At 37.1% G+C, this 288,358-nt stretch overlaps 1 protein-coding gene across 9 annotated transcripts; it reads right to left on the minus strand.

The window, feature by feature from the left end:
- Positions 1-31,327: 31,327 nt before the first annotated feature.
- TP63 (tumor protein p63) lies at positions 31,328-230,595 on the minus strand (the record flags this gene model as incomplete). 9 transcript variants are annotated; one of them, XM_084231727.1, is made up of 14 exons in its annotated part: positions 31,328-31,624; positions 34,533-34,626; positions 35,919-36,063; positions 38,241-38,398; positions 50,628-50,764; positions 53,317-53,399; positions 55,213-55,337; positions 56,018-56,127; positions 57,094-57,209; positions 59,180-59,366; positions 105,045-105,299; positions 165,673-165,805; positions 167,262-167,390; positions 230,534-230,595. In XM_084231727.1, 14 exons carry the CDS (start codon positions 230,593-230,595, stop codon positions 31,328-31,330), a joined length of 2,031 nt encoding a protein of 676 aa, XP_084087853.1. The 9 variants fall into 9 exon arrangements, with proteins under 9 accessions (XP_084087853.1, XP_084087852.1, XP_084087854.1 ...); XM_084231726.1 differs by having other exon boundaries at positions 55,201-55,337; XM_084231728.1 differs by lacking the exons at positions 165,673-165,805; positions 167,262-167,390; positions 230,534-230,595 and adding an exon at positions 123,707-123,763 and having other exon boundaries at positions 55,201-55,337.
- Positions 230,596-288,358: the final 57,763 nt, after the last annotated feature.

Genomic DNA, 288,358 nt, shown 5'->3' on the forward strand with positions numbered 1-288,358 from the left:
AGTTTGGGGCAATGTTGCACATCCAATTATCTCTGAAACTATCAGCAATGTTGCATGTACAGATGTTTTTGAAATTATCAGAAGACTGAGAAAGATAAATAAAGAATCTTGCCAGTTCATTTTGCTTTAACATGCTCCCTCAGTCACATGGTGCTGCTTCTTAATTTCAAGATGGGGTTGGGGATTAGGTACCGATCTCTATCAGAAACAAACTATTGCCTTCTTTCAACCTAAATGAATTTTTTATGAGGTAAAAGTCCTTATCTAGACTGGTGACTGAATAATTTAATGGTTTTCTGAGTTAATTATACCCAGAAGCATGTACATTGAATAAATTAAGTGAGATAAGTTATCCTTATCCTCAAGTTGGGAACCCATCTCTCTTTCTGCCATCTTCTATTGCTGTCATCATTCTGGAAAAGTGACTCAGTTTCACCTGAAGGGAAATGGAACTAAGCAGTCGGTAAGGCTGATGACATGTGGTTTGTGCCTAAGCATTCCCAGAGGTGAAGGATTGTTCTTTCCCCTCATGGCAATGTACAGTATGGCAGCTATTTTCCTGAGAATCCCCTGACTTGGGTGCCAATTTCCTTCATTTAATATCAATTAGTCCCTAAAGGAAGCTATGTTGGTCGACAATAAGAAAATGTCTGTTCAGCAGCTCTGTTCATGCCCTTCATAAAATAATGCTGATTTATGGTGAGAACACTGCAATCTCAGAGAACCCAGGGAACTGATTTTACAGCAGTGATTTACCAATGCTTGGTCACTTCTAATGATATTGAAAAATTCATGTAGAAAAAGTAAAATGGAAGAATTTGTCTAATCTACCACACTTTGAAGTTATCTAGGGAGTTTTAAAATGTTACCAATGCCTGGTCAGATTCTAATGTGAAGCAGAGTTTGAGAACTAATCAAATACCTATTTTTGTTTTCAAAGATTTCCCACTTCTGTTATCCAACATATTTGCCATTACCACTGTTTTTACTCATCTAGGTGGATTATTTCTCCATTATACTGAAGATATCAAGGTCACATAGCTAATCAGCAGCAAAGATTCTTATTCTAAGTCAATATTATTTTCTAATTAATAGACAATATTTTCCTCCAGGTGAATGAGGGACAGTTAGGCAAAGGTATTCATGTGTAAAATGAGACATTTACATAAAAGTTAATCTTTGTTGAGGAACACTTGGACTCAAATCTTTTTTACTATTTTGTCAAAAATCCCACATTAAGGAAAATTTTACTATTTTGTCAAAAATCCCACATCAGGGCTGCAGAAATTGTTTCAAATGAGTAGTTGCATTAAATTCACACAGAAATCTTGTTAAAATGCAGATTCTAAATTCAAACTCAAGAGGATCTTGCATGGTTAATCAGAGATGCTACTGTGATTTTCACATCCACTGAAGTAGAGAACCATTGCAAGAATAGTTTTCATATAGGGCTTCCTATTTTCCCACTGTCAATTTAGTGATTCCTTGCACTAGGATTTAGAACATGATTCAACAATCTGTTAAGCTTTTTCTGCCAATTCTGCTGCTAAGTAAGAACCTAGAACACTCCTCAAAATCTGGTAGTTGAAGGGAGAAGGGAATGCCAGAGATGAGTTTGGGCTGGTGTAATGGCAGGAATGGTCACAGAGCAGATTCTCTTTGACTGGAGCAGATGGATGAAGGAGGAGAGTCCTGGAGCCCTCGTTGGCTTTTCAGGCTTTTATTGGGATTCAGCAGGTACACAGCAGGCAGGGGTGCAGGCCTCCCGGCCCCCCAGCAAGCCTTCACTCTCTCTGGGCTCTCTGCCATTCTCTGGTGCTTCTCTTATGGTTCTGCTCTCTGCTGGCGTCCCCGTGATGTCACCCTTGTAAGCCTAGTCTTAGCCTAGGTGAATCCCATCTACATATGCCAACACCCTATTCCAGATGTCCCCCATCAGGCATGCATTCAGGACTGCAAGGATCCATCATTAATCCTAATGGCGGGAGAGCAAAAAAGCCTGATACTTTTTATTTACCCTACAGCTGGTCTGTAAGTAAACCAACCCATTGTCTATTGGTGGGGGAGAGTAATGGCAAGGAACTCCAGAAGCTGAGAAATTGCAGGAAACATAGAGCTTCAGGCCCTTACCCCCATGACAAAGCATTCTGTCAGTAGTGGATTCTTGGATGAAGATTCTGATCCAAGAAAAGACACCAAACCTGACATACATCTTGACCTTAGGCTGCAAGAATCAGATTGAAAATAACCACTCAGCATCTGAAATGGTTTATTCTCCTTGGATAATTGTTGGGCTCTGGGTAATTATTGGAGTAAAGAGTATTTTTTTAAAGATTTATTTATTTATGCATACAAGAGCTGGGGTATAAGCCAGAGGTGCAGGGGGTGAGAAGATTCACTAGAGACAAAGTGGGGAGCAGAAGAGGCAGATCTACTGAAATATACTGCTGAGGAGAGCAGCAGGCAAGAAAGGAGAGCTCTGCTGTGCCATGTAGGTTAGCCTCCTGGCCAGCCAGGGATAAAACTCCTGCTCCAGTGGCTGCCAATAACTTGATAGCACTGTGTCTTTAATTCCTGTGCCACCTGGAAGGCACATAGAGAGTCTTAAAGAATCTTTATAAGCAGCAGAACTGGATCCCAGTAAAAGAATCCTCATGAACGTGGACCAGTGTCTATTGTGGCTGCCCTGGTCCCCACTTTTACCCTTTACAGCAGTAGACTCTGCAGTAGCCAGTTAATTTCTGTCCCTATCATTGTAAATTAGGTGAGTCAGAGACAGATAAACCTAGCCAGTTAGAAACAATAGCAGGATTTGGGGAGTTGGGGAAAATTTATAAGGGGAGAATGTAATTTGTATATGAGAGGAAGACGCTATTTGTGGCCAGAGGTCTGATTGGTGATTTTAAACTTCTCCACATTTCTTTAAGAGCCTACCATTAAGTGGTCTCTGTTTCCTCCCTTTGGCACTGGGCGCACCTTTGTAACTGCATACACAGTAGAAGTGTTGCACGATGTCTTCAGAGAACAGTTAGAGAGGCCTCAACCCAGCTGGCTTTTCTTGGCTCTCTCTTTTCTTCATTCATATGAGAAATTCACACCCAAGGTGGTCAGAGAGATGCAGCATAGAGATAACTTGGCTAAGCCACACCAGTTTTGACATCATGAGCAAAATCAATGGTTGATAGTTGCTTAAATGAAAATCAGACTGATCTACTAAACAATTGAACAGTCTCCTGAGATTTCCAGAAGGGTGTGACTGACATTGAAGGGGAAGATATATTTTTTTAAGATCTTGAATAGGATTCAAATGTTTCGATCAACTTAACAAGACATCAAAGAACAGAAAGAACTAGAGCAATATTCTGATGAAATTTATGGGCTCAGGAAATAACTTGGCCTCATGGCTCCATTTGGAACAAGGACTCAGGCAACAGACCTCTTCATTGCAATTTCTGCTCCTGATACTGTTTCTTGAGTAGGTTTTGTTTTCGGAAGCATACCCTTCACTGATTCTTTGGATAGGAGTCCTTTGTGACAAAATTCCTTAAATTTTTGAGTCTTCAATCATGATTATTTTTTTAAAAAGGATTGAATCCTCATAGCAGGAATCTAGAAAACTTAAATAAGGGACCAGGAAAATGAATAACTATAAGAAAGTGAAAATCAAAATCAACAAAAAACTATGAACCAGAGACACTTTTAGGGGGGCGGGGGCGGGAGGGGAGGGATTGGGGTCAGAATGGGGGACTGCAATTTTATGGGGAATATAACAATAAAATTTATAAAAAAAAAAAAAACAAAAAATAAATAAATAAATAAATAAAATAAATAACTAATAAAAAAAAAAAAAACCCCGTTTGCAGAAATCAGAAAAAAAAAAATAAAAAAAAAATAAAAAGGATTGAATCAATGGAAGAAAAAAAAAACAGTCTAGAAAGAAATGAAAAAGTGGAAAAATTATGTCCCCTTATTGAAGGTACCTGGCATGGCCACCAGGTGTTATTGAGAAACACATAAGAGGCAGTCTCTGCCCAGACACCAGAGTTAAAATCACCAGCACTAAATCCTTTCTGAACATCAGCTGCTCCTGAGCTCCCCCCAACCTCACCAGCTCTTTTCCAGGACCAAGTCTAGAGATAGACAGTGGACACAGTCCACTTTTGGGTCTCTAGGTCCTTAGTGCTTGGTAGAACTGACATTGAAATTAGTCATATAATTATTTTTATGGAAGATTATCAATTATTTATTCAATTTCTTTCTTATACATGGGTTTGTTTAGATAACCAATTTCTCCTCATGTGATTTTGTTAGATTGCATGTTCCATGGAATTAGTACACTTTTTCTAAATAATCAGATTTGTAGGTATAGAGCTCCCATAGTATTTCTTTTATCCTTTTAATGTCCATGAAGTCAGTAATATGACCTCTCTTTTTTTTTTCTGATATGGGTAATTTGCATCTTCTCTCTTTGTTTCTTGGTCGATATGACTATAGTTTCATTAATTTTATGTATCTTTCAAAAGAAGTAGCTTTTGGCTTACTTAATTTTCTCTTTTGTTTTCCTATTTTTAATTGCATCAATTTCTGCTCTAATTTTTATTATATCTTTTCTTCTACTTGCTCTAGATTTATATTATTTCCCTCCCCCCCAGTTTCCCAAAGTGGGTTATTGATTTTTATAGATGTCTTTTTTTTCTAATATGTGTATGTATGTATGTATGTATGCATGCATGCATGTATGTATGTATGTATGTATGTATCTATCTATCTATCTATATCCATTTAACTTTATAAAGTTCCCTGTAAATATAACTTTTGCTGTGTCTCACAGTTATTGAAGTTTTGTTTTCATTTTTATTTCATTAAAATATGAAAAAAAAAAGAGACTTCTGCTGTGATCCATGTGCTATTTGGAAGTCTGTTCTTTATTCTCTAAATACTTGTGGAATTTTCACCTTTCTGTTAGTTTAATTCTGTTGTGGTTTGAGAGACTATTTTATATAATTTATATTCCTTTAAATTTTTGAACATGTGTTTTATGGTCCAGATGTATGCTTTCTTTGTGAATGTTCTCTGCGAGTTTGAGAAGAATATGTAGTCTGCTATTATTTGATGGACTAGATTGTAGAAATCATTTAGATCACATTGTTTGGCAGTGCTGTTCAAGTCAACTGTGTCCCTAATGAATTTCTGTCTGAATTATTAATTACCCAAAGATTAGTGTTGAAGTCTCCAACTATAGTAGTGGATTAATGTGTTTCTCTTTGCAGGTTTATCAGTTTTGTCTCATATATTCTTGATGCTTTGTTGTTAGGTGCATACATGCTAAGGATCATGATGTCTTCTTAGAGAATTGATCCCTTTATAATTATATACTATGCCCCTTTATTCCTGAAAACTGTCCTTGTTCTGAAGTTGACTTTGTCTGACATTAATATAGCTTCTCTAGCTTTCTTTTGATTAGAGTAAACATAGCATGTCTTTACTTTTAACCTCTATAAGCCTCTATATTTAAAATGTATGGCAGGTAGATAAAATGCAATTGCATCAACTATTTTTTGTTGTTGTTGTTCATGCTAACATGTTATCACCTTTAGTGTTTTTAAGCATTTAAAATGATTTTTCACACAGCTGGCTGTCATTTACCATGTTTTTAACTATTTCCTATTTGTTGAACTTGTTTTTTGATTCTTTTACCCTCTCTTCTGTTTTCACTCCTTGATTGATTGTCTTACACAGTTGGATTTATCTCCTCTTTTAACATATATATTATACTTATTTTAAATAACTTATTGGTTGCCCTAGTGTTTGCAGTGTTCATTTCAAATTAATCAGATTAATCAGTCACCTTTTAAATAGCACTGTATCACTTCACATGTGGTTCAGGCAGCTTACAATAGAGATTCTCAATTCTTACCTGCTGTGTCTAATAACATCCTTGTCATTCATTGCACTAATCCATATGCTGTAATTACTCATTCTGTTATTATTACATTGTTATTAATATTAACATAGTAAACACTTATTTTTTTGGTTATCAAAGAAAAAAGGATGATTTTATTTTGCCTTCTTTTGTTCCTCCTCTAATATTCTCGTTTTCACAGATGATTGGGAAATGTCATTTTTGAAACAATCTGTGCCTGGAAAAAAAATTCGAAATGTTTTAAAATTATAAAATCATTTCAAAGTATCAAATGTTGAATTATCTAGATTTTCTCTTCTTGTTTATATTTTGGCAAATTCTCATTTTTAAGAGTTTGTTCACTTTATATAATTACAAATTTATTGTCAGTTGTCCTTAACATTGTCTTATTATCTTTCTAATATCTGTACCATAATATTGTTCCCTTTTCTTCCTAATATTGATAATTTGTACTTTTCTCTCTTAAGTTAATGATCTTGCAAAAACGATTTAACAATTTCATTATTATTTTTTCACAATCCAGATTTTTGGTCATTAGTATTCTGTATTTTACTTTTGTGTTTATTCATTAATTCTATCTTATTTTCTTCCTTTTGTTCTGTGTTTACTTTAATATTATTTTCTTAGTATCATGACGTGAAAAATTAAATCACAATACATGTACTGCCTATTTTCTAATTTGCACCCATAAAACCTAATGTTTTCTCTTATGTCAGTTTTAACTACATAAAAGTTTTAATAAGCCATTTTTTGGCATGTCATTCAAAATATTTTATAATTTATAATGTATAATTTTATAATTTAATATTTATAAAATATTTTATAATTTATAATTTATAATTGATCTATGAGTTATTTTATAAGTATATTGCTTAATATACAAACAGTTGGGGTATTACATTATTTTTTAAGCATACTATAGAGTATATTTTTCTAGTGACCACACTGTGCTTTATTTTAATACTTTGAAACATTTTATCAAGTTTGCTAATTTTATAGTTCAAACCTCCACTATTTGCACTGACTTTTGCATGCTTGCTTAGTCAGTGACAGAGAGAAAGCTTCAACCATTTATTTTGGCTGTAGTTTTACTGAGACTTTATTATTATTTACAGACAGATTCATAATTATTATAGCATTTTTTTATTGTTTCTAATAAAGCTTTTTGCACTAAAGCCTACTTTTTCTGATATTAATAGAGTAACAGTAAATAATTTTTGGTTAATATCTCCAAGGTACATCTTTTCCCATTCTTTTATTTTTAACCTCTCTACACATTTATGTTTAAGGTGTGACATAAATTGAAAGTACATTTTTATTTTTATCAAATCTGAAACATGTTATCTGTTTACAGATAATGTATCACTGATATTTTTAAATTTAAGTTTCCCCTCTTGCTATTTATTTTTTGTTTGCCCCATCTGTTCCTTTTTTCTCTTTTGTTGCCTTCTTTTTAATTAATACTTTTTTAAAAATTATAATTCCATTTTATCACCTATTACCTTATTAGTTAGAAATTATTTTTCTCTTTATTCAGTGTTTATGCTAGGAATTAAAACTTGAATCCTTGAATTATTAGTGCCTTCTCTAAATTATATTGTCTGTCAGAAAATACAAGAAATAAAAGACTCTTAAATTCCATTTCTCTATTCATATAATTTTTATATTATTGTCAATACTTTAATTCTAGATATACTTTGGCCCCCATGATGTTAACATTGTTGTTGTAAACAGTTAATATTCAGTACTACTTATGCACATATTTATTCTTTCCAGTGATTTCTTTTTCTATTTACATTTCTGTGTAGTGCAATTTCCCTCTTGCATTTCTGTTTAGAATTATTTCCCTTTTGCCTAAAGGACATCTTTTAGACTATTTCTCAATGCATGTCTCCTGCCAATGAATTTTCTATTTATTGGAATATTTCTTTATGTTGTGTTTATTTTTGAAAGAAATTTTCTCCAGCATCAAATTTTGTGAGTTTTACTTTTCAGTACCTTAACAATATCACTTGTCTTTTGCTTCTATCATTGCCTTTGAAGAACCAACTTATCAGTCTTTTTGCTTCTTTGAAATAAATAAATGTTTGTCAGGAAATATCTCAGTGTGGTTGTTTTTGCATTTATCCTGGCTAAGATACATAGCACTTTTAAATCTGTGGATTGATTTCTCTTTCAGGTATAAAATAATTTTCATTTTGTTCTGTATGTTTCACCTGTTGGGATATCTATACCAGTCCTCCCCCAGCCCCCAGTTGATTATTTTATTCCTGGCCAAAACAGTAATTTGGATTGAATGCTTGACATAGTGTATAAAAATGATTGCATCTATGTATATTTTCTTTCTTCTGAATGTTATCTTATTTTCTGTTAACTCATACATAAATTGTAGGTACATTATGTCAATTCTATAAAGGATTGTGATAATTTGATGCTCAGTTTCAATCTTGATGAGGACTGCTCTAATTCCAATTCACCCTTACTCTGAATCAAGTCATGCCAGTTATATGACCCATAGCTTCTCTTTTTTTTATTGTTTGCCCAGATGTTAATACTGATTTTAACAATCAAGTACACTGACTATATTGACTTTCCTTTTATGTTTATTTCTTGTTCCTTTAAGAAATGTTTCTTCATAATTTAATTGCTCTGTTCTACCTATATTTATAATTATAAAGAATCTCAATTACCTTTTTTAAATTTGATTCATTCACTATTTATTTCATCTGTCTACACTATTTGGGCACAAAATTGGAATCTAAGTAGCTCTCTGATATGACTTCCACACTTTCTGACTTAAAGGGTGTGGTGATGTGATGTTAGTGGAGTAACAAACAAGTGACTAGCAGTGGAAGACTATCACGATACATAAATCCTGTGCTGTAGGACTTAAGAAAACAAATTATACCATTTGCCTTGAATGAAGAGGGAGAACATGAAGCTGGTATTTAAACAGACACTTGAAAATGAACAGGTTTACCAGAAAGGACCATTGCATTATGTTTAGCTAACAAGAAAAAAAAGTGTAAGAAGAGAAAAATTGAGATTTTGAGAGAAGAGTCTGTTGAAGGATGGGATGAATAATGTAAAGGATATTGTGGGAGTGAGCCAGAAATAGGGTAAGACTGATTTAAAAGCTATTTTCTGAGATTCTAAAGCCAGTGATTCTTTTGCTAGAAATATGACCAAGTGTTATCCTATGGGGATCTTAAGATTTGTTCTGGTTCTTTAATTAACTCCCAAGAGAAGTGTTTACAAAGTGAAAAACAAGAAACAATTGGTGCCTCCAAGGATAAGAATAACCAAGGAAAGTGAACACACCTGCCTTTTTGGTCACCAATACTAATATTTTACTTTCTTGTGTCTCGAATAGTGAACCGAAGCCATGAGTTGGAACTGAATGCAGGCTGCTCTAGGGTGATGATTCAGGCTGACTGTTAGACTTGCAAAACTGAATGTGGGTGGTTTTGTTGTGTAATCTTTTGCCTTAATCTTCTGCCTTTAATGAAGTGCTTTGACTGTCTCTTTATGTGTATGCCTGTTAGAAGTAGGACACGCATGGAGTTTCTTAATGGAACCTCATCAAATTTAAAGTCATGATTAAAAAATTGTTTGCCTTAAGTTAAAAAAGTCTTTTTTCATTATAGAAAAAATAACAAAACAAAAAAGAAAGAAAGGAAATACTGATAATTAAGGCCAGGCTAAGCAGTTGGTGTTATTTTATTTTGGGAATTTAAAGTTCAGAGAATAAAATAATTCGGTCAAATTTGCTTCACATTTCAAATCTGGGATTTAAAGTACAGAGCTAATGTTCACATGCAGTGTTGGAAAGAAAAAATTGCATATAAGGGGGAAAAACTTATTAAACTGTAATTAAATCAAGACTGAATATTTTGCTTGCCATTTGAAAAACAAGAAAAAAACATTTTTCTAAGGAGAATGCCATAAATTTAACTATTTTCAATATTGTCAGTCAACATTCTTTTAACAAACATTTATTGAACATCACTGTATTCCACGCTCTCTGCTAGCCTCCAGAGGCAGTGATGAACAAATGCAGGACTAATTCCTGATTTTTCAGAAATCAGAATCTGTGCAAATTATCAAACTGTTGTTCAATAATCACACATTGAAAGAATATTTCCAAATATATGTGAAACGTACTCTGAAAAAAAGTAGCTCAATTCTATAAACACAACTGTAAAGGAATTGTAAATAAATACCCCCCCCCCCTTTTTAAAGATTTGTTTATTTATTTATTTATACAAGCACTGGGTACAGTCAGAAGTGCGGGGAGGGTGAGAGAATTCACCAGAGCAGAGCGGGGAGCAGAGCAGGCAGAAGGACCGAAGTACACTGCTGAGGGGAGCAGCGGGCAGCAGGAGAGGTCTGCGCGCCATGTGGGACCCTCCTCCAGGGAGCAGCTGGGGATCGAACCGGCACTGCAGAGGCTGCGGGCAGCTTCGCAGCCTAGTGCTCAACTGCTGCGCCACCGGGGAGGCCCAATACCTCCCCTTTTTGTAAACCTCAGCAGCTGATGGCTTACAGGGAATTGAGTTTCCTACTTTGGGTGCTTGTTTCTATAAATAGAACTGGGGTCAGAGTTAAAATTCTTCTATATAATTAGGGTTTTTCCATCAGGTTCTACAGGACCAGAGGTTCTGAAGAGGTCCTTGAAGTTTGTTCTTCTACTTCGACCAGCACTTTCACTAGTCCTTTGCTTTCCCCCACTCCATCTTCACTGCGCCACCAGGGAGACCGCTCTGCTCTCAAACTTTGCTCCTACAGTGTCTCACTCCTTTATAACAGCTTTTCAAGTTTCTCCTTCACAGGGTTGTATTTCTCTGCTGCATTTTTATGTAAAGTAAAGTTCCAATTCCTGACAGCCAAGGCCCTGGATCACCATCTCACCAGTCATCAACCAGCCGTGATATTTGCCTGGTGTTGTTTTCCACACCCCATGGACTTCAAGGTCCAGCCTCGGTTAATATTTTGTAGTGGAATCATTCACTTTCCTGAAATAAACATGTGCTGTTTCCTTTTTTCTGGGAAGCATTCCCTCCCTGTTTGACTGGAAAGTCCCCACTTGTTCCCCAATATCCAGGTAAAAATGACTTTCCGCACTGAAGATTTCTCCTACTCCTGAAGGCAGGGTTAGTCATTTCTTGTGCTTCATCGCACTTTGTACCAGATAGACTCTCATCACCTCTCACTGTACTTATTTTTTGCTTTTGTGTTATTTTATAAATTAGACTGTAAACTTTCTGAGGGTAAGGACTAAGATTTGATGTACTTTTATTATCTCACTTTGATGCCTTTAAAGTGGTTACCTAATACCAAATCTTATACATGTTATATTTGATTGTGGAAGAAGAGACAAGTTTGGGCATCTGTGATTCCATGTCTTTTTTATGTGTAACTAAATTATGCCTTTGGAATCTTCCTAAAGCCTAATGGTTTGAATGAAGTATAGAACTTAGGTGGGCTTATTTTTTCACATTTTATTTATTTATAAACTGTATCCTTATTTTAATGCCGTAGCATTGGTTTAAACACTACATAAGATTTAGAGGGTTACATCACTATAGATGCATGTCATTAAAATGCACTCATCACCAAATCACCAATGATCTTCAGCTGGTCCTTAAAGGCAAAAATTTGAGGGTGAAATTAGAGAAGTCTTTGCTACATAGGACTGAGAGTGGCACCTAGTCTATATGGCTACTGTGTACATCATAAAATACTGCCATTTTCTCAAGACCCTTTTATTTGTTGGAAAATTGTCTTTATAATGTCTTTCATTCTAAAAAAAAAATCTTTTTTCAACTCTCCACAATTGACATGATGTGGGTCACCGTGGGTCACATCTTTGGATGTCGTGACAATGTTCAGTGCTCAGACCATTACGTGTATGTGTTCTTTAGGAAAGAAGATATGCTCTTTATTATAAAGTACACTAGATTACTGTCTTTTCAAAAAAAAGATATATGAGTTAGTTTGCAAGTGGACATTAGGACTATTATCATCAACAGATGCTTTCTGAATAACCAGAATATGTAGGCAGTTGGGTGAGTGTTAGGAAAGACAGAGGCCATGAAATAAAGTAGATTTTTTCTCCTTGAAATTCTAGAACACATTGTCTTTTCTTCAGTTACAGTTTGTCACCATCTCCTTTGAATTTTTTGATTAGATTATTAATTCTGTTTTTCTCAAGCAAACCCTCTAAGACTTTGTGTTTCCATTGAAACTAATTTTAGGCCAAGGAGTTGGCTTTGGTATTAGTTTCATGTACAATACCAATGGAGATGTTTTAAGAGGAAGAAGTTTAAGGCCTCCCCGGGTGGCGCAGACAGTTGAGCGCCACACTGTGAAGCTGTCCGCAGCCTCTGCAGCACGGGTTCAATCCCGGCCGGCTGGTGAGGGTCCCGCATGGCACAGCAGACCTTTGTTGTCTCGCCTGCTGCTCCCCTCAGCAGTGTATTTCAGTCAGTCTGCCTGTTCTGTTCCCTGCTCTGTCTCTGGTGAATCCTCTCACCTTCCCGCACCTCTGGCCTGTACTCCGGTTCTTGTATAAATAAACAAATAAATAAATAAACAAATAAATAAATAAATAAATAAATCTTTAAAAAAAAGAGGGAAGAAGTTTAAATTGATTGTCAAGTTGGCATATTACATAGATGAGAAGTTTAGGCTACTTACTTAAAAATAATTATGATAGGATAACATTGTTAAATTTATAATCAATTTTTTTCTTGATAATTTATCCATATGTCCATACATCTTTCTAATCAAAACAATAGTTATTCTAATCTTTTTGCCTTAGGACAGAGAAGTTTCAAGTGATAATAGAAAATTATTTGCAAGTGTTTTAATGAATTTTGACTCTATGTTGCTAAGGGTAACTTAGATGATTTGCACAGAGACAAAATTTGCACAGAGACAAAATGTGAGAGCTGGCTTGTTCCATGACATAGAAATATTCTGTACTCAGAGAGAAGAGCCATGATATAGAAGAGATAAAAATATAGACATTGGGGGTAATGGAGAGAACTTGCTTCCTGAGGTTATCACAGAGACCTGGGAAAGTGACAATGGACACAGTTGTTTGTGAGTCTAGTCAGGTAGAGCTGTAAAAAGCATCATATATCACCATGCGTCTACGTCTCCCATGGAAAGAGTGGCAATTCTGACATGGGTATTGGTGTGGGAGAAAGGAATCTCTCAGACATGTCCCTTATGGATTATTGTCAAAGGACCAGATGGAGTCATGGAATCCTCAGTCAACTGGGCAGATGACTGAATGTACCTCAGCCCCCCACCTCCCCCAACAGATCTTAGACTGAACTTCAGGCAGAGAGAGGAAAAAACTTGAATTCACTGAGACTGTTCCCATATTGGCAAAGGAGAGCTAAGTAGAAATTAAGTCAAGGTTAGTAGAAATAAAGTAGATAAATTCTTGGACATTAGTATTTGTGGACTTTATATTCACACATGCTACAAACAGAAAAAAAGCAGGAGTAGGTGTGCTGGGGGTGGACAGAGGTGTGAATGTAGCATGATTGAACAATGAGGAGCTTGATGGGAAAGTTGAATAATATATGCAAAGTACCTGGAATACAAAGGCACTCCTGTGATCACTCGTGTGATCCTGACCTTCAATAAGTTCACAGATGGTCTCTCCAGATAGATGTGTTCTGTGAAAGATTAGTAATAATCCAAGTGATCATATGCTCAGTGTATAACTGCACAAGTTGTTCAGATGAGAGAATGATCGGTGAAGTTTTAGTTGTCAAGGAAAGGCCTCATAACAGAGGTAGAACTTGAATTTGGTCTTGAGAATAAATTAACACTAGGAAAGTAAAAGAAATAAGCAATGATGTGGCAATAAAATTGTACATGATGTCTTTGAGAGACAGTGGAGAATAGTTATATTAAGAAGGATCATTTCTTGTGTTAGAAGATAGTTAAGTAGGTATACAGGAGAGGTTGCACCCAGGAGAGGAGTTGTGCAACATTGAGCTAAACATTGAATTTCAATCAGTAGTCACTGTAGAGACATTATAGGTATGTGAATGGAGGACCTGCTGCAAAAAAGAAAAAAAAAAAAACACATTAATTCCCAGCTATGTGTCATTTTTGCTTCTAGCAAACCAGGCGGGTTTGTTATATAAGATAATCCTAAAACAGTTATTTTCGTGGAAGATACTATACTCCAAAAAATGCAGTAAAACTGAAGCTACATATTAGAAATCAGTTAAATAGAGAGAACCAAAGATTAAAGAAAATCACGGATGGTGGACCTGTGGTCTTTATATCAGAGATTCTGTATCTTGCTTTGCAAATGTTATCTATCTTTACTATTATTATTGTCTGAAAGAAAATATAGTGAGATACATGAGTGAGTAACCCACATTTGCTATTAAAATTTAGTTAGCTTATTCGGCTTGGAAACTATATGCGATTCAAGGCTGTTCCTGGAAAGTGATTTGTACAATGCACCTGTGCCCAATGGGAGCACATGGGAAAATGATAGTCTTAAAAATATATCAGAGTCGGGCCTCCCCGGTGGCACAGTGGGTTGAACGCAGCACAGTGAAGCTGTCCGCAGCCTCTGCAGCGCAGGTTCAATTCTAGGCCGGCCAGGGAGATCCCCACATGGTGTGACAGACCTTTCCTGTTGCGCCCACTGCTCCCCTCAGCAGTGTATTTCTGTCTGTCTGCCTGTTCTGCTCCCTGCTCTGTCTCTGGCGAATCCTCTCACCCTCCTGCGCCTCTGGCCTGTACCCCAGCTCTTGTATAAAAATAAATAAATCTTTAAAAAATATATTGGAGTCATCACCAACTGCTCAAAATCCTCTTCTGATATCCTATAGCAGTCAGATTAAATACAAATCATACTTCTCACTTCATGGGTTACTTGCCACTGTCTCTGATTTTATTTCCTAGTAACCTTGACCTGCTTCACTCCAACATACCACATTGGAATCTTTTTATATCTGTAATGTACTAAGTGAATTCTGAGCTAGACCTTTCACTCCTACTCTGACCACTACCTAGAATACTGTTCTTCAGATCTTTCCATGGTTCACCTCCTCAACTCATTCAGGTTGCTGCTCAGTGGTTCTTCCCTGAAAGATTCTCCTTGGTCATCATATCTAAAATCTACTTCCATCTCTCACAACCCGCTCTTTAGTTTTGACTTGCTTCACTTTTCTTTATTGCATTCATCAGTAACTGGCATTGTATTAGTTACTTATTTGTGCACTTGTTAGTCATTTCTTACTGGAATGTAAATTCTGTGAGGGTAAGATCTTTGTCCAATACTTTTGTGTTTTCTGGCTTAGAAGAGACTAACACCTATAGGTCTCTTTTAAAAATTTGTTTTATAAATGGTTACATAAATACCAGTATTATTATTGTTATCATCATCATCATTAATAACCATTACTTAACTGTCTATGTACTGTAATTGAGTTATTAAAGATTGTACTTGGGCAAAATGTAACTATCTTGCCCACCTGCGACTATGAAGTTGCTTCTCTTTTTCCTTATAAATCTTTCCTTTTAAAATGTAAGAAAAAAATTATAATAAAGGTTGTACTTGGTTATTTCACTTATTCCTTGCAATCATTTCTTTACTTCTTGAGTCACAGAGAGAAGTGATTTGTATAAGTTACTCAGCTATTAAATGGATAAATCAAGACTTAATCCTGAAACTGCTAAGCTCCGTGGGTCATACTATTCCATACACTGTATGGTAACCATCATGTTGTACCCTAACACATATATAAAAAAAAGTATTAGCACAGTGCCTAGGAATTGGTAAATAAAAGTAAGTCTTTTTTTAAAAAAAATATTTTATTTATTTATGCATAGAATAACTGGGGTATAGGCCAGAGGTGTGGGGGCTAAGAGGATTTCACCAGAGACAGAGTGGGGATTTACTGAAATACGTTGCTAAGGGAAGCATCAGTGAGGTCTGATGTGGCATATGTGAGTTAGCTCCCTGACCAGGGATAGAATTCAGGCTTCAGAGGTGATGCTGAGACTTAACCCCAGGCTAGCAGGGAGGCCCTGAAGGTAACTCTCTTGAACACAGATATGTAAATCAAAAGAAAACTTTGGGAATAGACCTGGTAAGAGATATTGAGTTAAGGTCTAGATACTCTTAGAATAGTGCTGTTTTGCTTTTGTTTAGTGATTGAAATATATTTTTCTTAAATCCGTGTCTCACATATTAGTATATTGCACTTTTACCTACCTGTGACTGTGATTGATTTAGGAGGATTTTCCTAGGCTAGAGGAACCCTTTATTGGAAATTTATATATAGCTGGAAGTGCCAGGAATGTATATACTCCATGGAGAGCTCTTACCAATAACAGATAGGTACAGCATTATGAAAGTTCAAAATCCCCAACCTCAGACTGGGACATATTTGAGTCATCTAGATATTCCAGAGTTCACCTTTAAGTTCAGTCTGAAGCTGCTCTCCCAGGACACTGCCTGACACTTTTCCTTTGCCTGGTTGGCATTCTCCCCTTCCCTGTCCTGCCCACTCTCTTATTATTTTCCTTTAAAGCACTCTGTTAATAAATCACTTGTACATTATGAACTTTTGTTTCTGGATCTTTGGTTAGGGATTCTAACCAAAGGTAGTGAATCACCAGTTTCTTTATTAGTGTAAGTAAGAATTCTATGGTCATACCTCAATTGCCTCTTGGTAAACCACCACTCTTTCTCTCCAGTCACATTCTTCTCAGACTTGCAGATGTGAGATTCTCAATTTTTGGAGCCAGGTGCTAGGCAAGACTTATTGTAAAGGCATAGCGTTTTGCAGCAAAATCACCTTGGGCATGTATAGATCCTTATTCTTTGCTTCATGGAGCTCAAGCATAGATTTGACCTAACCCATTTCCTCCTCACATTCCTGGCTGGTAGACAAGGGCAGGGAGGAAGGAGGAGCTGAATATCTAAGGCTTAATACACTTGTCTATTTCTTGGCCCCTAGAGCTTGCCTTAATTGAAGAAGCTTTTAGTGGGATTAACTTTGCTGCAAAAAAAGCATGCTGGGTCTCCTTTCAAGACAGGCCTTTGGCTGTATTGGAACTGCATGAATACCTAAAGCCTTTGAAGAATGCAAGCATTTTCTAGCTTTGATCAGGCTGTCTCTCCAATGGGGCCCACGGAAGTTACCTTTCTCTGTGTCATCTCTGGTTCTGCAGTAATCATCTTCCAGGAGCTGCCGTGCTTGGGTGCAGTGACACATGTTAACTTCATCAAATGTCTGAGACAAGTCCTCTCCCCTGAGGTCAAGGTGGGATTCCTAAGCACAAGAGAGAGTAGGGAAAGACAGATTTGACTCTTTGCCACATAAGACCTTAATAGTGGGAACAGATTTCTGGTCTCACCTAATACCTTAGGGAATAATTTTTCACTCTCAGGCTCTTGCTAGTATACTATAATAACTTGACTCAAGACAACCTGAGCGTATTTTGCACAAGAAAATCAGATAATCATTTAGGAATGCTATTACTCTGGAAAGAGTATTGTACTGAACTTGGAGACATATGGGAAGTTATATCAGCTCAGTCACTATGTGACCTTAGGATACTGACTCAACTCACCTGGTCCACAGAGACCCCATATGATGAATGATGTGATCCCTATGAGCTCACCATTGTCAGTGATCTATGATTCTGTCATTCTCTCAGTAGTAACCAATGTGTCTATGGACTTCAAATAATTTCTAAACTAAATTGTCTCAGCACAAAAAACTGGGAAACTCCCCATATGGCATCACCTCAAGACATTAGTGTTTTCCTGCTCCTTCCATGTCTTGGACAGTACAAAAATTCCAGGGGTAACTGAGCAGTTGTCTAAATATTCTGAGGGGTGGCTAGTCCCATAGATAATTGTTAAAAGTTTATATAAGTTGTAGAAGTCAGGAAAACAGACTTCTAAAATTCTACCAGTCTTGCAGAGTCAGTCATCCAGATGAAATGGTCTTTCTTCCCTGGTCTTTAGTCATATACAGCAGGTTTCCTTTCATGTCTATAGCTTAGTGAAACCACCTACTCACTGATTCTCCACATTGTCATGCCGTTATGATGTTGCTTGTGAGGTTCATCTCACAAGATAGTCCACATGCTGATTCTTTTCTGACATAACCTCAAGCCTCTCTAATCAAAAATATCACTTCTTCCAAGTAGTTCATATCACAATCTCACTCTGAAAGTCCTTATAAATAGTTGTTTGTGTGGTGTTTTCCATTGTCTTCTCCCCAAACTCCAGGCGACTTGCACCTAAAGCACAAGGCCAGGTCTCCCACACATCTGTCTTGCTCCCAAAGATACCTCATATAGGCAGGAACACATTAAATGTTATGGACTTCTAATTTCAGGGGCATTGACACATGCTTTACTCAGCCATTTTAAAAAAGAATTAGGAGTGGGATACCAAGGGATAAACAAAGACTGAATTAAAAAAAGACAAAAACACAGTGTTTTGATCTTGGTTCTCTTACTCTCTGCATGACCTCAGATGAGTTGTCTTAGATACTCAAAGCTCTGCTTTTCCATTTGAAAAATGGCAATATCATCACATCTTACAGGATTGCAGGAGGGTGACATAAAAACAGACCTCAACAAACAGTAAAAGCTATTATGATTATGTTTATAATTATTATTTATCTATAATTTTTTTTCTATTTGTACCATGAAACAAAAACTACATGTTTGTTTTTTTCTTTTTCATTCCTATCCTCCACTCCACCCCTCTCCCACGTCAACCCCTCCCACCTTGCCGACCACAATGGTAAGGAAAGTCTAAGTCCTATAGAATCTTTGCCATGGTTGGTAATCAGAGAACTTTGTTGGGGAGATGGTATTTCAATTATTGAAAGATTGGTAGCCCCAGATGCTATAAAGTTGAGATGGGTGAGGTTAAGGTAAAGTATTATGTTGGAGAAAATTACAGAACAAATGCACAGATGCATGAAAATTAAAGGTTGGTTGTTTATTCTACAAATAATTATTTAGTGACTACTACATTGGGATTTACCAGTGAATTACAACAACAAAAAATCCTACCTAGTGATGATTATATTTTAGGGAATGTTAAGTAGTCAAAATTGGTTGGATGCCATTAGATTTAAAAAATAAATTGGAGACAATCTGTAGATGGGCTTTATTCTGTTGGCAATGACCAGTCATTCAAAGGTTATTTCTTCAATAATGGGCTTGGATATACTGATAAAATCTGAAACTGACTGATTGTGGAACCATGCATGATAAGACCACAGGCTTTTGCTTCCTGAATATGTGTTAGTTCATCCTATGGAGAATGACCTTTTGAACTTTTTTTTTTTTATTGATTTGGAATAGTAGTATCATAGAAAATAACTGTACTTTAGAATGGAAAGACTTTGGGTGAACCCTTATTTTGCCACTAACTAGCTTTGTGAACTTGGGGATGCATGTAACTCTCAGAGACTCAGCTTTCTCAACTGTTAAACTATAGCTTATACTATTTGTTGTGCTTATTTCACAGAATTTGGGAAATGCTTGGATTAAAGGGCCATTGTCATGGGAAATTCCTATAACTGTTACACACATTTTTGTTTTTACCCCAGCAATTACCATTAGTTACCTCCCATAACTCCTCCCTAATGGTATTAATTCCCATTACTTTTAAATTTTTGTTATGTAGCATCAGTTTGTAGTGAAGTCCTTATTTTCTTCAAATGGTGGGTAAAATTATGTTTCTAGAATATAACACAAAAAGAAACTGGGAGCTCTCTTTTCATTCCCCTTTCATCTTACCTCTAGAATGGAAAGGCTTAAAGTGAGCCTTTATTTTGCCACTAACTAGCTTTGTGAACTTGGGGATGCATGTAAATACAGGATGGGGTCCTGTATATTTTGTCCAAGGATTCATGTGAGTTCATGGAAAATAGAAGATTAGAACCCAGATTCTAGACTCTCCCATCTCTGTTGCTCCACTCCTTTTATACAGAAATTCTCATCTCTATTCCTATTATCTCCCCATTCTCCCAGATCTACATTCATGATTCCTCTGAACATGAAACAGAGAAAGAAAACCTAATGTCTCTCTTCCAAAGTGTCACAGGGTCTTTCTCAGAGAGAGTTCTCAAAAGTTGGAAACTCAGACTAAGGTTTAACTTGGTATTTGCCAGGATTCACCTAGTACAGAAATACAGAAGTCTTGTCATTGAAAAATAAATAATATTGTCATGCAAAGACTATTAATTATGTTGGGACTTAAAAATGCTTTGCAAGCATTAACTCATCTGGTTCTTGCAAAAAAAGAAATTTTGAGTTACCACAACAATGCCCATTTTACATGTGAGGCAAAGTAGGTAGAGTAATGATGTAACTTTTGCAAGGTCATCAGCTGGTGAGTGATAAATTTGACATGGAAATATGTGTCAGAATACAGAGACTAAGCTCTTGCTCACCCTTTTATTCAGCACATATCCTATATATGCTCTTCAATGCAAAGCACTAACTCTGCTACAGTGTGGGAGATATAATACAAAATAATTAGGCAGGCTTTGTCTGGTTTCAGGAGATTGTCCATCTGAGAGGGGCACTTCTCCCAGACCTTCTGAAAGGTGCGTAGCATAAAGTGCAAATGAAGTCTTTCTTGACTCAAGAAGCACCTAGCCTTTCAAAAGGAATTTTTGATAGACAAGTAATGGGACTGGAACCATATATATATATATTTTTATCCCTAAGTGTATACAGAGACATTGTTAGACTTAATTCAGGCACCACAATGAACATTTTTGTTGATATTCAAAAACAAAATAAAGAGCCAAAACTGAAAAGATCAAACCAAGTGGTAGAAGCAGCAGGAGGTAATTTGTATAGCACCAAGAGCATAAAAGCCATAATTTGTTCCAACATCCCTATTGCATGAATTCCAGAGAGTGCTTCAGGCCAGAAGTGTTTGTGACTAAACAACAGAAAAGCAAACTGAGAGCAGAGAAATAATCCACTTGTAAGCAGTATGCAAAAACATTCATTACCAACTTTTACTGAGAAAGAGAAGTTAACAACAAGCACAAGCATAAGCACAAGCACAAGGATCTGGCTGTGGCCTGGAAAAGAGACCTCTTCTAAGTAGAAGCTGGGTTGGGTTGCACTAAAAGTTGGGAAAGAAGGTCAAGACCACTTGGTTCTTCCTTGCTGTTGAAAGTAGAATGCAGTTCTGTTGTGAGATGTCACATAATCCAATCTTCCATTTGACTTCAGTTTCCAACTCCATAAATTGAAGAGCCTAGACCAGTTGTTTTTGGTCTGCACTTATAGATCAGAGTTATGCCTCTTCTCAAGTCATAATTTCCCACAATGCCTTGAACAAACTGGAGAAGGAACTGAGCAACCCATTGGACAGGAAGCCCAAAGGGAACCCTTATAGAACCAAAACCCACATGCCACCTCAATGCTGACCTTTGCTGAGCTCCACCTTCCCAGTTAGAGCCTCACACCTTACCACAGTTTACCACCTCTGGTTTCCTCACCATGAATACACCAGGCCATTCCACATGAGTAGGAAAACCTGGTATTGCACAAGAGTACCATGGAAATAATTGGAGTGGAGTTCATAAGAAAATAGTCTTTCAGCCAAGAGACGGGGGAGCTCTTTTCCTCGGGAAGGAAAGAATGCATTACGATCATGGGAGAGAGACAGACATTTACCACTCCTACCACCCTCACCAAGGGAGGTCAAAGTGTTATGGAGGCTGTGATGATGAGCAAAGACTGTGGTATTGTACCCCAGGACAAGAAGTAATGAGGCTAAGGGGATGAAAGATGGAGGGGAGAGGCAGCCAAGCTACATTCTTATGAATAGGATATTATAGGAGGGAAGAAGAAGGCCTGTATCTGAGAAGACAGAACTCCCATTGATTGCCAAATGCCGATTGAATACTAGCCAGCCATGGTACAATACCGTACTTTCTGCTGAGTCTTGGTGAGACTACATTTAGATATGACGTCCTGCCCTGTATGTGACTCTTAAGGATATCATGAGCCTGAGGGTGGGGGTCCGTAAGAATGAGTTGTCAGGTACCTACTTCTAAGGTATGACTTGAAACTCCTTGCAAAGGGCAAATAACTTTGGCACCTTATCCATTATCGAGGGGATTTCCATTCAGCAAGCAATATGTTTGAGTAGAAAATGGAGTACAACGTGGATACTTTTGTTAGAGAGGAAGGGAGAGGGACAGGCAAGGGCATAGGAATGCTCCAAAGACAACTTCCACATTATTTTGCTGAGAATTTGTACAGCTTGTGAGTATATAACTTAGACAGGTATGGATGGTTTGATGGAGGGTGAGTGAAAACGTGCACATATCGAAGAGCAAAAATGTAACTCGAAAATTAAAATAAAAATTAACAAATCATTGAATGAAAGAGTAAGGGAGGGCCTCCCTGGTGGCGCAGTGGTTAAAGACACAGTGCTATCAAGCTATCCACAGTCACTGCAGCCCAAGTTTGATTCCTGGCCAGGGAGCTAACCCACATGGCAGAGCAGAGCTCTCCTGTCTCACCCACTGCTCCCTTCAGCAGTGTATTTCAGTCACTGCCTGTTCTGTTCCTCACTTTGTCTCTGGTGATTCCTGTCACTCCCCACACCTCTGGTCTGTACCCCAGTTCTTGTATGCATGAATAAATAAATCTTTAAAAAATAGTGGGGGGAAAATCGCTGAGGGTGAAACATATTATGGTCTCTGAAAGAATAAAAGGCATGGTAAAAGAACATTGTTCTAGCCGAAAAGTAGTACACACACACACACACACACACACACACACTTTCCAGCAGCATGCAAATCCTTTTGAACACCAGATGTTGGTAATATATTTCCTAGGGCTGCTCCTGCTGGGATGAGATTCACAAAAGTGGATTTGCTGAAACATTTCTTTTAAAACCTCTCTTTTAAATATTTACAAACACTAGCATTTGTTCTAATGTACCTAACATGCTGATACCTTGATGCCACTATAATTTCAGAATTCTAGAGAGAAAACCTTCTGAACATTTCCAAAATGCATTTGGCAGGTGGCCCTGTGGAATGACACAGCAGAAATTTCTCTATTCATTTCACAGCCTTTAATCTGACAATTGGTTGATGTTTGTGTTCTTTCTCTTTACTCTCATTTAAAACTTTGACTTTTCTGTACCTTCAATATTGTGAGTGCTTTCAAGTATGTTCTGTAACTTTTACTTGTTAATGGAGCAGACTAGTATTAGGAAGATAATGGTAAATTAGAAAAAAAATCTGATGCAGCTGTATGAACTCAGCTAAAAATTGACAGAATGATCAATTTTTACCAGGTAACACTTAGTGTTTAGGAATATTAAGCCATTTGAACATGATTTACAGAAGTGAGTAACTATAGTCTAAGAATATAAAGTCATTATTCAAAATAATAATTTCTTTTACAGATAAAATTATGGTTTCTAAAAATTATAGAGCAAATGTCAGAAGTTTAAGTGCCATAAAATTCTCAATTCACTAGAATTTTTTTCCTGTCTCTTGGCCCTTTGTATCTAACTTTTGCTCGAATTACAAAATGCACTACCTCAGAGATTCTAGGTCCAAAATTCTGATCAGAATCATAAAAGAGAAATTTACCTGCCAGTACTTGCCACCCACTTGGCACATATAAAGATTCAGGATTAGTGTGAGGAGTCACAAATCTCATGAATTTCCAGAACACACCCAACATTGACTGTGAAAGCACCTCTTTAAATTAATGAACTGCTCTTATCTGGGAAAAAAATACAAATGTGTGTTATATATATGTTTAGTGCTCTATGAAAAGTTACTCTATGGAAGGAGCAAATTTGTAGATACCTTTAGGTTTGCGTTTAATGGAGATTCCAATTTTGAGACTGCAATTTGTCTAAAAATTATAGCCTTATATTTATATTGGCAGTTGTTTTATGTCATTTTTTAAGCTCTCTCCTAAAGGGTGTTACTGAAATACTGCCACTTTAGGATTTTCAACTCTCATTTTACAGCTGTTGAAACTGAGGCACAAGGAAAGATGCATCTGGCCAACAACATCGTCTTCTTTCAGTACAATATTTGTTCCACTCTGTGTCTCGATTGCTCTACGGAAATCTCTGTATTTGCCTAATCTTTTTTGGAAAGAGTCTAAAGCACCAGGAAAAAATGCAGGGTCAATCAAGTTTGGAAAAAATAATGGACACAAAAATTGTATGGATTTGAGGAAGATGCAGGGAAATCTTGACCCAAAGTTGGTTGTGTCCTATGTTCTACTTTACCTAGTAAGAGAACAGGAGACTATGAAAGAGAAAAGAATGGCTGAAGGGAAAATGCATACTGTCTCCTGTGGTTGTCCTCACTCAAAGTTAAGCACAACTTTCTTTGGCCAGGAAGGCTCTGGTGTGTCCTCACCACTCATGTTCTTTATTCCACACTTTTTATTTTCCTATTAGTAGTGCTTGTATATCCTATGCTAGGTCACTGTGTTACTTGTCTTTTTTTTAAAGATTTATTTATTTATGCATGCAAGAACTGGGGTGCAGGCCAGAGGTGTGGGAGGTGAGAGGATTCACCAGAGAAAGATTGGGGAACAGAACAGGCAGACTGACTGAAATACTCAGGTGAGTCAGGAGAGGTTATCTCCCTTAAACTCATGCTGCAGTGGCTGCAGATAGCCTCATAGTACTGAGAGATAACGCCTTGTACCACCAGAGAGACCCCACTCTGTTACTTTTCTAAATAATCTATATGGTGTACCCAAAAGCAGAAGTAAAGTGTCCTGTATCTTGAGTCCTATGCAAAATTTTAGACAGCTCAAACATGTTTAACTGATGTTAGGTCTTTGATGTTCTGTAATTATTAATACTAGGTAATATATTCTAATAACAGTGTAACAGGAAAAATTACTACCCAACATCATCTGGGCCTACTCCTTTTGTTTTTCCAAATCTTAGTCATTTTATTGTCGGAGTATAGAAGACTAAAGGGGTAGGGAAAAATGGTTGCATCAGAAATCTTAATAAGAGTGCCAGCATGATAAACCTAAAATTTTGTAATTTATTTTCATTATTATAGAGATATTGATACAAAAATGTGAAATATATTGACTAACAATAAACTGCTTATTAGCATCATATGGTATGGGATATAACCATCTTGTAAATTTTGACTTCAAATACATTGGATACAGTCTAGTATATTATTACTTCTGATTATTATCTTGCCTTTCATTATAAGAACACAGTACTTTTAAAAAGTTTTGGAATATTTGCGAATGACTATAATATTTTTACATTCATGAATACATTTTGAATGATTGATTCAATGAGTTAAATTTCTATGACATTAATTTTCTAGTTACATTTGCTACAGACTTGCCTTTAGCATTTGTCTATTTTTGAAGCATATTGAGTAAATTTGGTTGATCAGAATTTTTAGAGCTAGAGAATACAGGCATATGTCCTTTTAAAAAATTAGCATGGTCAAGTTCTTGTCCACAAAATTTACATGGTAAAATTCTACTTGTTGAACAATTAACCATATAAGAATATCATATATCTCTTTCACCCTTATAATTCTGTCTCAGCTGTTCAGCCTTTTGTTTGGGAAAATTTATTTGGGACATCATCACATGAAGGCTTAGTCTGAGATTTAACTTACACAATCCATTTCACCATCAGCATTAGAGTTCAATGTTTCTTTAAACACATCTTCTGATTTAACTATTTTGAAACATCTGCTTCTGTCACTTTTAATCTCTGTTATTATGGGGAGAAAATGAAAAACTGAATTCTTGTGAAAAACTAAAGGCAGACCGCAAAGATAATTGTCTCACATTATTCTATCCCTTCTAGAAAGATGATGCAATATTTTTGGCAACAGAGTAAGAAAACCAGTGATTACCTTTCTAGACTTCTTATTGCATCATTTTTCTAGGCCAGTTGTCCAATGGAAGTATAATGAAAGCCACTTACATAATTTTAAATTTCTAGCATACACAATATAAAACGACACAGTTAAATTTAATTTTAATTAGATATGTTCAATCTATATTGTCTTTTCAACACGTCATCAACATAAAAATATTACTTATTTTATAGTCTTGATTTTTGTGTTTAGTTTTTGAAATTTATTGTGTACCTTTATTTTGATTAGCCACATTTCAAGTGCTCTTGTGTCTACCATATGAGCACAGTTTGGGAAAATTCTGCTGGTTTTCCTTTTTTAAAATAAATTATAGTATTTTGATTTTGGCTCATTAAAATTGATTTGTAAGTAAGGAAGAAATGATTCCTAGAATAGTGAAAATACTTCACAATATGAAATAACAAAATCACTAACTTTATATCTCATTTTATATTTCTGAGATGGTCTAAATGGTCTTATGCTTGTTGCAAAAAAATTTATTCTTTTTTAAATACAAGTTTGGAACACTCAAAATCCAACAATGAGAAAACAAACTAATCAAAAAATGAACCAAAGGCTTTAACAGATACCTTACTAAGAGTTAGACAAGTGAAAAATAAGGACATGAAAAGATGTTCCACATATAGCTACATATATCCTCCATTAATTTAATGAAAATTAAAATAACAAGATACCATTACCTATCCACACAGCTGTTAGAATGGTCAAAATACAGAACGCTGACATTGCTAAGTGCTGGTGAGGTGGTAGAGCAACAGGAACTCTCATTGATTACTGATGAGAATGCAAAATGGTACAGCTCCTTTATAAGACAGTTTGGTAGTTTTCTTACAAAACTGAAATATTACCTTATATTCCAGCCATCACACACTCCTTGGTATTCATCCAAAGGAGGTGAAAGCATGTCCACATAAAAGCTTGCAAAGAGATGATTACAGAAATTTACTCATAATTGCCCTAACTTGGAAGTAACCAAGAGGTCTTTAAATAGGTGACTAGATAAGTAAACTGTGTTACAGCCAGACAATGCAAGTTATGTCAGTGCTTAAATAAATGACCTAGCAAGTCATGAAGAAAAACCTGGAGGAAACCTAAATTTTACTGAATGAAAGAAGTCAATCTGAAAAAGCTACAAACTCTTTGATTCCAAATGTATTGCATTCTGGAAAAGGCATGATGATAGAGATCATAACCAAATTTCGAGACAGTAAAATTTGTTGCCAGGGGTTTGGGGAGGCAGGGATGAATAGGTAAATTGCAGAGAGGTTTTAGGGCAGTGGTCCTGTAATGGTGGATAATTGCCATTATAGATTTGTTCTATCCCATAGAATGTGCCCCACTAAGAATGAAGCCTAGAGTAAACTTTGAGTGATAATGATGTGACAGTATAAGAGCTACAGGTCTAACCAATGTAACCCTTTGGTGGGGTATGTTGACAAGGAGGGAGGCTATGCACATGTGGGTGTTAGAGGATATATTGGAAATGTCTGTACTTTCCTCTCAATTTCATTATAAACTTAAAATTATTCTAAAAAATGCCTTACAAATATTTTTAAGTTTTTCTTTGCACTTCAGAAGACCTTGAAGAATAAAAGTCATCAAATAATCCATACATGATTCACTTACTTAAAAATAAGCAATGAAAAATTAAAATTGAGTCCAAAGTGTTGTGACAGTATATCAACAATTAACCATTTTCATAGTTTTTTAATTTTCCCAATACTGGCAAAATTTTATCAAATGTTTAATTTGGGACAGGGTAACCTAAATTTCAAGGAATAAGAATTGGAATCATTTGGTATCCCTAATTTAAGTTGAACCTGCCTTGCCTATAGGAATATATATATTCATAATGCAATTGATCTCTATACAGGAAAAAAAGCTGATACCTTTAAATACTATATATTATATATAGCACTATACTATAAAGCTATCTATAAATCTAAATATTAAAATGTTTTCATGTTATACAATGTTAGTCCATTAAAATAATGAACTTGCATTTCTTTATTAAAAATTGTTAAACTATTTTAACAGTATTTTATTTATTCAATCAAAGTATATAACTGAAAGGTGATATTTAACATTGTGTTTAACAGAGAACCTACCCACTTAGTGCCCGTCATCTGCAGGCTGTTCCCATATATATCCAGGGTAATCTGTACCACACTCCTGAATTGCTGAGGAGGGCACTGGTCAGGAGGTCATTAAATTAGACATTAGAAATCACTATTGCCTAGTCCCTGTTCCAAAACAAACTCATTCTGACCTCAATCAAATAGAGTATTAAACTGTGAGTATCTCATGTATCAAATGATAATGTCTTCTTAATCTTTCCTTTTTCATACATTGGCTAAAGTAAGAAAATAAAATTTATTTGTTCTGAGATGAGAAGCATCAATATTTGAACCTCTCTGTTTCCCTTATTTAACATTAGATGATACGGAAATAATTTAATACTTTTCTCTTTTCTTCTTCCTACTTACTGGTAAAAAATAGGGCCAAAAAGTGTCAGCGAGCCAGCTAGCCAGCCAGCCAGACACACACACATACACACACACACACAGCCCACAACCAACAATAACAATACCATTTCTCAATGCATTTTATTTATTTTTAAATTTTATTGCATGTCTTGGTAAACATAAGTGGCTTGAAGATTTGCCTCTGGCTTACCAAAAGCCCATAACAAAAAATACCAAAAGACAGGCAACTAAAGCTTAAAAAAAGTATGACATCTATAAGAAAGAACCTCTCAAAAACATTAATAAAGAATATAAAACCTTTGACATTTACTTAATTTTTGTACAGTTATAAAAATAATAAAAAAAACACACCCTTTAACATTCAACATCCCACATACTGTATTTTTGGGGAATATCAAGAAAACAAAAAGTAAATGGATTTAATGAAGAAAGTTCTGTTCTCCATTTCTATTTCTAATCACTTCCGAACAAAAACCTTTGCATTGTTCAGCTAACTGTACGAAGCCAGACCACAAGGACTCCATTAAGCCCACTCCCACTTCTCTGTCCTCAATATTCTTTCACCGCTTATCTTAGCTACTCATATACTCAGAGCATAATTTGCCACCAGGATATAAGGTCAGTCGTTGTGCCTATCTTGGCTAATGCCAAACCCATGAGATACAGTACAGGAATTTCTGAGTCCCTAGTGCCACCTGAATAGTGTTGAAATAGCTCAGAAGTCCCAGGTTTATTCAAACACTCAGGATAGTAGAGGAAGCCATGTGACTTCCTAGCATTGCCAAGGCACAGCTTTAACTCTTCCCCTTACTAGGTTTTCAAAGCTGTATGCCTGTTCTACAAATTAACAGTGCATATTACCATTTAAGCACAATAAAACTTTGAAATCAAGGACTCACTCTCTTTAACATACAAAATAAAAATAATAATAAAAAACAACTTTCCCTTCCCCCCATCTTACATTTAAGATATTTTTTCTTATATGACATTGTTGTTAAACTAAGTGATGTTTCCATGAAAATATAAAAACAATAATAATAATAAAAAAAAGTTTCAACTGTGGTTCTGGAAAACCCACTATCCTAAGAAGAAAAAAATAATCAAAATACAGAGTATGCATTTTTACGCACAAAAATATATATACACTTTTTCAGATGAAACTCATACATTGTATTTTTTGAGCCACATTAGCCCTCTTGCACTTTAAAATAAAAAAAAAATGGAAGCTTATGTTCATAATAGCCCTTTACCAGAATGCATAGGAATATTTTAGAGCTCATTAGCATATATACAAAATACCTGTTTTATAGTTTGAAAAAAAAAAAGGTCACATATGTTTCTACAAGATCTAGGGGAATATAGTCACTTAAAAAATATGGTCATTTAACAAATGCTTGTTTAAAGACAGGTATTTGTTCATGTGGTTCAAACACTAGCTCCCATGAGAGGTTTACGCCCGGGTCTGTGGGACATTTTTATGTCTATGCACAGGCCGGAAAAGCAACACACAGGAAATTGGGTTCTCACAGTTATTTTCTAACAAAGTAAAACTCTCACTGATCAAAAGAGAAAAGTAACATATTGAAGCAACTAATGCCACAGGAAAACTGATCTCATCATTTTGTTTTCCAAATCTCAACTCCTATTTTAAACCTTGAAGAGAGCAAGGTAAACAAGAATTTTATAGAATAGGGATGCTCTTTAAAAGAAACATTTACCAAATAATATTATCTATATTTCAAAAGATTTTCTAAGAATTTCAATTCAGGCTCACTGAGCTGTCTTATTTAGTGGAGACTCAATATTTCTGTATGTGTTCTGTTTTTCCTGGATATTCTTTATAGACATTAACACTTCATTGTAAGGATAGGATAGATGGTATTCATCCTGATCAAATCAAACTTAATTCTAAGAAGAACAGCAATTAGTTTATTGAGTTAGAAGGTTCATTAGTGGAATTTAGTTTTAAGGCTTCTATAATGACAATGGATACTTTCCTAGTGAATACTAAGAGATAGGTATACTAAGAGATGCCCATCAATTTGATGAGCTTGCTGATATACTCAGATACATGATACCAGATGTTTTTTAACTGATGACCCCCAGGACCTTTTAAGAATTTTAGTCTCAGTCCATATTCTCCACCCCAGCCAAAAGCAAGAGAGGGCATTTCCTTTCTTCTAGTCTATGACGCTATGAACATGGACTTTTTCTTGTAATTGGATTTAATAATCCCAAAATGAACCATCATCACTAGTAGGGGTATCTGATAACATAAAATCCACCAACATTGAGAAGTGTGTAAATATATACAGTCTCACCTATATAATAAGCAATGGTAAATACAACTGGGTTATCAAAAGGTTTGACATAGCATGTGTTTAGCATTCAAAGAACTGAAGGGACCTAAACACTATTGCCACTCACATATACCATCAAACTCTAGATTCCTATTACCCCACTTGATACCCCTTGAGAGAAGGAATATAGATGAGCCATTCGAAGCAATTAAAAAAATAATTTGATAAGTGCAAGTCAATTCCTTTCCTTTAAATTACATTTTAAACAGTACTCAATGCCCCCACCCAAAAATATATACTGTATATTTATATATTTATATATATAGTCTTAGACTATAAGGGTGAAAATGCTTTATAAAAGTCAATGACAGATCTCTGCAGCTTAAGGGGATGCACACTGCTTTTCTGCTCACTTCTACCTAGTCATGACAACTCCAGTCCTGCAAGCAATAGATTTGAAGGCTTAAAGCCAGAATCAGAATCAGAGCTGGACAATAGGTAAGAGGTAGCCTCTTACCTCTCCTTTTCTTAAGAAACCAGACTGAGAAGAGGAAGGAGAGGAGCTAGGGGAAATGCTTGCAAGGTCAAGCAGCAGTGCTGGCAGGGGAGTGGGCGAATGGGAAGAAGGTGGAAAAGCTCCAGGAGGAATGCTCACTCCCCCTCCTCTTTGATGCGCTGTTGCTTGTTGCGACGAGCATCCATGTCAAAGTTGAAGTCATTCCACTCATCTCGGGGTGGGAAGGAGATGGTCTGGCGGAGGGTGAAGCGCACAGCGTCAATAACACGTTCACCCCTGGTCTCGCTGGAACCCACACTAACTGTGGAGGCGCCACTTGGGGTCCGCAGGAGGTGGGGAGGGGAAGAAAAGTCATGCAGCTGCCGGTGGTCCAGGATGCCCTTCCAGATGGCATGACGGAATTGCTCAGGGATTTTTAGACTTGCCAAATCCTGTGCAACAGGGAAGGGAGGCAGGAAGAATTAGGACAAAGAAACAATAAGCGACATTTACACTACACCATTTTGTCATTTTCCTGGGCTCTTGTCTAATTGACCTGGATTTATTGATCTGAATTGGAAAATAAAATCAGCTCTCAGCTAACATTTGGCTCTACATGTACCTAGGCACAGAGGCAGTCTTGAGGTACCATCTCTGCTAATTCTTCACTGGTTTCCGTTTTTTTTTAATTGGTAAAATAGGGACAGTTGTTAGATTTGAGGGTAAAAATCCTCACACAGAAACATAAGGTACAGGGAGGGAACTTCTGACTCTAAATCTAAAGGACTCTAGTCACTAGAAGAAAGGTATTAATGAGATGTCACCATTGCTTCAGTGAAGAGATGAAAGGAAAAGATGACTAACAAGAAGGTATCAAAACTCTCTAGGTGCCAGGCACTGAACTAATTATACATATTCATAACTTCATTTAATGCTCAGATTAGTAGGAGATATGTTATACCTATTTCATAGAAAATTTGAATGTCAGAGAGGTTGATAACTCTGAAGTTAAACAATTAACTGAATTAATTGGGGACTCAGGACAGACTTTGAGCTAAAACTGTCCTATGACCAAAGGTCTGTTGGTGTTTGCTTAAGTCAGAGTGTTAAAACACATGTCCATGTTCTATGAGTAGGGATAGCAGACAACAAATACAGTCAATCTTCACTAACTGGATGGCATGTCTTACTTGTATTTGCACTGGCTTTTTAATTGGTTTGTTCCAGGAGCAGCTCACATATTTTGTGGAGCAGCATGGTGGGCAGAAAGAACACTAAACTTGGGTCAGAAGACCTTGATAGAGACTCTAATTCTATCCCTGATTGGCTCTAGACCTTCTTCAAGTCACTTACTCTCAACTGGTTTCAGTTTCTTCATTGGTGGGATGGGATATCATTCCTTTTTTAACTCAGCATATGTTGCATACTTAAATGTTAATGTGGATATGAAAGCATTTTGCAAATTATAAGAACATACTCTATGACTTTTTATCAATGATATTATGTTATGTTAGATCATTATTAACTTATCCTTGCCTCTTACAGGGGATACTTATTAAAACTCCCAAATTTAACCACATTCCTTTTCCAGGAAGGAACATCAAATAACTTAGTCTGGCGCTGAGAGAGAAGCTGAAAAAGAGGTGTCTGTTTCCAGTAATGAGCAGGAAGAAGCCGAGGTAAGGATACAGAAATTAGATAGTTTCCCAACATTTCCCACTTTGGAAACTTGCAGAGTGGAGATGCTCTGCTTCTCTATTCCAGCAGAAGACTGCACTATGAAAAAATTAATCCACAAACAGATAAGAGGCTATATCGCTTTATGCTTCTGAAACTCCCAATAAATCCAAAACTCTTAGTAAACTAGCCTTCATTAATCTGCAGGATTCTCTGGATAGAATTTTAATTGATGACTGACAGGTGAGAAAAGCATGGTCCAGAAATGGCCACGAGACCTAGGCAACACCAGCAAAGATGAACTTGTGGAGTGCAGCTGAAAATCCAAATAGCCAAAGGAGCACTCTGACATGCTGCCCCATGGGAACAAGTGAGTGAAGAGAAAGTATAACTTCAAAAATATAGGAAAGGGACAAATTCCCTCTTCCATCCTGGAGGACTCTCAAACACAGGGCAATTCTATCTCTTCAGTGGATGGATGCCATTGTAAAGTTATCTGAATCCCATTGGAACTTATTCCTGAAGCTTTGTGTATAGTTTTTGCTTTTAATTTATTCCATCGGGGACAGCCAGACAGGGCTGATTCCTGGGGTGAAGAGGAATGGGTATTGGGGTAGCACAGTACAGACTTGTCACCACAGGGCTGGGCTCTCATGCTGCAGGGGCATCTCTAGCATCGGTGCTCAAGGAGGGGGAGAAAAGAGGTCCCAATTACTAGAAGCAGCAGCAGAGGCAGAGAGGGTCTTCTCCCACCAGTCCACAGGGCCCTCTGGAAGCTAGAAGAGAGGACAGTAAACCCCAAAGACAGCAGCATGAAGAGCAGTCCAGGAGCAAAATAAGATTGCCAAAACCAGAACAACATGAGCTCCCACATGAGTGGTAGTTTAAGAAGTGGTTTAAGAAGCAAGAAAAGCCCCCTCCCATCCAGCTTGCTCCAAAAGACAAATCAATGAATATCAATATATTACTATATCAATATCAATGATTTAACCTCGTTTGATTAAATGAGGTCCAGTGAGGCAAAGTGATAACCCCAAATCCCCACTGCTAATAAAAAGCATGATCGGGATTTGAATCCATGACTACTGATATTTTTCCCAATGATCAGAGCTGGCTGGGCCATAAAAGTGAAAATGTATGAACATATGGTTCTGAGAGCCACATCCGAATTTCCCTTAAGGTTCTACTTTAAGGAGAGGCAGAAGTCAGCTAATGAATTTAAACTAGCAGCTTACATCTCAGGGTCCTATTCCTGGCTCTGTCATCAACTCATCATGGCAAATGACTATATTGTCATCTCTCCATGTTTTCAACTGAGATTAACATCACCTGCTTTCTGCTAGGATCCCTGGGACCTATACCACTAATGAGAACATCCAACTAGTTCTTTGAATTTGTTAAAGATTCTTAAAGGTGAATTAGATCTCCTCCTTCCCATCTGCATTCGGGTTCACTAGACAATGGTCTACTGACCAGGCAAATTGAGGAAGTCTAATTACTAAAAGTCTCATATGTACTGCCTGGGAATCTTTCTCCTCTGGCCATGGGTTCCATTCAAGTTGAGACTAAGAGTTATGAAAAAATGAATTTGAAATCTAGGGGAAATTGACTTATACAGCAGATGTCACCAAAGGAAGGAAATGAAGAAATAAAACTCAAGAGAAAAGTCTAACAGTTACTTACATCCATGGAGTAATGCTCAATCTGATAGATGGTGGTCAGCCCCTGGGTCGTGAAATAGTCCAGACATGATGAGCAGCCCAACCTTGCTAAGAAACTGCAGAGGGAGAGGGAAGAGGTAGGAAGAAACAGAAAAAGAAAGTTCACCCCAACTGCATTGGCGAGATAAAGGAAAACCCAACATTTTGCCCTGGGATGCCCCACAGAAGAGACGAAGGGCAGATAAATTATATGTTGAACTTGGATATGAGGTTTGGGGATGATTGGTGACTTGAAATTTAGGTCTTGAGAAATTAAAATCAACTGTATGGATTCTTGCCAAGCAGTGATTTTCCAGTGGTGACCTGTGGAATTCTGGGGGTCCTGCAGACCCTTAGGAGCCACTGCAGGGGTGAAAGGTCGGAGTCCAGTGGTCAGGTTTCCACTCCACCTGCCTTCTGACTCTTCATTTCACAAAGCGCATCTTTACTTCAATTGTTTTGCATTTAGGACTTCTGAGAATGGTCCATGTGCCTAAGAAAAAATGGTGTGCCACTCTACTGTGAAGTTATTCATGCTTTTTGACATATGTCCTCCTTAGAATACAGACCCCTCCCTTTCTGGTGTTGGTCTGACTGATGATGCCAACCCTGCTGTAAAGCCAGGTGCTGGAAGGCATAAGCCAGGCACTATGATGGCTACTGTTACCTCAAGCACCTGGGGCTCAACACACATTATTCCAGAAGCCACATGAAAGATTCATCCTGTGCATGAAGCAGGGCCCACACCTTGTACACTAGAAGTGAGATTTGGGTACCTCTGTGGGAAACAGATCTTTCAGGCTTCATGCATTATTTTCTTCTGGCCATCTGAGCTCCCTTGTATGGATTGTGCTCATTCCCCAAGTGGTAAAGCAGAAGAAACCACCAGGTTCTTGAAATTCCCTGCCATCTTACTAATATTAAAACTTTTTTTTCTGGACATCCAGCTCCAAAATTATGAGCCCATGGTGGCTGAGAGTTATGAGGCCTAGCGAGCAGGAAAGGGAGCGAGATAGAAAGTTTACTGCCCTTTTGGGAAACCCAGCCCTGAGCACCAATTTGAAGGCCACAAATGACAGTATAAAAATGGGAGGGCAGAGAAGGGAATAAGTGAAATGGGGAAATAGGCATGAAAAGTCACATGCCTATAAACTCACATTTCCACTTTTCCCATTCAAATCCAAGCTGATCATCATGGTTTTCCTTGAATGAACCCTGCTGACCATGACACAGGTCAGAGATAACAGTGGCTGAAATCCACCACAGGGCTGCTTTCTTTCCAACTGTGCTATTGACTTTCACAGTGTCCACCCTCCACCACCCAGAAATGCTTAGGATGGGCCCCCAGGGGCACATGCTGTGGACTCACCTGACAAGGCTGCAATCTGTGGGGTACGGAGGTGGGGGGGTGCAGTGGGAGGTGGATGGCATGGAGAGAGGGGGAGGGAGGGCCTGGGTTGGGCTGAGTCCATTCATGTCTCCAGCCATTGGCATGTGGGTGCCCATCATAGGAACTGAACAGAAGCAGGAGGAACAGAGAGGGTTACTGCCATCATCATGTACCAGCATCCCAGCGGTCCATTTTGCCTGGATTAATGTGACCAAGGTCTAAACCTTCCAGCCTTCTTTTCAGTCTTATCTCTCACTATACCCCTTCATGTACCCTATATCTCATCAAACAGAATGTTCACCAAACTTCTTGATCTCTATACCTCTCTTCGGACAATTTTTATCCACTCCTTTCTCTAATTCTAATGCTCTGTTGAATTGCTTATTATTCTTATTGATGATATGTTCCTCTCTGTATTTGACTTCATGGTTACATTTCTATCTCCCTCATTAGAATAATCTCTTTGTGCATAGAAATTAGACCTTATCCTCTCACAGTGCCTGGCACAAAGCAGATGCTCAGTAAACTTCAGTTAAGTGAACTCATGAATAAATCTGTGAGTAAGGGAATGTTTGGAATATTTATTTGGAAACAGCAGGGTTTATTATATTTGTAGAGAAACATAAGCCTAATACAGGAGGATTCAATAAATATTCCTGCTGTTTCTTACAGATCATTTCAGGATTGTATTCAGGAAAACAACCACCAATAACCTTTTTTTATTAAACCATAAACCGGGACCATTCACTTACAGAGAAGAAAATTCTAATAGCAGTAATATTTATGAAACAGATTTTTGCCCTTAGGCCAAAGCAGGAGCAAAATAACATACTTACAAAAAGATTAATATAATTTGCTTCTGTTTTAGTGAATAGTAGTTGCCAAAGGGGAAAGGCCTCTGCCACTAACTAGTGAGCTAACGTGCATAAGCGCCTGTGTCAGCTATTTCCCCCATGACTTCCCTGCTAACACCAGAGGATAATTGTGAAGTATAAATAAGGAAAATTAAGCAAACTGTAAGTTATACAAGCATAAAGGATCATCATCATTACTAAATTTTGTTGTGCCAGGAAAGAAATTGAGAACTCTAAGAAGTCACAAGAAAGAAAACAAAGTAAAAAACTGATTCCTATTCCTTTGGCTGTCAAAGCAGCAGACCTGTCAAAGGGTATGGTTTTGAGATTCAGGATGCATTTATGCATTTATGACTAGGGAAGGGGTAATATGGTTAGCATATTTACCAGGTTAGCGTATTACCAGGGAGGGGGTAATATGGTTAGCGTATATGTTGACATGCCAGGCAACCATTCCACATATATCTCTACTTCATTAAAATCAGGATATAGGCCTGATTTTAAAATCAGGATGTAGGCCAGATCACAGAGTCATAATGCTAGCCTCCCTTAACACCTTAACTTCCCAGTCTTCCCAATGCAACATTAAAATGCAAATTTAAAGAGTTAATAAATAATGAAGGATTTCAAAGGACATGGCTGGAGCACTTATTTTATAAGGGGGTTTCTCAGATACATGTGCAGTATCCAGGTTTTACCATCCTTGCATTTTTACCATCTTGCTTTTAAATAAAATTTGAGTAATAGCTAGATTTAGTTCTTGTAGACAAGGTAATTATATTACAGCAAATCTGTCATCTATTTCTCACATTGTCTTTTACATTTATACTTAATTGACATAAGGAATTTGTGTGTAAATAATAAAAGGGAAATTCTTCTCTCTATGTCAACTCCCCAGTGACTATGTATGGGATGGAGTAGATGACTTGAGAAGGTAAAGATTATAAGAACACAAAATCATATCAACAGTGATAATATAATGAATGGAAACTGAGTATTAGAGCAGAGAAGTGACTTTTCCAGACCTGCACAGCTAGCATTGCATGCAATTAAGTCCAGAGTTCATGCTACTTCTCTAAATTTTAAGTCTATTTCCCACATACTGGATGCGTTTCCTTTTGACTCTTTCAAATGATTTTCCCCATCTACCTAAGAGATGATTCCTCATCCCAGCTGGCAGAAAGTAAACTGCTATTTTCACAAATATCTTGTCCCACTAAAGGAATAGCCTCCTCCATCTCAATCAATGTGCCCTGTAATGAACTACACACTTCAAAAATGAGGAAAATTCACTCTGAGAAACCCAACCCACTCAACTGATATCTGATCTGTTTCACTGTGCATTTCACTTAGCTTCAGAGCAAGTCCTTCCCTTACCCCAGAGTGGAGTTTCCCCTTCATTAGCCCTGTTATTCCTTTAGCTGCAGTTAAAGGGAAATGTTCTTACTGTTAGCTCCCATGCCGTCAGGAATGGTGGTGGGAGTGAGGGCGTTGCGCTGCTGTGGGTTGATAAGCTGGCTCACGGAAGGCAGCTTGTTCATGCTGTTCATTTTGTTCAGGGGTGGGGAGCTGTTACCGTATGAAGACTGAGACTGCATCGAGGTCCTAGGAACACAAACATGGGAATGATGGTGAGCATGGGACACCAGAGTGGGGACTGGTCATTCCCAACAGGTCTCAGATTAAAATGTAACTGTGAGCTATATCCTTGCAAAAATATTTTTTCCAAAATCAGTGACAAAAAGCTGCTTATGTTTCCACCTGAGAACTTCTGTCTATAGAGAGATCACAAGGCTATCATAAAATCATATTTTTCTTAAATGTGTAGAGTATAAAGTTGAATATCTTCTTAAAGCATCTCCTTTGTAGGAGGGAAAATAATTGTGTCCTCTTTTTTCCTCAGTTGTTATCTCCATTCTTTCCCCCTTCAATTTAAATAAATTTGAAAATCAATAATGAAAATGACTTGAGTGGAGACACAAAGACTTATGAAAGACATGGAGATGCCAATGTCAAATTTCAGCTGAGGCACTTCATTTTAAACTTCCTAGGCCATTTGCAATATGCAAAAATAACTGCAAAGCTAATCAGACAGAGACTTGGCAGTACACCCAGCTGTCATGCAGAGTCCCCGTCATGAAATCATGCTTCCTCGGATTAGGTGTTCATGGATCATTAGAGAACCCACTGGAATGCTAATGCCTTTTCTATACAAAACAAAACAAAACAAAACAAAACCCCAAAAACTGGACTCCCAAACCAATGTTCTTTTGATTTTCCACAAGTCTCCTGAGAGGCATAGAGGACAAAGTAATTTTCTATTTTACAGAATTGGAAATTTAATAGAATTGATTTGTCATACCATGCACTATTATACATTTGCTATTCCCTACTTGACTGCCATTCTTGGCTTTTTCTTCAAAAGTAGTGACGTCTACTCAAATCAGGAGAGGATATAGATTCAGAAAATCAAAGTTTGTCTTCCTTCAGCATATATTAGCAGTAAAGAGTGTTGCCTGGTTTTCTCCCAAAAAAACTATTCATACTATATGCATATGTACTTACTGCATGAGTTTGAGGTCAGAGGTAGAAAGACTAGTAAGAAATGGTCACATCTATGAGAAGATCATAGAATACTGGACCTACAAGGATAATAATCCAACCTACCTCATAGACAGCTGTGGTGAGAGCTGGGAAAACTAAGAACAAACTTTACAGGTTCTGGGCATTTACAATAAGAAATTCCTATGACCCCAGAAGAAGATGATTTTGAGCATGTATCTAAACTGTGGTGGGAAATGTTCCCTTATAACACTCCTCAAAGTATCTCATTTTGTTCTGGTTTGTCTCCTCTTGCTGTAGCCATAGCTATATTGGAGGAGAAAAAAATAATTTGAGCTTTATATAAATTTTGAAAGGTTTACAAATGAGCCCAGGGAGCAAATAAACATTATAATAATGTTTGAAAAAAAAAAAAAGTGGCTCCAGCAGTATACGGTAGAGTAATACAGTTTACAGCATTCTCTATAAGGAACAAAACAGGCTCTATTCCATAGCACTGAAGAGCACAGATAGTGGAATTCAAACTATGCTGTATACTTATTTGCACAAATAAGCACGACAATGTATACTTAGCACTTCAGCATTTTATAATCACTGACTTTAAGGAAGGAGGGTATTGATTATTCCTTTACCCTCTTTCAAGTATTCACAAATATAGATCTATGTTGTTATAAATGAATGTTTATATAATAGAGCCTTCCAACTGCAAGATATTTGAGGTGAACAAGCTCTCCTTTATTTTCTAAATGATTCTCTTACATGTGATTTTTATATATGTTATGGCAGGGCAGGGATGGCCAGAAATTATTATGTCTATTATATAGAGGGATGAATGTAAGCTTCTAGGAAAAAAAAAAAAAATGTCTGCGATCACATATCACTAAATGATGAAATGAGATATCTCATGGCCTGTACTCCAAGAGGTTTTTTCCTTTATTTTGTGACACCTTTGCATGAATAAAATAGTAGATTACAGAATCAATAAATGGGTGAATCAGGAAGAGAAATTTGGGAGACTGAGCTAGAGCAGGGAACAAGGGATGCTGTAAGTGAAGCCGATTGCCTCCCCCTGCCCCCACCCTTACCCGCAGCTATCGCCAAGTAATTCTGAATCCACTTCATGCCTGTCCAGAAGCTCTTACATCTTCAAACCTCTATAGGTTCATACCAAAGTGTAGGAAAGCACAGGGCAAGGTGGCCAAGAGATGCTTTGCTAGTGTTTCTTCTAAGTATCTTGTCTACCACACAGTATGTAAGATTCAGACAGTCCAGCCTGCAGAGACAGGTTGGTCATCTGTAACGGAAGGAGACCTATAACTATCTCACACTCCCCTGAACCAGGCAGACATGCAGTAAGAATGGAAGGATGCATTGTTTAAACCATTAATGCCCACCATTAGAAAAATAGAAGTATATTTAAAACATCTGCAAAAACATCTGCATGTTTTTTTGGGACCACAATTGCAGTAAATGTTTATTTCCAGTCACAATTCCCTTCTCCCTTTCCCTCTATGGATTATGTCATCATTTGTATAGGCCCAAAACATCTGGGCTCACCTTCCACATCTGAAACAAAATAATTCCTTGAGATGTTAAGCAACACTCCTGAGTCTCACTTTCTTAATCTGTAGAACAAGCATTATATTCACTCCAGAAGAATTGCTATGAAGATTGAATTAGTTTATGTGAGAGTCCTGGGCATTGTAATTTGTAGGTGCTTAATAAACATTGGTTCCATTTACTTCTTCCCTCCAGTTCCAAATGTTTAATACTATAGCATATGGCCAAGGGAATGAGGAATCCGTTTAAGTACTAATAAAAGGAAGTGGTATATTTTCTTAATTGAACAAATCCATAAATTAGGGTGAGCAGAATGGTGATAAGAGAGTGTGAAAAGGTCAGACATTCTGAATGCCTCCCCTTCTCTGCAGGCATTTAACAAGGGAGTCTGTTTGTTAATAAGTTTGCATGTCTGAAATAGAAAGAACATTCTGATGACCTCTGTGTGCAGTGGGAAAGGGAGCAAAGCTGAATACATATGTGGCCAATTTATAGGCCTTGAAGAACAACCACATGTATTTTTTCATTACAAATAAAAACATCACAGTCCTTGAGGAGACAATGCCAAAGACTGCTGGGGAGCTGGAGACATGGAAAATTTGTTCAAAGACAACAGGACCTGTGCCATATGGCTTTTTTTTTTTTTTTAAAGATTTATTTTTGCGTAGAAGAACTAGGGTATAGGCCAGAGGTGCGGGGCTGGGGGTGAGAGGATTCACCAGAAACAGAGTGGGGAGCAGAATAGGCAGATCTACTGAAATACACTGCTGAGGAGGGCAGCAGACAAGACAGGAAATGTCTCTGCTGTGTCATGTGGGTTGCTCCCTGGCCGGGGTTCAAACCCATGTCACAGTGGTGATAGTGTCGTAGCGCTGAGACTTAACTCCTAGGCCAGCAGGGAGACCGTTCCTCAAAAAACAAACAGAAAAAAGTGAGAACACAGATCTTCTCAGAAAACTAACAAGGCTTAGGTGTTTTTTCCTTTTTTCTTTTTTTGGTCAAGGTTTATTAGGTTTTTCTATGCATCCAGAGATGTACAAAGGCATGTCTCACAGATTTCTAGTTATGAGGAGATATTCTAGCGATATCAAGTCCCTGTTCCTTAAACAATTTAGACTTCTATATACATTAGTAAGAATAAAATTCAGAATTCCAGAGTAATGATCTTTAGGTCATAGAGGATTAGAAATGGGTTTCCTGAATCCAAGTCTTTTAACTATCTATTTGCTAGAAAGTCAATATCTCTAAGACAGAAACTGAGTCATTTTCTCTACCTTGCTGGAGATGCCTAATATCCCATGAAAATATTACTTCTTTTGCCTTAAAGCTGCTATTGTCAATTAAAAAGCAACTCCCTATTAGAATTTGGGAATACCTCTGAGTACATCTGTTTCAGCTAACTTCTGGAGTGCAAGAACTGAGTGGGGGGTATTGGGACTAGAACAAGATATCACTGGATGAGAAAAGTGTAAAATGGGGAAATTCATGGCACATCTGAAACAAAACTGTTCCTTCTCCAAATTCTGCCCAGGACTGCCTGGATTGTAACCTTCCTGGGGAATCTTGCTTTTAAAGACAAAGGGCAGCATTAATTCTCTAGATAGATCAAACATAATTGTAAAATAATTTCCATAAGTTCAAAGATGTGCACTTATAAAAAAGACACTGTAAAAATAGAAAAACTTAACATAAAAGAGTGTAAAAGGAAAAAATCATGAAAAGCAAATGTTAAAAAACTGAATAAATTCATGAAATTTTTACAGAGATTTATGATTAAAAATGGCAAGAGTGAGTGAAAACACTTTGCCAATGTAATGGGATACTCTGGTTTTACTAACACACCTTTTTTTTTTTTTTTTTTGTGGGACCCTCGCTGGCGGCCGGGGAACGAACTGGCGCTGCAGAGGCTGTGGGCAGCCTCGCAGCCTAGCGCTCAACCGCTGCGCCACCAGGGTAGGCCCTTTACTAACACACTTTTACCTCAAATGTAAAAGTAAAAATATTTTTTTCTTAAGGATTTTTCTAAGCTATTAGGTAAATTATTTTAATTTCAAACACTTGTTTTTGAAACGTTAAAAAAACATTTATTCAAAGATCAGAACATACTGTAATTATTTCTGGACATATTTTCCTGTATCGATTTCTGGAAGAATATTTGCTAATGCTTATGTCACTAAAGTCAAATTACTTATAAATTTGGATTTCATTTAAATTCCTTTGAGTAAATGTGGCAATATAAGATATAATTCAAGACTTGCTCAGAGATGTGAACAAATGTTGCTAGTTTGCCTGGTTTCCTATGATGAAATTAAACATGTACAGGACTAAAATACATTTTCAAGTTAGTGTAGGCATTGAAATTTAATTTGCATACTGATGACCTTGGTACAGATTTTCTTAAATAAAAACACCAAATACTGACAAAAATGTAGACAGAGCCAATGTGAATGTCCTATTATTATTGTTCTTTAAACTTACACATCATATTTTAAGCATTGAAATAAAAACATTCTAGTATTTAAGGAATAAAAAAAAAACAATAGAGACAGAAAAGAGAAACTGCAAGATAAACCAAGATGCAAAAGTTTATTGAAAATTAAAATCACACATCCATAAAGCAACAGCATCAGTAACAAGAAATCATTTTTGTGGGGACACAGAATAAAGGGCTGGTGACCTTGTGATTTTTAAAGTCTATATGCTATTATATCAAAATAAGTATTTTTAAGGGAAAGATATAGATTCTCAAAACTTTTTGAACCCAAAAAAAGAAAGCTATCTATCTCTCATTGTTAGGCAAGAGTGTTTAAGACGTATGTGCTAGGACATCACTGGACAAAGGAGTTTGAGCTGTGTCAGCCTTATGGCTGCTTTTATAGGATGACTCAGCAATAGGAGCTCCAATCAAACAAATAAATCAATGATTGGTGAGAGGATCTTTTAACTCCATTTCAGGAAGGGAAGCATTATATTTATTGAGTATATTCAATACATGGTTTTTATCCTTGACCAAATAATTAGGCTGGCTTTAACTTCTTGTAAATGACAAAATAGGCTTTACTTGCCTTGGGGTCTAAACAAGTTTGGGAATAGGTCTCTAGGGTTTCCATGGGCAAGGAAGGCTATCATATCAGATGCTGACATATGGTGGCAGTGACAGTATCTGACCAAATGTTTAATGAACCTTCTACCCACATATGAGGGGAAGACACTAATAATGCAAGTTTGCAAAAAGAAGAAAAGAACATCCCCACATTGGCTACTTGGGGTAATAATCACATCTCTGCCCAGCAGTACACTTAACACCTTAGTTTGTTATTATTTGCAATATTATTGCATGACCAGCATTAAAAGGGCCTGACTGAGTCCCTCAGTCATTTACAATTTATGCACAGACAATAACTTTTTTCTCCTTTTCTTAAAAAGACATCTTAAATTTGAGACCTGCTCAAAAGCTTCTTTATGAGATTTAGAAACACAACAGAAGGTAACACAGAAGAGTTCCCATGGACATGTGCATGTCCCTCTTCCCAACCTGAGACTCTCCCTTCCAAGAAACAATGCCAAAGTTCACAGACAAACACAGCGTTCCTGACTGATCACCACTAGGTCTAAGGATACAGAATCTGCAGAAATATCCTTTCTTGAAAAGTTTTGAGTCCCTTCAAAATATGTTCTCACTAGTGGCTGTGTGCTTTGAGCAGCTGGGTCTCTTAGCCAAAGCGCCTTCAAGTCCTGCTTAGGAGGGCTGGGTACCCACACACAGACACACACACATGGAAACACGACAGACACCCACTCCAAACACAGAGTTGGGACTCTAGGGGTACACCGATCGGTTGGGGGGGTTGGAATGTCTAAGGAAGACGTCAGATTGTTTTGGAGTTTCTCTCCGGGGCTCCACAAGCTCATTCCTGAAGCAGGCTGAAAAGAGACTGCAGAGAGGAACCAGAAAAAAGAAAAGATGAAGGCTTAGCACTTCATACATTCAAATTAATTGAATACAGAGATATTCTCCTACTTTCATGATCATAGCATAGAAAGAATAAAATGCCTGAAAAGTTATTTTTGATCTTTCCTTTTTAATCTGCCTTTAAAATTATTCAGAAATGATGTTTTTTCAAGATTTTTATGAAGGAAAAAAAGTGAAATAAGCCAGTTGTAGTTAAACAGACATATTAGAATCACTTGTGGAATTAAAACAAAATGCTTTTTGTCCTGGATCCCTTCAGAGACCAGACTGGGGCCAGGCACATATATTTTTAACAAGTTCCACAAGTGATTCTGTTGAGCACTACTGAGACAAGGTAGGTTAAGGTGGTTAGCATAGTGCTTGGCATTCTGAACTCGATAAATGGAAAAAGAGAATGCAGAGACAAGAATTAAGTTTAATCTTTTGTAAAATGTCATCTGCCTAATTATCATGCCTCATTACTATTCTTGTCAAACCTAACTATGAAGTATGAAGAAATATGATTCTTATCAGACTGGGGGCTGCGTCATCATGCATTTGCAAAGAACTATTAATGAGCATTTTGTATGTGCTGAGATTGAGATGGATAAATATCTTAATCCTTTTAGTCACAAACTTGGCCTATAAGTGCACATATCAAACCTATGAAAGCAACTTTTACATAATTAATGTCATTAATGCCACATGGATGCCAGAAACAAATCCTTTTATTTTGTTAAAGGTTGTATAATCCCATGAACTGTTTGGGAATTGTTTCCCAGATGGCTTTCAAATTACTCTGGCTATTCCTTGCAAAGGAAAAAAAAAAAATTACTAGTTGAAGGCTCAGATTCAGTAAACCATTTCACCTGCAAGAATTGGTACTGCCAAACTAAAGACATTAGCTTTGACTTCTTGTTTGAATATTGCATTTTGTGACTTCTCTTGGAGCAAGAAATGAATGAGATAATAGGCAGAAACCAAGTTTTAGTTTTGACTAAGAGGTATGGACCATAGTGGTTCAAATTTCAAGACCTAGAAATGAGATCAGTTCTACAATGAATGAGATATAAGAATTTAGAAAAGTGATTTAAGATCTGATTTTAATTCATCTGGTATTTTTCTTCATTACCAATTCAGAGGTAATAAATCTCTTTCCTGACAACTTAGTGACATAGCTGTAAAGTTCAAAAATAGATTGCATAACCTTTAGAACCTAGTGCAGTTCTATGGACTATAAGATTGCATTATATAAAATTGCCAATTACTATTTGACTATGGAACTGGCAATTTCAAACACATATTCTGGAAATGTGTACTCCTAAGTCAAACCTAGAAATTGAGCATTAATCATATCTATCAGTGATATACAGACTTGCACCTTTTGCTTTCTCCCTACATTGGTAATCCTGGAAATACTGCTTGCTTCTCCCTTAGATACATGAATCTGAGGGGAAAAAAACAGTAATATTGAAGAAAATCATAGGGAAGTGAGTTTAAATAGGATTTACCCTCGAATCACAAGAAAAAATAACCATCTAATGCAGAAACAGGAAAAAAAAAGGAATAGATTCTTGCTTTAGTTTTATTGTTACAACTTCCTTAACTAACGAGGCAGACCAGAACATTGCAAAGAGCTGTGTCTTCCAAATATACATCTCACTTTAGCTTCATTATGATCTGATTATGAAAACAAAGGTATAGTTCATTGAGTCTCAGTTTTCCTACTTATGGTAAGAAGAGGTTAGAACTAATGCTGTGAAGGCCCACTCTACGTCAGTATTCTCAGCCCTGCAATACTATTGAACCACACTCATCAAGTGATCATAGAGGACAAATACTAAGAATGTCACATATTGCCATTAAAATTAAAGTGAAATCATCTTGTATAAACATAAAAATAATTTCCAGAGGAAAGTCAGAACTATGCTAAGTAAAATTTTAACAAAGTGATGTTGGTCTGAGATCAGGATGGAAGCCAACAAATAGGACAAGTTATAGAAAAAAATGAAAAAGAAGTAGCACTGGTCTAAAACACACAAGTCAGAAGATTCCTAAATAGGTCTCAAGTGGCTCTGCAAAGCTGTCTTAAGACTTAACTGTTCTTTAAAATATGAAGGCACAAAGCATAGTGTTAAGAAAGGGTTCAATTTGTCTTCACCTTAGATTCTGGCTTCTATTAACATTACCCCCATGTTTCTTTTAATGTGTGTAAATGAACTAAAATCAAATTTTATCATAAATGGTGTAAAGCCTTCTTACATCTATAACAATTTAATTCATAAAAACTTGGTGTAATATTTATCCTCCAAAAAAATCTATGATCATGAAGGTAATTGTGAAGGATTTTTTTTTAAAAAGGAAAACCATGCACAAATGAAAAGCAAGCAGAGAAAAAACACAAAGTGGAAAATCAATAGAAGTAATTAATCAATAGAAGTATATAAGTATTTTATTACTACCTTGTAGAAAGTGTATTCCCTACTCACTAATTTTCCCTCTACTATAAGGGAAGTACAAAATTGATTCCTTACCAGTATAAAATTGGTATTATGTTTTTAGAAAGGAAATCACAGGCTATTATAGGCATTTTTAAGCTGATTTATTCTTTTCAAATGATTGCTACAGAATTAGATTCCCATTTATCTTTGACTAGACATTCAAGTTTTTTCTTAGAGATTTGCATGAAAATAAAAGAGCTGGAAAAAACTCAGCCAAAGAATACAGCAACTAGAAGATTTATATATATGTCTATCAATCATTGGAGACCCATACATATAAACTGTAACAATGGCATAATTAGACCAAATGTCCATAGTATGTAAAGACTGCAGTTTGCAACCTAAGATTTCCATGCACAGTTATTACAGCTGAAGTTAGTTCTTATATACTGTAGGATAACAATTCAAAAACATGCAGTGATACTTTTAGATGGACACCCCAGAGAACCATAAGTTACTAATTCCACACAATATATTGGTGGCCACACATGCAGCAAAGTGAAAAAAAAATGTATCTAAATATTTTGGGTTTTTTAAGGTTAACCATTTAAAGATGGAAGTTTTCTTTGATGAGCTAGATTGTTTTATGAAATATGAAATGCAAAATAATATCCTTTAAGAGTCAGCCACTTAGACATAGCACTGGATAACATCATGAAGAAATACAGGGTTCTGTATTCTCACATTCGCCATGTAAACAAACATAAGTAGCTTATGTCCCTGACTGACTGTAATTGATTCTTCTAGCTTATATATCTCTAAAACCATGTGACTAAATTATTCCCTTTATTGTATAACTGAGAGAAACTGTTTAAAATTGTTCTACTAACATGTATGACACTGAGAATAACTTTCCAGAACACTCTTAAACTTTCAGAAGGTGTTCTAGTTAGGAATTCATCAAGAAATCTTAAACTATGGAATGGCTGGAATCCTATCTTTCTCATCTCTATCCTTAATACTTTAATGTAAAGAGCTTCAGCAAAACTATGCTATGTGAATCAAGTCAACCAGTTCAGTCTTAGTTGATGATAGGATTGCACTGCTAACTACATTTTATGTCTAGATGGATATGTGATAAAAGAGATCTCTGTTTAAGACGGGGGTCTTTTTATTAGGCTGGGCATTTATTTAGAAATGTCAACTTAAAATCACTTGAGAGTTTCCTAAAACCTTTTAATACCTCTCTACTTTATCATATATAGATAGACAGATAGGTAGGCAGGTAGGTAGATAGACAGGTAAAGAAGAGGTTAGAACTAAGTTCTTAATGGTCTCTCTCTGCTCCACTCTCATTCACTACATATCTATGGATTAGTTTTGACTCCAGTGGCAGAAATGAGTAGCTACAAGAAACCATATGAAGCAGAAAACCTAAAATATTTATTATCAGTACTTTACAGAAAAAAGAGTTTGCTGACTGGCATTTCTAGGTAGTCAGATCTATTAAGTCACAGTCTTTAATAAGTATCAATTTGGCCTAATAGTCAAAAGAAACAGGGAAGAAAATCACAGAGCAACTATTTCAACATGATATGCTACTGTGTAATTCTTCTGAAGTCCTTATCTTATTTTTTTCAATTCAGGTAAAATTGGCTTACAACATTGTGATTCAGAGATATAGGAACACACTTCTGATGTCTTTTGGCTGAAAACAAATATTTCCAGTGTGAATAGGACACAATTTGGGATGTTTCTTAACACTATCCTATGTATATCCTGGGGAAAGCACTTACCCCCTCTGGGTCTGTAAATAATACTAGCGGTGTGTTTCTTTGATCACCATTGTCTGATTTATAAGGACTATATCAGTTTACACTTGAATATATTAACATATATTTCCATCTGCTATCCTAAAGAATCTAAAGGATTGGCAGTTGGAATTCTGCATGTAATTTGGGTTCTAAATTCTCTTTTGGAATACTTTGTGTCTTCCAGGAACTTCTAGATTAAACTTTCTACTCAGCCTTCCCTATAAAACCTTATAATATGATTTGTAACTCATTCATGCTAGAAGTAAATGGTGAGATCCTTTTCAGGCAGAAAGGGGTCTTAAATGCTCATCTTTTTAATGGCCTTTAAAGAGAGAGCTGCTTTTTATCTAACCTGCTGCTGCCAACCCTATATATACCCTGCAGCCAATGGATGCACAGGGATCCCTTCAAGGTATCAGCAAGAGAGTCTGGTGACCTCAACTGTATTTATGTTGATTATAAAAAAACATAACATGCTCTCTTTATCGTATGTTCCATAGCTACCACAGTTTAGTAGCTAAAGTGTAATTAGAAAAGAACCATTACCTATTGTTCATTTGCATTTCAATTATAAAGACAATATTTGCCTTAGGCAAGATGGTTTTGGTTTAATCTCACTTTGCGGAAAGAGTAAAATCAAACATTTAAATTATTCAAATGGGCCCAAATGGATACATTTTACATTGATCTATAGATTCTGTCAATATCTTCAGTACAGACAAGATATCTTAATGACAAGTGATTTTTAGTAACCATAGAAGGATAAGTATAAACAGACTTGATTCACCAACTTCCCTTCCTTTCAAAAGAACTATAGTATTCTGGTTAGTCATAAAACAATCAACATCATCAAAGATACAAGAGTCAAGATAAAAATTAACATATAAATAGGTTGAGTATATTCCAATATGGTTACAAAATCTGGCCCAATTTATGCAAAAATGTAGAGCAGGAAGTCAATCTAGAATAGGGATGTTAAAATTTGGCAATGTGATGCCACTTTGCCCCTTTTACACCCATAGATTTTCCCAATGAACATGCACTAGGTTTCAAAATGCTTCTTAACACAGCACTCACAGAGGTCACTTTATATATATGCTATCCCTAACTACAATGGTTTTCCCCAAAGTGGATCAGGTATGCATGCCAAAAGAGTATGAGGCAATCTAATGGGATAAGGGAAGATCAAACCTTTCTAAATATTCACATTATTACTAGTATAGTGTATGTACTCAAAATGCTTAGATCAAGGGTATATAAAAGAGAGCTGTTAGTATGAGTCTCTTTGAATTCACCTGAAATGATTTGGATTCAATTTCAGAAAGTAGAAGCAACTTCTTAAAAGGCAGGTTTTTGTTGAAACTGAAAAAGGTCCCCACACTAGCTCATCTGGACCTATCATGTTCTTCAGTCTCACCACCTTATCTCCAACATCACCCACCAATCCCCCTATTGCTAGCCCATATAAATAGTCACACTTCAAAGTCCTAAAATAACACACTCACTGTTTCTGGAGTAAGTGCTGGTGCTGCTGCTGCTGCTGTTGTCTGTATGTCTCAATCGTGTGCTGAGGAAGATACTGCATGAGCTCCAGGGACTCCTTGATTTTCAACAGCATTTCATAGGTCTCCCGACCCCTCACCTATGAAAGAGAGCAGGAGGAAAGAGAAGGAATGATGAAGATTTGTAGAACTATCAGGATAGTCGGTCCTCATTATTCATGGATTCCATACTGGCAAATTCATCAACTTGCTAACATTGATTTATAACATTAAAAACAACCCCAGCGGCATTTTGTGGTCATTGCAGACATGTGTTGAACGCTGGAAAATCTGAGTCCACCACACCTGTTTCCAGCAGAGGCTGAGCAAAGTGATGCACTGCCTTCCATTGTGCTGTCATATGGTGAACAAGTGTCCTTTTTCTTGTTCTCTCTAGTTCTCTCATATTTTTACATTTCTATACTTTTTAGTGGTGAATTTTCTGTTTAAAATGGTCCCTGAATGTATTCTGTGTTCCTAAGTACAAGAAGGTTGTGAAGTACCTGACAGAGAAAACACCTGTGTTAGATAAGCTTCGCTCAGTTATAGTGCTATTGGTTTTGAGTTCAATTTTAATGAATCAACAGTGTCTATTAAATAAAGTATTCATAGGTAGAAATACACATAAAACAAGATTATACACTGATCAGGTGCTGAAAATATTGTGAAAAGAGGTAGGAACTGAATCCTGCAGTCCCCCTAGGAACAATGATTCAGTATTCACTAGAATAGCATTCAAATGACTTTAGAAAATGAAACTATAACAAATAATGAAAATTACTATAACTACTGCTGGAAGGACAAAAGTTTCTGCTGGGCTAAAATGTGCTTCTCTCTTTAGAGAGCCTCTAAAATGCTTTAAAAAGTATCAGCAGGGCCAGGACTAGAGTGAGGCAAGGGACCAGATAGGGAGTGAATGCCCATTGAGGTCTTGTGCCAGTCCCATTCCTGACGATGAGAAGCAGAATTTGTCAAAATTCAGAAATTGGAAGATTTTCTCTACTTTTTGTTGGATTCACTCCTACTCACTCCAGCCTTACTATCGGTTCTGAGAAGCTTGCTCTAACCTCAGTCTTCCAGATGGAGTCTTCTGTCTGTCTTTTGTGCTCCCACAACTTCACTCCTGGCTCTGTTGAAGCATTTGCTTTTTTTTTTTTAAAGATTTATTTATTTATTATTTATACAAGAACCAGGGTACAGGCCAGATTAGCAGGAGGGTGAGAGGATTCACCAGAGACAGAGTGGGGAATATAACAGGCAGACTGACTGAAATACACTGCTGAGGGGAGCAGCAGGCAAGACAAGAAAGGTCTGTCGCACCATGTGGGACCCTCACTGGCTGGCTGGGATTGAACCAGCACTGCAGAGGCTGTGGGCAGCTTCACAGTGCTGCGCTCAAGCGCCTGCACCACCAGGGGAGGCCCGCATTTGCTTTATTGTTTCAACTGTTTGCTCACTAAAAGGCAGGTTCTTTGACATTAAGGACTCTATCCTACTTATTTCTCAATGTCCAGCATATTTACCACTCAACAAATACAAACAAATTCCTGTTAAATTAATAGAGTTTTTTTTTTTTTGTTCCCAAGCTTCAATTTAACTAATTTTTCATTAAATGTAAGACGTAATTGAATACATGGATTTCATTAATGGAAATGAAATTACTTAAAAAAAATAAACTTTCAGGTGATTTCTATTTTGGCATGAAAAAATATCAGGTTTTCTAGAATATTTAATACATGGGGAACATTTCAACTTAAACTTCAAAAGTTGGTTCCATATGTAGACTGAGAAATGAGACTGAGAATGTTACTAAGTCATTGATTGTTTTACCAGCAAAAAATCCATTTCCCTGATGATGAGGGCTCAGCGAAGGCAGAGAAACAGGTATGGCTTACACAAACCTGTTGAATTGCTTTAGATTTAGTCTCAGGTGGAAAGTCCCAGTCAAATCTCCAAATCTCCTGGCTTTGCTTGACTGTCTCACGGGTTAAGTTAGGTGGCATATTCAAGGACTGTACTCAAGGACTATACTGATTACTCCACTTTAGTGCCAGTCTAGATGGCAAAGACCTCAGAATAGTAAGAATTCAAGGAACTGCAACAGTGGTCTGAAAAAGGGCACCCTATTGACCAAAAGAGGCCAAAGCCCCCTGCGGGAATGAATGATCTCCTTACAGCGTAATTGGGCCCAGTCTTCTGGCCATTCATATATAATTGAGGTTTCTGCCATGCTTGGCTTTTTTATAGTACTGTCTAAAAAGAAATCAGAGTCATCTCTCTATAATGGTATCAATGTTGTGAAGTCTTTCTGACAGATTTTAGTTCCAAATTGAACCAGCCAGATAGTTTCGGATAATTTGTCACTCTTAAATAATGGAATGTAAGTTAATTTTAAATGTTTGGGTAAGTATAATACTATTAAGAGGATAGGTCTGGTTGAGCAGTAAGTAGAAGAGCCCATACTCCTAATTTATCCTAAAACTCTGGAGGGAAGGGAGAATTTCCTAATTTTTTAAAAAATGTATATTTTCTCTGTTTTACCTCAGTGGCCACCATCACTCCTTTCCTTATTGTCACAGATAATCAGAAGATGACAAAAGAGTAAAAGTGAAGGTAAAAATGAAACAGTCATGAGTGCCCAATGGAAACTCACTGGTAAATATAACAGTTCATCATCGGGGGATCTTCGTTTCTTGATGGATGTCATCTGGATGCCATGTGTGTTCTGACGAAAAGCTGATGGAGGAAAAACACAAGTTTCATACTGGAAACATTTCTGAAGCAAGAACGCATTTATTAAACAGAAAGTAGCTGTAGTGAAACCTGGGAGATCAGAGTTCCTAGTTCTAAGCATCCACTTATTGGGCAGTGCTAGCTTTTCTAGTAAGTGTTAACCTCATAATAATGAGGTGGGGGTAGGGTGAGGCAGAACATGTGAAACAAAGAAATTGGGGACACTGGGAAATTGCCTTTGGCTTCAGTAGTACTGCAGGTTTCCCTGTGCCTTGCTGCTTGGGTCTGTGAACAGCTGTTAAGGGAAGGAAGATAAATTGGTTTTGTGTTTTATTTTTCAGATCATTTATCTTCCCAGGAAGTAAATGTACATTGTAGAGGTTGTCTTGGTAATGCATGCAGTCTTGTGTGTCCTGCCATCTCACTTTAGTACAAAGATCATACAACTTCTGGCACATATTCTCACTTTTCAGGTCCTCAGTTTTCTCTTTGGAAAGATGCGTGAATTAGCTCATAAGTTCCTAAGGTTTTCACTATTAGAAATTATGCCCAGGATTCAGGGTACAGAGATAATCTCCTACCAAAATTAAGAGAATCTGTTTTTATTGAAAGTCATTCATTTGTAGATAACTGGTATAAGAAAATGCCATCGGTCAGACTTGAGTAAAATTAGGGTGGAAGCATAATTATTTATACATAATAATAAATATTTTTGAAGAGTAACCAGAGAAAGAACAACAGGAAAAGAAAATCATGCTAAGAAGCTAGAAGTTAATGTTAATGGTTACTAGTTGTCAAAATATTTTGTTCTGTAAAAAGTAATACAATTTTTGTTTCTTATGGTCATTAATCAGAATAATATTAAAAACTTTCTGAATAAGTAAATTACATTGTGATTGGTTAAAATATTTGTAATGATATCAGGCTTTGGCAAGCCACCTTCTAGAATCAAATGTCACAGTTAGAAGCATATATGGATCATATATGGTGTTTCCTGCTCTTTGTTACTTGGGGAGGGAGCCCTCTGTGGGGATATACCTCATGGCAAAGGGGGTTTCCAAGTAGAGGATGGGACCACAGACTGCCCTCAGTGCCTGTCCCTACACCAGGAACAATTTCTCCTTAATCTATCTTGCACTGTGGATCCCATGAAATATTTCATTTAAAATCATGCATTCACTGCTTTTCAAAAAGAAGTACAAAAGTAACAGACCCAAATCATTAGGCTCACTGTCGATGAGGTAACTGAGTACACCAGAGGGTCATACACATCAAGGTTCAATGAAACCCGGATCAATATACTGCTCAGACGGTGTGTTATGAACAGCATTCTTAATTCTCATGATTCCTACAGACTCATGAGGTAGGAAGGTGCTATTGTGAGCCTTCATGCTCAGAATAGCAGAAAGGAAAACTGATATTAATAGACAAACTAGCCTCTCAAACTAGCTTCATAAAGGTCGTAGGGCCTCACCCCAAGAATTCTGCCTCAGCTAAACTGGGAACTGAGAATTTGCATTTCTACCTGGTTTTGGACCATGCTGATGCTACTGGTCTGGGAGCCAGCCCCACACATTTTGGCTACTACTGGGCTATCAGATTCTCAAAATGATGATTCCCTTGTATAAGGCTGGAGTGTGTACCTGGAGAACATCAAGGCGACTGCCCTTCCCACTGCTGCTCTAGGGCTGCAAGTCATACACTTTCTCTGACACACTTCGGTCTGATTAAGCAGCTTCTCAAATACTCTCTAGCCCCGTATCTTGACTCAACCCAAGCCCGTTGGGCCACTACAGCTACTTACGGCGCTTCGTACCATCACCATTCTTTGTGCTGTCCGAGACTTGCTGCTTTCTGATGCTGTCTTCATCCGCTTTTCTGTCTCTCCCTGGGCAAGCACAGATCCGGGCCTCGAAACAGCGTCGGCCCAAGACTTGCCCACTAGGAATTAGAGAAAAGAGGAAGAAAGAGTTAAGTGAAAAGAATTCTGAAAGTCCCCTGGAGTTCTCCCATGCCATGCGCACCCCCCCACCCCGCCCCTGGCCATCACCAGAGCACCACCACCACCAGCAGCTCAGTCCCAGTGCTTTCAGGATGGACCCATCAGCACTTGGCACGACACAAAAGTGCTAACACGCCACAAGCAATGTTAGTAAATAACATTCCATTTGCTCTGCAAAGAACCTCCAAGCCATTAGCTGAACAGCTGTATTTAGCTACATATTTTGAAGGAAACTTGAGTTAAGCCAGTGGATGTCTCAGGATAAAATCCCCGTAGGCAGCCCAGACTTACTCAAAGAAACTGTTAAATGCCTTGGGGGCCCCATGAAAACAAACACTGTCTAATAAGAAACTATTCCAGTCAAATGTCAAGAATTCAGGTATGAAGTGACTTGCACACCTCCCTGATTCTTTTTTCCCCTCTGTCTTTATCCACCCGTTCTGTCTCCACTTTCTTAGATCTTTTATGTAAGTGTTTGCAGCAAGGATTTAAAGCACAAAGGACAAAATCAAGGGTAGTTCTTTGCTGTGCATGCCAAGGTAATGATAAAGCAGACATAATTTCACTTTGCCCTCTGCCCATGGTTTTGCAGAATGACAACTCTGCTTATGCCACTTACTCTCTGGTTTCCAGAGTAACAATGATTAAAATTGGACGGCGGTTCATCCCTCCAACACAACTGCTGTTACACATGAAATTGTATAAGACTGTCGTGAATTCAGTGCCAACCTGAATATGTGGGGAAAAAAAGCCCATGTTAACAAAGGTTTGAACTGATATTTGTCATTCGCAGTCCTTCCTTCTTTTTAAACAACTCTACTTCGGCTGAAGTGATGTGCTTTCTTCCGAGAAGGCCAGGTCAGAAACCCATCATAGATTCTCTTTGTCTTGTTTCTTGGGAAGCTTAAAGCCATTGTTTACAACAATGGACACTACATAAGGTGAGGAATGCTCTTCCAAAACAATTATCTTTGACCCTAATCATTTATAAGCTGACCCACATCATCCAATTGAAACAGGGTGACATATATTAAAAATCACTGAAAAGGGAGAGCTGAAAAAAATGACTAAGTATAAAATCATATGCCCAGGATATTTCCCCTATGTTAATTAAAAGAACACAATATTTATTTGAATGCACACTTGTATAAATATCTTTAAAGGCCCCCAGATTTAAATCTAGTCCAAAGGGCTCATTTATAGGTGAGGCTATATGAAGCGGAGCCCAGAGGAGTGTCACAAGCTGAAAGTCCACACAGCCAGGCCATACAACTCTACTTTTCTATATGGCCATCTCTTCATTCACACATCAGTGAGGACATCTCTCTTAGCTGGCTCCTCATTTTCAAGCTAGTATAAAAATTCTTGGTGGTCATGCATATCTATGACCACCAGGTTCAATTGCCAATTAAGATTCCCTGGATGAGATGTTATACATTATTCTACTTGCAAGTTCAATTATTATCTGTTTTTAAGATGGGAAGAAGGCATGGAGCCATTTTACCAAATTAATTTATTACAAATTTAGGAGATTTGAAGGACACAGAGAAAAGAGACTATGGAGGAGACGAAGAGAAAAAACACAAAATGGTAACATATTTGCTGATAGGAACTAACAGAAAAATAAATGTTCAGAACACTCTCTATTACTGAAATTAATGCTATCTCAAATCTATCCAGTTCTTATCTTCTTACCTGGGGTGGCTCATAAGGTACCAACACACTCTGTCTTCCTGTGATGGGGTCTTCTACATACTGGGCATGGCTGTTCCCTTCTACTCGAATCAAATGGCTAGGAGGAGCTATCTGTCCTGCAAAATGGAGAAAGATAAAAGATAGTTAATTCTAGCACACTCCAAATACACAAAATCAACTGAAACCATAGAGACATAAAGTTGGTGACACGAGAAATAGTTTGTATAATAGAGGAAACATACATACTTAAAAAAAGGAGCAGACTCTGTTGCCAGACATCTAATACACACATTTTCATAACCTTTATAGCAACAGAAAGCACTAGAATGTTTGTCTATATTTATGGGAATAGTTTGAGGTTTCTGATGTATAAGGTAAATGACTCAAGGTTTTATTCTGACCTGATCAGCAGAGGGAATTTTGCCAGTTCCACTGAAAAGTGGAAGGATAAGAAGCACATTAATATTTAAAAAGCTTGAGAGAAGATGCTGCCCCCAAAATTACCAGCCAAAGTACTAAATAAGAGGCAACAGATGGCAAGGATATTATCTTTCCTCTTACCTATTCTGTTCTGCATCTTAAAGCCCCCATTTATATACCTTTTCTTCTTCATAAAAAATGAGTAACTCATTGGTTTTGTCATTCTGAAAAAAGCCCAAATTGGAGAATAAAAAGGGAGTGACATTTGAAAAAGAGGGTAAGCAAAATTTCATAAAACTGTGATTATTGGCAAAGTACAAAGCTACACAAGCAAGAATCTGATTCAAAAATTGGAAGCTATAAAAGTGTTTTCAGCCATTAACAACATATTTCTAGTCCACAAAAACGGACATTCAATGAAAATAAAATACCAAGTGTATCAAAATGCTCTGTAAAGCATCATACCATATTGCAAGAACTAAAAAATAACTATTACATCAAGCAATGTTAAACAAAAAATAAAATTTATGTCACCTTGATGGATCAAAGGCAGTTATGAAAATTAATAATAAACTCTAGCTATATGGAATGATCTTTCAGACATATTGTGAAATTAAAAGCAAGATGTAAACATATGAATAATGATGAGGGATAGCAATGTGTCAAAAATAGTTATGTTAAAGTGGGAAGATATTACTTTATTTTCCCTATTTAAATTTCTATCTATTCTTTTCCTCCATTATTTTTTCTCTGCCATCTTTTATATTGTTATCATTCAAACTTTTCAGCTATAAATTATTCCTCCTTTTAAATATATTTTCTATATAAATATTCTAACTCCCAATCCTCCTGCATTCTCATCATTCTTAGATGAGTCCAATACTTTCTCCTGTCCTTCTTTTACACTTTTCTGTATACATTACTTAACCTCCTTTCATACAATCTTAGAATATTGGGTATAAGCTACCCCTGGAAAATAGCGATCTCTTCTATAAAGCTATTGCTGGATCTGAGGCTCAGAACACAGGGCATGACTTATGGATGGATACAGAGCTTACAGGGGCTATGAGATATTTACTCCAGGTGCCTAGTATTTCACTTCACAGTCTCCCCTCCTAGCTGTTGTTCCAGAGCTCCCATTTATTCCTCTTACCCATTATTTTCATTCATTTAATTTTCTTCTTTCCCATTTTCCTTTTCTAATTGTTTCATATTTCCCCCTGTCATGTTCTCCCTCTTACCACTCCAGCTTTTGATTGGGCTAGCCTTGAAAAATTACTCTGGGAAAGACACTAAAGCTGAAGGATGTCCTAGCCCAGGCTGAACTGACTAGATGCCACATTGTTCTCCCACTCATTTTTTTTTTTTTTAAAGGAAACAGTAAGTAGTTGAGAAGTGAGTCTAGTTCATTTCATAACATTTTTACATACATATGTATTTTATAGCCCAATCATTGTGAAAGGGACATATTTATCCATTATTTGTATATCTAAAAATTATTTTTATATATTGTATCCTCAGATACTCTGTTATCTAAAACAGTGACCCAGTTACTCCTAGACTGCAGTGGTTGGAACTAGGCAGCGCTGTCCCAAACAAAAATCTCCACAGAATCTCTATCAACAAGGAGTTAATTTAAACAGCTGCAAATTCTTATTCTCCTTACCCTCATTGAATTCACGGCTCAGCTCATGGTTGGGGCAGCGCTTCACCACCTCTGTGACATGTTCAGCCTTCTTGTAGACGGGCATGGCACGGATGACAGCACCCTGAGGAGGCGGGGTCATCACCTTGATCTGGATGGGGCATGTCTTCGCAATTTGGCAGTACAGCTTTTTCAATTCAGTGGAATACTGCTTAGAGATGGGCAATGGAGAGAAGACAAGAACCACAAGAGATATTGTTACATTCCAAAACAGAGCAGGGAACATATGTCTACTTTTTGCAATATTATAGCTGCCTGTTCGTTACTGGTTACTCTCGACATGGCATAGCAATCTTACTAGAGAGAGTTATATATTGATCAGACTAATGCATTATTTTAAAGAAATTCTTAAGTTTACAAATGATTTCACATTTATCAAAACACATTGATGTCATTATTTCCTTTTATTGTCTTCTTAGTGTGAAGAAACTGAGTCTCAGTGGGGTTTAAATACCTTTCCCTATGAGCAGCGTCATAGAGTACCGGCACTTAAATGGAAAAGCAATGGTTTTATGTATTTAGTGATAGTCAACAGACTAATTTACAGCACTCTTGTAATACTCTAGAGAGAGAAAAGGTTTATGGAAAAAAATATTTAAGATGGACTATCTGGCAGAGCATGAAGAGATTTTATCTTAGGCTGACCATCTAGAAAATTACAAAGTAAACGCTCTCCCAAGTATTAAATTTATCTCATAGTATCACAGCGGAAGAGAATATGGACTGTGTAAGGAGTCATTAGCAGGAAGTACTGATTAGTTGATTGGCTGGTTGTTTTTTGGTTTTTGTTTTGTTTCTTTGTATAACTGGAAAAATAGGGTGGAGAAAACCTGAGACCTAGAACCAGAAACAAGAAGAAGATTCTACTCTATGTTGTTTCCCTCTCCTACCTTAGAGTCAGTACAGAAAAGGTTCGTTCTAATACTCATACCATATTGAACCTTATCACCCCGGTTCTCCAAGTCAGTGTAGTCCCACTCATTCAGATGGCAGGATTAACTCCCCTTTCATTCCCCCAGGCACTGGGATTGCCAGGGAAGAACAGGGCACCTAGTAACTCTCAAACAAAGGGTAAACACACACACACACACACACACACACAGGCAGACACACACAGAGGTTGCAATCATAAATTGGCAGCAACATTCTTCCAGGGGAAAGACACTGGGAAATAATAGTCAGAATGAAAAAGAAGTTCATGATTATGTTTCAACACAGCTCTAACTAAAGGTAAATGACCTACCAAAATGTACATTTAAAAATAGTCTCTTTATTTATTCCTCTTGAAACATAATCTTTATTTAAGTAATCTTTCTTTTTTTCTCCCAAGTATTTCATTATATGAAATTTTCAGTTAAAAATTTCCCAATACAAGAAGTATATTTCATAATCAGTTCTCCATGCCCACAGGTCAAGGATTAAACACAGCAAAAGAGTTTTGCATAGCTGAAAGAAATAGGAAGCATGCCAAACATCAACCACAGAAATAAAGTTCTACTTGGGAAACACTGAATGAAATCTAGATAGATATTTTTGTTCTAGTGTTTTTAACCAATTAATCTACAAAGACATTGTCTTTAATGATCTCGCTTTTATAGAGAATTCCAAGTATATAACCATCTTCATGTGTTTGCATTTTAGTTAGGAGATAATATAATCTAACTAAGAGTTTCATAAGATGCACCTTAGGAAAGATGACTGAAAAATAAGTCTGTCAGCTAACACCTGCAGGCAAATAAAGTGTCCTTCCAAGAATGTAAAGATTGCAAAAAAAAAGTGCTCTGAGTAAGACAGTTATGAGAAACATTCCATTTCAGTAATTGATGTACTATATGTCAAGTTTGACATACTAAAATATAAAAGTTCTGAGACTAAATTTAGGCGCCATCAAGTGTTCCTCCTCACTCATTCTCAGAGACAGGGGTGGAGAATGTAATTTTATGATAAATAATAATAGTTCACTATTTTCTGAGTTCTGTTGCAAGAAATTCATCCTTATACAACCTATGCGGAAGGTCTTAAAGGTATATAATCTCTTATCTGAAACCCTAGAGGCCAGATGTTTTAGAATCCAGAATTGTTTAGATTATAGAAAGGGAGTAAAGTTCATATAGCATATACTATGAACACCTGAGTAGGATTTGGGACAGTATCCCTTAATGACCCCTCAGCATTTCTGCAAAATACAAGAATTTTCTCTTAACTGTACAATGGCTATAAAGCTCACAGTTCAGACCCAACTTCACCACCAAATGAGTTTGCCAGGAACTTAAGATATTAAATCAAAACAAAACCAACTTTTGGTTTTCAGAGCTCTGTGAATTTCAGAATTGCAGATAACAGATAATGGATCCATATTATTATCTTCATTTTAGAGATAAGAAAATGAGGCAAGGAGAGGACCTGCCTGCGGTGACAGCAATCAATACAGAGGAGCCAGTCCTAGCCCTGTAAGGACAGTCCTTGGCTCTTCTCTTTCTCTAGTCTCATCAGTGCAAATTCTTTTACTTTTATATTTTTCTAACTTCCAACCTTGTGCTACCTTCCGAATCAATTAAAAAGGTATACAATCTTACCTAACATTAAAATGGAACTCAACAGTAGTCTAATTAACATCAACATCTTTGTTTCTCAGTATAATGTTGGCTCATATCAGGAAGAGGCCACAAGTGACAGAATTGAGAAAGTGCTGAATTAGAAGGAAGTCAACCCGGGTTCTAGTGCTAGTGTGTGTCAGTTTCTCTTCCATCTGTGGGGCATTCTAGAATAAGGTCCTGAACTTCATAAGACTTATGTGGTTGGTTTTCTACCAAGCTAACTTTAGTCTGTTTGCTGCATTGTCTTCAAATTGGTTCTATGAGGATCAATATTTTTCCAATACTAAATTCAGTCTCCTTGGCTTACAGTATATTCATAATTCCTTGGACTGGTTTGCTTCCTTTATGCCCTAGGAAACATCTTCACTAATATTTCAGGCTTTTCTGTAAAAATCACAAAAATTAGAAATCTGATCTACACCAAGATTTTAAAATACCTTGGTGACTCTAGTCATCAGAGACAGAAATTTTGAAAACATTGAATCTTTTTTTTAAAAAGATGAATTTTTTTTTTTTTTTAATTTTACACAAGAACAGGGGTAGAGGCCTGATGCGCGGGAGGGTGAGAGGAGTCACCAGAGGCAGAGCAGGGAACAGAACAGGCAGAGTGACGAAATACACTGCTGAGGGGAGCAGCAGGCGAGACAGGAGAGGTCTGCTGCGCCATGTGGGATTCTTACCGGCCAGCTGGGATCAAACCTGCATTGCAGAGGCTGCAGACTGCCTCACAGTGTGGCCCTCAACCGCCTGCGCCACCAGGGAGGCCCCCCACATTGAATCTTTTTAACTTCTCTCTTTCTCCATATTCCTGTCCCCTTCCCCCCTTCTCTGGGACTTTAAAAATTCATCTCTAAACTTCTCCCAACAACAACTTGAGATTCTTTCATTCTAAGGCTTGATTTATTCTTTTCAGTGAGTGTGCTTTGTTTCATATTAATCAGCTTTGAGTTACAATTTAGTGTAAAGTAGTACAACAATCAAGATGCAACACATTTCATCCCTTCTCACACATTCCCTCCATCTCTCTGCCCCAATGTCAAAATTATCATTTGCCCTTTTGCAGTTAATTGCCTCCCTACCCCTTTCCCTGGTAATCAACTTCCTGCTTTCTCTTACTGCACTTTTGTATCTTTAAAATTTCACAGAAGTGCAATAAAACAATAAATAATCTTGTGGTTCTGGCTTCTTGCATGTAGCATAATATTCTTGACATTCATTCATGTTTTTGTGGGCATCAACATTCCATTTCATTATGTAGTGGAATTCATTATTCATCAATTCATCAAATATTCATGGCTTGTATTTACTATGAATAAAACTATTATGAACATTTATATGCAAACATAAATGAGGACATTTTTTTCAATTGTCTGGATTAATGCCTAGATATGTGTTTGCTGGGTAAGTGTGTAATTAACTTTGCAAGAAAATGCTAAATACTTCTACAAAGATGGTGTGCCATTTTGTGTTACCACCAGCAAGAAACCTGAAATATATTGCATTGTCAGCATTTGATATTGTCGGTTTAATTACCACCCCTATAGGTATGCAGTGGATCTCATTGTAATTTAAATTAGTGACTCTCTGATATTTAATGATATTGAGCATCTATCTAATTAGCTCATACATGTTATGCATATTTGTATCTTTATATGATCACACACACACATATATATATTCACCTTATATTCCAACTTTGGAAGCATTTTCCACTTTCTTATAGGATATTTATAGTCTCAGTTCCTACACTCCACATGGAAACCAGGTAACTTAAATATTCCCATTTTGTTCTTTTTTGAAATTATTTTCGCTATTCTCAGTCCTTGAATTCCTATGTATAATTTATAAGCAGTTTATCAGTTCCCACAAAAAATGCCTGATGATTGTGTCAGATATACAGGTCATCTTATGGAATATTGTTGGCTGAGCAATATTGTGTTGTCTAATCCACAAACATACTATATATATATATATATATATATATATCCATTTTATTATAACTTATTTAATTATCCTCAGAAAAGTTCTATACTTTTTTCAGTGCGAAAATCTTGCATGTATTTTGTTAGATTGTGTCTTCAGTATTTTACTTTTTTAATTATTGTAAATGGTACTTTTAAAATTTAAATTTCTAATTGTTTTCCTAGTATATAAAAAGATGACCGACTTTTGTATATTCACTCTTTATCCTCTGATCTTGCTAAAACGATGAATTCTCATAGCTTTTTGTAGACACCTTATGATGGTCTACACAGATGATCATGTCAAGTATGAGAAAATTTTACTTCTTCCTTTCTAGTATGCATGCTTTTTTATTTTTGCTCTTCCTGGAATTCATAATATTTTAGTAGAAAGTTAAAAGTGACATTTGAAGATCCTAATAATTTAGCCAAACTAAAATAGAAATGAGATAAATATCTACCTCACTCACTCACTAACTGTAGGGTAAATGATTTTCAGGCTTTTCTGAGCTCCCACCATTAGGATTGCCCTGCCTGATGGTGGGTACCTGCATTTGTTACACTGTTATAAGCTGTGTTTACTTCTGTGAGCCATGACTGCAGTATTGAGATATTTACCAAGAGAAGAAGAGACAGGAGAAAGATCAGGAGAGAGAAGGGAAGAAAGCAAGCCATAGAGAAGCCCAGAGGGAAGACTTGCCAGAGGCTTGGAGGCCTCCTGGCCTCCTGGCCCACCAGCACCCCTGCCTGCTGTGTACCTGGTTGCTGTACTATATATATAAGCTCAATAAAAGCCTGAGAAAGCCACTGAGGGCTCCAGGACTCCTCCTTTATCCCTGTCTGCTCGAATCATGGAAAACTTGCTCAGTGGCCAATCCTGCCACTACACGAACTAATAAACACTTAGCGAACATAGATTCTGTAATGCCAGATACTCTGTTCTGTATTGAGAACAGAGAGAAATTCCAGGAATGCAGGAATTTATGTATCCTCACTATGAAGTGGGTCCTTGAATCATTAAATGAAAGACAAAAAATAACTCAATTCTTATACTCAAGTGTCTGATAGACCAGAAGCAGTGTAAAAACCAACAACCAGAACACGATCGGAATAACAGAAGTATGTGAAAAGTGTTATGTAATTAAAGGGGATAGAGTAGGCTACTACTGGTTAGTCAATTTGATATTTGTTGAGCAACTATTATATTCAGGTCTTATTTCAGGTTTGGAAATTCAGTAATGAACAAAAGCAAAGTCAATGCTCTAAAGATACTAACATTCTAGAATAAATAAAAACTATATCAGATGGTGATAATTTCTATAAAGAAAAGGAAATCAGGGTAAATTTAATGGAGACAGAGAGTCAAGAGCCATGATTTGGAAAGTGTTATATAAGGAATTCATTATTTTATCTAAGGTTGCCAGGGAATGGTCCATTGATAAGATGATAAAGTTAAAGGAAGATCTAAAGGAAGCACTGGAGTAAGACAAGCACACACTTGGGAAATAGTGTTCCAAATACTAGAGAAAGTAAGTGCTAATATCCTTGGGTGAGTATGTCTGTCATGGAGGTAAATTTTCTGCAGAGCAGAGACTAAAGGCTACAATTATGGGGTTAAAGATCAGAGATTAGAGAGAACATTTGCCTTACATCACACAAGACCACCTAGTCCAGGGTAAGGTTTCTAGTTTTCTTTGATGCAAGATAGGAAAACAGTGGAGGGGTATAAAGGGTGATTGAACTGATTTTAACTTTAATAAGATCACACTGGTTGTTATGAGAACAGACTTTATACATCAAAGATGGAAACTGGAGACCAATAAGGAGGCTACTACAAATAATCCAAATAAAAATGACAGTGACTGAAGCCAGCAATGGAGATGGTGAGGGGGAGGAGTTTCTACATAGGTTTTAGCTAGATGATTGGCTGGAAATAAGGAGAAAAAGAAAAAGAACTGTATTCTACTAAAGTAGAAAAAAAGAGTACATAGAGGTAGTGATATTTAGAGTAGACCTTAGAAGAGAAGTGACTCACCAACTAGATGGTGCACCAAAAGATGGAAAATGGGACATTCAAGGGGCAGAGCAGGCTTTCCGAAAAGAAGACTATCATGAACAAATTAGAGATGTTACCTAAGACTGAAATATAGATGGGCTGGAGGAAGAAGGAAGAGGAGCAGAGCACAAAGCAAGGAGGCTAAACTAGGAAGGCAGTGACCAAATTCTGAGGAATTAGGGATCTGTAATATTTGGGATGTCATAAGAAATATTTGGACTGTACTAGGAGGTGAAGAGTCACTGAAGATTAAAGGAGGAAAAAGACCTCATCAGTCCTATACAGCAAGTAAAACAAGCAAAGGGAGCAAGAATGAAACAAAGTAGGAAGAAGGATGATTCATCAGGAACAATTTAGACAAAATTTGAGGAGGACTTAAACTAAAATATAATGAATGAAAATGAGGAGAGAAAACTTAAAATTCGACCTTGTAGTTTTAATCATGAAGAGGAGGGGGAAGGATCATGACGGGTGGGAAGAGCATATGGGACTATGGTGATGGTGCACAGGTGAATTCGTGGTGGGAATTTCATGGGGAAATCATACATTGTACAAAAATGAAGGATGATGTAATAAATATATGTTTATAAATAAAAATTATAATAAAAATAAATACACAGATACACCAATATAGGCCAAGGAAAGTTATTCATTAGAACAAAAGATGCTTGTAAAAATATTACCCATTATTTGCTTATCCCTTTTCTAAATCAAAGCAGAAAGAATAAGTTTGTTTCAACACTGGATTCCCAATATTCAGTAGCCCATTGAGACTCAGTGAGTCAATGGAGTCTTCAACAAATAAAGACCAGAAAAGATAATTAGTTTTAATTCTGGATAAAGAAAATAAAACAACATGAGGTAATGCTGGAACAAACAGACTGATTTGTTGTGAAAGAGTGAAGGGCTTATTTCTCATAGTCAAAAGGCTTGGAAAAAAACTTTATCCAAGACTAACAATTGTGAGCAACATTTACGGGGCTAGAGATCAAACTAAAGACCAGACTTAAATTTTGCATATTCTATTTAATTCCCATATTTTATATAGTTATGTTACCTCCCCAGGTGTAACATTTTAATATATATCTTTTACAGATGAAGAAAACAAATTATGGATATGAAAATCCTAGACAACTGTAAAGACTAACATAAAAGTCAGATATTATGATTATTACTGAAGTCTCATATTTCTAAGTCCCTTCACATAAAGTGTCTAATGTAGCTGAAGTAATTTAGGGAGCATCATTGTGAAAAAATTTCAACATGATCAGGAAGTGATTGTTGCCAGCTAACAAAAGTGTGCATAAATTTGAATATTAACCATGTATGATCAATCACACTGTTCATATTTATCTCTAATCATCATCAAGTTCTAAACTGTCTCAACTTACTTTGTTTAAAAAAGTGAAGTGAATTTGGTATATCTGCTTCCATTCATTTTTTATACATAACAGGCATATTAGCATAAGTATATGTAATATAGTTTTATATCCCTAAGCTGCATTTCAATTACACTGCTCATAATTTACTTAGTAGTTTGTTATTTCATACCCCACATTTTAAAGATTTATCCATGTTCTTACATATAGGTATTTCATTCTTGAATTGAATGACAGGAATGAGATAAAATGAAGGAAGATCTTTAGTTTCATCTGTAATATTTTAAGAAAGGATTAAAGGCAGTAAGGAAAAACTTAACATTTTGATAGATATTTGGGTGTCTAGATTTAACTTATTGTTTTTCATGTTTGAAATACCTCCTAATTAATTTATTTTTAAAGATTTATTTATTTTTACAGGCCAGAGGAGCGGGAGGGTGAGAGAATCCACCAGAGACAGAGCAGGGAGCAGAACAGGCAGAAGGACCAAAGTACACTGCTGAGAGGAGCAGCAGGTGAGACAGGAGAGGTCTGCTGTGCCATGTGGGTATCTCCATGGCCGGCTGGGAATCGAACCGGCACTGCAGAGGCTGTGGACAGCTTCACAGTATGGCACTCAACCCGCTGTGCCACCAGGGAGGCCCCTAATTAAAATTTTTAATGAATAAATTTAGCCTGGGTAGCACCGACTTGAAAAATAATTGCAGACTTAACGATTTTAGAAGACAGAGAATAAAGAAACGAGATGTTAGCTCCCAGAAGGGACATTATAGCACATCTTATCCAAACCTTCTTCCATGAACTTTCAGATATAAAATTTAGATGCAGAGAGGAAAATTTGGTTCATTAGTTGAAGATATATTTATGGAGCATCTGATTTAAGTCAGGCATGTCCAGGGTCCCAGGGAGCTAACCATCCCTTACCCCAGGTGAGCTGGCTTAAAGGATGCACTAGCCTCCATCATTTCTAAAACTGTGATGTTTTCTGAAGAAAAAGCAGAGAGGATAGGCGAGAACATGAGGGTCTACTTAATTTGAAGGATCAGAAGGCATCCCTGAAGAAATAATTTCTAAAGGTGTGCCATTAAATATAGGCAATTTGGGAACACACTCATGTTTACTAACTTCTGGAGAGCTAGCAATACTGCTACAACTCCATCCCACTCTAATGACTGATTTTGCATTTTAACCAATGATTTGATTCTATGTCTCCATTATTATTATTTATTTTTGCATAGAAGCTTTGACTGGGGTATAGGCCAGAGGTTGGGGTGGGGTGAGAGGATTCATTAGAGACAGTGGGGAGCAGAACAGGCGAACTGACTGAAACACACTGCTAAGGGGAGCAGTGGCCAAGATAGGAGAAGTCTGTGGTGCTATGTGGGTTAGCTCCCTGGCTAGGATCAAACTCAGTCCTTATTGGTGATAGCACTGAGACTTAACTCTGAGGCACCAGGGAGACACCCTATATCTCTATTATTGAGTCATCTGTTTCAAGGCATTTTTAGTTTTAGTATCATTGTTAAGCTTTTCTTAGAAAGGTAAACCAGGAAAAGCTTAGAGACTGATTCAGTTACATAAGTTACAGAGGAGGAATCCAAGCTCCAAAGAGACAAGATTTGCTCAAAACACTCGGCAAATTGACCATCTTGACATAGGTCCTAAGTATATGTCCCTCTCCATGTATCATGTTTTCTTCACCATGTGCCACTTGGTGGTACCAGGGGGCCAACGTGACTTATATAAACAAAAAAACTATGATTAGAAAAACAAATAAAAAACTCTGAGGTCATCTAAAAAATAAAACATGATCTTCAATTTCCTGCAGGGATGTGAGAACATCCCATGTTACTTTTTGCCTCATTTTCACATCCTGTTTAGTTTATTTGCCTAAGAATTAAGATTTTCTCCCTAAATTGTAACAGCAATTTCAAAATGGGGCCTTTAACTGAAAAATAACATGAAATGCATACCAACTATTTTATTTTATTTATTTTTAATTTTTTTTTAAGACTTTTATTTATTTATTTACACAAGAACCAGGATACAGGCCAGATTTGAAGGAGGGTGAGAGGATTCACCAGAGACAGAGCAGGGAAGAACAGGCAGACTGACTGAAATACACTGCTGAGGGGAGCAGCGGGCGAGATAGGAGAGGTCTGCCTCACTACGTGGGACCCTCACAGGCTGGCTGGGATAGAACTGGCTGTGGACAGCTTCACGGCGCTGCGCTCAACTGCCCATGCCACCAGGGGAGGCCCACCAACTATTTTAAAAACCAACTCAGATCCTAGGTTCCATAAGTCAGCAGTGGGTTGTACCAATCTTTTTACATATTTAGAGAAGTGGATGCATTTGTGACTCTTTACATTATGCAAATCTTAATGTAAAATTAGAAAATTAAAGCCTAGGATAGAGATAAAGAAAAGAAGGGATATGTGAAAGAATTTGTTTCCAAAAATGGAAGTGATTGATCTCTCAAAAGTCAGACTTCTGACACTCAACTCACTGAGAAGCTTTTGGTAACTCATGATTTTCTTGAGTCTTGATCTAATCATTCATGTGGGGAACCTCTGAGGGAGTTCTGACAGATGATCTACAAAGTTTCTTCTATTTTGAATATTTTATGACCTGGTTCAAATCTGTTAAAGAAGTCAGTCAGCAGGTTCACAATGGTAAGGTAATTCTTAAAAAATGTGCAAAACAAGTGTTGATAATCTTTCTCATTTCTGACCAGAAATGCATAAAAAGAGTAGGAATCAATGTATGCATCATATGTGTGTATGATTATTCATTAGTGTGCTTATTCATAGGAAGTGCTAGTCTATGAGGAAGAATGAAAAGCCATTTTTTGTTGTTGTTGTTGGATTTCAACCAAATTTCCTCTCACACAGTCTTCAACATCCACACGTACAAAGTATTTCTATGGTGGGATGGAACAGAGGTGACTCAAAACTAACAAATGAACTAAACTTTTTGTGCTATATAATATCCCCAACAAAATGGAAAAGCGAGCTTTGCCTAAGTTTTATTTTGTCTTGGGCGGGAGGTAAGGAGGTTTTAGCATTTTGAGGAATGAACTCTCAAAGCCAAATATCATGTTCAGATAAAATAACTCCAGGGGATTTTGGAAAACAAGAGTAAATTCAGCTCCTTTACTAATAATATGTTGCAAAGAGAAAGGGGAAAAAAAGCATTCCAGTAACTACGACCCCACCGTCACCACCTGCCTCAGTAGACATACTATATTACACGCTCTTGGCTGCCAGACTAGTAATTCAGTATCACAATGCACAGAGATGCCAGCTAATATCTGCACGCACCTGCATAATTTTTCAAGAGTTCCCTTTCCTAAAGGTGCAACAAAGACCCTCCCTGCCCGCTCCAATAAAAAGAGAATTTAAAAAGCTGTACTCTTTCAGCCTCTCCCCAAGGAAATGACAAACTACATGCAAACCCCAAATCACAAGACTACCTTGACCCCCAAATCTCCAAGAATATAAATGGAATAAACTCACATGGCATAAAGAAATCAATAATAATAATAATATAACCCACCTTACCTCTTAATCCCTGGTCAAGTAAAGCTATTTTATAAGTATAAAGGTAAAGCCACCCTGATTCCCCTATGCCAGCTTCCAGATAAATCCACATTTGTATGCTATTATGCTAGGGGGGAATGTTTGTAATTTGTTTCTAATGTAATAATATACCCATTATGATCTATTGACTATTAGCCCACAAAATGAATCATAGTATATTATACTAGATGCATCTGTGGCCCAAAATACTTAGGGCAAATTAACTATCTTGCAGATAGTTGGGTCCTAAAAAGAGAGTAAAATCTAAGCCAATATTTAAAACAGCCACAAACATGTTAGTCTCAATTTCTGGTCATCTGCATTAATTTGGATTGATTAAAATAAAAGTAATAAGATTTACAAATAATCTAAAAAACAACAATCCTTCATTAATAGGAAATGCTAGGTGCACTTCTAATTATGATTTTTATAATCAGAGAGTTCAAGGGTACAAGAGGTAGAAGGTGGGAATTGTAGTATCTCAAATAACCTAAAATATATGACAAGAAAAAAAGGCAAGACTGAAATCTTTTACCATGGCATGCATTCAAGTGTAGCAATCATTAAATACAAAACTTATCTTACTTTAGACAGACAGAGCTATCTGAAAACATTCAGTCACTTATCTTTTGCCTTTCTAAACTGTATTTTTGGGAATTGCCAAATTAAACAGGCACTTCATTAAGTGTAAGAGGGTGATGAAACCAAAATTGGAATTGTAGGAAAGAAAATCATACAAAATAATGGGGCATTCAGAAAGGACAAAGTAAAGCTCTGGCAGCTGATCTGGTTAGAAGAAAAATTACTAGGAAGGAGAAATAAATGAATGTAAAAAATAAGGGTCAAAACAAAATTTTGATCAAAAGGCTTTGAGAAATTAAATATAAATATCTAACTCACTAAAATGCAAAGAGAGACTTAGCTAGAAACCAGATGACACGGCTTCAGTGTGGTTTGCTTGAACTATATTGAATCACCTATCACATGTAATCGCATGGCTAAGTATATACTATATTCTAGATTTTTCCTCTACAAATACATCCACTTAAGGAGTGTTATAAATATCACAACAAGGAAGGGATAATTTTTAAAGATATTTGATAATAAAACATATTTACTTTAAAAGTTTTAGCACTTGAATATATCCACTCCAAAAGATGTCAAGTTAATGTTCAATGATGGCTATAATGCACAGAGTACTGAAATCCAAGAGAAGGGAAGGAAGAGTGAAATGTATATGTGGTTTGGGGTGAGATGGGGGTGTTCTCTTGAGAAGTCAACTTTAAAAGGGCATGTGGGAAACCAAACGATCATTCAAGAACCAATTCCATTATCCTGCATAATGAGGCAGTACATAGTGTCCAGAGATTTGTGGAAGGAAGTCAAAATGACAAGGTTCAAGTCCTCCACCTGCCCAGTGACTTCCTGCATCACCTTAGAAAAATCATTTCCCTAATTGGGCTGCAACTCCTTCAATTACAAATAAGCATTCCACTTAAAACTGTGTCAACTCGAAGGACAGGGAAATTTGCAAAGTGAGCTTGCAAGTAGGTCCCAGGTCACATACTCTAGTAGATCTATTGTAATGATCAAGCAGGAAGAGATCCCAAAATTGGCCCCATAGTCATCTGGCAAGGTATTTGCTCTCCTCCCCGTCTCCTTCCTGCCACAGCCGTCTAGCTGCCAGACATGTACGAATTGTGCTCTTGATGCTTAAAAAAAATCCTTCCTCCAAGCACTTTTCCTGATGGCCCCCGCCAAAGGGCCGCCTGTTGCCACCTGTCAGTTGTAGGGATTAATTACCTGAGCTGAGGCTGGGAGCGGCACATTCTTCCTGGGGCCGCGCCCACAGATGTTGACATCAAGCAGGTGGGCTGTCTGCTACCCCGCTTACCATGAAGACCAGTCAGGAGCCAGTGGGGGCCTGGCAGGTAAGGGGTGTGTGTGTGGGGGGGGGGCGACTCAGATTGTACTACAAGGGAGAAAAACCATGGCAGGAAGGAATGTGTCCTGGGACCTCTCTGGGAGGCCACAAGTAGAACCGGGCCAGTCCTGGGCACTGGCCTGGGAGGCAGCTGCATTCTCCCTGCTGGAGGGTGGCATGTTGGCACAGAACTTTGGAAGGGATGGGGGGTGGAGTCTGTCAGCCTCAATCTAGTTGCCTGAAGGTATGAATTTGGAAAGCCTGTTTAAAAAGATTTGACAGACCTGATTGGTAATTTTGCAACTTTATCTCCCCAGGAGGGTAAAATGACCTTTCATTTAGTGTCTCCTGCCAGTGCCAGCCCCTGCCAGCCCTGCCTGACAAGTACGACTATTTGCAGTTACTGTCAGAAAGCAGGGACTAGAAGGCATTTGTTAGAATGACTGGTATACAGTAGGTACTCAATGGGTGCAAGCTTGCTTTCAATATTACCTAAAGTCACAATAACCAAGGGAAGAAAATTGTGGTGAGATGATACTCCTGTTTTATAGGTTTGAAGCAGCACTCCAATAAATGGTAGAAATGAAAACTCAGGGAGTCTGTGTTCTCATGCCATGAGCTACTCTCAAAACCTAGCATATGGGTACTCCAGCCCCTTCCACAAAAGAGAACTGACCATTCCCCAGCAATAAAGGAAAATACAATTATCTGAGGAGAAAAACTGCTTCTACTGGGAACCTTGGACAGATAGGACAGAGACCTCTTAGGCCATACCCCAATGCTTGTACTCAGTTTAACTCCCCAATATCTAAATCAGAGAACAGACTCAGAGCAAGATCACACCAGAAGTGAGCAACAAGGCAGAACTGGAACCCATGACTTCTAGCCTCCAAACACATGAAGTTATCTGGGGGTGTACATGGGAGTGCTGAGGCAGTGGGCAGATAGGAGCACTTCTGGACACACATATAAACACATACTCTAGATAGAAGACAGTCATGACTTCAGCTTCCCCTTCACTGTAGCAGTAGCAGGTCTGCAGACCAGGCTGTCCTGCAGGGCACCACTCTGTTTCAGCCTTATCCATAAGGGAGAGACAGTGTCTTCCTTTGCTCTAAGGGGGACTCACCTAGCCCAACAGCCTGCAAAGCCTTAGGCTCCTTCATCTGTCATTTCCCTACCCTCAGGCCCAAACCCAGTACCTATCCGGGTATGTCAAGAAGGCAGTTTTGGGTCAGAAGACACTAATCTTAGTGACTGACTGCCAAGAATAAGTTTTATCCCCAGTTCTAGGACAATGCCTCACACTGTGGCTCACAACCTAGGAAGAGTCCCTTCCAGTTAGCTTATCCTCTTAATGCATGGATGCTAGAGTTGAAAGTGATTTTCTATATTTACACACACACACACACACACATATTCTAAAATGACCCTATCTCTACAGGTCAGTATTCTACTGACCCATTCTCTACACACATACTTGTATTCTAAAATGACCCTATCTCTACTGTGTCTTTCCGAGGAACAGAAACACATTAAAAAAAATATTCATCATTGGAGGCATTTATATTCCTACCCATATGGGATGGTCCAGGCAACGTCTGCAATATAATGCAAAACATATTTTGTTCCCTTTCACTAGGTCTATCACTTGTTTGGAGCCTTCATTTGAGAATCAACCATAAAATTAAGCCCTCTATTCTAATCACGGTGAGGTGCTTGAATCTGTGAGAAACTGTAATGGAAGGCTAGCGGGCTAATCTGGTCAGAAGCAATGGGAGAATATGTCTAGACAGGACAGAGGTTAACGGTTTCTACTGACTTCCAAAAAGTACACCATCCCTCACCCAGTGGGGTAATCCATAACAGTTTAACGAACATTTCCACGTTTCATTTAATTCTCAGTTAACTCTATGAGAAAATCATCTTTATCCCACTTTTGTCAATAAGGATCAGAGACCCAAGTTGGAAAACAAATTTTTACAACAAAGCAAGGGAAGAAGATGAGGCCAAGCTTCTAATCTAGGTTTTAATTTCAGATCAAGGGGATCTACTGTGTATGTACACACCATGTGTACACATGCTATGATGTCTCCCTGTGCATTTATGGAGCCCCTGCTGTGTCGAGTCACTATCCTACCTAGTAGGACAAGGAAGGTTAAGGAACAAGTCCTTGCTGTCCAGAAATTTAACATCTAGGGATGCTTACCATTTATTAAAATTGCTGTCATATAACAGAATAAATTTAAGACACAAATACAATGGAACATGAATCCCAAATTGCTATCCGGTTTCAAAGTTCTAGAAGCTTATCAAGAGACCTTGAAAATATTTATTACCTCATAGGCTCATAAACACTGCAGCAAATACCACCCAGACCTGTAGTTACATCAAATTTCTAAAGTTAAATCTTTGATCAAATCCTAGATACTATTTTGCAGGAAGATAGATTTCTGGTATCTCTAATATTATATAGAAAGATACTACTGAATCAAGAAACCAAGAAGAGAGGCAGAAAAGGAAAAAAAAAAAAAAACTAGAAAGTAAGTTTTACCACCATCATTGAAATTAAGAATCTAGTTCTCAAGGTTCTGAATTGTATTTCCAATGTTGCGAATAATGCATCGTGTTTTATTATTATTTTTTCTGTGCAGAGGAGAGCAGTAAACCACCTAGTACTTCTATCTATAATTCAGTACTGTCCTTCTGACAGGAACTAAGTCAGATTAGCAAAGAGTTTTAAATCTCTCCATGAAAGAATACCAACAATAATTGTTTAGAATCATTGTTACTCTGATATTTTATATCCTTCATTCCTTTCACCTTAGAGAAATGGATGCCCAGGTGTAAATATAATAGGATTTAAAAATGAGCAAAATGAGTAGCAAATGGATTTCAAAACATAAACAGAGGCTGTGCTTGCTGATCTTTTTAGTCTTACTGTATTTTTATTACACTTAAGGTACCAGGTGCTTTTAAGTGGGCTATAATGAACTTGCAAAAAAGTTTAAGGAACTTTAGGGCTCTTCAACTAGAAGCGTTCATAAGGTTCCAAGTTAACAATGATAGGATGGATATCTTTCATGACTACACCAATTTATAGGTAAATTGCTGAGTTTCTTTATTCCAGATAAGTACAGGAAGTCAACATGCTGAAATACTGAGATCCTAAGGGTATTGTTAATATACTTCCAAAAAGGAAAGGTGTAACTTAATAAATTAGATCAGATTTGCTCTTTAATACCTTTAATCCAAGTCTTAAACTTTTACTCTCCTCCTACTTCAAATGCATCCATAAGAAAGAAAATAATTTTGAGATCTCTATTTCCATGGTTAATAATTAGGGACTGTGTGCACCACAGTATGTATCTGTGTTCGCTGGGGTAGGAGGAGGTGGGTGGGAGAGATTTAAACAAACCCTTTCCTCTACTTGCAACACCTCTTAAAAGCTTATCACATTGTTACTTCCTATTTCTTTACAGTTCATTTGTTTAAGATGGAAACATGCTTCATCTTGCTTGCTTTTTCTGCATTCTTTAAACATAATATTCCAGTTAGTCTCAATGGGGAAAAGAATGCAACATAACTGTCTTAGTTATGCCAAGGAGTTGCAGAGTTATCTATTAAAATGTTTTAGTAATAACGAGAAAAATAATAAAAGAAACCCGTTAAGAGCAGTTGTCTTTGCCAACAAATTTGCACCATTACTAGGAGGGACAAGAGAGGAAGGAAACAGATGTGATGACACAATGAAAAAAGGAAGGAAAAAAGGGAGGGAAAGAGGGAGAAGAAAAGGATTGAGGAAGGAGAGAGAGGTGACCCAAGGGGCTGTGGAAGACCAGAGTGATAGTTGAGTTACATTCAAGCTCATGTGCAAATTTTTTGTCGCCTTACTAATGCTGAACTTCGTTTGGTAAGAGGGATGAAAAATTCGAAATTCACTTGTGTTTCAAATGATGTTTGAGCTGGGTAAGAATTGTCAGCAGATAAAATCCAGCAGACCCAGTTAAAATTGAATGTCAAAAATAACAAATCAAATTTTAGTATCAGTACCTCCCAAATATTGCATTGAATTTTTTCATGCCAGCATTGCGTGTGTGTGTGTGTATATCTGAAATTCAACCGGAGATCGTGATTTCTTTTCTAAATCTGGCAATCCTAGCTGGGAAGGATATACAGAAGTTCTCTTATATTTTTATTATTGAACATTTTAGATTTATTGAAACTCACAGGCCCCTAACCTATCTTCTACTGTTACCAACATTTAGCTAGTCACATTTCAGGACAGAGGAAATCTTAACAGGCATGACTGGGAAGAGAGGAATATTTTGTATAAAGGGGATATAGCAGAAAACAAGGCATGAAGGCAGGAAAATGAAACATAAGTCATTTTCTGCTGACAATGAAGCCTCACCCCTAACTGTATTTGAAAGCACAGTATGCTGGGAAGAACACAGTGGCCCAGAAGCACAAGGTTCACTCCCTATGTACCAAATAGTGTATGCACAAGGAAAGTTACATAACTCTTTTCATTTCAGAAGTGAGGGTAATACCTGCCAACTTGACAGGATTTTTTTATAAGGATTAAATTTGATAATATATACATGTGTGCACTGAAAAATGTGTAGCATTTAGGAAACAAAAAGGGATTATTGTTAATAGCAGGAGATTGGGACTAAAAGGAACTCTTTGATCAGAGCATGACATGTGTGGAGGTCAGTGTGCAGTCACCAACAATGACCCTCAAGGATCCTTGATCTGAACTGGTAGAAAGATCCCTTTGCCTGACACTGAAGAACAGCTGAGTGGACAGGGATGGGGTCAACTGCACCAGCTGATCCATAGGTATCAATATATAGGCTAGCATAGAACAGGGACAGTGAAAATAGGTACAAGAGATATTGCCAAAACAGATCTATAAAATGTGACTGTAAATTTCTTAGGGGTGGGGAGAGAGGATGAGATAAGAGTAGGTGGCATAATTTGGCTAATCAATATCAAAATTTTCATAGATCACAGGGCAAAATCTTTGGTTTGTCCAACCTTAGAAGAGGTATGCCTCCCATTTGCCTATTAGTACCAAAGCTAGGAGGTCTTTTCTAAACTATTTCATTTTCTTTAATTAATTGCATTAACAAATGCTGACAATTCTAATGCTTTGGGCATATTCAGTTGCATATCATATGCCAAGTGAAATAAGAAAATCTACTCTAGATAGATTCTTTGGCAGTTAATGCCACACATATACAATTGATATATTTCCTTAGAAGAACCAAGTAAAATGATCTCTTCTTCCAAAACTGACATTTTCATGAATGTGGACCATAGACAGAACCAAAATTGAAATATCTTAAAAGCAGCAAATACACATGGAATAAAAGCAACTCTTCATTTATCCAAAGGAAGATGCATTGTAAGCACTTGCTTCAAAAGTTGATCCACTGAGAGTAACATCTGTCTTGTAAGGCAAACCTATCCTAACCCATTTTGATAAAACCTCCTGTAATGACTTGAACATAGATTTGCTCTGGTTTAAGGCAAACAGTTGTTAAAAGAACAGGGACCAAGCAGGCAGCAAGAATGCATTTGCAAAGTTTTCATTCATTAAGCTCATTATATCTGAGATACCAACTGGCTGATAAACAAACACCATAGTCAATATTTCCACTCATTTCATCTATTGGTCACCTGATTCATTTCCAATTAGGACTTAGACCAAAAAAAAAAAAGTGTAAATTATTTCTAGTTTGAGAATTAAGGAAGGAGAGCTGGCAAAAGATGGCTTGTTTTAAAGTCTTTTATAAACTACTTTCAGTCTGTTAGCACAAAAAGTTGAAATTCATTGAGTTTAACCAACCATCTTATTTTGTTCAGACTGTACAAGTTACTCTTAGAGTAGTTTCATAAACTACACAGTAGTTTCATAAACTTCACAGGCACTATGAAACTGAGAGAAATTTAGTTCTCAAAACACTGTAATTCTAACTTGTGGGATCCCAAATCTGAACACAAGACTGCATTCTGAGGCCAGTGGATCAGGGACATGTGTATAAAGAATTTAGGACTTCTGTCTCACAGGACTCCTTCCTGGGCCCAGACCACCCACCTCTAGCCCCATCTAGGTTAAAATGCTTCAGTATAATACAGTTCTCAGGCCTCCAATTTAAAATATATACATATCTTTTAAAAGTTTAGCAAAAAGAAAAATGAAGAAAAACATTTATGAGCTCAACATCTAGCTATTATGTGTGAACACACTTAGTAGCAAATCAAATTACCTAAGTTGTTTTTCCCCCAAAAAATGTACCATCCTAAGCAGAGATTTAGATTCAGATATTAAGAAAGTATGTTCCCCATGGGGGAAAAAAAAAAAGTGTGTGCTTGCTCTGCTTGGTGCACCAGCTCTCTTCAAAACAGTTGGATTATGGTCTTAATCACTATCAAAGATGAAAGCAAGCTAGACATTCAGGGACCCACAATCCATGTGCTAGAAGAATCTGTTCTGTGAGAACAGCATGAGTGTGACTGCTGAGACACATCCCCTAAACATACATAGAATAAATGGTCTTGTGTTTTTGCTGATTTTCAGTAGAAATACCTAATGGAAAATTCCTGCTGTAGATTTTATTAGGAGGAAGAACAATTCTGTAAATTTGAGTAATACAATGTCCATTTTTCCCTGTAATAGCAAGTGGGTTAACTGGAGAATCTCTTTTCCAAAAGGAATAGTAATACATTGCCCTAAGTCTCTGCTCTCCAAAAATTAAAAAAAAAAAAAAAATTCCGTCAGACTATCAAAGCATTGTCAGTGCCAGTAAAACACATCATTAAGGTGAGTAATTTTCCTGTTTACTTCAAACACTTTTTTTCCCAAACTCAAACCTGGGCAGGTCTGATCAGGCAAGGCTTTGGAACGAGTAAAAGCATCCCCAATTTCTACATAAACGCTGCAGGCCATGGGGCAAAGACAAGTCTCAACTGAGCACTCCACCGGAGTCGAGCTTCTAGGCGCCTCTGGTCTTGTCTCCCTCATACCTTACAAGTAGCGTCATGTCTCTCAGCCTTCAAAATCTGTTTTATCTGCAACACACTTACACTCATGCGCACACACATCTCACTGTTTTTCTTCCTTTTACCTGTAATTAATCCATACTTACATTCTGAACAAATCGTATTTATAACAATTCTTTCTTTTCTGTGCATCTTTCAAAATCAAATGTTTTCCACTCTGAATTCATGGGTTCTTTATGTGAAGAAAACAATATTCTTTTCTAATTGTTAAAATGACTCCATTTTTTTAAATCTAGTGGGGCAGTCACCTGACTTTACTATTTTTTAAGAGAAAGAGGTATCACTATCTTTTTTTTTAAATTTATTTATTTATTTATACAAGCACTGGGTACAGTCAGAAGAACGGGAGGGTGACAGAATTCACCAGAGCCAGAGTGGGGAAGCAGAACAGACAGACTGATGAAGTACACTGCTGAGGGGAGCAGCGGGCGGCAGGAGAGGTCTGTGCACCATGTGGGACCCTCGCCAGCGGCCAGGGATCGAACCAGCGCTGCTGAGGCTGCGGGCAGCTTCGCAGCCAAGCACTCAACCTCTGCGCCACCGGGGAGGCCCATAGTATCACTATCTTAATAAAACAAATGCTTTCAAGGTCTAACCAATATATTGCACTATGTAATTTGTGTTTTCCTTCTTAAAAAAAAAAGGAAATTAGAAAAAATTGCTATATTTGACACCTGATTAGTCTTTCAAAGTGATCTTTTTCTAAGCAGAAAGGAAGCTTGAGTTCAGTTTTAGGTTTTTTCTAAATATACATCAACATGTAGCTCTATCTCAGTTGACTCCCAGTCTATAAAACAGAGCTTAAAAAAAGAAGAAGAAGAAGAAGAAGTCCCTAGATCACAGGATATTATGAGTTCTGTTTGCAAAGTACTTTGCATTCTTCGGGTGAAAGGTGTTGGGCATGTTATTAAGCCACTGCACTTACATAATCCTAAACAGGCTCACAAATTGGAAAGGCAGTTTTCAAGCCAAAGGCACAATGTTTTTTTACACTAGAGATGAACTTATTACATACTGGTCTGAAGTACTTATTTGCTCCTACTCATTTGCCCTCTTCGTTTCTTGATGCCATTACCATTATCTCTATTGCTTCCCCCACCATCTTTTGTTTGCTACAGAACAGAGACCTGGGAAGCTAGGGAAATAATAGGTGGTGATAGATCTTAAGCTGAATACTATTTCCCCACCTCAAGGGTAGGGAGGTGAGGACAAAGAAAAGATGCAGGAACACGGGAGGGCCTCAGTGCATTTACTGCTTATCAACGGGGAAATGGAAGATCCAGCCTCCACCACCACCTCCTTTTGTTTCTTTGCTCTTTTTATCTCATTAAAAGCACTTAAGTTTGAGCAAGGAAAAATGAGTTATAAAATCATAATAAACAGAAAATAGTAAAATACTTGTATGAAGGACCCTTCATTCAAAGGTCATTCATTGCTGGAGTTACAGCATAATTCTACTATTTATTTACTAGAGGACTTTAGGGAGGTAAGTGACTCTGCATCTACAAATTATGAATATTAACCAACTGTTTTGTACAATTGTTGTAGGAATCAGTTACCCGTATAGGAAATGTCTTATGGAATTCCTGGCCTGAGACGCAATAAATGGCAACTAACAATTTCATCTCCATCATCTGAAGTGTGGAAGTGTTCTTCAGTTGCCAAATCCTGACAACAACATGATACCATACACTGAAAAAATATACATAATTGACTATACTGCCAAAGGTAAAAATGTCAAATAATATGTTCAACAGAAAATGAAGGAGGAAACAAACAGCTTTTTATTTTATCCTTCCTTACTATATCACTACTGAAACTTTTGGTTTTAGCTGGTAAGCTCTCTCTAGCTCCCCTAAGTTGTACCAGAGTTACTGTACCTGAGACATATACTCAGGAAAGCTGACCCTAAGCAACTGCTCTGGAGTCAGGACATGGACTATAACAATTGTCCATCTGCCAGTCCCTGAGGTTGCCTCTGAGAAGAATATTAAAGCACAGCCAGACTCGTGTAGGGAAGTCTCAGCTAACTTCCACTTTTCCATTAAGTAGTCACTTAGTAAAATCCAATAATAAGAAATTAGAATAATCACATCATTTGAAGAGTCATTTCCCCTAATGAGAACATGATAGTATTTATGGCACACCAAGTTCCAGGTCAAAAATTAAAATGCCAGCCCTATATGTTAGAAATTAAAACCTTCTACTTATCAGTCAAGTGCCCACTTCTTTACTTAGAGTGCATCTGTAGCAGGGGCAGAAGATCAGGAAGGGAGCAAGGCAGTGACAGTATTGACTAGGAAGATTAGGAAAAGACTTATACTGTTATTATAAAGTGAGCAGCTGGTTAGAAATCCAGGGCCTTAACTCCAACATCTAGCAGCCTAGAGACTCAAATTTATCACTTCACCTGTGAGCTTCTGCCTCCTCATCCTAAATAGGAAAATGAGCGTAACAACCCTGAGTTCCAAGTTTTTCTGTGATGCTCAAATAGTATCATGGGAATGAAAATGGTCTGTCATTATAACTGTATAAATGAAACCATTACTTAAAAATAATTTTAAGAAACACCCTCAAAGAGAATTAGGAAACTTTCATCCTACTTAAAGTATCCTCTGCAGTAAATTTATATTTATGTCAATAGATTATGTGGAAAATTGAAGGCAAGTAATCAACTAAAGTGGAAATATCTAGCCAGTACAGAAAGGACCCACGGGCCAAGAAATCTCAAGCAACAAATCTAAATAACTACCTTCCATGTGAAAATGGACAAGGACTCGTTTTTGGTTTTTTTTTTGTTTGTTTGTTTGTTTTTTTGGTCACAGAGAGTGCAAGCCTTTTCTCACCTCACCAGACTCAGAACACCCAATCAATTTCCATTTCAGGGGAAATGGCAGCATTGGCACATTAAAGGGAAACCACATACACAAAAGACAGACAGGCTGAGTTAGCACTATTGCCCCATCTGATCCAGAAAATGCTGGATTTTTCTATTTCCCTAGCGTTACAGTGGGACAATTTTACAGGGTGTTTTCAAATCTTACTACATGAATAATTTGTGTTTCAGTTGCTCCAGTAATGCCCATTCCACCTTTACACATTCATTTCTTTATTCAGACAATGTTTACCAAGTGTCTATGCTTTCTCTTACTCCTTCAAAGCCCAGAGAAGTTTATCTTTATTTTTCTTGTTACACATATTAATTTGTCTTCTATTATAATTATAGGGCTTCATTTTTCTTCCCTGCCAACAGACTGCAAACTTCTACATAGAGATCTTACCTTATCCACCTTCCACTCAAGTGGTAAGCAAAATAAAACAAGCATAAAAATTACAGGCAAAGGGAAATGACAACTACATCAAATAAAAATTAAATGAAAAAAATATATTTGGGATTAAAAAATATATCACTGGGGGCTGTGATACAAACTCATTATTATGAAAAGGGAAAAGGCTAATGCTGTGTAACTCCTGTTGAAAAACTGGGAATTTTACACTGTAGAAAAAAATGCTGATATGCATTTTTCAGATGGTTTTAGAATTTTTTTTTTTAATTTTACAGAATGAACTTTGTCTCCAACCCTTGCCATGAAAATGGAAGTTGCAGTAAATCAAGTTGAAAGGTAAATAATTTTAGTTTGCTTGTTTTTGAAGCACTGTTATCAATCCTTTGTATCAGGAATTGTGACAGACTGTTAAAAGGTTAGCTCTTAACTACAGTTCATAATAGTCTAGCTTAATTCACCAGCAAGAGTCTCTTTGACCTAAAAACTGAACTCCAGTTATGCTGACTGTCATTGTATAAACAGTAGTTTAATATTCTCTCACCAACATCCCCCATCTCAACATCCCCCATCATATTCTAATTCTACTAAATCACCACTTGCTTTCCTTTCCAAACTCCAAGAAAATGAAGGTTGGCTAAAAAAGAAGATTGACTAGCAAATATTTCCCAAATTTGTAAAAGAAAATTATTGTACAGCAGATGAGATGTTACTATGACATAAATATAAACAACCACCAAACCCCAATAATTTATCTAGGTTGGAAAAAAATTAAGATTGCATTTTGATTTCCTTAATAAAAGATTAATAGAGCAAATAGCTGAAGCAAATTGACCAAGCAGTATAGGAATCATTGACAGTGAATTTAATTAGAAGTAAAATGTGCAAATTTTCAAAGAAGTTCCTACCATGTTCTATGTGTAACTCTAAATAATCCATGTGGTCACCACTAGCTCTCCCATCCCTCCCTTAATACCTGGGTCAAATAATTAGGAAGTGAGGACTCTGAAAGCTAATAATCCAATTCTGACTGGTTTGCATTAGTCTAAAATTCAGAATAAGTGCTTAATGCTTTTAATAACATCATGTTTGGTATCAATTAGAGCAATCTCTGTAGCACACTTCTCAGAAACAGCATGTTCCAGACACTAAAGCAGGAAGAAACAATTCATTGACTTCCTTTTGATTCCTCTTTCAAGATAACTTGAGTCTGTAGACAGATGGTTTGTAAAGTCTCTGTTGGTCCAGTTATTGTAACTAGATTTAGAAATATTTACTTGTCAGGAATTTTGAATCCTCCTTTGAATAGCAGTAAAAAAGAAAGTCATTCATTAACAGTAAATATCTTTTGTTATATATACCCAGCCTCTCTAATGGTCAGCAAAAGGAATGAAGAGATTTTATAATTCAGTTCATTGAACATTCACTGGGGACTAATCAACCATGGGTCCAAGGATAAATATATTCTTCTAGATACTGATTTTATAAAATTACATTGCTCTTTTTTAAATATCATGCTTCCTTTTTCTATTATGCCCTAAACAGTAGTGAAATGCTTCCACTCACTATGCACTACTATTAGATATATTTTTACCTAATAAAAGGTCAGAAGCAGCATTTTTTTTGGGGGGGTGGCAAGTCTTCTATGTAGAGTAAGAATTTTACAATCCCTTCCTACACAAAATAGTAGGATAAACATCCAAGAATAATCCTAAGAAAGTAAAGCATAGCTCCCCCCTGAACTCCCCAAACACTTGAGAATGTATGATATGAGTTGTTTACTCTTGCAGTCCTAAAAAGATGTAGCTCTGAAACCACTATGTAGGACATTCTACAATGTTGGTGGTCAAAACAACCCTACTTATGGGGAATGGGTTTCTATCTGTGAAATATGTACTGTAAATTCACTCCTAGCCCACACTCACCTCCATTTCCCCTCGCCCTTATCTCCTATCTGAAACATTGCAACAGTCTCCCAATCAGCCTTCCTCCTTTAGTCATCCCACCTCCACACCGAGGCAGTTATCTTCTTCCAATACAGAATGATGTCATTGCCCCTACTGAATGTCTTTCCAGGTCTGCTTGATTCCAGCTGAACTCCTGAGGATGATTCAGGGACTCCCTGAATCTCATTTCTTCAAACAATGCATGGTCCAGGTATACCATATACTGTGGGGTTTCCTACTCCTACAATTTCACATCATCCTCGTGTTTGCTTGTCTTTATTTCTCCAGAGCCCTATACCTGTAATGTCCTTTCTCTTTTTCCCCGTTGCATGATACTGCCCATCTTTGGAATGTCACCTTTAAATATTAAGTCCTCTGCCAAACTAGCCAAATCAATCTGTTTACTGTGTTGCAGGATACACTGCTCAGATATGGAGTATTATTTGACAAATACTGGTTGAGATCCATTTGTTGTACCAGTACTTAGAGATGAAAATGTTACTGCCTGTGGGTTCATAGTGTAGCAGTGAGATGGGCATGCCATAGATTGTGATTCTGAATATGTATAAAAAATGTAATACATGTGAAAAGAAACTCCTGAGTGTCTGTGTGAGTGTGAGTGTGTGTGTGTGTGTGTGTTTGAGGGGGAGGACTGTATGGGAGTCTTCATCTACAATTAAGATTTCCAGCGAGTTTTAAAGGATGAGTAGGAGTCTGCTGGCAGACAAGGAAGGAGGTGGGAAGGGGGGCATTCCAGACAGATTATAGCACCTGTCACATTGAATTATAGCTAAGTTTATCAGTTTTTCCTGATAGACTGTGAACACTTTGAAGAAGGGCTAGCTTACCTATCTATTAATATGATTACCCCACAGCATCTAGCTGTAATAACAACCAGAAAGATTTATCTCGGGCCTGCTCAGTGACAGCCACTGACTAGGGGCTTCAAACATTGCACTTTATCAGTATGGAGATTATTTATACCTGACAATGAAGAAAACTAGGCCTCAGAGGGGTCCAGTCACTTGCTTCATCACTCCAACTAGTAAACTGTGGTGTTATATCTGCTTTTCTTCAACATGTACTTTGTGGTTCTCTAAAATGCATTTTGGAACTAAAAGTGCATTCTGTGAATCATAAAGTCGAGACTCAGTGATGTGGATCATCAACTCAGCTTGCACAAAGAAATGGAGACATGTGCACAGGAAATGATACAGAACATAGAAAGCACCAGGTGGGAAATGTTATGGCACCCATGTTAAGTTGTTTCAGTTTGCATGTATAGCACTATTCTGAGGAGTATGTTCTGAGAAGATAAAATTTAACATATTTTGAGAGAAGTATTTTATTTTATTTTTATTTATTTATTTATTTATTTATTTAAATAATAAATTTTATTTGTATTTTAACACTGTCTTTTGTGTCTAATTCTTGAGCTTCCCAAGAATTAGAATTTTTTGAAACTTACTGATCAAGAATTCTCTGGATCTTTTTATTGGTTATTTAATACAGATAATTCTATACAGTTCCTTAATGCAGTGTTTTATTAATATTTCTCTCAAATAAAAATTACATGTATCTTGACATGTCTAGGAAGGTTAAAAATAGAAAAATTAAAAGGTAGCTGAAATGAAAAATATGCTTATTTTTGAAATTTCCAGGAAAGTCTCACTTCCTGGAGAGACTGATTGTTAATATTTTTGCGTCCATAAGATGTATAGATAAAAGGAAAATAAAGTTACTGGATATAAACTAATGCCTTTTCCAAGAAACTGATCAAATATAATCAATTCTGGTTCACTGAAGTGATAAAATATTTGTCAGTTTTCCAAGACAGTACAATGCTTACCTTTGATGCACATGGCACTTACAGATGCTTCAGACAGTATGAAAAGATCTGGTTTCATGGACAAGAAAATTTTCATTATACTAACTTCCCTTCTAGAAGCTCAAAAATGCATTTTACCAAAAATAACCACTAAACTTAAGTCTTGAAAGTGTATTTATCATTATTCCTTTTTTTCTATCTTTTTTTTTTTTTTAATCTCTTGGTCTTCTCTTCATGTAGTTCATATCCTTGACAGGAGGTCAATGAAAGGAAGGAAGAAGAAGAGGAAGGGGCATAGGAGATGGAATGGGAGTTGGAGGAGGGACAGTCATTCATGTGAATGTTGAAACTTTTTTATAACCTACAACACATACTGCCAAACTTCTTCCCCACAGGTATGTGAATAAGTAGATCACTTCCATGAAACCTCACTACCTTTTAAGTAAATAGACTTAAGGTGGTACATTAAGTAACATTTATTAAAAAACAACTAAACGAGTAGGTCTCCCACTCTCTCTCCTACAGCATATTTCATTTTTTTTTTTTTAAGGGAAAGAAAAGATGGATGACCACAGTGTATTTCCTAGCTTGTATATATCTGATAAAGACAGAAGACAAGGAGGGACAGAGACAATGAAAAATCCTATTGTTTAATTGATAAAGCTTATTCCTCCTCACTGACTTCTGTTCACCTTTAGTCATTTTATTTTTGATCAAATTCTGACCAATATGTCTAATATTTGGGAACAAATATTCAGGCATTTCTCTTGTTACTCTTTGCACAAAATTTCTATCATGAACATTTAAAAACTTGCAGATTTTAATTTCTTTATGCCTATTTCTGGATGAATAGGTAGATCTATGACCTTTTCCTGGTACTCCTAATATTTTTGTATCCTCTACATATTGACAATTATCTTTATATCACTTAGCTCCAAAGCAGCATTGCCCCACATCATACATATACGAAGTATAGGCTATTAATACACATATTTGTTCTATGAAGAAATAACCTTTTTAAGAGGAATCTCCTGATATATTAGAAATCTTTTGTAAAATTTGAAATGTTTAAACAGGCTTTAAGACACAAACAAATCTTGGCCCTAACTTATGCAGAATAGGTTGGTTACAGATGTTCTCCTGCAAGCTACATCTTGCCTATTACAAGAGCATTCATCTCCCAAACACATCATTTTGCCTACTTTGCCTGAAGCAAAGCAAAACACACACAAAATCACAGGGTTTAAAAATATTATTATTATTAACTCTTGAAGAAATTCTTATACTCATTCTACATCCTCACAGAGGAGAAGAACCAAAGCTACGATCTCCAAACTGCCACTAGCTGATGATGTTCTGTTTGCTTTCTCTCTGCTAATGACGAAAGGGCAGTGTAACTTGCTTCTTCATTCTTTTTACCTACAAAACTAATGCCTGGCCAGCACTGACTCATAAAGCTGGAGACATTAGCTCATGGCAGTGATTCAGTCGTGAGAATTCTGACAAGGGCCTCTCCCCTCACTCATGTTTCAAGGAGGAAATCAGTTCCCGGGAGACATGGTTTATGACCTAGGCCCATAGGTTACTATGTCTGTGATCATCTACTGGAAAAGGGGGCAATACTCTGTGAGACAGGAGACACCCAAATCAGAGAATAACTGTTTCTGGAGAAAGCATCTGCAGTGTACTTTGGGTAGAATAGTCCTTCCAAACATCCTTATCTCCACTATCAGCCATTGCTTTTTTTCCCCAAATATTTATTTTATTTATGCATACAAGAACTGGGGTGCAGGCCAGAGGTACAGGGCATGTGAGAATTCACTAGAGACAGAGTGGGGAGTAGAACAGACGGACCTATTGAAGTGTACTGCTGAGGGGAGTGGTGGGAGAGACAGGACAGGTTTGCTGTGCCATGTGGGTTAGCTCACTGGCCAGGGATCTAACTGATGCTGCAGTGGCTGGTGACAGCCTGAAAGTGCTGACATTAACCCCTGTGCTAGCAAGGAGGCTCCACTATCACCCATTTCAACCAGTCCAGAAGGAAAGTCTAAATTCTATTTTATAGACTAGTTGGGTTTCTCCTGAGGGGCAGAAAGGTATAAAAAGGGTCAAGTGCTTAGGATCTAGTAGTTTTTGGCTTTAGTTATAAGGGGTGAAATCACATGGTAAGAAGTTTTTAAATAGGGCCTCCCTGGTGGCACAAGGAGTTAAGCACCGCGTGCTGTGAAGCAATCCACAGCCTCTGCAGCACAAATTTGATCTCCGGCCGGCCAGGGAGCTACCCACATGGCACAGCAGACCTCTCCTGACTCTCCCACTGCTCCCTTCAGCAGTGTACTTCAGTCAATCTACCTGTTCTGTTCCTGACTCTGGCTATGGTGAATCCTCTCACCCCCTGCACCTCTGGCCTATACCCCAGTTCTTGTATGCATAAATAAATAAATCTTAAAAAAAATAAGTTTTCAAATAGGCTGGATAAGCATCATCTCATTCAACCAATACCCTCTGTGTGGACACCAAATGAAAGGATGTGAATGTTACTTTTGCACGAGGGGAACTGGGAGCTCTGCCTGCTGCTTCTATTGCAAGGCAGCAGTAGCAGTTTGCATGTTTACAAACAACTTTCACCTCATCTCATTTGATCATCACAACCTGGAGAGTAGACATCATTATCCTCCTTTTTAAGATGAGAAAACTTAAAGATGAGGCACCAGGGGAGTTGAGTGGTTTATAAATGTTTCAGGTAGAAAATGACTGCCAACTCTTTAGTAACAAATCTCTACTACTAAGATGGTAAATCATTTCAGTTCCTTTGCTGGTTCTCTATTCCTCTTCCCTGTCTTCCTATATAACCCCTGGAAACTAGGACTTCAACAACTGAATCTTCTCCTCTCTCATTTCTGTCTTCATATCAAGTCACTGGCTGATGACTTCCTTCCGTCATCTTGTGTCTGCACGACTGTGGCATTTTACAAACTGCTCCCCTCACTCTCGTCCCTCTCCAAGCAACATCTGTAAATCACCAAATTAACCACTATTGTCTACAGATTTGAGCATGATCATTCCTAATCATGGAATATCATTCTCAGGAATAATACAGTGGGCTTGCTGTGTTTATACATCAGCTGCTCTCACTGCCTGTCTGAAAAGTCCATGCTCTTCCCCAATTGGCAGAGTAAGTCAGTTGGGGTCAGCCTCTTTCTTTCCAGTCACAAGAGGACTTCTCTTCTGGATATGTAAAATTTTTGATTCAAAGAGAATTTCAAAGGCCACTTGATTCATTCTGTTGTTTAAAATTGGAGTCAATGCTCTCACCTCTAGTTTCAGTCTCCAGTGACTGAGCGTCCACCACCACTGGAGGCACCACATTCCAGGCCTGGGGAATCTGGCCATCACTCACTTGGAGCTGGAATCTGCCACCCTGTGACTTCCTCTCTTGTGGTAATTGTGCCCTTTGGGGCCATCCAAAAAGTCTAGAATGTGTCTAGTTTCAGGAAAGCTGGCAATAAGGACAGTCTCTGCACAACTGATTATCACAGAACCCTCTCTAGCATGGGTGCCACTGCTTTTTGGGTTGAGGCTGTAAAAATAAATAGTTCCAGTGCTCTATCCCAGAGCACATCATTTTCTTTTCTTTTTTTTTTTTTAAGATTTATTTATTTATTTATACAAGCACTGGGTACAGTCAGAAGTGCGGGAGGGTGAGAGAATTCACCAGAGGCAGAGCGGAGAGCAGAGCAGGCAGACCAACGAAGTACATTGCTAAGGAGAGCAGCGGGTGGCAGGAGAGGTCTGCACATCATGTGGGACCCTCACCCGGTAACCAGGGATCGAACCGGAGCTGCAGAGGCTACCGGCAGCTTTGCAACCCAGCACTCAACTGCTGTGCCACCGGGGTGGTCCTAGAGCACATCATTTTCTGTAAAGAAACACAAAATGGTGTTTCTTTACAGTTGTTTAAGGTACTTATACATCAGAAACACATGTGGCAGATTACTTGGGTGTAACTTAAAGCCACAAGATAAATATTACTCACCTTCCTTGGAACTTCAAGTTTAGTTTATTTTTTTTTTAATAATCAGAGTAAGAGATAAATATTAAAATGCTACATTGAGATGAGTTTCACAGAAAAAATAAACAAAAACAGAATTTATATATCTTCTACGGACCTGTTCAGATTATGCCCTGAGGATGCCCAAGTATATGTTCCTCTGCTGCTAACTGGGATAAAATTTTTAAGTATTTTTGTAATACACCACCTCTAACACAGTGTGGAGAATGAGGCACTAGGAGTTAGAGCTACTTCCGTACAGAGGAATCTCTAGTCCCTGACTAATCTGTGAGTAGATTCACTGTAAATCTAATCCCAAATTTATAAAACATCTTAATAAAAGCCACCACCTACCAGACACTGTTTTAAGCATTGAAATTTATTACATGTAACACTGCTACTTAAAGATATATTATCCCCATTTTAGGGATGAAGAAGCTGCCCTGGAGACAATGTCTTGCCCAAGGCCACATAGAGAGGGGAGGAATTCAACCTCAGATCAATCTAGCCACAAAGTTTGCATTCTTTCCACTGTAGCACACTGCCTCCTTAGGCACTTTGTCCTTTAGTAAGAGAGTAACACAGGCTCTGCTTTCAGGAAGTGTCAGGGTGTACTGGGCATTAAGTACCAAGATAAGTCATAATATCTATAACCTTCGGTCTTTTGAGATAACTAAAAAGATACACTATCTACCATATTTGACAGGATTTTATATTTTATATCACATCTCATCAGTTAGCAGTTGAGAGAATATTTTCACTTTAGATCAGGAATTTATGCGAAAAAGATCATTCTCTGTTCTGTTCACAAGTTTTAAAGTATTATTCAAAGTATTAAATTTTCTATTCATGAAGTCTAAATTCTGATGTCAAACCAATTAAGAAAGCAATTCACTAGGAGCTAATCTGTGCTGCACAACCATATGTCCAAGCGACAACTTCAAAACAAATGTTCATACGATTTAAAGCAAGAAAATCTGTTAGCGTGGGGAAACTTGTAAGCAAGTCTTAGAAGGACAAAACCTCCCTCACTGTTCACATAACTGTGTAGGCAGTATGCAGGCAAACATAGATCTATTCTGATTCCTCTCCTTCTAATTCACTTTTTTTCTGAAATTCTTTCATGGGGTGGCTCTGGGGGTCCCTCCCTTTGAGCTAGTGACAAAGAATATCCAGATAATTCTAGTTGTTTCTTTCTAGAGGTAAATATTCACTAGGACCTTCAAAAGGTGAAATCACACCTAAATCCTGAAAGTAGAATGTGTTTTAAATTCTTAGGAAAGCTTAGATTCAAAAGAAATTATAGCAAAAGAATATTTCTACCTGGCAGAGAAAATATGCATAAAAATGCATGTACATGAAAATATGCCTAGATTGCATTACAAAGTGAGCTAAAGAATTAAATCCCCTACCTACAAAAAATGATCTGCAGTCAAAATTGCTAATCATTTTTTTGAGATTTATTCATTTATGAATACAAGAACTGGGGTACAGCCAGAGTTATGGAGGGTGAAAGGATTCACCAGAGTCAGAGTGGGGAACAGAACAGGTGGATCCACTGAAATAAATTGCTGAGGGGATTAGTGGGTGAGACAGGAGAGGTCTGCCGCACCACGTGGGTAGCTCCCTGGCTGGGGATTGAACTCGTGCTGCAGTAGCTGCGGAAGCATCATAGGTTGCATCTTTACCCCTTGCTCCACCAGAGAGCCCCAAGATTGGTAATCTTGAGCTATATTTCCTGCCCTTTAATCTATGAAAAAAGAAACCATCCCTACTGCAGGTGGAGAAAGGGACTTAAACTTTTATTTATATGTTTATATCACTAAAATATAGGCAGATCACTGTGGATACTGCTTTCCTGAACATTTCAAGGCAATTTAGGAAAGTATATAGAATGACAATATTTATCATATTTCTTAATTTTGAATATATAATATTGGGTATATTATGAAAAAAAATGCACAGTTCTTAAAAAGGAACATGATTTGCTAGGCAAAATAAAGTAATAGTCTCCCTCCTCTCCATCTCTGATGTTACTCAGTCAATTCTCCTCTGAAGACAATTAAGGAAAATACAAGTATGTTCTAATGCTTTGACAGGAGACTACAGAATACAGTAATCAAAGAATGAAAGATTTTACAATCAATTTACATTCTATTTAAATTGATCTTGCTCTTTTCCTCAAACTAAACGTCCATTTCATGCAAATATACTGTCAACGCTACAAAGTGTCTTAGAAAACACTCAACCAACACATTGAAAGTGCGGATATTACACTTAGAAAAAGATTCACTTACTTTTTTCTAACAAACCACTTCACTTCCTCTCTCTCCTGTTCTTCCTTCTGATTATCTTCTCCCTACCCTCACTCCTAATCCCAAAGTATCTAAAATGATAATTACACTGCAGTGGGGAGTGGAGAGGGGGTTCAGTTTTTACAGAAACTGAATAAAAAGACTGTTCTCAGCTCAATTCTCAGACCTCTTAACAACTATAGCTACAAAGTTGGTGTAAAAAACTAAGAGGGTGTAACTGAAAACAATAGAAGACAAGGCAAGAAATCAATACTGAAATATGAATATGTTATGCAAACTTATACTAAAAACTCTCTATATACACTTGGTTCTTGTGTAGGAAAGTGGACTGGGAAACATCTATATTTCCTTATGCTACTTAGATCTCCTTTAGATCTCTAGCTCCTCTTGTACATCACCATGCCAATGAAATGAAAAGATGAGTTAATGATTGTTAAATTATATGATGAGTCTCAGACATAAAATAGAAATATCTACAAAATATGCCTTCTTTATATCTATATAAAAAAGCAAGCTGTAACATTTGAAGACAGCCAAATACAAATTATAATCCATTACCAGTAAATATTATGAATGCACATAACTCTAAAGAATAAATTATCCATGGTAACACTTAGAGGTTGATGATTTTATTTTTAAAAGACTAAAAAGAGTAGTTATTTGCAAAGCATAAAAACAGTATAGGAAGAACATTCCAATAAGACATTTAAAGAGAACATGCATTTATTTATACTTGTATAACTTCATCACACACTATGCCTGGGAATAAACAAAGGCGAAAAAGATAACTTACTTATATTGGTTAGTTCAAGAAGAAAATTCTTTCTCTGTTAACCTATTTGTCAGTTTGCTTTATCTAATTATCTATTGAACACCATTGGCCAAAGGCCTTAACCTCTAGTTCTAGTTCTATGGTTTTGGTTTTGTAGAGAAAGGTTCAAAGACTGAGGGTGGGTGATGAAATTGAATAGACAGTATTTAAGGCAAGCACCAATTCCTGGTCATAACACACAGTTTGTGTCCTCAAAGACATCCACTATTAATCACCAACGTAAAGGAATAGAACTCTATGGGCCTTCTAGTCCTTCTCATAACCCACTGTTTTAAGGGGCTGTTTTTGTTTTTTAATTTTTTTAAATCTCTCTTTTTTTTTAAGATTTATTTATTTATGCATACAAGAGCTGGAGTACAGGCCAGAGACATGGGGGGGTGAGGGGATCCACTAGAGACAGAGTGGGGAACAGAACAGGCAGATTGACTGAAATACACTGCTGAGGGGAACAGCGGGTGAGACAGGAGAGGTCTGCCTCGCCATGTGGGTTTCTCCCTGGCTGGCTGGGGATAGAACTCGTGCTGCAGAGGCTGTGGATTGCCTCACAGTGCGGTGCTTAACCCCTTGCGCCACCAGGGAGGCCCCTAAATCTCTTTTTTTTTTAAGGATTTACTTATTTAGACAAGCACTGGGTACAGTCAGAAGCAAGGGAGGGTGAGAGAATTTACCAGAGCCAGAGCGGAGAGCAGAACAGGCAGACTGACGAAGTACACTGCTGAGGGGAGCAGCGGGCGGCAGGAGAGGTCTGTGCATCATGTGGGACCCTCGCCTGGCAGCCGGGGATCAAACCAGCACTGCAGAGGCTGTGGGCAGATTCGCAACCCAGCGCTCAGCCGCTGAGCAACTGGAGAGACCCTTAAGGGGCTGTTTTATCTTCTCAAGACCACTCTGCTTTGAAGGATGATGGAGGCAGAAATAGTAAACACACAAAAACTGTATTTTCAGATTTAATAGGATCTATTTCTTTTACAAGAAAAATTCTTAATATTATCTAAATTTCTTAAAGGAAAGTACAGTCTGCACTCCAATTTTTTTAAAACATATAATTCTTAGCAAAAGCAATATGAATTTCCCTTAAGAAAAATTTGAGAGAAACAGACTTCTCAGATTATCACTCATCAAATGTATCAAAATTTTGGCATGTCAATATGTTAATTAAAATGCTCATTATATCAGTCTTAGATAAATTAAATTTATAAAATTAACTTAAAATTTTATGTTGTAGGGCCTCCGTGGTGGCTCAAGGGGTTAAGATGCAACCTATGAAGCTATCCGCAGCCACTACAGCACGAGTTCCATCCCCGGCCAGGGAGCTATCCACATGATGCAGCAGACCACTCCTGAATCGCCCGCTGCTCCCCTCAGCAGTCAATCTGCCTGTTTTGTTCCCCACTCTGTCTCTGGTGAATCCTCTCACCTCCCACACCTCTGGCCTGTACCCCAGTTCTTGTATGCATAAAATAAATAAATCTTTAAAAAAATTATGTTGTAGGTAAACTTATCCACACATGTTAAGGTATACAAAGTTATTAAGAAAATTTTATAGGGCTATGAGAATCATTTTGCTGTTTTGAATGGCAAAGTGGCTTATGGTAGTCAAAATTTTGCTTTTGTGACATACAGTTAATCATATCTATGACTTACCTGATGACAAATCTTTGGTCAGAAACAAAATCCATAGTTACATAGTTATGGGAAAATGAGATTTGTTTTTCTAAGAAAATAAATTTGTAGACAATTAAAAAGTAGAGGCAAATGAAATGGTTTAAATCAGGGCTCTATGTTCATAAATATGAATATCTAAAATTAGCATGGTCACATGTAATTTATATAATAAAAAAGATATAAGGGAAAAGTAGGTGGGGGCATTAAGAAAAGTAGAATATCTTTTCAGGCTCAAATATAATTATTTGAAGTTAACTCATTTGTTACTTAATTAGAATAACATATTTGTATTTTTTAAAAGCATATTTATTATTAATTTTTAAAGAAAAATAATTTTCTCTTTTAATGATCCAGAAAAATAATCACAATTTAAATCTTTTTACTGACTCTGCTGAAATATTTCCAATACGATATTGAGACTCTAAGATATAAAGTAATGAAAGTAGTAACAACCATGGGATTCAATTTAACATGGTCTAAGGAGAAATTACTTCACATTAGAAAAATACATTTTCCACCTAAGGGATTTATCTCTCTATATTGTTTCAATTTATTTCTGCCTATAAATGGGAAACCTAGGAGAACTGCCTGACTTGTAAGCATGGATATGATATAGCGTTCATGCTGGTAAATGTAAAATTAAGAATCTGGGAGAAGATAATAACATACTATGTTTTTAGAGCTTCATCTCTCAGGCTCTCAACATACTTCATAAACTTTAATTAAGCCTCACAGCAATCCTGCCAAGTCAATATTATAATTCCCATTTAACAGATGGGTAGGACAGCACAATCTGCCCTAGATCACATAACTTGTTAGTATCCAAAAGCTGTTCTTCTGGGTCCTAAGTTCTATTTAGTCGGTCACAGCCAAAAGGAGTCTGTCAGGTGACTTCTCTAAGTCAAATCAGGACCCTTAAATAATCATTATTATTTCTATTAAATAAACCTTCAAAAACATGCAAAGAAAAAAAAGAGGTGTCTTTTGAAACAATGTCCTTATCTTAGTCCTTGTATTTTTTTTCACAAGATTTAATGCAGATAATTCTGGCTAAGCAGTATAAAAAGTAAAATAAAAAATAAATGAGTAACTCATGATGTGATACCTATTTGATAAACTTGGAAAATCAATATTAACTCTGAAAAAAAATAGAAATTATGTTCATTTCTTCAGACATGTTTAATACAATGTAAAGTAGCAAATCATACCATTTTCCCCCACAAAGTAACTATGAGTCTTCATTATTAGATTCAAACTAAATTAAGAAGGCTTATTCTATCTGTAAAGTAAGAATCCCTTCCTAACTCTCCTCAAAGAAAATTAGATCTTGGGTCTTTAGTTATTATTAAATTTTCTTTTAATTTCAGGTGAGGGGTCCCTGATGATGGGATCACATCATTATTAAAACCACAGAAGAGACAGCTGCTAAGATCCTCACCTTTAGGCCTCTGCATACCTAATTACAGGATACCTTGTTCTAAAAACCATTCCTTCTCAACAAACATCTGCAGGGCTTCAAAGACTATAAGATTTTCCTTTCTATTCTGCAACAATCTCTTCTTTAATCTAGAAAAATTGTAAATTGTTGGGCAGAAAGCTTTATTTCATGTCTCCTTTTGGTCACAGTGACCTGAAAAGACATACTAATTACTGCTGATATAAAACTATGGAGATTTATTTTATATGCATTTGCTTTTACTTATGACTTGGCAGTTAATTGCTAAATACCTTTCATGAGAAAAATATCACCATAGGAATTGGAGATTCTTGCAGAAATTGGTTGCACTATGGAAATGGCTTATATTGGGGGATGCAAAGAGAAGCTGTGAATCACACATATGGGAATGTACCAAGCATGATAATCCCAAATAAATGGCACACATCACTCAGAGCTGATTTGAAGGGATCTCTGTGGAGCTTAGTCACACACTATATTTCTCTTGAGTCAAGAAAATTTCTTATGACATTCTCTGTTTAGACATCAATTTGGAGGAGATTTTTGTTTGGGTACACTCTATTTCTGCCAAGTAAAATAAGCCATCTATTAGTGAACTGAGAAAACTGATTTGAAGCCCTTTAAATCTCATTGTCCTTTCTGATGCCAGCTTTGGCCAATTTTAGAGTTAAGTTATAGAGACCCATAAACTCGTTAGTTATAAAAACAGAAAGAAATAAGAAAGGTTCTTTATGCAAAGAATCCAACACTGCATAACACTGAATTTTTTCGTAAAATAAAATTTATAGGAATGTGGCAGTAATAGGATTATTTGTTGCAAGAAAGCAAATTTAGAAAATTCTTCTTTGACAATGTGTTACTTAGTTTATTACAGAAAGAGATTTATCTGTTTGGCATGTGAAAGGGATAGAGAATTATTATTTCTGAATGAAATAAATTTACTAGTAAGATTTCCCTTAGATACTTGGTCTAATTTCCAGTTATCTTATTGAAACTATAAGTAAATGTCTTCTTTTTTTTTTTTTACGATTTATTCATTTATGCATATAAGAGCTGGGGAACAGGCCAGAGATGCAGGGGGTGAGAGGATTTACCAGAGACAGTGGAGAAGAGAACAGGCATACTGACTGAAATACACTGCCAAGGGGAGCAGCGGGCGAGCCAGGAGATGTCTGCTGCACCATGTGGGTTGCTCTCTGGCTGGCTAGGGATTGAACTCATGCTGTAGAGGCTGTGGGCTGCCTCAAAGTGTGGTGCTTAACCCCTTGCGCCATCAGGGAGGCCCTAAATAAATGTCTTTTGTCACTATTAAATATGTTGCAAAGGTGACAATCAGCCTGTCTATTGTTTTGTTTGGTTGGTAGTGTTTTATAATTTTTTTTAAATTGTTACTACCATTTAAAGATCTGGAGATAGGGCCTTCCTGGTAGCACAAGGGTTAAAGTCTCAGTGCTATCAAGCTATCACCAGCCACTACTCATGAGTTCAATCCCCAGCCAGCAAGCTAACCCACATGGCGCAGCTGACCTCTTCTGTCTCACCCACTGTTCCCCTTAGCAGTGTATTTCAGCAGATCTGCCTGTTCTGCTCCCCACTCTATATGGAGAATCCTCTCACCCCCCGTACCTCTGGCCTACATTCCAGTTCTTGTATGCATAAATAAATTTATGTTTTTGTACTGTGTACTTTGTACACAGTAAGCTACTAAGATCATTTTGCTCATGTCCCTGGACTTACCATTTGACTCATTTATGCTACCTTCCCCAACCTCACTAGTGTTTGGGGTTGACACCATGACTAGCCAAAGTGATTTGCTGAAGAAAAAGATCTGATGATCTGATTCCTGTTCTTAAAGGAAACTCCCATGGTGATTGCTTAATATTATGATCCTCCCCATAATAATTCACCAAATAGGGAAGCAAAGCTACAGTGGAAAAACAAACTATCAAATCTAACACTACTAATGATAACATAGTGAAATAATAGGTGAAAGAGGAAGGGGGGAGTTGACAGGAAGGAGGGAAGGGTGAAGGTCGAAGAGGAGGAGCAGGAGAAAAAACAAGAAGAACAAGAAAAAATGCAAAGGGATTTTGCTATTTGGTTTTTGCAGTAGAATAGGAAACAAGGGCTTTTAAAAATTGTTCCTTATTTCTTTTTAATCAGTGACCAGTTCTCATAAGATTAGTTACAATAAGACCATATGAAATCCATTTCTTTTAAATACAAATTATCCAGCACAGTCAAGAAATCATTCAGAATCCTGTAGGAAGGTGACAAATATTAGATTAGGTGAAACTGAAATTAGTTCATCACAAATATATTAACCTAGAGTCAATCTAAACAGAATAAAATAAACATGCTGATAAACTTACTTTCCTCTGGTCTGGAAACAACACCTCTGCAGCTAATGACTTATGATGGAAATTCATTTGCAAATGTAAACTAGATCCTAGAGTTAAGCAAGTAACTGAACTATCACCAAAAATCCCCAAATGCTTTATGTAGGACATTCCTCCTCCATTAAGAAATAGCTTGGATAACAGGTAAATATGCACAGTTATTACTTTCATTATCATGGGAGGGGCACATAAAGGCACTCCCATATGTATCTCAACAGATTTACTGGACAACTATGGCAAGAAATGAAAACCTTGTTATGTTTAACAAATTTATCATTGGTAGAAGCCAAGTTTACTGACTTCTCTCCCGTCACACACCAATGAAATCTAACAACCATTTGTTTGTAAGGTCAGCTCAAGCCTCAATTATGGCTCAAACTTTTAGAAGAGAGATGTTTCTTTTGTGAAAGGAAGCTGATAAATCATATTCACCATTGAAAAGCTTGTCTGTACATCATGTCCTTTGATGGGCTATTCTTAAGAGTCCCAGGATTCCAGAGAGCCACGCAATGGGCTGGCTTGCATTGGATTTCTGCAGAGCTGGCAGCCTTATTCTGGAAGTCTTACATTACAGGTAACCTGATGACAGTGAGGGTGGGCCATAGGCATGCATCTCAGCTTGCCTGAGGAGTCAAGGGGAACGAGATTGCAAGACCAATATGCTAGGATCAATGAAACGCACTGGGAACTGGCTGTTCCCCTTTCAAATGCCACCTCAGTAATCTCTCCACTTGCTCAAGTCAGATTCTTCAAAGTCCCGAACATGACACGAGGCTGGCATGATTAGGAAAGGCAAAGGAAGAATGCTCTCTATAAATCATGGGATCAAGGAAAATGGGATCAAGTTCATGGACAGTTAACTAACCAGGTTAGAACTGAGGGCACTGCTTGGAACTATAGAGGTTTCCTTTAACCATAAAATGAAAGCAAAATGTTACTATTGATTAAGGACAGATCACAGGCTGGGCATTGTACTGGGCACAGAACAGGGTGCCTGCCCCACAAGACCTTAAAGTCTATGAAGGGAGGAAGACACAATAGCAAAAAGGGCTCTGTACTCCCACAGTCTGTGGGAGGTCATGTGGGAATACCAGAGAAATATACTAACCAGAGGACTGTCAGAGTGTTTGCACATGGTTGTGAAGAAATAGTTCTGAAACTGACAAAAGTACAAGTAGCTAATGTTCAGACAGACTGACCTATGTTCAGAAAGAGGCCTCTGACAATCAAATCCAACAAAGAAAATGTGCGGCCCCCAGAAGTGGTGTCCTTCCCAGTACTATCAAGTAGGTACTACAGAAACCTTATCTTCTCCTCACCAGCAACTCCAAAAGCGAATTAATATGCTAACATAGAAACAAATTAATATGCTAACTCTTTAATAAACTGTTATCCTCTGTTTAACATGGAGACTAATGAAGATACATATTAAAAATGAAAAATAAATGTCAGAAGTCAACAGATCCCCGCTTCTGAAAAGGGCACTTCCTCATGTGGCAAGGAAAGCCTGCATCTGCATGGGCAGGTTTAGGGGAGGTGCACAGTCAGCGGGCAGAAGTCTGTCTACAGGAGAGCCTGTTCTCATCCAAAGTCATATGTTTGGATAATGAATAGCATCTCAGTCCCTGGGGTTAGAGTGTGCATGCTCATAGTCTGAAAGCACTGAGAATAATAATAATAATTTTAAAAAAAGGTAGAAGGCATTTTGTTTTCCTTTCTTCAAATTATTGCTTGCTGTATGACTGAACACTCCACAAAACTATAATACACTCATGAAACAAAGGGATTCATATTGTGACTCAATAAATATATGTGTGTCTATGACTAGCCAGTGCTGGGTACACTTACACAGTGTGCAATCCTCACGATGAGGAAAGTGTTAACATCCGCATTGGGAGGTGAGGGAAGTAAGGTTTAGAGACTCACTTCTTTGGGCAGGTCCTATATGCTGCTATTAAACTCAAGAGTTGAAATCTGCATACAAGATTCTTGCCGTTTCCAAATTACTGTTCTGTCAACTGGCCTGTGGCTGATGATTCCCAGTTACAATACTAGACACTAGCCCAGCAATTCCTTAAATTAAATTGTAGGCTTTTATAGCTAGTGGCAATTACATTGTAGAAATGGGAAAGTCTGACAGTAAATCCTAAATTCAGTGTTGATCTGTGTGTGTGTCAAATACAAAATAAGGAAAAAATGTTAACACACTTCACTTTATTTCACTGGAAGAAGTTTAAAATAAAGATCATATTTTTATGGAACTGGACTCATAATCACATTCATTAGTTAAAATATAGAGAAAGCAAAGAAAGTATGCATATATTCTTTAAATATATTAACTACATTTTGGCAGTAATTCTGAGTAAAACCAGAAATGAAAAGAGTAAACTCAACACGAAAAGATGACAAGTGATAAAATGGTACTAAAAAGATTTTTATTAAAGAATTACCAGAAGACTATGCAGCAAGTGTGGCCTCTTCCTAATGACAGCTACTTATGCTTCTAGTTTGTGGGCAGTTTTGAAATACAGCATTTTATTTTGAAAAACTTGCTTTAAAATGCACAGATGCCTGAGAAATAGGTGTTGTGTAGTATGTCATAAAAATTGGTCCTCCATCAGTTGGGCTTCAGCTCCCTACTGCACAAGGCCTGTCTGTTCATGTACGTCCTGCAATCTATCAATCTTGAGGAAATACATTCTGGATAAAACCATGGGGAGACTTGCAAGAGGATTAAGTGGGGCCAGTGTTCTTCTCACTCTTTGGTTGGTTATTAAACCAAATAACCTTTACCTCTCAAAATTTCCACATTTATAAAAGTAAGGATAACAGTCTGGGTTGCATGGCTCAACTCTGATACAGGTATGAGAAAATATTATTTTAAAATATGAGGTCTGTATAAATGTGACAAGATGTAATTTGGCCCAAAGAGTTAAAAGCTGTCATGTACAGCAATAATGTTGTCCTTGGCTAAGAACTTGTATCTTTTTAGGTAATCTCAGCAGCAACTCAGATAAGGGTTCAAGTGCCCTAGATTTAAAAGAAATAAATCTGATTGTGCACAAGAAAGAACTTTAATAAAGATGCAAATAGCATGTGAAGCACTAGTAGAATTGAATGAACATCAAATTCAATCACCTTATTCTATAAAATCTATAGAGTAGAATGTAGATAACTGAATAGTAACTAAAGAAAAGCAAAACAGTCTAAACACCTAAGCATGACCATTCATCAACAGCAGGGAAGATATTTAATTAGAAATTAACTTCTTCTAAATTTTTGTGTCATCCTAATAAAGAGTTATTTTCACATACTCATTTTTATTCTTATCAGTTTGTACAGAGGAAGGAAGAAGGGAGAATTTGATATTATACTTGAATCAAGCTTGATCCCAATGATTTTTAAACCACTTTAGAAGGGAAATTATGATCCATTTAGTGACCTAACACTCCCATAGTCCTTTGAGATAACATTATAGAAACTTTCATGGACCTCCCTGGTGGCGCAAGAGGTTAAGACACAACCTATGAAGCTAAACGTAGTCACTGCAGCACAAGTTCAATCCCCATCCAGCAAGCAACCCACATGGCACAGCAAACCTCTCCTGTCATGCCCACTGCTCCCCTCAGCAATGTATTTCAGTCAGTTTGCCTGTTCTGTTCCCTGTTCTGTCTCTGGTGAATCCTCTCACACCCTCACCCCCGCCCCGCACCTCTGGCCTGTACCCAAACTCTTGTATGCATAAAAATAAAATAAACCTTAAAAAAAAAAAAAGAAACTGTTAGCCTTGAAGATCTGGGACTATAAATGTCCAATTGGTGACTCCTAAGATACCTCAGTGTTCCATTTACCCAATGACTATTCTAGTCAGTTCTTCAACAAAATATTATATCATTTAGTCAACCAATATTTATTAAAGGCACAGAGACTCTAAGTTTACTCACTGTAGTGTCCATCTCCTTAATTAATAAAAGATTAAATATGAAACAATTGAGAAATAACACAAAAAGGGGTCATATCAAGGTTAAAGCTAATACTTAGACTTTATGATTAGAATATGTAACATGATTGAGCTTTATCTCTAATATAACAGGAAAACACTAAGGAAATCATAATTTGGAACATCTGTAAAATGTTCCACAGTTTGGAACATCCTGTAAAACGCTGAAAAGTAATGTGGATAGGCAGAATCAAAAATTGGTCTAGCTACACAAAACCCTTTGTAACTTTAGAGATGTCACCAAACCTTCACAGGCTTTATGTCTCCTCATTTTACTAGTTATAAAGCTTGTCCTACCCAGTTGATAAAGAAATAAGGTCAAATGAGGGTACATATGTGAAATTATGTTGGAATGTAATAAGTGTTATGAAATAAAATTATTCTATAAACTCTGGACAACTGGATTAAAGCCTGTAGTGAACCAAAAACTGTAACATAAAAAAAACAAAAACAAAAACAAAACCTAGAAATGCTTTACAAAAACACGTTATTTGCCAAAGAGGGAACTATTTATTAAAACAATTCAACAAGATGGTGTTATTTAGAAACATTTCCATAGTTCATGCAAACATTAAATTGTTTGATAAATACGCATGCCATTTTGGTCTTGGGTGTTCTTTGATCAACCAGCTAAAACCAGTCTTGTAGGTCTCCTCCCTTATATTTGAGTTTTATTCATGTTATATTGCATTACAAAATAAACGTTGAAATAGAATAAACATTCTTGAACCTTTTCAATTTTTGAAAATATTGCTATGTTTTCTTTGAAAACTTATGCATAGAAAGATTGTTTAACATTTTTAATCAATTGTTTTAGATTAAGATCCATGATACGTCAATTTTGAGGATTTTGGGGGGAAAATAATGTTTCTAAATGTAATAACTATATATGTATCAATACAATGTATTGACTTATAGCTCCAATATGTATAAACAAATTTTTCTTAATAAATGAGATTTTAATTTCTTAATTTATTATTACTCCAAGTCTGTGATTTTATTCATTAAAAAAATTGCACCTTAATGTGACATTTACTTCTTTAAAATGAGACTGGTAACTATTCCACACAACATAGCACCTAATGGTGTGATGCTGGTCTGAACACCTAAGTGGAAATTGCTAGGGGCAGGCCAACAAGGCCAGAAGGAAGACTTTGGTTCCCAGATCAGGCCCTTTCTCACTAAATGACTCTTTTTTCTTATTCCAGCAGTTCAGATTTAAATAGTCAAACACAAAATTTCCTTAAAAGACAGGCGGGAGGGGAGGGATTGGGTTCAGAATGGGGGGGGGGGGTTGCAATTGTATGGGGAATATAAAAATAAAAATTATTATTAAAAAAAAAGAGTATTATCAAACTTTAAAAAAAAATACCACAGTGAGCATCCTTGTTTAAAAAAAAAAAGACAGGAAAAGGATGACAGAGACAACCCTTGGAGATGGAGGTCAGGTTTCAGGGCACATGTGTGCCCAGTTCTCTTACCGTCCAGGTGGCCGACTTGGCGGTACTGGACTGCTGGAAAGACACATCGAAGCTGTGTGGGCCCGGGTAGTCGGTGTTGGAGGGGATGGCGGGCGACGGCGAGAGGGCGTCGAAGGTGGAGCTGGGCTGCGCGTAGGGCGAGGGCGCAGTGACGCTGTTTTGCGCGTGGTCTGTGTTGTAAGGACTGGTAGATGAGGAGCCGTTCTGAATCTGCTGGTCCATGCTGTTCAGGAGCCCCAGGTTTGTGTACTGTGGCTGCAGGACACACAGAAGGGGCAGTGTTAACTGTTTAAGCTACAGATCATTGTTCCACGTAAAACATCATATGGTGCATACATTTTGTAGCGATTCACCTGGGGTCCATACCACTTCACCTGGGAGGTAAAATGATCAATCTGTGATGCACGGAAACACCAAGAGAATTCTCCAGCGTGTGAGTTCTGCAATTCAGCTTTACAAATCACAGAACTCTTCTGTATATCCCTTGGTGACTGTGGCATCCTTAAGGCCATTTGAAAGTAGAATATGTGCTTATTCACAAAGCGGCAGAAGTGTCCAGTACTAAGTAGCTGCTTAGGATTTCTTTTAAAATAAATGAGTACCATCTGCTATTACTTTACATTATCTTCTATATGGTATTCAGGATGATAGAGACCACTGGATACGGATGTCTTCAAGTGTGTTTAAAGATCAAAGTGCTGTATATGGGGCAATAGTAGATGTCCTGCAAATTTCCCTCGAGTCTTATAAGTCTAACTCTTGTCCCAGGATACCAAGAGTTCCACAAAGAGTAGTTTCATAAAAATGCGATGGGCCAGGGTAGCAACTTAGAGAGAGCCAACTAAATTTAAAAGGCAAAATGTTAATGTCATCTGAATACAGACTAATTTTTTTATCCACTCTTTCATTTTCTTTGTAGCAGTTTATTCTTTTCTAAAGTAGAAAATGTCTAAGAAAAATACCATCTAACTATAATTAAAATTCCATCTTTGCTATAATTCAGAAGTACATTATCTCATGTAGTTTCTCTGACAGATCCTTTTATTTCTTCTACTCGAACCAAGTACACAGTAGATACTCACTAAGATATTTATGAAAAGCATGGATTAATTTCTTGTCACTTAACATGCAAAACAACTTTATTGCATTACTGTAAGAGAGGGGAAATGATTTGTTCAAGCACTGGTTAATAAGCAGAGTGGGGTTTGAAACCAAATCTTTGGATTCCTAGTCTGGGGCTCTGTCTAGGCCATCAACACATGTCAGCCTGATGAGATAACTCTAGTCATTCCTAAATTTGAATCAAATTGAACACATTTCCAGAAGGAGCCAACAGTCTATGAAATGATTTTCCCTTTGTATAACCTTTTTTTTTTTAAGATTTATTTATTTATTTATACAAGCACTGGGTACAGTCAGAAGTGCAGGAGGGTGAGAGAATTTACCAGAGCCAGAGCGGGGAGCAGAGCAGGCAGAAGGACCAAAGTACACTGCTGAGGGGAGCAACGGGCAGCAGGAGAGTTCTGCGCGCCATGTGGGACCCTCCTCTTGTGGCCGGGGAGCAGCCGGGGATCGAACCTGCACTGCAGAGGCTTCAGGCAGATTCGCAATCCAGCGCTCAACCTCTGTGCCACCGGGAGTGTACAACTTTTTGACACATAGACATCTCACAGTATTTTCAGGTTATTCAAGGGAAAATAAGTTAATACCAAGAAGAGGAAGGCAATCCTATTGGTCATTGTTTATGAAGGAGATGAGGAGTCTTCAGGTGACCTAACTCTGAGAGCCCAAGACCAAGGAAAACTCTGCAGGACAAACCCACATAGAAATAGATGCTTGAGGGCCTCCCCGGTGGTGCAGTGGTTGAGTGCTGGGTTGAGAAGCTGCCTGCAGCCTCTGCAGCGCTGGTTCAATCCCCGGCCTATGGGCGAGGGTCCCACATGACGTGCAGACCTCTCCTGCCGCCTGCTGCTCCCCTCAGCAGTGTCCTACTTCGGTCCTACTGCCTGCTCTGCTCTCCCCTCTGGCTCTGGTGAATTCTCTCACCCTCCTACGCTTCTGACTGTACCCAGTGCTTGTATAAATAAATAAATAAATCTTTAAAAATAAAAAGAAAGAGATGCTTGAAAAAATTTAATTAAAATATATGTGATTATAAAATCACTTTATTATAATTTAAATATCTCACATGGGGAGGAGAAATGGCCTTTGTCATTCCATTCAGTCCAGAGAGCATGTGTCTAAATGTTAACAGTCGCATGCTCATTCCAATACATTTATATTTTCACATTCCACTGCTGAATGCCATGTCCCCATTTGCTCTCCAAATAACTATTAATCTCTTTACACTTATCCTCATGCTGACAAGAGCAGCTGTTTGTCTCGCCTCTCTCCCCTTTAACTGCTACAGCTCTTATTCATCTATCCTCCATCTTCAGCTTTCCCTTTTGACAGGTGCAGCAAAACTACAGGTGAGACAACTAGGGGAGAAAAAAACATAAAGCCAAGTTTGGTGCAAATGCATCCAACACCCACGACTGAACTAAAACACTTAGGGATCCAAGCCTGCGGCAACAACCTAGGAAAGGGATTGAAAAGATATGTGTGTTCAAGTTAAGGGTCAGTATACAAAGCACTCCTGAATGTCCTGTAGGGATCAGATAATGCTCCCACAGGCACGTGCTTCCCCACAGCAGTACAATTAGGGAGGCAGCCATCCTTGACAAAAGGGACAAAAAAACTCTCAGAGCACTTTCTCACTGGCAGTAAAATGCCTGTTGGTTCACCCCTTTCCTCCTCCTTTTAGATACACAGAATGGAACTTCAGCTAATTGTGGGCTTGGATAAGAACAAAGAAACATGGCCCTTTGAATTTTTTTTTTCAATATATGTAAAGAAAAAGTTTTGGAACCCACTTTAAAAGCTAGTGAGCAAACACTTAGCACTTCTAGAAAAACTTAAAGAGAAATGGAAAGTCCATTTACTTAGGAGGCACAAAGGTCCTGGCACAGCTGTAAGAAATAACATATTGGGTGGTACCAAAGAAGCAGAAAATATATTTCAAAAATGATTAATAGGTCTGTAGGTGTTGATGAGTATGCTTTAGAATGTCATCATTTAATTTCATCAGGTTCCAGGTGAAATATTTTACTTAACGACAACAGAATTTGTTTCTAATTATGCCCCAATTTAAAACATAAAGCTAAATTGCTCAGATTTGGGCAAAAAGCTGCTTATTATTCAAGATAGAGATAGGAAAACACATTTCAAGGCAAACTTTTCCCAAATTTTACTTTGTAGAAAACATAAATGAAGCAGTATACTTGTCTCAAAAATGAATAAAACCACTATTACAAATGTTAACTTAATTAGTATAAACTATAAATGACAATAAACCCACCAAAGAATTATACAGTTAGAAATCTACTTGGATACTTTTTATAGCTGTATTAAAAATCAATGTCATAAATCTACCATAAGAAATAGCATTTGAGAAGTTAATTAAAAAAAAAAACATTTAGTCAACAGCAACCAAAAGGTTCTTATTTGCTTATTTCTTTGGTTTGAAGAGAGAGTGGACATGTTGTCATATTACAATTGGAGGCCAAAGGGAGACCAGTGTTGCCAAGAAGAACAAGTGTTCCATAGGCAGGGCCAGCAGAATAATTTGCAGAGCCTATTGCAAAATGAAAACACCAGGGCCTCTTGTTCATAAATTATTAAGGGATTCAAAATGGTGACAGCAGAGCATTAAACAAAGAACAGGGACTATGGGCCCTTCACACTTTGCATGTCCATGTCGCTAGCTCTGTAAAATATCAATGTGAATATTCACCCCTTATTTTCTACCAAAGCAAAGCTGCTGGGATGAGGAGAAGAGTACCTCTGTCCATTTTGCACTGTAAATGATTCCACAAAAAGAGAGGGAGAAACTTGTCGTAGACTAGGATGCTAATGCAGAGCCTATATTCAGGGTCCTATACAAGAGTTTCAGACATGACACTCTCAGACCAGCCACAAAAATTGCATTTGGAAGAACTCTATGGGGTCCCATATGTCTCATGTGTTTCTTATGTAACAAAAGAAACATTTCATTTACTAGACTATTTATTTTAATTTTTATATTCCCCATACAATTGCAACCCCCTGATTTTGACCCCAATGCCTCTTTTCCCCACCTCCCCCCCCAAAGTGTGTCTCTGGTTCATAGTTGTTTATTGATTTTGATTTTTTTCTTTCTTATAGTTATTCTTTTTCCTGGTCCCTTATTTAGGTTTTCTAGATTCCTGTTTTGAGTGAGATCATCTGTTTAAATGAAATATAAAGTAAATTGTTCAAAGAATCTTGATTTCAGAATACCATAACATACTCTATAGGCACTCAATGAATGAATGAAAAATGTTCTATAGCTATCCTATCATATTTGAAAGAAGAGACAATCTTCTTTCCACAAAATGTATAAAGCAAAAATGAACACAATTTGTCTGCTATCTACCACAGGCTGATAGAGTAGAACGATTTCTTCTGAATTCAAACAGATGCTTCATTTCCTATAAAATGAATTTGAAGCAGAAGACTCACCACCTGGACCCCAGAAAATTACCAACTTCTGTAGCTGAAATACATTCAGGTTCAGCTGATCTGACCTCAGGAAGGATGAGACACACCTGGGTTACAGAGACCCAAGACAGCCCAGGTAATCACAGGACACCATGGAAGTGTGCTGAAACACGGAGCCAGGATTACAAGAGGCAAATCTCAAATTGCTTGCTTTCACCATTAGTAAAGAATAAGTATACCTACTACTCCCAGATACAGGAAGAACATTTTATTATTTTTTGCCTGTTTTTCTCCTCGCCCAAGTCCTTTTGCATTCTAGCTATCTACACATCCTGATTTACTGCCTCTCTATATTTTAATTCAGATATTTTTAAATTAACAAAATAGAAGATTAGACTTTTCCTACTGATTACTACCTTTAAAGTATCCTATAAATACAATCTCTGTAGTTTTAGTTTATATTTCTTTCCTGAATTACATTGTTTAATGATCTTAATTTCTAAATATATTATGGGCCTTTTATTTTCTTACACCTCAGAAATAACATGCAACTACTTTCCTATAAAAGAATTTAACATCAGAGAAAGGATCCTAATCAAGTCATCTGACTACTACAATGAGAACAGGAACTTAAATTTGTGTGTCTTTTTTTTTTAAGATTTATTTATTTATACAAGCACTGGGTACAGTCAGAAGCATGGGAGGGTGAGAGAATTCACCAGAGCCAGAGCGGGGAGCAGAACAGGCAGAAGGACCGAAGTACACTGCTGAGGGGAGCAGCAGGCACAGCAGGATAGGTCTGTGTGCCATGTGGGACCCCCGCCAGCAGCCGGGGATTGAACCGGTGCTGCAGAGGCTGCAGGCAGCTTCGCAGCCCAGCGCTCAACCACTGCGCCACTGGGGAGGCCCTATAATTTGTGTTTCAATAAATCTCCGCTTTATCTGTTTAAGAGAAAACTTTTAGGTTCTCTTTCCAAATATTACTATCTATAATAGCTAAGTTATGATGATATGGCTACCACAGTGAAAAACGTATAATGAGAAAGAATGGGAATGAGAGTCAAATCAGGGAAAGTAGAGGTTACTGTTGAAATATATAATCATAATTTATTTACTTCAAGTCAAGTGTACTCTTGTTCCAGGAAACAATAAGTTGCTCAAATTTCACTTGGAATACATTCTATTTATAATCCTTTAGATTATAGATGATTATATACAGATGACTGCTAGGTGATGCTAGGGAACAGAACACTCTTGAGCACTCCTTATGCTCATGAATGGATGCCACCAATACAAAGAACTCTGAGCTTAGACTTGGTAATGTGGGGTCTAAGTTCTAACACTGCCATGAATTGATGCAACTCGGATCGTAGTTTCCTCCAAGGAAATTCTACTGTTCAGACAGCACCAATGCTAACATTCTGGTAGATATAACATTCTGGCAGGTATAACCACACTCATTCTCAAAGCTCTTTTAAAATGCAATGAGAATATTTTCACAAACTAGCATAACTATTTTTTTTTTAATACAGATTTGTCAGACCAAGCTGAGAAATCTAAAATGTTTCAGGCAGCCTCTGTGGTTTCTTTAGCTGATCTAACCTTTAACCTCAGGCTTCATGGAAGAGCTTTTGTGAACATTCTAAAGCCCCTCTTGGGAAAAGAAAAGAGGTTTCTTCATGATCCTGGCCTCACAATGCATTCATTCGATTATGTTCTAGCAGTCAGCACTACATTTTTATCCCCAAATATCGGCAGGACAGTGACTTTTCAACAAGCACTGCCTTAGGGAGAAATACTTGTCATTTTTAAGTTTTCTACCACCTGCCTCACCTCAAAGAATGATGGTTTGTTTTATGCTAGAATTAAGCACAACTGACTTAAAGTGCTCCATTTGAGGTCAAGAAGATATTTGTATTATAATGTCAAAACACAGTCTTTCCACCTTAAGAATTTATTTAGCATCATATTTTTTTAAACCAGATTATGCGAGGTGTAAAGCACTTCTTTTGTCTACCAAATAACCTTAAAAAAATGAATGTTGGGAGGTAAAATATACTTATATCCTATAATGAATAAAAAGGAAAAATAAAACATTGCAACACACGGGAATCTAGAAAGACAGTAGGCAGTTAGCTAGACAGTTTTGTGCTCTGATGGAAATTGTCAAGAATTTTTAAAGGACCAGCATTCTATTACTTAGATTGTTCCCTAAAAACCCTAACCAAGCCAGACAATTGCCTATGACACAAACAGATACAAAGGTGACTGATCAGGTGAACAACAATGTCAACAAATATTAGAGATAGCATTTGAAGAGCCAGGAAATGAAATGTATTAAAGTCAAAACTCTATCCAAATATAATTAAAAAACACTGTGGTAGGTTCAATTAAGAGGGAATAAACTTTGAATTCTATGATTTCATTATGTGCTTTATCTAATCATCATGACACATTAAAAATACAAAAATCTGGGGCCTCCCTGGTGGTGCAAGGGGTTAAGTCTCAGCACTATGAGCTACTGGCATCCATCATAGCATGAGTTTAATCCTCAGCCAGGGAGCTACCCACATGGCACAGCAGACCTTTCCTGTCTTGCCCGCTACTCCCCTCAGCAGTGTATTTCAGTAGATCTGCCTGTTCTTTTCCCCACTCTGTCTCTGTTGAACCCTTTCACCCTCCCACACCTCTGGCCTACACTCCACCTCTTGCATGCATAAAAAAATAAAAATATATATTTAAAAAAATAAATAAAAGCTTAAGGCATCCACATTCTGAAAGAAGCTGATATCACCATATAAATGTCAAGAAGACACTGACTGGAGTTAGCAGAAAGTAGAAAGGTATAATTTTAATATTCAGTAATTCTTGACTCAGCTATTGGGGAAAACAGAGTTTCAACTTCTTCAAAGTGAACCAAAAGGTATTTATTAAAGTTGGAACAAAAATACATTAAAGAACATTTTCAATCTAGAGTAACCACTCTTTTAATAGTTTTATTTAGCAGACTCAATCATGTGAATGGAATATGGCATTATTATCCCATGTTTCGTACTTATTTTCTAGATGTGGAAACTTTTGAAGCTCCGTAAGATTAAGGAACTTACTCAAGATAGTAAAGTGACAGAGCCCAAATGTGAAACCAGTAAATCTGGCTTTTCAGATTGCATGTAAATTAGTCATTCTAACTTCTGCCTGGAATTTTACATTAAAGTTACAATCAATATATAGAATATTCTTTTCTATCTTAAGAAAATGTGACCCCCCATTAAAAAGAGATTATACAACTTTAGCAATTTTTAGCATGTGTGTAAACATATAGAGTTAGAGACCTAGATCTTTGGAACCACTACCTGAAGTCACTGCGCACCTGATCATGCCTCACTCTAGGTTAAGCAGCTGGAGCTGGTTCCTATTCTCTGAGAACATAAAGACCCCAAATCTTTAAAAAAGCCTATCTTGCACTACTTGAAACACCCCCCTTCAGTCACCAAAGAATGACCAAATAGACATTCCTTTGGTTTTTTGAAGGCAAAGGTGCACTCCTTCATACCTCAGCCTTTTGCACATGCAGGCGGTTTCCCAATTCATCCTGCAACTTTTATGCTTCGGTGTCATCTCCACAAAAAGGTCTTCTTTGACTGCCTGGAGAAGTATTCTTTTATTTCACATTTAGATAGCATTATCACTTTCCTTTTGCATCACATAATTATACTTTAAATTATCTGTTTAATATTTTTTAATGTTGGACTTCTTTGCTATAAGTTAATGAGAGATTATATCTGGCATGTTTTAGTGCTGAGCCTTGTTATCTGGAATAGTGTCTGAGACATAGTAGACACTCAGGAAATATTTGTTGAAATAATAAAAGCAAACCATCTGAATATATAAATCACTTTCAGAAATTATCTCTTCTATTCTAACACAACTGAGTATAGATTTTTATGCTGAAGTAAGTCTGTCTCCAAACTGTCCTTCTCTTCACATACTGCTGCCAGATAAATGTTATAGTATATCTCCAAATAATTGGATGACCTCTACTTTGTGTTTTGCTTTGTTTTGGTAGGTGTGAATTGTGCTTGTAGCTTCAGCTTTTATGGGAACTAGTAGCAGAATATCCAGTCCTGTCACTCACAAGGCAATGAGTAATACTGGGTAACTCACACCTTGCTGGGAAGTTTATTAATGAGCTTTTACTTCCTTAAAACAAACACACATAGATTTTTGTGCCAAGGCAGTGTTTTTTTATCCAATGTTCTAGATTTTGTTTCTAATGCATGTAGGTCAGCAATAAGAATCCAAATCTTTGAGATCATATAACCATTCATTTCCTATGGATGGTGCTTGTGGTCAAGTTCAAGTTACTTAGGAAATAAACCACCTAGAAATGAGCTTAGAGTAAGACATTAGTTTTTGGTAGATAGGCCACGAAATTGGTCTGTCCCTCTCTAATTTCCATGATTTTTCTGCCCAGTAAGCCAAAATTCAGTTTTGGAATAATGCTATAATTAAGGGCTTAAAAAGGTATGTTTTGAGGAACTGAGATTGTAGCTTATCAGACTTAGAAAAACCATTTCTTGGTGAATGATATAAATTCATGACTTCACTTCTCACACTTTATAATACACACTCAGAGGTTGAAACACTAGTCTCCAATTGCAAATGGAAAACTAAAGTGTGAAATAAAAAGTATACTATTCATTCTTACTGCTCCATACATATTTAATGAGGAACACTGTTTCATGAGTTCTAATTTGATTTTGCCTGTCAAGTTCTTTGCTGATTGCTACATTTTTTTCATTATATTTGAGATAATTAAAGTTTTTAGTGATTTACTATGCTTTGTAATTAGACATGGTGACTTACACAACATTGGAGTGTTCCTTTAAGCTGTCACTTTTAACTGAAAAATAAAACTGAAGTTTCCAGCTATACAGAAGACATGCCTTCCTTTGAAAAGAGGCTCATCTATTCATTTCATTCTATTTACATCACTATAAAAGTAACAATCAATCAATCACTTTAATAATTGCAACAGCTCATTAGTGTCTTACGCGAACAGAAAGAAAAAATGGAACACCATGTTTAAGAGCAAAATGACTTAAAGATTTTTCAGACATAAAAAATAAAATGAGAAAGTGTTTACAAATCATCAAGCTTATTCACCCAGAGCAAACCACCCACATATCTGAAGATGCTCAGGAGACACGGAGGGGACAAAAATGAATTAAGGGAACATTGAGGAAGTAAGTAAACACTTTCAAAAAGTGACTGCACGCAAGATAAAAATCTAATCTGTTCCGTTTTTGATAAAATCAAACACATTATCTGCCCTGGTGGGTTATCAATGAAAAGAAAGCAGCACATACTTTACCCCATTTACCTCTGCTAGAGTACAAGTTATTTCTTAGTCAAGAAACTGCCCTGTCTTTTAAAAGCTTGCTTATCACTTGAAATAGAAATAAATACCTGGGCTCTTTAAAAAAAGGTACACCTTGCCAGATGTCAAGGAAAACCATATGATTTAGAGCATACGGGTACAGACAAGGCTTGGATAATGTGTGCGTTGCTGTGCTTTTTGCACGGGTGAGTTACAAACAGACATTTCTGTGAGTATGTCCAATACAACACATTTTTTAATCTGAAGATGCCCTTTTCAAGCAATACCAATGAACTCATGCCTCCAGGGACATTATTATTGGTCCTGGAGCGGACACAGCAATAAATCCCACACATCCTCTTCCCTCCGGGGTCTTCAGTCTAGACAAGGGGAAGGGAAAGGATGATGAGGGAGGACAGAAAAATAAAAACAAGTTTAGAGGCAGGAGGGGTTATTCTGAATGGGGTATTTGAAAAAAAATTAAAGGTAAACTAACCTCCCAATGGAGACTTAAAGACTGGTAAATATTTCACCTGGAGATAAGCATTTGGGAGGTGGTGGTGGGGTATAAAAGGAAGACAGGGAAAGGGCCTCCTTGGTGGTGCAAGGGGTTAAGATGCAACTTATGAAGCTGGCCACAGCCACTAAAGGATGAGTTCGATCCCTAGCCAGGGAGCTACCCACATGGCGCAGCAGACCTCTCCTGACTCCCTCACTGCTCCCCTTAGCAGTGTATTTCAGTTGATCTGCCTGTTTTCTATTCCCCACTGCCTCTGATGAGTCCTCTTACACCCCATACTTCTGGCCTGTATCCCAATTTTTGTATATATAAATAAATCTTTAAAAAAAAGAAGACAGGGAAAGTATCTTCTCTGAAATCTACTATTCTATTAGCCTTTCAAGTCCATTGTGAATGTCGACTAAAATGCTGTCCAGGTCTGAGGCTGACTATAGGCTTTCTACTTCACCCAGAGTAACCTTCTCTCTTTGTACATATCCTGGACTCCTCCACCTTGTTCTGGTGACAGTCTCACATGGTCTATTTAAAAGTAATCAAGCCATTCCCAAAACATCTGATGTTGCCCTTTGAGAGGGTAATGGTTTTCCTTTTAATTCTGATTCCATCAATAGAGTGACACTAATCCAGGCTGATTTGAGTAAACAGGGCATATTCCCCATTGTCTCTGTGATCTGAGAAAGAATAAACTTGAGAAAGATCACTGCCTGGATTGGAAATGGCCCCTTTGGGTGTTTTGCGCAAGCTTAAAAGGAAAAAGAAAATGCCCATACAGAGTTCTTTCCAAGGCAAGCTCACTTTGGGGGTGGTAATTCTCATAGGGGTATTATACTAAACTGCACCTATTAGTGGCTTTAGCACCAATAAAGAAAGTAGAATTATTTCTTTTGTAGTGTTTCCAGAAGAGCTGACGAGTGTGTTTCATAAATTTCCGCCTCTGGCAACACACCACAGCTTGACTCAAAATTCCCTCTTTCAGTTTTTATAAGGAAATCTTTTTCTTTTTTTTCCCTTGATTTAAGACAGGCAAGATGCAATTCAGATCACAAGTTTTGCCTGAGCTATCAGTTTACACTCTACACTCATGCACTAACATTCCAAAAATGTTTTATTCTTGCCAGTTATTCCCTCACCTAAAACCAACATGTACTTTATCTTAACACCAGTTACTGAACTTTAAATTGATAGGTTGAATATTATCTGGTGAAGCCATCTCAGCTGGAATCTGCATGATAGTCCAATTTTACTTTGTCTCTGGAAAGGAAACCAAGACAGAGTATAGTCATCAAATGAGAAATAAATGTAGAAATAAGAATTTCATGAGATTTGATTTTTGCAAGATAGAAAGGAATGTGTTTTGAGTGGTGTAGATGTGCATTTTTACTTGAACAGATGAGAAAATCATAGAAAGTATAAAGTACTGTTTCTGAGAATACAGACACTTCATTCACTTTGTTCACAGAGGTTGTACAGACATAGGGTAGTTAGTGAACCCTCACTGTTTCCCCAAATGTCTACAGAGTTAAAAGCAGGATGATCACATGCTAACATGGGGTAGCTTCAAACTCCACTTTATGCAAGTGGAGGATTAATATGGTAAAGAAGCAAAAGGAAGGAGATACAGCTTAGTTATCCCCCTGATTTATCATAGAACCAAGTTCTCCCTCCTCCCCACTCCTTTGCCTTTAAGTCAAATCACAAAGCTTCCTCCTGCATGAACCTCCCCTCACTTAACCCACTATTATCTTTTTAATTGCCTACATTTTTTTCCTGGCTGAGATGCAAGTGATGAAGAAGGTTGTGGAAGGAGAGGTTACTAGAGTAGGTAAAGTCCTGTCTTCCCCCAATACTTGTGTTCAAATCTTAAACATAAATGTGTATCCTTTTGGAAAAGAAAACTTGAAGATCATACAGAAAACACTGATTTATTAGAAATACCTAGCTTTTCATTTACTGTTGCAGTTGTTTTGTTAAATTAGGGGGACTGCTTGTTTCTTAAACAAGATATTTGCATTTTTGTTTGCTTTATTTCTCAAATGGGATTTTCATCTGGAAATCAAATATCATATTTGCTATATTCTCTAGCATTCTGATATCGTATTTGCTATCTCTGCATTCAGAGCAGTGAAGAGAGAAAAAGCTTTCCTTACTCTGATTCTATGATGACCATTTAACAAATAAAGTCCATCCTAATAACATAGAGAATCAGTCTGGATTTTTTCCCTAACTTTGATTAATTAAAAAAATATATAATTATAGGAGTCCCTATAAGTTTAAGACACCATATCTGTCTCTATAGAAGCCTAAGGAATGGGAAGAGGAAACCCTCTATTTCATCCAGCCCAAGCAATTATTTGGGATACTTCTTCTGTCTATATGCCACTTAATTTCCCTAGAGCATGTAATGGTAGCCTTGAACCTCAAATTCTGAACATTACACAGCTTTACTTTTGGACATAAATATTAAATACAGATCAGTATTTAAATCAACACACTCTCTTCTCAAACCAATATATCCTGTGCTTTCCTCTGGTCCTATAAAGTTCTTTCTTCTATTTCTAGTAATTTTCTATACTCAGCCAAAATGAAGTCCCATTTCTCCTACCTTTGCTAAATTGTGAACCTCTAACTACACAACCATTACCTTCATCAATGACAGTTTAAGCCATTCTGCTATCTTTGAGAAACTCTGGTCTCTCAACCCACTTTTTTTTCTTTTTTAAATGTTGGAGTCATTCAAGAGTGATTCAAGAGTGCCTTGTGTACACCCCAGGACTGTGAATTCTCAGAGGCCACAACTGCAACTTTCACATTTCTACTTTCCTAGCACTGTAACTGATGCCACCGTTTTCAGTAAATGTTAGAAAATGCTTTTTTGGGTGTGAGGAAAATAATCTAAATGATTTTTGGCTAGGATATCAAAATCATTCTGGTTTACAGCCAAATTTATGCCACTTTTTCATTTTTGGGTAGAGTATTAAATGAAAGAATAAAATAAAAAGAGGGATCTTTATAGCATGACTGTATAACTTTTAATTGGAACACTTAAGAGTGAAAGGAAGAGATATTAATAATTTCACTGGCATAGCATGCATAAATAAGGGCAAACTAACATCAACCTTTCCATAGCAGGGACAACAGTTATTAAAGAGAAATACAAGCAGAGAATAATGGAGCCATATGAGATTTTAGCAACAATCCATTTCTGCCCTTCCAAAGATCCCACAGAAGTAATGGAGATTCTTGAAAAAACAGGTAGCCGATGTGCAATGCAGAGAAACACATTTTTATACTTCTAGGCAGTCTTGAGCAAAGACATTTATCCTCCACAAGTGCATTCCAGTACAGCTCCAATTACACTATCTTCTGTTCCAAATCCTTCCATGTTTCATCATTGCCACTATCTTAAACAACACTTTGTGTTCAGTGCTATGGCCCTTCATGAATCATTCTCACTTACATTTCTAACTTTACTTCCTAATTCTTTCATACTTCTAATTCCATCTGAACTATTTAACATTTCTAATTGTACATGCAGCCATCCCAATTACTAATTAATGGTAGTTTCTTCACTGAATTCCTCCTTCCATCCTGTTTTTAAGACTTTCAAATTTCCACTTGTTCTTTGAAGAATAGCTGGTTGCAGCATGTACATTAGACTTTCTTGATTCACCTGCTTTCTCCTTGACCCTTTGTTATTTTATTCACACTTCACATGGCTTCACAATACAAATAGATAATACAGATCTGTTCTGCATTGTAAGTGTGTATATTCACCCCCAACATGAACTGCAAACCGCTGGTGTAAGAACTGTTTCTCACTCACTTTTACACACTATACACCATTCCACACAAAATAGATGTTCAGTTAACATTTATTTCAAGAGTAAGTTGGTCCTTCTTTCAACCTAAGCCTCTCCTCCTCAATACTACTAATCACGAATATTGACAGTCCAACTTAGAGTACAAAGGAAAATAAAAAATGGTAAGAAAGGTGGTACATTAATAAACAACATCTCACCATCGACGTGTGCCTCCAAATTGTATTAAGAGAAGTTTAGGAAGATCTATAGCTTAAGTTTTGGATTCATTGTTTCATTTGACTCTTTAATCTATTCCTTCTGGATCCCAAATCTGCCAGCATCCTAGGTACCCTTCACAGTCCCTGGACACAGGGCAACAGTTACATCCATCATCTCACCTTTTCTTGAACATACATTTAAAAGAAAATTAATTTTCTCTCTTAAAATTGTAAGAATTGATGCAAATAACCACATTCACTGAGGTGCTTCTTTGGTATCTGCATTCAATCTTCCATATTTATCAACATAAAACATTTAGAAGTTAAAATACATATTCAACAGAGAAAAAAATTAATTCCATAATGTTACTATGAAAGGTGGATTTTTATCTATTCTCCTCTATCCCATCAGTGCGGGTACCATCCAAAGCACATCATAGGAAGCTGTGGTACATTTGTGGTAACATATTTCTCTACTGCATGACCCATACCCTTCCTTGATGAACATACAATCTAATGACCTGAGATATAAATTTCCTTAGCAGGAGGAAGAGAGAATCTAAATTCTATGCCCACATCTAAAAAAATTTTAGCAACGTGCATTCATAAAATGTATGTCTTATGATGAACGAGCAACTAATATTTTTCTTGGTTGCTATAGCTAATCCAGACATTCATTCATACTTCCTACTGTGCTCTCCACACCCCTGTTGAGGATCACTGCACTTTTAAAATACAAAACAAAACAAAACAAACATGGCTTTTCCTTATCTAACTAAAGGATAAGTGATTTATTATCACCAAGCCATTTTTCCAATAGTAGTAAAAGAAGGTATAATCTGTGATCTGTGATCTAAGATCTCTTTCTCCCAGTCCCCTCTGGGCTTGAGGGCAGCCAATCGTAAAACAAGTAGTGCAATCCAAGACCACAGCATGGAGAGCGGAACACAGACAGCCTGGCTGACACCTGAATAAAATACACAGTTTTTGCTGTTCACCTGTGGTGCTTTCACCTGAACATCTCAAAAGCACAACATGAGCAAGCTTAGGATAATGCACTTCTTAACTATCAAGAGTAAAATTGCTCCCCAGGTTTATTAAAACAATGATTCAATTTGTAGCAAATAGTATTGGAATGGGAGAAATTAGTTCCCTTGACCATGAGCCCAGAGATCAATTAAAAGGCAATGACCTCAGAGTTTATACTGCTGCCTCAGCACAATTTTTTCTTGTTTTCAACTCGATTTGTACATTAAAGTTTTTTATGGAAACTTTTTTAGAGCATCTACTTTAAATCACAATAGCCCCTTTTAAAGTGTATTTTGCTTCTCCTTAGTATTAAAGAGAAAGATTAAGTAAATAGGGACTCATTTGTACATGGTTCACTTTCTCAACTACAGAAAGAAAAATCATTAACTTTCAGTTCTAGAATGTTGTAACCCAATTACCAAAACAGCATTTCCTCTTCCTTCAGAACCCCAGATAAGAATACACGTCCTTCTAAAGAGGAATAGAGTCAGTCTCTCTCTCTCTCTCAATCTCACTCTCTCTCTCTCTCTCTCTCTCTCTCTCTCTCTCTCTCACACACACACACACACACACACAGCCTGATTTCTGGCAAGAAAGGTGTACTAAAACTTAATCTGTGAAGAGGTTCTTTCTCTTGAGCTTTTCCCTCCAAGTCTGAGGCCAGTTCCAGAGACTGTGTCATTCTAAGTGTAGTACTGGAATCAGAGAGTGCTTGAAGCCTCTCCATTGTGACCCAAAGGGAGAACCTTAAGCTGTGCCTGTTGTATCCTGCCCTGTGTTCTCCTCCCTTCCGGACCCAGGACCCTTTCCTGTTCATTAACAGCTTCCAAAACCCAGCTCTGCTTGGGGGTAGGGGAGGAGAAAAGAAAGTTGAGAAAGGATAGCCTTCTTAAATTGTTTATCAGTTATCAATCCAAAGAAGTTACTAGTGAACTAAATTTTTAAATTGCATGAAAGTAGAGATTGGGTTACAGTATTAAAATCATTTTCACTGTCATGGAGAGTTACATACATTTTCAATTCTTAATCTGCCACAATTTTAACAATTCTCATGTGAGAATAGCAGACCACTGTTTGTACTGACAGATTCTAATAAAAGTTACCTTAAAGTAAAATTGAGAACAATGTTATAGCTTTTGCATTAAATTTCAGAATTCTTAGGGCTATGTGGTTGACCCTACGTTTTCAAATACCTAGGCATAGAGCAGCTGTTTTACATAGGACTAGATATTAAAGCATATTCTTTGTGCAGAAAAGAAAGCTATTCTTAAACAATAGAACGGAATTTGATCCATGAAAATATAACATCATACACACACTGGTGGAAGGATATGAAATTCACGACAACAATATATAAAAAAGATGCAGGAAAGTGGAGAAATTTGACCATCTTTCCCTCATAAATACCCTGTAGGTGTACTAGCAGCATTTAATGGAAAAGAGGTAAATGCCACATTTTGAGTTCCTGACACGCATTTGCCTAAAGTTTTGCAAAACTCAATCCATGAACAGGTATGTTCTTTCATCCCGAGGATGCCATATCATGATGCCAGCTCTCACATACAATGGGAATCTTCTGCATTTATAAAAAGCAATGATTTCCACCGATATCTTCTATTCACAGCATTTATGCATTTTATTCTTTATAATAAATAATCATTTCTTTCCACTTTCTGTCAACTTTATACTTTTCGTGGAGATAACTCTTAACCAACTTTTGTTTCATCTCCCTTATATTTAACGCATATAAATTCCCGATTGCTTACAAATACTAGTGTGTGAAAGAGCTGAGGAACAAATTCAGACAAGATAGATAGATCACTGAATGATTCAAACTGGACAAATAGAAACAAGATCATGTTAAATGGGATCCCCATAAAAATTAAAAAAACAATTCTTTGGTAATATTTTAATCTAACTTTCAATATTAAAGCAAAACAAGAAACTCAAGTTTCTCCACAGAGGACAAGCAAGCCTGCTGCAGAGTTTTAAAGGAAAATAGACACTTCCTTTTCCTTCTTTAGATAACTCAATATTTCCCCTGCTATATTTACACAGTTCAGGTGTCTAGACAATAGCGTGGTCGGGTCAGTATGATAGTGCAGGCCCCGCTCCGCGGCCCTTTGTGCGCTCTTCCTTTAGCTGTCTGCAAAAGAGCACTGTGCATTTTGTTTTGATTTTTAAGGAGCTCAATTTGAGTACTTCAGTCTATTTTTCCAAGCATTCTCCGGCAAGCATTCTCATCAAAAACCCTGAACTAGCTCTCGCCACAGTGCACACCCCCGATCTGATTAGTGTCAACACAGCTGCCCTATTCTGAGGAATGTAAACTAATATTGTTGTCAGACCTCCCTCAACCTTAGGAAACTTCCTCAAAGCCTTACAGTCTCTTCAGGAGTTTTTTCCTTATCCCTTTGCCCAGGGGTTTAAATCCCTGGGCCGAACATGTTGAGAAGAGATCAGAGACAAATCAATTCTTAAACAAAATCCTCTGTGCTAGAGTGCACATGTCCATGTATGCATGTATAAATACATAATAATGCATCGCTCTAAAATAATTTTGTTATTACACAGTGAAAGTCTAAGTACATCACCAAACAATAGGGGCATTCCTGAAGTCCCCTTAGAATTTAGGTGGGTCTCTGGTTTGACAGAATTCAAAACAAATATGGCTTAAAAAAAAAAATCTCACCTGATTATTTTGAAAAAGCTTCATTTGCTTTTAGGATGAGGTCTGGAGATAGAAATGAGAACTCAACTGAGTTAAGACACAGTCAACTAATTTGTCTGACTGGTACATGAATACCCAACAGAGAAGTTATTTCAATGTATCCAGCAGAATGTGATCTGCTTTCTCAGTCTGTTCTTACAAAAAGTGATTTTATAAACTCCCGAATATTGAGTTTCTTCAAACACATAATGTCACCAAGAAATTTTTCTTCTCCCTTTTCTCCTAATGTTTCCAATCCTACTTAAAGAAAAAAAAAATCTTACAGTCACCACAGAAAACCTTAACCAAGAAAAAGAGATTCCTACATACAATTTGCAAAAACATTACGTTGGGTGACCGAGAACCACAAATATGTAAGCTTTTCTTTAAAAAATAAAGATGAAAAAGCATCACTAAATGGAGTGCTAAAATCTCAAATCCTTACCTCACTAAATTGAGTCTGGGCATTGTTTTCCAGGTACAACATGTTAGCTGTAAGATTGATCAATGCCGCTGTCCTCTCTTGTGGCTCCAGGATTTTGCCAACCCCCCCACCCCCTCTGAGACCCTTTACAATATGAATCTACTAAGAAGATAACAGAACTCAAGTCCCTCTCTCTCTTTCTCTCTCTGCACATAATTTTAGGTTCCCTCATATATACCCAACTATAGGCATGAAGGGGCGGGACTCTCCTCTTTACCTGTCCAATCCATCAACTTCCACCTGGACTCCTCCACTCCAATGGAGAGAGGCCTCTCCCATCTCATTAAGTAGTTAGAATTCCTTATCACCAATCTTTAAAAGAAAGGAGGAAAAAAAAAAAACAGGAGACAGACAGGTAAAACTTTCCCTTGTCTCTTTCATAAGAAAGTACACTCTCTCCTAAAAACAAAACAAAATCTCCCCAAACAAACCACAGACCTACCACCAGGAATTACAGAAGGAATTTCAAAAGTGTTTTAACACTTTGCAAGTGAAAAGTAAAACTTCAGGGAAAACTTTTGGGAGTTTTTTTTTTTTTTTTTCTTCCTCAAAAATAACTTCCTAAAAGCTATATGTGGAGCTTCAAGGACGATTACAGAAAATTAAGAAAATAAAGGAAAATACTAAAATTAACGACTATGTTTCCTGAATAAAAAAATTAAAATCCACTGTCAGATAATAGCTGAAAAGTTCTCAACTTATTCTCCCTAGACAAATACCAGTGGTTTCATACAGAGCAATGATAACAAAACCCACTTAATTTTTTAGAGTATGCTTAAATAGCAACTTAACCATGATCCTGCTAACTAATAAAAACAAATATTCCTCTTACCTACAGGAAAGAGAAATACTGGGACAAATGCCCAAAGTTTCTAAATTAAAAAAAATAAACAAACACAACACTGCTCCTTTCTATTATTATCTATCTCCTGAGATATGGAATCAATATTTACTTGACTATTTATATTTTCTATTGTGTCTAGTTTTTACTAATGCACAAAGGTAGTATTTTTTCTATAAACAGATAATACATTATTATTAAAAAAGAATAAATCCTGAATGTGGAAAAGCAATTTTAAATAAAAAAATATATTCATACAAATACATAAGAATACTCAGTAGAATCTGACCTCAGTTATCATATTTAGTGAAGCTAAAATGTATCCTGATAGTTATTAACTGAACCAACAAAATACTCTCATTATTGCTGAGTATGCTCCTTGATTGTTAGAGTTATATCTAACCATTCCTCCCTACTCCCCACTCAGAAAGCCAAATTTCCTGTGTTCTGTTTGATAGTTACAACTTGTCAGGATACCTATAAGTGAATATTTATATTTCTTTTAAAATTTAGAAGATAACTTAGAAAAAAGTTGAAACTAGAATGGATCACTATATAAAATTTACAAATAACATTTGCAAATTTATTCATGTCCTTAGATTTGCCTCCTGTGTACTTCTACTTCTGCATCCCAAAACTGTATGCACATAAAGGATAATGTGATCACTGGGTGATATTTAATGGAAATCATTCGAATTACTTCTAAGAATGTTTTTATTTTTAATTCAATTTTTTTAATTCAAATATCATTTGCCTCAAGTGACAGGCATATGATAGCAATGTGAATGCTACAAATTTATGTCTAACACAAAGTTCATTTTTCCACTAAAATATTGTGAAGATGACCTCTTATCACCTATAATTAAGCAAATAAGCATTGGCTACAAGGTAAAAAATAAGATACTACCTACAAAATGAGGAATAATTATTTGTATAATATATTTATATTCTACATCCACTGTCATCTTCTGGGTCAGTAGAAGAATTAGGTGGTTGCTTCCTTAAATTTTTCCTCTGTGCTAGTGGTACAAAAACATGGATGTCCTTGATAATAATCATCCAGGGTATATTTGAAAACAGATTTCTATACTTGGTTCCAGCCATTGAATCTCACCTTCCAAGGATGCAGTCCTTCCAGCTGTATTTTATACATCCCACTAGGTAGTCCTGAATGAATCTGGCTAAGGAAATCATTGTTCTAAAGAAATGGCATTAGCACACTGCCCAGTAAGTCATCACGCATATATTTTCTACTAATGGGGTAGTATAACTATTAAAACTTCTGTATCTAGGGTTCACCATCTCAAATTCTAATGATATACTTTCCAAATGTAAACACATTTCATCCTTCACAAAGTCAAAAGATCCTGAGAAGGATTTGATGGAACAGAAAATCACATTCTTTCTATGAACTATTTCAGCCTTCAACATAATCAACTCTGACTACAGTCTCTATTTTGTAAGTAAGATACAATATCTCTGACATAGCTGCTTGGGTGTTTTGTGTAGTAGAGGGGAAAGAGTCCTGGACTGGGAGTTACCGGAGTAACTTGAAGTATGGGCTCTGATCCAGCTCTGCCTTTAGCTTACTCTATGGCCTTGGGGCAGGTTACTTAACCACTCTGGATTCAGATGCTTCATTTGTGCAATGAAGGGCAGAACTAAGTGATTTCTAAAGACCATTACAAAGATGAGTCGCTGTCTTTGTCCAGAATTCATGGAAGTGATTTAGAGGACTATTACATTTCTCTTGTTTATTTGGATATTTGTACCTCAATATGTTCATCTCCAAAATGTATATTTGAAGTAGTCAAGTTACATATATACAAAGATGCTTAGATGACAAAAGAAAAAGGGACATTACATTGGGGGGAGGGGAATTTTTGCTTTAAGTATTTTTTTTTAAGATTTATTTATTTATTTATACAAGCACTGGGTACACTCAGTGGGGGAGGGTGAGATAATTCACCAGAGCCAGAGCAGGGAACAGAACAAACAGATGGATGAAATACACTGTTGAGGGGAAAAGCGGGCAGCAGGAGAGGTCTGTGTTCTATGAGGGACCCTCTCTGGCGGCAGGGGATCGAACCGGTGCTGCAGAGGCTGCAGGAAGCTTTGCAACCCAGCACTTAACCTCTGCACTACCAGGGAGGCCCTGCTTTAAGTATCTTCATAATAAAAATATTACTAATAATCAATTTCAATTTGAACTTGGCACAAACATTTCCTTAAAGAGCTAATTAAAGTACATCTGATAATGTTAATGTCAGAATGAGTGTGGGTGCCTGACGTAAAATATGCATTTATTTAAGCAGGAGGTTACAGAGAAGCAACAATTCTTAGTTCTCACTACAGAACAATGCTCATCTATGGATCGCAAAGGTTTAGCAATGTGTATTAATTTTCTTAACAATCTAGTGAGTAGGTAAGTATTAAATCCCAATTTTCAGAGATAAACAATCTCAAAGATTTAGGTGAGTTTCCCAATTCTTTAGGAGACATAACAATTCTTATTTGCAACACATAATTTCCAATTCTCAGTCATTTCCCTGAGATTCCTCAAAATTTTGAAGCTTCAGAATTAGGGGTCAATACTGTGCTCTGAATTAAAACGCCACTGTTATAAATCAAGTGTGTTAGGAGAAGTCATCTAAGATATGGGATCAACATATATGTCTTCATGAAATAACACTAACATCTTTGTTGAATACTTTTCTTAATATTCATGTTAGAGTTTTTTGTATATTAAAGATATTAACTACTTATAAGAGCTGCAAACACGTTTCCTGTGTGTGTGTGTGTGTGCGCGTGTGGTCCTTCAACCTTGCATGTGATTTTATGGTTTGCCTTTTGGTATAGAAGAATTTTCATTTTTTTGTACAGTCAAATTTATAAATTTTCCCTTGGACTTAGTGTTTTTCAAACATACTTTGGAAGATCTTTTCCAGCTCGAAATTATAAAATTCTTCAACCACATTATTCTCTCATATAAATAGGTTTTTTTTTTTTTTTGAAAATTTTCACATAAAATTCTTTCAACTCCCTGGTATTTTTTATGGTGCAAGAAACAGATAAAGGGCCTCCCTGGTGGTGCAAGGGGTTGAGACACACCTTTGAAGCTATCCACAGCCACTGCAGCACGAGTTCAATCCCCAGCCAGGGAGCTACCAACATGGCACAGCAGGCCTCTCCTGACTTGCTCCCCTCAGCAGCGTATTTCATCTGCTCCCCACTCTGTCTCTGGTGAATCTTCTCACCCCCCATACCTCTGACCTGTACCCCAATTTGTGTATGCATAAATAAATAAATCTTAAAAAAAGAAACAGATAAAGATACCCTTTTCCCTCCAAAATAAATAACTTATCATCATTACCTACTGAATATTTTTTTTCTCTAATTTGACTTGTTGGCTTTATATTAAATGTAAATGGTTCTATTCTGAGTATCTATGTGAGAAAATTAAGTATTCTTATAAATCCTTGGCACCAGAGAATATTTGTTTGAAGTTTTTAATTCACACTATGTAAAGTTGAGTAAGGGAAAGTATAGTGCATATAAAATTCTCGAAAGTGAAAATAAGAAATATTTTATGTTCCTTGATCTATGGTTGAAGATAGATATAGAGGGCATATAAGTGTTTTAGTGAGTTGCCTCATGAAGACATTGGTTCCATTGAGTTATGAGAAAGATAAATTAGAAGTGGACAAGAACTTGTCTAAGTTTGGCTAGGATTAGACTGCCATATATAAAAGTAAACAAATACTGGTGATTAAAGTAAATAAATATGGTTGAGCTGTTTTTCTAGCAACAATTAAGACCGAAGAAAGAATATGTGCCTAGTTTTAAACCTATTAATTATTCTGTGCTTTAATAGCATATCAACCTAAGAGAAATAGAAAAATGAATACCCAGCAATTCACCCTCCGTTTTAAAGGTGGCTCACCATGTTGAAAAATGGTCTCTCCTAAAGAACATTTCTAATTATCTCATTTCTTAGCATGCCTCAACCCTAATGGGACAAAATCAACCATTTCCAAAGATTTTTAAGACCTTTCACAAGCTGGACCCAAGCTCAGCCTCACCTTGCCTATATTCCATTCTGTTTGCTGGACATTTCTGCCCATTTGTTCAACCTGGGCTTTCAGTTTGGAATACCTTAATTTGCTTTACTTGGTTAATTCAAGTATTTTCCAATTCTTTAACTGTTACCTTCACGAAGAGTTCTCTAGTGCCTTAGTTGTAGCTCAATTATCATTTATTTTATATGAATGCATATAAAACAATTATAAAATACTATGTGACTGCAAAATATATATTCAGCAAGTCCTCAAAAGACATCACTTCAATATATTATTGATAATAAAAGACTGCTAGAATCAGAATGAGCAAAAATGATTTTATTAAAGGATCTGATTTTCTTATTTTTTTGAGATTTATTTTTTATTTACACAATAGCTGGGATACAGGCTAGAGGCTAGGGTACAGGCTCAGGAAGGTGAGAGGATTTACCAGAGACAGAGTGGGGAGCAGAACAGGCAGATGGTGAAAGCACTGCCGAGAGGAGCAGCAGGCACAATGGGAGAAGCCTGCCGCACAATGAAGGAATCGCCCTGACCAGCTGGGAATCGAACCCGCGCTGCAGAGGCTGTGGACAGCTTCACAGTGCTGTGCTCAATCAGCTGTGCCACCAGGGAGGCCCAAGGATCTGATTTTCTTATAGGTCATTTCAATTATATCTGCTGTTTCCAAGAACGTATCAATACCATTAAGTGAGGGCTTGCTATTGTCTGTCTCCTCAGCCAGACTATGAACTTTTGAAGTCAGGGTATATTACTATTCACCACATCACATTTAGTGTCTAAAAGCTTGAAGAATATAAGTTCAACTGAACTGTTTAATTCTATAACAAAGAACTAAAGAGTTGAACATTAGTCAATTTACCCAAAATATTTCTTATGACACAGCTGACTTTCCTGTAGAAATCAACAGGCAATATAAATTAGAATAGAAGAGGAGGAAAAATTATGTTTTCAATCAAAGCATCCTCAAAACCCTTAAAAACTATTTATCAAAAGGGAAAATTGACAGCATGATAAACCTGCAATAGTTAAAATATTGTAGTTTTATAGAGCATGTGTGAAAAGCTAAGAAATGTTGGGACTTTCCAAGGTGGTGTATAACAAAATTAATTAGGTCATTCTAATCCATCTACCATAATGTTAAAGGCTATCAAACAGAATCCACTTTCAAAACACTAGTCTTTCTAATCTTTCCCAAATTAAGTGATTTTCATCCCCTCCTATTCTAGATAGATAAGAATGATCATTTTCTGAAGATATTAGAAGCCACTAAATTGATTCACCAAATCAATTTTCTCTTTAGTCTTAGACTAAATTCCAAAGAAAGATAAGGATCGATTCATCTTAGGGTCACTAACTAGACTCTGAAAACTGAGTAAGCCTTAGAGGCACAGAAGTTTAGATGACTTCTGTCCTAAATGTTATTGTTGTACTCAAGGCATATATTTAAATTTGTGTTAATCTTCAAGTAAAGGGCAAAATGGTAGACAGGGTTTAGATTTTGTGTCCCAATGTCTATGTAAGCACTGTGCTGGGCTGTTAGATTGTGTCTTCAAGTCCCTCCTTCATATGTATCCCTTCTTGAATTACATGTCCTTAACAACCCTACAGCTCATTTAACAGACCCCATCCTACCACTCTATGACAATAAAAATAACAGTGTTTTTTACTACTTTCCTGAGAGTAGATAGTGCCTGATTATTGAAGGGTTCCAATAATCCAAATACATAGGAGTACACATGTACAGAGATGAGATAATCTCTCCTCATACTATTTTTCATTAAAAAAGTTTTTGATTACATAGCTAATGTGATACTTAGAAACCAAAACTGAAAAAAATAAAAATAAAAAATGAAAGTCATCTGTAAGTTTACCACTCAGAATTACTACTGAAAGGTTCTGTGGTCTTTCTCCTGTTTTTATATGTTGTAAACAAGATAAGAATAATCCTCCATGTATTTTTTTTTTTTTTAGTTATCACAATGTTGTGAGCATTTTCTCAAGTTTCACATCCCTACAACTCAAAAAAGTATACTAGGTCAAAGGTTATTGACTTAAGATGCTTGACAAGTATAAAGTCAAGTTATTTTCTAACAAGATTGTATCAAGTTATATTTGTATGAAGATAATTATACCAGTATTGAGGATTATCTTTCCTAACCTTACAAATAAAAAAAAATGTTTTAATAGGAATCCTCTTGGTTACTAGCAAGATTAAATGCATTAAAATATGTTTCTTATGCTGCTGCATTTCTTCATAAATGATCCATTAATGTCCTCTGCTCTCCATCCTTACTCATTGGTGTATAAGGGTTTTACACATTAATAAAGTTATTAATTCTTTAACATATCTGTTATGTGTTTTTAAAGCTGGTATGCTTTCAGTATTGCATATATTGACTACATTGAAATAGTTTTCCTATGTATGTATTAATATATTGAAATAACTAAGTACTTTATTACATAAAAATTATATATTTAAGTCATTTATCTCAGAACCAATTAACCATAGTTAAAATGTTGGTATTTTCTTCTAGAGAAACATATTCCACAAAATTGTGTGTATTTTACAAACTGTATATATGTTATATATTAAAATATATTTTGTTCAATATGTACGTCTGTGCATGTGCATTTAATGTATATATGTACTATATATTTTTATATACACACACAGAGATAGAGGGATGTCTATTTTTAAAAATTAACCTGTTAGAAATGCATACTCAGATCATACATTTAATTTTTAAACACTTTGTTTTTAAATGATTACATAGTCTCATTCAGCTAATTTAGCTATTTCCCAATAATTGGGCATCCTATTTTTCTTAACACTATAGCCTTAAGGTAAAAAGTACTATATTATTGGGGCTTCCCTGGTGGCGCAAAGGGTTAAGCACAACACTATGAAGCAATCCGCAGCCTCTGCAGCACGAGTTCGATCCCCGGCCAGCCAGGGAGAAAACCACATGGCACAGCAGACCTCCCTGTCCTGCCCACTGCCCCCTCAGCAGTGTGTTTCAGTCAGTCTGCCTGTTCTGTTCCCCACTCTGTCTCTGGTGATTCCTTTCACCCCTTACACCTCTGGCCTATACCTTAGTTCTTGTATGCATAAATAAATAAATATTTTTTTAAAAATTACTATACTATTAATTAATATGCATTACCAGAAAGTGAATTATTTAAAAGATAAAAATATTTTAAAGGCTAATAGATATTGCTACATTGATTTCCAGATATTATACAAGTTTATGCTCATTCTAACTACATAAAATAGAGCTCACCCTACTACACCATTAGCAGCTATAGCTATTTAAAATATTTCGGAGAAAAAACTCACAAACTTCTTCCAATAATATTGCTATTATACATTATTCATTTAAAAGAACACATACATCTCCATTCCTCTTGTATGATCTTCTTTGGAAAGAATAGATCTTTAAATCAAACCAAATTTGTGTTTGCAAACTGGTGTGTTTGCTCAGCTTCTTTGAACCTTCATCTGTAAAATTAAAATGTCACTGTATATTATAACATTTAATTTCTGAAACAACCTATAGCAGTAATGAGTTTATGGTAGGTTTTAGGGCCTCCCTAGTAGCACAAGGGGTTAAGCACAGCACTGTGAATCTATATTCAGCCTCTGCATCATGAGTTCCACCCCGGCCATCAAGGGAGCTACCCACATGGTGCAGCAGACCTCTTCTGTCTCACCCACTGCTTCTCTCAACAGTGTATTTCAGTCAATCCACCTGTTCTGTTCCCCAATCTGTCTCTGGTGAACCCTCTTGCCCCCACCCCAACATACCTCTGTCCTAATACCCCAGTTCTTGTATGCATAAATAAATAAATCTTTGAAAAAAAAAGATAGGTTCTAAATACATTTCAGCACCCCTTTACTTTTATTTATTTTTATCATAGTTCCAGATTAGACATGACTGCTAGATACCTTTTATTCTTATTTTTTTAATGCTAGATTATCTAGTATTTCAATAAGCAGTAGGATTAAATCCATATTTCAGTGTTTGCTTCGGCAGCACATATACTAAAATTGGAACGATACAGAGAAGATTAGCATGGCCCCTGCGCAAGGATGATACACAAATTCCTGAAGTGTTCCATATTTTTAGCACTGTTTACAACAGCTAAGCTTTGGAAACAACCCAAATGCCCAAAATAGATGACTGGATCAAGAAGATGTGGTACATATACACCATGGAATATTACTCAGCATTCAAAAAAGATAAACACATGCAATTTGCAGCAACATGGATGGTGCTGGAAAGGATCATGCTCAGCGAAATAAGCCAGAAAGAAAAAGAAAAATACAGGATGGTCTCACTCATAGCAGGAATCTAGAAAACCTAAATAAGGGACCAGGAAAAAGAATAGCTATAAGAAAGTAAAAATCAAAATCAACAAAAAACTATGAACCAGAGACACTCTATGGGGGGTGGGGGACAGGGAGGGGAGGGCTTGGGATCAATATAAGGGGGTTGCAATTGTATGGGGAATATAAAAATAAAATTTATAATAAAAATAGACCATATTTCAGTCATCGACCTTACTATTCACTACCACATCCTCCAAATGACTGCTGTCTCTGTTAGTGGTTGTAGATGATGCTGTCAATTGTCAATTTAGGAGAGTTGAAAGAACACTAGAACCAATAGCAAACACCAGGGGTACAGGTCTCACCTTTGTAATTTTGAGTAAGGCCCTTTTGTTGAATAGATAAATAAAAAACAAATATTCACTCAAGCTAACTGCAAATCACATCACTTTTCCTCCTATATTGGGATATATTCCAATACAATACCAGATTTTCCATACCTAAATCCACTGTTCAAGAGTCACACATGGAAAGATACTGCTATCTCAAGATTCTTGGACTTTTGGCTAATTAATTTCTGGCCCTGCCTGTAAATTTATATATTACTTGAAGCTGGATTCTTCTTGCAATTTCCAATGTGCTAAATGGACATAGATTTTATACACACCTTTGGCAACCTGTATTACTTGGACTCTAATGTCCTTGTAGTTCATGTCTATTTAACAATTATCTGAATGTTACTAATGTTTGAGACAGACACGTACTTTTCAGCTTTATGTCTGACTTATTTTCCTTGTAGCGTTTCCTCTCTAAAGGGTCTATGAGGCAGCTTGTTTTAAAAACTGGCTGATTTCTACCTAGTTTCAGCCCTAAAGATTTTAGACTTCACTGTAGACTCCTTAATTTTTCTCCCTCAGCAGGAAGAATAGGTTGGGCTGGGGATGCCTCATTCTTCCTGGAGGCTGTATTTTAAAGCAACTCAGCTTTCATTCTTTCGTAAATCTTCTCCACCCTTTCCAGGAAAAAAAAAAAAATCCCTAGGCAAAATAACAAGTAGTTGTACATACTTTGGAGTCCTGGATGAACTCCAGGTAAAATATCACATTTTGTTTCTTTTTATTCAGATGCTCCAGGAGTTCTAATTCACAGTCTGAAGTCCCCTGTAGCTACAGGACATGTGCCATACTGACAGCCACAGCTCAGCTCCAGGAACTGGATGGAGAAGTCACAGACCAGTGATTTCTGGGAAATTTTGATGGGCGTCTCTGTGATTCTCCTGATCAGTATGTACCTCACCCTTGCACACAGGACTGTGGGGTAGTGTTGTGCCATCCCAGGAGCCCTTCTCCACTCTGCTCTGCTCCACTATTCGTGTTTGCACTATGCCCAGAGTGTAAGTCTAAAAAATGGTCCATGTAAAAAATACTTTTTTTTTTTTTTAAGTTCTACTTCATTCACTATGGGACTTGCTAGTTGATCCAGAAGTAGTTATCTAGCCTTTTTGGTTTTTAACCCTCTGAAGTGCATCAAGATTTACCCCTAGTCCTGTGATATTCAAAGCTCCTTCCTGACATTCTCAGATTATCCACTCTCTTCTTAGGGACAGATTATTTTTCTAAACAACTGCTTGGAAAATAACTGTTTTGGCAGAAAATAGTCTCTCACCTTGAAATTCACATGAAACCAAGGTTATGCTTAAAAACCGGATAGTCAAAATCATCAGGAGAAGGAAAGATTGAAACTATAAGCAGACCCAGGATAACTGACTTCCCTACCACCCCCCACAGAGGGGTGGAGGTTAGCTAGGTGCGACAAGCCCTGGTGTTTTTCAAAACTGGGGAAACAGCATGCACTGGCTGTTCTCCCAAAAATAATGTCACCAGCTGGTGTAATATTCCCCTGGGGACAATGGGTTATGGGGGAACAAGTACCTGGTATCTGTCTCTGAACCATTTTCATTCATTCTAAATGTGGGACATAGGAGACCTGGCCACCCCAAAACATGGAGATGTGAATATAGTGGCTTCTTGATACCATTTTTGTCTCAGGAATACCAAGTACAGAAAGAAAGTGAGGCATACATGGAATGAGACAACTGGGCTAGTATTTGAAGTTTGGAGAAGAATTGTGGGGCTTGCTTACCAGAATAGAAAACCAAATCCAAGTGCAATGGTATATGTAAATGTGGTGGTAAAAAGCCCACAGTCAATTCTAGCTTTTACATATTTTACATTTCTGTCTGGAGTAGTTTTAATAGAACACTTCTATTAGACAAGTCCTATTAATAGGCAAGGAGGAAGGTAAAAGTCTGCAGCTACCTAAAGAGAACATTAGGATGTGTATTATGCATGGCAGCTAAGAACATGTACATCTTGCATTTTATACTTTTGCTTCTTTATACCCCCTGGTTCTTCCTTCCAGAAGGAGAACTCACATACATTCTTCAACGCCTGTATAACTTGTTTCTTCCCATTATTCAACACAAGTATCTGCTATGTACCCAGCATCATGCCAGCATCTGTAGATCATTTCTTGTTTTCTCTAGGTAAACAGTTGCTTTCATCTTTCAATTTTAACCCATTTCTGGGGATATCTATATTACTGTAGATCTCATCTTATTCATTTTTAGCTTATCTCATTAACTTTGAGCTCCAGAGCAAGGGCAATGGCCAGTTTATCTGTATTCCTTGAAGCCTAGTAAGTACATGAAATAGGCACCCAACTTACCTTTGCCATATGACTGTTCTGGTCTGACCCATAAGACACACCTATGACACAGCCATGGTTTTATTATTTCTAGGCTCTGACAAGGCTATCAGGATTTAGAGGGCCAAAATATTACATTAGAGTTCACTCAAGTAGCCCTGCTACAAAAGAGTTAATTCCCTCTCATACCCTCTTATATGAATCTCCCTTCCTCCACCCTCAAAAAAAAAAAAAAACAGGAAGAAGTTCACTCTCAGAGAAAGTCAGTTTTGTTGCATGCTCTGCTGGAAAATGAGATATCCCATTGCCACAAATGAGCCCAAGTGTAACCTATTCCTTTAGCAGCTCCCCCCTCCTTCTATGTTGGTCTCCTGAGCTTCCCACTCTTGCAAACGTTAAAAACTGACTTAGATCCAGCTTCCCAAGCCTGATTCACAACTTGATTAAAAAGTGGTGCAACCAAGTAGGTGTGCCTCTGTGACTAGGGTGGTTAAGCTAGATCTTCTGGCCTACGGAGGCTACTGGCTTGATTTTGTAAGGAAACATTATCTGCATGGATCATTAACTGGACAACTCTGCAACAGTTGTCACAGAGAGATAAAAGAAGATTCAAGAGGAATGTCACCTCTGAAAAATAGAGAATTTCCTGTAAAGGTTGAAATTTATTTCAGTTTTACAATATATTTTCCTTACAGTAAGGCAACTAAGTATTAAATCTAATAACAATGAAGAAATCATTTCTTCAAATGGAAACCAGTAGGGTATTGTGTTCATATCCCAGAAGGAAACATTTATTGCCAGGCCAGACTCCATTATAAATAATCTGAAAACAGCCAGTCCCCATAAAATGAAAATAAAATTGAAGAATTATTTGTACCTCAGTTGCTAAGGGAATGAAATTTGTATACTAACCCTGTATTAATAAAAAAAAACAACAACTTATGTTCTTTTCTATAATTATTCCTTCTTATTTACTATGTTTTATAATTCAGACAATCTCTGCAGGGTAAAATATTAAAGTTACAGTGGCAAAGAGTGGTGCTGATAAGGTTACATATCCTAAATCTGTAAGCTCAACCAGGCACTGCAACCTCAGTGAGCAGACATTATTCAGTTTCTTTTCTTCTATCGCATTCCTCAATGGTGCACATTTTTACAATTTTTATTTAGCAATCATAATAAACTCTTGGCTATTGTTAATAGTTAAAAAAATATTAAGGTAAACTCAAACTTAAGCATGATCCTCCAATAAGGGTCCCCAGCCTGCCCCTTGTTTGGTCTCTACTGTTACTGTATAGAGGGAAAGGTCCTAAATGCTTATTGGTATACCTCACTGGGAAAATTATTAAATTTGAGTTTTACTTCCTCACTCTCCCAAATGTGAAATCTAGATAGACAAATGAAAGTCAAAATTAAACACTGGTTAAACAATTGTTAATTTCACTCTGAAGTTAATTTAGAGATTCATTTGGGGGATGTTAATGCTAGGAGGATATTAGAGATCATTGGTTGCATTTTTTTTTCTCTGCACACACACATACATACACACACATTTCATTGAAAACATTAACTGTACACTTCCTTGTGCATGGTCCTGAGAAAGAAACCAAAGAAGGGGCCTCCTTGGTGGCCCAATGGATTAAGTCTCAACACTACAAAGCTATCAGTAGCCACTGCAGCATGAGTTTGATCCCTGGCCAGGGAGCTGACCCACATGGTGCAGCAGACCTCTCCTGTCTCGCCTGCTGCTCCCCTCAGCAGTGTATTTCAGTCAATCCACCTGTTCTTCTCCCCACTCTGTCTCTGGTGAATCCTCTCACCCCCTGCAATTCTGGCCTATAGCCCAGCTCTTACATGCATAAATAAATAAATCTTTTTTTTTTAAAGATTTATTTATTTATACAAGCACTGGGTACAGTCAGAAGTGTGGTAGGGTGAGAGAATTCACCAGAGCCAGAGTGGGGAGCAGAGCAGGCAGATGGACAGAAGACACTACTGAGGGGAGCAGCGGGCGTGTCAGGAAAGGTCTGAGTGCCATGTGGGGCTCTTGCCCGGAGGCCAGGGATTGAACCGTTGCTGTAGAGGCTGTGGGCAGCTTCACAGCCAAGCACTCAACCGCTGCGCCACCAGGGGAGGCCCTTTTTTTTTTTTTTAATTAAAGAGCTCAAAGAAGAATTATGTTCAGTACCTGTCCTCAGACTTCCTGATTTAGAGGTAGACACATATGGGACATTACCTAGTATGGTTGCAAAGACAGGGTGAAATACACGTATCATTTACATAAATGGTAAATAAAAAGAATGCTAAGTGTTAAACTACATGTCTTAGTTCTATGGGCACACAGGAGAGAATCATTAATTCTCCATGAAGAGATAAAAAGTTGGGTCTTTAAGGTTGAGAAGGATTTTGGAAGAAATAGAAAGGAAGAAGATATTCCTAAATTGAAACAATAGCACAGGCCAAAAGATAAGGGCTTAGAATTATGTATTCAGTACATTAAGATGGAGCTAGGTGAGCCTGAGGGAACATAGAAGATGAAAGAAGTAGGCAAGATGTATTGGAATGATCATGAGAGCCTTGAATTCTCTTTACCTTTCTCATACTTTAGCCTTTGTGCTTTTACCCCCTGAGAATAAAGGTCTGGATTAGATTACCTCTTATTTCCTATGTCTCTATTTTTCTGGCTCCTTGGGTTAAAAATGGAAAATCTTCATGTGAATTAAAAGGATATTAAAAAAAAAACCCTAGAATTAGAGGAATTAATTTCTGCCATTTCTATCAGCAAAGATCAACATCAATGCCCTTCTCCCACTCAACCTCCCAGAGAAGTGTGTCTCTGGGAAGTCCACCAAACTGTCACAACAGTGTTTGCCCTCTGACCTTCAGCAAGCATTGCACAAAATGCCTTTTTAAACTGCAGGATACTATACCCTTGTTTCTTTAGAGGTTAACATGCAAGGCTAATTAGACAATTCATTGTGCTGCCCATTTGGTACTAACATTTACATTTAGAACTGTAAAGAAAAACAATCCTCCCAACAGATATGCAGCCTTGAAGGACTCTAATCCAACAGGCATCTGGGAATGTTCTCAGGATAATTTAGGGATTCAAACACAAGGAGCCATTTCTTCATCATTACTCTTCTAGAAGACTAGGAATCCCAGTAGTTAGCAATCAATTAAGCATTTGCTCATAAATCCTCTTCCCATTATTTCCTGAGCCTATAAGCAGACACACCCATAATGATAGTGCCACTTTCTCTTCTTATGCCACAGCAAGAAAAAGAGGAAAAGGAAAAAGGGCAATATCACTTACTCTGCAGGGAAATGTGAGGTTCCAAAGATAAGGGATGAAAGAGAATGCCTGGCTTATAGACATAATAATATGAGCAGTAATTCGAAGCAGAAGCAAAGAATTCTATATCATTAATAAAAACATATTAAAAAAAACACATTATGGTATAATGAATGTTAACCTGCGTTTCTCTCCAATGAGAAGTTCTTCAGTTCTAAATTTGGACCTTTTAAAAGGAAACAATATATGCATGCATTAGAGAAAGGGAAATTTAGATATCAGTAAAAACTGATACCAAGATAATTCAGACAAAGAAATATAATGGATGTTCTAGTATGAAATTACTTTTAAAAGTTTGGAAGCCAAAAACATACCCGAGAAATAGAATAAAACAAAAATAGTAAAAGCCAAAAAACACATCTGAGAACTACAGGAAAAAAAAACACAAGTGGCAACAAGGAAGAAAAGTTGAAAGTAAGAACTAGAGAACACCCAGAAGGTAATTTTCACCTTTCACTGAAAGCATAGAACTTTGCACCTATCGAGAGAAGCAGCATTATCTGGGTCTACAGTGAGGGGGGAAAAAAAAAGGGAAGACTGACTGAGAGGAAAATGTATGGACTTCTAAAAACCTATTGACCTATTAAGGTAAATCAAGTGAACCAAGTTTATGTTAAAGGACTTACTGATACAAAGATTTTTAGCTCAATGTCCTTGCTCTAGAAAGACTTTCACACAAAAGGTCAACTGAGTACCCAGTTTGAGGATATATTTGTACTTACTAACATTTGTATCACATGTCATATCACAGCCTGATGTGTTATATCTGAAAGCAACTTTAAAACAGTGGCTTCAATTCAAAAGAACTTCTTTACAGTACTGATTATAATACTTGCTAAGTTAATAGACTAGGGGAAAATCTATGACTTTATTTTCACATTTATCAAATGCGGGTACTATTACCTAGATACAAGGTGACTATTGTCAAATGAGATCAAATGCTTTATAGTATATAAAAGTGTGTATATATATATATATATATATATATATATATATATATAAAGAGGAAAGGAAAACATACAAGAGATTAGAATTACCAGCTGCATATTGAGATGGCCAAAACAGTGATATAGGTATCTCTGGGTTCTCCTTATCATACCTCTGCTCTCAAAATACACATAGACATATATACAAGTTTGTTCACATATTATCTTAAATTATCTCAATTTGAGAACTGTGAGCTCACAAAAGAATTTGGTCACAATCAAAGACGGTTGTGGAGGCACTACTAAATATACGTAGTTCTTTTTTATCTTCTGCCAAGTATTAAATTTGTTTCAAAGAAAAATGTTGTTTGTTAAAAGAAAGCAAATTTGTCTTTAGACAAACCATAAAATGTGAAACATCTAGTCATGATTTAAGTGGTCCCCCCCACCCCAGATGGAGTGATATTTTTTCTGATCTTCAGGGGGCACAGTTGGAATGAGTCTGCATTCTCTTTATTTCCTAAGGTTATGCCAGTTACTTACATAATATAATTATGGAGCTAAAGGTCAGATTGCTTGGGTGGTTAGATCTGATGACCTTTAAGATGTGTCTTAAGAGTAAGATTTATATGACTAAAGAACAACCACCACCACCACAAATAACCAAACCCTCCCCACTCATATAGAACATAGTTAAACTAGCAAAACAACAACAACAAAAACCTGCTAGAAGTGGAGGAGATATAGCAATATTTCTAAAGCTACTTATGTAGAAAATTATTGAAGTCTTTGTTAAATAAGCAACACAACTACTACAAAAACATGTGGCAATCAGTATTGTTCTTTAACATTCCTAGGAACTGGATTCTGACTTTTGAGTCATACTCTGCTAAAAGGAAACCGTGTGGGCTTGGCAGTTTACCCTCTGTGTCTGAATTAACAAGATGTGTACAAAATTAATGAAAACATACTCAAAGGGATCTCTAACTGGGTCCATCAGCCTTATTAAACATAGCTTCACTTCACAATAGTTTCTTGGAGCCATAATGGCCTGAAGCTGTCTGAAAGATTTACTGTTTAAGGACTTTGACCTAAAATAAGATTTACAAGGGAAATTTTTGAGCAGTAAAATAAATGCAAGAATGAGAGTTACTCAAAGGGAGTAAATCTAACACAATCAGAAAGGATTAAAAAAATAAAGTAAATGCCTTAGTTGATACAGTAGAAGTTTCTTTTTTAAGATTCAAACATAGCAGGGGAAAGTGCATAAAGAACATTGCATCAAGATCAAGATAACTTTTAGAGTGGTTGCTTCATATCCTGGTGGCTTAGCTTCCCAGAAAAGGGGAAAAAAATATCTTTACCACTGGTCTTCCTTTGGAAATCTTTTCATTGATTTATTGATCTTGGAGGAGGCTATTGAGTATGAGGAAAGGCCCCATTCTTTACACTAAAGGGCCTTGATGTTTGGGAATACAGCTGCCTTCAGATGCTCAGATAAAAGACACTAAGTGCAAAGAAGTAGTATTATCTACTTATTACCCCACTTATCTCCTTATTCCTTCCTTGAAGTCCTACTTCTGTCTACAATATCAATCACTTCTCCGGCAGCTTGTCTCACTACAAAGGGAGGATTTGATCCCCTGCTTAGTCCTCCAGAAGCAGCAGACTTGTGCAAGACTAATTCATTACACTACCAAGGCTGAGGATGAGCTTATCAGGGGGCTGGGGTAGCATGCACTAAGAGCACAATTTTGAAAATGAGGCAGAAATTCAATCTAACTTCATGAAACACAATAGTCTAGGCACTAAGCTTGGCAGTGAGTAAGTACCAGACACTTTAGTGGAAAATTCTTGATACCTGTTTTCTTCAGTTAGCCAAAATGACAGTGTGAGAACAACTGGGTAATATTACTCAGAAAATAATTTGTTAGTTTCAAGTTAGTACATATTGACTGGTGAAATAGAAAGACTCAAGGATAATATATAGTAATTAATTTCTTAAAGGAAGCATGATAGTATAGTGAAGCTAATCAGAAAACCTGGATCTGGGGCCTCCCCTGGTGGCGCAGCAGTTGAGCTCTGGGCTGCAAAGCTGCCCACAGCCTCTGCAATGCTGGTTCGATCCCCGGCTGCCGGGCGAGGGTCCCACATGGCACAAAGATCTCTCCTGCCACAACTGCTGCTCCCCTCAGCAGTGTATTTCATCAGTCTGCCTGTTCTATTCCCCGCTCTAACTTTGGTGAATTCTTTCACCCTCCCGCACTTCTGACTGTACCCAGTGCTTGTATAAATAAATAAATAAATCTTTAAAAAAAAAGAAAGAAAACCTGGATCTGGGCTGGTTCCTTCATCCCATGGCTATGTAATCTAGGGCATGTCACTTCACTTCTCTGAACTTTAGCTTCTTTTTTGTTAAGAAAATCATTAGCTACAAGATGATCTCTAAGCCACTTCCAGCACTGAAATGCTGGGTGAGTAACTATAGTGTTAGGTTATAAAGAAAGTAGGCTTTCATTTGAATTCAAAATAGGTGTTCTGCTTGGGAAGGGATGCCCAAAAGTTTCAGCCAGAGACAAAAGGAAAATAGCACACTGTGGCGTGATGAACTTTTAGATTCATTGCAAAGGTTTGTTTGACTGTCTTCATTAGCCACTCTTAATACATCAAAGAAGAATCGCCAAACCTTACAACATAAACAAAAAAACAATTTATCACTACACCATACTCAACAAGTAGGGTTTCTGATACACTAGCAAACACATTGAGGATAATAATCATCCTGATTAAAGCTACTAAGTTGGGCATACAAATATGAAACAGGATCCTGTATACAGAAAGATTACAACATATGTTAAGAAGTGTCTCAAGCAATATATTTGCTGAATGTTTATAAACAGTGACCTACTGATGGACAATATCAGGCCCTGCCCAGACATTTCTGCTTTAGTTGAAGGAGAGCTGAGATCTCACTCTTCCATAACCAATCAAGCAAACAAACCTTATTCACTACTGAGAAGTACTGACACTATGGAACACACCCAAATATTCAACACTACAAAGAATTTGTAAGGTTGTTAATAAGACAGCAATTATGAGTAATTCAAGATAGCGAGGGTTTCTTCTAGATCAATTAGATGATTAATGATGAAAATAATGTCAACGGTCCTCAGTTTTACTATAAATGTCACCTGCAGGTAGAGTAAGAAACAACGTTGAAGAACATGTATCTTTGAGAAACTATTCTCTTAACATGGAGCTCCAGAACAAGAGCCATACTTTTGTATATTTAACAGTATAAAGTATTACGGATACCAATCGTATAGATGCGGTTTCAGTCATAGATACCAACCTGTATACTAGTGAACTTAGTTTTAAGAACATTAAATTACACCAAAATCCAAAGAGAATGAACTAAGATTCCCATTAGATGTACATTGTATATTGTGAAGATCAAGGATGATTACGGATGTGAAATCTCTCATAAGCTGCAGTTAATTCCAACATAAGCTATTTTATTTATTTGTTTGTTTTGATGAATAGGCATCGTTTTCTAAATTCTAACTGCAATTAGCTTTGATTCACTTACATGAAAACCTCTGGCATAGAACAAGCCTTATACAGTGAAAGTGACTGATTAATTCAAGATAAAACTTGCTACATTAAACAGTTTGTCCTGTCTAACAATCTTTAGAGAATGACTTGGATTAGTCTCTCAAATTTGCATAAACTTAGAGAAAAAAATGTTCTCCTACAGAAAAAAAAAAACAGCTTTCTAGCACAATACTTCTTGATAATTCCCCAAATGCCCAAACTTCTGTTGCTTAACCCTTTAGCAAAATTTTTAATAGATGTCAAAGAAGGATTTTTTAATAAATATTTACACATTCTAGATGGGGGAAAAAGTCAAAAGATGACATGTGGGAATGGCAGAAATATCTTACAAGGCTGGACAGGAGCTTGTTGGAGGGGTTTTTATAGTTCATAAAACTCTTATCAAGACATTGGCAAAGTAGAACTGACCCAATTTTAAATTACAGGGAATTTTAAGGCCCACTGATGTAGTTTTATTAGGTTTTGTGGAACACTAGAAGTCTCAGATTTTACCACTTCATTAAGGAGTTAACTATATAAAGAGATGAGCCCACTGTAACTACAAACCATTCAACAAGCCTTTGCTGAACATTAATTGGCCCCAGGCTTTGGGATGTATCTTGTAGAAAAGAAAGAAATGATTCTTACTTTCATGAAGCTTTGGACTTAGCGAACAATCTGATGTAATTTATGAATCAGTTTGTGACTCATTATTGGAATATGATCAATGATGACACATTTTCAACCTTAAAAAATGTATTCACTTCTGTGAAATTTCGTGTATAAAGCAAGGGATTATATTGGATAAGATGATTCAAATTCAGAAATAAAAAAACTTTAAAATAAGGAGGACATTTTTTCCATGTTCCTTTGAAGACTTCATTGAAGGTGAATAGTAAGGAGAAGCACAGGAAGATGAAATAACTTGCCCTATGTCACATAGCTTATTAAATGTCAAGCATGGATTTTGTTTTTTAAAGTTATTTATTTATTTATTTATTTATTTATTTATTTATTTATTTATTTATTTATACAAGAGCTGGTTTTAGGCCAGAGGTGTGTGGGGGGGGCAGGGGTGAGAGGATTCACCAGAGAGAGTAGGGAGCAGAATAGGCAGATCTACTGAAATACACTGCTGAGGGGAGCAGCAGGCGACACAGGAGAAGTCTGCTGTGCCATGTGGGTCAGCTCCCTGGCCAGGGATCTAACTCACATTGTAGTGGCTGCTGATAGCTTCATAGTGCTGAGACTTAACCCCTTGCTCCACCAAGGAAGCCCAAGCATGGATTTTGAACAGGGTTTCTATAGCCAAATTAACTTGCTTTTGTGTTTACTATGGAAAGTGGCTGCTCTGGCCATCTTTATGCATCAACTGTATGCCTGTGTTATTTTTTTTTTCCTTCTCTTCAGGCCATCCACTACATCAACATGAATTTATTTTTTTTTATTTTTTTTAAAGATTTATTTACTTATTTATTTATTTATACAAGCACTGGGTACAGTCAGAAGAATGGGAGGGTGAGAGAATTCACCAGAGTCAGAGCGGAGAGCAGAGCAGGCAGAAGGACTGAAGTACACTGCTGAGGGGAGCAGTGGGCGGCAGGAGAGGTCTGCGCGCCATGCGGGACCCTCTTCCGGTGTCCGGGAAGCAGCCGGGGATCGAACTGGCACTGCAGAGGCTGCGGGCAGCTACACAACCCAGCGCTCAACCGCTGCGCCACCGGGGAGGCCCTACATCAACATGAATTTAAACATGGGTGCTTACCAGACCTTCCACATGCTACTACCAAATAAATGTTTAGTACATGTCCTTGTCACAACATTATATTGAGTCAACCATGCAATGAAAAGTCAACCCTTATTGCACATTAATTTATATTTATTGTATCAGAGGTAGTTTTAATGCATGTGACAAAATTTGGAGTGTTTTTTTTTTTATTATTGGAACTATTATTTATGGTAAGGAAAGAAAACAACTGTTTGACGACGATAGTACTTTGAACTTGAAATATATATGCTTATGTGTAAGTACATTTACATGCATTCATTTATATATCTGTTTATTGAGAGAGAGGAAGAGAGAGAGAAGGATAGATATTGGTCTGTCAGGATTTTGAGGCAGATTATTGCTGAAAAATTATGCAGCTATTACAAAGCAAGTTATAAAAATAATTTGCAACTACATAATAAATTTTGTGATACAAGATTTTTTAAAAAATACATAATAAAAATAAGACCACTACCAAAATTTAAAAGATATTTCATCTTGAGACTGGTAAAACACTGTAACTTCAATTTAAAAAATGCCCCTGAAATTGTGATTTTTAAAAAAATCCATTGTGTTCCACATCGACTGAATAAAAAGTAAATATTTTAAAAAGTCAATATTTATTGAGCAATGTTACTATGATGATCTTTTTATACTTACCATTTCCTTTAGTTTTCACAAATATACTAATCCCATTTTATAAAGAAAAAAAACAAAACACCTAAAGCTTAGAATGGTTTGGCTATTACACATCCAGGATATTTGAACAAAGAAACCAAGGCATTCAGTCTTTGAAATAAATCTCTAACAATAAAATACTACTTAACTTGTTTTCATGTTGGCATACCACAAGTGGTTTCACTTTTATGTATTATTCTAGTAAACTGTTGACATCTAAATCAAGATATTAAAGTACCTACATTTGAATATCAGTTATCTAGGTTATTGTGTAAATGGAGAAAACTATAGTGGCAGGTGGCAGGTCACTCAACTAAATTGCATAGGATTCATGATCAAAATTTATGTTCCTACTCTTCTAAGTTGCTGCCTTCTTGTCTGTTTTTGTGTGGACAATACAACCAACCAGTAGATATGTTTGTATGGTTTCTTTCTTTTGTAATTCCATAGTAAGATAATGGCTTATTTCCATTTCCTATTAAGATAATTTAGAATCCTAGACTCTACATGAGATGCATGGCTTTCCAACCATAAACTACTATTTAGTTGACCTTCTTAACAGATGAATAAGACTAAATGTACAGAAGACGAATTAGAAAATAAACCATACTTCACAATTGCCAAACTTGAATGATTCTGAGTATTCCTGCACTAGCATAGGAAATTCCTATTTATCCTTCCTCATTCAGACATTTACCAAGGAAAGAAAGAAATCTGACTTCTATAATACAGCATTCATTTCTACTATTGAGAGTTTGGCAAACTTTCACTTTCTTTTCTTTTCTGAAGTCAAATCATAAACTATTCCAATTTAATTCGGAACTGAATAAAAAAGGTTACATAATTCATTACTACTCAAGAGATTTTGGTAGTACTGGATGAGCAATGGGATCAGAAAATAAAATGGAAAAAAATTTCCCAAAGACACAATTTTACAATAAACAAAAATTTTGAATATATACTCCATAACTATTCCATTTCTCAGAAGAGATTAAGAATATTTTATGTTTGTATGAAGGCAACATTTGCTATCTCGCAAGATTTGTGTCACTCCATAGTGTTTTTTTTTTGTTTTTGCTTTTGCTTCATATTTTATTACTCATTAATTAATATTCAATATTTCCATAAAATCAGCCTTAGCCTGCAGGGTAGGACACTGACAGAGATGTGCGTGCAATGCTGGGAGAGATTGCATCAAGAGAATTTAATTCCTCTCACCTCAAAGAACAAATGCAACCAGAAAAAAAAAAAAAAAAAAAAGTCTTCTCTTTAAAAGGAGGGAGGCAACTGTTGCCCTAACTGCAGTTTTCTTTTTTTTTTCTTCACATTGCTTAAGGTAGTTTTGCTCATGTAATTTTTTTCCAAATAAGACATTGTGTGCAATATTTACCACTTTTTAAATGTGATTTATGCTTTTAGAGAGATTCATTTTCAAAAGAAATTTGAATGAGGACAGTTTGTAGAAAGACATTCCAATGAACTGGTTAGGCAAGTAGTTGTTTGGAAGGAACACTGCCTCAGGACTTGCTGAGGAAGATAGAGGTAGCACATTCGAGGAGGGAGTGGGAGAGTAACAGCAGTTAGCTACTTCTCCTTTCACCAGCTCCAGACAGTATTCATATTTATGACTAATCTTTATGAGTGCAATCCCTCACCACCCACCTCTCCTCCACAAAAAGCACTGATTTAGGAAGTATTCATTTTCTCAGATATAAAATTGTTGCTTTTGTGTTCTGATCTTGCAAGTCCCCTCACACTCCTTTCTTTGGGAACAGAAAGAAAAGATGGTCCAGAACACTTTAGATTCCATGGGCTGCTACTTAGAGAAAGTTTTATTATATACCACTCACACGGAGTACATTGGTTTCTGCGCACTTTCACTAATGGTTCTAGAACAGGTGCTGGAAAATGCATTTGCCTGTGTTGTGTTCCCATCCAAGTCACATTAAGACACAAGAGGAATCCCAAGAAGAATGAACTCAGCAGCAAAGGGTGGAAGGATTGAGTAACCACCTAGTCCAATTCCATGTTTTTACACATAAGGAAACTAAGATCCAGAAGAGGAAGTTATTTGTCCATCAACCAAAGTCTAATGAGTGACAAAAATGTGAAGACTAGAAGCCAAGACTCCTAATTCCCCGGCCAGTGCTTTTTCATTATATCTCACTACTGCTAATTTTTGAGTGTCTTTTAAAACACAAAGGATAGCCCCTGGATTTTGAAGAACAAAAGGACTCCAAACAGTCTAATTTTACATATGATGATTCTAATTCTCATATGTGGAATATTAAAAAACAAAGCAAAGGAACAGACAAAAACAAACCCTTGAAATCTGACTATAGAACTGAGACCACCAGAGAGGGGGTTAGGTAGTGAAAGCCAAGTTGATAATGCTGGGAGTTGACTAAGCTATCGTGCTTTGGTGGTGGGCAGAGTGTGAGAATATATATTTGTGGAGGTGTGAACATATACCCCAAGACATAACAGTGTTGTAAATCAACTTTTCCTCGATAAACATAATTAAAGAAAATTTAACAAAAAGAAACAGTGAAATATATTTCTTTCTCAGTGTCACTTATTTGTAGTATAGTTTTTTTTTTCTCTTTCTTTATATCCTTCTTAGTTTTCCTTCTAGTTGACTAATTTTAAACAGATAATTTTTCTATATTTCTAAACAGGCTCTTGCTAAGAGGTAAGTAAAATATGTTAGTTAAGTGAGAATCAGGCCATGTCTACCTAATTCAGTACCAGAGATGGTGTGAGCTGATTTCCTTTATCCAGGGCAGCCAACACTTATAAATCCAAAATGCTTCAGTAATGTTCAGATTATAGAAAAATAATCTGGTGCCTAACCCAGACATCTCAAGAGAGAACTAGATTTAGAAGCCATATTTTATAAAGTTATTAGTTCTAATTTAAAAGAAAGCAAGCAGCTATAGCCGTTGGTAAAAAAGTATACTCAATTTCAAAATATTTCACAAGTTTTATTTCTAATTTAGTCTCTGATACTTATCCTGTGTCACAGAAGTACAACACTGAGATAGTGAAATACTTACTCTTTCTACTTCTTTAAAAGGGTGTGGTGAGAAATGACTTGAATAATATCCATTAAGAGCTCTTAGCTTCTTGGGAGGATGATAAGTAAATAAAGTGAAGTAAGAACTGTTTTTTTAATCTATAGATGAATTATGTCTCTCTTAAACACAAAGAATAACTCTGATAGACAAAAGAGACAAGAATTAAGCTCACATCATTGTAGACAATATACTTCTGATTGGCACTTAGCTAACCTATGTTCACAATGTGAGTGATTTATACTACAGAAAACAAGCATCGCTCTTCTCTCTCTCGCACTCTCTCTTGCATCTCTTTACATTTTACCAAGTGTAATAATCCTTCTAATAAAAAAATAATCAATCCAACTACTATTTTTTTCAGTCTTATCTCCATTTCAGCATTTTATTGACATGGTTCTTGTTTTCTAGTCAATGTGATATATGAATCTTTGTCCCTTATTAGGTTGTAAAGTATGGAACACTCATCTTCATCTCTGTTCCTACTTCAAGAACTGGCACTTAGTATGTTATGAATAAATATTGGGGGGAGAAAAAGTAGATAATATATAGGTCCATATCTGAAAAGCTCAGTCAGGAGATTTAATTATAATCCCAAAACGCAGGTAAGTCCACATCTTCAGCCATCCATCCTCTAGTTATCCATACCTTTTTATCCCATAATCAGTTATCCCAGGCTATCACATTAGAAAACTTTAGTATTTTTCTTGAACTGACCCCACCACTCCCACTCATTTCCCATACTCTTCCTGCCTGTTGGCTTCCAAGTAAAACTAAATGACCCTCCTTCCATTACACAATGGAATTTAACAAATTCATGGTTACATTTAAGACAGAGAATCTCCAACTTATAACCCAAATATATGTTCTGTGAATCCAGGAAACTTAAATGACAATTTTCATTAATTTAGGTGATGTTTATTTATTTCTCTCTAAGCATCATTTCCTATCCTCTCATACTGAAAACGTCATACATTTAAGCCTGTTTCTTAACCAAGTGAAATGTTTCTTTTCTACCTGGAATAATATCTTTTCCTTCTCTTTCATATGTTCAATGTATTTCCTGAGCTTTCAAATAGAAATGATCATCAGATTTCCTGCTGTATTCTGCTGTGGTGTTTAACACATTCTATCTTTCTAAGAGTTGTCTGTATGTGTCTACTGCCTCATGATAAATCGAGAGGTCATTGGGAGCAGAATGTACTCTTTGTTTATTCATTAATTCTCCTCTCAAGTATAGAAAGAACCAAATGTTAGCTGGGTCACTGAGTTGGTGACTGCCTAAGAGCAATTATTCACATAGACTATGATGTAGATATTGTCCCCAAAGTCACACAGCTCGTCATTGCTACTGACTGAACTCTAGTCTGCTATTCAATGACAGGTACCCATTTGTTGACTTTTCCTGTAATAGCTCAATACTTACACAAAAAATATTTTCTTGGGTATGATACTTTAGATCATTTATGATCTAGTCCACTAACTTCATATCTGCCACCTCCAACAACCAACTCAAAGTTATAGGCAGCAACAGACACAGAACTTTTATTTAAAGTTTGTGTCTTTAGAAGAGTGTCCTGAATTTAGTAGATAAACAGTAAATACTTGTGGAATTGGCAAGAACATAGCTTGAAATTTTAGTCATTTTGACAGTGAAGAGATTATGATAAACCACCTCTACAATGAAAGAAATCCAGGTATGAGAACTCATTGAAAAACAGTTTCCTCATAAAGACACCTGTAGGCAACATTTAGTAACATACTAATTTCAAATATTTTTTCTAAAATATGACATTCTAACTTTTTATTTTCTAAATGGTATAAGACAACAAGCCTTTCCACGTATTTTAAGAGGAGTCACATCTAAAATGTTCTATTTTAAAGTAGAGACTGACCTAGAAGTTTCTTCTCTGTTATTATGGCTGTATACCCTTGGGCAAGTCACTCCCTCTTTGGAGCCTGAGTTTCCCACCAATAAAAATATATATGTTAAATCACTAAATTGCACCAGTGGTTCTCAAATGTCACAATTACCTACAGGGTTTGTAAAAAAGATCATTGCCCTCCCCTTCCTTCCAGTTTTTGATTCAGGAGATCTTGAGTGAAACACATGATTTTGCATTTCTTAACGTGTACTTAAAATAATGTTGATGTTCCTGGCTCTGCAATCACACTCTGTGAACCACCAAATTAAATTGTCTAGAAGTCCATGCAGCTCTGGCCTCATTACCATTCTAAGATTCAAATTCAGGTAAATCAGTACATTCACTTTTAAATATCATGCTCTTACTTATTAGATTGGGAAAGGGAGCATTTCATATGTTAAGGTTAATGGATGATACTCAATAACAAATTATATTTACTCATTAAAGTAAAAATATTTTCTCTGAGTTCTATGAGACCTAAGCAGACACAGAGTATTTTGACTTTTAGAAGAAATCTGCTTCAAAATTTGGGTTAGTTGGAAAAAAATCTCAACCCCAGCTAGTTTCAAATGGGAAATGATGGTCTAGTTAGATTTTCAAGAATGTAAGCATACATTCAAATATCATCTTCTTTTAAAAATGCAAATAGGGCCTCCCCTGGTGGCACAGCGGTTGAACACTGGGCTATGAAGCTGGGTGGATCCCCGGCTGCCAGGCGAGTGTCCCACATGGCGCGACAGACCTCTCCTGTGGCCCGCTGCTCCCCTCAGCAGTGTATTTTGTCAGTCTGCCTGTTCTGTTCCCTGCTCTGGCTCTGGTGAATCCTCTCACCCTCCTGTGCTTCTGACTGTACCCAGTGCTTCTATAAATAAATAAATCTTTTAAAAAAATTAAAAAATGCAAATATATACAAATTTCATTTTTTTCCTGTATCACCAATTGCTCTACTTGATTTTATTAATTTTTTTGTTTCCAGATTTATCATATTCTAAAGAGAAATGACAAAAACCATCACCACTGAGAACTGACCACATGCAGTGTACGGTGCTAACTGCTTTACAAACCTTATCTTAGTTCTCAGAACAGCTTTTTCATCAACAGTATCATCCTTGTTTTGCATATGGAAAATTTATCAGAATTTAGCCAAGCTTACTCAAGTAAAGAACTGGATTCAAATGTAGGCTGTCATCTATCTCCAGAGTTTAAGCTATTTATGCTATCTTTAGTAGTAACTGAGGAGGTAAGTCTAGGAAATAGAATGTTAGGCTTAGTTCTGACTCTTCCATAAAATCTATTGGAAATGTTGGCAAAGTCAATAGTAATATACTTTGATTTTAGCTTTTAATCTATTAAGGGAATCTTGGTCTAGAACTAGATCATGTCTAAAGTTCCTAAATCTAATAATCTAGAATTCTCCAAGCTTTGTACATTAAAACTGTATTAAATAAACTGGTTGCTGGAGAAAAAGGTAGGTAACTAATGACATAAATATTACTTCAAACAAATCAGATTTTTGTTAAGCCAGCAGACTAGGATTTCAACCTGATCACTTTTTAAGAGGATGCAAGGTCAGAATCAACTCCTGTGTTTCTGCTGAAATCCCTTTCTGTTTATCTGCCCTCTTCAACTTTGTCATTCTGAGTGCGTACACACTGAGCACAGTGTCTTAAGTAACATTGCTGAGGTTACACCAAAGACAGGTGTTAGGGGAACTATTTCCCTGGGGCTATCATTTCCAACTCTCTCTCCTCAAAAACAGAGGGAGGGGAAAGGAGGAAACTGGTTTCTTTTCAGATTAAACACAGTGACTGCAAACACCTTCCCCTAGGCAATAAATTCTCTGCCAGTGTGTGCTGCAGTTTACCCAAACACCAAAGCAAAAAGCAAACAGCCCCTTTTGTAAGGGAGGAGCTGTCACCTGTCAAGTGATGTTTGTGAATTTCTAGAGAAGAGAAAAAAAGAAAACCCTTTCCCTTATTTTATTAAGCAGACTGTTTGTTCAAGGTTTGAAATGCATACTTGTGTTTAAGGTAAAGTCCCTGGCTTTGCACTCTTAAACAAAGTAATGTCTTCCTATTGGCTACACTGTACAAAAGACAGAACATAAAAACAGTCTGCTTTTCTGGGAATACCTGAACTCAAGCTAAACTAAGTGCATATTGAGTACAAAATAAGTAATTACAAACCCATTTTCCAAAAATTAGAGGGTTCTTGTTATGTAGACTATTTCTCTTGTTTGTTTCATTTTTGTTCACAGCACTAATACACAAAAGTCTATTTGACAGAAGCTGTGCTTGATTGATTGTTTTAATGGTATCAGCCAAGGGTTAAGAGTTTCAGGAAAACTAAAAGCAAGGGTTAAGAAATGCTAAACATAATGGACAAGAGTGGTAGACTATGGGTATTTTGGTGGTGGGGATGGTGTAGTAACAACATCCAATGGGAGAGATCCTACATTCCCAGTACATAAACAATTATGCAAACCAATGTTAGTGCAATTTAAAAAAAATGCAAAATAAAGTACTAAACAGAAAAGAAGGCAATGTCATATTCATTCTCATATTAATGGTTAATTCTAAGAAATAAGAGAAAACAAGTTGTCTATACATCTTTTACCACCTCTCCCCTCATATTGTTCCATCTTAGTTAAGCCTGCTCACCCTCCTTGTAGATGCTTTCCCTCTCCAAGATATTTTACTCATTTGTAGTCATAACCAACATCACTTCCAAAAACTGCACACAAAGCTGTATCAAGAGGGACTATTTCATCTTGACACACAAATGACTAGAATTTCCTTTAGTCACCTAGAAGTGTTTGACATTTTGTAAAATGTTATATAACCAAAATTGATAACATACATAGATACCTTTGCACAGTTGGTGGGAATGTAAATTGAAACAAACAAAATTTATGAAAAGATATTTGATAATATTAAGAATGCTGGCATTCATACATTTTACTCAAAAATTGTACCTGGTACAAGAAACTATTTTGTATGAAAATATTCTTCTTAAAAATCTATTAGTAGAATAATTGAATGAGTCATTGTATTTCTGTATGAATACAGAAATATACAGTAATTAAAGTTGTTCAGCAGATTAGTAAAGAGAAAAAATATGCAAGTATAATGCAAAGAAAAATGTAGGTTACAAAATTGATATGTGACATGATCTTAATGTTTATAAAAAATTTACGTCTAGAAAATAACTGGAAAAATACTAAAATATTCAAAACTATTATTACTATTATTTACATATGCATTTGATAATTAACTTCAAAGTTCCTTTTAACTAGCATGCATTGTTTTAATTATCAAAGCAATTTATTAATTTGCATTTTACTATAAAATATAATATATATATTAACCAATGTCACAGAATTATCATAAAAGAATAGTATACTAATATATATAGTCAATAAAAACAAATCAATATTGAAAAGTCATTACAATTCTCTGAGATCTAATTATATGTCTATCTGTCAAATAATGTAAAAGAGGTCATAGAGAATATCAGGTTCAGACATCTAAATTTGGTAAAGTCAGAATTCTAACTCCAGTGTGTCTGACTACAATTTTTACACTGAAATTCTAAAGTAAATAATACATTATAAAGTCATATATTAAATATAAGGTAGTTACCAAAGTTTTTATATGAAAAAAAAAAAAAAAGCTTGTAATCAAATCTGCCTATGCTGAATTTAGTGGTTTTCTAGAAGACCAGAAAAGGGTGAGTTGGAAATAGGGGGAATATTGAAAATGGGAAGCAGCAAGACAGGATGTATAAGAGGAATAGGAGGGTGGTAGTGGTAGTGTAAGGGTGGCTTTCAAGTTTGAAGAGACTGGAGATGTGGGGGGGGGGAAGGAAGGAAAATAGAGATGCCTTCCTTGAATTTAGCCCTTGGTACTGGTGTCAGGCTTACAGTTGGTAATGTTGTGTATTGAAATCTAAGCAAATACAATGGAGAAAGTCATGGAGAAAGATTGCCATTAGTAAGACACATCAGGATCATATCCTTTCCACCTTTTGAGTTAGGAGTAGGCATGCAGGGAAGGTGATTTAGAGCACTGGAATGACTCAGACAATGTTGTTCTTAACCAGCTCCTATCAATCTGACTGGCATGACTTCCTATAAAATACTTTTCTTATAGGACATGAGCCTCATATAAGTACTTAAAGAAAGAAATCTATCAAGTAAAGACATAAATAACTGTCGTATCAAAACCGTTATGACTCCTCATAACCGTTATGACTCTCTCTTGCAAGAGAGTCTCATAAAGCATGTGAAGCCCCAGAGCCACTGATGGAGGGGACGTAGGCTAGGGCAAGGGAAAAACCCCAGCCCTAAGCTTCTGTCTGGTGGAGCCAGGTGAGACTCAGAGACAATCCCTTGCCTGTCTCCTGGAGAAATATAAGATTGGGTCAGAAATTTGAGCACACATCAACATGGTAAGGATCCAGACAAAGAGCACAGAACATAGCACTGATTACTTAATTAATTAGATTAGATAATTAACAAATTAAATTATTTAGCCTGTTACTCTCTAGAGCAATGCTCTGAGGTTCAGCGGGGGCACAGAGATATGTTTTCTTTTCTTTTTTTTTTTTAAGAATTTATTTATTTATACAAGAACCAGGGCATAGGCCAGATGTGCAGGAGGGTGAGACAGAGTGGGGAACAGAACAGGCAAACTGACTGAAATACACCGCTGAGGGGAGCAGCAGGCGAGACAGGAGAGGTCTGCCGCACCATGTGTGTTGCTCCGAGGCTGGCAGGGATCGAACCGGCACTCAGAGGCTGCCGACAGCTACACAGTGCTGCACTCAACTGCCTGCACCACCAGGTAGGCCTGAGATATGTTTTCTTGGCAAGTCAAAATTATGGACCAAATGACAACCCTTATCAAGGTGGTGTTTACTTTCTGACAAATCATTATACTACAGTTAACCCTTTCAATAACTTAAGGTTGCATTTACAACAAGAATTGATCATCTAGATATTTACTTTTGGGCGGTATTATCTCTATATTCTTAAATTACAGTGGTGTGATTTCTAGTTCTAATGTTCTTTTATCTATTTGTTCACTCCTCTGTGATCCAAATCCAGATAATGCCCTAGTGCCAGAGACTACAAGGATCAATAAAACAGACAAAAATAAATGCAACAGACTATTTCAAGAATGGGCTCAATGTATGCCACGTGATGCTACATGAAAGTCAGCATAACCTGCATCATAGCTGGAATAAACTTTAAATTACTGATCCTTTTTTATTTTCTTACCTGGATGTTTCTTACCAAACCTCATTTTTTTCAATCATAGTTTTTCTTTTACTCCCTCCACTCATTCACATGCTCATCTGAGAAGACTTTAGGTCTTTTAGCTTTGGGTAATTGCTTTTAGAAACTGTAAGGTAGTTTTAACAAAACTGTTGTCTAATATTCAGACTTTTTTTTTTTTCCAAAAGTGGAGTGCGCATTGTATGGACAATGTCTTCACCTTGACTTGATTATGAGACTAGACAAACCCTCACTTCTCTAACATGATGCAGCAACCATCTGAGGGGGCAAAGGTGAGATGATGGATGCTCAATGATCACATCAAAGGCAGAGCATTAGTTGTGCTAACAGTTCCAATTCTTGGTTAAACCTTTTACTGTGAAAGATTGGAACTTACATGTATATACTTCCTGCTCATACCTGATGTAGCTGGAGAATGTATTGCATTTGTAGCACCAGCAGGACAGAAGATGCAAAGCATATTTTTGTGCCTGTTACTGAAGAAATAACATGTTCTTGTTCTACCGAGAATGAAAACTGGAATTCAAACAACTTTTACGTTCCAAAATAGGACCGCAAATACTTTGTAATTTTAATTTAGATTGCTAGGAGGCCTGGAACTATTAGGTTATCTATCTTCCAATTCATTGAATGTAGCACTGAATACATGATTCCAGTTGTTAATGGATGAATAATTGACTATAGTTCTGCTAGCAATTGATTTCTTTTCCTTAATAAAGTTGCTTAAGCCAATGAACAACAATAATTACATCTATTATGATGCAATTCCAAACTGATAGAAAATATCTCTAGGTGAGAGGGAAGAAAAACTGAGGGAATGAGGGTGGTATGGAGGAAATGTTTATAAACTTTTGCTCAACAATGAAAGGAACAAACAGGAAGAAAAGTAAATGGTAGACAAAAAAAAAATTCAACAAGTTATAGATTTGGTATGGTTTATAGCCTAGGCTTGCTTAGAAAATACAGGCATTTATTTCTCATTGAAAAAAAAAATGATTCTGAAAAACAAAAAGAGGCATAAAATTCTCCATTCTTCTTATAAATACAGGTAGAACTGTAACTTCAGTAGAAAGGAACAGGGATAGGGATGATAAATATCTTGTTTAAATATGCTCTGGAGTTCTTCAATCTATGACAGTCGAAGGTAAAAATTCTAACACTGTCCTCGGGATGATGCAATGTATACAGACACACTATAGATGACAATAACAACATCATGGTAGGAAGGTTATACAACCAATATTGTAATATTTCTACTTCCACTTAGAGTAGTAAATGTTGATTCTCAGTAGATTGTAAACAAAATTCTAAAAAAATTCTAAATATCACACTGCCTAGATCAACTACTCAAGAATTTGCAGAGATATACCAAAACCAAAATAAGTCTATTAAAATCAAATACTGAAAATAAGTCAAATAACTTAAAATGCAGCAGAAAATAAGGAAATAGAAGAATATGGGAACAAATAGGAAGGAAAATAAATGTAGCCCAACAACAACAATAAAACACCATATCAATAATTACATTTAATGTAAATGATGTGAGATACCATCTTACACCAGTGAGAATGGCACATATTAAAAAAAAAAAAAAACTAGCAACAACAAATGTTGGCAAGGTTGTGGAGAAAAAGGAACTCTCCTGCACTGTTGGTGGAGTGCAAACTGGTCCAACCACTATGGAGAGTTGTGTGGAGATTTCTGGATCTACTAAACATAGAGCTTCCATATGATCCAGCAATTTCACTACTAGGTATTTACCCAAAGGACACAGAAACATCAATTCCAAAGAGCACCTGCACCCCTATGTTTATAGCAGCACTGTTTACAATAGCTAAGCTTTGGAAACAACCCAAATGCCCAAAAATAGATGACTGGATCAAGAAGATGTGGTACATATACCCCATGGAACATTACTCAGCATTCAAAAAAGATAAACATATGCAATTTGCAGCAACATGGATGGAGCTGAAGGGATCATGCTCAGCGAAATAAGCCAGAAAGAAAAAGAAAAATACCGGATGGTCTCACTCATAGCAGGAATCTAGAAAACTTAAATAAGGGACCAGGAAAAAGAATAACTATAAGAAAGTAAAAATCAAAATCAACAAACAAGTATGAACCAGAGACACTCTGTGGGGGGTGGGGAAAGGAGGGCTTGGGGTCAAAATAAGGGGGTCCGCAATTATATGGGGAATATAAAAATAAAATTTATAACAAAAAAAGAAACTAAAAAATAAATAAATGCTTTTTATCCAGCCCCCCCCAAAATAAATAAATGTAAATGATGTAAACACATACACTAATTGACAGGGAGAGCTTGAATGAGTAAAGGCAATCCAGCTATCTCTTATCTAGACGGAACTGAGTGACAAATATAGGTGAAAATAAAAGGGCTGAGAAAAGGATTATCATTCAAACAAACATTAATCAAAATAAAGTTAGATTGGTTATCTTAGCAGAAATTAATATTAAGTAGATTTCAGAGCAAAGTGAATATCCCAAAGTACCTCGGATAAAGGGAAATATTATATAATAATACCTAAGTCAATTAACCAAGAAGATTTAATAAACTTAAATACAATGCCTTATGACAGATTTAAAAGGTGAAAGAGATAAATTCATAGATCTGAAGACTTCAACAGTTTTCTATCAGTAACTGATAAAACTACTGGACAGAAAATAAACAAGGAAATAGAAGTACTGCTTAATACCATAAACCAGTTAACCCTAACTGACATCAATAGAACACTCTACCTAACAAAAGCATAAAACATAGTCTTTTCAAGTACAAAGAGAACAGTTACAAATTTAAACCACATCTTCATTCATGAAATGACCCTTAGCAAATTAAACCATTTAAAATCATACCATGTATATTTTCCTACCATAATGAAGTTAAACTAGGACCCAATAATAGAAAAATAACAGAAAAATACCTAAATACTTAGAAATTAAACAATCTGATTCTAAATAAACATAGATAAATCTTAAGGGAAATTAGAAAATATTTTAAACTGAACAAAAAGGAAAATATGATTTATTAAATTTTATGAAATGCAGATAAGGTCATGTTTAATGGGGATTATATAAAAGTAAATATAACATTAGAAGAATAAATGACCTTAACTTAATACAAACTTTCAATTTTAGAAACTTGAAATAAAGAACAATTAAAGCCAAAGAAATAGGATAAAGGATAAAGGAAATTAAATCAGACCAAAAATAGTGAGATTTAAAAGAGAAATATAATAAAAACAGTGCAACCAAAAAGCTAAGCTTGTTCTTCAAAAGATCAATAAAGCTGACATCTCTCTTATAAGACTGACAAGAAAAAGAGAGAAGTCACAATCTAGCAGTGTTGAGATAAAAGAGGACAACATCATTACAGATCCCACAGACATGAAAAGGATAAGGGGATACATAGAACAATTCTATGCACATAAATTCAAAACTTTGATAAAACTAACGCATTTCTCAAAAATTACAGTTTATCAACATTCAGTTTTCCCTAGTGATTTGAGCCATAAGTATTGAAAGCCATCCATACTTGTAAGTTCTTATTGCAGTACCTCAGATGTACATAAAGTGTCTGGCTCTGTAGGTCAAAAAAGTAGGTCTTAAGTTTGTATTTGGAAAGTCTTTGTTCACAGCGCCTAGCTTAATGTTCTATATCTTGTACCACCCAAGATACATAAGACTTCAAATTATATATATGTTTTCCTTTTCAGAAATTCTCGTGATAAATTCAGTGTAATAGTTATGCAATACTTATGGCTCAAATCACTAGGGAAAAACTGAATTCAGCCAAAAGTACTTCCTTCAAAGTACAAAGAATAAATAAATGTAAAAGTCAGAGGTATACAATTTCTATTAATCATTCTAAGAGAATGCTTAAGTGTTGTTGTTGTTGTTTTTTTTTAAAGATTTATTTATTTATTTATTTATTTATTTATTTATTTATTTATTTATTTATTTATACAAGCACTGGATATAGTCAGAAGCGCGGGAGGGTGAGAGAATTCACCAGAGCCAGAGCGGGGAGCAGAGCAGGCAGAAGGACAGTAGCACATTGCTGAGGGGAGCAGCGGGCGGCAGGAGAGGTCTGCGTGCCATGTGGGACCCTCCTCTGGTGGCTGGGGAGCAGCCGGGGATCGGGGATCGAACCGGCGCTGCAGAGGCTGAGGGCAGTTTTGTAACCCAGCGCTCAACCGCTGCGCCACCGGGGAGGCCCGAGAATGTTTAAGTGTTAATACCATTATTCACCTCTCAAAGACATGACAGGCATGCTTAGACAGTTCCAAATAACACAAAACTAAGATATAAAGTTATAGACAACAGCAAGGCAACAAGAAATAAGTATCTTGGAAATATCCACTTAATTATTTTTTGAGAAACCCCACTCCCCTTCATTTGTTAATTCAATGCAGCTCATTCATAGTAATATTAAAATAATTCCAGCAAAGAAGGCACACATGTTCTTTGCAATTAAATTGTTCTTTGTTAATAATCAGAGCAAAACATTATGATTCATTTCACAATTAGTTGCTAAGGTTAATGTTCTGTCAAAAATCAATAAAAGTGGTATCACATTCATAATTTTATAATCTGTCCTTAATAATCTGACATGTCATTTCAAGTCCACAGATTCTTATTTTTTGCATAGAGAGAGAATACTTGGCTAAGATCCCAACTTTTTTTATTATATTCAAAAGGATAGTAATTTATGTGCAGAGTTTTGGAACTATTTAGCTACTAATCTATAAACAGAAAACTGAAAATACATTAGTTACTAAGTAATGGAAGAAAGGAGTCTCACACCAGTTGTCAGTTTATAAGAAGTAGGAATCTAAAAGTGTCCTGGTTCTAAGTTTCCAAGCCAGAACACTAATAATATTCCAAGAAAGCCAAGCCTTTTGCCACTCCTATTGCTTAGGACTATCATTGTTATCTAGTCCTATCAATGTGATCTTCATATATACATGTATATGAGAACACTGTAATAATCCTATGAAAAAATAAGGTCTAGTATTCATGTAGAAGTGTAATATATTAGCAGCGTCTCCATTTTTTGACATAAATACATGGCAGGGTAATTCATTAAATCATGTTCATTCTCACTCTTTCAATAAAATACATTGCATTCTTTTCAAAGTATGATTATTTCCATATGACCTATTTTGTCTTCTCCACTGGCAAAATCCTACTGAATTTTTTTTCAGCTTTTTTTGATGCATATCAATCCTCTATTTGCAAAATTTTCTATTTTTGGGTCTATTTCCTGATTTCTTGTTATCCTCATTTTAATCTATTTAAAAGTGTTAGGCTCAAAGGAGCTAATAAATGGTGGTAAAACTGTACTTTATCATTCCTATATTCATTGGTGTTCTGTACCTCTGTAGAGGGATGGGAAAATATGGAAAATCTCTGTGATGTGATATGACATGACCATCTCAGGGGGAAGAGTAAAAGTTTCTCCATGTAAATATCCCTAAAATTCTTTAACAAAGGGATAATTAAGAAGAAATAGAATTCCAGTTCCTCTCAAATACAATACATTGGAGAAAAATTGGTAAAAGATTGATTCCAGTAATGTGGGTAGACTATAAACATTGCTTTGACTTACATGTCATCCTAGTAAAAGAAACCTCTTTCCTTTGACTTATTGACTTAAAAAACAAATATTTTATACCTCACAAAATCATTGGAAAGATTAAATGAAATATCAGATGTGTTAATCATCATCAAATATTAAAGCCTAAGTAAATCATACTTTCAAAAAATGTAATTTATACATCTAACAGCAAAGTTTGAATCAAATTCAAATCAAATACTCAGTTTTAAATAGACCACTCATTTTTCTTATGATTATTTAAGTTCTATTTCAAAGAATCAATATCAAGTGCACATATTAATAATTGATACTCAGGAAAAATGTTGAACACAAATGGATATTCTGCTTCAATATCATTAATTGTTAGATAACAGTAACCTAAAATCTGGGCCTCCCTGGTGGCACAAGGGGTTAAGTTGCAGCACTGTGAAGTTATCCACAGCCACTGCAACAGGAGTTCAATCCCCGGCCAGGGAGCTACCCACATGGTGCATCAGACCTCGCCTGTCTTGCCCGCTACTCCCCTCAGCAGTGTATTTCAGTCAATCTGCCTGTTCTGTTCCCCACTCTGACTCTGGTGAATCCTCTCATCCTCCCTCTTACCCCACACCTCTGGTCTGTATCCCAGTTCTTGTATGCATAAATTAAATCTTTTAAAAAAAAAAGTAACCTAAAATCATAAGGCAATGCATTCTTAGCTAAATGAGACACTTATAATGAGAACAATTATATTTGTTTATTTTCTCCCCATCTTCAATTCTTACCCTATTCTAGCATCATGTATAAAGTACCTGACTGTTTCTTAGACATTCCACTTGATTTTCTCCAAAGCTTCCTTTAGCTTTTGTAAAAGCAACAAAATGGCTGAAGTTTTGGATTTCAAATAGTAAATCCAAACAGAACTGGGAAAACATGAAGGTAAAGAATAATTTTTTTTAAAGCATATCTCTATACTGATGACTCATAATGAAAGGAAGGAAATAGAAGAGGATGACAGTACAGGAAGCTCTGTTGCTATGCAAGTTCAAGCAGGGACTGCCCCCCTGTCTGGAGATATTCTAAAACTACTGTCTAACACACCAGCAACTGGCAACATCTGGCAATTTGAAATTTAAATTAGCTAAAGTTAAAATGAAGTCCTTCAGTTGCCATATTTCAAATGTCCAAAGGACACATAGTAGCTAGTGCTACTACGATGAACAATAGAGTACAGAATAAATCCATCAGTGAAAGAAGTATCTCAGGCAGGGCTTCTTTTTTTTTTTTAAGATTTTTTTTTCAATAGAGGCATATTTTTATTTATTTGTTTGTTTGCTTGTTTGTTTGTTTATACATGCACTGGGTACAGTCAGAAGCGCGGGAGGGTGAGAGATTTCGCCAGAGCAGAGGGTAGAGCAGGCAAAAGGACCGAAGTACACTGCTGAGGGGAGCAGCGGGCGGCAGGAGAGGTCTGCGCGCCATGTGGGACCCTCCTCCGGTGGCCTGGGAGCAGCCGGGGATTGAACCAGCGCCGTAGAGGCCGTGGGCAGCTTCGTAACCCAGCGCTCTACGGCTGCGCCAGCGGGGAGGCCCCAGGCAGGGCTTCTTTAAGGAGAACTTTTTGACTGATGAACTTCCAAGTCTCATTTCTTATGACCTCAAAAATTCCTATGTGTCAAACACTAAAAAAATGCTTAACATGACAAAATATGGTCCCTGTACCCTTTTAAAATAAATAAATACTATAGTGTGTAATAAGTAACAGGACTATAAGTATACCTAGATTGCTTTACAGGAATAGGTTCTAAATCAGACTGGTGGAGAACAGCAAAAGGAAAGTTTTCAAGAAGAAGGTCAGATAAACTGGTTGTTGAAGGAGGGATAAGAATTGGTTAGAGAAGAGAAAAAGTGGTATATCTTCAAGGAGAAAATTTCTAATAAAACAAATAATGAAAAAAAAACCAGCATGGCACAGAATCCATAAGCTTCGGTATGTGAAAAGATAATAATAACTGGAACTGCAAATGAAAAGCCTTGATTCTCCATTTAAACTATAACTTTTGCTTACTTTAATGAGTCCAAGTGTCAGAACAGAAAATTCCTGGAGAGAATTTAAAAAGACAGACCTGCCTAGGCAGGTGCTACCCATTAATTTAACAGGTCATATTATTAAGTTAATTGGGGAATATCATAATTTTTAAGTCACTACCAAATCAGAAACTTACCCATATTTATATTCAATTATAATACATTCCAAAGACTTGAATGATCTGCTCCTTGGATTTATCTGCCAGTTTCCTTTTAAGTGCTCTAGTATAATTAAGAACTATATTCACATTGAAATGGAAGGAGTCAGTGTTGAACTATATATTTTTTTTCCTTATGATTTTAGTGTCAGAACCTCAGTGTATTTGAAAAGTTACGACTTTCTATTTTTTATTGTTTCCTCTGCCTTTTCTCCACTTCACCTTCTCCCAGTATTAAAATGTACAATCCACATCAATAATTACATAGTCAAAATTCCAGTAAAATAGTATTTATATCAGACAAGATAAGCAAGGCATATCAAAATATATATTTAATTTCTTTCACTTGTAAAATTCCTTCAAATAATTTGATACTCCTCACTACCAACAAAGGAAAAGAAGGGCAAGACATTTTTTCTTTTCTATTTAAAAATTTTTGTTAAAGTAATATTTATTTATAACATTATATAGATCAGGTATATAGCATTAACATTCGACACCTGTATTTTCTATATTATTATCACCATCAAAAGTCTAGTTTCCAGGCCTCCCTGGTGGCCTATCAGCAATATCACTAATAAGGCCAGAGTTCAATCCCCGGCCAAGGAGGGGATCCACATGGCACAGCAGGACTCTCCTATCTCACCTGCTGCTCCCCTCAACACTGTATTTCAGTATATCTGCCTGTTCTGTTCCCTACTCTGTCTCTAGTGAATCCTCTCACCCCCATGCCTCTGACCTACATACCTGTTCTTCTACACACACAAAAAAAAAAACAAAAAAAACAAAAACAGAAAAGTCTACTTTCCATCTTCTACATTACAATTCACCTCTTTTATCTAATTCACACACCTACCTTCCCCCTTCCCCTCTGCTATTTTGTTCTTATAGTCTGATAATTGATTATGTTTTATTTTGTTTGTTCTATTTCTTTAAATTGCATATACGAGTAAAATCACATATTATTTGTCTTTATCTGACTGACTTTTCATTTAGTGTAATACCCTCAGGGTCTATTCATGATGTCACCAATGGTAAGAATTCACCTTTTTTTTTTTTTTAATAGCTGAGAAGTATTCCATAATGGATAATACCCCATTCTTTTCCAATCATCTGTGAGTGGGTATTTAGGTTGTTTTGGAGGATGTATGTTTTCTAATTATTGTTTTCATACCCTTTAAATAAATACCCAGAAGTGGAATAGCTGGATCATACGGCATTCTCCACTTTTTGAGGAGTCTCCATACTGATTTTCATAGTGACTGCAGATAAAGGATATAAGGAATTATATCCAACTCCTTTCCCTATATCAGTGGAAACATGCATTCTAGAGAGTTGAAGAAGACCCGGATTTCAAGCCCTTAACCTCTCTGCAGATCACACTGACCCTCTTACAATGGCCTTATATTTTTGGAGCTGATTTGCCTTTGCAGATGACATGAAAAAGACATGCTTAAGAGAGATATGGAGAGCATGAACCACAGATTGAAAATGAAGCCCCATCACTCACCCACATGGGATCACTCAGGTCTGAGTCCTGCATGCGGATACAGTCCATGCTAATCTCAATCTTGTTTGTTGCACCATTTTCTGAAGGTTCATCCACAAAGTTCAAATCAATAGGTTGAACTGAACATATGGGCCTACCATAAAGGAAAAGCAAGTGTTAGCCATGGAAAATGATTAAAATGCCCTCCCCACCACACTATCAATTTGGTAGCAAAGAACTCTTTCTGTTTCAATCTTGTCAAGACTCAGTGACTGGAGTCAATTCTGTGGTCGAAACCTGGCTCAATCACTTACCAGAAGTGTAATCTCAGGAAGCTCAGATCTAAGTTCTATTGTAACAGGGTGGTCCCCAGGAAAGGGTGAGGTTCCAGGTTCCCTGCCCCACCCAAGGAAGGGTGGAGCTGAGCAAGAAGAGGAGAAGCTGCAGAGGAGACTGAGGAAGGAAGCTGGATGGAGCCAGAAGGAGACCTGGAGGAGGCGCATGGAGCCTAGAGACACATGAAGAAACTGCGCTTGTCTTTTGGTCGTGGACTAGGTGACACAGATGTGGGTGAGACCCGTGGGGAGGTGACAATGGCAGCTTTTATCTTGATGTTGATTTTGCTCTTTTCCTTCCGGGCTTGTCCAGTTGTTTGTGACCCTTTTCTGTGGGTCCCCACTGGAAGATGCTTTAGACTTGTAGCAGGCTTTGGGGCCTTGTTCTGGGCCGATCCCATATGGATGGAGTTTTACCCACGAGGGGACGGGTAACTTTGGGTGCTTCATTTAGAAACTAGATTCTTTGCCTTACCTGTATTGTTTCCTAGTTTTATTAAAGTTCCTTTTCATTAAAGTCTCCTATGTTTTGTGTTGATGCGGCGGATGGCAGAACCCATTTAGAATAGGCAGGTTTGCGGGGTTTGGGCTGCCCCTCTCCCTGTCCTATAACACTTTTTGTAAAATAAATCATGATCTTTGTCCTCATCAAGAATTGATGAGTAGAACACAGGATGAAATGGATGTATCAGAATAGAGTGTATTCGAAAGACTTTTCTTTAGGGTCCTCAGTTTTCTGATACTCTTCCACCTTCCTCTTAATTTACTCACTTATCTAACATGACCTTAATGAAGGAGATAAATAATCCTTTCTCTAGTAACTCACAAATGATCAACAAAGGTAGTGTTTCCCCCCCCCCCCCTCAGGGGATATTTGCATTGTAATAATAAACAAGACTCCTTAAGCCAAAGGAACAAATCTTAAATAATAGGGAGTCATTGGAGAAGTAATTTCCAGTTGGGCAGGAGAGTTCTTCTGGTCCTTTAAAATTTTACCACCTTGGAGTAACAATAATCCTTTGGTGTTTGAAATCGAATTAATCTCTCAATTTCAAACTCAAAGATACTGTTAAATAGGATTTTTTTTTTCCAACAATGTTAACTATTTTTACTGAGTTGAGTCTAGAAAGATTCCCCAGTAAGCAATATTCTGACGATCCAGCTACCTACTTATAATAGTTAAAATAGTTAACTATTCTAAAATAATGGTTAAAATACAACAAATAAAACTCGTAATAGTTAAAATACAACATTTTTTGCTTAGTTGATACTTACTGTTCCAGAAAATCCCAGATATGCTGGAAAACTTCTGGACTGAGGAATTCGCTTGTCTGTGTGCTCTGGGACATAGTGGATCGGTAATAACTTTCTTTCCAAGCGAAATGAGCTGGGGTTTCTACAAACCTTAAAAGAATAAAAAAAGAAACTAGGATTATATTCCCTGTATCTATAGCACTTACTATTAAAATTATAGCATATTCAATCAAGAAAAAATCAAGTGACTTTAAAAATCATACGGGGAATTTTTTAGAAGTTGCAAATTGTTTCTTCAGGCAGTGTCATGGACTCCACTTTATTACCAGATGACATCATTTATCAAAGTTTTTCTTTCCTAATTAATAATGTTAGTCTGCTCTTTCACTGTCCAATATCTATGTTCTACAGTTTTCAAAAAGAAAATAAACATTCCCTCATTAGCTCTGCAGCAAGCCTGACCTATTATTAAACTCATTTTATAAATGTCTCAACTGATTACCTGCCCATTTTGCCTCCAGCAGGTAAAAAGTAGAATCAGAAAACAGAAACAAGTTCAGAAAACTTAAATTTTACCTTTGGCATAATCACCTCTCTCATAACTACCATCTTAGCATCATGCCCAGGGACAACAAACTCAACCTTCTGGACCTACGTCTTATTCGTAATCACCAGTTACATACTTTAATGTGTGTGTGGGTGGTTTTTAATTGGAGTGCAGAATTCTCTGCTAGACTAAGGGACAAGCAACCATGTGAATATGTTGCAAATAGATGCTATTTCTGTTTGCTCCATTTTGTTGCTGGGTCAAGTTTGTGTTAAAAAAATTGTTAAACTTGCTCTCTGTATCTGCAAAGGAAAATATCAGTCTTCTCAGGTGATGCTGCCACCAAATCTGCATATTATCTACACAAATCATCTTAGTATGCAATTCATTGTGATTATCAGTAGACTAATTTTGTCCTAGGATGAAATTAGCTAAGCTCTTAATCATTACTGTTAATACTATAAAGTGTTAAATAAATAGTGTACTAGGATAGTCAATCATTTTAAAATTGCAAATGAATGCTCTGGTCTAGTTACATAATAGAAAGTAATTGCATTGGATTTATTGTTGATGATTCCCAAGCCTTACAGAGAAGTATATTAATTTTCTCAAGCCACACATGTACAGAACATTTATTATTTTCCAGGAGGCATAATGGACACTGGAAATAAAATGTGAATAAAACCATCTCACGCTCTAGAAGATCATGATGTGTAGAGGGTAAAACAGGAAAACAAACCTCTAATAAATGTAGTAAGAACAACACTATAAAATTATAAAGATGAAATATATCATGTTAAAGAAATAGTCTTAATTAAAGAGGAGAAACTGACCTTACCAGATAAAGACTTGTGGTATGAGTAAGCAGTTAATGGAAATAGCATAAATAAAATATTAAAATGGAAAACAGCTTGGTGTATATGAGGATATTACAAACATTATTCTATGGTAGTATTGTGTAGAAATTTTGGTCAGAGAATGGGGGAGCTTGAGAGGGGAGTAGAAACTTCTATGAGATATTAAAAAATAAAGCTTCAAGGGCCTCACTGGTGGCGCAAGGAATTAAGACACAACCTATGAGGCTGTCCACAGCTGTTGGTGAATTCTCTCTGGCCTATACCCCAGCTTTTGCATGAATAAATATTTTATTTTTTTAAACATTTATTTATTTATTTTATACAGGAATTGGGGTATAGGCCAGATGTGCAGGAGGGTGAGATGATTCACCAGAGACAGAGGGGGGAATACAACAGGCAGACTGATGAAATACACTGCTGAGGGGAGCAGTGGGCAAGGCAAGAGAGGTCTGCTGTACCATGTGGGACCCTCGCCGGCTGGCCAGGATTGAACTAGTGCTGCAGAAGCTGCGAACAGCTTCACAGTGCAGTGCTCAACTGCCTGCGCCACCAGGGAAGGCCCAATAAATTGAAAAATAATAATAATAATAATAATAAAGGTTCAATACTTCTAATGATTACTGAAGAATTTTTTTGCAAAGAGACTTGTATTCAAGTTTCAATATTTGACAGAAATTTACATAATTAAATAATTTGGGGAGTACACCTTCATATGTACTCATGCTTCATTCACCCTCCACCAGAGCACCAGTGTTAATATTTTATCACCTTCCCCATCTCTTCTGGTAACTTGGATAATTTTTCACAGAGTCTAAGAATTATTTTTGTCATGCTTTGCCACTTTTTTTCTTTGGTTATTTATATTCTGCAAAATGAGTGAAACTATCCAGTAACCAGTTTTCACTTTCTGATTTATTTCAATATAGCATAATCACCTCATGAGACATTCATTTTGTCTCCAAAGGCAGTATTTTCCATATAATTAAAATAGCTACATAGTATTTCATTAACTATATATATTCCATAATTTCATGATCCAGTCATCTGTCAACATGAATGCATAGAACTTTTTATATTAGTGTTTTTATATTCTTAGGTAAGTATCTAGGTATCTAGTAATGGCATTGCTGGAACATAGTATTTCCATTTTTTTTTTTTTTTTTTTAGTAATGGCCACACCGTTTTTCATAGAGAGTGCACCAAATTACGTTTCCATCAACAGTGAATAAGTGTTACTTTTTCTCCACATCCTTGCCAACATTTGCTGTTGTCAGTCTTTTTTCACATAGCCCATTCTCACAAGAGCAAAGTGATATCTCATTGTGGTTTTGATTCACATTCCCTTATAATAAGTGATGCTGAGCATTTTTTTCCATGTGCCTATAAGCCACCTGAATGTCTTCTGTGGAGAAGTTTCTTTAGCTCATTTTTTTTTTTGAATGGGATATTTGCTTTTGTGTTGTAAATTTGCATGATTTTTTTTTATGTATTTTGAAATTAGCCACTTCTTGATACATGATGTGCAAATATCTTCTCCCAGTCCATAAGTTGCCTTTTTGCTTTTGTGGTATTTACATTATATGAAGGTTTTTTAGTTTTAAATAGTCTCATTTGTTAAATTTTGCTTTTGTTTTCCAACACATAGATAAAAAATTATAAAAATAAACTAAATATACATGCACAAATAAGTAAAAGTAAAACTGAGAAATTGTAATCAGATTAGTTGATTGTGTTAATGTCAATATCCTGGTTGTGCTATTTTCCAGTTTTGTAAGATGTTATTTGCTGCTGAGGAAAAGCCTATGGATTTATTATAACTGTATGTGAATATACAATTATCTGAATATATTATCCTAAAAAGAAAAATTACCCTGGTTATCTACATTTGATTCAGTATACATAATAGGAAAATAGGTTCTACATGATCTTTAATTTAGCATTACATTAAAAGCATAGGTATCTTTGCAAAATACTTCATTTCTAAGAACTTTAGTTTCTTTATCTGAAGGTTAGAGGTGAAAAATAAAAGTTCTAAAAGTGAAAATAAACTTTATTTAGAAAATCTTCAAAAAGGAGTTGATGTTCGAAAAGAAATATAGCTCTCGGGGCCTCCCCGGTGGCACAGTGGTTGAGCGCTGGCTTGCAAAGCTGCCCGCAGCCTCTGCTGTGCTGGTTGGATCCCCCGCCACTGGGTGAGGGTCCCACATGGCGCTCAGACATCTCCTGCCGCTCGCTGCTCCCCATAGCGGTGTATTTCGTCAATCTGTCTGTTCTGCTCCCTGCTCTGACTCTGGTGAATTCTCTCACCCTCCCGTGCTTCTGACTGTAACCAGTGCTTGTACATAAATAAATAAATAAATCTTTAAAAAAAAAAAAAAGAAATATAGCTCTCACTATACACAGATGACATGATAGTATACATAGAAAATAAAAAAAAAACTGCTAAAAATCTATTGAAATAATAAATTAATACAGTAAAGTGGCAGTATACAAAATCAATATTTTCTGAAGCATAAAATTGATACAATTAATCATTAATTAGCTTTATTAATTATCCTTTAATTATTTAATATGATTGTTAATTATTAGTATTTAATATTGATAAATTTAGGAACTGTGGAAATATAATTTACAACATATGCCCATAATTTATGGGCAAAATAATTATTTAGGAGTTTGTTGTCCCTGTCTAGTTAAGAAAATAGGAGAATAATTGTGTGAAATGAGTAAATGGAATAAATACAATTGTTAATGAATGGTTAAGTCAGATATTGTTTATGTTAATAATGAAGGGAGAAGGAAAAGTCAAGGATGATTTCAAGTTTCCAATTTTCTCAGACTGAGTGGCTGATGAATCACTAACAATATCAGTAAATATAATTAGATGATCTGACCTGGAGAGAATGGAGACATGATGTGTTCAAATTGTATATCATGAAATACTAAGGCCCCTGATGCCTTCATGTGTTCACTAGATGTAAGGAGATGGTAGAACTCTAGACATTCCTCCTTATGCCATGAAGTTGGTGTATATGTGTCAGGATTCTGAACAAATGTTCACTTGAGGAAAAGGTTTTGATAAAAATTAAAAAAATAATCACTGGTTTGAAAGGGATCTTTAAGGTTTCTCTTTTGATCCACTATCCATTCCCATTCTCTGAATTATACATAAAGCATTATTGAGAGAAAGGAAGGAATGAGATTTACTGGTGCCAAAGGGCAGAAAGAAAGAGGTAAATGCTACCTGTCTCCCAAGTCATTGTCTTTGGGTGAATCTCAGTATCAATTTTCTTGTAGAACAATCACACTGTTCAAATAATTTTTTCAAACAAGTCACCCAAGGATATGAAGCCTAAAGTCAATGTTTTTTTCTTTCAACTTGTTTTTCCTGGATTAACTACACTATACACAATATAAAGAGAGAGAGAGAGAAAATAAAAAAAAGAAAAGACAGAGAGAGAGAACCCTGCTCTTTGCATAATTGACCTGAAAACACCAAGGGGTATCTGCTAAAAGTTTGCATTTTCTCTTGCTTTAACTGTTCTTCTCCTAAAGTCATCACTCAAGTCTACCTTACATTTAGTTTATTTCAATGCTCCATAAAAATATCCAAATCTTTAAAATTTCAGAGTTCAGAAATATTTTAGTTTTGTGAATGGGTTTTAGAACTAATACAATTTAGTGACTATCTGATTGCTTTTCTGAAAAGCCAAAATCTGAAAAGAACCGATTCACTCCATTCAACATAAACCTTACTCTCAATTCAATAAAAAAATAAATTGGGCCTCCCTGATAGCCTATGGGTTAAGTCTCAGTGCTATCGCTGCTAAGGTCTTAGTTTGATCTCTGGCCAGGGAGCTAACCCACATGGTGCAGCAGACCTCTCCTGTCTCACTGGCTGCTTCCCTCAGCAGTGATTTCAGTAAATCCACCTGTTCTGCTCTCCACTATCTCTCTGGTAAATCCTCTCACCCCATCCCCACCTCTGGCTAACACTCCAATTCTTCTACAGAAAAATAAATAAAATTTGTTAAAAAATAAATAAAAAATAAATTTATGCATCAAGTCTAATTTTCATGAATTACCTAACTCTTGGTCCCTTGTAGCAATTCTCATACTCATTTTCTGGATATATAAAGCCTCCTTATTCACCTTTCAGACTTCTAAACTGAGTAACACTAGAAATGTACTTTATACTATACAACATCCTGTAATACACTTAACAAAATAAAACAACATTTAGAAGTGATGCAGGCCAGAAGTTCATATAGGGTTCCCTAAACAGAGTGCAGTCCTGGTGGACATGATGTGGCACTGGGATCTCTAAAAGAGTAAACCTGTAGGGGCCTCCTTGCCACACCACTCATAATTGGGAAGATGGAGGTCACACTTGAGTCTAAACCTTGAGGATCACATAGAATGCCAAACATGGCTTTATCAACTTACTATCTAGTCTTGTTCCCTTATTTCATAAGAAAACTGATGATGTGCAGACCTGAAGATATTACCCAAGATCCGTGATGCTGGAGTATTGGCTATTAGAAGACTACTATTCAATTTGCTGGAAGTTTCCAAATGAGTTGTTAAATACAGTCACTTATAAACTTATTATTAAATAATATTAAAATTAAATTATATTAAAAATAAAGATTAACAAATATTAAGATTCATCAATTCCTATTTTCTCTGTTCCTGTAAGCCAGTGTTAAAAAGTGTGTAGTGAAATTGCTCAGATTAAAAAAAAAACCTTGTGAATTCATTGCTGCCCTTCTCTAATAAAACATTTCACCTAAAGTTTTTGGGTAAATTCTTATAGCTAGACAGATACAGACATACTATAATCAGAGATATATGGAAGACTTCATGTGAATAAAACATGATTTTTTTTAAGTTTTTCATAGTTTAGTGCCAGAAACAGAACATCAATGTTTGTCTAATTTTTACTTTTTGTCTTATCCTTTTTGATCTAACTCCTAATTTCCTACTGGACTGTGACCTTCATAAGGGCAATTAATCCAGTATGGATCGTTCATTTTGGTTTGTGCTCTACTTGTCTGGTGATTGACAGGAAAGAACTGCCATCAATTATAACAGGATTTCACTTTTCAGAGCCTGATTTTCCAGTTTACACATGACAATCTTAAGCTCAGAGAGGATAAGGAAGTCGTACAAGGTCACTCATCTAGTAAATGACAGCTCAAGGATTTAAATTTAAGATTGTATGACTTCAAAGCTCATGCTTTATTAAATTACTCATATGATTTCTAATTTTCATTCATCATAAAGGTTGGGTAACTTGAATTTTCTTTTGTAAAAGAACAAAATACCCTACTAGTTCTGTTTCATCATAATAGTCCTTTCTCCCCCTACAAAATGAGCAGGAAATTGTGTAAAACTAATTCTAATTAGTGAATCATATTTACAGAATATGTGGTCTTTTTGCAGCTTCTTAGTAACTGCCGAAGAAGCTGACTCTCAAATGTAGTATAAGAAAAACAGGTGTGGTTACAATTGCTGTCTAATAGGATGAGAACACTCAAAAAATTTGAGAATATCCACAACCATCAAATAAAATTGGCTTAAACATAGCTTTCGCTTCTTTCTCCATCCATTATCCAACCACCAACCCAATCAATCCAACAAATTAATGCTTTTGAATTAATTATCAACCTCTCCGGATCATTACTAGGATGTCTCTGGTTGGGATAAGGAACATTCCAGAATACACAATGCCTTTTATATTTTTAGTTCATCTGCATTCCCTTATTTTCATTTTACTATTATGTTTGTTATTATAACAATTATCATTATTGATTGTTAGGTTAGTTTTAAGGATGCCAAAGAACATCCTGATCTCTTCTAATAAAATGCCACTTTATTGCACAAAACAATGTCCAAGATCCTTGAAAGAGTAAATTTATTAGTGTCTGACATGCACTATTTGATAATTCCACTTCAAGAAAGTCACTCACAACATGTAAATCAAGTTCATTAACATCTTTCCTTTCCTAGAAATCTTCTCTTTTCAACTTCATGGCGAAAAATGAACAATTTTCCTTTTTTCTCTATTTACTCCAAAGTTAAATGTTTATGCCGGTTTCCCTCCTAGCAAACCCAATTTAAAGGGTAAAATGCTTTTAGCACACATTTTATGACTTAGAATTTTCAGTTTGCCACAATTTCAGCAACAAAGTGTCATGGCCTAGAAATTCCTATTTCATGTTATTGAACCTATAAACTAAATTCTTTTTTTCTTTTTTTTATTTTATATATATTTTACATTATTTTTTCCTTTATGTACAATGCATGCTTTCTCCTCTCAGGTGTAGTCCCCACAAAATTCCCGCCACCAAATCACCTGTGCAACATTGCCATAGCCCCCTACGCAAGAACATATTCTTTGTTAAAGGAAATGGAAGAAGACACAAAGAAATGGAAAGACATCCCCTGCTCATGGATCGGAAGAATTAACTATCAAAATGGCCACCCTACCAATAGAATTTTACACATATAAACTAAATTCTTAAAAACATTTAACATTTCTTTCTCCTTCATTCTAGCATATTTTGTTGATCTCTCTTTTACTGATTTTTTTTAAGTTTATTTTTTTAGTTTTTTTTTAGATTTATTTATATTTATTTATACAAGCACTAGATACAGTCAGAAGCACGGGAGGGTGAGAGAATTCACCAGAGCGGGGAGCAGAGCAGGCAGAAGGACCGAAGTACACTGCTGAGGGGAGCAGCGGGTGGCAGGAGAGGTCTGCGCGCCATGTGGGACCCTCCTCTGGTGGCTGGGGAGCAGTCGGGGATAGAACCAGTGCTGCAGAGACTGCGGGCAGCTTCGCAACCCAGCGCTCAACCGCTGCGCCACCGGGGAGGCCCTACTGATTTTTTTTTTAAAGATTTATTTATACAAGAACCGGGGTACAGGCCAGATGCATGGGAGGGTGAGAGGATTCACCAGAGACAGAGCGGGGAACAGAACAGGCAGACTGACGAAATACACTGCTGAGGGGAGCAGTGGGTGAGACAGGAGAGGTCTGCTCACCATGTGGGTTGCTCAGAGGCCGGCGGGGATCAAACCTGTACTGCAGAGTCTGTGGACAGCTTCACAGTGCTGCACTCAACCACCTGCGCCACCAGGGAGGCCCTGACCTCCCTTTTACTTTCAGAAGCCTTTTCTCTGTTGACTACCACCTTTCTTAAGACCTGGTCGCCCACACCTTGCTCTGCCATAGCCCTTTGCTGTGCACCCCTATCATCAAAGTTCTGCATTTTTCCCACCAACTCACCAATTTTTTGTTTTAAGGGAGTGACCTTTTCTTTTCTCAAGTACCAAATCCTCCACTTCATATTTTGTGCCCCACCTTTACCCCTAACTAGTTATATTCTTACAAGGAATGCTTTCTCTGACTATCATCCCCTTCAAGGTCCCCATTCCAATGAGCTTTCTTCCTATCTTCATGTTATTTGTCAGCATTCTCTCCTAACCCATGTATGACCAGTCTTCTCCAAACAGCTTTTACATCAGTTCACTCCTTTCCTAACTCAAAATTTATAATCACTCATCTTTATTTCAAGGCCAAAACCTAATCAGATCTTGTCCTCCACCCCCTTTATTACTTTGGACATATCTTCTTTTCCAAATTATTCAATCAGTTGTGCCCCATAGATTGTTTTCAAAAGTCTTTTCAAATTATGACCTCTTAAATGCCAGAATCTTCTCCCCACTCACATTCTTTATATTTACCAATGTCTAGCACAATGCTGATCCCCTAGAAAGTCTACAGACAAAATGCTCATATCCCACCAAAATTCATATGTTAAAACTTAATCCCCAAAGTGATGGTATTTGGAGGTGGGGACTTTAGGTGGTGATGAGCTCATGATGGTAACACCCTCATGAATGATAACTTGGGAGCTTTAGTGAATTTGGACCCTGTGTGTACTTAACTATATCCTTTTCCTAACCCTACTCACAAAATTTCTAAGGCCTCAATATTAATTATTGCCTAAGTTCTATTTTAGAGATGTGAGGAAATTATGGTCATGAACAATCAAGAACTTCTACATTATAGCCTCTGGAAGACATCTAATAAATAACACCCAATAAGAGAGATTCTGATACAGTAATGAGGCATTCATAAACATTTGTTCAATACATGGATGAATGAAAGGCCTTAGCCCTCAGAGACTGACAGGGTTTGTGTACAAATACAGGTTGTGTTGACTCTAAAGTCTATGGTTTTTTGTTTGTTTGTTTTTTTGATAAAGCACAATGACCTCTGTAAGGAGGGAAGTGAATACTTTGCAACAATAAGAATTCAGTGAATATTTAAAACCAAGCATAAGAACCAAGAGGTACACCCAGAAGTCCCTGAAGATTTTGCTGTGATGACCCAACCCAGAATGTAGGGTTGTTGAGTCATTCAGGGACACTTATTCTTGGTTTAAAAAGAGACACAGTATTCTTGGTTTAAAAAGACAGCAAAGTATGCTTTATTTTCAGAAATATCCAGAATGACATAGTTCTTAAGGGATCTTGGTAGATAAGTTTTGTTTTTACTAACTAATCTTGACAATGTTGGTTCCTTTCTGATGAGCACCACATTTTGTCTTATAATACAATTTCTAATATACTTGTTGGTTCTTGTAGATAAGAACCTCATTTTTTTTTTCAGTTTCTGGTCTTTGTGACATCATAGTCTAGTATGGTACCTGGCTACAAATAACTGTCAAAGTAAAAGGAAACATTTGGAATATTGAAAACACATAAGGATGACAATAGCTATAGAAGAACCTCAGTTAACATTTGATTGCTTCTACGAGCAAGATTCTCTGCAATGTGCCTGGCATGCATTGCTTTCCCAGCATCCAATGATGTAGATATATATTGTTCCATTTTGAAGATAGAAAACTGAAGCTTACTAATTCACTTCAAGATTAATTGTAATTAGGAGGATGGCAACTGACTCTTTATTAAGGATTTGGCTTCAGAGTCCTTTGCCCGTTATTTATGAAGTCAATGGTTTTGGATAAATTATTCAGCCCTCTCAAACTCAATTTCCTCAAATTTGTCAGCACAGAAAAGAGAACAGAGCCTATCCCACATGGAGAGGGAAGACCTGGAATCCTCAACAAATGGTTACTCCACTTCCCCAGCAAGGGGCAGTAGGTGTCACACTTTTAAGTTTTACAGAATCACGTGGTCTGCATTTTGACTATATAGAGTCCCTCTCTACCATCAAGAGACTCATTTTTAGACATATCTGGACTGAGGCCCAGGAATCTGCACTTTAAAGAAAATACACATGAGAACACAAGACTCTTGGATTGAACTAAATTCTAATCATTTTGGAATGTTTCTTAAAAATAGAATTCCTCCACAGAACATTTTCTCCATACATCCATCCTCAAATAGGCACTATATCACAGTATTGTTCACTTTGATGTCTTCTTATCAGTTTAATTAAATAGTATGGTATAAAAACTACAGTTAACATTAATTTTATTATTAAGCATACTACACACTAGGCAATACTGTAAGCGCCTTCTGGATATCTGTTCATTTAATCTGCCCAACTACCCAGGAGAAAATGAGACTATATTAATCCTTATTATGTAGATGAGGTATCTGAGACACAGAGGGCATAGGTAACTTCCCCAAAGGTACACACTTCATAAATGAGGGTAACAAAGATGCAAACCCAGCAGGCTGGCTCTAGAGTCTCTACTGACTCTCCCAGGAATGGAGAGAGGTCAGAGAGCCAGCTCACAGGCCTGATGCCTGCACAAGCTGCAGTCTTGGGCAAGTCCTGGGATTCAAGTTTCTCTATGAGGTGAGGAGATTGACTCCAACAATACCCAAGGCCCTCTGGTCCAAAGATTTTATCATTCATTTCACAGTAGACTTTTGACCTTGTTATCTGATAGACAAAGGCCCTAGAATTGCTGGCAGATACATTCCCATTCCTAGAATGGCCCCATTATTTTTTCTTTACCTGACAATTCAAAAAACTTCCTTCTGAGTCATTGGTCCTTTGTCTTTCCTTCCTGCTGAAGAGACCAAATGCAATTCAGGCTAGAGATGGGAGATCTGTCTTCACACATTTCCTTTTAAGCCCGCCTGTTTTCCCTTAGTCAGCTTCCAGAGTGTTTCCACCTTTGCCTCTTTGAACCTCATTACTTTCCAAAGAGACCCACCAGCTTCTTATCCCACCTTCCCTATTCTGCTCCTGAGCAATGGCACTCTCCTGACCTATTTCAAACTCAGTAGTACCTCCCAAGCTGTCTTGCCTCCTGCTCCATCCTGGTGCTATTGTCCCATCCCAGGCTTCAATCTCAGACTTCTTTCAAGCTCATATTTCTCAAGTCTGGCTATACATTAGAATTCTTGGGATGCTTAAAATATGGATGATGGGGCACTGCCACAAACCAATGAAATCTAAATTTTGAGGAGTGGGCTAAGGACAGGAGTGTTATATAAAAGGTTACAGGTTACACTAGAGATTCTAAGGGTGGCACAGTTTAAGGACCATTGTTGTCTGGCCCTCTGATTCCCAAGTGGGAAGAATAAGAGGATCAAAGTCACCTGGGCAGCTGACTACTACTCATTACCAAGGAGGGAAGTCTGGGCATGTGAAACAAACAAGAAGACACCTTCAGATAGTTTGGAGAAACCCCTTTATGAAGCAAAGTTTTACCTGAACCTCTAGAGCAAGATGAGTCACCAAATCACGCACCTGAACAGAATACCCCAAGGCTTCTCATGGTATCCTACATCAAGTTATTATTTTTAATCATGAAAGGCAAAGCAGAGGGAAAAGTTACCTCACAGTAAGAGCCACAGTCTTTTTCCTCTGTCTGGATCAACTGGCTAGGTAACTCTGGGGGAATCCCTTTTCCTCTCAAGTCTTCATTTTTCCCTACCTGCAAAGAAAGATTACTACATAATCACTAAGCTTCTATCCTATTTGATTATTCTATCATATTAAGGTGTACAACCTGTTGTTCCACAACTGTTACACAGAACCAGTTCTTTCTGCATTCAAAATGTTGAGACAAACCTCCTGATTCCTGGTGAAGGCTGCCCCTTTAAAGCCAGTGGCAGGGCTGCAAAGGTTTCTTCAGACTTCCTTTCTATACCAAGCATTATTTCTGCCCAAACTTCAGTTTAGCCTACAGAATCCCCAAAATGAGTTTCCCTGCTAGTGCTCACTCAGCAATCTCATCATTTCTGCAGGAAATTCTGCAGGCCTCCCACCACCTGCAGGCAGGCCTCCTTCTGGAACTAGGGGGACTGACCTTGTTTATCCCAGGCCCTCTGCTCTCACCTCTCTTGCCTTGCTATGATGCTCTGAAGGTGGTAAAAGTATGTTCTTAGTGTGGCCTTGGGAGCTTTACTCATTTTTTTTTTCTTTCTTAGTGTAAGATGGCCACGTCTGTTAGCAAATGCTGGCGAATGAATGTGCAGCAAAGTAGCCAAAGTCTCCCCTTTTCCACTCCCTGCCAGCTTTCAGTCTACTTTATAGAGGCACTATCTAAAGGTGATTTTAACTTACAATGATGTTCTTTCTATGCCGTGTATGACTGTGTGTGTACATGTTTTCACAGTTGAAACTCACTTAAGCTAATGAGAAGAATGCAAATAATAAAAAGTAATATTTGATAAGATGAATAAGTATAGTTCAGAATGTTCAAGGGCTTTACCCTGACCTTTGGGAGTGAAGATTCTCCTTCTTTTCCCTTGTTCTTTGAATCTTCAACTTGGGAATAGGGGAAGGAGAAAAGAGAAAAACACATTTAGCAAGGGTATTTTAGTCAATCTACAAGTAAAGTTCTCTGAGTCAGAGTTGACAGGGAAAAACTTTATGGGTTGGACTTATTGGGGCAGGAAGGTTTGGTGGAAGAGAAATTAACAATCTCATGTGTGAAAACAGAAGAGAAAAATAAAGAAGAAAGGAACATATTACTCCTTCCAGAGACAAAGAACCATTAACATTTTGAAAGAGTCATTTTTAATGAGGAACATTCTTATTTTTTATTATCTTCTTTAAGATTTATTTATTTATGCATACAAGAGCTGGGGCACAGGCCAGAAGTGGGGGGGTGGGGTGAGAGGACACACCAGAGACAGAGTAGGGAACAGAACAGGCAGACTGACTGAAATACACTGCTGAGGGGAGCAGCGGGTGAGACAGGAGAGGTCTGCTGTGTCATATGGGTAGCTCCCCTGCCGGCGGGGGATCAAACTCGTGCGGCAGAGGCTGCAGACTGCTTCATAGTGGTATGCTTAACCCATTGCGCTGCCAAGGAGGTCCCAGAAAATTCTTATAAATGCTATTTCACTCTTACCACCTAGACAACAAACCCAAGCTCATTACAGATTAAGTGGTTTGCAAAACATGATAATATCAAAGACACTCATCTACATTTCAGGAACAGAGATCATAAAAAATGTTAATAGAGAGAAGAGGCATAAGTCCATAGAAAAAGGCCCTCAAAGGAAATCTGACTCAAGAAAGATGAATAATCTCAGATAAAACATGGATCTATCACTGCCACCCCTAAAAACTACTGTTGCTTGTTTCTATAATACATTTTTTAGAGCACAGTCATCTCATTTGCTCTCTTGAGAATCTAGCTGCTTTCCCATCACGGTGGCTTAGCGAATAGTTAAGACTGAAACTGCATGGCTTGCAAAGTTAGAAATATTTATGGTTTAACCTCTTATGAGAAAAGTTTGTGCACACTTGTCTAAGAAATAAAAACGTAACTGGTTAATTATGCATACTTCAAATTACTAAGGAGAGATGGGGTGTGTTGGTCAGACAAGAGAAATGTTTAAAAAATGACTTGAAGTATTAAAAAGATTTTTAGGGACCTTCCTGGTGACACAAGGGGTTAAGATGCAACCTATGAAGCTATCCGCAGTCTCTGCAGCACAAGTTCGATCCCCGGCCAGCGAGAGAGCTACCACATGGCGCAACAGACCTCTTCTGACTTGCCCGCTGCTCCCCTCAGCAGTGTATTTCAGTCAGTCTGCCTGTTCTGCTCCCCACTCTGTCTCTGGTGAATCCTCTCACACCCCACAACTCTGGCCTATACCCCAGCTCTTGTATGAATAAATAAATAAATAAATAGACTTTTAATAAATTAAGTGCGAAAAGAACACAGTTGAAAGTGGGATTTGTGGGAGCATAATTTAGAGAGAACAGATCAAACATCATGGATGCTGCAAAACAGAATAATTCAAAGCAAGATGGGGTTTTCCAAAAGGAGCTACACTGAGTTTTCAAATAGTGGACATGTGAGTGCCTAGAAAGGAAAGGTATGACTATAGGGAGCAGCATGGTTTCCCAAAGAGCAGGTCCTCTCACTTCCACCAAACTAATTCAGAATACTGGTTTCTCCCTCTTGTGTCTTGAGCGTTATCTTGGCCACCATTTTCTTCCATGAATCCTTTCCAATGTTGGTAACCACCAAATGTCATTGTCTGCACCTGAGAGACACCGAGTTCCTCACACAGCACACCCAGGCAAGAGATATCCATGCATCCTCATCCTCTCTCAATTTATGAAAAATATTCCTATCTTCCAAAGTATTTGCAACAAGTGCCTTTGCTTTAGTAAATGAGTCAACATAAATTTCAAAAGTTATTTCCATCTGTCAATGAGACAATTCAGTCTCACATTCAGTTTCTCTGCCCCACCCCACCCCCATGGAAAACCAAATCAGTTAATTGGTTAACTTAAAAAAAAAAAATTATATCTCTTAAGCCATTTGACTATCCTAACCAGTGCTCATGAAATTTCTAAGTGAGATGGCAAATGTCTTCATGTGGAGTCTGTTTAGTGTTACTTATACAATACTCTCAGGTTTATTTTTCCATGAATTTCATTCTAAAACAAACATAAGATCACTCCTATTCCAGGCATATGTGTGCTCTTTGATCACGACTGGCACACTGCAAAGTTGTCCCTGAGAATTTCCTCCAGGCACTTGGTGATCAGTGTTTCTAAAGCTCATTCCTAGTAGATGTTTGTGACAGATCCTTGAAGTTTATTCTGTTACAGATGAGCACTTTCTGCTTTTACCAACATGCATTCCCTTTTCAACATAGCTTCCTCTTATGTTGTTCTCTGTCTTTTACAATTTTTAATGTCAGCTTCCTGGAGCCTGAGGGAAAGAGCAGATTACATAACAGGCTTTCTCCCTTACCCACATGAACACATCATTACTTAATTCTATTCCTTGCATATTGTATATTTCCGATCATTGCTAATTCTTTGTCTTCTCTTTCTAAGTTCAGAGTAAAGACTGACCTTTGGAAGCTGATTCCATTTCATACAAGAAGAAAAAAATAAACAGAAAATGATACTAAAGAAAAGGACATATCCGGTGCACAACAGATATCAGGGCTGACTACCAGAGTTTCAAGAAGCAATGAACAGTTTAGGAATTAGAAAGCATGGTTACTTTTGACTAATGAGACCAACTCATTGAAACACTGTAAGCCTGATTTCAGGCATTCTCTGAAATATCTGTTCTGTAGATCTTTGAAGTGATATATTAGTGTTTTGAACTTAGAAAAATTCAACTTCAACATTTTTTATAAAACAAAAGTTATACTTACAGCTAAAAAATAGCCAAGTTGTTCTCATTTCCCATTCGTTTGGGGAGCAGTCAAGTGCTATCTGTAATTATGTTCCTCTATTTTAGTTATCGAAAGGATTTGATTTATTGCTGCGAGTATTGCATGAAATGTTATCTTAAAAAAATACATAAAATAAAAAGGTGAAGACTGAGTCAAGGAAAGAGGGAAAATAAATATATTTCACAAAAAGGGACCGATCTAATAGAATTAAAGGTGATGAATCTGAAGGCCTATCACAGAATCACTGAGTGCTGATTAGGAACACGCATTTTGAAATAGTGATTTTGTTATACTACAGATCCATGTTTGACCTGGAATAAGTTATTTAGGTTTTCTAAGCCTCAATTTTCTCATTTGGAGAACAGGGATATAAACACCTAATGCACTATGCTGCTGTCTAGTACTCTGCCTGGAAGGTGCTCAACTGAAGGTAGATAATGGTTATCAATTTTTTTAAGTGTGATTTTATTTATTTTTTATATTTTTTTATTTTACATCATTGTTCATTTTTTAAAATTATTTAATAAATTTTATTTTTATATTCCCTATACAATTGCAACCCCGTTATTTTGAACCCAATCCTCCCCTCCCCGCTCCACACCCCCCATAGAGTGTCTCTGGTTCATAGTTTATTGTTGATTTTGATTTTCACTTTCTTATAGTTATTCATTTTCCTGGTCCCTTATTTAGCTTTTCTAGATTCCTGCTATGAGTGAGACCATCCGTTATTTTTCTTTTTCTTTCTGGCTTATTTCACTGAGCATGATCCCTTCCAGCGCCATCCATGTTGCTGCAAATTGCCTGTGGTTATCTTTTTTGAATGCTGAGTAATATTCCATGGTGCATATGTACCACATCTTCTTGATCCAGTCATCTATTTTTGGGCATTTGGGTTGTTTCCAAAGGTTAGCTATTGTAAACAGTGCTGCTATAAACAGGGGTGCAGGTGCTCTTTGGAATTGATGTTTCTGTGTCCTTTGGGTAAATACCTAGGAGTGGAATTGCTGGATCATATGGAAGTTCTATGTTTAGTAAGTCCAGAAATCTCCACACAGCTCTCCATAGTGGTTGGACCAGTTTGCACTCCCACCAACAGTGCAGAAGAGTTCCTTTTTCTCCACAACCTTGCCAACATTTGTTGTTGCTAGTTTTTTTTTAATATGTGCCATTCTCACTGGTGTAAGATGGCATCTCATGGTAGTTTTGATTTGCATTTCCCTGATTACAAGTGATGTTGAACATTTTTTCATATGCCTGTTGGCCATTTGCCTTTCCTCTTCAGAGAAGTTTCTTTTTAGCTCTTCTGCCCATTTTTTGACTGGATTATTTTCTTTGTTGTTGCTGAGTCTCATCAGCTCTTTGCAGATTTTTGTGATCAGTCCTTTATCATTAGTGTTGTGTGCAAAAATGTTCTCCCAGTCCGTGGGGTTTCTCTTTGTTTTTGTTATTGTCTCTTTTGCTGTGCAGAAGCTCTTTAATTTGATGTAGTTAATGGTTATCAATTTTCCCAACTGTGTTCTAAAGTGAAATTCCCATATCCCCCAGCATGAGTCACAGGAGATACAATGAGGAGCAGTGTCCAGTTTCTGGGAGCCTCAGTAATCAGAGACTTACAATTATTTCTAATTTTATGGTCTCTTGATTTTTTTAATAAAAGAAAAACAAACAAACCGAGTTCCTGCAGAGAAATTTATACAGTGATAAATCTTTGCTATTCCACACTAATATTCATTGTGGTTTATGTAAAGAACCCAAATTCTTCACATGGCTAGCTGTTCTAATTTCCAGCATCAAATTCACATGCCATGGTGGCTGGACCAAAAACCACCTAGGGATGATCTCACACTCAGTGCTTGGAACTTATTAAGAGTACTGAGTCATTTATTAATTTATTATCAATGGCAGCATGTAACTGCAAAAATATGTGTGTGTGGTGTATATATATGTGTATATATGTGAATCTATCTCTCCTCCCTCTCTCTCTCTCTCTCTCAGACACCTAGTAGTTTTTGGTGTTCATCAAGGTCTATTCCTGGGAATACCATCTTCTAGCTGACCAGAATATACTCTCCACGATCCATTTTTTTTCAGAAGAAAAAAATGACGACAGTGAAAAAATAAGTGCTTTAATCTCAAAACAAATGCTGTAATCAAACTTTATTTCCCACACAAGGGCTTATGAGGCTATTTCCTCTCAGACAGCTCCTGTGAGTCCTTTCATCTAGAGATTATTCTACCTCTACAGCCTCAAAAGCCTCCTCTGCTTCCTCTCTATGTAAAGAAAGCAGCGGTGGTGGCGGGGAGGGATGGAAGAGAAGGGAGAGAGCAAGCAAAAGATCTTGTGGCAATCTTAGGATGCCTGGAAGTAGCATGTAACACCCTTGTGCATGTTGTATCAGATAGAATCAAGGAGGTGGCCCATCTAAATGTAATGGAAGCTGGAAAATGTAGTTAACTCTGCCCCAAAAGCAACAAAATGGTTTGGTGAAAATGTACCAAAATATCTTTCTTGAATTTTTGGTTTTGGTTTGTAGCACTTTTTAGAAGATACCTTTCAGGGGGAGGGGTGAGTATATGTGTGTGTGCATGCATATTTAAAGCTGACTCATTAATTCAATGAAACATACTGAAGGAAATCCTTGGCATTTACTTACCCCTTTCTGTCATACTCCCTCCTAAGAAACAAGAGGCCTCTCATTTTTGAGAGAATGTTAGAAAGATATAAGGATGATCCCCATCCATGGGAAATCTATCAGACTCTGCTATACACCAATGAGAGATAAAATCTTGAAAGAGAGATCTCTGAATTGAAAACAAGTCACTCAAACAGTGCCAAAGTGAGCAGAAAGGAAAATTCTCAGAACTTCTAGATGCTTGACTACAAACATGCACATTGGCAAATCTAAGCCAAAGCAAAGACATTGTCTGTCTTCACCCTTTGGCTGTACATCTCTGCATTGTTCTCTGATATATTCTATGGCTTAGACATGGAGACTACATTATGGGAAGGGGTGTCTCTTGGAACTAGAGCTGAGACTACTCTCTTTCCACATGTTTCTATAAACTTTCAGAATAAGTAATACAAGGGGGTTAGGAGAGAAGAAGGAGAACATGATCCCTTTAAAAATGCCATGGCAGGGAAGAACTGAGCCCACAAGTTGAAGAGAAAATAGTTAGAAATTTAATAGTGCCTTTTCCACATTCCAATTTTTGAGGGCCTTCTGTTATTTATACTTCATACACACACACACAGACAATTCCATTTATGTTTACATGATGCATGTAATTTAAAACAATATACCAGTAATCATTCTTTAATATGCCATATAAGTTGGAGTGTTAGAAACTCAGCTTTACCCAGATTGCTTTCAGGTTTCAGATGTGTTAAGTGAAAATGGGAACTGTTAAAAATTACACTTTGGAGAGAACCAAGACCAGAATTCTACCACTCTTTCCACCGTGAACAGAAACTTTACACTTGAGGGCCTACCCGGTGGCACAGCAGGTTGAACGCAGCACTGTGAAGCTGTGCACAGTCTCTGCAGCATGGGTTCGATTCTTGGCTGGCCAGGAAGATTCCCACATGGCATGGCAGACCTCTCCTGTCTTGCCTGCTGCTCCCCTCAGCAGTGTATTTCAGCAATCTGCCTGTTCTGTTCCCACTCTGTCTCTGATGAATCCTCTCACCCTCCTGCACATCTGGCCTGTACCCAAGCTCTTGTATAAAAATAAATAAATCTTTAAAAAAAGGAACATTACACTTTATTAAATATTTCCTAGTTAGTGATTTGCAAAGTCTTTTAAAAAACTTAGTAATTAATTTGTACTTATTATTATTGTTTGTTGATTAATAAAACATGAAAGTATAAATGTTATGAAAACATTAATAGCAATTATGAAAGTGGATATTAATCATTTTCCAGGAAATTGATACCTAGTACAATACTAGGAATTTAATAATTGGCTCAAACAATGGTTCTAGATATGAAAGTACAATGGTTAAATTTAGTATTTATAATTTTTTGAAATAAATTTTGCTACTTTATTGCAGCTTTCTATCTCTGATCCTTTCAGAATTCATAAGACAAACATATATCAATGAGATGTGAAGAATTCTGAGAGTTGCATCTTGATGAGTCCACTTTGGACTATTCCCTAACTGGTTTGGGATAAGATAAAACTTGTTTCAAATAAAGGGGATTTGCCTCAAGAAAATTTATCCAGAACTCAAGGAGCAAAGGGATAGTATCAAAGGCTAGTTTTACATCCTGTTCAAAACCAGATGCTTTAAATAGATTGTTTACTCAAGTGGTGATAACCAGGCTCTCCCTCACTTGTTAAAACAAATTAGTAGTTTGTTTATTCATTCAGCAAACACTTACTGAGTACATATTATTTGCTAGTCAGTGCGTTAAGTGCCAGAAATACAAAAAGTATAAATCAAATGCTAGGAAAGTCCAATTGTGGGAGAGTAAGGATGATGAGCGGCCATCGGTTCCATATTAAGGGCTTGAGCATCTCAATACATCTGTCCCTTAAGCCAAATAGTCAGGAATTCCAATCCTGACCTATCTCCCTATGTAATGTGCTCAGAAGAAATCCACACAAAGGTAGCATTCTCTTAGAACTACATGATGCAACAAAGATGGGGCCTTCCTCACACCGTTGAATTTATACACAGAACCAATTGTGTCACTTCATATCTCATGTATCTTCCTACCAAGTTTGAAATCCACACTCAGTGGCATGACTTGAAAAATTATTGATGATCTGACCCTAATCTCATCTCATAATAAAACAAAGTTCAAAAACAGGCTTTTGTTTCTGAAGTAGCCCTTCAATTTTATGGTCTCTCTTTGCCTACTCTTTCCTTCAACCAGAACTTCCTGGGCCTCCCTGGTGGTGCAAGGGGTTAAGTCTCAGCACTATGAAGCTATCTGCAGCACAAGATTGATTTCAGGCCCGGGAGCTAACCCACATGATGTTGCAGACCAATCTTGTCCGCTGCTCCCTTCAGCAGTGTATTTAGTGTATTTCTGTCAGTCTGCCTAATCTGTCCCCACTGATTCTGGTGAATCCTCTCACCCCCACCCCAAGCACCTCTGGCCTACACCCCAGCTCTTGTGTGCATAAATAAATAAATCTTTAAAAAACCTTCCTTTCTATCTTTTCTCAACTCATCAACACCTAGCTAATCCTGTGTTACCTCAAATCCAGTTCTTCAGAAATGTGCTTATCTCCCTAATCTGAATAAGTTTATCTTCCTCCCTTGTTCCATGGAAAACTGCTAGCTTTTCTTGCTTTCTAACTTGTGCAATGGTTGCTTACATATCTGATTCAAATCCTCATGATGGAAGATGGGGTGCATATCACCGTATCTCAGTATCCACCATTGTGCCTTCTGTAGTTAGTGCAAGGTCTGTGCTCAGTAAATGTACATCGACATGTGCATTTGTTGATGTGCTGAATTGCTCCAGAAGAAGGTAGACTTAAATTTTGCCTATCAACTAACTAACTACAGCTTTTCTTCCAGGGGTCTCCAGGCTTTTTCACTTTGACCCTTTATATTCTTCTCTTGTCCATCTACCAAGATCAACATCCATTCAGATCAACAAGATCCTTTCAAAAAAGCTCCATCAGTCTTCTTCCTCCCATATTCTTTTTTTTTTTAAGATTTATTTATTTATTTGTTTGTTTGTTTATTTATTTATACAAGCATCGGGTACAGTCAGAAGCATGGGAGGGTGAGAGAATTCACCAGAGCCAGAGCAGGGAGCAGAACAGGCAGACTGATGAAGAAGTACACTTGAGGGGAGCAGCGGGCAAGACAGCAGAGGTCTGCAGGCTGGGGATGGAACTGGCCCTGCAGAGGCTGCGGGCAGCTTCGCAGCCCAGCGCTCTACTGCTGCGCCACCGGGGAGGCCCTCCCCCATATTCTTAACTCAAGCCCAGGGGTTCAGAAATGTAAATTCCTATGAGCTCAAAGCACATGAACTCAGCTGATGCACAATAAATGGATGTAACTGGAGACAGTATGCCCACGAAATGGCCACCAGATTGTTTTTTTTTTTTTATTTAATTGGCACACAGATGAATTATAACAAAGTCATAATGCTGCCACTTCATGACAATGCAACACACATTTTCTTTTTCTCTACCTGAAATGCCTCCATCTTATCTGTCTTTCAAGGCCCGAAGCCAGTGTTACTTCACCTTGTAACTTCTCCAGTCCCTTCAGGTGGAATTTGTATTATTTTTCCCATTGTTCCTTTTAAACAATTCTACTGATGACTGGTAACTCATCAGAGCTTACTTCACACTGGTTGTGTTAGTGTTTATTAGCCTTTTTTCACTTATGTTTTCATCCCTTACCTCACTTAGCCTTACACACATAAACTCCATATATATATATACACACACACATATATAAATAGCTGAATTAAACCCACACCCCTTTAACTCTCCCCTGAATAGTAGCAACTGAGTTCTTGACCCTAAATTCTACAAACCAGGTTTCTGAAAGCACTAAACTCAAATCATAGATAGGAAAATTTGTGTTTCAAATGGTTATGTAATGGTCCCTCATTTAACTGGGAGACAGGTGTTGTCCTCAACATCAGGCACCTTATTTCTGGCAGAACAAGACCCACATGGTGTCGCCTTCGACACAGGGACCTTTACCAAAGTGTAGACCAAATACTTCAAATTCTCCCTGAGAAAAAAAAAGGCACTATCATTGATGAATACACTGTTGATATTGAACTTATTTATAGTTTTTGGAGGAGAGGGAGGCCGTTTGGTGAGTGTGCTGTTAAAACTCTAGGAACTTGGCAGCAGCCTGGGTACAGGAATTCCCCCTGCTCTGCATTTTAACAGTGCTGTGATTTGTAGACATCACTATTTAATGAAGCACACAGCTGTGCAAAAAGAGCAGGAGGAGGAGTTTGGCAATAAATGGCCAGCAGGAAATCTGACAATCTGTGTCATCTGGAATTTCCCTACCTCAAACAGCCCCTCCTTCCATCTCCCAGGCCTCCTCTAGCTCAAACTTCTCTAGCTCTCTGCAATGGCCATTTGAAACACATAAATAACTAGCAGAGAAGTTGCAGTGTAAGGCCTACCCTTTCCCTCATCTTTAGCAAGGATATTTTTATAAGTCCAGGAGCTAGAATTGGGCAAACCAGCAAGATAAAATAAGAAATGATCCAAATCTTCAACTAAAACTGTAATGGAAACATTGAGGGAGGCTAAAAAAGAAATCTCTTTGGAATAACAATGTAAATCACTTCTTTTAATTTAATTAGCCCTGCCCTTTCTTATTTTGGCTGCAAAAAAATTTCCAAAGCAACAATTTGAAAGCTGAGAAACCATGTGATGTCCTGTAAAGTTTAGTTTTATAGTTCGGTTCAAATGTTAGGTTAGTAACTTATCAAATGTGAGACTTGGACAAGATGCCTGAACTTTCTGAGCTATATTTTTCCTCTTCTACAAAATAAGGATAATGGTATTTACCCCATAAAGTCAAGATGATTGCCTGAGAAAGTCTGCTTACAATGTCTAGCACCTACATACTAAGTATATGTTTTCTGTTTTCCTTTCTTTCCCCACCTCTGTACCCCAGAGCATATACACATCTATGACTTAAGTGCAATGAAAGTCCAATGGAAAATAAACTACATTTTAAAACAAACTTGGGCAAATGCTAGATATTTGGGGAGTCAAATATTTGTTGACACATATATTTATCCATATCCAAAAGATTCCTATAAAGCATAAGCAATGTCATAGGTATTCATCTGATGGATAGAGAAAATGGGAACAAAGGTTAAGTTGTATGTCTAAAATCTTTACAGGAATATTGTAATCCTTGAGTTATGTACTCACGGTCTCCATATTACATTGCCTAAAATATCCTCTTTGTATTGTAAATCAAGGATAAGTCCATTGACCCATAGAAACTTTTATTAAAGACTTCACAAACAAAAACTAAATGTAATTCTTAAAGAAAGCAAAACAAAATCAGTGTTCTATTTAATATATTTTCTACTAAAATAAATAACAAAAAGTTGTGTTAAAGGTAAATTTAAAATAAAACTAATGTAAATTAAAGGCTTAACATTATACTTCAGTTATTGCTTTTGTCCTTATAATGAAAAACAGAAGAAAAATAGACAAAGGAATAATGAAAGTGTTCAAAAGAAAAAGTCTTGATGCTTACCAAAACTGTATGAAGTAAAGATATAACTAATTCATGAATTCAATTCCTTTAAAAATGTCTACAAATATTCAAAACAGGAAAACTATATAAAAATTTGTTATAAAAATCGATTTAAAACCCTACCCAAAGGGGGAAAGTAGTAGTTTATTTAAAACTACTGTATATCCTTTGTTATTTTATAAAGTCAGATAGTAATTACTGAGTTAATCATGTGAAAATTCCATCCTCCAACTTCATTATAAATGTAAGTGATGTGCTTGATATATGCTATTATAATGGATAAAAAATAATATGAAAGAAGGAAAAAACAGAGCTGAAAACTAAATAGCCACATTAAGGACATGTAACTATATATGGTCTGATGTGTAATAACACACACCACAACCACTTACATTCTAGATATGTGAGATGATTATCTTTTCTAAGAACATGTGAAAAAATTAATCGAAAAAAATCAAATTTCTTAAACAGAATATAAAGATGCAGTCTATGAGTATTGAATCACAGAGCAATTGGTGGAAATAAAGAAGTCTATGAGCAGTAATCATAATTTAAGTATATTAAAAAGTTAAGTTTTTTTCCCTCTTGCATACTATTCTATTTTCTAGCAATTTAAGCAATGTTTATTATAGTCTACTAAAATAATGTCTAGTGAAATGACCAGTGAATGAACCTATACCTCTGAGTTAGAGGTGGTCTTGGGTTTTCAGACCTCAGCCAGTCTAATTACTTTTTCACGTGTTGCCATTTATAATCTATTTATTTGTGGTCACTGCCCATGCTTTAAGGATCTACCTTATGTCAGGCACTGCTAGACACAATGGCATGCTGTATCTCAGGAAACATATGCCATCTGAGTTTTCCTCAGAGATAAGATTTTTTTTTTTTAGGTCAGAGGAAAAATATTAAGCAATCTAATAGCATGCTATTCTGTCAGAGTTTAGAAGTTGTCATGAAAGGTACAAATGACAGGATCAAAAATCACATTCTAGCTAAGGAACAACAAAGAAAATAATGGTGTTTCTTTCAGACTTTTGTTCATAAATAAGTTTGTTTCCTTAAGTGAATATATTTTTCATTTCAACTAAAACTGACAGGGAAAGCATTTGCTGAAATTGTTTCTAAATTAAAAATGAACTGACAGTATATAGTTATTTGAATTCAATGCCTGTAAGTCGTTTTTAAGTTCAAGATATTGTAAAAATTTCTTGTAAAAATACTATTTATTAATCTACTGATCGAGATTAAAAAATCACTTTAGTGGACCACAGCTAACTTAAGGGGGGGAGAGACAAAGAGGGAGGGAAGAGACAGAGGGAGCGAGGGGTCTCTGGCTGGAGTGGAATAAATGAAATATATCAGATCCCCCTGCAGGTAAGGGTAGATATGAGTAAGTATTTAGGAAATTTGTGACTCAACTTTAGATATACCTTTTTGCATGTTTATGTCATATATGCATATGTGCAGTCATATATACCGTATGATTAGTGATCAAAAATATTGAAAAGTTTCTGTAAAAAATTGTTACTATCTACTTTTAAGTACTAGTAAATTTCTACTTATAGAAGTACAGTAAATTTTTTACAAATTTTAAATATGGGCCTTAAATTTGCCTTATGGATTTTTAATTTATAGTATTAGAAGTTATAGTAATTATGATATTGGTATTAATATCCATAATGTTATTATGCTTTCATAAGAGCTGTCATTTTGCAGGGCATGGATCTAAATTTCAAATTAGTCACATTCTACTTAATAACTGCTTACTATGGAATATGTATGAGAGTGAAAATTTGATTCTGTGATAGCCATACCAACTTCCTCACCCTCTGACATAGCAAGTTCATGGCATAGGGTAATTTCTACAGGAACATTTCAAAACAGGAAAGATACATGAATGTGCACAGATGACTACAAAACTGTTAGTAGTAGCTATATATATATATATATAGATATATATGTATGTGTGTGTGTGTGTGTATATACAACTTACCCAAAAGCCAACATAGAAGTCTGGTTTCAGTACATGTTATAGAGTCTACATAGTGCAGTGCAATCATAAAAGTGATTGCTTTGTGGCTAATTCAGAAAAATATATATATGATGTTTAACCAACATGATTTTATCTGTGCTGTGATTACTACTCTTCAGATACTAGGTAAGCATCCAGTGAGATATTGGAAGGGAATAGGAAAATAGAAATGCTTAATTTGCTGAAGTGCTAAAACAGCAAATTTTTTAAAAAAATTCTGGTTTAAGCTAATGTTATCATAAAACTATGTTATTAAAATTATATCTTAGATTGTCTAAAATGTGTAATATTGACAATAATTATCAATGAAACTAAAATGCTTCTACATATTCCTGAAATCTTATGAAAGTGAACTAGCAAAAGAGTGTTTTCAAGTAACATAAAATGAAGTGAGATCTATTATTTACTGTTTGAGGATTTTTTTCTATGTAGAAAAAGTTATGCCAGATGTGGAGGATCTTTGGATTTATGGGATCTGTTTGGATTCTCCACTGAAGTAGCAGAGGTCTGGCATTTAAACTGTTCCTGCTTCAGGCAGAGTTCCAGTCTTCTCTCCAGCCCTACATTGTCTATTGAACAAAACTGAGGATAACCAGTATTCCTGGGTCTTGGCGAGTTTACCTTTTATCTGGCTGAGATGTAAGATCTAGGTAATGTGGAGTCTGATTTATTGATGTCCAAATGGAGCATGTCAATGCCAGCATCAGATGTGTGGCTCGTAGTCACAAGATGCTATGAGCCCACAGGCAGAAGATAGATAGAGTCTCTAGGGCAAAATCTAGAATTAAAGATTAAATTCACAGTGGCAGTGGCAATCTAATCTATTTATTTTCTTGAAGAAATGTTTGCCATAATTGACATCCCATGAGCCCACTGTTTATACCGGGAGGTAGGGTAGAACTGAAACTAAGGGACGATCGTGAACTATTACAGATTTTCTTTTATTTTTTAAAGATTTATTTATTTATTTATTTATTTATTTATTTATTTATTTATTTATTTATTTATTTGTTTATTTATACAAGCACTGGATACAGTCGGAAGCGCGGGAGGGTGAGAGGATTCACCACAGCCAGAGCGGAGAACAGAACAGGCAGAAGGACCTAAGTACACTGCTGAGGGGAGCAGCAGGAGCGGCAGGAGAGGTCTGCGCTATGTGGGACCCTTGCCTAGCGGCATGGGAGCGAAAGGGCGCTGCAGAGGCTGCAGGCCGCTTCACAGCCCAGCGCTCAACCACTGTGCCACCAGGGGAGGCCCTACAGATATTCTCCACATTTAAGATTCATGTTTCACGGTAAGAGATAAGTCCATGGCTTGGTAGGCAAGGTATCTGGATGGCTATATTGGATTAATCAAGTCTTCCTAGTTCTGTAAATTGGTTCAGTCTAGGCCTTCTTTATAGATAGTCCAAATCCTGCAATGTCACAGCTACTGCTTTTAAAGAGCCGCTGGCATTGCTGAGTCACAGTAGATTGATATTTTCTGCTTAATATGAACAATTTTAAGTGGCAAGTAATCTCTTATCAGTTCTTTTTTTAAAAGATATATTTATTTGTGCATGCAAGAGCTGGGGCACAGGCCAGAGATGCAGGGAATGAGAGGATTCACTAGAGACAGAGTGGGGAACAGAACAGGCAGATTGACTGAAATACACTGCTGAGGGGAGCAGTAGAGGAGTCAGGAGAGGTCTGCTGTGCCATGTGTGTTGCTCCCTGGCTGACTGGGGATCGAACTTGTGCTGCAGAGGCAGCAGATTGCGTCATAGTGAGGTGCTTATAACCCCTTGTGCCACCAGGGAGGCCCACTCTCTCTCCTATCAGTTCTAACCCAGTGTTCTATCATTTGATGGACAAAAAAATCTTGCCCATCCCTGGAGAATCCAATGTACCTTCAAGAGGATTTTCCTGTACCCAATGTCTTGAAAGAAAAGATATATTTTCAACTTTCCCAGCATAAAAGTCCATCTTTTGTTAAATCCGATTTTAGAATTCCATGTGCTTTCCAGTCAATGGAGACTGTGATTTAACTTGAGGGTGAAAGATGTGACCCTCTAAGTGAGAAAGGCTATACTGTGCAAAGGGATGACTTCAGGTACAGCAATGACATGTATTAGATAATAATAACTACAAGCTAAGAATGAAGAACAAAATATATGGCACAAGTTTCTGTGAGATAAGATAGTCACCTGAGCTACAGAAATGCCATTCAAAATTATACAATTGTTCAAGTTTTCTAATCATTTTGCTGAAATACACCAGCCACTTATGTCTTTAATTTTTAAATTCATATGGGGAGATTGTGCAGAAGAGACATATCTAAAAACCAATACTTTTTTTTTTTTTAACTCACTGGGCAGATATTAAATGATCTGAAAAGTTATAAATAAATATGTAAATACCAGTCACAGGGCCCACCTCACACTCATTACATTGGGATCTATCTGTAAGGGTTGTGTCAGGGCATCAGTATCTTTCACAAACTCCCAGAAAGTTCTAACCTGTTGTCAGGACTGACAACTCCGAGGTTAACAGACTTGTGTTTTGGCCTTATTCTCCCAACATTTGACTTATGTGACCATAGATAAATTGTGAGCACTTTTTAAGTTTCTGTTTCCTTCTCTTTAGAGAAAGAAATATAGGTGGCAAAGCTATAAATTCCCCTATGAAACAGTGATGGCCGTCACCAAAATATGGAGCCCTGGTATACCTCCTGGCTCTTAAGCAAGTGGGTTTTAAAAAATACTTTTATAAAAGTCACAAACAATTTTCCCTCCACTTACCCTTTCAATCCCATTACATCAAACCCTATCAGATTGGTAGTCACCTACCTATTCATTCCTTTTTATATAGACAGACATTTAGATTGAGACTGATTTAAAAAAAAATAGCAGCTAAAGGGGTTTATGGTCACGAGGTGGGTTTGGAGTTAGCCATCTTTCCTGTTCTGGCTGTTCAACTCAACCAGATGACAGGGGAAGGGTTACTTAACATCACCAAGTCTAGTATTTCTCATATGTAAAATGAAACTGACAATGACCTGCTTTGTAGATTTCAAGAGGAAGAAATGGGAAAACAAAGTCCATAGCACAATGCCTAACACACACAACTGAGCTGTTAGTGATGGGATTTTTTTAACTTCCAACTAGTACTTACTCACAAGTTATTTCCAATAGTATCAAAAATAATTTAAGGTAAAAGTTATTCATTTCACAGAAAAGGAAAAGGCATAGCAGAGACGTTTATGGAGTTTCCTAAGAACACATTTCAAATAACAGACACATTCAACTCAGTGATTTTTGTTCTACCCAACACCATACCTAGGTAAAAACTAAGTAGAAGCCATGGCAACCACAGGGGTGCTCAACCTAGATTTTGTCCTTTGGCTCCTTCCATGTAGCATCTGCCCTGCTCATTACGCCTTGCCTTGGCAAGGCTCAGTCTGGTTGCCTTGGGATTCTTGCAGGGGAGAGAGCTTTGTGGAATGCATTGTCAGAGTCCTACTTATCTTCTGAATGAGTAAAGAATTTAAGGCCCTAGGGAAGAGCTGACTTACCAATCAAATCTCCCCTTCAACAAGTCAAGAAACAATGGAGAGATAATCTATGACAGCAAGGAAAAAGTTCCCTAATGCCCTAAAGTCTCAGAGAGGCCCCAGGAGGATTTTAAACCTCAATCATTTGGGCTAAAAAAGAAGTTGATTTTAAATGAACTTCTGGAAAGTTGAGATTCATTGTCAATAAATCTTCTCTACAGTTTCTGTCTGATGTTTCACATTTAGTTAAAACCTTTAATTCCCCTAGGAAAAATGCTAAAACAACAGGAGCTCTTTGCAGCATAGTAACCAACCCACTAATGTAACTCCAGAACAAGGAACCCCCAAAAGTCAACTCAGCAAGAACAATCTTCATGTACAGGTCCCTAGTGCTAATTTGAGGAGAGTTTTTTGGCCATTCCTATATTATTTGAAATGTCTAAGGTCCCATACAATAATGCACTCATGAGTTTAAAACCTGCAGAAAAGTTATCCACTTACTCAATTTATCAAAGATAAATCATGCATGTGGTGTTGATCTTCAGGAGAAAAGAAGGGGAGAAAGAAGCCAAAGAAGGAAAGCTCTAAACAAATCAGAAATGATGCAAAGGATGTGTTGAACTAACACTACTGAACATGATTCTGTGCCAGACTTTTCACCCTTTTTGCAAAGAAAGGAAAATAAAAGACAAAGAACATCTAATTCAAGGTCACTTATCTAATAAATGACAGAAAAGGGGTTGGGCTCTAAATCAGCAAGTTCAAGTCTAGGCTTCTTTCCATGGGGCCTTATGAATTTGTGAATCTTTTTTTCTTTTCCAGAGGAGTAAATGTTATCCAAATAATTACTGTTTTGTGTTCCTCCCACATTCCCTGCTCAGCTTAAAAATTATATACCTTCATGTTACCACAAATCAGTTCTCGAACACCCTTATCTCTGGTTTCCTGAAAAATGGTTTCCAAAGATCAAGTATGTTCACATTAACAATAAATTTCAGGTGCAATTTACTTTATTCTTTTTACATTGTGGAAACTGAGTCCTGGGGAGGTCTAACTTCAAGAAGTAGAGAAGTCAGCATTATTAGATGGTCCTATTTCCAGTTCTCTGTGTGTGTCAACTCTTTTCATTAGAGCACACCAGTATTAAGATGAAATGGAAGGTTTACTCTTACCACATCAAGGTGCATAAGCATGTTATTGTGACATAGTTGCGTACTCATTAATTTTGATGATTCTCTGATCCCGAATGGTGATGCCACATTTGAACCATACCTAACTCTCTACCTACCCCAAACTGGGGTTATTGCATTTGCAGCTAAAATGCTGTCATGTTGTTTATTGTTCTTCACCATGTGGGCCTTCCACTTGTCATCTGTAATTTGGGAATAATAATAGTAATGATGATGATGATGATGGCAGCCTTGTGTATGAATCTAATGAGACAGTGTACAGGTGAGCACCAAGAACTGTGCCTAACTGAGAATATGTTGTTCAGTAAATATTTATTGAAAGAGTGGTTCAATAAAGACGATAAAGACCATTTTACTTAAGATGGAGACATAACTGAAGACCATACTGATAGTTTTTCCGCTCTTCACAGAGCTGCTCCCACAGCTGCTGTTTAACAACCTCAATTAGAAAAATCAAAAGGATCATCTTTAGGAGCCTCTGGGCAGGCGTTTAACCTCAAGTTATTGCACAACCTGTTGATCCACCTTTTATCAAGGCTCACTCCAGACACTTCAAATGTCCATGCAGATTAAGCTACTAAGACTTCTAAAAGGTACACGGGGATTTATCCACTCAGCACTGAAATCAGACAGGCGTTCCCTTGTCACCAAACAACATCAGCACATATAACTCTTCTGTTTCTAAAACAAGATAGTGCCAAAACCCTGATGACTTACAATATATTCCTTTAGTAGCTAAAATATTAGTGGGAAAAATTTGTGTAACTCCAGTGTAATTAACTATTACACTTAACTATTTAGCTTTAAACTTTTAAATATGAAATTGATTTTCCCTTCTCCTTACACATTGAACTCCCAAGACAATTTTGTGAGTAGGTGCATATTATGTCTATTATCAACAGGCACAGGGAAGTTAATTAACCTTTCGCAGATAACACAGCTAATGATCAAAGAACAATCATTTACCTTAGTTCCAGATTTTATGTTCTTTACCACTACATTGCACTGCTAACCATTTTCTATAACTTCACTTGTTCTAATAGGCAAATAGCTAAAGCCTAATTTTTATGACAATTCTCTTACTATTTAGATTAGTAAAAATTCAAAATAATTGTCCCTATATAAATTTCATTAAGTGACTCCTTTGCATATACAGTGTTCTGATTTTGTAAAATAATTTGGTTGTTACTCATGCAAAACCAGAAACATTTTGTCAAGGATGTGGAGAAAAGGACCCTTCAAACACTGTTGGTGGGAATGTAGGCTCATCCAGTCCCTATATCTAGTCCAGTCCCAGTATCTAGTTTCCTCAAAATATTAACAAATGCATATACTACATGAACCAGCAATTTCACTCTTTGAATTATCCACAGAATGCAAAAAATCAAAAAACAAACAAGCAAACAACAACAACAACAAAAAACACCTAATTCAAAGAGCTAGATGCACTCCTGTATAGCTTGCAACAATATTTACAACAGCCAAGTTATGGAAACAACCTAAGTGCCCAAGCATAGATGAGTGGATTAAGAAGGTGTTGTATGTGGAATAATACTCAGTTATAAAAATGATGAAATCTTGTCATCATTTGGTACAACATCTATGAAATTGGAAGGGATTATGTTAAATGAAATAAACCAGAAGAAGACAAATACTGAAATGATTTCATTCATATATAAATATAAAAATACAAAACAGGGCCTCCCCTGGTGGCACAGCAGTTGAGCGCTGGGTTGCACAGCTGCCTGCAGCCTCTGCAGCGCAGGTTCTATCCCCAGCCACCGGGTGAGGGTCCCACAAGGCATGGCGCGCAGACCTCTCCTGCCTCCCATTGCTCCCCTCAGCAGTGTACTTCGTCAGTCTGCCTGTTCTGCTCTCCCCTCTGGCTCTGGTGAATTCTCTCACCCTCCCGTGCTTCTGACTGTGCCCAGTGCTTGTATAAACAAATAAATAAATCTTAAAAAAAAAACAAAACAAAACAAAGGAACAGACAAAATTAAACTAAAACAAACCATAGAAATATGGCTACCGAATTGAGGCTTAGTGGGGTGGAGAGTGAGGAATAAAAGAAGGAGGGGCCCTGTGGTCAATGATGAAGGATTATGGGAGCTTTAATGGTGGGTGTGGTGTGGTAACATACATCAGAAGAGGTGTGAACCTATTATCCTAAATCCTATAGAGCATTGTAAACTAATGGTAAAGAAATCCCATGTTTGTATTTTAGCTGCTACCATTTTTTAAATAAACTTTGTGTTTCAGGTATGTTACCAAAACTTACTTCATTCAAAAAAATATTTGCATCTTTTTCTCTTCTCCCTTGGTTTTTATTAATGTGTACATTAAAGGAAAACATTTTCTTGTATGTCCATTACTCAAAATCCAAAATTGCTCTAAGGAATATAAATTTATAGAAAAATAACAAATCTTTAATGGGATGTTCAAGTAATATGAAGAATCAGTTGATATTAAATGTGTATACTTTATGCAACACTTTGTTTCTATTTATAACCTTTTTAAAAAAAATATTTATTTATTTATGCAAGCACTGGGTACAGTCAGAAGCGCGGGAGGGTGAGACAATTCACCAGAGACAAAGCAGGGAATAGAACAGGCAGAAGGACCGAAATACACTGCTGAGCTGAGCAGTGGGCACGGAAGGAGAGGTCTGCGCACCATGTGGGACACTCGCTGGTAGCCAGGGATCGAACCAGCGATACAGAGGCTGCGGGGAGCTTCGCAGCCCAGGGCTCAACTCTGCGCCACTGGGGGAGGCCCTCTGTTTATAACCTTTTCAACATTTTCAAGTCAAGGGACAAGTCATCTTATTTATTCCTGTTACTCTACATTGAAGCCCTACAAGTGGATGTCTGAGGTAGCACTGTAAGTGAAAGTTGTAGGTAATAGAATCCCAAGAAAAAATGTTTTTTGTTTGTTTGTTTTAAAGAGGAGGTTAAATTCAGATATAAATATTCTTGAAACTCTTAGAACAACTTCATCTAAAGGCCATCACTTTTTTGTATTTGTCTTGCAACCATGTTAAGTGGATTCTAAGGTACATTTTCTTTTTTAAAAAAAGCTGCTCTATACTGAATGACCTACAATAGGTATGCCTGGAGGAAATGGAGCTGATAAGCCAGAGTTCAGTTGACAGGCTGGCCACTCACAGCTTTGAGCTGTTCTAACAGAGCATTGTCTAACACCTCAGAGTCTTTGCTTCTTGCTTATCTAGATTTTTTTAATTAAGTGATTCTGTGATAGCCATACATTTTTCCTCATTATTCAATTATTCACAGTCTTATTTCCCTCTAAAATTCAGAAAGCAAATGCACTGACATATCACTTTAATGCCTTTCCTACATTTACTTTCAGAATACTGCAAAATTTACTTTGATTTATGGAGTGATGAAAGGCTGAAAGGCTTTTTTTGTTGTTGTTGTTAATATGACCATTGACTATTTTTAGCCTTTTGCATTGCAAGTTAGGTCACACCCCTTTAGAAGGAGGTATAACCTACATTAAAAAAAAAAAATTAAAGGGGACCTCCGTGGTGGCACAAGGGATTAGGTTATCAAGCTATCGGCAGCCAGGGAGCTAATCCACATGGTGCAGCAGACCTCTCCTGTCTCGCCCGCTGCTCCCCTCAGCAGTGTATTTATTTCAGTCAGTCTGCCTGTTCTGTTCCCTACTCTGTCTCTGGTGAATCCTCTCCCCCCCCCACCTTTGGCCTGTACCCCAGTTCTTGTATGCATAAACAATCTTTAAAAAAATGAAGGGGTGCAAAGGAAGAAGATAACAGAAGAGTAGTCAAGGTGTAAATAAATAAAAACCAGATAGGCAAGGGAAATGAAGGCAAGAAAGAATGGAAGAAATAGAGAGTAGGTTAAATGAATCTGTTTCTCCACCTAAATGTTAACACTGGACACTGCCCACCCTGTCATGTTATGCTGTCGGTGGAAGCAGCGGACTTTGGTGGAAGGTACTCCAGGAATCAAAAAACCCCATTTGCCTTTGCAGATGTATGATTCAAAGAGGTTTACTTCTCCTCTCTCAGTTGTAGATAAGGAATGAATGAAAGATGACTTGTAAAGCACCTTTAAGTCCAAAGCTCTGAGATTCTCAATTCAGGGATAAATAACAAGGGAGCAGAAAACACCTCCCTAAAAGCATTTAGAGCAAGATTCACCTACTCAAGAAAGAAGCCTGGCTGGGACCTCTCACTTATATAGCAAAACATATTTGATCCTGACTGGGTCATAGGTTGTGACAGGTGAATGGGGATGCTAAAGCCTTGAATATCAGCTTTTTGATCTGCCCTCTTGCCAAGCTTTGTGACCATAAACCACTGCAAGATTGAACCCTATTAGCAGCCACTTCTTTGCTAGTTAAAGAATGTGGTGATAAGGACTAACTTTGATTTGAGGAGAACATGGGTCAGGAAGTAACTTCAGAGTTGGAGGAAACTAGACATCTGTTTCTTGGATGTAAAGGTGCTGTTGCCAATGCTCAGTGTCAGAAGTATGTGTCAACTGCATCCTCTTAAGCAACCCAGAGTCTGCTTGCAATCAAGAAGCTTTCCCTGGGCACAAAAGGAATAAATCTTGCTTATCTTAGTGAAGATCACACCCTACACTCACAGTCACTGATAACATTTCTAAATTTTAAGACCTGGCAATCTGAAGACTTGAGTTAAATTATATACCTTTTTCATTTCTCAAGTTACTCATTTTTAAAGTGACAGGGGGTAAAGGTGTGGGGTGTGAGGGAGGATTAGACAAGATTAACTAAGGCATTTTATAGTTTGAAGATTTTTAGGTTATTTTTCTCAAAATCTATGTATTTCTTTAACCTTAATACCCAACCCCCCCCAAATCTTTTTTGTAAACAGTTGAACATTGAATCTTATTTCTGTACTTTTTGATGTAGCAATAGCTTCACTTCTCCTCTATTAAAATTGCAGAGCAACAATAGATGAACCAGAATGAATGAATGAAAAAACCTAGATTAGCACTTGCAACTTCTTAGATGAGACAGTGAGGATCTCTGAAATGAAAAGGAAATAAAGAGCAACATCACACTCTGATCTTGATAAATGTTCTTTCAGTAGTTCTCTAATTGTTTGCTCCTCAGTTTATATGATCATTCAGCTAATTACCAGATATTTTTCTGGACACTTGTAACATTCCAGAGCATTGTGAATAAGAAAGTATTTCTGCTGTCAACATGCTCATAGTAGAAGAGTTAAAGATAATACAATACTACCAGCACTTCTGTCACAGTTTCAGAATGAGAAGATGCCTATAAGGGCAACTAAAGCATCTACCCATTTGAAGACTGACATTTCTTTACAGGAGCCCATTTTATTTTCAACCACTGCCAGGTGGTGATCTTGCTATTCTTGGCAACTCAGGGCCCTGGATTTCTCATTATTTGTTATAGCAGTCTATTTCATTTTCATTCTAATGAGATAGTTCTTTGTAGTTATAGAAGAAGAGCATACACTACAAAGGAAGTAAAGGTGTCAATGAAAGATAGAATTGGGAAGGGGCCATCAAGACCAAACAGACTGGACCGTGGATAAAAAACAAACCTATTTCTGAGTTTGTTCCAACCAGGCAAATGCTTTCCAATTTCCTGTTTTGGTTTTTCCATCTAAAATGACGTGGGCCTCCCCTGGTGGCGCAGCGGTTGAGCACTGGGCTGCAAAGCTGACGGCAGCCTCTGCAGCGCCGGTTCAATCCCCGGCTGCCAGTGAGGGTCCCACATGGCTCAACAGACCTTTCCTGCCATGCCTGCTGCTCCCCTCAGCAGTGTATTTCGTCAGTCTGCCTGTTCTGCTCCCCGCACTGGCTCTGGTGAATTCTCTCACCCTCCCGCGCTTCTGACTGTACCCGGTGCTCATATAAATAAATAAATCTTAAAAAAAATAAAGAGATCCATTTATGTAAAAAACACATGTTTTAATTTATATTAACACTAGCTTAGGAAGTATCAAACATTTCTATTCCTCACAGTTGATTTTTGAATCAAGTGAACTGATAGGAAACAGTCACTTTGAGTGATCTTAGGTCTTCAGAGTATTATTGTATTAAACATACCTGAAGGCTCGTTCCTGGCCTATGAACAATAAGCTTTTTTTTTCCAACTCTGTAAAGATCTTTAGATTATTTTCCCCTATCCAGCACATGGACTGTTAGTCCTTCATTAACCCATTTTCATGAATTTCTTCTTTCTAGTACTTAAAAACCCTGACTTTTGTCATAAGTTCACAGGAAGCTCACATCATACTGTCTCCTTTCACCAACTCACACCCCATATTATAGACATAATGATATTTCACCAACTGCTTTTTTACATTGTTGAAACTGCAGATGTCTAGAATGTAAATCTTGTTAGTCCCTAAAACCTTGACTATAAAACCTTACTGGACCCATCTTTCATCTTAGGTGACATCTCTGAATTCTGCAGATTTCCTTCTGGTGAGAACATGGGGCACTTTAACACGTTGAGAGCAGGTGCTGAGTTGTTGTTATTGCAGGTCATGCAAGACAGAGATTCTGTAAATTCAGAAGTAGTGAGCAGGGTGTGCAACAAGCAGGCTGCTGGGATGACTTCATGTTCAAGTATAAAGAGGAGATTGTGTTTCCAATGAAGGGACAGAGGATGAAGTCATCATCTTGGCTGTGTTTAGGAACTGAAGTTGTCCAACTATACGGTGGGACATTCAATAGGCTAAATATGATAGGGGATGGAACAGACTCACCGGATGCTGAGGAAGAAATATAGAAATGGCCATTTTGCTGCTTCCTACCATCTGCTGCTCTGACATCTTGTATTTCAGAGACTGAGTATTTAAAGATTTGTCTCCAAAGAACACAAATGAGTTGAGCATGTGTTCTAAATTGTTATCACAGTCTCACATAGATAGGAAGAGCTTCCAAGGCAGCAAAAGGTAATGGATATGACTTCTAGATCTGTGACTTACTATTTTCTCTTGGTCTATTTTCTCATCTATAAAATGGGACTAATACTACAGTATTTATCTCATGGAACTGTTAAGTTTAAATAAACAGGTAATAAAAAAAAACTTAATATAATTCCTGGCACATGGTTATCTAATATGTTAGACATTATAATTATTTTATGTAATGTCTTTGCACTCATTTAAAACTTGAATCATGGAATATGATAAAGGTAGGCATGATCTCAGCTTTGTCACTTAATAGTCAGATGGACACAGCAAGTGAATGAAGTGCTAATCCTGAGTATTTAAGACACATGATTTTTTATGAAGAGTAAATTAAATTACATATGAAAAAGTATCTGGCATGAATTCTATCATAGTATCTGAGGGTTACTTTGTATCACTTATAATACAGCTTATGTGCTTCTCAGGAACTAGGCTCTAGGGATCCAAAGATTCAACCTCTCAGAGAATCCCCACCTTGCAGGGTGTGCAATAGGGTAAAGGGTACAGGCTGCAGGAGGACCTAAGGTCACAGAGGCCTATGTCACTTTTGAGTGGGAATTTTCAGAACAGAACACAGATGAAAGGCTTCCTAGGCAAAATTAACTTAATGCCACAGAGGATATTTCATTGTTGATTTGCTGTGGGTTGATTTTGCTATTAGAAGTAATACTTCAATGGACAGTGTATGTAGTCTATATCTGATCAAATGCTGAGTGTTTTTTAAGGATTTTGAAAAATAATGTCCTATTTTCCTCCAGGATCTTAAACTAGTTGTGCAGGAAAGTATGCACTTCCTAGAAACATCTACAACACTGGGTATTAAATTTTAAAAAGAAAATAAAAGTGCCAGTTTCTTTAGCAGAAAATAGCATCTTATTTTAATCTTTCTGTAGTTTCTGGCAAAACTAAACATTTTTCATATAGGCATTGACCATTTGCAGTCTGTCTTCTGGGTAAATACCTATTCATTTTCTTTGTTAATTTATTTTATCTTCTATACATCGAAATGTGAATATATGTTTAGAATATCAACACTGCCATATAATGAAATATTTCCCTGAATTTGTCTACATGAGTATGATTTCAATGTAGATAATTAGAATTTTATGATAGTAGAAATTGGACTTTTCCCGTATAGTTTCTACCTTTGCTGTTACATCTAGAGAGGTTGTCAAATTCTCATAAATATATGACTTTAGGACTCATTTTGGTTTTCAAGGGATGGAGAATTTCTTTGACTGGTGTGCTAATGGCCACAGGTAGGTTTCTGTCTCCAGTGGAAAAACAAAAGTATTGGAAGACATACCTGATGTGTTTTTCAGAACTAATTTGCAAGCCAGAAGAGCTTTTTGTGTAAGAGCTACACCTCCATGTTCAGCCTCTAAATGGGCACACATTTCAGAGATCAGAAGAAAGGTTGTGGTGGTTTTCCACCTCCAGGCTGTAGTTGATTTCATCCCTCTGGGCATCCAATTTAACCCAATGGTGGGGATGGGAGAATAGAGAGGATGTAGCAGTGCTTTGGAGTTTTTTCCCTTTTACCTGTCTGCAAGTCAAGATTAATTTAGGCAACCAGGCAGGTGATGTGAATACAGATTCCATGGACCAGTGGAAAGATACATGGATTGGGACTATGGGATGTTTTTCCTTTACATTAGTGTAATCTGAGTCAAACAGCACTGATGATCTGGATTTAGCAGAATATGAGGTTGGACTATATTTAAGACTTCTATATTTATTTATTTATTTGTTTGTTTGTTTTTTAGAGATTTATTTATTTATACAAGAATGGGGTACAGGCCAGATTTGCTGGAGGGTGAAAGGACTCACCAGAGACAGAGCGGGGAACAGAACAGGCAGACTGACGAAATACACTGCTGAGGGGAGCAGCGGGCACGACAGGAGAGGTCTGCCGTGCCATGTGGGACCCTTCCCGGCTGGCTGGGATCAAGCCAGAGCTGCAGAGACTGTGGACAGCTTCACAGCGCTGTGCTCAACTGCCTGTGCCCCCAGGGGAGGCCCTCTGTAAATTTTTTGAATTACCTATATTTTTAATAAACTTTTGATAAAATACCCAATGCACATAGCACCTATTTTCAGTATGGCAATACTAATAAAATATTCTAATTTTATCATTGCTCTGTTACAGTTGTTCAGATTATCTTATACACAAACCAACATTGGTAGAGTGAACAATACCTAATCTATGTTTTTAAATTTGGTGTCAAATTTTAGTTCTTTGTCATGATAATTGTGATCATCTAGCTCATCCCTGATTTCAACTCCAGACACAGAGGGCAGTTCTAAGGTAGTTTGGATCTATCACACACCACACATTGATGGAGTCTTATCTTAAACTCTTAACACATCTTTCTGCATTCTGGCCAAGGCCATATAGAAAGAGCTTGACTTTAGGGTATAATAAAATGTAGCATTCTATTTTCTTTGAAAGTTGTAAACAATTTCTTCACCTACCCTGTGGGATTCCTGTCATCTCATAAGAGAAATCAAGCAAAGATAAACCAATTTTAATTTTCCACTAGTATTTTACTGTTTGCCTATTCATAACAATTTATTAACTTTTATCTCTCTCCCTCCCTTTCCTCCTTTCCCGTCTCCTTCATTTATTTTTCTCCTTTTATTAGAATATTGGAACTTAGACTGTATATTTACTTTGAACATGTCCAACTGATTATTTTTGCTGGAATATACATCATGCTTACCATAGAAATCTGTCTCATGGGTCTCCCTGGTGGCTCAGCGGGTTGAGCGCAGCGCTGTGAATCTGTCTGCAGTCTCTGCACACTCGTTCGATTCCTGGCAAGCCAGGGAAAAACCCACATGGTGGGACAGACCTCTTCTGTCTTGCCCGCTGCTCCCCTCAGCAGTGTATTTCTGTCAGTCTGCCTGTTCTGTTCCCTGCTCTGTGTCAGGTGAATCCTCTCACCCTCCCGTGCCTCTGGCCTGTACCCCAGTTATTGTATAAAAATAAATAAACCTTTAAAGAAAAGAAATCTGTCTATTATTTTCCCCTCCGTTGAGTAGAAGAAATGACCTCCTGTAGTCTTGCTTTTTTGTACTAGTTCATGTTACTTTTGTGTGACAATCCTCAGGAGGATTTGAGTTTTTATAGTGTTTACTTTTTTATTCAACCAAAGGAGTGTCTCTGTCAAAAGCGTCACATTTTACCAGTATAAAACCATATAACTGGGTGCTTTTCTATAACAATTTAGAATTCCCAAGTAATTGGAAGAAAGTTATTTAATGCTACATATCTGTTTAGAATTGGATGCATACCTACTGAAAATATATTTGATAATTATGTTATAGCTATAACCTCCCAAAATAATAAAATACCTAGTAAATATTTGAATAACGGGTTTTGATGTCACTTCCTTTGCTAACAAAAACAATGCTTATTTTAAGTTAGAGATCTGATACTCTTCATAATGCACTAATAATGATAATTATATGAATGCATATTTGGAGTGTTCAGTCTTTTTTTAAAGTTCTTTTTTTCTGATTATGTTTCACATAAAGAACTTAGGTTCAAATAACACTTTCATATACTGGAGGCTATAATTAAGTCAAAGTTGTACTTAAAATTAAAAATAAAAAAGGCAAGCCTTTAAAATAGAAGTGCTAATAAGACCTTAAGTGAACTTTCCTAACTGTCTTGGCTGCACAAAGTGTCTGACTTTTATCTATAAAAAAGGTAATTGATATATTAGTTTGGTTACTTTCTGCTGTAAGTAATATACCTCCTAATTAATAGTGGCTTTAAAATAATATATTTTTCACATAACAGGATGTTCAAAGTAGATTCTAGAATTAATTAGCTCAGCCATTCAATACCAGCATCGATGAGTGACTGGAGCTTTCTTATGCTCAGCCACACTTGAAATGTTGGTTTATCCTCAGACACGTCTCCTCATAGTTTCAAACAAGTTGTAATTACTGACAGGATCACTTTCACTGCATCCCCAAGCAGTTCAGACTCCAATCTATTTGGGATTTTTACACATTTTGCACAAACTAAGACCTAGTCCCATACAGTTTAGGACCTTCCTGGTGGCACAGGCAGTTGAGTGCCGCACTATGAAGCTGTCCGCAGCCTCTGCAGCGCAGGTTCAATCCCGGTCTGCCAATAAAAATCCCACATGGCGCAGCAGCCCTCTCCTGTCTCGGCCGCTGCCCCCCTCAGTGGTGTGTTTCATCAGTCTGCCTGTTCAGTACCCTGCTCTGTCTCTGGTGAATCCTCTCAACCTCTCAATCCTGGCCTGTACCCCAGCACTTGCCTAAATAATAATAAAAAAAAAAAAATCTTGGGCCTCCCCTTCTGGCACAGCGCTTGAGCGCTGGGCTGCGAAACTGCCAGAAGCCTCTGCAGTGCCGGTTGGATCCCAAACCCTGGCCGCCAGCAAGGGCCCCACATGGCACACAAACCACTCCTGCAGCACCCGCTGCTCCCCTCAGCAGTGTATTTCATCGGTCTGCCTGTTCTGTTGCCCGCTCTGGTGAATTCTCTCACCCTCCAGCGCTTCTGACTGTACCAGTGCTTGTATAAATAAATAAATCAATCTCTTTTAAAATATAACAAAAATAATAATAAACTAAGCTTGACCTTGTGATTAGCAGAGGTTAATTAATATTTTTTATTCTTCTATTCCTAGTGGTTTGCTGACACATATTTAACAACTGAATCTCTGAGGAAAAATAAACCCTGAATTGTAACAGATGTCAATTTCTATAGTATAATTACTCCCATTATGACTATTTATGATGTCATTGAATGCAGCATTGAAAACAGATGGGTAGTAGCACTCCTATAAGAAGTAGCCTAATCACACAAACATAATTTGTGCAAACTTGAAGAGTAAATAGTAAAATGTAGCGAAATAATTGAGAAATAGTGAGAATTGTCTTCATTTTTAATATGATCTACTAAGTTATAAGATTATGTAGTTTAAGTAATTGTTCTTTAATATCTGGTTTGCACAATTCAGAATTTAATAATCTTCTCTTTTAATCAGGGAGAAGCATACTCCAAATTGCTACCATCTCCCCACTAGCCAGGTCCCCTTTGCCTTTATTGAAATTATAGTTTTGCATTATGTACATACATAAAACCTTAAGAATTTTATTATTAAACATTATTTAAGAATAAATATTGCTATTTCTTTCATTATAAAATTTGACAAAGTTATTATACTTAACATCCAAGGCAGAAAATTGAAAAATTGCGTAAGAACTCTGCAATAGTTTATACATTAAAACAGAGAAGGTATACATAATAAGGTCTTATCGACCCATTTTATTGATATTTTATAAGACAAAGCAAAGCAAAAAAATATGTTTTGAATAAACTATAGGTTGAAGTCTTGAATTCTGAATTAATGTTCCTTAGGACTTTGGTTCCTTTGTGGTTCTACTCAAGGCATATTGCACTGCAGGCAAGACTTTTCTCAGTTAAAAAATAGAAAGTAGATATATGATACTATACCATACCCACTAACAAGGCAACTATCAACCTCTACCATAGCCCATGTGTCCCTTCCCCACTTTGCTCTCCCTCCCTTCCCTTCTTGTAGCCTCAATTCTACAATCATATTTCCAGAGTTTGTTATTGTTTTTGGTTCTGTCAGATCCTTTAGTGAGTTTCTCTAAGTTTCACATATAGGTTAAGATGCAGCACTATGAGGCTATGCGCAGTCACTGCAGCAAGAATTCGATCCCCAACCAGGGAGGTGACCCAGATGGCACAGCAGACCTCTCCTGACTTACCTGCTGCTCGTCTCAGCAATGTATTTCAATCAGCCTGTTTTGTTCCCCACTCTGTCTCTGGTGAATCCTCTCACCCTTCCGCACCTCTGGCCTGTCCCACAGTTCTTGTATGCATAAATATATATAAAATCTTTTTTAAAAACTTCACATATAAGTGACACTATGCAGTATTTGCTTTTCTCCTTCTGACTTATTTCACTTAACATAACTCATTCCAGTTCTACCCATATTGTTACAAGTGGCAAATTTATTGTTCTGCATAGTCAAATAGTTTTCCGTTTAGTATGCCACCTCAATTAAAAAATGAAAGAAAAAAAAGAAAGAGATGGATTAAAAAAGATTACATGACTTCTCCACAGTACTGTCAAATGGCTAATGAATAGCATATCCACAACTTGAAAAAATAAAGAAAAATAAAGGCAGTATGAGATAATCTTAAAGGTTTCTTCTAGTTTTAAAGTTTGTTATTTTAACTAAAAACTTTCTATATGATATTGAGTATAGCTTTTCTGACCTTCAAATTTCTGACTTTCAAAAGGATGTGAATAATGAGACAGACCCTCAATAAAAGATTTGCTAAATTTATGTTGAATAATATCGTAGAATATTTTGTTATTGTTCACATGCTTATTATTGTTTTATTTGTGTATTTTTTCCAAAAATTTTCATTAAGGGTAGTTATTATTGGGGATGGGGAGAATTAGGCAAGGTGAAATAATACAGTGTTTGGGCAGCTGTCAGACCTTACTTTGAAGGCCAAATCTTCAGTTTATTATCTGTATAGTCTGAAAAAGTAATGTAATCTGCATGCTGTAAGATCATTAAAATGTTCTTAAAAATAAATGAGTGAGGGGCCTCCCTGGTGGTGCAAGGGGTTAAGATGCAACCGATGAAGCTATCCACAGCCACTGCAGCACTAGTTTGAGCCCCGGGCAGGGAGCTAACCACGTGGCTCAGCAGACCTCTCCTGACTTGCCCGCTGCTCCCCTCAGCAGTGTATTTCAGTCAGTCTGTCTGTTCTGTTTCCTTCTCTGTCTCTGGTGAATCCTCTCACCCCCCACATCTCTGGCCTGTTCCCCAGCTCCTGTATTCATAAATAAATAAATCTTTGAAGTATATATAAAAATAAACAAATGAACAAAAGCATTGTAAGTTATTCAAGAAATGGTATCTATATATTATTCAAAACACTATTCTTAGCTCATATTAGAAAGTTATTTGCTAAATGCATAAATAAATGAAATAGTAGAAATGAAAGAATGAAAAGGGGCATTCAACTTATGAGTTAGATATTTTAGTTCAACTTGTCTAGAACTGGGATGGACATTCTTTTCCATCTGTGGCAACTCATCTTTGTGGACTGAGGCTTTAAATAGAGATATTTTGTTTTTTCTGTAAATCTGTTCATCTGAGTGTCTTGATTCCTTTGCTAATGAAAATGGATTTAAATAGCATAAACTCTGTGGCTCTTGCTACACATAAATCCTTCAACACTACATGCTATACTTTTAACAATAATCACTACTGTACAAATTTCAAAAGGTGTTTTAAAAGTTACTTTGGTACTTAAAGATATTTGTAAACACTAGTAAAGAGTACCATCTTCCAAGTCTCTACAGAATGAATGCCCAGGCTACAGAAGTTAACAGATTGGAAGATATTAACCATTAATTAATTAATTTAACCAATCTTGTGTATCTGAGGTAAATCCTATTTGGTCTTAGTGTTACAGTGTTTTTTTTTTTTTTATTTCTAGCTAGAAAATTTTTTTTTAATTTTTTTAAATTTTTTTAAAGATTTATTTATTTATTTATACAAGAACTGGGGTATAGGCCAGATGTGTGTGAGGGTGAGAGAATTCACCAGAGACAGAGCGGGGAGTAGAACAAGTAGACGAACCGAAAACACTGTTGAGGGGAGCAGCAGGTGAGGCAGGAGAGGTTTGCCATGCAATGTGGGACCCTCCCTGGAAGCCCAGGACAGAACCGACGCTGCAGAGGCTGCGGACAGTTTCACAGGACAGTTTCACAGCGTGGCGCTCAACCGCCTGTGCCACCAGGGGAGACCCTATATTTATTTTTATCTCCTCTTTTGACTTTGCTCAGTGAGACTCTATGCCTCACAGCTCTTTCAGATACCAAGACTTTTTCCTGTTTTAATATAGAGATCAGAAGTAAAGTAATCATAAATTGATTCTAAATTAAACTAAATTCTATCCTGTAGAATTTAAAAGAAAGTATGTTTTAATCCATATAAATTAGTTTAATGCCCTATATATTTTCATTTTTTCATAAATGATATGTCATCTTTTTTAAGAAAGACTACATTTAAAACAATAAAAACTGTGTTAACTTTTTTTACTTAGTAAATAATATATGTGTTTAATGGCTATTTCAACTGGTGTTTTACTTCAAGACATTTTGCTAGTAAATGGTTCTCATGCTTCCTCAGCTTTAGCTAATAAGCCTAAAGTTGTCTCACAAATAAATGAGAGATTAGGTATATAACATTTAATGTGAATAATATAAACACACATAAAGAAAGGATCTAATCATCATTTGATTCTTTAATCTCTTCAACCTTAATAGAAGGTGAGCTGAAATTCAACCATTTCTTCCCTAAACAAGCACAAAGTACCACATGAAAGACTTAAGATGCTTCTTTCTAATACACTCTTTTGGTGCTAAAATAACAAAGACTAAGAATCCATTTAGATTTAATCCCTTAAAATATATATAAAGGTTATAGACAACTAAACAAGCAACTTATTATAAATTAAACATGGTTTAGGACAAAAGGCTTTAGGAAAATTAAACATTTATGGAATTTTTGCTTAGCAATTATACAAAAACCCGACTATCATCTATCCAATTATACACAGTTTTAGGTCAACTCAAGGAAAATTAGGTTATTTGAGTATTATGATGGTATCACCACCACCACCACCATGACCAGCCAGTACCATGATTTGAAAAGAAAACTGTAATTTTTTTTTTGACTCAGTAAGTCTAAATTTAGGAAATAGCTATTGAGCAGAACTTTGGAGAACTGTGTAAGATAGTTCATAACAGTGACATATAATAGGAATAACTCAGACAATGAGAAAGGTTCATTACATTTTGTGAATAAAACAGAAATATAGTGGATATCAATGATACAGTCACAAAGAGAATGATCTTGGGCCAAAGTTAGAGTGAAATATATTAACATATCTAATAGAAAAAAGTGCTTGGCATGGGGTAGAAAATTTGTTGATCATTGGTCAAGGCTGAGGAACTAAGACAGAGGTACATTCTGATGTCTGGGTCTCCAGCTCTGCCCTGGTACATGTATATTTGTCCCAAGAACATGAATAATTATATGGTCCTGTCATGTGTATATTTTTATGGAGTTAACTATATAGAGATTGATCCATCCAGCTACCAAATTATTCATCTACCTCCCATTTTTCTGCAATGTTATATTGATCTAGCAACATTCTGAGTTGAATTTGGTAATCCCTACAATGTGTTTATAGGAGAATAATATGCTTATCAAACAATGGAAAATACTATTTAATATATCATATTTTTCATTATAAGAGGTAATACACTGACTTTAATTTTCATATATCAGTCTCAGGACTTTGGGTTAGCCAAAAATTTCTTGGCTAACACATTGGGTTTTTAAGAGTTTAATGTTGAGAAGTAGCTTTGAATGGTACTCACTCAGGTACTGCCTTGCTGTGAGAAACAGTTGTCCTTCTACAGATGGCAGTCAGTTTGAAATAAGGTCCATCAGTATAAACTTCAATAATTCTATTGGTCATATTTAAAAATACATCTTTGACACTGCCACAAACACCTTTGACTCTCATCTAGAATAGTATCCCCCAGACACTAGTCTCTACAGACTGTACTCACACAACACCAGCTAGAGTAACTCTTTAGACTGTAAGACAAAATAAAGTCCTTATCTCCACAGCTTTGCTCCCCCACAGTTGATCTCACCTCTTATCTCCCTGATCTTGCTCACTCTGTTCTAGCCTCTCTGATCTCTGCCTTTCCTGTTTAGATTTCTCTTTCTCCCCTGAATTCCTTCTTTATATATTCCCTTCAGATCTCTAGTCAAAGGACCTCATCTGAGAGAACTTTTTAGATGATCATTACCATTCAATATAGCACTTCTTCCAACTTGCCACTTTCTCTCCATATGCCTTATCTTGCTTCATTTTTAGTGTGGCTTTTCAATCACTCATCACAACATGGCTTTATTTGTGGATTGATGATTTCACTAACATGACAACAGGGAAGAGTTTTTGCTCATTAGTGCCTAGAATATGGCTTGGTGTATAGATGGATGACATATTATTTAAATGAACAGTTGCAAGAAAGAAATATGTAATAACAAAAAGGCTATTTGATCAGATTCCAAGAATCTAACCCTACCTTTCCTTCAATTAAACATCCGAGTCACATTCAGCAAGTTACTAGTTCTCTAACCTTCAAGTTCTTTTTTTCTTTTTAATTGTTGTAACTTTGGTTTAAAACACAGTACATAATTCAGGTTCTTCCTCTATAAGATGGAACTAATAGTAGCTTTATGGCTCAAATGCTCTATGCAAAAGTGTTTTACATGATAAAACTCTTAACAACTTGAAAGCCTTGGACAAACAAGATATCTTGACCTGCAATTAGGTAGGTAGTAAAATATAATGATAAGAACACTGTTTGTAAGTCTTGATTTGTCCAGTGACCAGCTCATTTAGGCCTCATTTCCTAAACTTTGAATAATTGTTTTCACTAATTAAAAAAAAAAAATGTATCTTTGCCATTAGGAACAGCAATATAACCAACTATAGGATTCTTATTAATTGTCTTTCCAAATTCATTCAATCAATACTTACTTACTAAAAAGTCACAAATGCTAACTCTGTTCTGGGTGTTTGGGATAAATTGGAGCATAAAATAGACAAATATCTTGCCCTCATGCAGTTTAATTTCCATTGTAGAAAGACAGGTAAGTGACAATAAACATAATGAGTAGGTTAATGAAACAACACTTTAGATGGTGATAAGTTTATATGGACAAAACAGCATATAAGGACCTAGCAGTTAGGAATGTGGGAATGCAAGGTAGTCAGGTTGTAATTTAAAAGGAAGTGATGACTTTGAGCACACTGTAATTAAAAGACTCTCTTTTCTCTTCTTACTCTATTTATCCTACCCATCACCTTCTTATTTCTTATGGTTCTTCTTATTTCTTATTTTTTATTTCTTATTTCTCTGGTTTCTTCTCTTATTCTCTCCTCTTTCTTCTTTTTAAATTAAAACATCTGAAACTATACTACAAAAGTATTTTGCTTAAAATTATAGAAATTCTGTAATCCCACTAGATCAGCTGATTCTGATACTACACATTTAAAGAAACATTATTAAAAACCTTTCAAATTAGTTATTTAAATTTTCCATACAGAAATCTGTACCCTTTTAATTGTGAAATGCAGTAGACTCTGACAATTTTCCTTAATAATGATTTTTTTTTGAAGAAGCAATATTTCCATTACAAAGAAATACATGGCAATATCTTTAAACTCTTGCATGTTGGTTAGTACTCTTGTTTTGAAACTCATGATTTTTATACTAAGTTTCTATTCTTGAAAACTGCTAGGTGGCTAGGGAGGGCAGAGGCCTTTTTCCAAAAATGATTCATTTGGCTTCTGCCCTCCTGGGAGGACCACATGTACAATGACTAGGCAGCTGTGCTCACAGGATGAGGAAACTGGCAAAAGGAATGTCAGGCTTTCTGAGAATAAGCCATGAAGAGTTTAAATGACTTTTGAGGCAAACACAATAAGTTGGTCCTCTCTGATAGCATGTGACCTGGAAGATCACATGCTATCACCTCCAGTCATAGCATGTGACCTGGAAGATACCAGAGGAGGACTTGTTGAGTTGGGTCTCCTGAGCTGGAGGCTGTGGAAATCTGATTATAGGTCAAATGTAATGACTTCTGGTCAAATACTCATCACAGAACTTGGACATATGAACTCTAGTTATTGTCTTAGCACCGTGAAGACCTAATTTTTAGGTCATGACTAATGATGAAAAGAATGCCGCAAGAGTCATTTTCAACCTAAATCTTAAACTGAAGGACCACTTCAGCCTTTGGGTTGCTATCTGGTCACAATGACCTTCCTCTTTGTATATTAAACATTATCCACCTGCAAGCTGGCAAAGCACATTGGTGTCTATTTGTCAGGGCTTCTGGAGTTCTTGGAAGTGACAAAGTGTTGGACAAATGCTATTATTTATAGTCTGCTCCTGTTCAATGAAAAGGATCCACGCGGTACTCCTGCCAAAAGTAGCATTCGTTACCCAGGCTGACGGCTTCACTTCAACATTCTCATTGGTTGAAACAGAACAGAATTCTTTGGGCAATGAAAGCCATGCCTCTCCCTTGTGATTAGAGATACCTATTTCAGACACAAGCTGTCTTTGTGTTCCATGAGTGTTCACACTGCACACATTCTCACATGGTTTGACAGGTAACCAAAGTCGTTTTTTCAGGGAATAAATTATGGGTGTGGCCAGCACCAACACTAGTCCCAAACTAGATTCAGCTGCTTTTTTCACTTTCATTTTCAACTTTTTTAAATGGTTTATTTCTGTTGTTATAAGGAGGCATACTCTAACAGAGAGGATTATTTCCTGCCTTATGTCTTCTATTCGGTCCTTAATTTGTTTTTTTTTTTTTTTTTTTTTTAAAGATTTATTTATTTATTTATACAAGCACTGGGTACAGTCAGAAGCGCGGGAGGGTGAGAGAATTCACCAGAGCCAGAGTGGGGAGCAGAGCAGGCAGAAGGACCGAAGTACACTGCTGAGGGGAGCAGCGGGCGGCAGGAGAGGTCTGCGCGCCATGCGGGACCCTCCTCCGGTGGCCGGGGAGCAGCCGGGGATCGAACCGGCGCTGCAGAGGCTGCGGGCAGCTTCGCAACCCAGCGCTCAACCGCTGCGCCACTGGGGAGGCCCTCGGTCCTTAATTTGTTTCAGTGTTTCAAGGGAAAGAAAGGTGGATAAGGAGTGAGAAGGAGGGAACAAAAGTACAACTGTATAAGAACAAAAATATTTCATCTAAATTCCATCTAAATTAAACATGTAATTATTGGATACCTAGTATATGCAGGATTCATATACAGTCAGAAATAATTAAGAGCTTAGTCAATAAGTAAGTTAATATAAATACCTGAAGAGATTTATATACTATGTCCCATGGTATACCATGGAAGGCAAATGTCCCACATTTGCAATGATGAGGAAAAGCTACATTCACTCATCCACTCAAACATTCACTTATTCATATTCACTTACTGTGCATTTGTAATGTTCTAAATATACCTACAGGGAATAAGAAAATATACGAGACAGTCACTCTTTTTGAAAGTTGGAAATAAGTAGATTCTCAAACTGTAGTGTTGCATCCCCTGAAAAGTTTGTTAAATACAGATTGCTGAGCCACTACTCTGGTTTTCACTCACTGGGGTTCAGGCAGGGCCTGAGAATGCACATGTCTGACACATATCTAGGTGGTGTTATTACTGTGTTGACAGAGCTATACCCAAAGAACTACTGGACTAGGGTGATGTTTCTCAAATTAAATGTGTTCACAAATCCTCTTGAGTTCTTGTTTAAAATGCACATGCTCATCTAGGAGTACTGATATGACTTCCCAATTCTGTATTATTCCATGAACTTCACTGTGAGTAGTGAGTGTCAGTTCAGGCTGCGTAAGAGATAGGTGAAGGGACAATTGGTTATGACCAGAAAAGGATGTGTGAGATTGGTATGGTGTGGGACTAGAATAACCTCAGATGATGAAGGAAGTCAGGACATGGCTGTATGGCTTGGTAACTGGAATGGAGTGGAATTGCAGACCCCTCTAGTTGAGGAAGTCAAGGGACTGTGAGACTACATTATAGAAAAGTTATCAAAGGGACACTGTAATTCCCAAAGAGTTGGCAAAAATAAAGAGGGAAATGGAGTCTACCTGCAGAGAAAAATCTCCAAAGATCAGTGTTTTGTCTTCAGGTTCAATAAATCATTTTGATGGCAGAGATTTCAGAAGACAAGAGATTGTTGAATGATCATGAATGGTTAAAACGATGACCTGAAAATAACAGTGTTGTACAAGAAACATGAGGTTTTCTTTGCGTAGCCCTCCGAATGAAAAGGTGTGTGTATAGAAGTCTTTATTTAAGATAAATTAGCAGAGGACTAAAAGAAAAATATGTAAAAAAAATGAAGAGAAAATGTTTGCTCAAAAGATGGAGATACATCAAAGCACTACAATGGAAAAAAATGTTACATTAGTAGAGTTGAAAAGAGAGGGAAAATATGGTTAATCTGTATATGGCTGAAAATATATGCATATAAAAAGATTCTATCTAAATCAGAAAATGCCAACTAACAGAATTTAGGGAATCAAAAGCAAAAAAAAAAAAAAAAAAGGAAGTAAAAAGAAAGTCATATCAAAGAAAGGAGTAAGTGGTCTCAGGTTTTCAAATTGGGCAATGCCTGCTATTAAAACTGAATCCATACTTATAAGTCCCTGGTTATTCTAATTGAAGTGTGTTTATTTCCAGAGAAAAATAGGTTGTCTTCAAATTTGGCTTTCCAGGTTTATATTAATGATGAAAATGGTATTTGGTAACATTTTCCCTCTCTTGATTCATTTTGTTTTTAGAATGCTAAGTAATTAGTTTTAAAGGTCTCTGTCATAAGTTTTATTTATGCTTATTATTAGTCCTTTATACAATTTCTGAGAGCTAATGAAAGTTCTTCCCACAAAAAAAAAAAAAACAATTAGAAATCAGGATCCTATCTATGTCCACCAATAACTAACTGGACAGACTACATAGCTTCCCTGTGATTCAATTTCATATGCACCGTAAGGATAAGACAGTAGCTATACAGTACTTACTATGTGCCAGATGATGTCTTAAGCTGTCTATACAATTATTGAATTCTCCAAGCAACCCAATCAAGCAGGTATGATTATTTCATGATAATTTATATATGAGAAGCAGAGATTAACCAGGGAGATTTACAATTGGAAGAGAGAAAATTTGAACCGAGGCATACAAGTTTAGGCTCAAACATTATGTCTATTAGCTGTTGATAAAACTGCTAAAAAGCTTTTAAGGTGGTTTGAAGGTAAAATGTGTAACATTAAATATGTAAAGTGCAATAAAAAAGTTTCTCACAACTACTAAGAATTCAATGAATACTAGATGTTTAGCTATTTATGTTCTGTCCTCATTTCCTTAAAAGATAGGATCAAAAGTTGAGATCTTTTGAAATTAATAATTGTGGTTTTTTTGTAGTTTCCCTAGTTCCACGAAAAAGTGATAATTAAAACATGCCATTTTACATCTATTAAACAAGCAAATATTTTTAATATGCAAACCTAGAACTCTTTGGCAAAATACATTAACAATTGTTTTAAATAGTAACTTCTCCAGAAACTTGAAAAGTATGCAACCTTTTATTTACCAATCCTCTCCCTTCTTAGGTACCCCATATTATGGAGGAAAGAGCAAAATCTTTTGATCAGATAGCCATAGCCCTGGGTTCAAGTTCTGATTTAGATGAGAGTGAGAATGTACAGAGGCCCTTCACTACCAGTTAAGGGACAGTGATAAAATTAACTACCTCTCTGAGCCTTGTTTTCCTCATTTGGAAACTGCAAACTGGAGATATTACTTAGCCAAAACAAAAGGCATTATATGATACAGAGACAGTGAAGATAAAATACATAACATTTTGTATGGATTGAAGATGCAATTCATTAAATATCTGTTTCAATTGTATGATGTCAGGAAATAACCTAAACATTTATGATAAAAATTATGACCAACTTAAATGCTCAGTAAGGTAAATAGTAAATATATTAAGATGTATTGATATAAGATCCTTTTATAGCTATTTAAATAAATGCAAAAATACATGACAAATGAACAGTTGTTAAAGTGTAACATATAATTAGTGAAATATTGAAAATATTTTATGATTATAATGCCTATGTATAAAAAATCATGAACAACATGAGAAACAACTGTTTTACTAGATTTTCTTTGTTGGCCTCACTGAGAACATGCATTTTGCCTAAAAATAATTTTTATTGTCAATATCAAGTCACAAAAACATATGTCTGAATATATAGTTTAATTTTTTTGTTGTTTTTTTTTCAAGGTAACACTAGTTTACAACAATGCATGATTCAAAGGTACAGGATCAAACCCTTTCAGATATATGTTCCACCACACCCACCACCAAGATACCCCTACTTCTCTGTCAGTTCATTAGGCCCCCTGTTCTTCATCTAAGAATACTGAAATTGTTCTAATGTTTATATTTCTAGCTGAACATCAAAGGTCTTCTTTTAACTCGGTTAATTCAGATGATTTTAAAGCCATTTTAAAATCTGGATAACTTTAGAATTTTTAAATTTCTTATCCTGTAAGTACCATCTAGTATCCAGTAAATATTGATGGAGCATTACTGAATAGTTGTGTACTCTACAAGAGATTGAACTATTTTAGGTATTATCATTTCCCTTTTTCTATTTTTGGTTGTCAGTCCAACCAACAGAATTTAGCAATTTATTTAAACATTTACAAAGCTCCTTAAAGAGATACTTAACAACTTTAGTATCCTAGATAAACTAGATACAAAAATAAATAAATAAATAAATAAACCCTAACATCATGTTGTGTCAATATTATTTATGTTTTTATTTTTGATATGTTCTTGTCATAATTTACTTTAATTACAGAACACTGAAACTTCACTTTTGTTGATCAAAGTTGGACTGCCTTTAAATAATTGATTTGTGATACTTCTAGCTTTTTCAGGTATATTCTTCCTGCCCACAAAGCAAAGAAAAAGCTTTGTTTTTAAAAAATAATTAGTGTATTTTTTTAATTGTGATAACATTAGGATTCTCTCCAGAAAAAAGAAACAAAAAGCTTTTATAAAAGAGAGAAAGAAGAAAGGAAGGGAGACAAATAGAGAAGAAAATGCCAGCTTCTGCTTTGCTGCTTTAAAGGTTTGAAGACAAAGGTAAAGCCATATACCAGTAACATGGAATCTCAAATGTCAGATAAAAGGATCCAGAAGAGTATTCACGGACACTCCAGCACTGAAGACCTTTGCTTAGTGAAAATATGCGAATCCACACGAGACTAAGCACAAAGTGTGAGTGTAAATACAGTATCTATGACGCCGCCATTCATACCAACATAAACTTGAAGTTATTTCATTCATTAATATTTAAAGTATCAGTAAAGAAGTCTCAGAGCCACTTCACATCTTAGGACACTAAAAAAAGCTTGTGCAGGTGCAATGATTTATCATATTAGATAGTATCAATTAACAGGCTGGAAAAAATTCATTTTGACTAGAAATCTTGATGGCTCATGATTTAGTTTGAAAATCCTATGGAGCAGAAAGTTTTCATTCATTGCCTGAGATAACGAAAGTGTTGAAAAGAAAAAAAAATGGAAATGTACATGTTATTGCTACTTTTCTTTAGAGTAGAATGTGGTGTCATGGAAAAGTTGGAAGGAATAACATTCTCATTTATATACTGTAATTATTTGTTTTGGTAAAAATTAAATGACACTGTTAAGTTCAAGAACAAAATCCAAACTTCACTGAGCCAGGAAAAACAAATGAAGAAGAAAGAAAATTTTACAGTGAATATTAAATAAATATTTGGAACCTGGTATTTTAAAGAAAGTTCTAAAAATCATCATCTCAATGTAATATAAGGATATTATGGGAACAGCTAGCAAGTGAAACACAATGAACAATCTAAAAGTATAAAATACAGGGTCTCCCCTCCATCCAAAAGTAGAATAGTCTTATCTGTGTGATTTGGTAGGTAGTTTTGGGGGGTTCAGAAATGTCAAAAAAATTCCCATGTAAATTAATAGTGATAGCATTCCCAGGTCCAAACACTAACCTCCCAAATCATAACAAATGGTTTTATCTAATTTATTATTGTTTCTGTCTATAGCATCATCTATTAAAAAAAAGGTTTACATTAAAATTTACTTGAGGTGAATATGAAACTGATTATCACACTACCTTCTAATTTCATATGTTTGACTCAAAATGTGTTATCAGTCTTAAGGTTACTATGATGTTGGTTTTACCTTCAATTCTGAGTGCTGCCTGAGTTAATGGAACATGAGAATGGACATTTGGTGTTCAGTTTTACAAATTAAGTTTTCTCATTTGTGCAAAGGAAAAAGGAACTGGAAATTTGTAAGTGGTAAGGGACTTTGAGCCGTCACATTTCTTTTTCTAAGCTTAACAATTTCATTCTGAACTTCGAAGAGTCCAATTCATAATAAAAGGAAAGTCATATATACATGGAGAATGGAAAACCAACATTAAGAGTGTACTAACAATTAATTTTCCCCATCAAAAATATCCCTTAAATATTATGGCTTAAAGTAAAACAGAAATGTTAATAACTGTCATCTCCTAAACCTTGACTAACCAATAAGTACACATCACCCATGTCCATTTCTCATCCTATTTTAAATGGAACAAAGTGACTTTCAGAGGTTGGGAAGTGCATAATTACACAGAATGGAGGCTTTGGACTTTGATCGTAATTACAGTGCTTTATCCATCCATCACTTGTTGCTTGAGGACTAGTGTTTGGGGAGTTCTTTAAAGGAGATAGAAACCCTGTCAGGACAAATTTAAGCTGCAAAACAGCTAATCAGAAGCTTGGCTTTCTTGACTTGAAACAGAGATTGAAAATTGCCACTTTAATCTCATACTCCATTTGGCTTTTAAGTAAAGTGAGAACATGAAGTCTGTCTTGGGGAAGGTATGTGTCTTTGGTTCATATCACAACACACCTTTTTATGAACTACAGGAGACAGGGTCCAAGCTTGTCTTACTGTCCATAGAAATTCTTAAAATTTGCAACATCTGGAATGCTAGATAATAATGCTAATTTTGTGATTCTTCTCCTCATCTTCAGTTTTCAAAAGGTGGTATCAATGTGTCAGTACCAGGCTTACACCAGCAGGGGGACCTGGGGTGGTGGTCGCTTCCGCCCAAAGATCAGTCACTTCTGCCCAAAGTGGAGGCTGATGCAACAGTAACCGGATGTTGCAAATCCACGTAAAGTGCATGCGCAGGCTTTCCGAGATATAGCCCCTCCCCTAAAATAAAGAGAGTTCCTGTTTCCAGCCAAGAGAGAGCACGTGTCTTTTCATCCCCAGCCCCTCCACCGTGTTCCTGAACCCCGTCGGCCTGCAGGCAGGACCGGCATCAATGTAATGTCAAACCTAAAATTTACTGGAAATTTTATACCTCCAGAGGTCTAGAGCTGTCTCTTTAAGAGTGGTTTAAGAACTACATGAATCAAAATTATTTGCTGTTTTTGTTTATATTGCAAATTCAGGGTTCCACCTAAGTTTATCAAATCATAGTATTGGGGTGTTGATGTAGCATCTCTCTGAATTCCTGCAACATTAGAAGTGAGTTTGTGTATTACTGTGCTCCCTAAATCTAGCTTTGGGTGCCACAGTTTCAGAGTTACATCTAAGGGTGAAACACACATATGGAAACATTTTGAGGAACTTTAATAGATGCAACTGACAAAAAAATCACCCTTTTAATCTGCTGTCTCAAGGGTGGATTGTTGCATTTGCTAACCCCAGCAACAAGACTCATGTCCTTCTATCTTTCCTCACATCTCTTTATATTACTTCTAAACATGTAGTTCTACGTTGAATTTCCTGAAGTGTAGGATCATATCTTACTCATAACTTCCACCTTTTCCACTTAGCAGCAAAAAGAAATAAATCAGTTTCTGGAATACTATAAGCAAACAAATCAAAATAAAAAGTATTTTTAATTATCACATTTACAAAAATTGAGGGATACAAATGCTTTACCTGGTGAATTTCTCCCTATTGTTATAACAAGTTACTACAACTTTTGAGGTTTAAGCCAATGCAAGTGTATTATCTTACACATCTGTAGGTGAGAACCCTGATACAGGTTTAATTGGGTTGAAAGAAGTTAAGGTTTTTATGGGACTGAGCTCCTTTTGGAGGGTGTAGAGGAAAATCATTTACTACCTTTTCTATTTCTGGAGGCTACCAGCCTTCCTTGGCTGATGACCTTCTCTCTCCAAACTTGTGGAGTCTTTCCTCTCATCACATCACTCTGACTCTTCTTCTGCTGCCCACTTTCACTTTTAAGGATTCTTGTGATTACATTGTGTGTGGATAATCCAAGATATCTAACTATCATAATGTCAGCTGATTAGAAGCTTTAATTCCATCTGCAATCTTAATTCCCAGGTCATGTATTATAACATATTTGCAGGTTCTGGGATTAGGATGTGGCTATTTTTGGAGGCCACCTGCCCACTTCCCAGGTGGGCCAGATACATAATGTATTATAGAACACTTTAATGGTAAAGTTCTGTTTAATGGTAAAGTTCTGTACGAATATAATAAAATGCTTTCTTTTATGGTACAAATATCATTGAAGTGGGAGCCAAATCCTAGATCTTATTCTGTTCCTATTCTGTTGCATGATCTTGGGCAAATCGTTTAATCCCACTGGGATTAAGACTTCTCAATTCTAAAGTACAAGAACTAAGAAAGAAAAAACAAGGCATCAGCAAGAACCACAACAATATTTGTTCTTAATTTAAAAATGATATCGATAAAATGGAACTTAATGTATGCCTACATGAGAATATAAGTGTTCCTGTGATGAAACCATCAACCAACTGGTATGCTAGACACACAATAGTAGAACTAAGCAATGCAGTGAAGGTGCATCTCAGAGTTTAGCTGGGTTCCTTTTTAATTCTCAGTCTTATTTGTGAAAAGTAGATCAGAAGTTGTTATGCCTAATCACCTTATGATCTAGATAGCTTAAGTGGTTTCATGAAGGTCACATAATCAGTTAATGATGAAGTTAAGACTACAATCCAGATACCTTGAAAAATCTAAGGTGCATTCAACAAACACACTTTTCTGCCTCTCTACCATTTAAATGCACTCACAGCTCAGGAGCAGCATACAAGAATTATTAACATCATACTTTGAATTAACTAAAAGATATAAAGATCTTTTGGAACCTACAAGGTCTTGTGAAAACTTTAAGGGTTTGAAGAAGTTTTCCCTTGGTTACAACTAGTGGATACATTAGTCCTAGCTGATAAATTGTACCTTCATTATTACTTGAGGGACCAATTCTTCCTGCTTTCTGCCTTGCTTCATTTCAAACACAGATATGAACAATGCACACAGACAGCAATATGTTGACTAATTTCTTTTAGTCAGAGAGACTTACTGCTTATGGAAATGACTAAAATTAATAGATTACTCTCATTATATTGGCTTACTCCTTGAAATGGTTAGATGCAACCTTTACCCTATATCAGAAATTATTTTTATTATATATCAATTATTGAAGTCTCCATACACACATAAACAACATTGTGGAGATATATATATATAAATATATAAATATATTTATATACATATTTATATATAAATATATATAAATATAAATTGCATTTATCAGGATCATGATCAAATTAATGAACCCATGAGAAAAGGGCAATTTGAAGAGAGTTTAAATAAAGAACTATTTATCCAGGGATAAGGGATATGGTATGATTATTTACAAGTAGCAGTGACTGAAAATGATTACCATCCCTAAGTTTGAGGGAATGGAAGAGCAATGAACAGTTCCTCGAACTCCAGAGTGCTGGATCTGTGGTAAGGGTATCCAATGAGACCTGCAGTTTTTAGTAGAAAATCCAGAGGAGAAGTAGCCAGGGACACAGCTATTTCGACTTTACTCTCTTTGTGCCCTTCTACCCCCCTCCTAGAGGTTCCCACTGTGAACCCAAAAGGATGCCAGAGGAGAAAGGAACTGCTAGTGCAATTCAGAAGTCAGCTTCCTGGAGTACAGAGCAAGACAGAAAAGGATGGAGCACACTGGAGGGGCAAGTGGGAAAAAAAAAAAAAAAAAACACTACATCTGCCTTTTTGAGATTTAAACTGAAAAAATGAAATGATGTTGCACAATAAATTTACTGTAAGTTCCTTTTGGGATATATTTAGAAAGCACAGTTAATATAGTTGACCCTTAAGTTAGAAAAGCATAAAATCCACAATCAATACGCCATTTACACAGGAAATACATCTTACTCATCCTTTTAGTATTTTAAAAGAAATAGTGATGTTTCTTTTGAGTAGAGGGTAACTAAAAAAAATAGTTAAAATACAAAACCATTTTATAAATTATTCAAATTGTATTAGGAATTATTTTTCTCTTGTGTCTAGCTCTAAGCACACCACTTCAAAATTTAATCTTGATTTATTTTTATTACTTTAAACAAGTTATTTTAAATGTGATTTTTAAAATTATTTAATTTGTTGGAATTACTTGCTTAAAAATCTATTTTAAAATCTAGATGGCAATTCTAAAAACAAAAGAATACAGGAAGGCCCAAATTATAACACAAACAATAATAAATAAGCCAAGATTTTTCTTCTAGATTCTCTTAACAAGATTAAATTCTGGGTTCATTTTGAATATTAACCTAATTAAAATATAAAAAATATGCATTATGTATAGGTTTCATTTATAAGGAAATGCTAACCGACTCAGCTCTGACCTATAGCTTTTGCAAATTTTCATCTATGCTTTAACATTTTTCTTAAAATTATGTTAACAACAAAATGACAAGATACCTTCTCTCTGTGAAATGGTCAATCTCATCAAAAGGAAAAATCTAAGCTCTAGAGTGACTGTTTTTTTGATATTCAGAAAGTTTTTTGCAAAGACTAAATTATCATCACCATCATCAGATCAAAACTTATGTGTAATTATATGTCAATATATCAGATGCAAAGACAAAAACAAAGGGTGAATCTCACTTTTGATTCAAAAAATGATTATCATAATACTTTGAAATGTATGGTACTTTGGAATGGGGGCGGCATTAACATTCAGCAGTAGTTGATAATAGCATCTCTATTTCATTCTTTTCTGTGATGAAAGGAAATTCATGCATTAAGGTAGCTTGGAGTTAAAAATAATAAGATATCTTGTTCTTTCCTCTTGAAAATTCTTTTTCATATTTTCTTTCTAAAGACGAGGTCAGGAAAAAGACAAATTTAACTATGTAGAAGACTATGAATATAGAATGACTAAATTTGGTCTTTCTTAAAATAGATTTTGTAAACTGAGAACTGCAAGGATTGACTGCTTAGAAAAACCAACTCAAATCCACTTACTCATTAAGCATCAAAGAGAATATTGTTTGACTCTTGCATTGATGATATACAGTACCATAGATTTCTTATAGTGATATTTTACTTATTAATTTGCTAATTCACTCAGTATCAAAAAAAGGAAATAGTAAATATTCAGTCCTTACAAAATATGTGGCAAAACCATTAAAGTAATGGAGCAATATCAATCTGTTTTTAAGTATCTAGGTACTTTGGAGTTAAAAAATAAACATTACAGCCATATCTTACTGCTTGATATTTCTAGTACATTATACAAGGTAGATGCTCAGTAACACAGTTTTTCTTTTATTTGCCAGTTAAGTTTTTATTACAAATGGAAAGGACATAATCTTGCCTAAAACAGCCAAACAGATGTTTCCTGAACACTCTGTACCACAGTCTCATAGTAACTCCCCAACATGCTTCCCTTCTTTCCCCAAAAGTGACATTCAGCTCCCATGAAAGCTTAGTACATTCCTGCAAAATTTAAAGTTATTTTTAAATACCATTATTACTCAGAATTTTACAATCTGTCAAAAATATAGATGACATTTGCACCATGATTTAATGATTTATTGAGACAATAGGAGAAGCAATTTCCTCATGTATTGGTATTTACAGTTTTCTCTCATCAGTCATTAGAAATGCCTCTGGGGGGACACAGGTTCATGTGTGCATTACTAATCAACAGAAGTAACCTTCTAAAACTCACATTGATCCAGGTACCTACTTTAAGAGAGAGATGCCCTCAAATGAGGCATCATATGGCAACTGTTTCATGAGAATTGTATTCATAGAAATATTATTTCACAAAATATTTAGTGTAATAAGAAATCTTGAGAACTAGAAAATCTCTGGTGTTTTGTACTTTATGGACCCAGTTCCCACCTTCAACTAAATCTAATTTTCAAGTTATGCAAGAACAGTAAACTCCTCAGCCATTCACTTTTGTTAATAACCGTTGCTCATCACAGACAGCAAGACAGGGCTGAAATCACTATTCACACTTCCCTTTTCAACCTGTAAGAACACAAACTCGCTTCTTCTCTCTCTGCTTTTTCTCCCTCTCTTTTCTCTCTCCACTATTTCATTTACCATTAAATCTTTCTTTTCCTCTTCTGTTTTCTCAAGCAGCCTACTCTAAACCTCACAGGAAGAAAAGCAAAAGCTGCATTGTCCTCATTAATGTTCCATGTGGTGACAAATCATATTAATGAAAAAAGATCACGTATCTTCCATAATTCCCTAGGCAATGCACCAGCAACTGAGCCTTGCCTAGAGGACCCACTCCACTTCTGGGGTCACAGTCCAACAGCCATCCGTGGTGAATGACAAGTTAACCCCTTTGGAGCCCCCACTGTTTTCAGCACTCAGAGGACCTCTCTCATTAGTCTTACAACATAAAGTATGAAATTCCAACATCAAATATCATGCTGTTAAATTAACAACATCACACTGCTCCATACGACTTGAATATCTCCCATAACTTTATGACGGGAAAAACACTGTTCAGATTTCACTTACCAGTTTAAAAATAGCAAACTCTAATTTGAAACACATACACACACATCGTGCATGCTCACTAATATTCCTTCTTAGTACTAGGCAAATGTTCCTTCCTATAAACACAAATAAAATTCAGGCTAATCATAGGTTTTAAAAGTCAAGATTTGTCAAAAGATGATGTTTGTTATGAAACAAATCAAAGAGAAAACATTCCTCAGAGCCAAAATGACAAGCCGCAATCTGTTTGGCATAACAATGGCTATTTATCTATTTTTTAATATATAAATCAAAAATATTCTGCATTTATTTTGACTTGAAGATCATCCACAGGTTATTATGGTCCTGCCCAGTGAAGTTTCTCCTTGGGTGGGTGAGTTCTAAACAAGGCAAATAAAATATTTTTAAAAGTTTCAGATGGTGTGATGATATTTTAAGAAACTATGGGAAGACTGCCTTCAAACTTTGTCACTTTGTACATCCAAACATGAATTTAAAAAGGAAATTAGAAAAGATGCCCACAACTACTTCAAGTCCACAGAAAGCCCAAATAACATCACTGTGCTCAAACACAAGGACGGGCTGCTCTCTGTACACAGCAGAAACACTCATGCTACACAAGGCATTCTAGTTAAGTTTTGATAGAAGTTACGTCACGTTTAACTCACCGCTGGATGTACGGGTCGGGACAGTACTGTAGGGTAGCACACCGTGAAGTTTCAAAATTCATTTCCTTCAACTCTCTTTGATATCGATAAATGGAGAATAATGATATAACATATACACATATACCTATTATATATAGATAGAAAGTCAGGAGGCTAAAAGCGATAGGGTCAAATGCTATCAGACATAGAAGTTTAGACACTTCCCCACTTCACACACATTTGCAAAGAGGCGGAGCATTTCTTGATGTCAGCCAATGAGATTCATCAAGTGACTAAAACATCAGAAACAGTGGATTCTTACCAGCTGGGCATCCTCTCTGAAATTGTTCCCCTTCCACCACGGCTTTAGAGTCTTTGACGTATAGTGGCCACACTTGTTGGCAACTTGGAAGCATCTCTGAACTTCTGGTCTCTCTGATGATTGGATGCTGGCATGAATGGCATCAGAGTTTAATTTCAGCAGCCTGGATTTTTGTCACAGAATTGAGCTGATGAGTGGCCACCCGAATACAGTAATTAATATTTCCTTGTATCTGCATACTGATGTGATCTAAGGACTTCTGTAACTGCTTCTAGAGCTAAAAATTTGACAGAGTTGCTTAGGAAGTTTTGGTGTTATTTTTTTTTTTTTGTCTCCACCCCCACAAACCCTCCCCCCCACCATTCCCTCTTTCAGCCAGCCGCCTGTTGTGGTCACAATCTCAAATAGCAAAGACAGGGAAATTCCTTGATTATATTTAACCTAGAACTCACTCTTCATCTCAACCAAGAGAAAGAGATATCCATTCATAACCACTTAGAAGTTTTGCTTGGGCCAATAAAAGAAAGTAACTTTTTTGAGTTTTGAATTATCCTATTTCCTATTTCTCTCTCTCTGACACACACACACACAGAGTTTTTTTTTTTTTTTAAGTGATTTAAATGAGAAATAGTATGTTATTTTATATTGTTTTGAAGCTTACAAAATTATTCAAAATTGCTGACTAATAGCATTAGAATTTATTTCAATCTCTATCAGTCTATCTCATTTGCTTATTTGTCTTGGCTTTGCTTTGACTTGATCTACTTTGGAGTAAAAGTGTAATATTATTCATTTATCCAAAAACTAATATCAGGAAAAGTTTAAAACATGCAGAATTATTTATTTCCTTTCTGAATACAGTCTGTAAATCTATCCTTGATTTGTGGATTTGGAAATTCAATGAAATATGATTCAGAAGCTAAATTAAAATAGACTGCAACAGGGAAAAAAAAAAAAAAACAAACTAGTTTGTGTGCCCGAGTGTTACCATGTGGCAAGTTCACATCCTCTATTCAGCTACTAACCACAGATCACCTGTGAATCTGTGACATCAGTAGTTGTCAAAGTTATGAGACAATCACAAGTCCTTTTCTAAGAAATTTGACATTTCCTTATTAAAAAAAATTCTGGTTCAAAATGCGTTTCATAAAAATATTTTATTTATTGCTTCAGCCAGGAGAGGAGAGAGAAGCTATTTAAAACTTGACATTCTCTTCCCTTACTTAGCCTGAGAGTGTCTAACATCTGTGAATTGTGAAATTCATAAACACGCCGACCTGAGCCCCAGCCAAATCAAACAGCTTGTTCTACAAAATGTGAAACTTGAAGGGAAGATCATTTTACTAATTAATTATAGATTTGTTAATTGGAGTTAAAGTGTTTGGCTTTCCTCCCTACAATTGGCAAATACAGATGACCTGAATATAAAGACTTCTTTATTAAAAATACTCTATTTCTTCTGACCTTGGCCAAGTTGTTTCATCACATATGGCCTCGACTTTCCCATTTTTAAAATAACAGGTGAAATAATGATTTCTAGTACAGAGCTCCTCAAATGTTAACGTATCCTTGAGTTACTTGAAAATTGTGTTAATGCAAATTCTGTTTCAGTAGGTCTGGTCAGTAGGTCTGCTGTGAAGCCCTAGAGTCTGCCTTTTCAGCATGCTCCTGTGTGACGCCAGTGCAGAGAGTGAGAGTCCTGGCCTCACACTTTGACAACACCTACTGAGCTTTGCAGGCTTGATACTCATTTCCTTCTGAAAACTTGGAAAGGACTCTTCTATATATTCTACATTATCAGCACAGTTTCTAGACTCCCAAGTAAATGATCAATTTGTAAATATTTTAGCATGTTTTTAATTTCAAAAGCTTTGTAAATTAATTTATAGAAGAAAAGACCATGTAAAATGTATGTCCTGAAATCAATAGTTGTTATTAAAAAAAATCCCAAATTTAATTAGCTAAGAGGTACATATTAAAGGGAAAAATATATACAAATAATTATGAAAAATATTGCTTCTTATTGCATTATGGAAATAAATGCAGACAGGTACCTTGACCAGTGGCAACAAGGAAATATCACCAGGATTCAGCAGCATACCCATAGCATACAGCCCATCACAAGCTGGGAAAATAAGTGATAATTATATTATAATCATTATAATTGTCATTTATATTTACATTATATCCCTTTCCCCCTAGACTCAGGTTACTATACAAATACATGAATTATTACTTAAGTGTACCAGTTAGATGATTTTTCAGTACCTTAAGTCTAATAGGCAGAGGCTGTAATAGAATAAAACACTGAAGTATAAGAGAAGGCAGCTGAGTTTCTGAACATAACCTATACCTACATGTCTGTATGATGGTCTTTGTAAAGACATTTGATTTGTGGGCCTCCTGGTAGGGCAAGGGTTAAGACGCAGCACCATGAAGCTATCCGTAGCCACTGCAGCATGAGTTTGATACCTGGCCAGGGAGCTACCCACATGGCAGAGCAGACCTCTCCTGACTCACCCGCTGCTCCCCTTAGAAGTGTATTTCAGTGGATCTGCCTGTTCTGCTTCCCACTATGTCTCTGCTGACTACTCTCACCCTCTACACCTCTGGCCTGTACCCCAGTTCTTGTATGCATACATAAATCTTTAAAAAAATTTAAACAAGGGCCTCCCCGGTGGCGCAGCGGTTGAGCGCTGGGTTGCGAAGCTGCCCGCAGCCTCTGCAGCGCCGGTTCAATCCCCGGCTGCTCCCCGGCCACCTGAGGAGGGTCCCACATGGCTCACAGACCTCTCCTGCCGCCCGCTGCTCCCCTCAGCAGTGTTTTTCATTGGTCTGTCTGTTCTGCTCCCTGCTCTGGCTCTGGTGAATTCTCTCACCCTCCCGCGCTTCTGACTGTACCCAGTCCATGTATAAACAAAACAAACAAACAAACAAACAAATAAATAAATAAAACATGCCTCTATTTAAAAAAAAAAATTAAAAAAATTGAAAAAAGGCATTTGATTTGTATGAAGAGGAGAACATATGGAAACAGCAGCATTTAGGGTCTTGAACTTGGGATATATTATAAAAGAAGGGAATATTTTCTCCTTCCCTGCTTTGAGCAGCAGAAAAACTCAGGTTTTCATAACACAAACATGTCCCTGAAAATAGTTTCCAAAATAGTTCCGTTTAAGCACTGTTTCTGCTACATTATAATTTTTCTGGGGTCTCTTGTCTCAGACCATCTTTTGTCCTACATCCAGAATGTCTTTAAGCCATGACAGCATTTGTTCACATGTCAAAAATCCCTTAAAGAACAAGAAACCTCTCTTATCTCTCCAGGTATAAAGCAGCATCTCTATCTCCAATGTCCAGAATCATTAAATCTGCACTCACATATGTGTACTTCCTTGCCTGCACTGGAAAGTGGGCAACTTGACCATGAGTTTGCTATTTGATTCATCTCTGAACCACCTGGGACTTGCAAAATATTGTCCAATGAATGAATAGCGTGATTTTATCTGTGCAAAAATAATGATAAACATTGTAACTGATTAAAAAAAATTCAAAAAAACATTTGATATTCTAGAATTAATCTTATTGCCACAAACATTACAGAATGAAAATGATTCATTCTAAATGTACAGTTTGAGGTTTTTGACACATTGTATACAATGTAGTTTCCATGAAAACCAAGGTGTAGAACATTACATCACCCCAAAATTTCCCCATATGTCTGCGTACTCACTCCTCTTGCCCTGGCACTAAAGCATCATTTTGCTTTTTGTCATTATATATATGACGTATATTTTTTAGAACAGCATTATCAAAAAGAACCTTCTTCAATAAAGGAAATATTCTAATTTTTCTGTACCCAACATGGTAACCACTAGCCACATGTGGCCAATATGACTGAAGAACAAAAGTGTTTTTAGAAAATGTACTTGCTTAGATGTAGCCACCACATCTGACAGTGCAAGCTAGACTATCATATAAATGGAGACACAGTATTATTCTTTTTTGTCAGGGTTCTTTTGCTCAAATATCATTTTTTAAAAAAGATTTATTTATTCATTTATACAAGCACTGGGTACAGTCAGAAGTGCAGGAGAGTGAGAGAATTCACCAGAGTCAGAGCAGAGAGCAGAGCAGGTAGATTGATGAAGTACACTGCTGAGGGGAGCAGCGGGCGGCAGGAGAGGTCTGCGCGCCATGCGGGACCCTCCTCCGGTGGCCGGGGAGCAGCCAGGGACCGAACCAGCGCTGCAGAGGCTGCGGGCAGCTTCACAACCCAGAGGTTGTGAAGGCAAGTAATCAACTCTCCTTTAGCTTTAGATGCTTGGTCTCTAAGAAGGTTTGTGTCAGGGCCTCCCCGGTGGTGCAGCTGTTGAGCACTGGGGAGGGTCCCACATGGTGCAATAGAACTCTCCTTCTGCTGCTCCCCTCAGCAGTGCATTTCATCAGTCTGCCTGTTCTGTTCCCAGCTCTGGCTCTGGTGAATTCTCTCATCCTCCCGCGCTTCTGACTACATCCATTGCTTGTATATATAAAGTTTAAAAAACAAAACAAAAAAAAAAGGATTGTATCAGGATTAATTTTGTTGTCATAAATAATAGAAACTAAACTAAAACTAAAAATATGAAAATATGTTAAAAATATGGAAATTCACAAGCCAGAGGATAAAGCCGAAGAGCCAGGTTTGGGAAAGGACTAGCGCCAGGACAGCTTTAAGGATCAAAGTAACAGGAACGGATAAAGTCATCTCAATGCCAACCACAGCAGGAAGTCAAACACAACAGGTTTTTTTTGAACTTGAGTCATTCAGCTTAAGATTCATTTTCTCAGAAGGAAGATGCCATGTCTAGCCTGGAGTAATCGGAACACCTTGATTCATAGCTCCACCCAAATTGGGGCAAAGGGAATAGAGGTTCTATAAAATAAGGAAAGGACAACTGGTATAAGACAGCAGGAAACAACAGATGTCATCACAAAGGATGTAAGTGGGCTTCACATGTTCCCCATGTCTCTGGTGGTCTGTGGCTGTGTGAACGTGTGTGAACAAAGAGCTGCATTTCTGTTTCAGAGTGACCAAACCTCAGGTTCTTTCCTCTCTAAGTCATCCTGATCTTCCCTTCTTTTCTAAGAAGGGGGGATCAGGAGAGAAATTTCTAGCATAAATTCACTGAATTTGAAGGGATTGAGGAGTTTGGTGAGTTGTAGTTTTTTTTGTTTGTTTGTTTGTTTTGTTTTTTTAAAGATTTGTTTATTTATTTATACAAGCACTGGGTACAAGCTGGAGGGTGAAAGAATTTGCCAGAGCCAGAGCGGGGAGCAGAGCAGGCAGAAGGACCGAAGTACACTGCTGAGGGGAGCAGCGGGCGGCAGGAGAGGTCTGCGCGCCATGTAGGACCCTCCCCCAGTGGCCGGGGAGCAGCCTGGGATCGAACTGACACTGCAGAGGCTGCGGGCAGCTTCGCAACCCAGCAACCCAGCGCTCAACCTCTGCGCCACCGGGGAGGCCCACGAGTTGTAGTTTTAAGACACTTTCTGGACATGGTTTCAATTCAACTCCACAATCTCTCTTTTACAGAAGTGGAAACCACTTCTGTTTTCGGATGGTCCTGTTAAACATTCCTACACTGAGCTCTATGAATTTAATAGCTTCAGAAGTCAGGCATCTAGAAGGATAAAAGCTGTACCTAGAACTGAAGTGTATTGGAATGTTGTGAAATGCTTTTTTTCCTTATAGCAATGAAAAAGCAGATTCACGACAAGCGTAGTTGTGTGCTTCTTCCAATTTAACCTCCACAGGCTTACAGATTAGTCAGTGGAATTCGTCAAAGAGAAAACAATATTCTAACTAATGTTTGAGAATATACTTGGGAAGAAAGAAGATGCTTTGGGGTGTCCTGAGGAAAGAAACACTTTTCTATTCAGAGGGCATGCAAGGAAACACAGAGGCCAATTGGGGAGGGAGAAGGTTGGCACTTTCCTTTATAGACAAACCTGATACTCTCCCAGTGTCACACCCAGTGTCCAAAAGCAATGTGGGTGGGCTTCTTTTCCAGACATCCCTGAACAGCTGTGTGGGGGCTGCTCCTAACACCCACCCCTCCTTTGCTCAATGTCCACGTGAGTGAGAGATAAATAAGGAGACACAGGAAGTCCTTATTTGGCACTTCCCAGATTTCTTTCCCTGAACCATTTGTCAGTTGCACATGTGATGTACCTTAACCTTAATATTTGGTGTGCATTTCCTAAAATAAGGGAATCTCTTATATAATCACAGTTCAATAATTGAAATCAGGAGTTTCATATTGATAAAATAGTTTCTCTTTACTCTTCGTTCAGATTTTGCCAATTATCCCAATAATTCCTTTGTTGCAAGAGAAAATCTTGGATTTTCATACATTATATTGAATTTTCCTGTTTCTTTATTGTCTGTTAATGAAGAACTGTTCCTCATTCTTTGTGTTTCATAACACACACATTTCCAAAGAGTGAAGTAGAATGCTAGATAGAACAAAGAATATGTCTTAAATTAGGTTTGACTGGTTTGGCTGATGTTCTTTCTTATGGGATTCAGTTATGAGCTTCAGAAACATCACAGAAGTAACACTCTGTCCATCTCAGCATATCATATCTGAAACTGTGTGTTTAAAGTCCAACAAAGGATGTTCCCCAACATCATCTCAGAGGCAGATATACTGTGAACCTAATGATGTTTAAATGTCAAGTTCACATACGTGCACAGTCCCTTCTAAAATTCTGAAACTGCCTTTGCAATTCTGAAACTGTCTAAAATTCTGAAACTGCCTTACATGGTCATTTAGTTTCTGTAAAATGTACAAATATGACCTTTTTAAACTGCAACAGTTTACCAGTTTTTGCTCCCAGAACAGGAAATTCCAATTTTCCCTTAATCATCTTTTATCTCACATAGAGTGATGATGAAGTGGCTGTGGGAATTTTAGGATCCAGCCGAGGGCAAATTAAATAGGGTATACTTTTAGCTTGAGCTTGGAGGTGGGAGTATATGTGGTTTGTATTTACCTTTATTTTTTATTTTTATTTTTTTACATTTTAAAATGGCAAGTTTATTAGGAAAAGAAGACAGAAAAAGAGAGACACCTGCATAATCACAGGCAGGCAGCAGAGCTGCCTCTTGCCAGGGCAGAGGTTGTCCTGATAGATCGTTCTATAGTTACTTTTATGTTTAGCTAAATTATTGCTATTCATGTTGGTGTGAAAATGATTTTCATGAATACTCCTCCTGCCTGTGTGTTGACTCACTAGATAAGGTGTCACTGAAATTCTGGTGAGAGGTTACATCACAGTGTGGATAGCCCCAAGAATAACTACAATGAGAAATATGTGAGTAGTGAAAGAAAGAATTTGAAATGCAGAGCCAGAAATTAATCTGTGAAAACACTTTCAGAATTTTATTATTAGACATGCAAAACTGTAAACTGAGGAATCAGTATCATCAGTGTTTATTAAAAGCCCAGGTTTTTCCCTATTATTCAGCACACACAATTATGTTGTATATGTTTTAGGCAGAGTTTATTAGTCTACATAAGTTTGTAGGAACATGAATGTGTGTCAGGGAGGCAAATAGCAAGGGTATCTGTCCATTCTTAGATTGGAACTACAGAAGACAGCATATATGATATTAAGATTCTGCCAGGCCTCCCCAGTGGCGCAGCGGTTGAGCGCTGGGTTGCGAAGCTGCCCGCTGCCTCTGCAGCACCTGTTCAATGCCCGGCTGCTCCCCGGCCATCGGAGGAGGGTCCCACATGGCACGCAGACCTCTCCTGCCGCACACTGCTCCCCTCAGCAGTGTACTTCTTCAGTCTGCCTGCTCTGCTCCCAGCTGTGGCTCTGGTGAATTCTTTCACCCTCCCGAGCTTCTGACTGTATCCAGTGCTTGTATAAATAAATAAACAAACAAACAAACAAACAAATAAATAATAGATGAATAATAAATCTTTAAAAAAAAAAGACTGCCTAACCCTAAAAGTCTCTGGTTCTATGACTATTTGCTTCTCATAGACTTCATTTATGTATGATCTGTCTATCTATAAAATCATTCTGTACCAAAATGATTTGAAGTAGTCTTGCAATATAAGAAAGTATATACTTATAAGAAGATTAAAAAAATACTTGTGCTGAGTTGCCAGGGATGAGAGAAAGAGGAAATGGAGTACATGTTTCATGTATATAGAGTTTCAGCTTTATAAGTTAAAAAAGGTCAGGAGATTTATTGCACAATGTGCATCAATCTGATTTTAAAGAGCAGTGCAATTAAAAAGTGTTATGATGCTAAGTTTTATGTTATTTTTAAATCACAATTTAAAAAATGTAATCACTTTAGGAAATCAATAAACAACATAAGCCAAAACATACGAGAAATAGGAGGAAACCAAAAACAATCTTTATTAAAAAATGTACTACGAGAATTCCACACTGTGCTGAAGGGTCATGAATTTGTGAATTTCTAAACAATCAGTGTAAGCAGGATTAATATATAGTGTTTTTTTTTTAACCCATGATAATAGATTAGACTCTAATTACACAAGTCATTTTAGGTATGATATTTATAATTTATTTTATACATATCATAGATATATATATAAATTGAAAGAATAAAGAAAAATATAATATATACCAAGTTTTCCAAATATATCAATCTTTAAATTTTAATCTCTAAACAGAATGCATTTGTTCATTTGCTTATTACAAATGATGTCGATGACTGATGCCATGGTGAAGACTGAATTTCTAGTTATTCCACAGTATCATTATCTCACAGGACTTGATGGCACTCATTAATCTGATAATTGATTAATAGCTTCACCATGAATATTTCTTGAAGGCTTCCTCTGTGGCCCCTCAGTGTGCAGGAGGCTGTGGGTAAGCAAGCAATCAATAAGATCCAGCCCCAGCACCCAAATAACACCTAGCAGAGTCAAGAATGATTTCCTTTTCCTTTTTGTATTTAAGCTTCATAGATGAAAGAACAATCATGGAATATGGGTATCCCTGAGTTACTTGTAAAATATATCTTCCTGGGGCTTTTGATTTTGAGTATTTGTCTTATTAATGCTGATGATATAAGAACATGTTTACTAGAATTTATGAAATGCGTTTGTAGGTGTGAGAGACTAGACTGTGCCATTCTCTTTTCTGAGTTTAAGTGCATGACAGATATCTGTGCCTGAACCTGTCCTTCACTGTCCTTCACACCCACATTTTCAAATCTGTGCCTGATTATTGGATTACTGATTATCAGGAAGTCATAAAAGTCATCATTTGTGGAAGGAGGGCAGTGGGTATGACCCCCACAATGAACATGACAAAGACTGTGAGCAATATGATGTCTTAAACCCCCAGGTGCTTTTCTGGGGTATAGCTTCCTGGGAGAGACTGTGCACCTATGGAGCACAACCTCCAAAAGAGGAACCAAGAAAAACATATACATAGGGCCTTCCCAGTGCTGCAGTGGGTTGAGCACAGTGCTGTGAAGCTGTCCACAGCCTGTGCAGCACGGATTCGATCCGGGCCCGACAGGAAGATACCCACATGGTGCGGCAGACCTTTCCTGCCTCACCTGCTGCTTCCCTCAACAGTGCTTTTGGTCTGTCTGCCTGTTCTGCTCCCTGCTCTGTCTCTGGTGAATCCTCTCACCCCGCCATGCCTCTGGCCTGTACCCCAGTTCCTGTATAAATAAATAAATCTTTAAAATATATGTATGTATGTATTTTTTTTTAATTAGCTGTACCAGAAGTTAAAAAACAAAACAAAACAGGGCCTCCCTGGTGGTGCAGTGGGTTGAACACAGCGCTGTGGAAGATGTCCGCAGCCTCTGCAGCAGGGGTTCAATTCCTGGCTGGCCAGGGAGCTACCCACATGGTGCGGCAGACCTCTCCTGTCTCACCCACTTCTCCCTTCATCAGTGTTTTTGTCTGTCTGCCTGTTCTGCTCCCCGCTCTGTCTCTGGTGAATCCTCTCACCCTCCCATGCCTCTGGCCTGTACGCCAACTCTTGTATAAATAAAATAAATCTTTCAAAAAACAAAACAACTTTGAGGTTATTTATTTAGTCAAAAGTCCCAGGAAGCAGTATAAATTTAGAAATAAAAAGTCTTTGCATAACACTTAAGATTTTATAGGCCACTTTCACAGACATTATCTCATCAGTCTCCCAACAGTCAAGTGAAGTAGATGACTAGGTGCCATTACCTCCATTTATGCATGAGGAAACTAAGTCTCAGGCAGGTTTAAGAAATAGATACATAATCAAATGATCACATAGCCATCAATGGTGGCTATGTTCAATTGGGCCTAACTCTTCCACTCCTAGACTTGAGTCTATCCATTCAGGGAATAATATGAATTAAGCAGTACATACTTGTTAAATGGGAAAAAATTAAAAAAAAAATACTTTCATATGTTAGAAGTACTAATAAATTTTATTATTTGTTATTTTATTTAAATTTTATTATTTACTACTTTACCAGGTAATTTTGTCCTAAATAAAATGTACTGTCCTAAAATAAAATGTATTTTATTAAAAAAAATAACTATGGCATTCCTGTGTTGTGCTCCATGAAAATAGTCTCTTTTTTTCTTGCAATGTATCTATAAACCAGAATTTTCATAGTGTGTAGGATTTGCAATTGATTTTATGTATGCTACCTATTTAAATAACCACTAAAAACTCTCATCAAGTTAGGTGTAATCGTCTCCATTTTATAGAGAAAGAGACAATTGATGACTCTGCATTAATCATTCAGATAGTGATCTTCACTCAGGTAAATCTGCTTCCTAGCATTACCACCACAATGTTAACCCTCCAAATGTTCCAGAATGCATCGTGCACTTTTTTATATCATAGAGTCCTTTTCATGATCTCTAGCACATGTTTCTCAGTGTCTTTTCTGGTCCAATTAGTTTCTGATAACATAAGCACCACTAATGCCAGCTCCCAAAGGAAGGCATGAGCTCATGATGAGCACCCACATTTGGGCTAGGAGTCAAGAATGTTAACTCTGCTTATTTTGAAATCTGGTTGTGTGCACTGTTTAAGCATATGGCAGAGGATACACTGATAAATGCTTCTGTGGGATGGGAGGATTTTAGGGAACCCTTACAAGGGAATCCACAAAGAGTAACCCTCAAATGGATCTTGTTTACAGCAACATCTCTGCAAAGCTGAGAAGTAAATTTAAGGTGGTATATTGGAGGAATAACATTAGTTTGGAAATATAAGTACTCTTCAATGCTTTTGGGTAAGTAATACACTATTTTGTCACTCAGCCAGTGATCCATTTAAACCCTCCAAATGCAACCGAATAGAATAAATTCTGTTATCCCCATGGACCTGATCTACCAGTTACATTATGATAATGATTGCAAGATAAATATTTTGAAAGTAAAATTCCCTGCTTTCTCATATCCTATGACCCTGGCTGCACATTTATAGAAAAAAGTAGAGAGAGGGGGACAGAGCTCGCAGTAATATTTTTATAGCTAGATATACGTAAATATATATATATACATAAAGATGTATGTATACATTACATAAAATATGAATATATGCTTATTTAAATAAATATTATAAATATACATTGAATATATATTGTCTATAAACAATTCACTGATTTTCTGTCTTCTTTCCTGATATTCAAGAGAAGTAATTAAATCAAAATAATGAAAAATAATTTCTTCAAATGGAAGAAATAAACAATCTAGGCAAGCTATGTAGTATATGCTTACATGGAAAATTTATATCAATGCTACATAAAGATAAAAGAAGGGGAGTAAGTTCATAAAATCTTTATGGTAATTATTTGGGGATGGATTAGGTTATGAATGAAGAAAGTATTTTCTTGCTAATACTTGCTAATATTTTCTTGCTAATATTCAGAAATAACCTATGATAAACAACCATTACAAATACTTCATACAATTTTCAGTCACAGAATAAATATATATGGAAAAGAGTATGACTTAGATAGCTATAACCTAAATAAAGCTGTGCAATTGAAAGCAATTGTCTCTGGAATGTATACATAATAGAGAGTTGACACAAATCATGCCACAATGAATGGATCTCCAAGAATGTGTCTCAGTTCCCTGATGGACTGTCTTGTGGACCTACATGGAGAATTTTTACTAAGGAATGGGAATGTCTCATGCTTCCCCTAATCTGAAATATACCCACAAGTGTGGTAGTAGAGGCTAAATGGAAGTCAAAGGGTTTTCATTTGTTGGTTGAAGATTGCATTGTGTGACCCAGGGTTGGCAGGTGAGTGTGCAGTGTGTCAGACTGAGTTCTTGCCATTGAAGCAATTGTTTCAACAGAAAAAATAAAATGACCCTTGTGAGACATTTGTGACACAGTGTGGCAGCCACAGAAATACCTTGCTCAGCTCCCCCATGTGGAAGTGTACAATTGATGGACAACCACAGTGCTTTCTCATTGAAACCACGCTATATCCAAGCATCTCCTTGCCAAGAACTAAGCCTGTAGGAGCTACTAACCTATGCTCATTACAGCAATATAAGGGATGCCTCCAATTGAGCGATTTACTCTTCTGAATGTCCCACTGACCTGATCAAACCTTAAAACTACACTTTATTGTATAAAATACAATATTCCTGCTGAGTCCACCTTGTTTTGTCAGCCTATTCATGACTGTGAGAGTATTTATTACACTCTGATGTCCCCCTTATTCTTCTTGTCCTTTCTTCTTTATCCTCCAATGATATCCCCCTACCGCATCTCATCCCACCTCGGGGTCTACTCTTCAGAAGACATAATATGATACAAGTAATCTTAAGAGTGATACAAGAATGCATGTAGAATTTGTATCATTTGGAACTGATTACTCCTTATCCATCAGAAAATAAGAGTCATCCAGAGGATTGTAGAATATGGATAATTTCTGGTTTAAGGTGTGAGCTCAATTGCTATAGATTTTACTGATGTTGATCTGAGAAAAAATTCACTAAAAGAGTAGAATCTCAAAGATTCCAAGATTTTGGTTTATAGGAAGATAAAGGGGAATAGTGCCTACAAGGAAGTAGAGTTGCATGGTTATTACTAAGTTGTGTTGACACTTTGCAAAGGAATATTGAGAATCTGAGGGCTCTTAACAAGCAGTTAAAGGCTAAGTTTGAGAGCCGGATGGCCTCTTTGGTAGCTTACAAAGACATGAGGGCCTCTTTGCAAAAACAAACAATGCTAAGTAGCAGACTGAGAATCTGAGAGTCACAGAGTGAACAGACATTTGAATGTTCTATCAAAACTGGTGGGAAGTATCCAAGACCATGAAATGTGGATAAGGATATTGAGTGGCTACCCTGATAATTTGGTTCTGCAGATTGTCTTAGTTGGGACTGTTATAACAAAATACTACAGACTTGGTGGTTTATAGATAAAAAAAAAATACTTCTTTTTTTTCTGGAGACTGAAGGACAAAAGAGATCAGGGTACCATCATAGTCAGGGATGACCTCTCTTTTGGATTACAGATTTCTAGTCATATCTTCACATGGTGGAAGATGCTAAGGAACATAGTAGGTCTCTTTCAAAAGTCATTGACACCATCCATGAGTACTTCACCCCCACCATCCAATCATGTCCCAAAGGACCCACCTGCCCCATCACCACAGAGACCTAATATTGTCATATTGGGCATTAGGATCTCAGTATATGAATTTTGGGGTTATGCAAAGATTCAGACCAAAAGCTTTCCTTTAAAGCCTCAGAGATGGTAGATATGGACTGTCTTTTCCTAGTAAGAGTTAGCACTCCCTCACACTAAAACGTTCTATAAAGACCATTCCCAAAGAAACAATAGATATTCCACTTCAGGAGTGTCTTTAACGCCTCTCAAGGCTACAGGGCCCATAAGTAGGACTAAATACCAGAAGAGCCCCAATAACCATGATAAGGACAAAAAATATATAACAGAGGAATTACTAGATTTCACCAGCATCTACTAGTAGAAGTAGGTGATATATCACTGGGGTGAATTTTGAGGGTATTCAATTAGAATATGAGACTAAATAAAGAAGAGTTCATTGACTTGGGTACACTTTCTCATAACATGATTGATTTAACACCCCAGTAAGGCCCAATGTGGATAAGTAAATTTCACTGTTGAGAGACTGTTATGATTTTAAATAAAGTGGTGAATGATGTTGAATGAAATGAAATTGCATGAATTTCCCTAGAAGATGGTGGAGAAGGAATTAAGAAACTATAGGGAATGGACACATTAAATATATATGTATATAAAATATAAATTATATATATATAATGTGATGTCAGAAAATCTAAGAAGAATGTACTGGATGGGCAGGTCAAGAAGACAATGGTTCCCCAAGGCCATCAGAAATGAACTGGGGAAAATCTTATCAGCCTCACTAAGAACTTCAGTCCTTGATCTTCTCTGCAAACCAGTTCTGGCAATAGGAAAAAGCAGTCACAGATGTAGGCTTGATAATATTGATGGTGATGCCTGCCATTTACTCCCAAGTAATGCAGACCAAATGGTGGAACTTACCTGTCAGATACCACAAGGCCATAATTATCATAATGACCAGTGAGGGTGGGGTGAGGGATGAGGAGGTTTAAACTCAGAGAGGATTTTAGAGATGATCAATAGACATGGCATATCTAGGGGCAGAACAAATGAACAATCAACAAGAGTTCTGCTTAAACCTATAGCCAGAAGCAAAGAGTGGAGGTTGAAAGTAATCAACTGACACAAAGTCACATCTCTCACATGGCTTCTTGACTTGTTCGAGAATCCACTGATAAGAGTGATAGCCAGATTCCCAGGATTATAACACAATGAAAAGTATATGCTATGGCAATTTCTTTAGATTTCTATATGGAAACCTACAGTCAGGGCCAGCTTAAGGAATATATGATGAGTCAGCACTTAAAAAATGTTCCTCACTTGCTTTGATGTTGCATAGTCACCTACTTGAAATTCTTAATATTTTTAAACATAAGCAGAAGCTTCATGTTTTCATTTGTGCTGGATCCTGCAAATCACATAGCCAGTCTTGCCTTTAGTTTATAACTTAGGTGATTGACTGCAATAGGTATAGTGGATGTGAGTTAACATAGATAATCAGGGACCCTCAGGGTAATCATGGAACCCTGTTGGAGTGAGAGCTCACATGATAACTGGAATCCTGGTTAAAATCTACATCATAGTGAATTCACAGTGTTTGGAGATTCATTTGGTGGTAATTTTTCCAGTCACTAAGAATTTAATGAGCATTAATATACTTGAAAGCTAAAGTGACACCCACATTGGATTCTTGACCTATGGAGTAAGAGCTGTCAGAATGGGAAAGGCAAATGGAAACTTATTTCTACACACCAGGCCCCACGGCAGCAAATACAATGATATCACATTTCAGGAAGGATGGTGATTAGTGCCATGATTAAATAACTAAAGAATATGGATCTATGTTGAAGATATTATCCCTACAACATCTCTTTAATTTCTCAATATGTTTCCCATAGAATTCTGATGATTTTTGGAGATTGAGAATAGATTTCTGAAAGCTCAATCAAGTAGTAATGCTATAGTCACTGCTGTGCCAGAGGTGATATATCTGCTAGAGCAGATTAACACCATCTCAGGTACAGGATATTCAGTCATTGACTTGGTAAGTGCATTCTTGACTATTCTGATGATAGAGGAGAATGATAGTTCGCATTCATATGGTACATGCAACAATATTCATTTATAGCTTTGCCTCAGGGCTATGTTAACTCTTCAGCTCTTTGTCTTATGGAAGAATGAAGATGACTGGGCTGTCTGGTCAAACCACAGATGCATTACATCAGTAACCTCATGCTGATCAGGGAGGACAAACAAGAGATGGCCTTGTGGGAGGCCTTGATAAGCCACCTGTGCTCCAGAGAGTAGGAGAAAAATTACAAAGATTCATAGTCCTAACACTGCAGTGAAATCTTTAAGGATCCAGAGGACAGGGGTTTGCTAGCATGTGCTGCACAAGGAGATGTAGGGCAAAGAGAGTCATGGGCATATGGGTGGAGGCACAAAGAGTAAAGATTTTTGTAACATATGTTTACTTATACCTCAACACAGGAATGGGGATCAAACAAACAGACACAATTAGGTAAATGTGCCAAGTGCTACTAAAGTTTCCAGAAAAGAGGTGGAAATTATGAATACTGGAAGAGAAAATTGATAAATGAACATTAGATTAGTTAAGAAAGGTCTTTCTGAAGAAGTGATGCAATCTGGAGGATAAAAAGGAGTGAGTCATGTGAAGTGAGGAAAGAGCATGCCAAGTGGAGAAAATGGCACATGTACAATTTGAGGTAGAGATGAGCTTGGAGTATTTAGGAGATTGAAAAAAGACAGTGTGTCTGGGCTGGTGTGACTGAGGGGAGATGGCACAAGGGAAGAATGACTTATTCAGGAACTAGGTTGAATCAGGCCAGGAAAGGAGTCTGGTTTTGTTATTAGAGTAATGGAACATTTTTGAAACGTTTAAAAAGAGATGTGATATGATCAAATTAATTTTTCAAAAAAGATTACTCTGTCCTGTCTGTGGGGAATGGCCCGGAGGTGGAACAAGAGTGGACCAAGAAGATTTCTTGGGAAGGTACTGCATTCATGTGGATTAATAACACTCCAGATCAAGACAGGTCCTCACCCTACCTTATGAATGGGTCATTGTCCAGCCTTGAGTGGGAAACGACTGTGTGGATAGATGACACAGGCACTCTCTTACAGCCAGCATGTCAGTGTCTGATATTCTGACCAATTTGGTGCTCAAAATACATGTAGTGTGACGTACATATACTTTAGCAGAATCAGTACATGTTGTGCCAGACCCTCTTCCACATGACACCCAATTGCTTGAATTTTTTTTTGAAAGTCAACACCTATAATCAATTTCAGATTGAATGGTCTCCCCATGAGCCTCTGTCCTTTGCACCACTTTGAAATAAAACAAGAAAACCAAAATAATGTAGGGATTAAATCTGTGTGTATACAAGTATTTATACACTTCCAATTTCTTACATGGGTCTGAATACAATCAAAAAGAAAAGGGACAAGTTCTTATTTAGCCTTGCCAGAGAAGTCACCTAGGGATATTTGGCACACAGGACAACACTTCTCTAAGGAAGATAAAATCCTCAAGAACATTTTATTAATCTTGGCTTCAGTCCATGAGATTACTCTTCTTAAAAATCCAGCAGTGGGTAATAATAACATATCCACTTCAATGAAAGCATTATAATGTGATTCTTATTTCCTCTCTATTAATGATATCAACATATTGAATATTATTATTTTGTAAGAGAATAAATGGAAAATTATTCTTTTAGATAAACCAGGCTCACCATTTGTTCTATGCTACATGAAATTCACCTGTCATTCATGTATAGAAAGATGTCTGAAAGGAATTTTAAAGAGATAATTAAGGCTTATACTTAAATGAGTTCTCATTTATAATTTGTGAGTATTTTTCATGGAGAACCTGCACTTAATCATTACAATCATAAAATATAAGAATACAATGATATAATCAGACTAGTGGAATCAGAACTAGGTAGTAAGGGAACTAGCTATAGTAGGATATCCCATGAGTTGTGAGATTGAATGAGTTTTGCTCATTCATTAAGCCCATACTTGACATTCTGAATTTCGTCGAGTGGGGGGAGACTATGATATGCTACTGAGAGGCAAGAAGCTTGTGATGTTTTAGAAATGTGCTCTTTTATTGAAGTGGATCTCTTTGGAAAGGTACTAAAATATTATTAATTATAATCCTGACAGAATAATTGGGGTATAGTGTTTGGTTAACAAATTATGACATTGCTGATTGGAACTCCAGCTTCAAGTTGAAAAATAACAGAGGGGGCTTCCTCTGGTGGCGCAGGCAGTTGAGCGCAGTGCTGTGAAGCTGTCCGCAGCCTCTGCAGTGCCGGTTCTATCCCAGCTGGGGAGGGTCCCACGTGGTGTGGCAGACCTCTCCTGTCTCACCTACTGCTCCCCTCAGCAGTGTATTGCTGTGTATTTCATCAGTCTCTGGTGAATCCTTTCACCCTCCTGCACATCTGGTCTGTACCACAGTTCTTGTAAATAAATAAAAATCTTTAATTTAAAAAAAAAAAAAAGAGGGCCTCCCCTGGTGGCGCTCAGCAGACCTCTCCTGTCCCGCCCGCTGCTCCCCTCAGCAGTGTATTTCGGTCGTCTGCCTGTTCTTTTCCCAGCTCTGGCTCTGGTGGGTTCTCTCACCCTCCCGCGCTTCTGACTGTACTCAGTGCTTGTATGAATGAATGAGTAAATCTTTAAAAAAAAAAAAAAATAACAGGATAAAATACCTTCTGGGACAATTTATGCAAATAGCTGATAACACATTTTAACCACATTCTGCTTTAAATTTGTTGAAAATGAGGTACAAAATGAACCAAGTCAAGTGAAATAAACAATCCAAGAAAGTAAAATATGTAATTTTTTTTACACCTGCTCTTTGGGATTTTGATCTGTCATGGTCTAATGCCTTCATCATTGTCTTGTCTCCTTGTGTGTCTGACTGTGAAAGACATTGAGGCCTCAGTAACCCTGATTTATTACCTGTACAGGAATTCAATTCCATGAGCTGAAAGATGAATCATAAGGAAACTCATTTCTAGAACGTTAATGACAGATGGATTGGGAGGATGAGAATTAATGAACTGAAGTTCTTACAAGGGACTCCACCACTGCAACATAGTAAATTATAAAGTAAAATAACAATAATAAATTATAAAGTAAAATAACAATGTAAAAATTATACTCCTGCTAACTATTATTTTATGTTTGGGCATTTCCTTCTAGACTTTGTTTAAAATCATAAAAATCATGTATGTTTGATACATTTGAATATATATTTATGTATATAGCTCATAATGTCACATATACTATTATTGTATATTCTTCACTTTCACTTAACCTTATATTAGAAAATATTTTTACTTACACATAATATTTATAATTATCATTTTAAACTTCATGTCTACTGATATGAAATGCTTCCACTCTCAGTGATTTTACTGTACAAAATTAAGTTATATTAAATTTTTACAATTGGGAAAATTTATCTGAAACAGCAGATAAGATTATAATAAAGAGCTCCACAGAAATAATTTTTCCTTTTAACTTTTTAGAATAAAATTCTATTTTGAAACAGATTTGATTTACAGTAAAGTGACAAATACAATAAGAAAGTTCCCATATATCTTTCACCCAGCTTCTCCAAATGTTAAATCCCCTTATAATCATGGTATGGTTCCTAAGATATTAAAAAAGTGGCAATAAGCCACAGACTGTAGACAGAATAACGAGCTTTTCCATTAACATTCTTCTTGAAATGTTTGGTTGATGTTTCTCATCACTTCTGGAAAATTATCAGCCAGTGTGTTTTAAAATATTGGCTGTACTTTCTTTTCTCTGTCTTCTAACACCCTTTTCACATTTTTCATCACTGTCCTTCAATGTTGCATTTGGGGCAATTTTGTCAAGTGTGTCATAATTCTTTAATGATCTCATCTGCTATGTCAATCTGCTGCAAAATTATTTTATTTCTAAAAAATTATTTGGTACTTCTTAAAAATATTCAGCTTTTCTTTGCATGTTTTTATTCCCATTTTTACTTTGAATGCCTGACTTCCATTTCTTTAAATATAGTAATTTATTAGTTATCTATCACATAAAGAACTACAGGTTTTTCCCACTATCTGAAAGTAGATCAATTCTTACGAAACCTTTTGTAAAGTGAAATGGGGTAAAGAGAAGTAATTGCCATTAATTTATATGGGAAAATTTTTGATCATTCCCAGATCCAAAAAGTAACCAAATTAATCATACCAATTAATACATGACACCTAAAATAAGTACTCACATATAATAAAAACAGGTATGATATAATAGATTCATAACCTGCATGAAGTAGTTCCCTGAGAAGTAGTGTGATTGTGCCACTTGCTGTCTTTAGAATGACCACCTGCATATGCTGAACTTTGTTTTTTGCTTTTTATTGTAAAAGTGGAAATTCTCTTCAGATTTATTTTATTTAGCAAAAACAGGTACTAAAGTAAAAGTGCAGTGGAATAACATGAATTTTCTAAGCATGGATGTTATCTGGAATGGTAACAGCTACAAACCACACATTTATTAATTTTCCATTTCCATCGGCCAAGAGTCCTGGCACAAGATAGCCATGGGCCCCTACTCCAGGCTACACACAGGGCTATATCTATAAAGGTCTGCAGAGAAGTTGTTTGTTGTATCCAGTTGCTGGCAGGCTGCTAGCCAAGGACCTCCATTTCTCACTGGCAGTTAGGTGGAGGTCACGCTCAGTTCCCTGTCTGATGGACATATTACAGTTGCCTCATCAAAGTATGCAGTCATGGAGGTGTGAGAGAATGCTGGCAAGACAAAAGTCACAGTCTCAACAATCACGGAACTGACATTCCGTCACTTTTGATGTATTCTATTCATCAGAGCAAGTCACCACATCTAGCCTTCCCACTCCAGAGGAGAGGATTATACAAGTGTGTAAATACTAAGAGGTGCAAATCATTGAGGACCATTTTAGAAACTTGTCTGTCACAATTAGACAGCTATTTTATAGGCTCTAACTAATAATTCCAGTATGTGAAGTCCCTTTAGGTGCAGTTCTGCTCTATTATTTATACTAATTTTCATTTGTGGTAACTTGTTTCTATTTGTGTTTGTTATTTTTGACAGTGAACCATTCATTTTGATCAGTTCTACTTAGGGGACTTTTATATTTTTGAGTCTGGAATATAGGTGAGTTTCTCTGAAGAAGATTTGTGTTTGCTTCTACTAGGTATCTATGGGAATTATTAGTCAATATACAATTAATTTTTCACCATGGGCCTCCCTGGTGGCACAGGGGATTAAGCACTGCACTGAGAGGCAATCCACAGCCTCTGCAGCATGAGTTCAATCCCCGGCTGGCCGGGGAGAAACCCAGATGGCACAGTTGACTCTTCTGTCTTGCCCGCTGCTCCCCTCAGCAGTGTGTTTCAGTCAGTCTGTCTGTTCTCTTCCTCACTCTGTCTCTGGTGGATCCTCTCACCTCCCGCATCTCTGGTCTGTACCCCAGCTCTTGTATGCATAAAAATTAATAAATCTTTACCAAAAAAAAAAGTCTTCATCATGCTGTGCTTGAATTAGTAAGGTGGTATGAATTTAGGCTGAAAAAATGCATAAAAGTTAGTGTAAGGCTCCAAATTATAATTAGAGATGTTTTCTTCCTCTATTCTGTGTTTGGTCTTGGGGCATTTGATTCCCTTCACTGTCTCCTGGGTGAGAGGAGACATGTTTATTTTTGTTTCAATATTGCACATTGTGCATAGTCTCTGCACCCCAAATTAAATGACAGTGTGATATCTTTGTTGACTGCATGTATTGGCTAGATATTTTATCTCCTGTTCTTTATGCCCTTTAAACTATGAACACTAGGGCCTCCCTGAGCACTGCACTGTGAAGCTGTCTGCAGCCACTGCATTGCGGGTTCTATCCCAGCCAGCCAGCGAGAATCCCACATGGTGCGGCAGACCTCTCCTGTCTCGCCCACTGCTCCCCTCAGCAGTGTATTTCCTCAGTCTGCATGTTCTGTTCCCTGCTCTGTCTCTGGTGAATCCTCTCACCCTCCTGTGCATCTGACCTGTACCCCAGTTCGTGTATAAAAATAAATCTTTTTAAAAAATTTTAAAAAAAATTAAAAATAAACCATGAACACCAAAGCTCAAGTTCACCCTGGTCAATAAAATCCCTCAAAGTGAATTTTAATTCGTCTTCAATGTTTGAGAATGCTCCTCGATTCCTACCTTAACTTGCTGTATTTTTCTAGAGGATCTTTTTTTACCTTTTCTCTAGCTTTTTGATAATATAAAATTAATCATTTTTCCCTAAGCTACTGAGATTTATCCAGTTTCCTAGTCCATAATATTATCAGAAATAGGAAACTTGAGGGCCTCCCTGGTGGTGCTAGGGTTAAGATTCAACCTATGAAGCTATCCCAGCCACTGCATAACGAGTTCAATTTCCAGCCAGCCAGGGATCAACCCATATGGTGCAGCAGACCTCTCCTGACTCACATGTGTATTTCAGTCAACTTGCCTGTTCTGTTTCCTACTTTGTCTCTGGTGAATCCTCTCACCCTCCCACACCTCTAGACTGTACTCCAGCTCTTGTATGAATAAATAAATAAATCTCCAAAAAAAAAAAAAAGAAATAGGAAACTTGAGTGTCTTTAATTTTATTTAACATGTTTATTGATCAGATTTTAGATAGAGAATCTATACTGGGCTCTAAATGATCAGATACTGTTTTATCTTCAAGGAGTTTACCATTTAGCAGGAAGACACTTATGTAAGTTGTACCATTAAGCAATATAAACTCAATGGGTAAGACAAACATATAGCAACATGGAAGGAGGAACAGCTAACTCAGACTTAAAAAGATGCCATGGCTTCCCTCTAAGAGAGGCTAACCCAGATATTTTTGCACTTTCTCCTCATAGCAGGTGTAGCTTTTTGACAAAAACATCCTTCTGATAAAATGTCTCTAGGGGACCTCCCTGGTGGTGCAAGAGGTTAAGACACAACCTAGGAAGCAATCCGCAGCCACTGCAGCACCAGTTCGATCCCCAGCCAGGGAGCAACCCACATGCTGCAGCAGACCTCTCCTGACTCACCCACTGCTTCCCTCAGCAGTGTACCTCAGTCAATCTGCCTGTTCTGTTCCCCACTCTGTTTCTGGTGAATCCTCTCACCCCCCACCCCATGCCTCAGTTCTTGTATGCATAAATAAATAAATCTTTTTTTTTTTTAAAAGTCTCTAATGTGAAATTTCTTGTCAAATTTAAACAAGAAAGTATATTGACTTGGAATGGACAGTGGTCTAATAGTTAGAGGCTGGGTTTCCCTCTTGGCTTTAATATCAGTAGACCTGGCAAGCATCTTTGTTTTCATTTTATTTGTTAGGAGTAGAGTTCCCATGTGGTCAGATGACTTTCTCTCCACTCTTTATGTAGTCTCATTGAGAAGAAGTAACAGCACTGGAAGAGCATCAAGTGACACGAAAAATCTGAAATCTTGAGTGGGAGCCATAGGTTTGAAAGACTACATCATTCTCGCCAAGTCACTGTGTGATGCAGTGGAAGGAGAAATAGGATGTCAGGAGGTATGTGTTCAAGGACTGTCTTCCTGTTTATTTCTTGGGTGACCCAAAAAATGACATCCTCTTTGCTTCTCGGGTAAATAAAATGTGTAAATTGAAACTATGACCTGAATGTATCCCAGAATTTTGAAACCATCAAGTAAGAAAATGTGAGAGCTTTACCAACCATAAAGGTGATGTTCTTAATTTCATTTCATATTTCATGTCCAGGAAGTAATACAATAAAATATAGTTGAATGACTGGCTCACTTACAAAATTCAATCTCAATTATCCACCCCTCACAAGCAATATAAACCTTGCTAACTCATGGGTAAATGTGGATCCTTGACAGCCCAAGAGATCCTTTTCACCACACTACGAGCCAAGATCTTGTTTGAATCTTTCTAAAAGTTATCTTCAGTTAAATATCTAAGAAATGAAATTTGCAGAGGCCTAAGCTTCTCCATTCAAATTTATACAGAAATATTATAGCCCTTATCGACTTTTTAATTTTTACCAAGAAGGATCTGGATTTGCCTAGATGTAAAGCATTTATGTAGAAGGATGGTGATGAAGAGTAAGAGCATATTTAAAAAGTCTACAGGTGAACGAGGAATAAATAGTAGATAGAATTTAATAAGTACCTGTCTGACAAATACTTTATATTTACTAATTCGAAACTTTCCACCTACTTTGCAATTTAGGGTTTTATTTTTTTTCTTTTCCACAGATGAGAAAGATAAAACTCAGAGAACTGAAAGAACTTTTCTAAGGCCACATCACAAAACAAGGTGGAATATCTTATAGTCAGACTCAGAGCATTTTGATTCCAAAGACCAAGTTCTTTGCAAAATGCTTATTAAAAAAATTCTGTTCTTTCTACAGATTCTTCATTAAGGAAAGTGTTCTAGTAACTCCATTTATTCAGTTTAAAATAAATCATCATTACAGAATTGACTGGACACTTTGGTGTTGAGTCTGGTTAACCTTAGAAAGAATGAGGGTTATTTTGTTGTTTTTATCACTGGTTTCTTTTTATTTAGTTATTCTGATGGAAGAATAAAAACGAAACACTCTTTTTCAGCTGAGGGCATAAACCCTGAGTAATTGAGTGATTTGTACACTTGATGTAGTAACAAAACAGCTTAATATTTAAAAGGAAGAATATACAGATGAAATGCTTAAAAAAATTAGAGGATAAGGTGGAGGGAGTTCTGAGAATTAAGTGCTTCTGTTATCCATGACAGCAGTAAAAACTGGCGTTGATTAAATCCCCCCAGAGTGAGACTACCTGTGGCCTACAAGGAATATTCCATGACTCCCAGAAAAAAAAAAAAAAAAAACAGAAATCAATTTGGAGCACATCCTCTGGACATCAAAACAAAATAAGTTCTCAGGAAAAAAAAAAAGTCTTTCTTTTCTTCCCATGTTTCTTTCCAGAAAAATCACTATTACCATATATATGAAAATAAGCCCCATGGTAAACTCAGGGAGTAAAAAACAAAAGAAACTGAAAGGCCCACATTGATTATGCAGCCCAATTTTTTCATCTTATAGGTGAGAAAAGAGAGGTCTGGAGATGGGTAGTGACTGACCTGAGAACACACTGAGAATTAGGAGTTGAGTCAGAATTAACACCATAGACATCTCTTCTGGCCCAGTACTGGTTCCACTGCTGTGGTGTTTCTTACACAGAAGGGAACAGAAATACACATTCAGCATGTATGCCTGCACTGCTTAACTTCTTATATTCTAATCAGTTGAGTCCTGGGTAAAGAGACTGTTTTTTGCACTAGATGCTTTTTTACTAGTACAGCTAAAAAGTTTATAAATGAATTTTCAACCCAACAGGGTATTATTGCAGCAAACCAGTTCTGTCTGTTAACAAAAATCATGTGCTTCTAATTTAACAATTAAGTGTTTGTATTAAATAACACACTCCGTGAGCTATATAATTGAACAAAGGGCAATCCAGATTTTGTGAACGGAACTTAGGGTACGAAAAGAGTGTGTGAAATCAGTGCCATGATGCAACAGCCATTCCCCGCAGCCTAAAGAAGCTTAAAAGCACAGTCAAAGAGAATTAATATTTTCTGGCGCAGATGCATCACTGGCTGCACAAGGTGATTTTACTGTGCATTATACTTTAATTATAACTGCTCTGTAGCCATCTGCTCCACTTCATTCCCTAATTATAGATGCAAAAAGCATTTCACAACTCCCACCCATAAAAAAGATCTGAGGGATTTCATGGCAGGCTTGCTCAGAGCTCCTCCTTTCTTTGCCTTTGGACTCTCCCTTCAACGGTACACTTGGATAGACCAAAAAAGAAAGAAAGAAAGAAAGGTTGAATACACTGGCCATCTTAAAAAGTCTGTGGGGTCTGAGCCTATTCTACCTATTAATAATTATCTTTGACTGTTGAAGCTCTTCACATACCATTGTTGTATATGTCCCATTTACATGTATTTTTATATATCTTTTCTCCCTCCTCTTAAAAAATTAGTTATTTCTTTTTATTTTGTTTTATTTCCACTATATCTCACAAATTCCTTCTGAAAATGCCAGAGGACCTCATTTTTCAGTGGAGAGGTTTAGGGTTTAATGATTTTCTTTAAGATGACAAGATGGGGTCTCCATGGTTGTACAGGAGTTAGTCTAGTGCTAGACAGCCACTGTGGCAGGAGTTCAATTCCCAGGCCAGGGAGTTAACCCACGTGTAGCCCAGCAGACCTCTCCTGTCTCACCCGCGGCTCCCCTCAGCAGTGTATTTCAGTAGATCTGCCTGTTCTGCTCCCCACTCTGTCTCTAGTGACTCCTCTCAACCCTGTACCTCTGACTTATACCCCAGTTCTTGTATGCATACATAAATAAAAATAAATCTTTAAGATGACAAGGTTGGTCAGTGGAAGAATAACACTCTTGAAACCATCCCTATAAATATCAGTTCAGTTTCTGCTTTTTCACATTTACTGCTGTCATGCATCATGTGAAAATATTGTTTAAATCCCCTTGTGGCAGTGGAGGTGCTGAAGCCAGTTCACACTGCTTCACAGGAGCATTGTAGTCAGTGCTTTCTAATCCCATGTTCAGTGATTCTGAGTTCCAACTTTGGTCATGGTGGGCATATAAAATTAACATGCACTACACATCAGAGGTCCCCCTGGTTTTCTGAGAGCCAGGTGTTAACAATTTATCAGAATGTTGCTAGACATGTGAAATAATAGATCTACAGATTCATAAAAACTATATATAATGTAATTTCAAAACCACTGTCCTCTACAACTCTGAAACAAATCAATGTACATACGAACACCACTTATCAATTAGACAAAGCTAAGCCCATCAACTAAATTTCTTCTTAGGTTACATTCTGATAGAATGAGGGCACTTACTCAAGATGCTAAACTCAGAATTTTTTCTAAAGATTTATTTATTTATTTATTTATACAAGAACCGGGCTGTACAGGCCAGATGTGCAGGAGGCTGAAAGGATTCACCAGAGACAGAGCGGGGAACAGAACAGGCAGACTGACAAAATACACTGCTGAGGGGAGCAGCGGGCAAGACAGGAAAGGTCTGCCACACCATGTGGGACCCTCACTGGCCGGCCGGGATCCAACTGGTACCGCAGAGGCTGCGGACAGCTTCACAGAGCTGCACTCAACTGCCTGCACCATCAGAGGAGGCCCTAAATTCAGATTTTTGCATAAAGTTGACTTTGAAAGTTTCCATGATTGGGGGCCTCCCTAGTGGCACAGGGGTTAAAGCCAGAGCTATCAAGCTAATTGGCAGCCACGACAGCATGAATTCAATCCCTGGCCAGCCAGGTAACTAACCCACATGGCGCAGCAGACCTCTCCTCTCTTGCTCACTGCTCCCCTCAGCAGTGTATTTCAGTAGATCTCCCTGTTCTGCTCCCCACTTTGTCTCTGGTGAGACCTCTCACCACCCCCACCCCCACACTTCTGGCCTGTACCCCAGTTCTTGTATGCATAAATAAATAAATCTTTTTTTAAAAAATAAAGTTTCCATGATTTTAAAAGCAATAGGTAAATTTGGAGCTTAAGTGGCCAAGAAGGTTCACAATAATATACAGCAGTTCCAAAGCAAAAGGCTCCAGAAATACAACCCGTGTTGTTACCCAAGTTCACTCTGACCAGACATGTGAGGCATGTGATGGAATGCTTTCTGGAAGCTAATTTTGAGTAATTCTGCAGAGTAAATGAGTGCATATGACTTTTTCATGGCTGCTAAAAGTGAAACAAATTAGAAATTCCCATTTGCCTCTCACTTTCTTGGACTTTCACAAAATTTCAAATTCTTGCTATTCATAAGATTACAGTTCAAATCCAAGAGCAAAGTCGTTAAAAAGAACATATCAAAATTGAACTGAAGAAGAGCTTAAAACATCAACTACGGGGCCAAAAATAGACACTGGCTTTCTAGGAGAAAATGAAGTGTAAGCTTTTTACCAAACATCCAGTGCAAATCTCAAATCACAAAGTAATAGAAGCACAACACTAAAATTTAGAACATGGTTTACTGATTAGAGATTCAATTAGTTCTGTATATAGCAAAGACAGCTGCATCAGATGGTATGTATGGTTCTTAATGGACATTTGAATTTATGTATGTGCTGATCTCAAAAAAAATATTTGTGATGACCTCAAAAGTACTTAGCCAAAGCTGATAGGAAGTACTAATATGCAATTGCAAGATTCTGCAGATTTATTTTTGGAACTCTTGTTGGATCTACCTTTGGAAAGTCCCTAGAAGGCAAGTTTATTCAGTTAATAGAATACTACCATGTCAATCAGGAGTTCTAGTAATCCTAGATCTGACATTAATTAAAATATAGGCTGTAGAGAACATCCAACACAGTCAAGAAGAGTATAGTTTCAGAGTAATGACAGTATCAGCAACATTGACAGAACAGCACAGTAACAAAGAATGGATTTGGGAACTGGATAATCTGCTTTGTTTCCCATGCCCACCATAGTTCAGATTAGGCATTCTCCTTCAGAAAGAAACATTAGTTCATTATTTTCTCAGAGTATTCCAGTTTCAAAATTAGGATGGTGATTGAGAAAAACAGAGACAGCCTCTAATAAATCTGCTGTAGTTTTAAGTCCAACACATGGCAAATTGTGGGAACGGATGAATCCAGAAAGTTCATAATCAAAATCCAAGATTACTTATTATCTTTTCTAGCTCAGATGGATGCAGGTATGAAGTTGAAGAAATGAAGGGGCTGCTAGCTGCAGAATGTTGGTGAAAAGTTAAGCTTGTAGACAAATTCTAAGTACAAAGTTTAGGAAAACAGAAACTGAACAAGAAGATAGTTACACACACAAAGTTTGAAATAAGGGTAGGGGGACAAGGACTGAGATTGGGAGGTAAATATAATGGTGAAGCAAGTTCCAAACCTAAAGATCAAGCAACTAAAAGAATGGAGAACTAAAAGAACAGAGAATGAGGGATTAAGAGGCATATTTAACCATTTTAGAATTGTTTTTTAAAGATTTATTTATTTTTATACAAGAACCGGGGTACAGGTCAGATGCGTAGAAGGGTGAGAGGATTCACCAGAGACAGAGTGGGGAACAGAACAGGCAGACTGACTGAAATACACTGCTGAGAGGAGCAGCGGGCAAGACAGGAGAGGTCTGCCACACCATGTGGGACCCTCCCTGGCTGGCCAGGATAGAACCGGAGCTGCAGAGACTGCAGACAGCTTCACAGCGCTGTGCTCAACCACCTGCTCCACCAGGGGAGGCCCCCATTTTAGGATTTTTAACCTAAATCCTGGTCACTTTGGAACCACAAATGCCAACCTCTCTCTGACTCTTCTACTTAAGAGTGCTGCTTTCTCTTAGACTCTTCACTACCCACCCCCAGGTCCTGGTAGTGAAATTTGGCAAATTCTTTCCGGAAAAATGCCAAGTGAATTTGAAGCTCAGTTCTTCTGCTTTTATTATTTCAATGTTCATAGCTCTCAGATCATATCTGCATTATTTCCTCTTTAATGACTTCAAATATTTTTTATATCTAAACATAAAATATACAGATATCTAATAGCTATATTTTACTTCCCTACAATGCAAACTGTTCTCTCATGGCAGAGATTCAAAGTTTAAAAGAACTTTAAATATCTGAACAAATATTAATTTAATTTACTTTTAATTTTAATTGATTCGACTTTGAGACAGCTTAGAGGAAAAATAGAACATTTGTGAAATTTGTTTAATGAATAAAAATAAAAAATTCAGTACCAAGAAGAAATGAAGTGAGCAAACATATAAACCAGAAGGGTTGATATGACTCTGTAATGAGCATCCTGTTTGAAAGAGTTTCCAGACAGCCTATGCCCAAACAGATAAATTATTCAATACATACATCTCATTATCGAAAAGGAGAGGGTGTATATAGTACTTATACAGGATATATAGCTTCCTCATAAAAGTTAAATTTCTCTGAAATGTTGAAGTAATAACTCTTACAATCTACATTAAAGGTCGAGGTGACCCCATCACAAAATGACAGAATAAATGTTTATTTGTTTGCATTGACACCAGATAAGAATGGTGTAACATTTAAGAAAACCAAAACAATAATATAAACTTTTTCTTTCTTTTATTTTCCTCCTTATACCCTTAAAAATCATAATCTATAAATAATGTTGGAAATCCATATATATATGGATTAAATCCATATATATAAATAAATATATGTGGATAAATCCATATATATAAATATATATATGCCATTACGCATTTATCTTCTAATAGTACTATATAGAGGCATTGAGGTTTTGGTGTAATTTTTCAGACACTAGTCTGATAAACTTCAGAACAAGTGCATGAGTAGAGAGACCTCAACATATGGCTGAGAGATTATATAGAACTGGTCTTGTAAAACATATTACATGCCAATTATAATACTGTCTTGCCTGCTAGTGGACATAGCTGAGTTTCTAAATTAATATTTTTGGGCTTGTTGAATGAATGGGTAGATGAATGAATGAATGAGCGAGTGAAAGAAAGAAAGGAAAGTGAATGGATTTTAGCTCTGGATTTTAGGCTAATATTCACCTCACAGAGTTAAATGGTTCTGGCTCCGGGATTTGAGCACTCTGTGGGTGATAAATCAGGCATCTCGTACTCTGCTTTCCAGTCTCATCAGAATCTTTTATAAGCCATCTGTAACATTACAGTGATACCTCAATTAACAAAGCCTTTGGAACAAAGCTCCTTTGTAACCCAGTTGGCAACACTGACAGTAGCTCATAAACATGCAAAGCATGTTACTATGTGTCATTCAGCTCAGTGACAATGTTCCAATTAAACTGCATGCGTGCACATGGCAAAATACTGTTGTGCACAGCTACCCTTGGCACACTTAGTAACAGAACGGATCCCAGTATTTCTGTACTATTGTTTAGCCTGTCCTCTCCCCAATGGCTTATTTTTTTTTTTCCTTTCTGATCTTCATTCCACATATAATGGTCACATCTTTCCACTCAGGTGTCAAATACCCTTCTGTTCTCTAGCCACTTATCCCAATCTTATCAAAATAAACAGAAACAACAAAAAGAGGTTCTGTGAGTAGTTCTTTATAGTTGTGGGTTTCCTAATTGACTTCACTTCTTGCATTTCTGCATCAGGTAGTAGACTCTAAAACCATACCTGCCCGTAGTGCCAGGTATGGGGAACCAATGTTTAAGAAAGAACTCCAGGAAGAGCGCTGCCTGATCCACTTCCTGAAGTTTCTACTATGGACCTGCATGCTCCTTGTTGGCCAGTCTTTTTGCTGAGATCTAACTTCCACACTTAGAAAATGAGAAGAATACTTTGAGATTTCACTTTCGAGGATTCGAAAACCATGCCTGAAAATATATGGAGAAAATTAACTCTCTCTCAACTCTGAAAAATGGAAGAACTGCAAATAAATTCTGGCTGGCTGTTTTATGTTTCTGACTCACAAAAGAAAATAGATTTCTTTGATAGTATTTCTTTTAAAACAAAACAAAACAAACAAAAAAAAAAGTGGGCATCCCTGGTGGTGCAAGGGGTTAAGCACAGCACTATGAAGATATCCACACCCTCTGCAGCATAAGTTCGATCCCTGGCTGGCCAGGGAAAAACCCACATGGCAAAGCATCCCTGTCTTGTCTGCTGCTCCCCTCAGCAGTGTATTTCAGTCTGTCTGCCTATTCTGTTCCCCACTCTGTCTCTGGTGAATCCTCTCACCCCCTGCACCTCTGACATGAACCCCAGTTCTTGGATGCACAAATAAATAAATCTTTAAAAATAAAATGAGATTTCTTTCTGGGAATACTTAGTATTTCCTCAGGGGGAAAAGTGAGCCTTCCAGAACTAAGTTGCATCGCATCACTGTTAGTGACCCAGAATTGGAAGAGAAGGTTCAAGAGTCAGGATAGGATTCACCATGTACTTTCACCCCCTTGCAATCATGGACACATTTAATATGTCCCTCCACCAGTCTTTGCCCTGGGGTAAATCAGTGATGAACATAGCTCTCTTACCCTTTCACTTCAGACACATAGTGAGTGAGAGAAAAATGTCTTTCAAAAAGCAATAGAAAACAGACAGCCAACCTGAAGTACTATGAATTGTCAAGTCCGGCTTTCTCTTACCCTGGGCCTTGGTGCACCTTCACCATCCCCAGACATTTGGGGCATTGGAAGGAGGAAATCTAGGTACATTATTTCCTATGACTGGATTTGCCCTGCTGATATGGCAATACTGGGCATTTTGCCTGTAACCCTTCAGAGAGAATTTATCAGAGGCAGTTCTTGAGTTTGGAATTTTGCTATAATAAGGATGAGAGACTTAAAAGGTGGGCAAGCATATGATCATGGATGCTAAACTATGTGAAGATATTCTTTGCTCTTCCTTTTCATTTATTCTACTTTGCAGTGTTCTAGAAAATCAGATTGGTAAGGCCCTCATAGGAACTTCATGAAATGCTCTTTCTGATACAGAAAGTTTAACATGCATTCAAAGAGAAATCAGTTTTTGTCCAAGTAGTCTCAGTGATAGGGATTGTACCTTCCAAGTCACTAGCTCCAGGTACTTGTAACATTGGCTTTTATAGAGTTATTTTGTTCTGTGTTAAAGTGAAATATGCATCATTACAATTTCTACCTCATAAAATTCTTAATCTTACCTCTTTGAGCAACAGTTTAATTCTCAGTCTTGATAGTCCTTAAAATACTTAATGATAACAGCAAATTTTCTGAAATGAGGTTACTTGAGAGGTTCTTACAAAGAAAGAACTGAGTCACAAAATTGATTTAGAGAGATAATTACGGGGGTGTGAAATGATTTCTAGGTGGTCACAACAGTATTATTATTATGATTAGTGCATATGGAGTGAAAATTAGATAGCAAGTAAGAAAGAAACCTTCAAATCTTCATATCTTAAATGAGTTGATGACTCAGTTTGATTCATCAAAACCAGCAAGAACCAGTGGTCTCCCTTGTGGCGCAAGGGGTTAAGACACACCTATGAAGCTATCCGCAGGCACTGCTGCACGAGTTTGATCCCCTGGCTAGTCAGGGAGCAACCCACATGGTGCAGTAGACTCTCCTGATTCACCTGCTGCTCCCCTAAGCAATGTATTTCAGTCAGTCTGCCTGTTCTGTTCCCCACTCTATCTCTGGTGAATTCTCTCATCCCCCACACCTCTGGCCTGTACCCCAGCTCTTGTATGCATAAATAATAAATCTTAAAAAAAAAACAAAACAGCAAGAACCAAAAAGCAGTTGGCAAGAGCTCTATTCTGGTTGAAGAAAAGCTCAATTTCATGTTCCCCTTATTCATTCCACCTCTTCATATGCCCATTGTTGCCAAACATTTAAAATAAAGTTCTGCTGATAACTGAAAAAAGGAAAGAGATCTAAAGTGCTAAAGCAAGGAAGAGTATGCTCAGAACTACACAGAGGACAGCACAGAGGATGACACAATCAGGACACAAAAGAGCATTTCACAAGTCAGAAAACAAAGGCGTCTCTAATGCTGGAAAACTTTAAAGGAAAAGCTATGCTGTGCTACATTTGAATCATACATACAAATGCTAAAGCATAAGAGGGAAAATATGTTTAGCAGAAGCACAGGTGAAAGATTTAAGATTGTTTACCAAAATGGTGTGATCAATTAAAAAACTCTGCAAATGTTTCCAAATACCCTACAATGTAATTATAATGTTACAGTGAGACTGCGTGAAGGATACAGTATACTATGACGGCTTTTCAGAGAAACAAGCATGCTGGAAAGTTTTAGGAAGCATTTGGTTAGGTTGCTGAGGAAACAAAAACCACACCTTAAGAAAGAAGAATGGAAAAACAAAAAAGAGGAATGAAGCCTTTTAAGAATATTCAAGTTGGATCAGAAAGGGCTCATGAAGCAATGTGAGCTAATACAAAGGGGAGAAAGTTTCAAGAAGGCAAAAAAAAAAATTCAATATAAGGAAGCATTTTATAAACAAAATAACCAGCTAATGTAACAGATAATTTGGATAGTAGAACATTTGCAGCTGAGAATCTATTGCTATGAATACTATTGGGCAATTCAAGCATCTGATTAGCATTCCAGTTTGGTATGTCCTTGAAATAAAAATATGATCTCAGAACAAGTGGGTACTCCAACTTTGAATTTGCTGTAGTCTTAAGACATGGCTCATTTAAGTAGGGAGAAGAATTCCAGGTTTCCAATTTGTACTTTCCATGAAACAGATTTGTGACTTTAAACAAATTGCTTTCCCTATCTGAGCTTGATTTTCATTCTACAAAAGACAGGATTTTTACTTAAATCAGTAGTTTCCAAACTAAGTATTATTTTAAAATAAGTCATGTTAAGGTATGGTAAATTCTCTTCTTTCCCAAACTTTTTAGGAAGCAATAGGGGAACTCCTCACAATTCCTTATATCTTCTCTTTTTTATATTTATTTATTTATTTATACAAAAAACGGGGTACAGACCAGATGTGTGGGAGGGTGAGAGGATTTACCAGAGACAGAGTGGGGAACAGAATAGGCAGAGTGACAAATCCACTGCTGAGGGGAGCAGCGGGCAAGACAGGAGAGGTCTGCCGCGCCATGCTGGACCCTTGCCAGCCGGCTGCGAAGGAACCGGTGCTGCAGAGGCTGTGGACAGCTCTGCAGCACTCAACTGCCTGCAACACCAGGGGAGGCCCATTATATATTCTAAGCAATGTGAATTGTAAGTCATCTCCCCACTGATCTCTGAGAATCTAGGGCTTGTTATTCTGAGTATGATCCAAGATTCCTATTTTACAGAATCATGGAAAAGATTCAGGATTTTGAAAGCTATCAGAAAAGCTACTCTGGAATTGAAATATTTAGCATATATTCTGTCAAAATTCTCCTTCCTCTGCATCTTTTTTTCTAAACCTTTGTCTATTCCTTTCCCACTTGGTGAAAATATCCTCGCTTTCTTGCACAAACGTTTCAAGTCCTACACACTCTAAATTCTAGCTCAAATTTCCTCTAGAAAAACTTCTTAAACTAACCCCTTTCCCAGCTCATATAAAATTTCTTGTGACAATACATTTTATGTTTGCTTTGCCATCCCAAAGGATCTATTCAAGGAACTGTTGAAGGAAGTATAGCAAAATGTGCATGGAGTTAAGAATCACAGCTTCTTCACTTGCTAGTTGCACAGCCTTGCATAAGTTACTGCAGTTCTTTGACATTCAGTTTCCTCCTCTGCAAAATGGGCATCAGTGCACCCAAAGGGATTTTTGTGTGAGGATTAAATAAGATAATGCATGCAAATCACCTGGCACAGAGAGAAACTTGGTAAGTTATTAATCATCTGCCCTTTCCTTTGTCCCAAAGGAAAAAAGCACTTAAGCATTTCTTAGGGGAAAAGTGTTTCTTTTTCTTTTTTGTGACTTGGATATATCTGTTCTCAGTGTTTCTTTAACTCAGTTCTCATTCAATATTTATTAGTACTGTAAAAAGAAATGGGTTAAATGAGGAGAGGGTACTATTGCTTTCATTACAATGTTTTTTATCAGAGTGTGTGTTTACATAGCTGGTACAATATGATTACCACAAAGACACCTTGGTAGATACTGTTGTCTTTCATTTCAGTTTGAGGGAATGGAGGCTAAGGATTAAGAGACTCACCCACAGCCACTCACTAGTTCCAAAGGCACTGAGATGCAAAATTGGACGTTCTTAATTCTAGCCATGCGTTTTCTACTTATTTTTCTACTTAAGTGGACCTTTGTTTCTGCACTTAGGGAAGTCCTTTCTTCTTTTTTTATTCAAATATTTTTATTGCGTACATGTAGAAATAAGTGGTAATTTTAAATTTAAATTTTGACATTTGTAAAGATATTAATAAATACCTTATAAATCAACTTTCTGCAGTGAATTGTTTAATGAAGACCGTGTTTGTTCCTGTGTATATATTATTGCATGCCACAAATTCACATTTTCTCCTAGTTCTTTTTTTTCTGCTTAACAATATGTAATAATAATTTATTAGTGTTTTTTACTAAAAGTGGTGTTAGTATACAATTCCACATTTAAAATATTTTGATAATATATTTATTCATTGATCCCCCATAGGGAAAGTCTTAGTGCTTCCTTTGCATGTGTGTGTGGGGGGACTGGAGAAGAGGAGGTGAGCTCTCACTGTAGATCACAGAGGGCAAAGAGCAGGAGACTACCTCACCCTTACAGGAAACAGTCTGACCTAACCTTGCCTCATCTGTGGGAATCCTTCCTGGTAGAGATGCCCTGGGACATCAAGATTATTAGTCTTATCCTGTGGGAATAACCATGTTCCTCCCTCGCTCTTCAAACCTATGTCTGAATAGCTAAACTCTTCTCTGGGGGTGTACTTTATTTGTTCCAACCTTGCCCTTGCTTATCGCTCAATCCACCCACACCACAGCTCACTCTCCACCCCCCAATACCCTGAATTTTGCAATCACCCTTAGGCCTTTTGAGGAAGAGTCATGTTTCCTTATGGAATTGTCCTTGAAGTTCATTAAGATCTGTTTTCCCAACACAGCAGTTGTAATGTCCCCTAAACCTTTGGCTGAGACCTACAGATCTAGGCTGATCATTGCAATGAGCCCAGGCAATTCAGCAACCTCAAATTTGGGAGGTCTGGCTATAGGAAAACCCATAAAATTCTTGATGTAACAGTTGCTGACAGATTTCACCTACCTTCCTTCAACACACACCCAGCCGCCCACATCTCCCATGATATGAAGTCCAGAAGAGTTAGCACGTGCTCCTGAAGGAGAATTTGGCAACAGCCCTTCATTCCCCTGGGCATGACTGGGGATTATGCATAACCAGTAACTCACCACAAAGAGTGCACTACAAGGAAGGTGACAATTCAAATCAGGAGGGGTTTTTTTCCCTGGAGCTGAATTCATGGTATAAGAACAGACTGTTGGCTTCACCCTGACCCTTACAGGAACACACTGACTTCCCTTCCACTGGTAAAAGACGGAAATATGCCTAGAAACCTTCACAGCAGGTCACCCTTAGCTTCTTTCTTGTTTTAATTTAGTAAAAAAAAATCTATAGGAAATTAGAAAAAATGCCTAGGTTTTCCAGGAGCTATTCCCTCCTACGAAATTCAGAGAACTGTATGTTGAGGAAATTTCAGACAGTGTGAGTGTTCAACATTCTCTGCAAAGTTGAAAGGAATGGAAAGTTCACAAAGAATGTGGGGGGTCTTAGCATCCAACCTCAAGAGGACTGTGGAACAGTTTTACCTGAGGCCATATGAAAATTAGTTTCTTTTGCTTGGGTACTTACTACTTGCTAAGCATTATGCAAGAAGTTTATATATTAGTTTCAATTTATCCTTATAAAAGGTGAAACAAGTATTATGATGACCATTTTTTCAGATGAGAAAATTGAGGCTCATTATACCCAAAAATATGTATGAGAATTTATCTTCAAAATGTTCTCCCTCTGACTACAAATGTTTTTTTGACTATTCAATGCTGAATAAGCCACCATTATGTTCTATACCTCTAGTTCTGGCTATCATATTACATTTTAAGTTTTTCAGAAGTCTTTGTAGTGAGCTTTTACTGAACAATCAATTGAGCTCAGTAACCTGCCACCACATATCCAGTACTTGAGAAGATATAATAATAGTAAAAGAGCACTGAGATGGTTTCCTGGAGAGGCTTAAAAACTAAATGCTGGATTACGTACAAGAAACTTACCGGTAGATTCAGAATTGTGTGGTGAGATATAGGATGGACCAAGGAGACAGTCAGTGACGGAAGGATGACTTCAGGCCCTAGGAGTTCTTCTTAAAAGAACTGGTATTTGAAGGAGGCAAGTCTTCTCTTAAGCAGAACATTAGGCCAAAGAGAAATTCAGGGCCAGTCTCAATCATCACTTGACTCCTCCTCTACCTCATTGAATAGAGAAGTATCTCTCCAGACCCTTTATTCTGGAACATTCATAAATCACTGAAATAGTTCTACAGGGTTCATCCACACTCTTCATCACAACAGGCACATCTGCTCTGAAGGTCTTACTCTAGAGACCATTCTGTGACAAACAACTTTCTAGAGTGTAAATCAGTGTTCTCCTTCTGGCTCAACTGCATGACTTTGATAAGTATTTTCTTCTACTGCCCTCAGATTGCCCAATACTAGCCCACAGTAATAGAAAATCGTCTGTGAAGTTCCCTTCAGTGTCTGTATGTCATAGGGCTCCCCTTAGAAAATGTGTATTTTTTTAGTGGAATGGGCACAGGAATTAAACTGAGGAGTTACTGGTCCCAAGACTGGCCCACCCTAACTAAGTGTGTGATCGTGGGTGACTGCTTTTTACTCTCTAGGTGTCAGCTTTCCACCCATAAAATGTTCAAGTTAAAAGAGTTTTGTGTAGGCCCTTTCTATAATATGACTCTTAATAAATCAAAATATCCTATGTTCCATTAGTCTTAATAAATGTATCAATTTGGATAAGAAAATAAAAGAAACAAAATAGACCTCCTGAAGGCACCAAATTGAGTATTTGATGTTATTCAATTAAATTGGTTTTGACTGGAATATAGCATCTTTTGCACAAACAATGACTCAGAAAATTAATTAGCTTCTGCTTTAATTAAATAATAATTCTGTTTAATGCCAATTAAAATACCACATCTGAGTCAATTCACTGTAGCAAGGTGCATTTAATGCAGGAAACATGCCCCTTCGCTATTTAGAGCTGGGTTGATGAATGAGGTACTGGGGCTCTTGATTTCCAGATAGGCACCCAGGACTCAGAACCACAGGGCAAAGATTCCCAGAGGCCATGGGTGCAGCCCGCTCTGATGAAATCTTGCATACCTGAGCTTTTTTCATCAGATTATTTTGCAGGTCCTATTATTAGTATTAAAGACACAGAGAAAATTTAACAACAGTGTTGAACCTGAATCATCCAGATGAATTTTCAGAAGCCAAATCAGTATATCATTTCAGAAAATTCCCGTGATGTTTGGGCAAAAGAGACTTTTTAACTTCTCTGAACTTTAGTGTGATAGCACCCACTAATTTCCTACTGGTTGAGATAATAGTATCATTGAATAATAATAATAATAATAATAATAATAAAGTTTTCCCAGCTAAGATTGCAACTAAATGCAATCTTTCTTTCCCCTTTGAAGCAATATCACTTTGGTTTATGCTATTTTAAATCAGCCACTGTATTCTATATTAGATTTTTTTGCATAATTTTGTTGTACACCACTTTAATTGTGCCTTATTTTCTCTATATAACATCTATATTAAGAATGGTTACATTTTGAAAAATAATTTATAATATATATACTACTTCCCCATGCATTAATACTACTTTGAAATTTGGGCAGATATTATTGCTTTTTTAAATATAAGATTGAAACTTGGGCCTCCCTTGGTGGCACAGGTAGTTGAGCGTAGTGCCATGAAGCTGCCCGCAAGCTCTGCAGCACCGGTTCAATCCTGGCCAGCCAGCGAGGGTCCCACATGGCATAGCCGACCTCTCCTGTCACGCCTGCTGCTCCCCTCAGCAGTGTATTTCATCAGTCTGCCTGTTCTGTTCCCTGCTCTGTCTCTGGTGAATCCTCTCACACTCCCATGCACCTGGCCTATACCCTGGTTCCTGTATAAAATAAATAATAAAATAAATAAATAAATCTTTAAAAAAAAAGATTGAAACTCAAGGAATTTAAGTGATTTGCCCAACTTCAAGTGATTTGCCCACCCCTGTGCCTAACTGCCTCTACACACTATTCTGCACATAGTAGGAATTCAATATATGTCAAAATGTAAGGATGGAAAAGTGTCTTCTTCTTCCTAAGGAAGTACCCCAGGGAACATAGAATTTTAGGGATTTATAATAAAAATCTCCTTTGTTATCTATGTAAGCGGTCAACAATGGTCTGATGATTAGACCTGAAAAAAAGGAGTCAAACAAAGCTTTTTCCAGATACAAAACAGTGTGGTCGATTAAAGTTGGCTTTGACCACTTCTCCTTCTGAAAGTTGGAGACTAATTCCTCTCCCCTTAAAATGGGACTAGACTTAGTAACTTTTCTTGCCAACAGAATGAAGCAGAAGTGACATTCTTGGACTTCCAAAGTTTGGCCTTAATAAGTCTTGTAACTGGGCCTCCTGGAACATTTCTCTAGAACCTTGAGTTGCTAAGAAGAAGATTGACTACTCTGAACACCATGCTGGTAAGTCCATGTGAGGTGTGCTTATCAACATTCCGAAACTTATCCTAACCTTCCAAACTCATCCTAATGCTGCCAAGACATAAAACATGTGAATGAGGCTAAGGGATGTTGGTCAGACACCTGTTAAATAATTTTGAATGTGGAGCAGAAATATTGTTTCACTGAGTCTGTTACAGAATTCCCGACCCACAAAATCATAAGATATAATAAAATGTTACTACTTTAAGTCATATGGGGTAATTTGTTTGTCAGCAAGGGATAATTGTAACAGCAAATTATAAAGAAATAGGGAGGGGGTAACCATAATAATACATAATATGTCATTTATTTCTTCAGTAAAATATAAACTAAAATTTGCAAGTTTCAGCATGTTACCTATTCCTCTTCCCCCAAAAGTCCAAAAGTCAACTGTTACTACCCAAACCCAGTACTTTTCCCCCTTTCTGTTTTGTAAATCCAATTAACATGCTTGGCTTACCATATGGCAGACACTGTACAAGCTGTTGACCATGAGCATAAAGTCTCATATAGTAACAAAATGCATAAATTAATAATTGCAAAGGAGATAATTGTCATAGTAGTCTGGAGTCAGGTTGCTGGAACTGAAATTTTTGCTTTAACATTTCCCAGCTAATGATCATGTGCAAAACTTTAGTCTCTTACAACTTCATTTTCCTCAGTTCTGAAATAGGGATGCTATTACAAACTGTCTTAGAGATTAATTTTGAGGATAAAATGAGGAAAGGTTACATAACAACTTTTAATGATTATTCAAGTAAATCATTTCAAAACCCTGTGTATGGTTTTGGAGTACATAAACAAGAAGTGGAAACATCAAGAAAGGACCACCGCACTGAGGCTGTGACTACACAAGGGTCAGGGGCATGGAGCCAGCTGATATTTGGCACAAAGATAAATTAAATCCATGCCTGGTATCTTTCCTGTAAGACATACAGCTGTGCCTTCTAGTATGAGAGGGTCTAGATGTAGCCAGCTTTCCACCAGTAGCCTGTTGATTTTCTAAAGGAATAGGGAAATAGAAAGGGGTCAGTATTACTCAGTCTTGCTGATGCACTGGCTATTCAGAGGCAGCATTAGCTAGGTCAGCCTTTGTAAGAGAAGTCTATGTGTAGACTTCATTTCTGATAACATGGCTCTTTGTGTTAGTTCTGGAGCAATGACAAAGACTGCTTAACTTCTACGGGCCAAGATATTTTATTTATTTACTTAAACAAGAAGAGCTAAACCTGGGAAAGCACTGGCAAAGCAAACAGAACTGGAGAATACTTACCAGAAAGAGAGCAGAATTATAACCATGCTATCCCCATCATCCTTGGGGAAGAGCTTGCCACCAAATTCTTTGCTAACAACCTTGAAAGTTTTACCTTTTAAGCATTCCTACTCCCTCCACCCTGAAAGTAGTATATAGAAGGATGAGTGGCACATGGGGTCCAGTCCAGAAGTATTGATGGCAAAACTGTCACACCAGCACTTAGATTTTGACATTGTAAACATTTAAATTAATATGCCTTTCACCCAAAACAAAGCATCTCTATGGATTGAGTGTGTCCTTTCCTCCCCAAAATCATATACTGAAGCCCTAATTCCCAATGTGATAGACTTGAAGGTGGATCCATTAGAAAGTGTTTAGAGTTAAAAGAGATCATGGGGCTAGAACATCTTGATGGGGTTAGTGCCTGTATAAGAAAATACACCAAAGAATTCCATCTTTCTTTCTCCCCACATGGCACCAAGGACATTTCATGACTAGGCAGCCATCTGGAAACCAGGGAAGAGATCTCTCACCAGAACCCAATCATGCTGGCAACCTCATCTCAGACTTTCAGACTTCCGGGTTGTAAGGAAATAAATTTCTGTTGTTTAAACTACCTATTCTACAGTAAGTCTTTATGGCAGTCCTAGCAGATTAAGACAGCCACTTAACTTAAATTTTGAGGGTAGAGTGAGAGCATTGTGTTAACACAATTATTATATGAAAATAAAAATTTTGAAGTGCTTCTTGAAAATAAATTTCTGTTGTTTAAACAGCCTCATCTATGGTAAGTTGTTATGGCAGTCCTCACAGATTAAGACAGCCACTTAACTTGGCCTTCCCTGGTGGCGCAGGTGGTAGAGCACAGTGCTGTGAAGCTGTCCACATCCTCTGCATCGCCAGTTCAATCCCGATCAGTTGGGGAGGGTCCCACAGGGCACGGCAGTCCTCCCCTCAGCAGTGTATTTCAGTCAGCCTGCCTGTTCTGTTGCCTGCTCTGTCTCTGGTGAATCCTCTCACTCTCCCACATATCTGGTCTGTACCCCAGTTCTTCTATAAATAAATAAATAAATAAATAAATAAATAAATAAATAAAGACAGCCACTTAACTTAAATTTTAAGTACAGCCACTTAACTTAAAATTTAAGGGTAGAGTGAGAGCTTTGTGTTAACATAATTATTATATGAAAAAAATTGAAGTGCTTCCTTATGTATTATCCAGAAATATTTATTATTGGTACTACTTGTAATATTTCTTTGCTGCTGGTCTAATGTTCTGTAATCAGCTTCTCCAAACAAACAAATCAACTTCTCCTTCAAGGAAAGCTTTGGTAAGCATCTGCTATTACTACCCAGTAAATGGCTTGCTGCCTAATGTGCATAGATCAGATATTATGACATTAGTGTTTTTTGAGAAGAGATATCAGCCTGTAAGAGTCCTCAGAGAATAGAACACATCTGCATCAAAGCGTAATGCAAGGTCTTATAACAGAAAACTTGTTTTGGCTCTTGATGCCACTGTTTACCAGATATCAGCATTGTCAAAGTTTACAAGATAATGTGAAATAAGATAAAGTATAATAAAAATTGCAAGGTGTCATATACTGTATAGGTATTATTAGTATTTAGAACCCTTTTGTTTTATTTAATTGTTTTTTAAACAAAATAAATGCTTGGCTAGAATAAGAAAATGAATAACATAACTCTAGGTTTGGATTTGCTATGAATGATTGAAATGAAAGTGAGATTTTACTCTTGAATGAGTCTTGACAAGCTATCCTATCAGCTCAATAGACCCTTTGCAGCCAACAACAGTGAACTACAAGTTTTCTGATTTAGCTTCCTTCAAGGGAGGTTTACTAAGAATTGCAACATGACAAAATAGCAGCCCTGCTTTGAAAGAAGCCGACAGTGTCGCTGCTGGCTCCAAATGAAAGGCTGCCATGGCCAACCACTCCTTGTCATTTCCTTTTCTCAGGGCGCTTTTCTTTGCCTCCTAAGAGTCAAAACAATGGTAACTGAGAAGCTGGCATCAACATGAGTGACAGTAAGTGTTCCAAGACAGCTAGTTGATTGATTGATGGACGATGATGAATGTTGTTTAAAAGAACAGAAAGCTGTGTTTCTTTTTTGAAACTATTCAAATTTGGACAACATAGGCCAACAATCAGACATTTCTAAATTTAATTGCATACCATTTCCAAATATGCAAACCCCGATCAAAACCACCGCCCACTAGGAATCACATACGTTAATAAGTGTCAAAGTAATTCAAACATCAGAAAGCTCCATTTCCACCTGCACAGATGTCACACGTCACAGTTGATGAAATGACACTAAAGAGTCTACAAGAATGCTAATTCTAACTTAATGATAATCATACAAAAATTTCACACCTGAACAGTAATTTCTCTTACTTTATCCCAATATAAATGCTACAATTGGTGACTGAGGAGTATACCTTTCCATCACACAGTTCAAAACTTTCATCTTATCATATGTGTAGTTACAAAATTTTCATCCTATCACATCTTATCATATGTGAAAAAGACCAAAACCTTAACTGAAATGTCTTTTTGATACAGGACACCAAGGGGCACTAAAACTGGCCAAGGACACTGCCCAAATAATTTACTAGTCACTCTCTGAGTTCTAAACCCACGCGCACAACTTCAAGACTACTGAGGTTCAGAGAACAATAATGGATTTATTTAATAAACCAAGGAAAATAAGGAGTTATTGAGGCCACAAATGGCCATTTACTTCACCAGAAGCAGTGTCCAGTAATACAAAGTCCGAAACACAAACTCTCCCCAAAATGGCACCTTCCCTCCACTGAGGGCCTGGAGCACGCGCCAGCTAGACTATAGCCCGGGATCCAACTCACAAAGATAGCAGAACACACAACAGGAGATGCTCACCAGAGCTGCCAAGATGTGCCAGCACAGCACCAGACAATCAACACTAATAGAGCAGCTGCAGCAGCTGAACAACCCAACAAATGGCCACACTCATGCAGCTCAGAACCTGGCTCCAGGTCACCTTCCCTTCCAGGTTGTAACAACAGAAAAGGTGGAAACAGTTTCAGTTGCTTGGCTACCTGCAAATCTTCTTGGACTTTTCTTCTCTGAGGTTGGCTGCTGGAAGACTCTCCATATCCTTCAGAATCCTGCAACAGCCTTCTGGAAGACTGGAATGGTGGGTGCAGAAATCCCTGACCGGGGGAATTGCTGAAGATCTGAAAACTGAAAATGCTGAAATCCCAAATGCTGAAGCCAGGAGATGCTTCCCTCTCCAGCCCCACCGAATACATTGTTTGTATTTTGCCTGGGGCTTATCCATACTCACAAGGATGCCCCTCCAGGAGTCACCAACTGTAACAGTCTTTGGCTTCAGCCCCCTGTGACATTTTAGTAAACTAGGATAAGGATAAGAAAAGAATACTGCTAATTTTGGTCCTAGTTCTCAATATCCAGTGTTCTTTTTTGTTAAGCCAGTGCATCAGTAAAGATTCCAACTATACAAAGATGTCCCATTATAATAGGTTAATTCAATGTGGGTTTATCTGCAAATAGAGTAAATATGAGGTGTAGGTATAGTTTAAGGGGAACATGAGAGAGTGGTTACACTGAGAGTAGCAGCAATGCCAGCATCCTATCCTAAGACCCAAGAGGTCAAGGGGTGGCAGGAATAAACCTGGGAAAAGAAAGACTTACAGAGAAACTGCCTTGAAAAAATCTGGTGACCTTCTGTGAAGGGACACAGTCAATCTTAGGGAATTCCCAGGAGATGAGGATGAGAGAAATAAAGTGCCCCACTTTACTCTCTTGCGAACATCTGATTTTCTAGTGGGGCTACATGCTGGTTAAACCCAAATGGAAGGCAGAAAGCATGCCAATGGAGTCAGACTCCTAGGACAAAGAGCAAGTGGAGAGCAGATATGGAAGGAAAAAAATGAATGATTTGTCACAAAGGCACATAGTTCCATCTCACAGTCTACAGGAAAACAAGAAAAAGACACAGGAAGAGAGAGCAAAGAAGAAATTGTAAAAGTAAAACATAATTATTGAAAGTAGACTAAAAAAAAAAAAACAATGTTCAGAGGACCTGTGGGAATTTCCCATTGATCACCTGCTCTTGAGTGTGTATGGGGAAAATTTTAAGAGGCTTTGGATGCAAGGGCTGCAGTAAAAAAAAAAAAAAAAAAAACTTTAAATTTGCAGCTGCAGTTTATTTTTATTTGAGAAACTTGATACACATATTTCAACCCAAGGGAGCACTTGCTGGCTGGCACAGACGGAGCTTCAAAAGAATTCCTAAAACACACAATATTGTGGTAGTGTCAGGTGTTAAGGTGACACCTACCTTATAGGCTTCCCATATCATTGAAAGAAAGAAAATTATTTAGAATAATACCACTTCATTTAAATGAATTTTTACAATATTTGAAGTGTATTTATGAGAGTTAAAGTATTCACTCACTCCCAGCAGTTCTGTGAGACAATTGAACCAGGTTTGTTTTTGTTTTTGTTTTTTTACAGAGTGGGAAATCCCAAGCTAAACTTGTGCCAACCTGGTTTAGCACAGCCAGGGTATGGCCTCTGGCTCAGTTATTCTGATTACATGTTCATTGTTTTTGCACACTATGCTCCACTAATTTGCTCATATTCACAACTTCAGAAAGTATGATATAACTTGCCCAAACTCAGTCTCTGAATTTGACACGGTCAAGTTTTAAACCTACACAACACTCTGTGTATTTTTTTTTAAAGATTTTTTTTTTTTTTTATTTATACAAGAGCCAGGGTACAGGCCAGATGCGCGGGAGGGTGAGAGGATTCACCAGAGACAGAGTGGGAAACAGAACAGGCAGACTGACGAAATCCACTGCTGAGGGGAGCAGCAGGTGAGACAGGAGAGGTCTGCAGGCCATGTGGGTTGCTCCAAGGCCAGCAGGATTCAAACCGGCACTGCAGAGTCTGCAGACAGCTTCACAGTGCTGCGCTCAACTGCCTGCACCACCAGGGAGGCCCAACGCTCTGTGTATTTTATTAATCTCTCATTTTATCTTAGGAAGGAACTTGAGTGTGTGAACTAACAATTTGCTAGTTGGTGGCACTATTTGGAAATGCTAAAGTAGGTATTTTGGATGTCACAATGACCTGAGCATGTCACTAGCATTTAGTAATCAACTCTAAGGATTCCAAATATTGGCAGCACTCCCACTGCCCACCTGTGACTATGCAGGTGCCTCTTTTCACCAACTCTCTTCCTCTGCAGGAAAGCAGCTTCCTGCCTGCCCATGACCTGTCAAGGCCACCTGCCTGCAACCATGCAGGCCTCTCTTATCAAAACCTGTCCCTTTTTTCTTTCCCTAATAAACCTACTCTTTTCTAAAAAAAAAAGATTTATTTATTTATTTATACAAGCACTGGGTACAGTCAGAAGTGTGGGAGGGTGCGAGAATTCACCAGAGCCAGAACGGGGAGCAGAACAGGCAGACAGATGGAGGACACTGCTGAGGAGAGCAGTGGGTGCAGCAGGGGAGGTCTGCATGCCATGTGGGACCCTTGCCGGACACCGGGGATCATCAAACCAGCGCTGCAGAGGCTGCGGGCAGCTTTGCAGCCCAGAGTTCAACCACTGCGCCACCGGGGAGACCCAAACCTTTATATATATATATATAAAGGATTCCAAATATCTTTTAATGACTGGGTCAATATTGTACAATGTAGGCTTATCCTGTCTAATACCGAAAGCCCTCTCAATCAAAAAAAAAAAAATTAATGTAGATTGTACTTGTACAGTTAGTCAGGACTCTATTTAAATAAGGATTTATGAAATTTTAACAAATATAAAGTTCTTCTGAAGCATATAGAGAAAATGCAGATTACTTGGTTTCACCTCTGAAAATGCTGATTCATTATATGCATATGACCATAATTTATGTTTTAATTAGTGTAGTCCCTTTGTTGTAGAGCAACCCTGATACAAAACGGGGTGCCTGACTGTGGGTCCTCACCCGCGCGCTTAAAAGGACTTATCAATGCTCTACTGCAGGCACACGTGAAAGGTTAATAAAAGGTTTATTTACAAGGGAAGGGGAAATGAGGAAATGTACAGCTCTGGGAGAAAAGTGGGAGAAAAAGTTTTAAATGAGTCCTACCCGATCCGCAGATCTGGGATCCCAAAATGGCGCTCTCAGAGTTGGCCGCCAGCCAGGAGCGGTGAAGCCAGGAGGCGAGTGATAGCGAGCCAGAGACCCCAAGGCCCACGTGTTTGGTTTTTATATCCAACCTGGCTGCCCAACTCCACCTTCAGGTCCCAGCCACCCTCCCTTGGTAGTGATGGAATTTGTCTTTCCCAATGTCTTGATGGCTTTAGTCTGGAGTGGGGGTGGGGTCCACAAAGCCTGTATGGGATTAACTCAGAACATAATTTCCCCCTAACACCTTGGTGTTAGTGCAGATAATGTTAAGTGAAGAGCTGACCAAATCTTACAAAAGGAAGCACACCCTAAAGGTTCTGACCAAAATTGTAAAATTGTTTCTTAACGTCCTCTAATTTCTTCTTATCCATGCATCCATGCATCCATCCATCCTTCTGTTCAACCATTTATCCATCCATCCAATCCATATTTCTTCTTAGTTCTGACAGTGAAAATCTGTTTCTTGCTAATATTTCTTCATGATTATAACTTCTATCTTCTGTCTTTGAACATTCTGACACCAACAATTACATCAGAATATCTGAGGAAAAGTCTCACAGATCAGTATTTCTTAAAAATCCCTAGCTAAGTCCAACTCACATACAGTTTAGAGAATCAGCAGTTTAGATCCTTGCAATTCAAAATGTAGTCTGAAGATAAGTAGTATATAAATCAAGGGAGGATCTTGTTAAAATGCAGATGTAGCTTCATTAGGATTGGTGGGGCAGAGAGTTTGCATTTCAAATAAGTGTCCTAGTGATGAGTGCTCCTTTAGTTTCTGCCTCTGGCCTCTTCACTTGGACTTTGAGCCTATTCAACCTTAATGTTCCTTAAGTACTTTGACTAGATTAAGCCTTACAGGTCTTAACGTGGTTGACTACACAAATCCACCCATCTAACCCCTCTCCTACAGAGGACTCTTCCAGGCACTTTGTGTGACTCCATAGGCAGAGAGATTTATAATTAATTTGGTAACATTGGAGCCACTGAAGATTATTAAGGAGACACATTTCTTTTTTTCAGTTTTTATTTTAATTTTGGGGGTTACATGTGTGCTCTTCCATATGTGCACATGCTCCACTCACCCTCCACCAATCTGTGTTGTACCTCATTTCAAAGAGGAACATTTCTTATGTGCTCTTAATGTTGTGTAAATATAACCTGCTGCCCCTTTAACTGATGACTTCAATTCCTAAACATTTGCTCTTTATTTTTCCTACTAGTATGATTCTGATGGTTATCAAGCATGTCTTTCCAATGGAAGGGTTATGAAGAAAGGAAACTGATGCCATGAACTCTGGAGTTACTTCTCCAGAGCCTCCGAAACACAATAAACAATACTCTGCATCTCCACTTCATGGAAAGTCCTTTTAAATTCTATCAAATTGAACCAGGGTCTGTTCCTCCTTCACATGGAATACCCCATCTCAATGCCTTATTCTATGTGGTCACCATAATACTTACATTCAACACGGTGGTTTTAAAGTCTGGAGAAATGGGGCCTCCCCTGGTGGCGCAGGCGGTTGAGTGCCACGCTGTGAAGCTGTTTGCGGCCTCTGCAGCGCGGGTTCGATCCAGGCCAACTGGCGAGCGTCCCACATGGCGCGACAGACCTCTCCTATCTCGCCTGCTGCTCCCCTCATCAGTGTGTTTCCTCAGTCTTCCTGTTCTGTTCCCTGCTCTGTCTCTGGTGAGTCCTCTCACCCTCCCACACATGTGGCCTGTGCCCTGGTTCTTGTGTAAATGAATAAATAAATCTTTAAAAAAAAATGAAAAAAAAAGTCTGGAGACAGGAATGTATTGCATTATAGTGTTATATATTGGAGAATTTCTTGACATTGTAACAGGGTGGTCCCCAGGAAAGGGGGAGGTTCCAGGTTCCCTGCCCCACCCAAATGGAGGGTGTAGCTGAGCAGGGAGAGGAGAAGCTGCAGAGGAGACTGAGAAAGGAAGGAAGCAGGATGGAGCCAGAAGGAGACCTGGAGGAGGCACATGGAGCCGAGAGACATGTGAAGAAACTGCACTTGTCTTTTGGTCGTGGACGGGGTGACACAGATGTGGGTGAGACCCGTGGGGAGGTGACAATGGCAGCTTCTATCTTGATTTTGATTTTGCTCTTTTCCTTCTGGGCTTGTCTGGTTGTTTCTGACCCTTTTCTGTGGGTCCCCACTGGAAGATGCTTTCGACTTGTAACAGGCTTGGGGGCCTTGCTCTGGGCCAATCCCATTTGGATGGACTTTTACCCACGAGGGGATGGGTAACTTTGGGTGCTTGATTTAGAAACTAGATTCTTTGCCTTTCCTGTATTGTTTCCTAATTGTATTAAAGTTCCTACCCGTTAAAGTCTCATATGTTTTGTGCTGATGCGGCGGATGGCAGAACCCATTTAGAGAAGGCAGGTTTGCGGGGTTTGGGCTGCCCCCTCCTTGCCCTGTAACAACATCACACATATATTATTTTACATATATTTATATTTTCAGATTTTATGGATACTACCTATTCATAAAGTCTGATGGTGCAAAATCCATTGTGGACTCTTTGTTTCCAGAATTAACTTTCTAGACTTTGTCTAATCTATTTTCTATTCTCAGCATCTACTACAAACCTTCAGTTCTGTTTTTGAAGTTCATTTTAGGTTTTCAAGGTGAAATGTAAGTTAATGGCTCTTAAGGACATCTTTATCTATGAATTCACCTGAAGAAACGATGTGGAGAATCTTCAGTGTATAATACAGATCCTACCAAGTGGACTTCATAATTAGATTCAGAAAAAGCTGGAAACTTAGGCAAGAAACTCTATAGTCTCTTATTTCAAAAAGCAACCTTGTTTTGGGTCCTCATGGTAGACTCGTAGAACCCGCTAGGATAAATTTAAAGGGTAGAAATATAGAGATAGTTTAAAAGTGAGATGTTATCCTGCAGTAAAAATTCCAACTTTGAAGTTAGAAGCCTGAGGCATTTTGCCCAGAGACAGCAAAGAAGGGCACAGACCCAGGAGGTCAGACTGCCCCAATCCTTGGGAATGGATATAAATGAAAGGGTGTGGTCTTCTTCACTGTCATTCACAACCTTTCACTTGGGCTGGAAAAGCTTCTGTTAACATGTTAAAATAAAGCCTCCCCCAGGGTACCAGTTGAGCAGAAATGCCTGTGGGTAACCAAACCCAGAGTCACACCACCAGTAAAATGATTCAGTAAAATGAGTCAGTCTCACTTCCTTCACCTTTCCACACCAAGGCACCAAGACAGCAGCCACCTGTGGGTTGCTCATGTCAGCACAGCATTTGCAGAGCCAGAAAAAGTGCAAACACAGGAATTCTCTTCCTTCCAGGAGTGTCCTCTTAGGTCATACTTACTCTACTGAGCTGCTTCCAAATGCAATTTCTAAGCAAAACAGCTGCAATTCTAAAGACTCTGAGCACTAACAAGTCCTTGAATTACCTGGTTATGAAACTCATAAAATGCTGAAATAGTGTAGATATGGGTTTTAAAATTCTATTATACAAGCAGTGCATGCTCACTGCAGGGCAATTAAGAACAAATAAACAAAAAAATAGAAAATAAAACCACCTGAATCAAGCTCTTATTGTATGTGTATCAATATATGTGCACATATGTATTTTTTAAAAGTGAGATAATCATGTATATGGTTTTAAAATATGCTGTTTTTAACACCAAAATTATGTATCATTAGCCATTCCCTGCCAGTTATTACTATTTCATTATATAAATTTTACTTATATAATTGCTTAGCATTCAGAATGTATGCAATAGTTTAATCAATCCATTCTTAAAGACATGTAAATTATTTAGAATGTTATAAACAAAGTTTATATTTAATTATTTAATATATGTATGGATATATAATGTGTGTGCAGACACACACCTCATTATTGGAAGTAAAGTCATGATAGATATTCTCTTAGCTATCACTTTCCACATGTCTATCAACCCTAAAATCTTCATGCTCCTTTGCAATCTCTCTCTTATGCCCAGCTCCCACAGCCCCCATCCCTAGGTAACAACTAATCTACTCTTTGATGTTGTATATTAGCTTGCATTTTCTAGACTTTTTAATAAAATGAATCATATAATATTTGCTATATTTGTGTCTGAATTGTTAGGGAGAAAGGATCACCTGAACAAAATTCAGAATTAGGTTTTATGGACCCCACCCCCACTTCCGACCAAAGATAAACAAGACACAAAGAACTACAAATCCCACAATGTCATCAATGAAGGGAGGGTTACTGGGACCTGAGGGTGGAGTTAAGAACCTTTGGGGTTTCTTGATTTTTCACCAGCTCTCAGGGTGCTATTGGGGATTCCAGCTCAGCGGAACTGGTAGGACTCAGTCACAAATTTATCTCTCTCTTTCTCCCTGAGTTACTCATTTCTTCATTTCCCCTTCTTTTTTTTAAAAAAAGATTTATTTATTTATTTATATAAGCACTGGGGTACAGTCAGAAGTGTGGGAGGGTGAGAGAATTCACCAGAGCCAGAACGAGAAACAGAACAGGCAGACTGACGAAATACACTGCTGAGGGGAGCAGTGGGCGCGGCAGGAGAGGTCTGTCTCGCCATGTGGGACCCTCGCCAGGGCCAGGGATCAAACAGGTGCTGCAGAGGCCATGGGCAGCTTCGCAGCCCAGCGCTCAACCGCTGCGCCACCAGGGAGGCCCTCCCATTCTTTTGTAAACAAACCCTTTATTAACCATTTTGTGTGTGCCTGCAGTTGAGTATTATTTTAAGTCCCTTTTAAGTGCTCTTGGGACCAACAGTCAGGCAACCCGTTTCATATTGGGGTTGCCCTCTAACAGTTTGGCGTCCAACATGGTTGATTACGATACATGTAGTAATTTTCTTTGCTTTGTTCACCATAAGCACATTAGGTCTGCAGGACATGTGGCATAATCTTTCTGTCTCAAGTCATGAGAAGCTTGCTTTTTCCTTGCTTTCAGCTCTCTCTTGTGGGTGTGTTTTGTCCCAAATATGGCCTCAACCATGAGTTTAAGCAGTTTTATCTCTAGCTTGAGTTTTTCCGGTTTTCTTCCAGCGTTATGTTTAAATACCCTTTTCCCTTTAAATATTAACACCAGTTTTATAAACATAAATACTTTGGTAAAACCTGGTATATGGCAAATGATTTTGCTTCTGTACATGCATGGGTGGCTTACAAGCCATCCCTACCTTACAATCTGTGCTTCTGGGTGTCTTTTTGGTAATGTGTTTAAGTGTCATTTGCTACACTCTTAGTTCTATAAGAGATGAACGTTCTGTTTAACCTACTGAAACTGGGCAGCAAGCTCTTAATTTAGCTATTATTCAGGCTCTTAATTTAGCTATTGAGAGTGTGATGGATGAGAATTGTACTGCTTTTGATTCAGTTTTTAAAACTATGCAGGACCAGGGGTTGCCCTGTAACAGTTTCTTTCACTTATTATAATTATAATATTTTGAAATTTACCCAGGCTGTTACATGAAATTATCAATAATGTTTTTATTCAAGAATAGTATTCCATTCTATAGATATATTGCAATCTATCTTTTCTCTATTGACCTAGTGATGAACATTAAGGTTGTTTCCAGTGATGGACATTACAAATGAGGCTGACATGAAGTTTGTGACAAGTATTTTTATGCACATGTATCTACATGTCTCCTGGGTGAATAATCACCTAGTAGTGGGATGGATGGATTAAATTATAGATGTATACTTAAATCATTTCATGTCTAAGAGAGTACTCAACTATTTTCCAAAGAGGCTGTAGCATTTTACTTCCCTGACAGCAGTCTATATAAGTGTCCCAGTTTTTCCATATCCTTGTGAACACATAGAATGGTGGATCCCAATGTTAGCCTTTCTCATAGGTGCATAGCAGTGCTGCGATTTCATTTCAGTTTGCGATTCTCTTAAGTCTAATGAGGTTGCATGTGCTTTTTTTCTTTATTTGCCATTTGTATATCTTCATGGGTGAGTTATTTATTTAATATTTGCCTTTTTTTCTCATTATATAGGCACTTGTGTCATAAACCTCCTACTATCAAAACCACCAAGCACAATTTTTTGGCATCCCATAAATTTTGATATCTTGTGATTTTATTTTATTTAGTTCAAAGTACTTTCTAATTGTCCTTTTGATTTCTTTGACATGTGGGTTATTTAGAACTGTATTACTTAGTTTCCAAATATTTTGCCAATTTCTAGAGTTCTTCTGTTATTGACTTATAATTTAATTCCCTGTAGTCAGAGAGCATATTTTACATTACTTGAATTCTTTTAAAATTTACAAATCTTTGTTTTATGGCTCAGAATATGGACCATGGACAATATGGTATATATCATATTAGGAAATATGAAGGTGTGTATCTGTACAAATATCTTGACAAATGCTGCATTCACACACGAAAATAATGTTTCCTGTTGTTTTCTGAAGTGTTCTAGAAATATCACTTAGGTCAAATTGACATGTAGTGTTATTCAATTATTCTATATTTTTATTTACTAACTACTTATGCTCTCAATTATTGAGAGCAGATTTGATTTTCCTATCATCCCTGAAGTTTATACCTAATAGTTCTTTGGGTTTAATGCATGGTGGAAATTTTTTTCAGTCTTTTTTTGGCTCTGTGTTTCATTTTGTATGTTTTTGTATTGTCATATTTTTGGTTCACTGTTTTTTTTTTTCTGAAATGTCTAATCATCTTTTAATCACAACCTGTGTAGTTTTTATTTCAGACATTGTGTTATCTATCTTAGAAGTTCAGTTTGCATCACTTTTATATCATACATGTTCCTACTTAACATGTTCTATATTTTCTCAAGAATCTAGAACATAAGAAATAAGGTGGTAAAAGCTATTTCAAAACCTTTTCCATGGTAATTTGATTATCTGTGCCATTTCTTATTTTATATTGATTGTTTCTATTTTTTCCTTTGACATGTTGAATTTTTTTCTTCTTGCTTTTCCTGGTAAGTTTTTTTTTTTTATTTTAAATTTTACATTGTTGGGTATCAAATAGATTTGTATTCTAAACAAAAATGTTTTAGCTTTGTTCTGGTACGCAGGTAAGTTACTGGGAAGCAATTTCTTCTTCTTGGGTCTTAGTAGTAAACTTTGCTTAGTGATATAAACACAGTCTTTATTCTAGAGCCACTTTTTCCCACTGCTGAGGTAAGAATCTTTTTAGTAGTTATATCCTTCTGAATTATGAGGATTTACATTCAGGCCACTGGAAATAGACACTCTCCCTTTGAACAAGCTCTAGTTACTTTTCCCTGTAACACTTTGATATGTTCCCCAGTCTTCAAGTACTTTCCTCATATGCACATGCTGACAAGTGTTGTGATAGATGTTTGAGTGGAACATCTTCACTTTCCAGAATTCTCTTCTCATGCAGCCCTCTTTTCCCAGGCATCCTTTCCTATGAGCTTTAGCTTCCTTGACTTCTTAATATTATCAGCTCCATCTGCAGAATTCAGAATTCTGGACTTGCTTGGATTCCTCTTTATTGTGTACTAGACTGGAACTCTGAAGACAGACTTTCTTTCAGGGATCACTATCCTTAATTTCCTGATTCATGTCTTGAATTCCATTGTTTGTTGTTTCAGATTAAATGGGAAATCCAAATTCTTTTTTTTTTTTAAAGATTTATTTTTATTTATTTATACAAGTACTGGGTACAGTCAGAAGCGCGGGAGGGTGAGAGAATTCACCAGAGCCAGAGCGGGGAGCAGAGCAGGCAGAAGGACCGAAGTACACTGCTGAGGGGAGCAGCGGGGGCAGGAGAGGTCTGTGCGCCATGTGGGACCCTCCTCCAGTGGCCTGGGAGCAGCCGGGGAACGAACCGGCGCTGCAGAGGCCGCGGGCAGCTTCGCAACCCAGCGCTCAACCGCTGCGCCACCGGGGAGGCCCATGGGAAATCCAAATTATATTGCTCTGTTTAGAGTAAGGGCAAAAGCATAGATATATTAATTTTAATATCATAAAGTATATCAATATTCTTTATACTTTTGGCTTACATAATATATCAACATCGATATTCTTACAAGCTTGAAAGTGCTACCATTAATATCTAAGTTTTTTATCAAGCTCACAATTATAGGACAATTAAAGGAGCCAGTAATATGAAATGAAGAAAAGAAAGGCTCTTCGATAAATGGTGTTGGGTAATATGGACATCCTGATGTAAAACAATGAAACTAGATCACTCATATCAAGCACAAACATTAACTCAAGATGGATTAAACATAATTCTTAAATATCGGGCCTCCCCGGTGGCGCAGCGGTTGAGCGCTGGGTTGCGAGGCTGCCCGCAGCCTCTGCAGCGCCAGTTCGATCCCCGGCTGCTCCCCTGCTCCCCGGCAACCAGAGGAGGGTCCCACATGGCGCGCAGACCTTTCCTGCCGCCCTCTGCTCCCCTCAGCAGTGTACTTCGGTCCTTCTGCCTGCTCTGCTTCCCGATCCTGCTCTGGTGAATTCTCTCACCCTCCCGCACTTCTGACTGTACCCAGTGCTTGTATAGATAAATTAATAAATCTTAAAAAAAAAAAAATTCTTAAATATCTTAAAATTAGTTATCTTAAATATTTACACCATATTTTCTTATAGTCATCCTCATAGCAAATGTGTTTCTGAAAGTTTTGAGCTTATTTTACCTCCTTAAGAGAGAGAGAATCTATCGATGTCTTCTTTAATTAAATTTCTCCAACTTTTCCGGTCACATTATATTATAATTACTCCCAATAAAGTCCAAGCGGCTCAGCATACTCCTCAATTACCAACTCCTTCCATATGTCTCCAAATGCTAGAGTTATTGATCTTATCAATTCCATATTGCTACTCTAATCTTCTGCCATAATTTTATTTCCTCTCTTATTTTTCCAATGGAATAATGCAGTTGGTTTATAGAGATATACTTCCTTAGAATCCCAACATTTGATGAAATCAGATTACTGATTAAGTAGAGTTAAAATGTTGCTTAAGGAGCTCACAGTGTTAGCAATGTGGATGCCAGAATTTTTTTTTTTTTTTAAGATTTATTTATTTATTTATACAAGCACTGGGTACAGTCAGAGGCACGGAAGGGTGCGAGAATTCACCAGAGCCAGAGCGGAGAGCAGAACAGGCAGACTGACAAAATACACTGCTGAGGGGAGCAGCAGGTGGCAGGAGAGGTCTGCGCACCATGTGGGACCCTCTCCCAGTGGCCGGGAATCGAACCAGCACTTCAGAGGCTGCAGGCAGCTTCGCAACCCAGCATTCAACTGCTGCGCCACCAGGGAGGCCCTGGAAGTCAGAATTCTTTAAAATCAGTGAGCAAAAGGAGTGTTGGTGATTGACCCCCTGTATGGGAAAGAATTTTCCTGACTAAAAAAGTAGCCACAAAATGCAGGACAATTTTTTTTTCATCAACTCTAACCTCCAAATTACAGAGGGAGCCTGAGAAGTTTGTTTGTCTTCTGTTTGAAATGGCTTGAATTTATTAATCAGCCACCACATTTATTGATGAAATAGATTCAATTTGTAGCCTCAGAAGGACTCATGATACACATGAACCCAACATGAGAGCAAAGTCAAAAATGTTGGTTTAGGTTCACTCACTACTATTGGAGGCACTTCTGAAAATGATGACCCTTTGTAGTGGTTATGGTTCTGGCACTTACTAATTTTCCCTGGAATACCAAGAAGTTTAAGATGACATCTTAAAAAGAGAACCTATACTCTGTTGCCATCAGCAGAAGACAGAAGCTATTATGAATAAGCTTGTATGAGCTGGAATTAGCTGATAATGGGTGGTTATTCAGGTACAGATATTAAGAGGGACAAATCCCTGAAATGATGAGAAGGCATATTAAAGTTTGACCTTGAAGAAATTAGCAATATTTTAAGAGAAAAATTGCACTTGTCTATGACTATGGAGGCTTTAAACAATGATTTTAGAAAAGGTTTCTAAGTCAGTATTTGCTGCAGACATTCAAAGATATGAGGAATGATTGAGTTTGGGTCATGATAAATTCTTCCTTAAGAGTTTAAATAATAGGGCCTCCCTGGTGGTGCAAGGGGTTA

The sequence above is a fragment of the Talpa europaea genome (genome assembly GCF_964194135.1).
Source record: "Talpa europaea genome assembly, chromosome: 4".
Lineage (NCBI taxonomy): Eukaryota > Metazoa > Chordata > Mammalia > Eulipotyphla > Talpidae > Talpa > Talpa europaea.